At 48.5% G+C, this 243,793-nt stretch overlaps 1 protein-coding gene across 4 annotated transcripts; it reads right to left on the reverse strand.

Annotated features, from left to right (window-relative positions):
• Nucleotides 1–88,366: 88,366 nt before the first annotated feature.
• Nucleotides 88,367–243,578, reverse strand: NFATC2 (nuclear factor of activated T cells 2; the record flags this gene model as incomplete). 4 transcript variants are annotated; one of them, XM_079719838.1, is made up of 10 exons in its annotated part: nt 88,367–88,422; nt 129,477–130,166; nt 132,363–132,489; nt 133,169–133,224; nt 149,442–149,582; nt 163,692–163,864; nt 164,813–165,015; nt 204,974–205,145; nt 209,477–210,485; nt 243,509–243,578. In XM_079719838.1, 10 exons carry the CDS (start codon nt 243,576–243,578, stop codon nt 88,367–88,369), a joined length of 2,697 nt encoding a protein of 898 aa, XP_079575964.1. The 4 variants fall into 4 exon arrangements, with proteins under 4 accessions (XP_079575964.1, XP_079575962.1, XP_079575965.1 ...); XM_079719836.1 differs by lacking the exon at nt 243,509–243,578 and adding an exon at nt 228,425–228,554; XM_079719839.1 differs by lacking the exon at nt 88,367–88,422 and adding an exon at nt 95,983–96,026.
• Between the last annotated feature and the right edge of the window lie 215 nt (nt 243,579–243,793).

The following is a 243,793-nucleotide window of genomic DNA, read 5'->3' on the forward strand; positions in this document are numbered from 1 at the left end:
ATCTCTTCCCCCTTCCCTCTTGGCTGTTTCCTGTACATAGGGGCAAGAAAGCTACCAACCACATTTTCCCAGAATCCCTTGCAGCTGGAGTTTGTCAGATGCATATATATGAGATTTGCTCCCCTCTTCAGATAGTTCACTGTGTTCTGTTGTAATATTAAGCTGCTGTGACCTAGCCTGTGTTCACAGATGTGTTTCTTGGACAAACTAAGGGAGATGTATGGAGTCTCATCGCGTAAGGGGATGAGTTTTGAAAGTTAGTCTGCACGTTAAATGCACATTAAATGCATATGTGGACACGTTTTCATTGACTAATGACCAGAAACTCTTACCCCAAGCAAAAACTGCTCAAGTAACTGAATTATACACAGTACAAGAATCTAACAACTAGCTATATCAGAACTGTGTTTGGCTGCACATAGCAGAAACCTGACCGACAGTGGCTTAAACAAACAGGTGTATGTATGCAGGCGGGATTTGTTCTTCCACATAAGGTGTTCAGAGGTAGGTAATTGCTGATGTTGATTCAGTTGCTCAAAAGTGACGTAAGGAACCTGAGCTGCTTCTTTTTTTTATGCCTTTCTGCTTTGCTTTCCTTAGTGTTTTGGTGTGTTGTTTGTTTTTTTGCCTCATGGTCAAAGATGGCTCCTGCAGCTCCAGGCATCACATCTATGCTTAAGGCAAGAAGAAGGAGAAAAGACTAGCCTTAGCATATCAATCTTTTTTAATCAAAATGACAAAACTTCTTCTGGAAGGCTCCACATCAGACTTCCTTTTGGGTCTGATTAGTCAGAAGCAAATCATGCGACCACCCCTAGCTGCAAGTGAATCTGGGAAATTTGGGGGCATGATTATCACAGGTGCTTTAAATTAATCATGGCCTACTCTTTGGGCTAAGCACATTGCCTCCCTGACAAAATTAGGGTTCTGTTAGCGAGGAAGAAAGAAGAATGGTTATTAGGCAGATCATTAACTGTGCCCCCCATACCAGCAAATATTTTCTGAGCACCTCCTAGGGGCCAAGCATTGTGTTAGGCCTTCTAAGGGATTCCAGGAAGCATAAGAAACAGTCCCTGCCCTCAAGTCCTTGAGTCAAGGAGATGTATCCACCGGGACTCTCTCAGTTGTAAGGGGACAGAAACACAGCTCAAACTGACCTAAGAAGAAAGGAATATATAGGTTCATGTAAATGAAAAGTCAGGGATAAGTGGCTTCAGGCATGGTTGGATCCAGGTATTCATATAATGTCATCAAAAACCATCTGTCTCCGGTCTCTGCTTTTCTCTGTGTTAGCTTAGTTCTTAGGCAAGCTTTCTGCATCGAGTGACAAGGAGGCTGTTAGTGTGAGTCCCACACACTCAGTAACAGTGGGCATGGCTCAGGTCCCAGGCTTGGCACCCTTCAGCTGGACTGGCCAGGTCTGAGTTCTGCATCCACCCAGACCTGAGGGTGGGGTCAGCCCCACCCAAACCCTATAGACCAAGAGTAGGTGGGATTGCCTACCTGAAAGGAAGCTGGGGTGCAGTTACAGAAAAAAGGCAGCCTCTTTTCTGGAAGGAATGCTGGGTGGGGAAAAAAACAATGAGATTTTCAAAAGAAGACAAGATGTAAACAGGTGAGAAAGTGCCAGCCATTCAGCAGCAGCGAATGGTCCAGACAAGAGGCCAGTTGTCCTTCCTGCAGCTGACAGACTTTGCTTAGTGACACAAACACACGGGGGCTTCGCTTGTCTGTTGAGAAAGGCTTCGTTTTTATTGCTTCCTCTCTTCTGGGTTTGGCCAGAATGGCCTGAGCTCCCATGGCCCCATTTGCACAGGATGTCAGCCGCAGCCGACACCAGCACCGCTGTCGCTGAGCAGCCTGGGCAGCCACAGCTGCCTTAATGACTAAGGCAGGCACCGATTATGGCAATTTATAGTCATTTCAGCTGTAAAAGCTGATCCCAAGCAGCACAAGCGAAGCAAATTCACGAGCCTCAAAATACTGTGATGAGGAGTATTGGTCACATCAGCCCAGCTCTGGAGTCTTAGTCTCGGGTGTCTGCTTGCTGCTTCCTCCCTGACCCTGCTAAGTCCGTCACTCCCACCCAGATCTGACCACTTCACTGCTGAGTGGCCCTTGTCTGTGCCCATTTCCTGATCTGGAAAATGGAGCTACTATAACTATAGGATTCATTTCCTCTGGCCAAAATCTCAGGGCACTGTAGCAAGGCTTTAGTAGGGTAAAGCACATTAATTTCTTTGCCCAGTGCTCAACCCCAAGTGAACGCTCACGTTGAGTGTGGGGAGGAAGAGGAGATGCGTGTGCAGCCAGAAGAGTCCCTTATATTCAGGTGACCGCAGTTTACAAGGAGTATTTACATACATCATCTCATGTCATCCAGCCTGGCAGGTATGGCCACCCTGTGTTGCAGGTGAACTAACTGGGGTTCAGAAAGGCCAAGCAGTTTGCTCCAGGTCACACAGATCTGTAAGTAGCAGAGTCACGACTGGAACCCAGACCTTCCGACTGCAAGCACCAGGGTCAGGAATAATAGGGTGAGGAGAGTGAAGCACTCGCCTTGGGTGCACAACGTAAAGGGACACCCAGAAGCTCAGTAATCAAGATAAATTATATTAGAATATAATATTTAAAAAAAATCAGAATCAATGCAAAAAAAAATCCACAAGGCAAAATATCAAATTCTGAAACAAAACCAGGATCATTCTGAATGGTCTTTCCTTTTGTTCAGACTCCAGTACAGCTGGGCACAGGCTGTGACTGACCCCGTATTAACTGCAGGCTCCCCTTGCTGGTGGCCAAGGTGGCCCCGGCAGCCTCAGGCCTGCATCTTCCTCCATGAAATACAGACAGGAGCTGTGAACTGGATTCTCGTCAACTCAGACTGAGCAGGCCTGAGCCTCCTGCCCATCTCCAGAACTGGGAGTGAAACCTGACCCACCCGATCACAATCAGTGACCGCTGGGGAGGAATGGCACACCCAGATGTTGCGGTGCTATTTCAGTTCTGAAAAGAGGACTGGATAGTACACGTGCAAAAGGACAGATTCTACTGCAGCGGAGCAGTGCCTAATGCAAAGGACTTTTGCTCCAGGGGTGGGAGAGCAGGCTCGGGGCAGAGCCAGACTTTGGCCTGAGATCCTGCCTGACGTCCCCAGGTTGGCACGGGTCTCGGAGGCAGCTGGCACTTGGGTCCTTTTCCAGCCCTGGTTCCCCAGAGTCTCATACTTCTGCTCAAGGCTGTTTAATCCATGGTTAACATTTTACTCTCACCTCCTCCTCTTCCTCTTACAAAGCAATCTTGCTGAACTTTCGGGCCAATTAGTTATAATTCGAATCTATTTTGATCAAACCTGTCTATTTTTGCACTAATAATGAATGGGTTTGTGCCGCAGTTCCTCCCCGCAGCGAAGAGTTCTGGGGGAGGAAAGCAGCATGAGCATCCTTGTTTCCTGGGGAAGGAGCCCAGCGAGGCGTCATGAGGGGCCCGGGGCAGACATCCAGCAGTGCTGGCAATGTCTCTTTGTGCAATACAGCAAGGACGGCAGCAAGTTTCTCCTAGAATGTTGCTTCTGGGAACCTCATCTTTGCCATGAGGGCAGGTGGGATGCTTGGGAGCCAGGGCCAAGCAGACAAGGATGGCCAGAGTCAGTGGAGAGGTTGCATCTCTGTCAACAGTCTGCAGGAGCTGAGGAGCAGCTGCCACCTGGGCAGGGTCTGTGCTCTCCAGTTTGCCACAGTCCTCACCACTCCCTACTGTTTCACATCCTGTGTTCCTCATTTATAGTACCTGTCTTGCTATTGCAGAATTCCTGTCTTCTCTTCTCCCCAGCTGAGACTAAGCATTTGGCATCCTAGTATCAGAGTACCTGAAAACATCACAGGGAAGGAGGGTCATTAGCTCTCAGATCCCCCAGATCAGCCTTTAGATTGGTTTTCAGCAAATGTTTGCTTTCTTCCTATTTCCCAAGCCTCTATTGTAGGAGTATACTCCCTGCCCCACTGCTATCAGGCTTGACCTTGTGATTTGTTTCAGTCAGTGGAATGGGGGTGAAAGCAACAGTGTGCCAGTTCTGAGCCTGGACCATAAGATTAATCTCACATTTCCAATTGCCCTTCTGGTAGCTTCTAAATATACCCATGAGCATAACAGACTCTTGGATCATGGCTGCTCTTTCACCCTGGATCCTAGAATAAACACACGTGGAGAAAAGCCAGTAAGTTCTCCTGCATACCTTTGAGCATGAGAATCAATGCTTTTTGTACACCACTGAGTTCTGGGATGGTTGTTACACAGCAAAAGCTGACAGATACAGAGCTTATGGTCTTTTGAGGTTTGGGGCAAGTGTGGTAGTAATGAGCCTCAGTGGTATTGGGATAAAGGCACTGAGTTGGGGCCAGATCAACCTTGGCTTGACCCTGATAGGATCTTATACTTATCAAACCTTAGGCATGTTCCCTAATCTCTGTGCTTTTGGGGTGTCCTCATGTGATAAATGGGTGCAGTCATCCCTTCCTCCTTGGGCTGTTGGGAGAATTGACAGAGATTGTATCTAAAGCACTTGAGATGTAGTAAGTCCTCAGCACCTTAGTTTCCTTTTTTTTTTTTTTCTTCCAAGTGTTGGCAAACTGTTAAGCTTTGAGAACGGCTTTGTGAGTCTCTGTGTCACCAGAAGCCACTTGATAATCAGCTTTAGATATAAAGGCTCTGGAGTGAGGCTGTCTGGCTCCAATTCTAGCTGCACCGTTTACTATCTGGATGACTTTGGGCAAGCTAATTAACCCCCCCACCCCGATCTCCTGTACCTCAGCAGGAAATGGGGGGTGACATTTTCTAGCTCAGGGCTGCAGGGGTGGGAGGATCCCCCGAGACAGGACAGTGCCAGGAAGGCAGGTAGGTGGTGCCCCATGACAGCAACCTACAGCCACGGCCACTGTGGTTAATTATGCAGGACTGCAGCGTTTCTGTCCTACCTCGTCTCTCTCTCCTTCTGGCCAGTGTTTCTCCAAGTCAGAACCGTGTACCACAAAAAGGACATGGATGGGAGAAGGTAGTACTTGTTAGAATTCAGACTCCTGGGCCCTGTCTCTGACCCGTAGAGTCAGTTTCTCCCAGGATGGGCCCAGTAACCTCCATTTCACGGTCTCCCTGTGGGTTGTTTAGCACACTGGCCTGGGTGGTCCACCTCATCCTAGCGCCAACCAGGCTTCCACCCAGAGGGGTGGGCTCATCACTGGCCGGGTGGCTAAGAGTCAATTCAAGACTCAAGTTCGAGGTTCTTTCTTCCAGCCAAACCAGAGCCACACTCTCTGTTGGCATTGTATTTTATTTTTTGTCCACAAAAAGTGCCTGGAGTAGTTGCTTTCCTCCATGTGCCTCAGTGGTATTGATTGTGTTCCCCAGAGGCTACCTGGTTAGTTCAGAGAAGTGGACAGGTTTCCAGGGATGGCCTGTGAGGGTCTGGGGTGACCCACCCTAGGTGTCAGCAAATGATGGCCCAACCACCAAGTCCAGTCCCCTGCTGAGTTTTGTGCACCCTGAAAGCTAAGGACGGTTTTACGTTTTTAAGTGGTTGAAAAAAAAATCAAACACTTGCAATTGATTTCAATAATAGGAGACACTAAAGGAAATAATATCCTCCCCCCATCAGACATTCTCCTTATTACTAAACACGTATTATTTTTTAAACTGCACTCGGTCGTTATTATAATATTTTGAATTTCATCAGTTAAAATATATGGAGATTCATTTTTTTAATCTTGTAAAATAAAACATAATACCTTCAATTTTTCCCTTTGGCCCAAGGAGCCTAAAATATTGACCATGTGGCCCTTTATAGAAAATGTTTCGCAATATCTGGTCTCCTCTCTAGGGAGAGGCCTCTTGGATTACTCAGCTAAATCGGAAGAGTCAGGAAATCAGGCCTAAAAACTCAGAATCAGGACTTCCCTGGTGGCGCAGTGGTTAAGAATCCGCCTGCCAGTGCAGGGGACACAGGTTCGAGCCCTGGTCTGGGAAGATCCCACATGTCGTGGAGCAACTAAGCCCATGCGCCACAACTACTGAGCCTGAGCTCTAGAGCCCGCGAGCCACAATTACTGAGCCCATGGACCACAACTACTGAAGCCCGTGCGCCACAACAAGAGAAGCCACCACAATGAGAAGCCCATGCACCTCAACGAAGAGCAGCCCCCGCTCGCCACAACTAGAGAAAGCCCGCGCAGCAATGAAGACCCAATGCAGCCAAAAATAAATAAATAAATACATTTATTTTAAAAACCCAAAAAACTCAGAATCAGAACTGCCTTCTGACATCAAGGGGATTCTTTTTGTTTTAGTCTTTTCCATAATATCTGTAGCAATTTTTAAAACATACATACACACACGTCAATAGAAAAGAGGAGTTAACAGGACCAAATGAAAAGTATTGTTTAGAACACAGCTTTCAAAAGCCTGGGTGATGAGACGTTAGGGAGATGCCCCCAGCCCATCACCCTCCTACCCACATCCCGCCCCACCCTCCAGGTATCTCTGCACCTGTATCCTTCCCGACACCAGCTTGGGTTGTGGGATTGGGCTTTTTCTCTTTCCCACTTGCCTCCCCTTTCTGGAGTCTGGAGTTGCTTAAGGCAGATGGACAGGAGCATTGTTTTATTATGTAGCTCAAGGCAGGAAGAGATGGTGAAGAGCCCGTGGGCTTCACGGGGCCTGGTCCCCACTGCTGCCCACTGATTAACCCACCCCCTAAGAGACCCAGCCGCTTCTTAGATTCCCCATCCTCAGTCCTGAGCATCACATGTGGCTTTCCCTTCCTTTCTCTCCTCCACCTTCGGAATTTGAAGCTCCTCCATCCCATCCCCCAGGTGAGAACAGAAAGTAGAGAATCAACAACAACCCATGATGCTGGCCAGGAAGAAAAGAGGCAGAACCGAGAGGAGGGGGTTGAGGAGAAGCATCCAAAGCACTGAGGGGGAGAGGGTCCACGGCGTGGTCACCTGGGCTCCCGACACCCTGGAAGCATCGTGCCGGCAAGTGAGCCCCCAGGTGCGGGAGCAGCTCCTAAGCCCCCATCCCCATCATGGACTCAGTGAGGTTTGGAATCTGTCGCTTGACTCTGAGATGGAGAACCAATGGGGCGTTATTTCAAGAGTCTGTGTACTTCTTTGCTGGGCCTCAGCTCCCCTGACCACCCCTATCCCCTTCCAGTCAGCGGGGGGGCAGGGACCAGGAGAGCCGCAGGCGCAGCTGGCCAGAGGGGCGGCAGTCAGGCTGCTTGTGTGTGAAACCCTCTGCCTCTCCCAACGTGGGACCCAGAGCCCGGAGAGCATGAGTCTAAGTCATGATTTATAAACACGCCACTTACAGTTTACCAAAAAAAAGAAAGGAATCATGCCATAACATGATCCTAAAATGTGCTTTTCTCACTTTTCTGGAGTCTTCCGATGAGCGCGGCCTTATCCATTGAACGGCTCTGTACTTTTCCAGTTTCCTTTGGGTACCAGAATGTATTTTACCCACACCCCCGCTGATGGACATTTGGGTGGTTTCTCTGTGTGTGACCATGTGTATGCACAACACATACCATTGCAGTGATGCCATTCAAACATCCTCCAACATAAATCTTACTCAGGCCTAGATTCTTAGTAGTGAAATTTCGGGATAAAAGGGGCTTTGAGTATTTCATTTAAACTGATTCTGTCAAATCATTCTCCAAAGAGGCTGGACCACTTTGTACTTCCAGCAGCAGAGTATCTGGGAGGTCATTTCCCAGTTCCATGATAAACACCAAATATGATCCATGATCTCAGTTTTAGGCAATTTGTTAGATTTTTTTTTTGAAAATTCGTAACAGTGTCAGAATTTGCACTTTTGAATTATGAGTGTGCTTTTCTATCTTTTTACATATTTTTGGCTATGTGTATTTCTTCTGTGAATTGCCTGTTTATAGCCTTTGTTCATTTTTATTCTGAGTCGATTGGAATTTTTCTTGATGTGCGGTAACTCATTGCATATTAGGAATACAAACCATCTGTTGTCTTAGGTTAATGCTTCCCTCTTAGGCTCTCGTTTGTCTTTTATGTTGTTTGTAGAATCTTTTGGTGCATAAATATTTCGAATTTTAGTTGTGAAGGCTGTAAAGCACATAAAATATTCCTCCCCTATATATTCTGTTTTCTGTTTTGCTTTAGGAAGTCCTCTCCTACCTAAGATTATACAATTACCCTCAAAGATTTTCTTCTATCACTTTCACAGCTTAGCGTTGTTATTTAAATCGTTAATGCATCTGATTTCATGTCTGCGTGTCATAGAACCCAGAAATTTATTTAGCTGGGATATCATTTGGGGAGGAATAATAAGTTCCTCTATCAGGGATCAGGTAACTTTTTCCAAAAAGGGCCAGATAGTCAATATTTTAGGCTTTGTGGGCCATGTGGTCTTTTTCATAACCACTCAGCTCGGCGGTGGTGGTAGCTTGAAAGCAGCCACAGATAATATGTAAAGGAGTGGGCGCGGCTGCGTTCTGATCAAACTTTATTTACAACGGGAGGTGGCAGGCAGGATCTGGCCCTGTGGCTATAATTTGCTGACCCCGGCCCTATACTGACTTTGATTTTGGACTACCCCAGTGAATTTTTGTTATGATTATTTTGCTTGCAAGACTTGACTGAACGTTTTGTGTTCCCCCCAAATTCTTATTTTGAAGCCCGAATCCCCAGTATGATGGTGGTGTTTGGAGATAGGACCTTTGGAAGGTAATTAGGGTTACCTGCACCTCAGGATGTGACCCTGTTCGGAGAGTGTATTTAAAGAGGTGATCAAGTTGAAATGAAGTCATTAGGACGGGCCCTGATCCAATCTGACTGGTGTCTCATAAGGAGAGATTAGGGCCAAGACAGGCACAGAGGAAAGACCATGTGACAAAGGCACAGGGAGAAGATGGCTGTCAACAGGCCAAGGAGAGAGGCCTTGGAAGAAACAATCCTGCAGACACCTTGATCTTGGACTTCTGGCTTTTAGATCCTGAGAAAAAATTTTCTGTCCTCTAAACCACCTAGTCTCTGGTACTGTGTTAGGGCGGCCCTAGCAAATGAATCCTCTCTACCTCTGCCTGGGCAGGAAACCCCGGGCCATATACTCAGCCAGGCCCTGTGCAGGCAGGGGGTGTGCAGGCTCTGGCCTTTGGTCCTTAGAGGCTCTTTGGGAATAGAAACAGGGATTAATTGCGGAAGGGGGAAATTTCCTCTAGTGCTCCTTTCTTCAGGAAGCTCATGGACGTGAGTGCCAGGGAGAAGTAGATGGTCTCTCCCTCCTCCAGAGCTGGCAGGGGGAGTGGAGGTTGGGGGACCCAGCCAGCTCCAGGACAGAGAGCTGGGTAGTATTCCTGGGCCGGCTTCTCCACGGCTTTTATTGTCCACTTGATAGAAGTTCATGTGTCAGCATCTTGGGGGCTAAGGCATTCTGAGATGATCCAGCTTCGTCTGTAGTTTATAACTCAGGGAGGCTGTGGGCCTGGCTACATGGTTTATCTCTGATGCGACCCATCCAGAGGAAGCTCTGGTCCCGTGGTCCCCCTGGCCACAGGCAGGTCACAGCCACCCCCCACCCCACCACAGGCAGATCACCCAGGGGAGCAGTGCAGCTCTGGGGTGTCCATGGCCCACCTGTACCTGCAGGACACACTGCAGCCCGTGTGGCCTTGTAGCAGGCAAGCGAGGACCTGGTCCTCATTCCACTCCGTCCCTTTCCTGCTGTGTGACCTCAGGCATGTGGCTCCCTCTTCCACATCCCACTTGCTGCGCTTTCATGGTGCCGGGTCTGGGGTGGACTCACCTTCCGGGTCCCAGCCAGCTCTAACACCCTGTGCTGTTGTACTCTCATGGCCAATATCACTGTTATGGCAAGTGACTTACCTCTCAGAGCCCCAGCTTCCCCATCTGTAAAGGCGCTATAATAATAGATCCTCTAGTGTAGGCTATTAAAAGATTAAATGATACTTTCCACGTGTGTCTTAGAGGGTCTAGAACGGTAAGCGTGCAGCAAGCAGTAGTTATTTCTATTTATTGTTATTGTCCTTTAAGATTCATTCATTCAACAAATATTTCTTGTGTGTCTACTATATACCAAACACTTCTTAGGAGCTGTGGATACCCCCTCGTGGCTCTTACATTCCCGAAAGGGGAGTCAGAGGATGAATCAATAAATAAATGAACATATAATGTGAAGGAAAGTAAAGGAAAACTAAAGAGCAGAGGATGGCAGGCATGGAGCTGTTTAGATAAGGTGGGCATCTGAGCAGAGGGCTGAAAAAAGCAAAGGAGGGAGCCATGCAGCTTTCAGGGCTTGGCCAACTATAACTCACAGGCCAAATGCAGCCTACCACATGTTTTTGTAAATAAAGTTTTATTGGCTCACAGTCACGCCCATTCATCGTGCATTGTCTGTGGTGGCTTTTAGCTGTAAGGGCAGAGTTGAGTTGTTGTGACAGACCATAAGGCCTACAAAGCCTAAAATATGTACCCTCTGGTTCTTTACAAAAAATTGTGCCAATTCCTGCTCCAGGTAAAGAGAACTGCAGGTGCAAAGGCCCTGAGGTTGGGCATGTCTGCTGAACAGTGCACATCACACAAGTGCTTCCATTGCATGGCTCTCTGGGCCCCCATGCGGTCAATTGCATGTGGCTTTCCAGCCCATTAAGATTAGAAGTGATGCCGCAGGCCTCCTATGGACCCTGTACCCAAGCTAATGTAACTTGGTGGTGGGGGGGTGGATACAGTAGGAACCTACTAAATACTTATATGAAATAACAGCATTTTAGAGCATTTTAAAGCACTTATCAGTTAGTGCTGTTCCTGTCATTAGATGATTATTTTGGCATCATGCAGAGTCCAGTAGAGACTGTGTGGGCTCCTTGCTTGTGTAATAGCTTGACTAGCTTCCTATTGTTTCTAAGAGGCTTCTCTTCTATATATTTCTGTATACACATCCTCCAAACCATAGACCCCTTCTTTCTAATCAGAACACCATCTGGGAAGTCAGCCACCTGGATGCCTCACATCCTACTTCCCTTGTTCAGGCATCTAATGAAAATCCACTGAGATCCAAACATCTGCCAGGAACTCTTCCAGACAATGGGGATCCACCATGAACGAGACAGACACAGTCTCTGTACTCCGAGTCTGGGATGGTAATAGGGTGGGCTCAAACTCAAAAGTCTATAGGGGCCATGGCAGGAAACATGAGGAGTGGGCTTGGGCCAACCTTCAGCCTGTTTTTGAGATCACACCTCACCTAAAGTCCCATACATTTAATTATCGTTTTAAGACTGTCTGGGGTAAATAGCATTCACTTGCAAGTCCATTTGGCCCCTAGGAAGCCAATGAGCCCTCATTTGTCTGGTCTTGCTTGAGTGGTGAGAATGCTTAAAGGAAGTTTCATCCAGGCCCCAGATTATCTCATGAGTAGTCTGGTGACCCTCCTCACTGGGGACAACCACAAGTTTATACTCTAGTCCCAGAGTCCTGGAGCTGTGTTTGGCCTGAATTTGGGGTCAGTTAGGATTACAGTGGGCTTTAAAAACATAGAAATGTGTTTCTCACTCACAGAAAAGAAGTCTAGAGGTAGGTTCTCCAGTGATGGTGTAGTAGTTCCCCAGTCTTTGGTAATTCAGGTCCCTTCCAACTTTCTGCTTACCATCCCTAGAATGTGGCCCTTTCTTTCATGCTCCAAAATGACTGCTGGAGATCCAGCTATCACATATATGTTCCTCTGTGCACCTACACAGGGTCCTTGTCATCTGCATAAATTTGTATAGGGAAGCAGAAGTTACCATAACACATATTCACAAATGGACTGAGCATTTTTAAATTGGCTCCTAATTAACTATTCTTCCTTGTTTCATACCAGCTGTCTGTCCCTATCCAAATTTTTTAGTCAACCTTGTCCTCAGTGTTGGATGTGGCCCCAGACAATACTATATCAATTACAAAGTAAAACTGAAAATATGGCCAAAAAAGTAGGATTCCATGAAATTGATAAAAGTTATGTGGAAAACTACTCAATTTCTATCCAAATACTTTGACAAGCCAGAATCTGGTGGAGTTGATACATTTAAAAGTCAAGGGATGCAAGGATTCTTCAATATATGCAAATCAATCAATGTGATACACCACATTAACAAATTGAAGAATAAAACCCATATGATCGTCTCAATAGATGCAGAAAAAGATTTTGACAAAATTGAACACCCATTTATGATAAAAACTCTCCAGAAAGTCTGCATAGAGGGAACCTACCTGAACATAATAAAGGCCATATACAACAAACCCACAGCAAACATCATTCTCAATGGTGAAAAACTGAAAGCATTTCCTCTAAGAACAGGAACAAGACAAGGATGTCCACTCTCACCACTATTATTCAACATAGTTTTGGAAGTCCTAGCCACGGCAATCAGAGAAGAAAAAGAAATAAAAGGAATACAAATTGGAAAAGAAGAAGTAAAACTGTCACTGTTTGCAGATGACATGATACTACACATAGAGAATCCTAAAGATGCCACCAGAAAACTACTAGAGCTAATCAATGAATTTGGTAAAGTTGCAGGATACAAAATTAACGCATAGAAATCTCTTGCATTCCTATACACTAATGATGAAATATCTGAAAGAGAAATTAAGGAAACACTCCCATTTACCATTGCAACAAAAAGAATAAAATACCTAGGAATAAACCTACCTAGGGAGATAAAAGACCTGTATGCAGAAAACTATAAGACACTGATGGAAGAAGTGAAAGATGATACCAACAGATGGAGAGATATACCATGTTCTTGGATTGGAAGAATCAATATTGTGAAAATAACTATACTACCCAAAGCAGATTCAATGCAATCCCTATCAAATTACCAATGGCGTTTTTTACAGACTTAGAACAAAAAATCTTAAAATTCGTATGGAGACACAAAAGACCCCAAATCGCCAAAGCAGGCTTGAGGGAAAAAAGCAGAGCTGGAGGAATCAGACTCCCTGACTTCAGACTATACTACAAAGCTACAGTAATCAAGACAATATGGTACTGGCACAAAAACAGAAATATAGGTCAATGGAACAGGATAGAAAGCCCAGAGATAAACCCACGCACCTATGGTCAACTAATCTATGACAAAGGAAGTAAGGATGTACAATGGAGAAAAGACAGTCTCTTCAATAAGCGGTGCTGGGAAAACTGAACAGCTACATGTAAAAGAATGAAATTAGAACACTCCCTAACACCATATAAAAAATAAACTCAAAATGGATTAGAGACCTAAATGTAAGACTGGACACTATAAAACTCTTAGAGGAAAACAAAGGAGGAACACTCTTTAACATAAATCACAGCAAGATCTTTTTTGATCCACCTCCTAGAGTAATGGAAATAAAAACAAAAATAAGCAAATGGGACCTAATGAAACTTAAAAGCTTTTGCACAGCAAAGGAAACTAGAAACAAGATGAAAAGACAACCCTCAGAATGGGAGAAAATATTTGCAAACGAATCATTGGACAAAGGATTAATCTCCAAAATATATAAACAGCTCATGCAGCTCAATATTAAAAAAACAACCCAATCCAAATATGGGCAGAAGACCTAAATAGACACTTCTCCAAAGGAGACATACAGATGGCCAAGAAGCATGTGAAAAGCTGCTCAACATCACTAATTATTAGAGAAATGCAAATCAAAACTACAGTGAGGTATCACCTCACACCTGTTAGAATGGGCATCATCAAAAAATCTACAGACAACAAATGCTGGAGAGGGTGTGGAGAAAAGGGAACCCTCTTGCACTGTTGGTAGGAATGTAAATTGATACAGCCACTATGGAGAACAGTATGGAGGTTCCTTAAAAAACTAAAAATAGAATTACCATATGCCCCAGCAATCCCACTACTGGGCATATACCCAGAGAAAACCATAATTCAAAAAGACACATGCACCCCAGTGATCATTGCAGCACTATTTACAATAGCCAGGTCATGGAAGCAACCTAAATACCCATTGACAGACGAATGGATAAAGAAGATGTGGTACATATATACAATGGAATATTACTCAGCCATAAAAAGGAACGAAATTGGGTCATTTGTTGAGACGTGGATGGATCTAGAGACTGTCATACAGAGCGAAGTAAGTCAGAAAGAGAAAAACAAATTCGTATATTAACGCATATCTGTGGAACCTAGAAAAAATGGTACAGATGAACCGGTTTGCAGGGCAGAAATTGAGACAGATGTAGAGAACCAATGTATGGACACCAAGGGGGGAAAGCGGCGGGGGGTGGGGGTGGGGGTGTGATGAATTGGGAGATTGGGATTGACATGTATACACTGATGTGTATAAAATTGATGACTAATAAGAACCTGCTGTATGAAAATAAAATTCAAAAAATAAATAAAAAAATAAAAATCAAAGGAGAGAAAAATTGAAAAAAATAATAACAGGATTAACTGCTTCAAACAAGAGCTGCCCAAGTTTAAGGGTATCCTTTGGGGGCTTCCCTGGTGGCGTGGTGGTTGAGAGTCTGCCTGCTGATGCAGGGGACACGGGTTCAAGCCCTGGTCTGGGAGGATCCCACATGCCGTGGAGCAACTGGGCCCGTGAGCCACAACTACTGAGCCTGCACGTCTGGAGCCTGTGCTGTGCAACAAGAGAGGCCACCGTAGTGAGAGGCCCGTGCACCGCGATGAAGAGTGGCCCCCGTTTGCCACAACTAGAGAAAGCCCTTGCACAGAAACGAAGACCCAACACAACAAAAATAAATAAATTAATAAACTCCTACCCCCAACATCTTCTTAAAAAAACAAACAAACAAACAAAAACCCTGCTGTGTCCATACAGCGTGATTCGCTTTTGTACCTTTGTGCTCGTCTGAGCCACTACCCTTGTGTAGTACTAAGAACTGCTTTGAACCTTCAGAGAGGAAGTAAGCAGCTCTTCTGGGATGATGGGTCTCAGATGGTGGAGGCGGAAGGTCAGCTGTGGTGCTGACGTAGCACCAAAGGCATAGTGTTTAACCCCGGGGGCTCCGGAGTCACACAGTGCTGGCTTCCAATCCTCCCTTTGTATCTACCAGCTGTGTGGCCTTGGGAAACTCACTCAACCTCTCTGAGACAATGTTTCCACCTCTTAAAGTGGGAATAATAGTACTTGCTCACTTTGTGGTGGTGTAGGGATTGAATGATAAAAAGCAGGTTTCAAAACCCCACAGCCTGTAGAGCAACTCTGTCCACCTGCCCGTTGCTCTTTCTAAGGTCCATGATCTAAGAATGTTTCATTTACCCTCATTTTTAAACGGTTACATTTTAAACCGTTATGTAAGTACCTACATAGTAGCCTCAATTTTGCCTCTGGCCTGCAAAGCCTAAATGATTTACTGTCTAGCCCTTCAAGAAAAAACTTATCAACCCTTGATACAAAGCATGTGGGCAGAGAAAGTGCTCAGTGGATTTTAAGTGGTGCCGATTCAGCTCTCAAGGAGCTTAGGTCTCCTCAAAGGCCTTCCTGTGTAGCCCTCAGGAAAGTCAAGCATGCTTTACAAACAGCCATGGATAAGGAATACTCAGATGGCACTCACCGTGTCCCAAGCATTGTTCTAAGTCCTGTGTATACAGCAACTGAATCCTTATAACGGCCCCATGAGATAGGTACTATTATTATCCCCATTTTAAAGGTGAAGAAACAAAGGCACAGAGAAGGGTGGGTATCCCCCTAAGGTCACACAGCTGTGAGCGATGGAGCTAGCTAGCATTCAGATCTCGTAACTACTTTGTCCTGCTGCACTTGACAGAGCTGGGGCTAGCCCCTAGAGGGTGCTCAGTAGATACCTGTTGACTGCACACATGCGTGTGATCTGAGGGCAGAAAGTAAACCAGTGAATTGCCAAGCTGTAAGAGAGGAACTAAGGTGCCCATTGGAGCCTGGATGCCTGGTAGTAACCGCGAGGGGCACAGATTCCACACAGCCGCACAGCCTCCTGCTCTGACAGTCTAGCCTCTTCTGACCTCCATGAAACAGAGCATTTATTGCATTCAAGATGTGCCCTCCTTACACATGCGATCGTATTGTCTTCCCTCTGAGTCCATCCAGTAGCTCCAATTGTTACGTCCACTTTCAGATTGAGGAAACACAGGCACAGAGAAGTTAAGTGATTGGCCAGACATCACACAGCTGACTCATGGTTATAGCGGTTCTCACACCCAGGGCTGTGTGACTGCAGGACCAGGTCTTTGAGCCATGATGCAGGGAAGGGAGATGGTCATTGGCTACTCAGGGCTCTTTATGAATGTGATGGCTAGCTTGAGTTTTCACAGAAACCCCAGTGAGCAAATCCTGAATTTACACAACTGCGTGATGGGGGCCATGATTCACATTTCCTCTGTGAGCCTTCCCTTTTAAAAGCATGCCCTTTGGGCTTCCCTGGTGGCGCAGTGGTTGACAGTCCGCCTGCCAATGCAGGGGACACGGGTTCGTGCCCTGGTCCAGGAGGATCCCACATGCTGCAGAGCGGCTGGGCCCGTGAGCCATGGCCGCTGAGCCTGCGCGTCCGGAGCCTGTGCTCCGCAACAGGAGAGGCCACAGCAGTGAGAGGCCCGCGTACCGCAAAAAAAATAAATAATAAAAAATATATAATAATAAAAGCATACCCTTTGACGCGTCTCAGCTCTGCAAAAGTTCACTGTTTATCTACTTTTCCAGAAGCCATCGGCTGGGGGTGTCAAGGTTCACCTATGAGCTGAGAGGGCACGTGGGCAGCCATCCATTCATGCATTTCGATGACCATCTGAGGGAGAGATGCTGATGCTCACAGTGTAATTCACTGGAAGGCTGGGAGGGGAGTGTCAGTGCCAGGGATGACGTCAGAGGTAAGACAAACGGATGATGTCTGAGGGGAGTGGGGGGGAGATGGGGATGGTGTGTGCGCTGGAGGGAAGGAAAGAGGTTGGGAAGGAGAGAGAAGAGCCCTCAGCCTGCTGCATACAGAGCAGCGTTTGTTCGGTGGTTTGTTTTGGGTTAATTTTGCTGCCAATTATCTTGGTCGAGAATTTTATAATTGCAAAGAACAGAAACCTACTCAAAGGAAATCTAGCAAAAAGAAAATACATTTGTTCACTCGTTGAGTATGATTTGTGTACCTACTCTGTGCCACACACTGTGCCCTCCAGGTTCTCGTTGGGAGGAGGGTCAGTAAGCAGGTGCCACATAAATAAACAAGGCAATTGCAGACAGTGCTTTGTGCTCTGAAGAGGTTGAACAAGGCGTGTGGCAAAGCAGGAGGGCAGGGAACTTGCCTCTGGGGAGGGAACCTCTGAGCTGAGGCCTGACTGGCAAGAGCCAGCCATGGGCAATTTGGGTGAAGAACTTTCCAGACCGAGAGATTAGCAAGTGCAAATGTCCTGAGGGAGGAATGGACTTAACGCTGCAGAGCAACAGAAAACAAGGCTGGTGTGGCAGGATGGAAGGAAGGAAGGAAAGGCTCAGGAGACCAGGTCGGGGAAGGGCCCAGTGGCCTCCGTTTGGATTTTATCCTTGGAGCGGCGGGCGGCCATGGGAGGGTGAGAAGGGCCGATGGGTGTGAGAGCCTCTCTAGGAGGCATGGGAAATCCGGAGGTGGGCCCAGGCCGTCTATCTGCTTGGTCACCTCACAGTCTCAAAGTGGCCACCACGGCTGCCAGCATCCGAGGCCCAAAGGATGCCTGTAAAGCAAACAGGAAGCAGAGCCTTTTCCAGAAGGCCCAGTGAGCTCCCGCATTTATGCCCTTGACCAGAACTGAGTCAGGCGGGCATCCCAGCTGTGAGTCAGGCTGGGAGACAAAGTGTCCAGTGAGGAAAATGGCCCCAGCCCGTCGTGGTTTATCACACAGGCTGGGCACGTGGAGCCACTGTGACAAATTAGGATGCTAAGGGAGAGAAGGAAGAGAGGACCAGCCCTTGACTCTAGCAGAGAAGAAATCTCAGGCCAGGGGACTCAGTTGTAAATTAGAGGCCTGTCCAAAGTGGGGGGAAACAGCCAGGAGGGGGGCACCCCCCAACTTCCACCACCACCCCGTCCCAGGCTGCAGTTGGGCAGGAAGTTTCCAGGTCTGGGAGTCAGGGGTCTGGCCATGTTAGGAAAGGCAAGTGCTCCCTCTAGTGGCTCTGCGGAGGTGAGCTCAGCATCCTCCCCGGGGGGCCAGAGCTGGAGGCCGGAGTTGGGATCCCTCGGCTCGCAGACCCTGGAAGGGGAGAGGCACCAATGATGCTGGTGAGAGCTGACACTTATGGGGCACTTATGGGGCACTTAGGGTATGCCCTCCATGCACCTTATAAACATTAACTCGATCCTTTTGACAGCTCTGCGAGGTTGGTCCCATTCCTGTTTCCGTTTGAAGGATGGTGTCATTTGCCCAATATCATAGGGACAGGAATTGGACCCACATCCGTCTCACATAGAGGCTGTACTTCCAGCCAGTGGCTTTGGGGCCAACAGACTACAGCCCAACTATTACCAATGGGGGACCATCACATGGATCCTGAATTACATTTCCTTATTATTTTTAACTTGCTTGTTCAAAAAACCTTGTCTGGGGCTTCTGGGGGACTTAAAAGTCCTCCATGGATGGAGTTTGGGAATCCCTGGGATTGGATATGAAATGCCGTGTGCATCTCTGCACATTTCCCTGGAGAGAGGCCCAGAGCAGGCAAAGGGGTTGGGACCCAAAGAAGTCACAGAGCCTCTGTTTCGTATTGTTTTTTTTTTCTTTTCTTTTCTTTTTTTTTTTTTTTTTTTGTGGTACGCGGGCCTCTCACTGTTGTGGCCTCTCCCGTTGCGGAGCACAGCCTCCGGACGCGCAGGCCCAGCGGCCATGGCTCACCGGCCCAGCCGCTCCGCGGCATGTGGGACCCCCCGGACCAGGGCACAAACCCGTGTCCCCTGCATCGGCAGGTGGACTCTCCACCACTGTGCCACCATGGAAGCCCTGTTTTGTATTGTTTTGATGTCTTGTTTACTCTTTCAAGAATTTTGGAGAGGGGTTGGGATGGAACTGATTAGGAATGCTTGTCACAAAGGCTTGTCTGTGCCCTAACTGACTTGTGATGAACTTGGATATTGCATAAACTGGCTTTTGTTTAACTCTGGAAACATCTTGATTTTGACACCCAACCAGGGCCTCTCAGAGGTTGAGGATGGCAAGAGCCATTTAAAATTTTTAAAAGATTTAAAGCTAAAAGCGATGTGAAGATCATGGTAGATTTTAAGTTTTTATGTTTAATAAAGTAACGCTTTTCAAATAAAGTTCAATGATTACTCATCTAAGTTACAGATAATGGCAGAAGTCTAAGGTGGGGAATTCTATGACTAAATGGCCCAGGCCAAGTTGCCCTCCAGCCCTTCTCCCCGCTCTATAAAAGGCACCAAGTAGCTGAATTGTATCGACCCAGGTGCTGGATTCGAGCAGAAATAACACAGCATCTGTTATCTTAACAGTTCTTGGAGAGGCAAGGCCACTTCCGCTGCAGACAAGCAAGGTCCTCTGGGTGGGGGCATTCTGGGGCCAGGTAGAGGGGAGAGTATGAGGGTAAGGAAACCTCTCACCTCCCCAAGTTGAATTCTGGACCACCTGGCCTCAGAGCTTGGGTTGAGGTTATTCTCGAGCCCCCAGCCCTCATTCAAAGGATGCACCGAAACTCATTCCAAAATCAGAAGAAATGACTGAATTTCCACCTGTTTGGGCTGTAATGGGAGGAGTTTGGGCTTTGGATTTGGTTTCGATTTCTGCCCCTTTGGGGCTGTGTGACTTGGGTTAACCTCTTTGAGCTTCTGATTCTTCCCCTCTGTGGTCGGGTTGATAATGGCCCCCTCCCCAGGCAGCTGGAGGAGAAGGTGGGGTTTGTTCAGCCGACGTTGAGAGTGGGTCCCTGAGCACTGGGGATCTGCCTGGCACTTGGGACTCGGGGACACGAGCGTGCCAGCCCTGACCTCGGGGTCGTGGTGTTAACATCGGAGACACATGGGGCGTTGGGGTTTCTAGAAGATCAGCGCAGAGGTTGGGAACATACGGCAGCGCTGCGGATCCCACCGCCCGTGGCTCAGAGAAAGGGTCCTGGGAAAACGCTACCAGTTCAATGAGAAGTTGGAAACACAGCCCGTGGATCGGGCCAAAAAGGGGATGTAGGCGATCCTAAAAGTCCTTTGTAGGGAGGGGGGAGAATCAGTCATCGTAAACAGGGGTAAGGTTTCCTGAGATTAGTACAGGCGAACTCACTCCTAACAGGATCTGGAAAGCCTGTTTCCAGCCCCACTCCACAGCTTGGGGAAGGTCCCCAGCCTGTCTCCACCTGTGCCAACTTCCTGAGGACCCCAGTCCCCAGAGTCTCCATGGTCTCCTGCCTCGCTGACAGTGCTCCGCTTAGGGTGGTCTCACCTTCTTGCTCATCCTGCCGCCTGCTGTTTCAGGTCACATCGACTGGAGGGAACACCGAATTCTTGGTTAACTTTCACACAGACATACAAACCACTCTCAAAAGGCATTTGGGGGCTTCCCTGGTGGCGCAGTGGTTGAGAGTCCGCCTGCCGACGCAGGGGACACAGGTTCGTGCCCCGGTCTGGGAAGATCCCACATGCCGCAGAGCGGCTGGGCCCGTGAGCCATGGCCGCTGAGCCTGCACGTCCAGAGCCTGTGCTCCGCAGCGGAAGAGGCCACAATAGTGAGAGGCCCGCGTATGGCAAAAAAAAAAAAAAAAAAAAAAAAAAAAAAAAAAAAAAAAGGGCATTTGGGAGCAGGGCCGGTTTGGATCAGTGCAGGGACTCACGTCTCAGGGACCAAAGACAACTGACGCTTCAGGGCTGGACCTCCCTCGTCTGAAAAAGGCTCTCGGCCACTTTCCCAGTTCTGCCTCCTCTTTCCACCTGTGCTGTCCAGCCCGTCTTCCCTCTTATCCCCCTTCCCCTCTCTTTGCAACTTTCTCTTCTGAATTCCTCTGTACCTTAGCACAGAGCAACTCAGCACTCTCTTCTGCTGGCCTGACTTCTAGGGTCCCCACAAACAGCTGGGAAAACACAACCCCAGGTGGCGCCGATTACATTATGATCCGCATCAGGGGGCTGCAAACCAGAGTCCGTGAACCAAATCGGGCCCCCTGCCTGTTTTTGTAAGTAAAGTTTTATTGCAACGCAGCCACGCCCATTCATTTACTTGTAAATTGTGGCTGCTTTCACTATTTCACGGCAGAGTTAAAAAGTTAGGATGGAGACAGTATGTAAACCTAAAATGTTTACTCTTTCTATCTTTGTGATTCGACATTTTCATGAAGTGCCTAGCACAGGTGAAGGGCTGGTTAAGGGTCATTGTCGTGTTCCTTCCAGTGGCCTGATGTCTCATCCATTAACAAGTTGACCTAACTCCTGCTACAGCCAGGCTGTCAGCCGGGTCCTATAGGCATAGAGATGACCAATAACGTCTGCTTACTCTCAAGAAGCTCGCAATCAAGTAGAAGAGGCCGGGGCTTGCCTGGTGGTGCAGTACTTAAGAATCCGCCTGCCAATGCAAGGGACACGGGTTCAAGTCCTGGTCCGGGAAGATCCTACATGCCGCGGGCAGCTAAGCCCACGTGCCACAACTACTGAGCCTGCATTCTAGAGCCTGCGAGCCACAACTACTGAAGCCTGCGCACCTAGAGCCCATGCTCCACAAGAGAAGCCACAGCAATGAGAAACCCATACACTGCAACGAACAGTAGCCCCTGCTCGCCGCAACTAGAGAAAAGCCCGTGCTCAGCAGCGGAGACCCAACGCAAGCAAAAATAAATACATTAATTAATTTAAAAAAAAAAAAAAAAAAAGAAGAGGCTACCGTGCAGTGTGTAAGAGGCACAGAAAGAGGATGAGGTTACCCAGTGCAGGGCTGACCCCTGCAGGCTCCTATAGCAGCTGGGTTTGGCCAATGGGAGGCCCTGCAGGAGGGAGAGAATGGCAGGGGTATTTCTTCCCTTCCTTTATGCCTCAAGAAGCAACTCTGCAGCCCTCTGGGCCCAAAATTGCCAACCTTTTCAATTTTTCACAAAAGCTTTGAATCTAGATTTTGTGTGAAATCTTCCCATTTGTGAATATTAGCACTAATTGTTCAACTATTATTCAGACTTTTCCGGCTCCATAGGCTGAGAGTTTGTGACTTTTGGACAGAAGACCCATGACACTCTCTTCACTTTAAAATTTCTACAACTCTTATATACCTGCTGTGGAGAATAAAATTGTATACACACATATCCTAGAAACACCAGCTCCACCCCTACATACCGTGGAAAAACTCACTCCGTGTACAGGAGCCACGCTCAAGGATATTCATCTCAGCATTGTGTGTACACACGTGTAATAGAGAAATGTAGGAAGCTATCCCAGTGTCCATCAACAGGAGGACAGGGAAATGCCTTGTGCCATATTTGCAGTGAAAACCAAGTACAGCTACGTTGATTAACATGGACAAATCTCAAAACATCATTTTAGAATGACAAAAGCATAGTATTTTATTTTTGTATATAAAGTTTATTCGTATGAAGTTTGAAGCATGAAAAGCAATAACGTGTATCATTTATGTACAGGAGCATATATTCTATAAATGTAAAGGCAACTATGGGATTGTTTGTTACGATTCAGGAGGTGCTGATGGCATCTAGTGGCTAGAGGCCAGGGATGCAGCTAAACATCCTACCGTGCACAGGCCAGCCTCCCAGCCAAGGATGATCTGGTCCAAATGCCTGTAGTGCTGAGGTTGAAGCCTTCAAGGGGGCGGAGAAAGGGGAGGGAATAGAAGCCACCTGGAAAATCTGACATCTCATATAAGACGGGCACATGGGCTGTCATGGCTTGGAAGCATTTTCTAAAGGCCAGCTTTCCTGTAGTTCTGTCTGCAGAGACCCGAGCTCAACTCCACTGTACTATCAGGGCTGCCACCGCTCAGCCCGACTCGCTGCCACGGGGTCAGAGCTGGTCGTGGAGGCCAGTCTGGAGCCCCTACAAGGACTTATTGGGACAAATTCCTGCACTGGCTTTCTTACCCACCTGAGGCCTGATTTCACACTTTAGTAAGAAATAGCATGTGAGATCCTCACAGCAGTCACTGGCCAGAGTGAAAGTTATCCCCACCATGTGACAGATGAGGAAACCGAGGCTCAGAGAGGTGAGGCTATTGCTGCAGGACACACCACTAGTAAGAAACTTGAACTCGGGCCTGAGACTCTGGAGTTCAGAGCTGTCCCTGCAGATACCACCTCTCAAAGTCTCCAGGGTCTGGACGTTGGGACAATGCGCTCTGAGCCATGAGTTAGAGGAAGTGGGAACAGATGAAAGCTTTTCTTTGCATGAGCTGATGTGTAATCCTCACAATCCCTGTACTTTACTGAATCCATCTACACACAGAGCATTATGAAGTCCTCCCCGAAACACACGTGAAAAGCTAAATGTTGTTATCTCCATTTTCCAGAAGGCAATAAGATGGAACCTGCCCAGCATGACCCGAATAGAAAGGGGCTGAGGCAGGATTCGAACTCAGGGCTCTGGTTCCATACCGGGGTGCTGCCCTGCTGCTCAATACTGCCTTCACTTCTAAGCTGCTTTAGTCCCTTTTGTCCCTTTTGGACCAGTTAGGACCTCGAAATCCTTGCCAATTTATTTCATATCTTAGGAAATGGAAGTGCCCACGAAGTAAACTTGAAGATTTCAGACTTTTAGCTAACCTGTGCCTTAGCTTTTGTGGCTCTGCTGAAAGCATTTCAGAAAGGTTTCAGAGGAACTGGCTGTGTGTGTGTGTGTGTGTGTGTGTGTGTGTGTGTGTGTGTTTTTAAAGAACAGAGTTGAAATAGTGTTTGCTCAGAGGGGTGTGGAAATTTTTCTGGTGTTTCGTTGGTTGCATGCTCTTCTAGGGTGCTAGCGATGGCTCCACCAAACCCTGTTAGAAGTATTTTATAAATTTATAAATCTTTCACCTTAAACCCCCTCCACTCAAAAATCCATAGAATTGGAAATCAATCTTTGTTTATGGCAAGTCCATTAACAGCTAATTCCTTCCCACAACCATCAAATCCATCTTCGCTTGATGCCAGAAATAGAAGCGACCGGGGTTTGGTGGGCAGATGGAGGGGAACCTCTCACAGACACGCTGGGTCTGGCGTCCTCGGGGGTTGCCCTTACGTCACGTCTCGGAGACAAGCCGCAGTGATGTCACCTGATGCCACGGTGCAGAACTCCCCTCCGCGGTGTCTGTGGTCAGCCCAGGGCCCAAAAGTGTCTCCCTTCCTGGGTTTTGGTGTCCCGATGAAGTCAGATTTCCTGGGCTGTGGATTCAGTTACCGATAATTGCCTTGTGAACTGGCAGATGCAAAAGTAAACATTTCTAGAGCCCGAAGTACACGGAGCTCTGGGGGTGGCCCGCCAAGAGGAGCCGGGAGAGAGCTGCCACGGAAGCGATCTGGGCGATGTCCGTGTGGCGTTGATGGGGCCTTACGCTCTGGGTCTAGAATATTCACGCCATGGGGAAGCCTGGCCCCGGTGAAGGGTGGGCGGTGGTGAGCTTTCCCTGACTTGTAGCGTGTGGGGAAGGGAAGGATGAGGCCTCTGTGCTGGGGGCAGGCCTGCGTCCCTGGAGGAGTGTGGGCTTTCCACAGTTACACAGAAAGCAGATATGGCAGTGGGAGGGGCCCCTGCCGGGAGGGGCAGTGAGTCACTTTTTCCACCACCTCCTGTCCTCTCTCCAAGTCTGCCGTCTCACGCTGTGGTTGCTCTATAGGGTGACAGCAGAGCCTGCGCTCGGGCCAAAGCGGGGTCCTGAGCCGGGTTAAAGGGACCCGTGTCCTTCCCACTGACCAGGTGTGAGGAGAGTAGCAAGACCCCCAGACAAAGAGCTATCATTACATAAGAACAAAGAATAAAATCCTAATTCCCACATGGCCCTACATAATGTGGGCCCACCCTGCCTAGCACCCTCCAGCCTGCCTTCTGCACCCCTCAGCCCTGATATCCACCCCCTGCTGTTTCTCAGATTCCTCAGGCTCCTTCCCAGCACCATACCTCAGGGTGTTTGCACAGGCTGTGCCCTCTGCCTGAAAAGTTGGTCTCAGGTCTCTGCCCAGTTGTCACCGCCTCAGGGAAGCCCTCTGTGATCACTCTATCTAAAATACCATCCCCATAATTTTATTCCATCCCTCTTACCCTGTTCTCCCCCGCCACAGCCTTTGTAGTTACCTGGCATGATGCCATGTATTGGATGATTTACTGATGGTCTGTCTCCCCCACTAAAACGTCAGCTCTATGAAGGTGGGGATTTTTGTCTGTCTTGTTCACTAGCGTGTCCTCGTGCCTGAAACAAAGCCTGGCATAGTAGATGCTCCATAAAGAGAGGACAAATGTGTGAATGAGTGTTGAACATGTAATACACAATCGGAGAAGAAACTGTGGCGCTGTGAGCTGGAACCCAGGGCACCAGGGGCAGATACAGCTGTGCTTGCCTTGGGTTGGGGAAACTGGCAGGGGGCGGGGGGGTGGGATACTGTGAGGAAACTGGAATCATGGTTTTGCCCCTCAGGGGATGTGATAGTTTATGAAATGTACCTGTGGCAGGAGAGAAGTGTGAAGAGGAAAGGCTTTGGAATCTGACTGCTTAGGTTTAAATCCCAGCCTTACTCTAACTTCCCCGCTCACTGTGTGAGCCTGAGCAAGTCAGACAGCTTCTCTGAGCCTGTTTCCGTATCTGAAAACTAGAGCTAATAGTACCACCTTACAGGCGATTTGGGGTGGATCTAATGAAATAATACAGCTAATGCATATAGCCCCATGCCTGGCTCATGGTATGCCTGCAGTAAGTGTTAGCTTTAAAAAGCTTTGGTTGCATGAGGGACTGTCTTAGTCCATTCGGGCTGCTATAACAAAACACCATAGACTGGGTGGCTTACAGACAACAGAACTTCATTTCTCACAGTTCTGGAGGCTGGGAAGTCCAAGACCAAGGCACTGGCAGATTTGGTGTCTAGTGAGGGCCTGCCTCCTGGTTCATAGATGGCCGTCTTCTCACTGTGATGAAAGGGGGCAGGGAGCTCTCTGGGGCCTCTTTTATAAGGGCACGACTCCCATCATGAGGGCTCTACCCTCCTGACCTTAATCACTTCCCAAAGGCCCTACCTCTTAATACCATTGCATTAGGGGTTAGGATTTCAATATACAAATTTTGGGGGGACACAACCATTTGATCTATAACACCACTCAGCATCTGGACCAAGGAGGAAGATTGAGCCATTTGTTACTCTGCTTAGACATTCACAGTCTGGCAATCCCAAATATTTAACTGTTGAGGTCCTGCTTTTTATTTTTCTGGGAAATATTTTTACTTGCATGACACTCTTTACTGAAAAATGTAGAACTCTTAAAAGGTAGATACAGTTATAAAGCCTAACAGCTTTTCATGTGTTTGGTGCCTGTATGGTCTGGAGATGGGTGTGTTAATTATTGCTGCATAACAGATGACCACAAACTTAGTGGCTTTAAACAACACCCAGTTAAAACGATCTCAGTTTCAGTGGGTCAGGAATCCAGGCACAGCTTGGCTGGGTCCATCGCTTCAGCATCTCAAAAGGATGCAGTCAGTGTCAGCCAGGGCTGGGGTCTCCTCTGAAGGCTCGACTGGGGACAGATCTACATCCAAGCTCCCTCACGTGTTTGTTGGCAGGATTCAGAGCCTCAGCCCCTCACTGGCTTCTGGGGGGAGCCATCTCGGTTCCTTATCACATTGCCCTCTCCGTAGTGAAGCTCACAACGTGAGCTGGCTGTTGGCCACAGAAGCCTCCCTGGCCTTGCTTCATCACAGCCAGCAAGGGAGAGTCTGCCAGCACGGTTGAAGTCAGGTTTAATCACAGTTGGGACATTTCCCCCCAACACTGAGTTATTCCTGTTGGTTAGACACAAGTTACTCAAGGGGAGGGGATCACTCCAGGACATGAAGGCCAGAAAGTGGAGATCACTGGGGTCATCTCAGAAGCTGCTGAAGACAGGGAAGAGCCTGGCAGGTGTGAGCAAAGGCTTAGCTGAGTGGGTTTGTGATTATCACCTCCTTTGATTTGTAATAAGGTCCCTGAACCTGCCCACACCTCTCCTCAGGTCACCTCACAGTAAACCATCTTTGTTCAGGAAAGAATTGGTCTTAGTTCATGTCAACAGGGGACCAGTAGACGCCCCTGGCTTGAGGGTGGCTATAAAGGAATTTCTGTGAGCTGACAACGGCAGGCTTCTCCCCATAAAGACCTAGTTCTTGGTGGTGGGGGTGAGGGGGACTGATTGCTGTGCACATGGAGCCAGAAAGCCCATCCGAGTGGGCTCTGAAGCCCCCACCAAACACCCACTGACTAAGAAGGACAAGAAGCCCACATGGGAATTAATCAACAGGACAGGAGCATCCGGCCGAAGTTGGAGAGCGCTTTGGGGAGGGCTGCTTCCAACAGGGCAGGTCGGTAAGCTGGGATCCCTTCAGGCCCCAGCGATCCTAGTACAATTGGTCTGGGATCGATGGCTGATCACTAGGAGAGCCAGGATGGATGTACATATCCCGTGTTCAACAGTGACCCCTAGTGGCAAGGAGAATCGATGCATGTAGTGGATGGTTCAGACTCACCAGTTCAGCTGTTTGGAGGCAGGGCTGGCCCCCTTTGAACCAAGTAAATCCCAGAGTTCTTGGACAGTGGGAGTGGTGAGGAAGTAAGAAGCCCAGAGGAGGTGTTAGATTTCCTGCCAATGAAGCTCAATTTATTTACTGAAAACATGAAAGCAATCAGGAAATATTTGGGTACCTTACTGGTCACAAAGATTATAGAATAAACCAGAGGTTAGCACACTTTTATTAAAAGATCATATAATAAATATTTTAGCTCTGTTCCAACCAATGAACACTGCTCTGGTAACATGGAAGCAGCCATAGACAATAAGTGAAAGAATGAGCATGGTTGTCTTTCAATAAAACTTTATTTATAAACACAGCCAGCCAGCCGTGGGCCATAGTTTGCTGAGCCCTGGGATAAACAGTTGAGGTCAGTCTTTCCACCTTTTAAAATAGAATAAATAAATAAATAAATTTTAATTAATGAATTAAATGTCATGACTAAATGAAAATGTTCATAAAATGTTCTCTCCTCTTTCGGTTAGCTGAAATCTCATTCCTCCATGGATTTGCTAATTGTCCTTTTCTCCTTTAAATAAAATAGAGGCTCATGGGCACATTTCGAATTGCTATTTCTTTCTTTGTATAAATGGGGAGTTATTTATTAATGATTATTTTCTCCTTGAGGCTGATGGAAGCTGAATCATGGATGAGGTGAAAAATGAGCTTTCATCTTCTGTGATTTATACTCAGTTCAGTCCTTTTCATGCCTATATGTATGCACACACGTACAAGCTTAGGAATGTACTCTTAGTGGTTGTAAAAGTGGAGTTGCTCATCTCCTGCTCTGAGAGTCTGGAAAAGTTTATGAACATCAAATAGTACCCGCTGGCATTGTCCAGCAAGACACATTACTTCCCAGTGAGTGGGCACTTCCCTTCAGTCTAGCTGCGTGCTTACAACACAGGCTCAAGCTGGCATCAGGATTTTCCACTAGATGGTCCGGTCTGCGTGCTCTGGCAGCCAGCTCAGAGGTGTTCCTACCCTCAAAGCCACAGCCAAGTCCAGGGCCCCAGGGAAAAACCGCCTAGTGAATTGGGAGAGGAGTCTGGGTCACAGGCAGAGGGATTCCCTTGCACTCCAGCCCTTCTGCTTCTCTCCAGACAGACCTGATAGTTGTCTTGAGTGTCTTTCTTGAAAGTTTCAAGCAGAGCTTTTAACCATGATGTGTAGCACACGTAGGTATTCCTTACATGCTCATAGATTTTTCGATATAGGTATTTGAAAACAGTGGAGCTGTGAAAATAGGCTTAGAGTTTTCTATTTTAAAGTATATGAAATGAGAATTAGCCTCCGATTATGGGATAAGGGTTTGGTCAGAGAAAGAAAATCAACTGAAGGGATTTATCCTGGGAGTTTGACCTTATATAAATGTGAGAGCTGGTTCGACAGCATATGTGAGCCTGTTTCTTTGAACATGAGGCTGGGTGTCAGCAGGTGGCTGCCACAAAAGCACGATGGATGAGAACTGGGAGCAGCTGAGGACGAGGAGGGAGCCACAGGGACAGACGAGTCGCCCCACCCAAGTGACCTGCCGGAGGAGGTGGTCTTCTTCATCACGGAACCAAACAGGCACCTGCCCAGGATTTGGAGAAGCTGAAAGAAGATGCTCAGGCGCTGGAGGCTGCGGACTTGCTGCTGCCCCAGGCCACCCAGGTCAGCCCACAGAAGAGCAGCCACAACAGCGCCCACTGTGCCCACCTTCCAGGCATAAAAACTGTAGATCTGCTTCTCCACTTCTACCTTCCAGATCTTGCCTCAAATGTCTCCTGTGGCCCATGCTAACCAGAAACTATGCAGGGGAAGGAATTCTGGGAATTCCAACTTCGCTGAGTGGACACAATCCGAATCCACCACAGTTATTACATCAAAAAAGTAAATGGCGGTGAGTGAATTGATTGGGGCTTTTATTAGAAATGTCACTCCCAACTGTCAGTTAAAATGTAGACATTTAAAACTTTTATGAAAAAGTTCTGGTGTCATAGGAAAGGCGTGGAGGTCAGAAAACCTAGATTCTGTTTTTTAGAATTACTAGCTGTATGACTTAGAACAAGTTACTTAACCTCTCTGAAACTGCATTGCTTCACTTATAAAATGGGGATTAAAAATATCTACTGCATACAGATGATGTACACAAAATTTAGCACAATCTACTCTAGTAGGTGCTGAATTTATCAAGGCACATAACAGTGTGTGGTGCTGTTTTCAGAATGTACCAACCCATCTGAGTCTCTCACTAAACTGTGAATCCATGAAGTCCAGGGTGATGCTTAAGTGATGAGCATGAATGAATAAATGAACTATATCCCTGGGTACTAGGCAGAATAGGTGTGGTTACTCCCATTTAAAAATAACAAACTAAACTTCGGTAGTTTATCAATTAAGTGTCTGAGCCAGGACTTGATGCCTGACCTTCTAACGTCTAACCCAGCGCCCTTTACAGCACAGCCTCATGTCTCTCCTGCATATTGGAACACTGTGGTGGTACTATGAGAGAGTGGCTTTGTGTTCAGAAGCTGTTGCTTTTTCTTTTGTTTCCCCATGATTCCAAAGTTGTAGCAAATGGTTGGAGTCCTTCGCAGGCTGCCCAGGGGAAGGACTTGTTGGAGAGCCAAGCTCCACCTCTCCTCAGAGGAGTCTGTATGTTCTGCTTTGGCTGAGTTCCACCTGGTCCCATTCATTCAGTCAATCATCCATTCATTCAGTCAATCATCCAACAAAATGGATTAAGAAGGTATTATGTGCCAAGCGTTGTTCTAGAAACTGAAGACACAGCAATGAACAGAACAGATATGGTCCTGCTCTCATGATATTTACATGCTTCTAAGCTGTGACAACCAGCCTCCAGGATGGCCCCAGTGCTCCTGGCCTCCCAGTATTCACACCCTTACGTGGTCCCCTTCCATCCTGGATAGGGATGACTGATGTCACACACACACACACACACACACACACACACACACACACAAATATAAAGGGGTGATGGAGGTGACTTCTGAGGTAAGCTTGTAAAGACATGGTGCCTTCCATCATGCTCTCTCCTGAATCCCTCACTCTGAGGGAACCCAGCTGCCATGTTGAGAGGATGCTGAAGCAGCCCGGTGTGGCAAGGTCCACAAGGTGATGAACTGAGGCCTCCCACCCACAAGCCATGTGAGGGAGCCATCTTGGAAACAGACCCTCCGGCCCCAGTCAAGCCTCTGAGTTAAACCACGGCCCCAGCGACATCTTGACTGCAACCTTAGGAGAGATCCTGGGCCAGAACCACCCAGCTAAGCTGCTCCCACATTCCTGACTCACAAAAGCTCTAAGATAATCACTGTTTGTTGTTTTAAGCCATTAAGTTTGGGAGTAGTTTGTTATGCAGCAATAGATAAATTAAACAGAGAGAGAGACAGACGATGCCCCAAATAATGCCAGATTAAGGTTAAGTGCTATGGAGAAAAATAAAGCAGGGAATGGGACTGGTGGGGTGGAGGGAATTGCACTTTTAGATAAGGTAGGGAGGGAAGGCCTCACTCTGAAGGTGATGGTTGATTAAGGACTGAAAGGAGTTGAAGGATTTAACTGTGTGGGAAAGTCTTCCAGGCAGAGGGATCAGCAGGTGCAAAGGCCCTGAGGCCGGAGCTTGAGCGTGTCAAAGGATCAGCAAAGAGGCTGATGTGGCTGGACCAGGTGAAGCAGAGAAGATGGTAAAGATGAGGTCAGAGAGATGATAAGGGGCTTGACTGTGAGGCATGGAAAGCTCTGTGCTGAGATGATAGTGGCTTGTGACCTTGGGTATGTCTCAGCGCCAGGCATGACCCTTCCCATGCATTGCTTCCTTCGATCCTCACCCAATGGGATGATCCCCATTTGCCAGATGAAGAAACTGAGGCCCACAGAGGTTACATTACTTACTTCAGACCACACAATCAAGTCGTGACAGAGCCAGGAATCAAACCCAGGTCCTCATATCTGTGGTCTTAATAACAGCTGGAATTTGGGTGGGGAGGGAAGAAGAGGGGACTCTGTCTGTTCCCCTGAGGAATCACTACACTTCATGGTGCTCTTTGTCTGAATTGGGGTCTGTTGAATCCATGTTGTGGGAACTTAAGTGTGCATGCTTCAGGCCCTGGATTGAGCACAGGCCATAAATGACCCATCAGGGTGGAATCCGGGTTGGGCCCAAGGTTCTGAGGATCAGCAAAGAAGCTTGGGGCAGCTCCAGCCCCAGGGGGAAGCAGGACCAGCCGAGGCCCACTTGGCAGTGGGGCGTGCCAGCTTTGGCGCTGGCTCCCCACAGACAGGCATGAGTCACTGCGGGGCAGCACCGCTTGGTCTGCCTAGGACGCGCTGTTCTGCGGGGACCACAGCTCCCACTGGGAGCCAGGGCCAACCGGGCAGAGTCTGTGGAAAAATACTGCGGTGGGGTACACCCTGGCACTCTGCTGTGTTTTGTGCTGCCCCAAATTCGCCCGTGGCCTCCAGCCAACCAAGTGGGATTCAGTACATTGGTTTAAAAAAAAAAAAAAAAAAAAAGCCAAGAGAGCACTTTTTGAGAAGTCCCAGGCCCAGCAGTTAGGCTTTGCTGCTTTCTCTCTCTCCAGGTTAGAAGAGCAGCATTACGTGGACCGAGTGCTGGGTATTGGACCAAGATGTACATTGTTCGGTCACGTTCAGTCCTCATCCCAGTCTTATGGAGTTGTGCCTTTATCATTCCCATTTTCCAAGTGTTGAAAGAGAGGCTCAGAGAAGTGAAAAAACCAAGGTTAAGAGGGAGTTTTCACACTGTGTGGCCCTCCTGGGGACCTCTCCAGTTAATTCAAAGTCACAGGGAGGGGCACGGAGGGAGCTGAGGGCACCCACCCCTCCCCACTTCAATGCAAGCAATCCGTTCTTATGTGTGGGACTTCTGGTTAGTAGTATAAATAAACAGGCCTCCCCTTGTTTATTTGTACTAATAATGTAAAGTACACAGGTAGACTCTTAGTTGCCTACTCACTATTTTTCCCTTCTTCACTAACAAAACCTCAGTTTTATTTAGTGTGGCATTGTGTCTAGCTAAAGGACCCCAATCCCAGCCCTGCTTGTAGTGTAGGTCGCCAGTGAGATATAAGCTGAAGTCACCAGATGGGGCTTTTTTTTTTTTTTTTTTTTTTTTTGTGGTACGCGGGCCTCTCACTGCTGTGGCCTCTCCCGCCGCGGAGCACAGGCTCCGGACGCGCAGGCTCAGCAGCCATGGCTCACGGGCCCAGCCGCTCCGCGGCACATGGGATCCTCCCAGACCGGGGCACGAACCCGCATCCCCTGCATCGGCAGGCGGACTCCCAACCACTGCGCCACCAGGGAGGCCCAGATGGGGCTTTTAATAAAGGCTCTTAATGAAGAGTTTATTCACTCACTGGAAGGTGAACCCTTTTGGTCCTTCCTCCGTTTGTCTCCTTTTTCCTGCTTGGAACTGCAATGGAGTGGCTGGAGCTCTGAGCCACTTTGGACCATGATTCATCATTGAACATGAAAGCTCGTGTGAGGTGGCTGATCAGGAGCCTGGGGTATTAATGGTATTACAGCATTGCTGTGCCAGCCCTGTCCTGCCCTCTCCATGAAAGGAATGAAGCTCACACTTTAAAAGCTGTATTTCAGTTTCTGTTCTATTCAGCTGAAGTTAAACTTATAAGGCAACGTTTATTGGGTGTTTGCCTTATGCTGGTCACTGAGCTAAAACTGCATGCACATAATCACTTTGAACCCTTACAATAACCTGATGCACTAGGTGAGCTCTGGACCCAGATCTGGACCTAGATTCGAATCCTTGCCTCTTTCAGCTTAGACAAGTGACTCCATCTCTCTGTACCTCATTTGTCTTTGTTCTAAAATGAGAGTAGCAGCAGTATTATCTACCTCGTTAGGTGGTTTAGCAGATTAAGTGAGATTATGTACATCAAGTATATACCTGGCACATAATAGGTGTTCAATGAATGTTGACTATTTTTAAAAATTTATTTTATTGAACTGTAGTTGATTTACAATGTTGTGCTAATTTCTGCTGTATAGCAAAGTGATTCAGTTATACACATACATACATTCTTTTTCATATTCTTTTCCATTATGGTTTATCACAGGATATTGAATATAGTTCCCTGTGCTCTACAGTAGGACTTTATTGTTTATCCATTCTATATATAATAGTTTGCATCTGCTAATCTCAAACTTCCAATCCATCCCTCCCCCAGCCCTTGGCAACCACAAGTCTGTTCTCTACGTCTGTGAGTCTGTTTCTGTTGTAGATAAGTTCATTTGTGTCATATTTTAGATTCCACATATAAGAGATATCATATGGTGTTTGTCTTTCTCTGACTTACTTCACTTAGTATGATAAGCTCTAAGTCCATCCATGTTGCTGCAAATAGCATTATTTCATTCTTTTTAATGGCTGAGTAGTATTCCATTGTATGTATGTACCACATCTTTATCCATTCATCTGTTGATGTACTTTTAGGTTGTTTCCATGTCTTGGCTATTGTAAATAGTGCTGCCATGAATGTAGGGGTGTATATATCTTTTTGAATTATAGTTTTGTCCAGATATATGCCCAAGAGTGGGATTGCTGTATCATATGGCAACTCTGTTTTTAGTTTTTTGAGGAACCTCCATGCTGTTCTTCATAGTGACTGCACCAATTTACATTCCCACCAACAGTGTAGGAGGGCTCCCTTTCTCCACACCCTTTCCAGCATTTTGTATTTGTATATATATATATATATTTGTGTGTGTGTGTGTGGCCTCTCCCGTTGCAGGGCACAGGCTCCAGACGCGCAGGCCCAGCGGCCATGGCTCACGGGCCTATCCACTCCGCGGCATGTGGGATTCTCCCGGACCGGGGCACGAACCCGTATCCCCTGCATTGGCAGGCGGACTCTCAACCACTGCGCCACCAGGGAAGCCTGGTATTTGTATATTTTTTAATGATGGCCATTCTGACTGATGTGAGGTGATACCTCATTGTAGTTTTGATTTGCATTTCTCTAATAATTAGTACTGTTGAGCATCTTTTCATGTGCCTGTTGGCCATCTGTATATCTAATGAAAGTCAACTATTATCCCCATTATATAGAAGAGGAAACGGGTAGATGGGTACAAGTTTCCACAGCCCAAGTGAGGAGGGGGCAGGAATTTGAATTCAGACAGAATTCTGTTACAAAATAAAATAAATCAGGGGCTTCCCTGGTGGCGCAGTGGTTGAGAGTCCGCCTGCCGATGCAGGGGACACGGGTTCGTGCCCCAGTCCGGGGAAATCCCACATGCCGCGGGGCGACTGGGCCCGTGAGCCATGGCCGCTGAGCCTGCGCGTCCGGAGCCTGTGCTCCGCAACGGGAGAGGCCACAACAGTGAGAGGCCCGCGTACGGCAAAAAGAAAAAAATAAAAAATAAAAAAAAAAAATAAATCAGATTCTTACTCTTAGATGGCCTGTGAGGATTATTCTTGTTTTAAGTTCTGTCTAGTCTAATGTTATACGCATCTGTGAAATAATGAATATGAACTAATGTATGTCACTACTTTGCAACTAGTGAAAAAACATTTGGTTTAAAAAAACACTGAGCCCAGCTGTGTGCTCAGAGTGGACAGGGCTGGGAATACAACAAAGAATAAACTGATAGGATAGAGTTTCTGTCCTTCAGGAGCCCCCGGTCTGGTGAGGTAAAGGGGCTCATCAACAGGGCTCACACATAGTAATGTATTAAGTGTCATGCGGGGATTCCCGAGTTGTATGAGCTCAAAGAAGCGGCTCCTAACCCAGGAATCAGAGAAGGCCTCTGAGGAGGAGGCATTGACATTTAATGCTGAAAGAAGGTGTGGGAGACAGCTTCTGCCATGGCCCCTGGTGATCCCTGCCCACCTCGTCTATTCACATCCTTGTGTCCCGCCCCCCTCCTCGTGTGTGGCCTAGACCTGGTGACTTGATTCCAGAGAATAAAATGCGGCAAAATGGGGACTTCCCTGGTGGTCCAGTGGTTAAGACTTTGCCTTCCAATGCAGGGGTTGCGGTTCGATCCCTGGTTGGGGAGCTAAGATCCCACATGCCTCGCGGCCAGAAAACCAAAACATAAAACAGAAGCAATATTGTAACAAATTCAATAAAGACTTTAAAAATGGTCTACATCAAAAAAATTTTTTTTTAATGTGGCAAAATGATGGAATGTCACTTCCAAGATTAGGTTCTAAACTCTGACTTCCATCCCACTGGCACTCCCTCTTGCCCTCTTGCCCGCTCACTCTGCCAGCTGCCGTGTTGTTGCATGTGCCGTGGAGAGGCCCACACAGTGAGGAGCTAAGGAAGACTTCTGGCCAATGGCTTGTGAGGACCTGAGACCCTCAGTCCAACACCCCATGAGGAGCTGAATTCTGCCACAGTCATGCCAGCAAGCGAGGGGCCTACTCTGTCAGGCCTTGGGATGACCCAGCACCAGAGGACCCAGTTCAGCCGCGTCTGATTCCTGACCCCTAGAAGCCTGAGATTTAAACTGTTGTTGTTTTAAGTTACTCTGTTGTTGGGGAAATTTGTTATGCAGAAACAGATGACCTCTGCAGAGGGGCAGGAATTAGCCATGTGTCAGAAGGAAAGAAAGGGAGGGGGGGAGGTCGTTCTGGGCATGGGGACCAGCTGTGCCGGGGCCCAGAAGGAAGAGAGAATGGCTGGATTAGAGAGCAGGCCACAAATGTCCATTCCATGAGGTGAGGAACTTCACCTGTTCACCCACCACCATATCCCCAGTGCTGGGAATGTGAAGAGTGGGCATGCAGTAGGTGCTCAATAAATGTATGGGAGGTGTGGTCAAGGGAACTGAATGCAAAGAAGAATCTTGGGAGGAGAGCTCAGGGCACATAGCCGAGGCCTCCTGGCCTCCACTCTGAGCCTGGACTGGTCCTCGGGCCCATGGGAGCCTTGGCTGGCACTTCAGTGGGCTGATTGCCGCCCAGTGAGGATGACCTGGACACTGGGGCTGGAAATAAGGCTCAGGAGCAGAGGGGGAGGCTGACGCAGGCCTGCAGGCCAGGAATGGCCTGGACCAACCTGGCTGTTGGGATAGGGGAGACCGTGACCAGATCTGGGGCATCTATTGGAAGGAGAGCCCATGGTACCTGCCGATGGATTGGATGCATGGGTGGAGGGAAATGGGAACATCAAGGGACACTGTTTTGGTCAGAGTGACCTGGTGGATGGTGGTGCTGCTTTTGGTGATAGAGAATATTACAGGTGACCCTGGGCAGGTCACTTAGCCTCTGTATGCCTCGGTCTTGGTCATCAGTAAAGTAGGGTTAGTAACTCCTACCTAGTAGAGCTGTTGTAAAAATTAAATGAGATAATGGCTACAAACACCTGGAAAAAAACAAGACACACACATAATTTATATGTAGTATATGATTTATATATTACATATGTGATTTTCTTGAAGTGTAGTTGGTTTACAGTGTTACATTAGTTTCAGGTGTACAACATAGTGGTTCGATATTTTTATAGAATTATGCTCCATTTAAAGTTATTATAGAATATTGGCTTTGCTCCCTGGGCTGTACATTACATCCTTGTATCTTTTTTTTTTTTTTAATGCGGTACGCGGGCCTCTCACTTTTGTGGCCTCTCCCGTTGCGGAGCACAGGCTCCGGACGTGCAGGCTCAGCGGTCACGGCTCACGGGCCCAGCCGCTCCGCAGCATGTGGGATCTTCCCGGACCGGGGCACAAACCCGTGTCCCCCCCATTGGCAGGCGGACTCTCAACCACTGCGCCACCAGGGAAGCCTCCTTGTATCTTATTTATTTGTATTATATTAGAACCCCGGAGAAGGAACAACTTGGGGTGCTGCGGGGGCACCAAGAGAGATGTTCACTTTGGGAATTTGTTTTCTCCAGTTCTATCACTGGGAAGAAACAAGCCACTCAAAGGAAGTAAGAACCCTCTTGATGAAAACTCACTTTTGCCAGTTGTGGCAAAGGCAAATGACATTATGTTTTTGCTGCCATCTGCAAATGGCACCCTCCTGAGAAACAGCCTCTCCTTAAACCAGCAGAACCTCTGAAATAGGATGCCTCTTGGAACGATTAAGTTTGGGCCCACTTGCATCTTGACATCATTCAGGGTCTGAATGTTCCGTCTCGCCACTACAGATGTATAGATTTCAGGGTTTCGAGGGCTAACGGGGAATTGCAACATACTTGTGGCTCAAGTCATTTCTTAGCTTTCAGGCCCAATCGTGCTCGCTCACATAACAGACGGTCCAGGAGCTTGATGTAGGTAACAGCTACCCTGTGTGTCAGATATGTGTTATGTTGGTCCCTCCGATGTTACATTCCTGGTTATGCGTGTCATCTGTGCAGTCATCCTAACTCTCCAGATCAAGAATTTCGCCTCCCCAGGAACATCTGGCGATGTCCAAAGACATTTTTGGTTGTTACAACCATGGGGGATGGAGTGGAGAGGGGTGCTACTGTCATTTAGAGGGTGGAGACCAGGGATGCTGCTAAACACCCTACAATGCACAGAACAGCTGCCACCACAGGGAATGATCCAGCCCCACGTCAGCAGTAATGACATTGAGAAACTCTGCTCTAGAGCTACTTGTTTGTTGAACAAATTCTGAGTGCCTACTGTAGGCCAGGTCCCATTCAGCCCTGCAGGTAAGACTGTGAATGAGACCAGTGAGGTTCTTCCCCTCATGGAACAAACATTCTGATGGAGAAGACGGATCAGAAACTGGTATACAAATTAGTATATTTCCTAAGATAATTTCAGATGATGAACACTGCTGTGTGAACAGGGTCTATGTGTGTTTTCACACACAGTTGTTTCCCTCGTACTTGGCACAGTGCTTGGCATGGAGTAGGGCCCAGTGAGTTTTCACTGATTCCGCAGTGATTAAGACCCTGCTGTTGGTTAACTATGTGCCCTTGGGCAAGGTCATCTCTCCGTGCCTCAGTTTTTTCATCTGTAAAGCGAGGATTATCATAGGACCCACCTGGTAGAATTGTGGGGATCAAATGAGAGGATATATATAAAGGGCTTGGAACATTTCTTGCCCACAGTAAATGCTCAATAAATGTTAGAGACATTCATTCGTTCATTCATTCCTCCCGTTTGCCATGGGTTGACTGTAACAGTCTTTTTTTTTTTTGCGGTATGCGGGCCCCTCACTGTTGTGGCCTCTCCCGTTGCGGAGCACAGGCTCTGGACGTGCAGGCTCAGTGACCATGGCTCACGGGCCCAGCCGCTCCGCGGCATGTGGGATCTTCCCGGACCAGGGCACGAACCCGTGTCCCCTGCATCGGCAGGCGGACTCCCAACGACTGCGCCACCAGGGAAGCCCGACTGTAACAGTCTTTGCTCTGACTCCTTGGTTCCATCTCTGCCCTTCACCTTTGGCAGCTGTCATTGGTTACAAGTGCCCAGAACAGTGTAATAGGCCCTCCAGCTGGTATGAGAAGGATGGTGACAAGAGGACTTGGAGAGGAAAGGAGCATGATTGAACACAGTCCATGTCACCACTGGGGAGGGCACAAATGCAGCTCTGTGTCTACTGATGGCCCTCCAGGGGCATCATGACGAACATCCATGGTGACCATTTTTTCATGTCCTGGCACCCTGGTAGCTTACACAGGTCCCCGGCTGGCTTCTGACCTCCTAGTAAGGTTTCCTCTTCTTCCACTGCCAACTTTTTCTTCTTATCTATGTCTGCTTCCCAGGGGGGAACTATGGCCTAAGGTCTCGGTTCTCCACCTAAGTGAGTCAAGAGCCTTTTGGTCAAAGTAAGAGGAAATCAGTTGAAATGGACTTAAGCCAAAAAAGGAAAGGCATTAGCTCCTGTAACAGAAAAGTCAGGGCATGGCAGGATTCAGGATGCAGTGTTTCCAGGAATCTCTCTCCCTTGATCATGTTTCCTCTATTTTAGCTATATCCTCAGGCAAGTACTTCCCAAACACGGGCTTAACCTCCCCACTTCATCCCCACCAACAACTCTGGACTCACATTCAACAGGTTGAGGAACCTCAGCTGAAAGAGAGCATCTCTTTTGCAGTAGTTCCAGCAAAAATCTTGGGGTCAGCTGTGATTGGCCCATCCTGAGTCAGGTGTCCATTCCTGAACCAATCCCTGCAGCCGTGGGTATGTGGTGTTTTGATTGGCCAGGCCTGGGTCATGTGCCTGCCCTCCGGTCTGGAATAGGAGCAACTCCAACCATACAGTCTAGATTGAGAACAGAGGGGAGGTGTCCCCCCAAAGCAAATCATGGTGCTGTTACAAAAGGTAACAGCCCAAACCACACATGCCATCTATACCATCTGATTGAGCATAAAACCCAAAGGCTGAAGTCCCCAGTTCTTCCCGACTTAACCGCGTGGGGGGTTAACACTGTCAGCCAGCTCTCTTTTTTGGTGAGCAGATGTCAGCGTGGTGAGCATTCCCATGGAAGACAGAATGCTTCAGGAAGGATAACACCCAGCTGGGCCCAGCAATCTCCCCAGTGCCAAATGCTTCCTGATACCAACTGGACATCACACCCGCCCCATCACCTCTTCCCTGGAATGACCTCCTGGCCTTTCCGTAGAGCAAAAGTTCCGTGGATCTCCTTTCTCCACATAACACTCACCTAAATTTGGAAACAAACTCATGAAACCAGTTTAATTATAAAGTAAACTCAGGGTGAAATCTGACCTCTTTCTTTTTTAAGCGAGAGATTTGGACATGCCTACAACTATTTTGCTGGGTTGTTTTAAAAATTTAAATCCGTTTGTATCTGGTGTTTTCAAACTTCTTCCAGTTTTATCTGCTTTAAAAGAAGAACAAGAAATAGAAATGACTCTGAGATTTCTCCTTGTTCAATTGTTAATGGAATAAATGTAATAAAAGCGTACAAACTAAACATCATGCAATTAAAAAAACAACTCTTTTCAGGAGGGCTAACTTGGAATAGAAACTGTGGAATAATAATACTAGTAGTAACATTAGTTTAGGTATATTGCACATCTATGAACCAGGCATTGTTCTAAGCACTTTATCAATATGTGCTAGCTTCTAATATTGTCCCCATTTTATGGATGAGGACACTGAGGCACAGAGAGGTGAAGTGACTTGGCTAGGGTGACAGTGGCTGCTAAGTGATCGAGCAGGGATTTGAAGCCGGCTAGTCTAACTCTACTGGCCCACAGGCCTAGGACAATCTGGTTCCCAGCCATTGCATCTTAAGGTGACTTACTCCTTCTAGATGGCTGAGAGCTTACCCCACTTGAACCTGTTTTCAGGTTCATTCAGCAAAGGCTGTATTTTATGACTGCTTGATGTTTTTGTAGTTAAGGCTGAACCCATATTGGTAAATGGATTCTCTCAAAATTTCTTCCTCTGCCAAAGCTCTGTTAGCCTGCAATCCTCAAAGCACTTCGCATATACAAACTTCAAAGCCAATTACATCCAGCCTGACGTGACCGGAGGGCACCTCCCAAGGCTCTGGCAGAGATGACAATTGGCAATGGAGCTGTTTTTAATGATGTTTCATTTTGATCAAACCCAAAAAAATGTGCAACTGCTCAAAAGGCTATTTACAAACTCCAGCTATGGCCACTGACCCACATCTAATTCTGCTAATCATATAAACACAAGTTTTATCCCCATCCGTGGAATACATTTCCAGCTCATCCCCACCTTCTACCCTCCTCCCATTCCCATCCCCATCCCCATCCCCACCCCCTGCCAAGAAACCACTTTTGTTTGTCACTTACAATTGCTGTAATTAGTACTGTCTACACAGCAGTGCCAGCCCTGTTCCCTTTCTTGCTCCTTGTCCCAAGATGTGCCATTAAAACAGAGAGCTTTGAGTTTCTGTAAAGTCTAAACAATCTCAAATGTGCAGGGCTGCATTTGTAAAAAAGTTCAGAGGATGAGTCCAACTTCAGATTTCCATCTATAACCAATTATATCTGTTAGGATTAGGTTTCACTAAATATAACAGAATGCCCCCCCCAATATGTTATGTCTTAAATAAGATCAAAGTTTATTATTCTCTCATAAAAATATCAGAGATCCAGATGACTGTCTTTCTGTTCTGCCATCTTCAGCATGTGGCCACCAACTTCAAGGTCATCTTATGATTCAAAGTGGCTGCTTCAGTTCCAGGCTTCACATCTACCTTCTAGGACAGCAGCCAGAAGAAACTGAAGAGCCAAAAGGCCCTCACACCTTCCCTTCTACAGAACCTTCCTGGTAATAACCCCACCCAAGTTCTTTTTATGTCTCCTTGGTCAAGTCATAGTCATGTGGTCATATCTAGCCTCAAGGGATGCTAAGAAATGTAGTCTTTGGACATTGGCCAGCAATCAGCAGTCTCTGTTACCATCAATGATGTAGTATGACTGGATCAGCCCAGGAGAACTGGAGTTCTGATCACCCAGAACAGTGCTGGGGACCAAGGAGTCCCCTGGTGCTTCCTCCATCATTCACTGACCCTAAGTCTTCATTACCTGGGACAAACTCCCTTCTTCCAGATCTGGAGATAGGAGTGACTTATTGGTCCTAGGTAAATTTGGCTCAGCAAAATGAAAGGAGCAGTCTCCTTCTGTTCTCAGGAGTATGTCTCCACTCCTATGCCCCAGAGGCAGTGATGATCTCTCTAGCTGAGAATCTGTCCCCCTCTTTCACAATCTGCTTGAGTCTACCCCACCTACTCCAATAGAAAATTATTTCAAGGCTCTGCTTTGGATTTCTTTATCTCCCCCCAAGGTGGCATTGCCAACGTATTGGCTCTTCTGCTATCTGTTTTACCTTCCTTCTCTTATTCTTAATGCCCCATCAGCTCTTGCTAGAATCCTAGAGATTGGCTATAGGGTGGTGGGGTGGAGCTCAGAGGAAGTGGGATCTCCTTCATCGGGAGCCCAGTGGGATGGCCGTGGTGGGGAGGGGTAGACAGTGGAGTTGATTGGGAATCACTGGGACTCAAAGACCAGAGGGGAGAACTTGGGTTAAAGCAGAGGTTCTCAACCAGGGCGATTTTGTCCCCCGGGGAACTTTAGCAATATCTGGAGACATGTTCCATCGTCACAGGGTGTGTTCTTGGCATCTAAAGGGTAGAGGCCAGGGATGGTGCCAACCACCCTACAGAATAGAGCACAGGCCCCCACAGCAAAGCATTATCTGGCCCAGAATATCAATAGCATTGAGGCTGGGATAATCTGGCTTAAAGAGAACAGAGGATGTAGCTTAATAGTTAAGAGCATGTGCTCTGAGGTCAAAAGCTTGGGCTCAAATCCCAGCTGTGACATGTGGCAACTTTATGACTTTGAACAGGCCCCCTGACCTCTCTAGCTTGTCTGCACATCTGCAGTATCTGGGGCTTTCTGAGAGCTGAAGGAGATCATCCCCATAAAGTGTGTTGTCCAGTACCTGGCACCCAGACCTCCCCCAAGTTTGCAGAGTGGGATTGAGTATGAGAAATACTTACATATACATCAGGATTGCCAGGCTGAGGTTTATAAAATTTACATCCCATCATGCAAAGCAAAAGGAAACAAAAGGTTGATTCTAAAGATGAAAAACAAGAAACAGAAATCTCATGGGATTATGCAGATACCGTTCCAGGCCGAACCAAAAGACAAGAAGGAAATGCCAGTCCACCAAGCTGTGTGCAGGAGGATGGTGGGAACGCTGGCCACCCGGACCCTCTTCTCCTGCACTCCACAGATGCTCGCAGCAGTGCTCCTGTTAGGGGTGTTTGTGGTTTGGACCGGACCTTCCCCTGTCCAGATTTCTCGTTAAATTTGGTCTCACTGAGCTGAGGCTATTTAAACAAAGACTTGACGCAGAAGAGAGAAGGAAACGTTTGAGAAACGTTTCCAGAAAGAGCGATCCAGGCAGAGGAAACAGCAAGAAGAAAGCCATGAGCAGAAGCACAGCTGGTATTCTGGAGCAGTGAGGGGCCAGCGTGGCCACAGCAGAGGAGGATGGGGGGGCGGTGATGCGGGGAGACCTGGGCCTTCTGGAACTTCACTGGGACCTTTGCTGTACTCTTATTTAGATGAGAAGCTACTGCGAAGTTTTTGGGGTTTTTTAAAATTTATTTTTATTTTATTTATTTATTAATTTTTTGCTGTGTTGGGTCGTTGTTTCTGTGCAAGGGCTTTCTCTAGTTGCGGCGAGTGGGGGCCACTCTTCATCGTGTTGCGTGGGCCTCTCACTGTCGCGGCCTCTCTTATTGCGGAGCACAGGCTCCAGACACGCAGCCTCAGTAGTTGTGGCTCACGGGCTTAGTTGCTCCGCGGCATGTGGGATCCTCCCAGACCAGGTCTCGAACCCGTGTCCCCTGCATTAGCAGGCAGATTCTCAACCACTGCGCCACCAGGGAAGCCCCTACTGCGAAGTTTTGAGCAGAGCAAGGACTTGATTGGCCGGATTTTGACAGAGCCCTTCTGCTATTATGTTGAGCATGGACTGTGGGGCATCAGGGAGGGGGCAGGGAGCCCAGAGGAGGCGGCCACGGGAGTCCAGGTTGGGGGGGATGAGAGGAAAACGGGGCGGGGGGTGGTGAGGAAGATATTCGGGGTATATTTTGAAGCTGGGACCAGTAGATGTTTGGCTGATGGCTTGGAGGTGGGTTATAAGAGAGAGAGTCACCATCGAGAGTGACCCCAAATGTTTTGACCTGAGAAACTTTGTCGTAGGTTCAGTAGTGCCCCCGCAAAGGCTGTGCCTGAGCTCCAACCCGTTGAACCAGTGAAAGTGACCTTATTTGGGAAAAGGGTCTTCGCAGAGGTACTTAAGGATCTCAAGATGAGATGATCCTGGATGAAGGTGGACCCTCAATCCAATGACAGGTGTCTTTGTAAGAAAAGGAGAGGACACAGAGACACACAGAGGAGAAGGGCTTGGGAAGATGGGAGCAGAGATGGAGTGATGCATCTGCAAGTCAAGGAGCACCAAGGATGGCCGGGCAGCCACCAGCAGTTAGAGGGGCAGGACAGGCTGGATGCGTCCTCAGTGTCTCCAGAAGGAACCAACCCTGTGGACACCATGACACCTGACTTCCGACCTCCAGAACTGGGGGAGAATAAATTTCCATCATTCTAGCCATGTAGGTTGTGGTACTTTGTTTTAGCAGCCACGGGACACTCATACCAATGGGAAAGGTGGATTTGCCACTGATTGAGATGGAGACTCTAGAAGGAGGTTTGTGTAAAAGCGGGTGGAGGGTGGGAACCCTAATAAATCCTGTGCAGGGAAGCCATGAGCATCAAGTGGAGTGATGTACGTCCAGTGCCCAGCATGCCTGACCCTTGCTGTCACACTTGGAACCTTCTCCCCTGACCTCCTCCCTCCTCCGCTGTCTGAAACGGCCCCTGCCTTCCACTGTGCCCCGTCATCCCGTCTGATTTCCTTCCCAGCACTTAATACTCTCTGGAATAATCTTATTCTTTGCTTGCTTTTTGTCATCTCTTTCCCTAACACCAAGGCTCATACTTACCCTAAACTGAAATTTGCACGAGGTTGGGGGCTTTCTCTGTTTTTATGTCATTTTATCTTTCATTTCTTTGTTTTGCTCTTTATGCATTGTTTTCTTTTATGACTCCCCAGGGGTCAGAGCAGTGCCTGGTCCACAGCTGGCCACTGGGAAGCAGTCCTTGAAGGCAGTTAGCTGGTGTTTGGTGACTGCATCCCCTTCTGCATCTTAGACTGATGGGTGGGAACTGTTACTGTGGTGAAGACTCTCCGGGGCCACGTATTAAAATGCATAACACTGAGGTTCTGATTCACTAGGTCTGGGTTAGGACTTAGAAATCCACGTTTTTAGCAAGATCCCCACATGATTCTGATGCGAGTTTGTCAAACAAAGTGTGAACCCCTTTGTTGGGCTAAGCTCTTTGAACACATCCTCACACTGCAAAGGGCAGAGAGGCTCTGGAGTTGAACAGAGGTGGAATTCTGTCACTTACAAGATGGTGATGACCTTGAACATGCCACTTAACCTTTGGGGGCTTAAAAAACAGCTTTTATTTATTCACTAATCTCATAAATCTGCAAGCTAGGCAGGGCTCAGTGGGGACAGCTTGTCTTTGCTTTACATGGTGTCAGCTAGGGTGGCTTGCAGGAAAGCTGGCATCAGAAATCCCTGAAGTCTCACTGACTCACAGTTGGTGCTGATGATGATGCAGATGCTGATGCTGATGAAGATGCTGATGCTGATGCAGATGCTGATGCTGATGCAGATGGTGATTCTGATGCAGATGCTGATGCTGATGAAGATGCTGATGCAGATGCTGATGCTGAAGCTGGCTGTGGGTTCAAACAGCTGGGGCTCCCCAGGCAGCTCTCTCTATCTCTGGATGATCTCCCTTCATGGTATGTCAAGTGTGGTAGCTTTAGGGTGGCTGAGTTTCTTACATGGCAGCTCAGAGCTTCAAAGGTACATATCCCAAAAGCAAACTACAGAAGCTGCGTGGCCTCAGAAGTCACTCTGTGTCACTTCTGCCACATTCTATGGTTAGAGGCAGTCAAAAATCCATATAATTTTCACATCAGAAACTATTATTCTTTAAAAAAAATTTTTTCCACCACTTAAAAATGTGAAAACCATTCTCAGCTCCTGTGTGGTACAAAAACAAGCAATGGGCCAGATTTGGCCCTTGGGCAGTAGTTTGCAGACACCTGAACTAGATAACCAGCCTCAGGGCCCAGACCCTGGTTTGTTATGGAATTTGGGATGCAGTGAGAGAGAGTGAGGGCCAGGAGGCCATCCCAGGGACCATTGCCAAGCTGGAAATCATGGAGCTGTTCCCTTACCCAGCCTGACTACTCTTGACAAAGGCAACAGCCTCTGCCTCTGGGAGTGTGGGCTCTGGGTTCAGGAAGTTGAGAAATGCGGTCATTCCTCTGTGGCCTCATAATTAAGCCATGGCCTTGGGGTGGAGGGTGGGGAATACCAGTTGGATTCAGAGGTCAGCTTGTTGGGAGGTTCACGAGCAAGCGAGAGCTGCCCCTTGGGAGATGCACGCCTCTTCTCAGAGCAGTGGACGCCGTCTCCTCACCTCTCCATAGCTGTGTCCTCATCTGCAAAGGGGGGGTTGGGGGGAGAATGTCTGCCTTGTAGATATGCTGGAGGATTATTAATATATGTAAAGGGTTTTATTGAGCCCTTGGCATAAAGCAAGCGCTCAAAAAATGGTAGCGGTTGCTATTTGGGGTAGGCACAATAGTGTCGTTAAGAGCGTTGGCCTCACAGATAATCTTGAGTTGAACCTTGCTAGCTGTGTGACCTCGGCCAAGTTACTTAACCTCTCTGAGCCTTAGTTTCCTATGGAGTTAATAAAACCAGCCTCTCAGGACTAAACCAAATCATGCATGGGCTGCGTTCATGGATTGGAAGGGAGTAAGCAATAAGTCACTATCAGTGTGATGCTGATGTTATTATAATTAGGCTGAGTAGAGACTGCCTACCTCATTGGGCGGTAGCTACTCACAGTGGATCATGATAGTATTCATTGTTGCGATTTGAAACACTCTTTCCCTCAAGCCCTGAGCTTGATGAGATAGAGACACAAAGGCGGTTAGGGACCAAAACCCCAGCCTTATTCTGGTAAAGCCAGCTAGAGGAAAGGCGGGTCCCTTTCCACTGCAAGTTACTATCTGGAAGTTGGGGTGCCCCTTTAATTCACAGGAGAAGGCCGAATTAATCATGTGACCACACTAAATGCAGGGGCGGATGGGAAATGTCGTCATTATTCTGGGCAGCCCAGTGCACAGTGAAAATCTTCAGTTACTGTGGAAGCGAAGGGGAAGGGATCCTGAGGTTCAGTCAATCACAGTCTGTTGAACATAGGAAAAAAACAACAACCAATTCATGATGGAAGTTGGAAAACGGGCCTTGGATGTGTGGCCACGGTCAGGCTTCTTTCTACTACTGCCCGTCCTGAATTTCAGGGGTCCACCCAGACACAGGCAGAACTGGCCACTGCAGGCTTACCCGCAAGGGAGAGGGAGGAAAGGGGTGGGGGATGGAGAGTCCCAATAAATACTCAGGTATTTTTCTACCACCAGTTGGGTGTCACTCCTATTCCCTTAGGAAGGAGAGTTCTGGAAACGTTTCTTCAGAAAGGGCACAGTTTCCTCTGCATGGGCTGAGGCAGGAGTAAAGAAGGGGCATAGGTCTGCCTGCATTTGTCTTTAGACCCTTGTATACCCTGACCTATCCCTCCCCTCAAAACCCCCAACCAACCTTCCTCTGGGTGAGTAGTAGTGGAAGAAATTTCTGGAAAGACAGATCAGAGCCAGGCTTAAAGTTCCCTCCATTTCTGGATGAGTTTAGAGCCTGGTTCCCTTTGCAGTGTGGTGCTGTGGGAGTGTTAAAAGCCAGGAAGAGACAACATGGGACAGATGCTGCCGGAGAAGGACACCTGAGCGGAGGCGCACGTGGGGCAACCGGCCTGTCTGCCTGCCGGACCAGAGAGGTAAGGGTTTCCAGCTCCAGGTGATGGGGTGGGGTTAGAAAGGAGGCTGGCAGATTGCTCAGCCCCTCCTAATTCATACCACATGCTGCTGATGACTGTGGCTTCATTTCCGGAAAAACCTCCCCTAGGGGCTGGGAGAAAATGTCCATGAAATCTGGCACCCCAGGCTTGCGGCTGGTGGATGGGGGATGTGAGGCCAAGTGAAAAGAATCTGGGCAGGTGCCAGCAAGAGACTGGGGCCACTGGAGGGCATTTGGGAGATGTGAGTGAGTTCGGACTCAGGGTTCATGTATCTGTGTGGCCTCGGAAGCACTGCGTGTGCCAAGTCATGGATCCCGAAAGGTGGACACGTGGCCCTGGTGGCACGAGGGACAGTCAGGTGTTGCATTAATGGACATGTTTAAGAAAATGGTTGTGCACTTTCATGTTTGCCTTCTTTCTATGACAAATGGTACTAACTTATTATCAATAGTAATGATTTTCAGCTTCCTTTAAAGTACATTTATTAAGCGAAAAAATGAGTCAGCTTAAATACACACATATTTATCTATCTGTCTATCTATCTATCTATGTAATAGTGGAGCTGGTACTCAGACGTGGCCCAAATCCCAAGGACCGGCTGGGATGGCTTGAATTTGGCAAGCACCAGTGTGGGTGGTGCTGAGTCCCCAACACAGATCTCTGGGTACTTTGGGGAGTGCCCCAAATATTTTAAGCAGATTTATAATAAAAGAGGGAAACTGAAGCACTGGTCGAAGTGATTTTGCCAGGGCCCGTCATTGAACAGTCTCCCCACCAGGAGGTGCCAGAAAAAGGCTATCAGCAGGCCCCGACTGCCTTGGGAAGGAGCACCCTCTGTCTTTGGGGCCTGGCTGTCTCTCTCCCATCCCAGAGCCTTTGGACGCACCCCCAATTCCTCCCTTCTACCGCCCGTGTAGAACATTTCCGTCCCGTTCTTGAGTACCTTAGCAATTTGGGCTGGCGTGTTGCTCCTCCCTGGAGAGGCACACTTGTGGCTTAATCTCCAAGTACAGGACAAAATACTTGGGTTTTGGTTGAAAAGTTCACAGCAGCATCCAGCGGGTGTGAGAGGGGGTTTGTGTTTGGGATGTTTTTAACCCTCTATAATCATCCCAGAGCCTCACAGGCCAGGCCAGCAATGCAGTGCCCTTCCCCATCTCCCCAGTACGACCACATAGTACAGGATGCCTCGAATCTGATTCCCTGCTCGGCCACTGATGGGCTGTGTGACCTTGAGTGAGTGACTGTGCATCTCTGAGCCTCCATTTCCTTGGGATAAAAGAGCAGCAAGAAAGCTAGCCTTCCAAGTGCGATGTGAGGCTGCAGTGACCCACACGGAGCCCCTCCACTGACATCAGCCTTCCATGCGGCCCGTCACCTGAACAGGTACCCTCCTACTCACCTTGGAGGATGAGGCCAGACTCTGATCTCCCCACCCACCCTGGAGGATGACGGAGGTTGGTACCACAGGAGAACAGCTCAGGCCCATTACTGCGACCACCCATCTAGGTAAGAAAAAGCGGGCAGTGTTCGAGGGATGTATGCATATGGACGTACATCATAGTAGTATTTGTAATGATAAAAATTTAGAGGCAATCTAGATATCACTTCTTATAAGATTTACTAAATAAATCACAGCACTGCCATAAAGGGGAACACACTTTATGTTTACTGTACGCGTGTCTTTACTGAAAACGGTGGTTGATCACTCAGCTTTCACCCCCACTTCCTCTTTCTTCTTGCCGACCCCACTTTGTTTAGGTATTGATCCCTTTCTGATGCAGCCGTGAGACTCCGGGGAAGCTGACCCCACCCCTAGATCCAGCAGAAAGCTCTACTTAATTGAACCCAGGGGTTGGCAAACATATTCAATAAAGGACCAGATAGTAAATATTTAAGGCTTCGCAGGCCACACAGTGTCACAACTAATCACCTCTGATGTTGTGACAGGAAAGCAGCTGCAGATGACACATAAATAAGCTTGGCTGTGTTCCAATAAAACTTTACTCACAAAGCCAGTGGGCCAAATGTGGCCCAGGGGCAGTAGTTGCCCACCCAGCCTAAGCCAATGGTAAACATCTAACCCCCATCGTGACTGGTTCAGAAACTCAATCTGACCACCGTCAGTACCAAGCATAGCCCTGGTGGGAGTTACCGGTCTGACCTTTCATGAAGAATGACCGGAAGGCCCTTTGTGGTCAGAGCAGGGCTCTCAGAGGAGGTGATAGTGGATCTGGGACCTGAAGGCTGAAGAGGCAGTTGCATAGGAGCTGTGGACGGGATCCTAGGTGCAGGCAACAGCAGGTGCAAAAGCAAGAAGGCTTTGTTCTCAGAAAGAGGCCCAGTGCCTGGGCCAGAGGGAGGGAGGGACATAGCAGGGGGCGGAAGGCGGGCCGGTGCTGGGCCAGCTGCCCTGCAGGGAGCGTGTGCTGTGGCCTAGGCAGAAGGGAAGCCATTGGAGAATTCATCGGAGAGTTTCCGTAAGTTATCTGGTGTCACAGGCCTCGAGAAGCATCCAGAAAGTTACATGACCAGTGTTAATGGCCGTTCTCTCTAGGAGATAATTGTCCATTCACATTTTGCTTGACTGTGCTTCTTAATTGGTCCACAATATACGTATGTTGAGAGTCAGAAAAATAAACGTGTTCTCAGCTTCGTGGCTGTGCAGCTTGTGCTCTTGCACAAGGCCTCGTGCTCAGGTAGGCCCTGCACTGGGCACGTTCGTCATCTTAAAATTTCTAAGAAAGTTGTCCTTGAATTTGTATTTTTTACGTGAAGTCCGATGGGACAAGAAGCGTGCGTGTACGTGCCCAGAGGAGATGCACGCCGCGTGCACAGCACTGTTCCATTCCATACATGTTCGCTGTTCCCCGTGACATCAGAATCCCCAGGTACCCACCACACACGGCAGGTCAGTGAGACTCAAAGCAAGTCCAAGGCAAGTGTGTTACCTACATAACTGAGCCGTACTGGGGGCGCTGTCAGCCGCAAGAGAAAGGGCTTTCTGCCAGAACCAGAACTTGCTTTCAATGCAGAAAGAAGGCAAAGGCAGAAAGAAACACGAACGACCGGGCTTCCCTGGTGGCGCAGTGGTTGAGAGTCCACCTGCCGATGCAGGGGACACGGGTTCGTGCCCCGGTCCGGGAAGATCCCACATGCCGCAGAGCGGCTGGGCCCGTGAGCCATGGCCGCTGAGCCTGCGCGTCCGGAGCCTGTGCTCCGCAATGGGAGAGGCCACAACAGTGAGAGGCCCGCGTACCGCAAAAAAAAAACAAAACAACGAACGACCAAGCAACCCCTCCTTACGCGTGTTACTTCCTTGTATTAGTCAACCATTTACACTGAAAATGATGACTTGGAAGGAAAGGGGAAGATGGTATGAAACCTACAGTTCCTTCGCCTGTCAATCCTTCCTTACTCAGCAGTAAGCGGAAGGTGGAGCGTGTCTGTAGAATGTACCAAGAAGTGAAAGACCCTCACCCCTCAGTATCGGGGGTGGGCTGTTTCCAGGACCTGCTGTGGATCCCAAAATCCACTGATGGATTTTGGACAGATCCATCCAAAATGTGGCTGTGCCTGATGGATCCGTTCTATCAGCCGTTCTATCCTTGGTTCTGCATCTGTGGGTTCAACCAAGTGGGGATCGTGTGGGTTTTTTTGTTTTGGGTTTTTTTTTTTTTAATGAAAAAAGTCCTCCAATAAGTGGACCTGCACAATTCAAGCCCATGTTGTTCAGGGTCAACTGTAAAACAGTTGAGTTCATTTTGTGCGGCGTTGCCACTCCTCTGGTACACGTGCATATATGAGCTAGGAAACAGAAGTTGTGTAATTTTGGTGATTCTGCTTACAGGTTAAATGCTCTTCTATGTGTATTTAGTATTGGGATTGTGCCATATAAAAATAATGGCAAAAATGCATGCAATTCATGAATTTAATATCATATGAGTTTAATGTAATTGAATATAATAGTTTAAAATTAAAACGTTTCCCTGTACTTAGAACATTAAGTGGCGAATAAAAAACACCGTAATAAGTTGAGAGAGAGACCGCAGAAGAAAGGGAAAAAACTTTATATTTTAGTACCTTTAGTACCTGTAGCAGAGCTTTTTTTCCTGCTGTTCGAACCAGGGCCCTGCGTTTTCACTTTGCACGGGGTCCCACAGGTTGTTTAGTGAGTCCCGTGTACTCTGGAGAAAGAAACAAGAGGAGAAATGCTCAAGGGTGCCGAGCAGGGCTTGGCCAGCGAGGGGTTGGCTCTGAGCCCAGGCCTGGCCTCCCCCCACCAACATTTGCAGAGAGGAAGGCGCTGGGAGATTTGTTTGCACTCAGTCCACTTCATCAAGTGGCCCGGCAGGCATCAGCGGTAACTTAGACTTTATCACAATATTTTCTTTGCCTCCCCAGACTTCACCTTCACCCTGAAGGTGAGGTTTGGGGAGGGGGAGCGGCTGCTCTGAGCTCACTCCCCGGGGTCCTCCTGGAGACGTGCACGCACAAAGAAAGCTCATTCTTCTGCTTTTAAAAACAATCAGGCCCTTTCCCGCTGTTATTTATTTTTTCATTTATGTCCAGTTTAGAAAGAGCTGGGGGCCATGACTCAGTCCTTCCTTGCGCCCCTTGGCGAGGCTGCAGACGGGAGCATGGGGCCCAGCTAATCTCCGGGAGCAAATATGTATGACCCTCTGGGAGGTGGAAGGCAGACACTGCACTGTCAGAGCAGCCAGGAGCTGTGGCCCTGGGGGCGCCCAGCACCCTCCCATAGGGACAGCCTCACCATTGCCAGCTCAGCTTCCCCGCTAGGCTCCTTGGCTGCTGGGGCTATCAGGGCTGGGGAGCCAGGGCAACAGGTGGCCAGGTGGCCTTTCCAGGGCCTGAGGGGGAGGGGTGGTGCCATGGTACCCTCAAGCACCTTCCATGGTGCCCCTCCTGCCCCCCCAGGACCAGATGGGAGCAAGCATACTCTAGAAGGAAGCCTTGTGCCTGGAGGGCCCTCAAAGATCAGGAGGAAAGGAATTGAGAGCAGGAACACTGTCTGCTCCAGACGGTGGGATGATGTCACCCTCTAGGGGGTGGGGCTGTGACATTTACTCACTGGGCCATTCTGAAGCTTTCCCCAGCGTGGCCATCCAGCACACAGAGTAGGGGAAGGAGCTTGGCTTTGCCTTCCCTAGGGGCAAGTTTGAATGCCGGCCCCCAGTCTCTGGAGCACCTCCTTCGTATGGCTGATACAAGGAGGGCACATAGAGGTACTCCATGCATGTTAGTTTTACTTATAATCAAGGTGCCCCAGAACCTAAAATGTCCCGATTTTTAAATGTCAGTGGGTCAGAGACTGCTCTTTGTCCCCCACATTGATTTTCTCCTTCTTCCTGGATAATGGCACTCCTGGATTTTAGCTGGGCTCAGCTAAAATCCAGAAGATGGATAATGGCCATCCCGAATAAGCTACACCTGCAGCAGCTATATGGTCTAGAAATATGTTATTGTTACAAAGGGGAAAGAAAAGGGATAAGCTGGTTGTGCTAATAGATTAAAAATTCTTTTAAAAAGATTTATTTTATTGAAGTATAGTTGATTTACAATGTTGTGTTAGTTTCTGCTGTATAGCAAAGTGATTCAGTTGCACATATATATTCTTTTTCATTACGGTTTATTACAGAATATTGAATCTAGTTCCCTGTGCTATATAGTAGGACCTTGTTGTTCATCCATTGTGTATGTAATGGTTTGCATCTGCTAAGCCCAAACTCCCACGCCATCCCGCCTGCACCACCACCCCTGCCTCGGCAACCACAAGTCTGTTCTCTGTCTGTGAGTCTGTTTCTGTTTCGTAGGTAAGTTCATTTGTGTCATATTTTAGATTCCACATACAAGTGATATCATATGGTATTTGTCTTTCTCTTTCTGACTTACTTCACTTAGTATGATAATCTCTGGGTCCATCCATGTTGCTGCAAATGGCATTATTTCAGTCTTTGTAATGGCTGAGTAGTCTTCCATTGTGTATATGTACCACATCTTTAGCCATTCATCTGTTGATGGACATTAAGGTTGCTTCCATGTCTTGGCTATGGTAAATAGTGCTGCAGTGAACATTGGGGTGCATATATCTTTTTGAATTAAAGTTTTTGTCTTTTCCAGATATATGCCCAGGAGAAGGATTGCAGGATCATATGATAACTCTATTTTTAGTTTTTTAAGGAACCTCCATACTGTTCTCCATAGTGGCTGCATCAATTTACATTCCCACCATCAGTGTAGGAGGGTTCCTTTTTCTCCACATTTATTATTTGTAGACTTTTTAATGATGGCTGTTCTGACCAGAGTGAGGTTATATCTCATTGTAGTTTTGATGTGCATTTCTCTAATAATTAGCGATGTTGAGTATTTTTTCATGTGCCTGTTTTCCATCCGTATGTCTTCTAGGAGAAATGTCTATTTAGGTCTTCTGCCCATTTTTTGATTGGGTAGTTTGTTTTTTGATATTGAGTTGTATGAGCTGTTCGTATATTTTAAAAAGTAATGCCTTATCGGTCGCATCGTTTGCAAATATTTTCTCCCATTCTGTAGGTTGTCTTTTCGTTTTATTTATGGTTTCCTTTGCTGTGCAAAAGCTTTTAAGTTTAATTAGGTCCCATTTGTTTGTTTTTGTTTTTATTTCCATTACTTTAGGAGATGGATCTGAAAAGATATTGCTGTGATTTATGTCAGTGTTCTGCCTATGTTTTCCTCTAGGAGTTTTATAGTATCTGGTCTGACATGTAGGTCTTTAATCCATTTTGAGTTTATTTTTGTCTATGGTGTTAGAGAATGTTCTAAAAAATTCTCTTACCTGTAGCTGTCCAGTTTCCCCAGCACCACTTATTGAGGAGAATGTCTTTTCTCCACTGTATATTCTTGCCTCCTTTGTCACAGGTTAATTGACCATAGGTGTGTGGGTTTATTTCTGGGTAAGGTAGGGTCTCTTAAAGATGAGGGTACAAAGGTTTATGACATTGAGTATGAACTAAGACATGCTTCGCCTGGGATCAGTGAGAAGCTCTGGGTATCTGGGGCCAACAGGAGGCACAGGGACCTCTGGCGTGATGCATTCTAATCACACACCTCCCATATCAGACACGATAGAGAGGGGGATACAGATAGAGAGGGAAGGGGTCTGCCCCTGAGCAGACACCCAGCTAGTGGCGGCACTGGGCCTTGAGAGAGGTGTCACTGCAGGTAAAGAAACAGAAAATTGAAATATGCAGGGGACTCAAGGATTCCCTCACTCACGGGCTGGGTAACCCTCCAACTCCTTTGTAAGTAGCCTTGATGGGGAGATGCCCAAAGGGTCCCCAGTGTGTGTTGAAATGGGGTGGGGAGCCTCTCAGATTTCACAGAGGGCCCACCCCTGCAGTTTCCTGAGCACAGCTGCTCTTGAGGGTCCCCTGGCCCCAGGCCCCCATCAGCACCCCTGACTCATGCCTCTGTCATCACAGGAGAGCTGTTCTCCCAAACAGAGGGAAGAGGCTGCAGTGTGCTCACGGGCAGCTGCAAATGAGGGGTCTCTGAGCTACCAAACGTCAGCAGAGCAAAGACTCTTTTTAACCAGAAGAGAGAGGCTTAGGAGGTTAGAAGGATGTCCTGACAGATCATTACTTCCCAGCTTGACCCACAGTTCATGGGTTTCACCCTGTACTGTTCTCTTCTGTACCTAAGTTTTTTGAAGATGGAGGCAGGAGCACAACACATAGGAACATATCCTGGCTCTACTACTTACTAGCTGTGTGACCTTAGATGATATACATAACCTCTCTGAGGCTCAACTGCCTCATCTGTAAAATGGGGTAGATAGGAGAGTAGTTCCTTGGCAGGGTTGTGAAGATTAAATGAGTAGTGCACACATCTCATTTGCTTATGAATTTGCATTATGAGTGTTGGATGAAACACTACAAATGGCTACTTTTATTTTCTTATGGACAGTGTCCTTAACTAGTGTGTTGGTTTCCTATGGCCACTGTAACAAATTACCACAAACGTAATGGCTTAAAACAATGCAAATTAAGGATCTTACTGTCTGCAGTTCAGAAATCCTAAAGTCGAGGCCAAGTTCCTTCTTGAAGGCAAGGCTCCATTCCCTTGCCTGTCCAGCCTCCAGAAGCCTCCTGCCTTCTTGGCTTGTGGCTCTTCCCTCCATCTTCAAAGCCAGGAGCATCTTCAGATCTCTCTGTCATCACATCTCCCTCTCTGACTCCAGCCCTCCTGTCTCCCTCTTACAAGGACCCTTGTGATTTATCCAGGATAATCTTCTCATCTCAAAATCGTTAACTTAATCGCATCTTTGAAGCCCCTTTTGCCATGGAAGGAGACGTTCACGGGTTCTGGGGATTAGCATGTGGACACATTTAGGGGGCCATTAGTCTGCTTCCACAACCAGTGATGGTGATTTAAGGGAAAAAATGGGCCTGAGAAGCCATCTTTAAGGTGGCTGTTTGGATTGTCATTTTCTAAGACGTGCAACAAAGGCTCAAATAACAAGGGTTAAAACAAGATTAATATCTTTTTTTCTCTCTCTCTGTCCTCCCCTCCTCTAGCTCTCTATCTCTCGTTTTCTCTCTTTCTATCAGGTCCTCATTCTCTCTGACCTGATGCTCGGCCATCCCTAGGGGTGTTCCAGGTAACTCTCCACCACACCTGCAGACTAGCCAATGGGAAACGGGGGGAGAGGAGAGCACACACCCTCTTCCTTTTGTGGACATACCCAGAAGTTGGAGCCTTGACTTTCGCCACCATCCCATTGACTGGAACTTGGCCACACAGCTGCAAGGAGGGTTGGGAAATGTGGTCGTTCTAGGTGGCCACGTGCCCAGTAAAAATGGGAGTCCTAGTACTAAAAAGGAAGGAGAATGTTAATATTAGGAGACAAATGGCAATTCTGCCATAGGGCTGAGAGAGGAGAGAACACGGAGATCTCTGTCGCAGGCACGGGGCTGGAGGGGAGAATAGGCAGCTCCTCCCAGGTGGGACGATACAGAAATACCCGCCACACACACAGTTAACAGCGTAGTCAGTTTCTAGTCTCGTTCCTCCTTCCTAAGAGGGACCCTGCTTTGGTCAAGATCACAAAGCACTTGGCTAAAAAGTTTGATCTCCCAGTCTCCCTTGAGACCATGAATGTGAGCAGAAATCTGCTGGGGATATCTGGAACAGCTTGCAGCTTCCTGATAGAAACACCCTCCCTTCTTGCTTCTCTGGTCTTCCTCTTCCTACCAGAAGCTCAGGAGTTTCTGCAGGTGCAGCAGCATCTGTCAAACATGACAAAGGGGTATCCAGGGGGAGCCTGGGTCCTTGATGATAACACTGAGCCCTACCATCTGTGGACTGCCTACTGCAGACTTCCTTCTAGCAGAGGAAAGCAAACCCCTTGTTTGTTTAATCCTCTTTGCTTTGGCAATTTGGGGTCTCCCTGGCCTGACTGTTTACTCTCTGCCCTTGTACATTATAGTGGGGCTCGCTGGTAGGTGTGCTCTGCCCACATATACACAACCCATGGCTTATCCCACCATCCCAAGGAGAGGCCCCTTGGGGAAGGAAAGCATGTATAGTTGCAGAAGAAACCCATGCTTCTTACAGTCATTAACCAAGTTGATCCTTTATTTGTAAATGCAAAACAACATTTAAGGGATCTCAGGAGATATGGAGAAAACAAACATTACAAAAGGGAAAGATCAGGGCTTTCCTGGTGGCACCATGGTTAAGAATCTACCTGCCAATGCAGGGGACACGGGTTCGAGCCCTGGTCTTGGAAGATCCCACACGCTGCAGAGCAACCAAGCCCGTGCACCACAATCACTGAGCCTGGGCTCTAGAGCCCACGTGCCACAACTACTGAGCCCATGTGCCACAGCTACTGAAGTCCACACACCTAGAGCCCGTGCTCTGCCACAAGAGAAGCCACCGCAATGAGAAGCTCGCATACCGCAACGAAGAGTAGCCCCCGCTCACTGCAACTAGAGAAGGCCCTCACGCAGCAATGAAGACCCAACACAGCCAAAACTAACTAACTAACTAAATAAATAAAACACTAAAAAAGAAGGGAAGGATCAAAGTGGATAAATGGAATACTTCACTCTGGAATAAGCATAGAGAATTCAGGGAGAAGAAAAATCATTTTCATTCTACTTTGTATCTTCAGGAGGACTCAAGAGACAGTGCACTGATGAGAATAGGTTGTTGTGAAAATGGAATAGTTAGAGAAGAAAGAATCAGGCTTGAAAATGAGAAATAGGATTACATTTGAAAGTTTCAATGAGTGGGCTGAGAAATAAGACATGGCCAATGATAAAGTTAGTGATCTGGAGGACAGAATTGAAGAAATCTCCCAGAATGTAAAGAGACGAAGCTGGAAAATGTAAGAGAAAAGTTGAGACAAAGAGGATAAATCCAGGAGTTCCAGATGCTATGAAATGGGAATTTCAAAAGAAGAGAGAGCCTGGAAGGGAGGAAATAATAAAAGAAATGAGAGGAACATTTCCCTGCACTCCAGGAAAGGCTTGAGTCCTCAGATTACATGCTTCACCTGGTTCCATTTACAATGCATACCTATAGACCTCAGGGGAAATTTTAAAACATTAAGAAAAAAGAGGCGGGACTTCCCTGGTGGCACAGTGGTTAAGACTCCGTGCTCCCAATGCAGGGGGCGCGGGGCCAATCCCTGGTCAGGGAACTAGATCCCACATGCATGCCACAACTAAGAGTTTGCATGCCACAACTAAGGAGCTGGCAAGCCGCAACTAAGGAGGGCATGTGCCACAACTAAGGAGCCTGCCTGCCGCAACTAAGACCTGGCACAACCAAATAAATACATAAAATATTTTTTTAATTATTAAAAAAAAGGGGGCTTCCCTGGTGGCACAGTGGTTAAGAATCCTTCTGCCAATGCAGGGGACACAGTTTCGAGTCCTGGTCCAGGAAGATCCCACATGCCGCGGAGCAACTAAGCCCTTGCACCACAACTGCTGAGCCTGCACTCTAGAGCCCGCGAGCCACAACTACTGAAGCCCATGCGCCTAGAGCCCATTCTCCACAACAAGAGAAGCCACCACAATGAGACACCCGCACATGGCAAGGAAGAGTAGCCCCCACTCGCCACAACTAGAGAAAGCCCGCGTGCAGCAACAAAGACCCAGCGTAGCCAAAAATAAATAAATTTTTTTAAAAAAGAATAAAGAGGCTACCCTACAGACTTTTGGAAATAATAATTTTTAAAGTGGTAAACTACCAAAGATTGAAAATCAGATTAACACCAGATTTGTCATCTACTCGGATGCCAGAAGATGATGAGGATATGTCTTCCATGTTCTGAGGGTAAAAGAGTTTCAATCTAGGGTTCCTTATATAACTAAACAAAATAAAGATATTCTTAGATGTCAGAGAATTTAAAAATTCACGGTCCATGTACTCTATTTGAAAACATTGCCCAAGGATTTATGTCAACCTTCTGAAAAAGAATCTAAGAAAGAGGATGGCATATACATTATTTAAAAGTGGCAGTTGACAACTGTACAGAAGAGGCAAAGAATACTAGAAAGAAACTAAAATGCTATGTGTTATACCTGACACTTGGAAGATTCTCCTTCGAGTGGTAAAGTTTCAGTGACTCGGAATCATATTTCTTTCTGCGTGGGTTCATTCACACTTAATGAATATTGTTTACTTGGTGATGTTGTCAGTGCTGTTTATTAGTTTTCAGTTTTTAGAGTCAGGCTATTGACAATTCAAAGAAGATTTAGTTCTAAATTCTAGAGCAGAATTATGAGAAATAATAGTAACACATTGAGACATTATATAGCAGGCACTGTTCTAAGCACTTAGTGTGAATTAACACTTTTAATCTGCATGACAACTTTATGAAGGAGAAACTATCATTATCCCCCTTTTTACTGAAAAGGAAACTGGAACACAGAGAGGTTAAGTAACTTGCTCAAAGTTACACAGCAAAAAGTGGCAGAGGTGGGATTTGAATACAGACATACTGACCTCAGGGTCCACGAAGTAAAAATAATATAACTAACATACATAAGAGGGAAGGGGTAACAACAGACAGAAGTCAGAGTAACTGCACTATTTTCCTTATCTTTCAATGGAAGGAATTGTTCAGTACAGTCTAAGGTTGATAAATCAAGAAGTAGAAGTAGACATACTGTTAAAGGTAAGCTCTACCATCAGAAAAACTAGAAAACCCAAGCCAAGACCTGACACCCCTGGGGAAGTTCTCAAGTACTCTGGTGGAAGAAGATTTTTTGTGTTATGCTTTACTTTTTTCCCCCTCACATATTTATATCCTGAGATACTACATTTGTCTTCATGTTTGTGGCTAATACTTTATTATTGAAAAAAATATTTTATCATGTGCATGTGTTATTGCTATCATTTTAGAAATGAGTTCAATTTTCCAAAAAAAAATTAATTTTCTAAATGTGGTGAGTCATTATGACAACTCCGAGCAGAATTTACCCATTTTGGAATAACAGTCAGGGTGGAGGGTCTGGAGCCCACCTCTAGCCGCCAGCTCAGCCCATCCCCTCAGTTTTGTCCAGTTAAGCCTCCCTCCCACTCCCGGGAAAAGTTTGTCTGGCAAAGTCTTCCGAGCTCGGAACCTTGGCAAACACAACATTCCAAAAGGGAGACCAAGAATCCTGGGAAATGGCTGTGTTCGCCCTTCTCCCCCAGGGCAACTGTGTTGGTTGGTGGGCTCTGGGAAAATCTAGAAGAGGAATTGCTGACACTGAAACTCAAGTCATCATCAGGGGCATTTAGCACATTTGTGAAACCCTACTTAGGTCTGGCAGCATCCTCCAGCTCCCTGGAAGATGTTGTGGGGTGGCAGTCCCTGCAGTGTTGGGGGACTCACCCCTTGACTGCTCCCTGGGTCTGCAGTCCCTTCTCCACCCATCAGTGTCAGGCCCCCAGAGCCCCCTACAGAGTCGCTGCCCTGGCTGCAGGCCCCTCCAAGGGTTCCAGACTCTGCCCCAAGCAACTACATCCCTGTGGTTCTCGCCGTGAGTCATGGCAGGTCTGCTGTGCCGCCTTCCTATCTGGGGAGCTGGAGATCGCCTTTAATTCCCTCCAGCTGGGCTCTGCAGGACTGAGATAATCTGTTCTGGCGCAAGAGGAAAGCAGAGGGTTTGTTGTGTCTTTGTTTCATTCAAATGGTTTGGATGATGACTCACTCCACTTCTTCTTTCTTTCTTTTTAAACCAGGGCACCGTCTAGAAGTCGTTTTTGATTAGAAGTTGACCTCAGAAGTACGCTCGCATCATTCTGAAAACATCTGACAGCACCACAGAAACCGACGCAGAATGAGAAAGGACACAGTGGACAAAGGCCAGGACCAGGGCCTTCCCACACGGCTCTCGGGGGTATCACTGGCCTGAGTCAAAGTCGGGATGCCATCCCCCGTCAGACCCCCGGATACCTGCATTGACATGGGGCCAGCTGGGAGTGATAGTGGTGACTGTCATCATCGTGGTCGTCATCACGTGACACTGGCTGATATTACCGAGCCCTTATTAGGTACGTACGGCCCATGCCGTTCTAAGGGAGTTATCCATTCTCGCAGCATCCTGTCAAGCAGGTACCACTTGGGTGTGTGGTCTGAGTGGCATTGTCAGGTACTGCTCAGAAGCTGGGAGGTCAGGGTGGGTAGACCAGGTGTCTCTTCAGGAACACGAAGCCCCGAGGCAAAGCCAGCTTGGCCCTGAGGGAGGAGCTATGGACCAGCTAGGTGGGAGCGGATGGCCAGAGGTGGTGAGCAGGGCATGGGAGGGGTCCAAGGCCAGTGTTGACAGCAAAGGGAAGCAGGAGGTTGGCTGCACCCAGGTGGAGGGCTGCAGAAAGCTGTGGCTGACCAAGGCCATGGCTCTCACTCACTGCTGTGCCTCCCCTCTGTACCAGCTGGTAGGCAGAGACAGGTGGGCATGAAGCATTCACTTCCCCAAGTCCACAGGCTAGGAGAAATGGAGTGGGAGAAATCACCTCCAACCAGGGCATTCTGGAAAGCTCCCAGCGGGAGGCGGCTTTGGCATTGAGCAGGGTGGGAGGGGAGGGCCAGCACCTTGTGTGTTTAGGTGAGTGAAGCACCTGTGAGGAAGAGGCCGCTCCACGTGGCAGGGGTGTGAGCTGAGGGAAAAGGGAATTCTAGGAAATCCAAAAGCTGGGTGACAAAATACTGTGAAGGTCTGATCATAGTAGCAACGATGACTGATACTGCAATAGAGGCCTGGCATCTGGCATCCCTGCTAGGGGGAGAGGCAAGTGCCCCAAAGGCCTGGAGAGCTGATCTGGCCACTCCTCTGTGACAGCAGCCCCTCTGATTGGCCCCTAGTGCCTGCATCTTGTGAGCCCTTCTGTGGGGTGTTTGAATATTGATGAACCATCCATGGGTGGCCAATGTGTTTGTTTCCCGGGGCTGCTGTAACATATTGCCACAAACCAAGTGGCCTAAAACAACCAAAATTTGTTCTCTTACAGACCTGAAGGCAGAAGTCCAAAATCAAGGTGTCAGCGGGGCCACACTCCTTCCAAATGTCCTAGCTGGGGAGGAATCCTTCACGGCTTTTTCCCGTTTCTGGTGGCTCCAGGTATTCCTTGGCTTGTAGCCTGAGAACCCCAACCTCTGCCCCCATCTTTACGTGGCCTTTTCCTCCTCTTATAAGGACACTTGTCATTGGATTTAGCCCCCCACCCCGATAATCCAGGATGATCTCGAGATCATTAACAATGCCAAGGACCCTTTTCCCAAATAAAGTAACATTCACAGGTTCCTGGTGGATATTTGGGTGGGGGACACCATTCAACCTACTACAGCCAATACGGCCTATTTCCCCCCATTAAGTGGGAGCTTCCTGAGGATGGAAACTGTACTCGCTCCTTCCTCCCTCCCTCCCTCCCTCCCTCCTTCCCTCCTTCCCTCCTTCCCTTTCTCCCTTCCCTCCTTCCCCAAATATTGAGGGAACACCTGCCGTGTTCCAGGCTCAGTGCTGGGTCCTGGGGAGACTGAAGCAATGCAAACAGATCCAGTCCCTGCCCTCTCGGAGCTGACTTTGCAGTGGAGGGAGGTAGACCCAACAGAAGCAGTTACACCATTGCTCACGGCAGGTAGAACTACAAAAGAAAGCAGGGAGGGGCAAGACCAGCAGGGTTGGGGGTGGGTCAGGGTGGACCAGCTCCAACCAGGGAGGTCAGGGAAGGCTTTGCAGAAGATGTGACACATAGCTGGACCCTGGATGCTGAGAAGGACCAGGCTGGAACCTCCCTCTCACTTCCTGGTTGTGTGATCTTGGCCAGTTGCTTTACCCCTCTCTGCCTCAGTTTCCTCGTGTATAAAGTGGTGATGGCAAAGACACAGTCTGGAACCATCCTGAGGACTGGGTGAGTAAACCCATGGGGAGCCTTCACAGCTGCAGAGCTCCTAGTACTTGCTTCATAAGCCATAGCTAATCCTCCTAAAAGAATACTTAAATGTTAACATTATTGGCACACAGGCAGAGCCATGCACCAAAAAGTTTTGTTAATAATTGAGGAATGTTTATTTTAAAAACCAAACAAACAAAAAAGGACCTAAAATTAGTCATCACTCAAAACTCTGAAACGTCTTGGAGTTCCTTACTCTTATTTTACAGCTTGACTTGGGGCTTGTTTGAGTCAGGTTGGGGGCCTGGGACACCTATTCTCTTTAGGGTTTGGGGCTTGAAAATCTTCATAAAGGCCTGGCAGAGGTACCAGGGGATGTCGGCCACTATTTTGGGCCGAGCAAGCTGAGTCCTTGGAACTTTGGGACCGGCCAGCGGAGCCGGGGGCCTCCTACGTCGTGTTGACTTGGTAGATGGATGGAGGTCAGGCTAAAGGTGGTCCTGGGGTGAGAAGGGGCAGAGAAGCTGGGGCACTTGCAGGAGGCCCGTGGAGAGCCCCAGGCCCGCAGGCATCTCCTCCCATCTGGGCCTCCAGGATCCGTCCCTCTAGGGGGCAGTAGGGCTCTACCGAGAGTCCCCGTCTCGTCTTGCAGAGGCCGGGAGACGCTCCTTGCCTTAGAATGTGCCTCGGTGTCAGCATCAAGGGAGATTTCTTTTCTTTTTTTTTTTTTAATTTCTATTGGCGTATAGCTGCTTTACAATGCTGTGTTAGTTTCTGCTGTGCAGCAAAGTGCATCAGCTCTACGTACATCCCCCTCTTTTTCAGATTTCCTTCCCATTTAGGTCACCACAGAGCACATCAAGGGAAATTTCTGCACAGACTTTGCCCTGGCTGGGCCCAGAGGATATATCTTTTCACGTTCAGATGTCTGGGGGGGAAATGCTCATTAGGAAGGAAAGTATTTAATGTCACGGTAACACGTGAATGTTTCTAAAAGTGGAAGCTGACAGCTGTACCCACTTAGGGGGCACTTTGGGGTTCCAGCTGCCAGGAGGTCACCCCCCTCCAGCCTCATGGGGGAAGGAAGTTGGATTTCTAAGGCTCATGATGTTCACAGGGAGAAGACGTGCGTTTCCGCACTAGTGTTCACGGCCCGCTTCAGGTTTTTAGACCCTCAAAACAAATCTCCTTGACTGGTTCTCCCCCACCCATCTTAGGGGGCATCTGCTACTCCTCCTCTCCTGCTGGGGGAACCAGGGGAGCCCCTGGCTGTGTGTTTTTGTTTGTTTGTTTTTGTTTTTTTATTTATTTTTGGCTGCATTGGGTCTTCCGTTGCTGTGCGCTGGCTTTCTCTAGTTGCGGCGAGCGGGGGCTACTCTTCGTTGTTGTGCGAGGACTTTTCATTGCAATGGCTTCTCTTGTTGTGGAGCACAGGCTCTAGGCACGCAGGCTTCAGTAGTTGTGGCACACGGGCTTCAGTAGTTGTGGCTCACGGGCTCAAGAGCGCAGGCTCAGTAGTTGTGGCACACGGGCTTAGTTACTCCCTGGCATGTGGGATCTTCCCGGACCAGGGCTCAAACCCGTGTCCCCTGCATTGGCGGGCAGATTCTTAACCACTGTGCCACCAGGGAAGCCCCTGGCTGTGTTTTGATGTAGCACTGTGACCCCAAAGATCCGAGACTCATGGGCGGCACCCGCCCCCACCGTGGTGTGGCCTTGTGGTCCACTCTGGGAGCAAGGGCAGGGGTATGGGTACATCTGCATGGGGCTCACACAGTCCTGGGTTCAGATCCTAAATCTGCCACTTCATGCTGGGTGGTCATCAGCAGGGGTCCTCATGGAGTCTCCCACCTCGCCTGAAAGACAAGGAGAGACCTGCCCTGCAGGGTGACTGTTATTTCTGGACGTGATTCCAGTGAGACGATTCCTGGAACGGGCTTAGTGGGGGTGCCAGGCACACCCTGACACTCACCATCACACCACCAGCCACCCTTCCAGCTCCCACCCCGCTGCCCACTCCAGCCCGCCTTCCCTGACCTCTACCACTTGCCACTTCCCTGGCACTCCATCCCTTCTTTGTTTACTGTTTACAGTCTGTCTCCAGCTGGAATATGAGCTCTATCCTGCCTTATGCAGGACACATATTCAACATCAATAAATATTGTTGAGGGACTTCCCTGGTGGTCCAGGGGTTGAGATGCCGTGCTTCCAGTGCAGGGGCCATGGGTTTGAACCCTGCTCGGGGAACTAAGATCCCACATGCCGTGAGGCCAAAACCAAACCAAAACAAAAACAACATCAACAATGAAACATACATACATACGCACATACCTACATGCGTACATAAGTATTGTTGAGTGCACGCATGAGGGAACGGGAGCTCTAACCCAGTTATCTGGGCCTCAGTTTCCCCGGCTGGGCAGTGAGGATGATGCTACTAGAAGTCTCTAGGTGGCTTTGGGTGCATCAAACCCTTGTGTGAGCACCTGGCCCAGGCACTCACCAGATGCAAGTTCACGTCCCCGGTTGTCGGCTTTATAATACAGTCAGGAGATCAGCCCCTCCACCGGCCCTCGAGGGCAGCCACACAGACTCAGCCAGTGAGGCCTGAGCAGGGTCTCTGCACATTGGATCCTTCCACACACCAGGCGGGGAAGCCCAGGTCAGGGAGGAGGACCCTGAGGCTCAGAAAAGTGGGGTCACTGGTCTGTGTAAGCAATGCACGGAGCCTAGGACCGTGTCTGCTGTTCTGCGTGAAGCAGCGGGGGACTCTCACTGGGGGAGGAGGTGGTCCATGGTGGGTGACAGACCCTCACCCATGGTGGCCAAGAGCAAGGGCACACGGGTGGTTGTGGACATGAGTCCCAGCTTGACTGCTTTTCGCTGGGTGGCCTTGGCAGGTGATTTCACACCTCTGAGCCTCGGTTTCCTGTCGGGTGGGGTGATGGGAGCCCGCTGCTCTGAGAGCTGTGGTGGGAGCATAACCAGCCCAGGAATGAGAGTCGTTACTGTGCTGAACTCAGAGTCGAGCAAAGGAGTTGAGGGAAGCAGAGTAATGGCCTCTCAAAGACATCCACGCCCTGATCCCTGGAACCTGTGAATGGATGCTACCTTGAGAGGGTGATTAAGGTTGCAGGTGGAATTAATCTTGCTAATCGGCTGACCTTATGATCAGGAGACTAGCCTGGGGGATCCAGGTGGGTCCAGTGGAGCCACAAGAGCCCTTAAAAGTGGAAGAGGGAGGCAGCGAGAGAGACCGGGCCCGCCACTGCTGGCGCTGAAGACGGAGGAAGGGGCTGTGAGCCACGGAATGTGAGTGGCCACCAGAAGCTGGAAAAGGCACAAGAACCCTGGAGTTTCCAGAAGGAATGCAGCCCTGCCCACACATTGATTGTAGCCCAGAGACTTCTGACCTCCCAAACTGTAAGATGATAACTCTGTTGTCTTAAGGCATAAGTTTGTGGCAATTTGTTAGGGCGGTGATAGGAAACTCCCAGGGGCGCTGCATTATGGCAGCCTCGACCCGGGCCTCCCTCTCAGGAGCAGAACATGGCAGGATGAGGTCAGCCTCAGACCTGCTGACGGGGTTAAATCTAGTAGAACCCTGGCCCTTTGTAAATGAGAAGAGACCGTCAAGACCATCTAGGTCAGCGTTTCAGAGCAGGATGTCCCCCAGATTAGTGCCCAGCAATGTTCTGTTCAAAATGGTCCCATGGGTCAGTCAGTTAGGAGATGCTGCGTACACTGTCCACCTTTCAAACAGTCACAGTACTCTTTTATCTCTGAGAGGCTCTGAGAAGGCCTGCAGCAAAAAAGCAAGAAAGGCTTTCTAACTTCCACTCAGCACTTTCAAAGATACTGGAGCATAAACCTTCCTCCAAGTCTTCCCCCCAGAACTTCTACTAACAACTCAACAAAGCTTGTGTTCAGTGGATGGGCTGATCTACTCAAATCAATTCATGAGACAAATGGAGAAACTGAAGCCCAAACAGGTGGAGGTGCCCTGGAGAAGCAGTGCAGCTTCAACCAGCCACACGGCCCTGGGCAAGTCACATCACCTCTCAGAGCCTCTGATTCCTGATGGATAAAATGCAGACAAGAGGGCCTGCTTTGCAGAATACCATGGATAGCTGTCTCCATCCGTTGGGGCTGCTATAACAAAGTACCATAGTCTGGAGGGCTTGTAAACAAACAGCAGAAATGTATTTCTCACGGTTCCAGAGGCTGGGAGTCTGAGCCCAGGATGCCAGCATGGGCAGGTCCTGGTGAGGGCCCTCTTCCGGATTGCAGACTATCCATTTCTCCCTGCGTCCTCACGGGGTGGAAAGAGAGCTCTCTGGAGCCTCTTATGTAAGGGCACTAATTCCACCCATGAGGGTTCCACCCTCAAGACCTAATTACCCCTAATTAGGCACCTCCTAATACCATCACATTGGCAGCTAGGATTTTAACTTGAGTTTTCAGTCCATAACCAAGGAAGTGGCCGTTGAAGTGGCCAGCACCCACCTGGTAGGTAGTCAGGCAAGAGTAGGTACTATTTGTATTCGTTTCCCATTGTTGCCACAACAAGTCACCACAGACCTACTGGCTTACAACACAAATTTATCATCTTACATTTCTGGAGGTCAGTAGTCCTAAAATCAAGAGGTCAGCAGGGCTGGTTCCTTCTGGAGGCTCTAGAGCAGAATCTGTTTGCCTTTTCCAGCTTCTAGAAGCTGACCTTGTTCCTGGGCTCACACCACTCTGACCTCTGCTTCTGTCATTACATCTCCTGAGTCTGACCCTCCTGCCTCCCTCCTATAAGGAACTCTGTGACTACAGTGGGTCCACCCGGATAATTCAGGGTAACTTCCCAATCTCAAGGTTCTTCCTCATAGCTGCAAAGTCCCTTTTGCCTTGTAAGGTGACATATTCCCAGGTCCCAGGGATAGGATGTGGACATCTTTGGGGACCACTATTCAGCTGACCATGCCCAGGATGCCTCCTTTACTGGCCCTGCCTTCCTCCTGCTGCAGTGCATTCTCTCTCTCCTTTGCTCCAGGCTGGACACGAAAGGAGTGATTTAGTTCTAACCTGGGCTTCTGGTTGAGTCAAGTGCAGAAGAAAGTTTGCGTCTCCGCAGTCATCCCCCATCCCTCTCAGACCATCACCCCCAGGCCATGCAGGTTGCAGTGGAACAGCACCTTAGAAGGCAGGCTGCAGCCAAGGATTCCAGAGAAAACTGAATGCAAACTGAATGCAAACTGTATCCCTTCGTTCATCAAATATTGGAGTGCCTGCCGAATGCCTGGCCTCTCTTGGTGCTGCAGGCACAGGTGTGGACTGGACAGACCGGGCCTTGCCCTCAGGGGGCTGACTTCTCATGGGGAAGAAGGACAGTCGGGGAGAGATCACACAATAGGCACCAGATCAGAAACAAAACGGCAGGGTATGAAGATGGAGGATGGTGGAGGTGTGCCCAGTTTGCCATATGGGGCTAGTGAGGGGGAGGGGCACGGAGGCTGAATCCTCAGATTCTAGAATTGGCAACAGAGTTGATGGAGATGTCATCTTCAGAGAGGGGTTCGCAGGAGGAGAACAGCTTTTTGCAGGCCTGCGGGGAGGTGATGAGTTCCGTCCTGGGTATGACAGTGTGACGGGCCCAAGGTCCATCTACATGGGGTGTCGGTGGGTGAGGGAATGTCTGAGCTGGAGCTAATGAATGTGGGCATTGTTCGTCTCGGGGTGGGTTCCCCATGGAGGAGGAGACAAGAGGACCTGGGGCCGATGCCTGGGGAGCCTCCGTTTGGGCTGCAGAGGACGAGGAGCCGATGGGCGGAAGCAGGGAGACAGGTGCACGGGTGCCCAGGAAGCCGAGAGTGAAGGAAGAGGCTGACGAGGTGGAGAGTACTCAGCAGGGCCGGACGCTGCAGAGAAGCCGAGGAAGGAAAGACTCGAGAAGAATCCTTTTGGCTCAGCTGGAGGAGGGCCCCAGTGGCCTCGGTTGTGGCCGTGTGCCGGGGGCAGAAGCTGCAGGGCGGCGGCGGAGGAAGCTGGGACAAGACGCGTGAACAGCTCTTTCCTTGGCCGGGAAGTACAGAGGAGTCAGGCCAGTGGCTGGAGGTGGCCGTGGGGGTGATGGCTTTTTCCATCTTTATTTCTGGTTTATTTAGGCAGGGGACACCTGGCTTGTTGAAATGCTGATGGTTGGGAGCCAGGAGAGGGGGAGGTGAAGATAAAGGGGAGGGGTTGACCAAGGTGCCAAGTGGGTGGAAGGAGGCTCCTCCAGAATCCCAAAACGGGGGTGGGACGGCCACCTGGGAGGAAGGAACCAGTGCGGGAGGCCTGTGGGCTGGGGGCAGGAGGTGTGGGCAGCAAACATGTGGGCACTGGCTCTGGGCAGTGCAGGGATGGGCAGGTCACCATGGGGCTTTAAATCTACGAGTGATGTGGTCCGATTGGAGCCTCAGAACCAACATCTGGCAGCTGAGTGAACGGGTGGAAGAGGCCCATCAACCTGTTAGAGACAGGGCTCACAAGTTCCGTCTCCTTGGTGGAGACGCTGGTGGAAAAGCCCATCATAACTCAAGATGCACAATATTTTGGGAGGCGGTATTCTTGGAAGTTTAAAAACACAAGATCTCAAAACAAGAAACAAAACAAACAAAAACCACAAGATCTAGGGGACAGACTGGGTTTGGATCCTGACTCCCTTCCAACAAGCTGTGTGACCTCGGGCTGGTTACTTGATCTCTCTGTGTATTAGTCGCTTGTAGCTGTATAACAGACTACCTGAAAACTTAGAAACTGAAAACAACACCCGTTTAGTATCTCACAGTCCCTGTGAGTTGGGAAGCCAGGAGCCACTTAACTGGGGCCCTATGCTTGGGGTTAATCATGGGGCTGTGATCAAGGAAGCGGTAGGGGCCAGAGTCTGCTCAAGGCATGACTGGGTAGGACCCACTTCCAGGCAAAGTCAGCGGCTGTTGGCAGGATTCAGTTCTCCCTGAGCTGTTAACTGAGGCCCTCATTTCCTCACTGTCTGAAGCCAGAAACCACCTTGAGTTCCAAATGGAGTTTGTCAAGTAGGCAGGTGGATAATTGAGTCTGGAATTCAGGAGAAGTGTCCAGGCAGGAGATATAAATATGGGAGTCCTAGGCACGTAGATGGTATTTAAAACCATACAATTGGTTGAGATCACCAAGGAAACAGGTGCAGATAGAAACAGGTCCAAGGGCTGAGCCTGGGGGTATCCCAGAATTGGGGAGATGATGGGGAACCAGCAATAGATGGTAAGGAGAGGCCGATGGAAAAGAAGAAGACCCAGTGGAAGCCACGTGAAACAAGCATATCGGGTTTTACCGCCGATTCTGCTGACCAGTCCAGTGAGATGACCATGGACAATTGACTGCTGATTTAACAACAACCTGGGGTCGCTGGTCACTTTGACAAGGTGGTGTCAGTGGGTGTGAAAGCTCATGGAAAGGAGTTCAAGAGAGAATGGTAGGGGAGAGGCATGGGAGAGAGTGGATACATGCAATATTTCAAGGAGTTTTGCTGTAAAGGAAAACAGAAATAAGACAATAGTTGAAGGGGAATTGTAGGATCCACAATTATTTTTTTTAACAGATCTTTATTGGAGTATAATAGCTTCACAATACTGTGTTAGTTTCTGTTGCACAACAAAGCTAATCAGCCATATGCATACACATGTCCTCATATCCCCTCCCTCTTGAGCCTCCCTCCCACCCTCCCTATCCCACCCTCCCTATCCCACCCCTTTAGGTCATTGCAAAGCACTGAGCCAATCTCCCTGTGCTATGCAGCTTTTTCCCACCAGCCAACTGTTTTACGTTCGGCAGTGTATATATGTCGATGCTACTCTCACTTCGCCCTAGCTTCTCCCTCCCACCCCATGTCCTCAAGTCCATTCTCTATGTCTACCTCTTTATTCCTGCCCTGCAACTACGTTCATCAGTACCATTTTTTTTTTTAGATTCCATATAGAGTGGCCATTATCAAAAAATCTACAAACAATAAATGCTGGAAAGGGTGTGGTGAAAAGGGAACCCTCTTGCACTGTTGGTGGGAATGTAAATTGATCCAGCCACTATGGAGAACAGTATGGAGGTTCCTTAAAAAACTAAAAATAGAACTACCATATGACCCAGCAATCCCACTACTGGGCATATACCCTGAGAAAACCATAATTCAAAAAGAGTCATGTACCAAAATGTTCATTGCAGCTCTATTTACAACAGCCAGGACATGGAAGCAACCTAGGTTTCCATCAACAGATGAATGGATAAAGAAGATGGCACAACATATACAATGGAATATTACTCAGCCATAGAAAGAAACGAAATTGAGTTATTTGTAGTGAGGTGGATGGACCTAGAGTCTGTCATACAGAGTGAAGTAAGTCAGAAAGTGAAAAACAAATACTGTATGCTAACACAATTTTTTTTTTTTTTTTTTTTTTTTTTGTGGTACACGGGCCTCTCACTGTTGTGGCCTCTCCCGCCGTGGATCACAGGCTCCGGACGCGCAGGCCCAGCGGCCATGGCCCACGGGTCCAGCCACTCCGCGGCATGTGGTATCCTCCCGGACCGGGGCACGAACCCGCGTCCCCCGCATCGGCAGGCAGACTCCCAACCACTGCGCCACCAGGGAGGCCCCTAACACAATTATTTTTAAGGTAGGGGAAATAATTGCACGTTTGTATTCTGATCGGAATTATCTAGTAGAGAAGGAGGCTGGGCGATGTCTTGAGAAGGTGAGAGGGAACGGAGTGGGGTGGTCTAAGGTAGGAACAGGACGGTTTTTGAAGTATCACGAGGCAAAGCCAAGCGAGCACAGGGGCCCTGATGCTGGTGGGGCAGGTGCGGTCGTAGGAGCTCACGACAGCTCTTTCCATCTCCTTCCATGTTCCTCCCGAAATAGAAAGCAAGGCCGGGAGGAGAGAGGGAGAGCGGCGGGAGGAGGCGCTGGGAGTTTAAGGAGAGAGAGAAGATGTGAACGAGTCATCCAGGAGGGTCAAGAGTGGAGGACAGGAGAAATGGACGCTGATGTCCAGGCAGCGATGGAAGCCCACGCATCACTGGCGGTCACGGGTATGCAGTACATTTATGTTTTTCTGTAGCCAAGTTCACGGGCACAGAGGAAACTGAGCATTGGATTTAACCAGCTTGGGAGGGTGGGTGATGCTCCACCATGGGATTTAAGCTGGGAAAGCGGAGGAGGGAGCACATCAAGAGAAAGACGAGTGAAAAAAAAGGTCGAAGGGCAAAAGGATTATAGGTTGCAGGTGGGATGTGGGATTATTGGAGTCAGGTGCTGGAGAGAGAAGCCAGTGTCAAAGAGAGGGTGCTTAGGGCTTCCCTGGTGGCGCAGTGGTTGGGGGTCTGCCTGCCGATGCAGGGGACACGGATTCGTGCCCCGGTCTGGGAAGATCCCACGTGCTGCGGAGCGGCTGGGCCCGTGAGCCATGGCCGCTGAGCCTGCGCGTCCGGAGCCTGTGCTCCGCAACGGGAGAGGCCGCAACAGTGAGAGGCCTGCGTACCGCAAAAAAAAAAAAAAAAAAAAAAAAAGGAGGGGGGTGCTTGAGACTGAGATGGAGGGGCTACCGTTATTGGTAATTTCAAGGTCTCCAGCCATGGTTTTCAGTGCTGTCCTAGGAGCAGGCATCACCTGGGACTTCGCTGGGAAATGCAGGTTCTCTGGCCCCACCCCAGACCTACTGAGTCAGAATCTCTGGGGTTGGAGCCAGCAATTTGTGTTCTCACAAACTCCTGCCTCTCCCCACAGGCTTCCTGATATGCATGAAGGTTTGGGAACCACTGCCCTAGAGTAGAATGGCCAAAGGAGGAGGACAAGCATCACAGGACCAGAAGAATTTAAGAAATTGAGAGGTTGGGAAGGGAAAAGGATTCTTTAAGGAATGTGAAATTGCTGAAAATTAAGACAGGGGTACAGAGACTTCCCCGGTGGTCCAGTGGTCAGGATTCCGCCTTTCAGTGCAGGGGGCGTGGGTTGGATCCCTGGTCAGGGAACTAAGCCCACATGCTGTGGGGTACGGCCAAATTTTTTTTTTAAAAGGGGGTACAGCTGAAGAAAGTGCCCGGACCCAGGAGCTAAAGTCACCAAGAAATGAGGACAATGGCCAGGTGGAGAATAGTCTAGAAGTGGCAGAAAACAGTAAGGAGGACACCTGTCCCGGAGCCCAGTGATATAAGGTCTGTGGGAGATAGGCAGCCCCTCTGCGGGGCATAGCGGGCAGGACAGCGGCCCCCCAAAGATGTCCACTCACTCCTGGCACTTGGGCGTATGTTACCTTGCATGGCAGCGGGGACTTGGCAGGTGTGATTACTAATCTCAAGATGGAACGAGAAGCCCGGATTATCCAGGTGGGCCCAATGTAATCACAAGCGTCCCTATAAGAGGGAGGCCGGAGACTCAGACGTAGGAGTATGCGCACGAGGGGGCAGCGGTCGGGGCGATGCAGTTGCTGGCTTGGAAGATGGAGGGAGGCCCGCCGGCCAGGAAGCAGATTCTCCCCTCGAGCCTCCGGAAGGGACACGGCCCTGCGGACACCTCCCAGTGAGACCATTTTGGATTTCTGACCTCCAGACCCGTAAGGTAATGAATTTGAACCACCTTAAACCACTATGTTTGTGATAACGTACCATAGACGTCTGCGAGGGAAGCGGGGGCGTCAGGAGGGTGGTGGGTTTCAGAGCAAAAACACCAGGCACACTGGGAGGAAAAAACTGAGAAGGTGGGGTTTTGTTTACGGTGGGCCGTGAGATGTGGAGGCCAAAGAAGCAGCGACTGTGTTCTGGGAGTTGTGGGGGTGGCGGGCGCAGAAGGTGGGCTTGCAGAGCTTCAGAGGGGCTAGTGGGTGGGAGAAGCGAGACTGCTTGAGAGCCTGACACCAACACGGATAAAGAGCCAAACGATTAGCCCTGAGGGTGAGGACATGGGCGCTGGGTGATGGGAAGCGGCGGCGGTGTCGTCTGGGATCCCCACTTGCCGACTCTCAGAGGGCCCCGGACCTGTTCTGAGAGCGTGGGTCCCCGTCGGGGCAGCAGTGGTGCGCACAGCGTGGACGTCGGAAGGACTCTTCAAGGCCCAGCATGGGAGGCGGCGGTGCCCCCAGGGTGCCCGGGCTCCTTTGCATCACCTGGGGGGTAAATGAGAAGGTTGGCTCGGGAGCAGCGGGGCTGCAGGTGTGTCTGGGGAGGACCAGATGGAGGAGAGCTGCCGCCAAAACGCGTTAACAGTATAACTCGTTGAGCAGGAGTGCCTCGCCCGCTGCAGGTTCCCGTTACCTTGTCAAACAGACTCCCCGGGGAGGTCGCGGTTCACATTCGGCTTGTAAAGGGCAGCTGGCCGGCCGCCCTGCTCTTACCTGTCCCCGAGGAGCCGTTGAGCCACAGCAGCCAGCATTTTACAGGCGGGAGGGCCACGGGTGACGGCCGGAAGCCAGAAGGCAGATAAGAGCCTGGCAGGCTCAGGATCCGAGGGGGTGATGGTCTTTATTGCTGTCTGCAGCAGAGGGAACTGGTTCTTTCTAGAAGCCAGCCTGGAGTCCACAGATGTGTAATTAGAAGTGAATGAACTGAGCCCTATGGGACAGAAGAAGGGTCTCTCTTGAGTCAGATGTTTAGGTTTTAAAAATGTGTTAAATATTAGGAAAGGATTAATTTTCCATGCATTCCAGATGAATCCATTGTTCCCCATGTCACTTGCATGTGTGAAACTTGGACACGTTTGTTTGTTCAGCACATAGTTCCAGAGGGTCTACTGAGGGCAGGGTCCGGGCATATGGCATTCAACCCGAACAAAGACTATCCATGCTCACATGGAATTTACAGGTGTAAGAGATTGTAAACCAGCAAACGGTTCTGCAAACAGGAGAATCCTGTATATGTCGTGGTGGGTGTATTTGTGGGCAGGGTGGAGGTAGATCCCACATTCCGTGTTGTCAGGGAGATCTTCTGAGATGAGAGGGTTTGACATGGGGACCTGAGGGATGAGGGAGAGCAGTTCCACGAGCCTCAGGGGTCAGAGCGTTTCAAGTCTTGGGAAAACAGGCAGAGGTGGGACAGGGTCAGGATTAGGCGAGGAACAGAAGAGAGGCCGACGTGGAGGAACAGAGCTGAGTCTGGAGAAGTGGTAGGCAGGGAGGATTGTCGAAGGCTTGGCAGACATCTGGATCATTCTAAATGCAAAGGGAAGGTCTCAGTCCTGTAGCTGGTGGGTTACTGAGGCTCTCGCACTGTCTCAGACCTGAGTGATTAAACTGCCTGGTTTTGTTTGTTTTTGCGGTACACGGGCCTCTCACTGTTGTGGCCTCTCCCGTTTGTGGAGCACAGGCTCCGGACGCGCAGGCTCAGTGGCCATGGCTCACGGGCCCAGCCGATCCACGGCCTGTGGGATCTTCCCGGACCGGGGCACGAACCCGTGTCCCCTGCATCGGCAGGCGGACTCTCAACCACTGTGCCACCAGGGAAGCCCCTACCTGTTTTTTTGAAATTAAAGTGATACCAGCAAGATGGCAGAATAGGAGGCTTCTACCATCATTCTCCCACAGAACATTGATTTCTTTTTCAGCTTTATTGAGGTGTGACAAATGAAGTTGTAAGGTATTTAAAGTGTACATCATGATGAGTTGATTAAAAACTGTGAAAGGATTTCCCCCATCTAATTAATTAACACATCCATTACTTCACATATTGATCTTTTTTCTGAGTGTGAAAACCTTCAAATTGTACTGTTAGCAAATTTCAATTACACAATAGCAATATCAATTATAGTCACCATGTTCTACATCAGATCCTCAGAACTTATTTATTTATCTTACAGCTGAAACTTTGTACCCTTTTACCAACCTCTCCATATTTTGCCCAGCCCCCAGAAACCACTTTTTTCTGTTTCTATGAGTTTGACTTTATGTTCTTTCCTAGATTCCACATATAAGTGAAACCATGCAGTATTTGTGTCTCTGTGTCTGGCGTATTTCACTTAACATAATGTCCTTTAGTTTCATCTGTGTTGTCACAAAGAGCAGTATATCTTTCTTTCTCATGGCTGAATGATATTTCATTGTGTGTATATGTATATATACATATATGTTTGTATACATACGTGTGTGTGTGTGTTTCTACATATACCTACCACATCTTTATCCATTGACAGATACTTAGATTGTTTCCCTATCTGACTATTGTGAATAAATGCCACAGTAGGGAATATGGGAGTGCAGATCTATCTTTGGGATTCTGTTTTTATTTCCTTTGGATATATACCCAAAAGTGGGATGACTGGATCATATGGTAGTTTCTATCTTTAATTTTTTTTATTGAAGTACAGTTGATTTACAATGTTGTGTTAATTTCTGCTGTACAGCAAAGTGATTCAGTTATACATATATATATTCTTTTTCATATTCTTTTCCATTATGGTTTATCACAGGATATTGAATATAGTTCCCTGTGCTATACAGTAGGACCTTGCTATTTATCCATTCTGTATATAATAGTTTGCATCTGCTAACCCCAAACTCCCACTCCACCCCTCCGGCTCCCTCCCTCCCTCCCTCCCTCTTGGCAACCACAAGTCTGTTCTCTGTGTCTGTGAGTCTGCTTCTGTTTTGTAGATAAGTTCATTTGTGTCATATTTTAGATTCCACATATAAGTGATACCATATGATATTTGTCTTTATCTTTCTGACTTAGTATGATAATCTCTAGGTCCATCCATGTTGCTGCAGATGGATGCATTATTTCGTTCTTTTTTATGACTGAGTAATACTCCATTGTTTATATGTATCACATCTTCTTTATTCATCTGTTGGTGGACACTTAGGTTGTTTCCGTGTCTTGGCAATTGCAAATAATGCCGCTATGAACAGAGGGGTGCATGTATCTTTTTGAATTATAGTTTTTCTGGATATATGCCTAGGAATAGGATTGCTGGATCATATGGCAACTCTATTTTTAGTTTCTTGAGGAACAGCCATACTGTTTTCCATAGTGACTGTACCAACTTACATTCCCACCAACAGTGTAGGAAGGTTCCCTTTTCTCCACATCCTCTCCAGGATTTATGTAGATTTTTTTGATGATGGCCATTCTGACCAGGGTGAGATGGTACCTCATTGTAGTTTTGATTTGCATTTCTCTGATAATTAGTGCTGTTGAGCATTTTTTCATCTGCCTATTTGTCATCTGTATGGTTTCTTTGGAAAAATGTCTATTTAGTTCTGCCCATTTTTCAGTTGGGTTTGTTTTTTGTTGTTGAGTTGTATGAACTGTTTATATTTTGGAGATTAATCCCTTGTCGGTTGCATCATTTGCAAATATTTTCTCCCATTCTGTAGGTCGTTTTTTCATTTTGTTTATGGTTTCCTTTGTTGTGCAAAAACTTGTAAGTTTGATTAGGTCCCATTTGTTTATTTTTGCTTTTATTTCTGTTGCCTTGGGAGACTGATCTAAGAAAACATTGGTATGATTTATGTCAGAGAACGTTTTGCCTATGTTCTCTTCTAGGCGTTTTATGGTGTCATGTCTTATGTAAGTCTTTAAGCCATTTTGAGTTTATTTTTGTGTATGGTGTGAGGGTGTGTTCTAAGTTCATTGATTTACATGCAGCTGTCCAACTTTCCCAACACCCCTTGCTAAAGAGACTCTTTTTCCCATTGTATATTCTTGCCTCCTTTGTTGAAGATTAATTTACCGTAGGTGTGTGGGTTTATTTCTGGGCCCTCTATTCTGTTCCATTGATCCATATGTCTGTTTTTGTGCCATTATCATGCCATTTTGATTACTGTAGTTTTGTAGAATTGTCTGAAGTCTGGGAGGGTTATGCCTCCTGCTTTGTTCTCTTTCCTCAGTATTGCTTTGGCAATTCTGGATCTTCTATGGCTCCATATAAATTTTAGGATTATTTGTTCTTGTTCTGTGAAAAATGTCATGGATAATTTGATAGGGATCACATTAAATCTGTAGATTTCTTTGGGTAGTATTTTAACAATATTAACTCTTCCAATCCAATCTTTAATTTTTTTGAGAAACCTTCATACTGTTTTCCATAGTGATTTTACCAATTTACATTCCCACCAACAGTGTATAAGGGTTCCCTTTTCTACACATCCTGACCAATACCTAACATCTTTGACTTTTTGATAATGGCCATCGTAACAGGTATGAAGTGATATCCCATTGTGATTTTGATTTGCATTTCCCTGATAATTAGTGATGTTGAGCACTGCTCTGTTCTGTTCCATTGATCTGTGTCTGTTTTTATGCCAGTACCATACTTTTTTTTTTTTTATTACTATGGCTTTGTAATGTAATTTAAAATCAGGAAGTGTGATGCCTCTGGCTTTGTTCTTCTTGCTCAAGATTGCTTTGGTTATCTGGGATCTTTTGTGGTTCTATACAAATTTTAGGATTGTTTATTCTATCACTGTGGAAAAATACCATTGGAACTTTGATAGGGTTTGCATTGAATCTGCAGATTGCTTTGAGTGGAATGGACACAGGATATCTTTCCATATATTTGTGTCATCTTCAGTTTCTTTCATCGATAACTTACAGTTTTCAGTGTACAGATCTTTCACCTCCTTAGTTAAATTTATTCCTCTTTATTATAAATGGGATTAATTTCTCTTTCAGATAGTTTGTTAGTATACAGAAATGCAACTGATTTTTGTTTATTGATTTTTGTATCCTACAACTTTACTGAATTTGTTCTAATAGCTTTTTGGTGGAATCTTCAGAGTTTTGTATATCAAAACTGAATTTTCCAAAGAAGACATACAAATGACCAACAGGTATATGAAAAAATGCTCGGCATCACTAATCATCAGGGAAATGCAAATGAAAACCACAATGGGATATCACCTCACAGCTGTTAGGATTGCCATTATCAAAATGTCAAAGTAAGTGTTGGTGAGGATGTAGAGAAAAGGGAACCCCTAAAAAAAAATAAAAATAAAAAGGGAACCGCTATACACTGTTGATGGGAAGGTAAATTGGTACAGCCACTATGGAAAACAGTATGGAGGTTCCTCAAAAAAGTAAAGATAAACTACCACATGGTCCATCTATCCCACTTTTGGGTATATATCCAAAGGAATTGAAAACAGGATCTTGAAGAGATCTGTACTCCCACACTCATTGCAGCATTATTCACAATAGCCAAGATATGGAAGCAACCTAAGTATCTGTCAATGGGTGAATGAATAAAGAAGATGTGGCATATATATATGTACACACACACACACACAAAATGGAATATTATTCAGCCATAAGAAGGACATCCCGCTGTTTGAGACAACACGGATGAAACTGGAGGGCATTATGCTAAGTGAAATACACCAAACAGAGACAAATACTGTATGATCCCACTTAAATGTGGAACTGAAAAAAGTTGAACTCATAGTCCAGTAAATCCCCTACATATGAACCTTCAAGATGTGAACTTTCAAAGATGCAAACATGCGTTCACGTGTCCAGTCACATTAAGTTAGTTCACATGTCTGGTGTACATTTTCACGTGCGTGCATCCTCTACAGGTAGTTGTGCTTTTGTGTACTTTATTGTATACAGTACAGTAGTACAGTATATTTATTTCAAGCCCAGGATGTCTGGAAGCAAACGTGAAAGCAGCAGTGATGTAGCTGGTACTGCTAAGAAGCATCAGCTGTTGTATTATACTCCTGTACTTTTCAAGGTGCTGTACTGTAAGATTAAAAATGTTTTATTTTTTGTTTTTTTAATTTATTATTTGTGTGAAAAGTATTATAAACCTATTACAATACAGTACAATATAACCAATTGTGTTAGTTGGGTACCTAGGCTAACTTTGTTAGACTTATGAACAAATGGGACTTAACGAATGCACGTTCAGAATGGAACTCATTCGTATGTAGGGGACTTACTGTATCAGAGTAAAATAGTGGTTACCGTGGATGGGGGTTGTGGAATCAGGGAGATTCTGTCAAAGGGGGCAAACTTTAACTTCTGAGATCAATAAGTTTTGGAAGCTGCATGTACATCATGGTGACTAGAGTTAATAAAAGTATACTTGAAACTTGCTAAGAGTGTAGATCTCAAAGGTCCTTACCACCAAAAAAAAAAGGTAACTGTGTGAGGTGATGTGTGCATTAAAGAGCTTAATTTTGGGGCTTCCCTGGTGGCACAGTGGTTGAGAGTCCGCCTGCCAATGCAGGGGACACGGGTTCGTGCCCTGGTCTGGGAAGATCCCACATGACGCGGAGCGGCTGGGCCCGTGAGCCATGGCCGCTGAGCCTGCGCGTCCGGAGCCTGTGCTCCGCAACGGGAGAGGCCACAACAGTGAGAGGCCTGTGTACTGCAAAAAAAAAAAAACTTAATTTTGGTAACCAATTCACAATTTTTAACATATATCAAGATACTACGTTGTATATCTTAAATATACACACTTTGTCGATCATACTTTGATAAATTTGGGGAAAAAAAAAGTAAATGCAAAGGGCAGTTATTGGAAGGCCTTAAGAGCGGGTGTGGTATGTTCTGCCCACTGTGCAGGCAGTGAGGGTAGGCGTGAACCAGGACAGTCAAGGGGCCGCTCTGTCGGCCTTTTTGCGTGAAGCAAAAAGGTGTGATTTCAGAGATGGATCCACCAAACGTTGCTGATGTGTGGGGCCCGGGGACAGTGAGGGATCCAGGGTCGCTCCCAGGTTTTTGACTGTGCAGCTGCTTAGATGGTGTTGCCGTAAACTGATGGGGAGGACAGGGTGTACTAGAGGGTTGTGGGTGGGAAGAGGAGATTGGAAATTAGGAAGATCGGGGGCATGTTGAGCTAGAGATGCCTCCTGGTTATCAGAGTGGAGATGTCACACAGGCAGGTGCATGAGACTGGAGTGTGCATGAGAAGGTGTACTTAAAATCTGGTGCCAGGATCGTCCTATGAATGCTTTTCCTCAAGAGCTGTCCTGATGGTATTAATTACAGAGGGCTCTTGATCAGCAGCCATGTGATCTGGGGGTCTTTCTTGGGAGGCCCCATCAGTAGCTCATAGAAAGCCCTGAGCTGCTCCCTCCCTGCTTAAAAAAAAAAAAAAAAAAAAAAAAAGCTAAGATCCAGTTGTCAAAGTGCTTTGTGTCTGGAGTTCAGTGCAGAATTTGAGTTTAAAATTTCTAGTAAACCAAGAATTCCTGGAAATCCTGGGATTGGGCAGGGGTTTCCATCTCTTTGGTGATAACTCCACATTGGGCCATTTACCAAGCTGGACTGCTGACTTTTTACTGGGAGGGTGAAGGCAGAGACAGTTTAGAGTGGAAGCCCTTTTTGGAGAAAGCTTGGTGCAGCTCATCACAGCTCCCAGAGCTCCTCAGACAAAAGAAATGACTTTGCTTTCATTCCTTAATGGTCCCTGGGGTCTGTGCCTCCTTCATGGGATTATTTCATATTCAACCTGCTCTTGCCAAGAAACCAGTTTCCTTTCCATTTATGAACCTGAAAAGCCTGTGTAGGAGTCAGCATTTTGTTTGCTCCTGGAAGCCTTGTAACTTCTTAATTTCCCGCTTGTTACTAAGCCAGTGTTATATATCTGCTCCTTGGTACAAAAGTACGCCATGCTGCTGCAGGTAGCAAGGGACATTGACAGACTTGCAAAGTCTCCCCAAGAAGGAGAGGCTGGACGCCCCAGTGTGTGTTTCCTTTTCATTTCAGTATTTGAAAATGGGATAAGCTCATGTTTGGGGCTTTAACTATCCAGTTAACTAATTAGGTAGCTAGTTAATTATCTAGTTAGAAAAATTCAAGACCTGTTGTCAAAGCTCTGAATGCTTCCTTCCAGATATTGGGAAAATGAGGTCCAGCCTTGGGTGAATCTTAAATCTATTAGTTAAATGATGGGAGGTTGTATTGCTAGCTAACATTTATTAAGCACGTACTGACTGTGAGGTGGGGACTATTATCTTCATTTTACATTTGGGGAAACTGAGGCCCAGGCTGAATTTTGTGGTATGTACCAAGTGTAGCTCACACAAATGTAGGACACAGACTTATTTTTTTAATGGCTATAGAGTTTTATCTGTATATTTTTATATTTGTATTTAGTTTTCTGCTTAAGATGATTCTGGGTTCTATTTGGGAAAAGCAACATAAGGTTTTCAGAAAACGAGTGAACTTAAAGAGAACTGGTTGTGTACATCTAGAGCAAAAAATCATGAGGGGCAGCGTTGCCCCTAGGGTGGGTGGGTGGGCAGGCGGGCTTGGGGAAATATTTTTTGTGGGGCTCCTGTCTTTATAAGCGATTTGAGTCATCCTCAAATCAATGTTTCAGCACCATTCTGGTGGCCCAATCTCACCCGATCCCACAAAAAATAAAAAGCTTGTGCTGGCCATTAGGAGCAATCTGCTCACCAGGAAGCTCTTCTGGCAACTGGCCAGGACCCTAATAGGTGCAGGTACTGGAGCTCTTTGGGGCATCTTGTGTCCTGTTGACCTTGTGCCCCAAAGGAAATAAATGGGAACGAGCTGGCCCCATCTGAGGGGGACCAGGGGCATCTCAAGCCAGAACTCATACAGGACCCTGATATGCTTGGGACACCCTACCCCACATGGTACTGCTGGTTCCAGGCACTGGAAGGGGGCTTGGGAAATCCCCAAGAAGGTATCCTCAGTGTAGAGTTATGTTGGGGTGAAGTGGTCCCTGAAGTACAGGGCCTGGGGCTGAGACCCTGCTTCCCTAGGGTTTAAGGGTAGCGCTGAAGAGTGGGATGACAGTTGAACCGTATTACATTAAGACTTTAAATAGAATTTTTTTCCAAACCTCGTAGATGCTTTAGCTATAGGAGAAAAAGCTGTTATAAGGAGGAAGCCAGCTGGAAAATTCTAGTATTTATAATATCTAATTCTGTTTGCGGGTTTTGATGGTAAAAGATAATTTGGAGGGAACTTTGGAATTTTGTAAGATATTCAAGCAGAAGACTGTTTTGCTCTGCAAGTGACTGTTTTGCTCAGCCCAGTTGCCTGTAAATGCTCTGGGACCCTCTGCAAGCAGACCCAAGGTGGACATTATAAATCTGTTTACCTGGATGTTACTTCTAAAGAGGCCTAGAGACACAGATTATAGCGGAGCTGCGGTGGAGGGAGCAGAGAGAGAATCAGACAAATCCAGGTTGAGCTCATGACTCTGTCACCTTGGGCTTCTGAGGTAAGATGCAAATATCGGAGGTTAGATGTAAACTGGATAGTGCCGACCTCATAGGGCTGAGAGGATCGGTAAACCCACACGTGGATGTGCACACAAAAAATGGTCCTTGAAGTACGAACTCAAAATGTAAAGGGGTATTTGAACAGCATCTCTAGAGAAGAAAAGATACGCCCAAAGTAGCCATTGCTTTCAACTGTTTTATTGCTAAACTATCATGATACAAGCCGTATAAAAATACTTTACATATAGCAAAAATAAACTACATTAAACTGAAGGTTAAAAACGTTTTGCATAGGAATGTGATGTATTCAAACTCCTTTTAACAGTCAAGATTTTCAAAACCTAAGCCTTCCAGTACCACCCCGTGGGAGAGACTTCTATTTGTTGGAGAATTAGTGAGGACATTCTCAACATTTTCTCCCCTCTGAGGGCTGTAGAGGCAACAGGGGCGAGTGAGTTTCTTTGACAAGGTGTGTCAGGATGCTAAGCTTGTCCCAACCACAGCATCCATCCGTTCGGGCCAATCAGAGTGCTCAAAGTACCTGCTAATAGAACAGCATCATTTGCATCCAAAGCCTGAACTAGGCAGGTGGAGTTTATTCTAATTGGCCAACAGCTGCATAAAGGCAGGGTCTTAAACCTTTCTTCCAGCACCCAACACGGCAGTTCACTTTCAGAAGGGCTGGCTTATGGAGCCACTGCTAGCTCAACAATCACCCGAAACATTTGTTTCTAAACAAACTGAGTTAAGACAGTGATGCTGGCTATAACTCAAGGCACTCATGAAAGCTGAGAGAAATTGATGTTTGTGATCAGTTTAATGTGATGCTTCTTTTTCATAAGCATTTAGCTGGAATGCAGGAAAACCACTTGCATTGGCTGGTTTGGCTCCATGAGATTTAATGCCCGAGACCCAAGCTTGGGAGATCCAAGGTTAAGATATGTTGGGTAGCTGCTAAGGGCCTGGCCCTCCAGAAGTGAGTTCAGGAAGGTTTACCCCGACTCGTCAAGAATGTCACAACCCCTGTGCCACTTGTAAACGTAAAGCAAACAAAGTTGTTAACCAGACCCCTGACATTCTTTCAATTCTGAACAAATAAGAAGGTCTTGGAAAGGGTTTGACGTGAAAATAAACTCAAGCCTCCCCTTTAGTCCAGAGTGAGAAATGAGAACACATCAGCTTCCGATCTGTCTACACAGGACAGCTCCCGCACTGGCCAAGGCTGGCTTCCTGAGAGGGATGGCTTGGCCACTGGATGTAAACAAGAAAGGCTACATCAGTGCTTCCCAGTTCTTAGAAAGAATCGACTTGATTCATCTAGTCTGTGTCTTTGCTGGAAAACTCTGGATGTCCTTTGGGTAACGTGTACGGGGGTTTATCTACCAGGATTCAGTTAGCTCTGTAAACATTAGCCCGCACTTCTGTTCTAGGAACTCCCCTAGAGTTACTCCTGTGTCTTTTTTAGACTCCCCATTACAACACAGGCAGTTTTGTTACATCAAAATCACCTACTAGGTCCCTTATTGGAGGGAGCTAAACAATTTCCAGTTCTCAGTGACAAGATGGAGGCTCAGAGCTGAAGTCAGCAGCATCCTCAAGCAACAAACAGGTGCTTCCTTCTTCCTTTCTCTGGAGATGGTTTCTTCTAGCAGACAGGTGACTAACAGGCTCTGAGGTGGGCTTTTGTTTTGGGTTTTGTTTTTTTTTCCTGGAACAATGAACAAATCTTCAAGAATACACCCCTTCTCTTAGGGAGAAAAAAATCCTCAACGTATACGTAAAAAGAGACACTTGAAAAAGATTTCTGACCACTTATAAATATTTTCTAATTCCAACAAGGATGCGATATTTTGAGGATAAAAAGCATAAAAATACAGATAAGAAAATAAAATTTAATACCATACTCATTAATTTGAGTTGCTATTATATATTATCAAGCAGCAGTATTTTTGTACAATACAGGAAGACTCAAACTTTGGAAATATACTACATTCAGCAACAGGGCAGATTGCTGTTGGAAGTGCTATATATTTACATTACCTTGGTTGTAGCAAGTACAAACCTCCACCTAACAGATCCTTCTAACACACGTGCAACACGCCCATCTTGACGGTTTAGACATCCTTTTTCTTTCTCTTCGAGGACCTACTGCCTCTTCCCATACTGAAAATATTTCATGAGCAGTCTACTCTTGGCAAAACCTCCTCCTGGCATCTGTATCTGACAAAACTTTCTTGACTGCTGTCGAGTCTTACTACACATTCTCTTGCCTGTTTATGTCTCAAAACTAATGTTTTGTTTCTTTCCTTTGCTATTTGGTATAGTTGTTTATGAAAGTGCTTCCTATAATACCCAGCTAGGATGTCTTAGAAAAAGAGTTCGTGAGTGTCTTATACACACACACGCGTACATCTATACATACAAGAATTTGAACTACTAGGAGGCCCTTTGCACTAACATGGTTAGAATAGTGATGGAAAACGCATTAGTCCTTTTTCACCCCATGCACAATGCAGCTGAGCGACTGCTACAATAGCAGGAAGGCACTTGGGTAAAACATTCAGATAACTGAGGAAAGGCCAAATTCCCTCATGTGCAAAAAATGGCTCCCAGCCAGGTCAAGTGACAACAAATCGCAAACCAAACGCTTGAACCCTTCCCCCGTGAACTCAATATTGCTGGAGAGAAAGTTCTCTAGGTAAAGCTGCTTAGATGAGGAACGCTTTATTGAGGAAGAATTTTGCATCCCAGAAGCTTTGCGATGGCGGTCAACTTCTTACTGGCATTCTATTTGTTGAAAAGAATTTTGCTAAACTCTGCTTGGGGTGGGTGGAAAAGTCCCCTGTCCTTGGCGGGGTGGGAGGGAAGAAATGCTAGGTCCTGACCAAAAGGGTACAGACATGTGCTGCATTCTGTCCTCTCTCTGGAGCCCCAAACACACCAGGCTGGGGTCACAGGTCTGGAGTTCCTGGCCCAGCTCTCAGAAAGGTTTTGATGACAAAGCCAGGACTTAGAAAACCCACAGTGGGCCCTTAACTGCCACGATTCTCTTCGTAGAGTGATTTTTTTCAATCAACTCTGCTAGGCAGAAGGCCTGAGTACAGCCTTTTGAAGAGTGCCAGGAATATTTACACTCTGTGTTTGAGTACAGGGAAGCAATTAAATGGCCGAAAAGGAATCCCCAGTTTGTCCTGGGGTGTCTGCAATGAATGTCAACAAACACATCTGTGTGATTTAAAGCTCACCTGCCAAGAACTTGGACGGTTTTGTCTGCAAAAATTGCCCCAAAGGAGGAAGACTTTGGCAGCCTGTGGGTGCACCCAGAGGAGAGAAACACTCGGAGCTCAGTTGCACACTCCATACGAGTGGTCTGAGCAGAGCGCATTCAAACTAAGGGCTGTGTGGGAGAGGATCTGCTTCTATTCAGATCACATTTGTGCTGGATGAAGCAGCTCATGCAGAGGCGTCTTTGGGACTGGGGCGGGGGGTGGGTTTCAATGGGTTCAGTTAAAAATAACCAGTGAACTTTGGGGCCAAATCGTGAGCTTGAGTATCCCACTTTGAGTCTAGGCCAGAGAGGGAATTCAGCCTTTTTCCCCTATCATGGGGGCGCCCACCCACCAAAGCACTTAGGCCTGCCAGCTGCCATACTCTGCAACCGTTTTACTTAACAAAAATACCTGCACTTTTTTCTTGTTTCTTTTTTGGTTGCTTTAGCCCTTCTGCCGTTCCTTCTCAAAATTCAATGCACAGGCTTGAGATTTTTCTTAACTACTGTACTTTCTGGAAAAGCACTTGGGCTGTTAGAGGAAAGAAAGCGGGAACATCAAAAAGCCGCGAAGCTTGTCCGGCTGCAGCGGATGCGTGCTCACCCGGACCTCCTCTAGTCCGTGACCGCGTGCTGCAGGGGGTAAGGGCAGCTAGCCAAGAGGCCCCCACTGCCACCCCGGCCAGCTTTTTGAAAGCGGAGAAGAAACAAAAGTGTACACATGTCATAACGCCGAGAAGCTTTAACAGGTGATCTTGTATGAGCCAGACTGTTTTTGATTCAGAAGCAGAACATTGAAAAATCAAGCTTGAGCTCTGGCCCATCCCTGGTGTGGACAGGCAATCCCTAGGGAAGATGGGACGGCTTCTTTGTTTTTCTTCAGCCTGTAAGCTGGGTCACGTTCCTTTGGTTGCTCTGTTGGAGAGCTCCTTTCCTTCAAAAGGTACAAGAGCTGTATCTGTGACCCAAAAAAGTGAAGGCAAGGGCTGGGGTTTAACTGCATCCCCATCTTCCGTCCCCCGAGTCCCCGGCTGCAGGCTCTCAGCTCTCAGGCGCATTCCAGTGGGCGGTCTGTTTCAGGATGTATGTGGGGTCAGCAGGCACTTAAGGTCTGGAGGGGACACCTGGAAGTCAACCGAGACGCTCTTTGGGATTTAGAAGACTCAGAATGCACAGAGAGGAGGCGAGCTCTGGAATGGAGGGTTAGCTTTCGGCCGGCACGTGGTCCCGCGCTCAGCCTCCGGGTGGGGTGGGTACCGGGGAGGACGGTGGGAGGCTCCGGCGTTAGCAACGTGGACGGTGTCTTGCTAATGGCTTTCTTCTACGTCTGATTTTGGGCAGGAGGTCCTGAAAACTCCTTCCTGATAATTTCATTAACTACGAAAGAAGAGAGAGAGAGAGTAAGGGCGAGTGAGAGGGCACCCAAAACAGGGATCAGGTTAGCTTTCTAGAACCTAATACAACCGGGCTGTTTTTTAAAACATGTTTTTGTCTTTGCAGTAATACCTTTGACGATCTTTAACATAAGAAATGCCTTCCCACATCATGATTCCTCCTCACCCCCCATGATGCTATTTTGTGTTACGAGTTTGTTAGTGAAAATTGCCCAAATGGTAACTTTTAAAAATTGCTGTGGCAGAAACGGAGCTGGGCCACAGGGCATGATTTAAGGAACACTTTCTCCTTGTTATTGAATGCACTTGAGGCGCTCTACCGTATACCAAACTCTGTCTGTTATTACAACATCCAGAAAATACCCGCTCCAGGACTAAAACACAGTTCCTTGACCCACAAAACTTACGACTCTTAAGAGGGGCCTTTAAAAGGGAGTGGGTGGGGCCACCACAAAGACTAGCCATCAATGTAAACAAAATCTTCATCCCTTTCAGCACAACCAGGAATTCCACCCCCCTCCTCACTAGTGAAGGATCACACTCTGAGTCTCCTCAAGTACCAGGTGTCCTCAAGGGGCTCTGGAGTGTTCCATTACCCCCTGCCCCAGAAAGCTGCATGGAATTTAGCAGGGATCCAAGAATGCAATGCCAGCCAGTGGCATCAAGGAGCTAGCTCTTCTCTCCCATTCTGGCCACTTATCTGAGGCACCAGGTCCTAGGATCAAGGCAGTAAAGTCTTAGAATAGTGGCTCTTGCAAAAAGGCTTCCTTCAATGTTCTTAGGGAAAAGTTGCCTTCAAAGGCAGCCCAGACACCAGGCAGGGGTGTGCACCTGCCCTAAAGTGTGTGTGTGCACTTTCAGTTTTACAGCTGGATTGTGTGAACTGGGCCCGGGAGCAGAAAAGGAGGCAGACACCTCTGGGGTCCCATAAAAGGTAGATGAATCTCCCCTCTCCTGGTGCTGGCACTAAATTCTTCCCACAGCCCCTCCTCCTCTGTTTTCTCATCTCAGCCTTATCCTAAAGTTACAGAGATGGAAGATGAGCAGTGAGGGTTAACTGTTGATGTGCTCAGACTCCCTCCACCCTGAGCTCTCCTAGGTCCAGGGTGCTTTTCCCTGGAAAACCCCTGCTTGGATGAGTCCGCAACTCCCAGAATAAGAAGAGAGAAAAAACACACTGCTCTGGAGCTGGATAAGCTAGGTTTGACTCCTGGCTCCCTCACTAAACGGGCCGTGTGACTTTACCCCTCTGTGCCTCGGCTTTCTCATTTGTAGAGTGAGAATCATCATCGTGTGTACCTTTGGGGGCTGTTGAGAGGATGCTGGGCATTAATGTACATACAAGCTCCTAGCAGGAGGCCAAGTAACCGGTGTTGTGTAGCTGTCAGTTGTGTGATGGGTAGTGATACCCCACGCTTTGTGTTGGACTCTAAACCTAGTGCTTTACACCAGTGGGCTCTGTTTTGTGGCAGAAACCAATCAGGCATCGCTCACTGTTCTTCAGGTGTGTGCTGAAAGCAGGTGCAAGGGGAGCTCGAGAGTTCAGGTTCTGGAGCCAGGTGGCCGGGGCTGGAATCCCACCTCTGCTGCTTCCTTGCTCGCTGAGCCTCGCCCTAGTGATGTAACTGCTCTGTGCCTCAGTTTCCCTATCTGTAAACTGTGTATAAAAATATGACCTTCCTTCTACAGTTGTTGAGGAGCTTAGATGAGATGACACAGTGAGAAAATTATCACAGTCCCCGGCGTAGAGCAGATGTCGGTTCAGAGAGAGGTATGTGCCTATGTATATATGTACGAGCACATGACGCAGTATCTCTGGCTGTTAATGGATGAGAATGTATGTATCAGAGTAACAGCCGGCTCCAAAGTGCGGGAGTGGATCCACTGACAGGAATTCTGGGGGTGAATTCGTGTGTTCGGCTAACCAGCTCTAACTGGGCCCTGACTGTGTAGCAGATACCAGCTGACTCCGGAGCTGGAGGAAGCACGACCCCCTTGCCTCTGCAGCCCCGGCCTCTGGGAAGTGTGCAGGGCTGGGCGGCCGGGGCGCCCTCAGTGAGGACAGCCAGGCAGGAGTGAGAGCACGTGGCCAGGGGGAGGCGGGGTCGGTGCGGCTTCACGCGAAGCTTTTCAAAGCCCGGATTCTGAAGGGTTTCCTGTTTTCTCAACCTAGGAAACGAGAGGAGTCAATCCTCAGTGGAAACGTTCCACGGCCTCGGCTTTCTAAAAATAACTGCTGGGCAGAGCCACTGGCACCACCGCCCTCGCCAAAGGGTTGTTTCCCTTCTCGGAGCTCGGGGCCAGGTTAGGGGCTGGGTGGGAGACGGTCTAGCTTCCCCCTCCCTTTGGATGGAAACCACCCTGGCTTTCTGAAAGCCACAGTCGAACCTAGAAAACTCGGGGAACGCTCTGCATCGGACCCCCTCGCGGTTGGGGTACGGCGGCGGCCGGCCGCCCGCCCAGTCGGGTCCCAAAGCGAGGCCCACTCGCGCCCGCTGCAACCTCTCTGGGGGAGAGGAACCTTTTCTTTCTGAAACCTCAGAGCCCGTGCCCCTGGCCGTGGATGAGGAGAAAGCTCTAGGGCAGAAGCGCCAGCTGGGTGGCGGCCACAGCAGTGCAGCCACATGGGTCTGCAAACGTGGGCTCCAAGTTCCCCGAAAGGGTCTCTGCCCGATCCCTTCACCCCGACTCGAGAGGTCCCGCCTCTGCAGCCTCGCGTCTTTGGGCGGAAGGCAGACGGGGGCATCGTGCTGCCCTTTCTGTGAATCAACTTCCCGATGTCACCATGGAACCTCTCCGTGGGAAGGAAAGGTGGTCTGCCCATTCAGCAGCCCTGTCACCTCCTCTCTGTCACACCTTTAGTCTCACTTCCTCACTCTGGCCCGCTACGTGCTTAAGGTCTCCTTTATCCAAAAACCCTGCTCTGGGCTTGTCTTGCCCCTGATCTGGTTCCCACTGTGACCTCGCCTCCTACTGCCCTCCCCCTTCCCCCTCCCCCGCTGCAGCCAAACACACTGGTTTCCGTTCTTCGTGCTCCCCAGGCCGCACTCATGCCTCCAAGCCTCTGCCCTAGCTGGTCCCCTCGCCTCTTCTAATGCTTTTCTTCCTCACTTCATTCGAGGCTCTGCTCAAAAAGTCTCCTTGGCCCCAGGCTCTGGGGACAGTCAGCAGTGCCACCTGCCGCCACCCAGTTGTGCTTGGTCTCCTTATCTCCTTCATATACCGGTTCCTGGCAGTTCACTGTTCTAGTGCTTTAGTTTTCTTGTTCCCCCACCGTATCCCTGGCTTTTGAAGAGTGCCTTGGTACAGAGGAAGCGCTCAATAACATGTATTACTGAGAAGGCAGAAGCTTAGCAAGGGACTAAGTAGCCTCAGGTCACACTGTCTGCTCTGGGATTTGGCCCCAGGTCTGACTCTCAGGTCTGAGTGTTGAAACCCGCCCTTCTGGGTCACTGCCATCAGTATTTCATTCATCCGATAAATGCTTTGAGCATCTATCCTATGCCAATTTCTGCACCTCTTCTCCCACCTCTTTCCAAATCGGGCCATGGGCAGTTCTCCAAATGGTTCCTCTCTTGTCCAAGTCCTGCCTTCCCTCCTGTCCCCTTTCCTGAGTATCACCTTTTTCCCGGAAGCCTTCTCACATTCCTACATGGGGTCCTGACTCCCTCCAGAAGCAAACACTGAGTTCTCAAAATGCTTTGCTTGCCCCCCCGTGCCATGTTATTTGAGTCGCTTGTATGCCCACTGTACCATGCATAGCAGCATGCATACAGCAGGTACCTAATGTATGCATCTTAGCCCACCACGAGGATCCCACACCATCAGCCTAGGTCACTTAGTTTAGGGAAGCTGATTTTTCTGTTATCCAATTGACAAACGAGTTTTTGGTCTGTTGTTTGCCTGGAGCTTTTTCTCCACAAAAGAATATAAGCCATTCACATTTTTTCAGGGATAACGATGTGCCAGGTGCTGAGCCAAGCACTGAGTTCCTTCTCACACCAAACCTAGTAATACAGTCATCCTCGTTTTATAGATGGAGAAAGAGAGACAGGCAGTCACTTGGCACAGCAGGTGAAGTGGAGGGATCAGGATTTGAACCCATAGCCCCATTTTATTAACCTGTACATTTATATGGCTCCACCATATAGGTAAAGAGATTGTGCTATGAGGTTTGCTAGCCATCACCTTTCTTCTGGGTCCCCGGAATCCTCAGTGTCTTTTGTGTGTCAGGAAAAGGCCAGAGCAGCCTCTGCGAAGTTAACGAGCAGAGAAGGCTGTGTGTGCTGAGTGGTTAAGGTGGTCACTGAGCAACACTTTCTTGGAACAGAATTGAGGCCAGTGGTGTTCAGTCTGCCACAAGCACCCCCGACCTTTTGTTACCCTTACAGAGAGACACCGTGATGAAAACACAGATGTTGAACATGGCTACAGCCTCAGGGTGATTTCTAAGCCTGACACCTAAGGCTGAAACCAGAAAGAAAGAAAAGACAGATGCATGTAAGTATATAAAAATTATACATTTTTCTTTAAAACTCCAAAAAAGAAATCTGTAGTATATTCAGTATACATGACAAAGGTCATTCATATATAAAGAGGTGTTACAAAGCAATAACAATTCTAATAAAAATGGCTACAGACATAAAGAGAGAATATACCGGGGTCAACAAACTTTTTCTATAAAGGGCCAGATAAAAATATTTTCAGCTTTGTGAGCTATATAGCCCCTTACTCAACTCTGCTTTTTTTTTTTAAACATGAAAGCAGCCACAGACAATATGTGAGCAAATGGGCATGGCTGTGTGCCAATAAAACTTTGTTTAACAAAACAGGCCAGGGGCCACATTTGGCCTGAGATATGGTTTGCCAGTTTCTAGTATATACACCAATGGCAAAGAAGAAAAAGAAAGCAAAGTGTGTTTTCTTCACCTACTTTTCGGGGATGGCAATCCGGGGAAGCCAGTGCCTTTTACTTTTATTGTTCATCCAACAACTCTGGGTTGATTAGTGGTAAATTTCTGAAAACTGATTTCTGCTAGCATCCCACTCTGCCCCAGGAATTTTCTGGTTCACTTGCGGGCCCGGACACCTGCGTGCTGACTTCTTTTAGCCGAGCTCGGAGGTTCCCAAAGCTCAGTTTGCAGAAGAATGGCCACTCAGGGTTACACACAGAAGCCCACACAGATAGACCTGAGGTACAATTTAAGACTTTCCAGGGAATTTTGACTATTCTAGGCTTTCTATAACTGCTGACTTTGGAACTTAATCCCCTGAGAAAGAAGCAACAGGAAGGAGAGGACGGGCCCCATCTTATTTCTCTCCCAAACCTCAAGCTTGCTTTCTGAAGTCTGGTTAGACTGTGTGAGGGCCCTCGAGAGCCTGGGGTCGGCCAGAGAGTCGCTCCTGAACCAGGGAGGCAGTGTTCTGGAGGCCAAAAGAAAGAATCTGAGAGTTAACACAGGCGCAAGTCCCACCCACCACCCTTCTCCTGCGCTGCCTTGCTCCGGTCACTCCTGGGACCTGTGCCGGGGCAAGAGGTGGCTAGACACTAGGGTGGCTGAACCGGAAAGCATGTGAAGTGTTCTCTGGATGCTTCTACATTGTGTCCTAACTGCTCTCAGGGAAAGCTACTCTGCAGGCCAAGAGTGAACTCCAGGGCTGAAACTCTGTGCCCTGGGCACCAGGCCTGTCTTCCCCACAAGCACGTGGAAAGGAGCTAAGAAGGAAAGGTGGCCATTGGCCTTGGCTTCCCCTGTGACTTGGGTATCACAATGCTTTCACTTGCTAAGCGACTCCCCAGCCTTTTCTCCCCTCCCAGCCTTCCCCACACGCTCTGGGGGCACTTGGGAACTGAAGAAGAGCTTTCTAGAAGGGCCAGACTTTAGCGGCTCAGTGAAAAGGACAAAAACGCCTTGATAGGCCTGTAGCCCAAAGCTGTGGGTGGGGTCTGAAGCGTTACATGATGGTAAATCCCCTCTGAGGCCAGGCAGATCAGAGCCAGCTTGCCAGAGTTCACAGGCCCCTGCAAGGTCAGAGCGTTGCCAAGTCCTAACATCAGGGAGGGAAGAAGCGCATTAAAAAGGCCCTTTGACTAAGTGGCTGAGTCTCAGCGCTGATATTTCAGCTGCATTTTTGTCATCCTGATTCGCCGGATGCAAAGTTCTCGGGAGGGACTCTGGCTCCGGGTGGGTATATCCAGCCAAGTTTCGCTGAGTGTTACTGTTGCCTTTTGCCTGTTGATGGTGTCTGAGAGTCACTGGTGGAGAATGTGCCAGGGAAACCCTCCCCCTGCTAAGGTTCATGCTGCTGTGGGGAAGTTTTGGTACTTCTCCGTGGGCCCCACCCTCTGGGAAACCAGGTTTGGGACGTCAGCTCCCTCACCTGTGTGTGCTAAGGGACGTGAAAGCTGATGATTGTTCTAACTAACTGGGTTTTCAGAGTGAGCCATCACTGTGCTGCTGCAGAGAACTCAGGGTCTGGCCTATGATGTAGCAAACCCACTTTCACCGACAGACAGACAATCCGAAAGCCAAGGCCCAGTGGGACATCAGGAGGCACATAAGCCAGCAATACTGATGCTGGATGATTTCTGGCAAGCGCTCACCACATGCTGGTCACTGCACGTGCTACCTGATTCCAATCGTTGTGCAGAGAATTAAATAACAGCAGTGGCATCTAAACAGCTGAGGCACAGAAAGGTAAAGCGACATCCTCACCATCCCACGTGGCCTCTCTACCCCAAGCCTCCGGCTCCCTGCACAGTCAAGTCTGCATTGGTTCCCAGGCTCTTCTGCGCAGGCCCAGGACCCAAAGTCGATGGAGGGGATCTACAGCTAAGGCCAGAGGCCTCACTGAGCACAGTGGGAAAACCACACCCAGCTCTAGCCCAGGTCCAGAGCCTGGTTTCACATCCAGAAAGCACGGGGCGAGGTTAACCCCTTCCAAAGTGCACAAGGCGGCCCCGGGGCCGGGGGTGGGGGGCGGTGGAGGTTTGAGTTGATGAGATCAAGACTGGAAATTACCTAAGCACAGGGCACTCCCAGAGGTTCCTGAATCACCTGCCCCTCTCTCGTTCCCCAGTGCAGGCCGCCCTGCCGTTGACGGAGAGCCTTCCTTAACTGGAAACACCAAGCAAAGTGTGCAAAACCAAAAGGGAGCTGGCTCAGGGCAGAGCAGAGCTGCCAAAGGCTGGAACCTGGCGCTGCTGCCTTCTCCCTGGAAGAGGGTGATGGGGCCACTGGGAGAGCATGCAGATCCCCAGAGCCTCATGGCCACCCCTACGCCCCACCCCGACCTCCAGCCTCTGAGAATCTCAGGTATGTCCCCTGGGGGTTCCCCCTTACAGTGTGGTAGGGTCTAGCCCTTAAGAGTAGGAAATGTTGGAAAATGAGAGAGGGCCTTCAGGTTGTGAAGTCTTCTGTTACTCAAAAAAAAAAAAAATTCAAGTTAAGGAAACACACAGCTGGAAAACAAAAGGAAAGGCAGAAGATATCAATTACCTTTAACTTTGATTTCTTGGATCAAAGATCACAGTCATTCTGTTTCATAATATGTTTTGTATCCAGCTAAGGTGTGTGTCTATCAGCTCTGAAAAAGATTTGCAAAACCATTTTTGAGAAGAAAAAAAAAAATCACCTTCGACCTCTTATGCTTCCAACTCCTGCTAATACCATCCATTTAAATGAGTAGCTCTTCACCCAGGGCCGCTGAGAGCCCAGGATAGAACTCAACCCTCTGGCTGTAGTTTAAGCCCCAATTCTATATCGTCTTAACATTTGTGCCAGAATTAACCCCAAATCAGGGTAATAATCACTGAGATGAGGGCCTCTGTACAAAGATATAGGGATCTCTGAAATCAAAGTTCATCAGCAAGATTATGGTGGGTTTTTTTTTTTTTTAAAGCAAGACGAAATGGCTCGGTTGCTGGCATGTCATGTAGTTTCAAATCATGGCCAACTAAGGAGATAACACTGGCATCTGTGGCAGAGCACATCAGAAAATCAGAATTTCATGATGGAGCTACTCAAATGTAATTCTCCCTCATTTGACCCCTGCTTCCTTCTTATGAGTGATACAACCTCAGTGGGCATGCAAATTCATAAGACCGTACACTTTCTTCCTGTTTTTCTCTGGTTGGCAAGTTACTATTTTTATAGCCCCTGCCCAGAGCACTGAAGGCGCTTAGAAAGGAGACAGGAGCTATATATTTTACAGGCATTCAATTATATCACATTTTCTCTTCAATTTTAAATAATCCCTTTTCCTTTCTCAATCCCTTTTCAATGGCCAAATTAGAAGGCCAGAGTCCGTTTTGAGTGCTTGATGTAGAAATACTTTCTGGGATTAATTTCTTGCAGGGAGTCATCCCACCTTTTGCTGGATGTTGCTATACTTGCATCCTTAGGTAAACCAGAATAGTCTCTCAAAAGGCATGAGCTCTCTGAACTCCCATCTTCAAGGCAGAGAACACCCAATAATGAGATCTTTTCTGCAGTTCTTCAGCTGCAGGCCTAGACTCCCACATGTTGGGCTCCAGTAGGGTTGGTCTGATTGGGACTGGATGGGGTTAGTCACGGGCTGCTGCCGCCCAGGACAAAATAACCACCTCCTCAGTAGTAGCTCTGCACACGGTCTGGACCATGCATTTCAGGCCATCTCTTGAAGCAAAAAGGCCCACTGGCAAATCCAGGTGCCCGTGGCCTGAAGGCAGCTCCCTCATTACACTTGCCTGTCTCTACGACACACTGGCTGGTTCCAAACCCAAGAGCAGAGGATTGTCCGACCACTCCCTCAGGGCCTTAAAAAAAAAAAAAGCCTCTATCCTGACAGTGGCCAAATAATTCATGTTTTCAGCCTGGACCTCAGCCCTGCACTTCAGACTTAGATCTCGAACTACTGGCCGGGCATCTCAAACTTAACATGGTCCAAACCAATCTCCCGATTGCCGTAATCATTGCTGCCCTGCCCACCCCCCAATCATAGGAAACGCACACTCCCCTCTTCCGGTGGTTCAAGTCAATCTTGGTCACAGCCCACATCCCCTCCGTATGCAAATGCTTCTGGATTTACCCTCAAAATAACATCCAGAAACGAACAGCCTCTAGCCCCTCACTGCACTGGAAAAAATAGTTCCAAGGTGCTAAAATAGCCAAGATGTTTGCACTTTATCCCTCTGTACGCATTCAAGTAGCACTTAGTGGGGACCAGGTGCCATGTACGTGTCCAAGGTCACACACCCTTGGAGCAGCACCTTTGAATCGAGGCGGAACCCCAGGCTTTTAATAGTAGGGGCCGTTCCCCGGGAAGCCCAAGCGTGCTCTGGCTCCGCGCCCGCCCCCTTGTCAAGAGTTCAGAGAGTTTATAAAGCATCAAACTGATAGGTTTGTCTGCAGACTTTTGAGGTGCAGCTTCCTGTTTAGTCATGAAGCAGACACTTTAATCGTCTGTTTCCTGGTGGGAGGCAGGTACCAGGAACCAGAGGAAGGGCCTGTTTTAAATTCAACTAAGACCTTTACCCCGCTCTGTAGGGGGCTGTTCACGTGTCCTATTTAATCCTCACAGCCATCTCTGGGGGTTGGGGCCATGATGCCCATTTCTCAGGTCAAGTTACTGAGGCAGAGAAAGATGGAGTGACCCTTCCAGGAATGGCCCCAGCTCGATGGGTGCTAGTCCCAGGTCAGGGCTTCCACATGTGTAAGATCATCAAGCTCCCCTGGGGGCTGAGTTAAAATGCAGTTTTGCATCAGAAGGGCTCAACACAAAAGCACTCTGTCAATACACCCGTGTAAGTCTCACGACCTCTCTCTGAGCCTCAGTTTCCCCACAAAACGGGGATCAGAATACCTCCCTGGAGAGACTGCTGTCAGGATTGAAGGAGATGATGTAGCTGGCTTATTCATGGACAGATATTTACTAACTCTTCAATACGGACCCGTAGAGAAGACGGAAGAATGAGAGAGAAGATGTGGAAGCAGACAGACCGGTCCAATCCAATCCTCTTCCACTAACCAAGAATAAATACAATGCTATTTCCCTACATATTTAAAGAAGAAGTCTGTTCCGTTGATCAGCTGTTAGTAATGTGGAGGTAGACATCGAGAGAGAAGGCAGCATCTCGACTTATGATATGTTACCTAGGTGACACCTAGAAACCCGCCCAAAGACAGGGAGAGAGGCCTCTGGTCCCAGAATCACTGCCCCATTGTTGTGGTCTTTTATGAGGCTACCACTGAAGACCTATATAGTGATGGTACATTTTTACAATCCTCACCATAAATCAGTGAATTGTCCTGCTAGTTGCATAGATTAGGTGATGATTTAGGATATGGATTGGGAATGTTCACTGATTAATCAACACGGATAATTAACACAAAAGTGCAAGGTGTCAAAAGATAAAATAGGAAAATACTCAATGTGTCACCCTGATAAATCCTACAACTAGCTTCCACCCTCCTGAGAGCACAGGCACATCTCTAAATGGGATGGCATCAGAGGAGAAAACCTGTGTGCGTCTGCATCATAGGGGTTAGACTGGTCTAAGGTACGTTCAGTTTAATGGTTCTTTAATGAAAACACCAGGGTCCCTCCCAACCTGTGTAGAATGCGCTACCATCTTCTCCATCCTCCGCTTTTTCCATGATTACACATCAACTTACAAGCTAGGGAGAAACAACTCAGACATTCTCTAAGCTAAGCTGCCCTGCGAGGGAGGACTAGCCAACTGTATGAACTCAGACCTGAGCTGAGCTCCTCTGCCCGGTCCTTTTCTCCAATTCAGCAGAATTTCTTCCGATTACATGCAGCTAAGAGGCACCTCTCCTATCAAGCAACCACACGGCTTCTAAGGCAGCAACCACAGGCAGGAAAGCATTCTAAACAAACCACGGCTTGCCCCCTGGTCCTCCTGAAACTTCCTCACGGCCTCGGCCCCAAAGCTCTGCTGAGAGCCACAAAGCAAGCACTGCAAAATGAGCTGCTGCCTTTCAAAAGTAAAACAGAAGCAAAAAGAAAAGCACTTGTTACTACATCCAGTTGAGATTCAGGAAAGAAACAGTGATCCAAACCCACAGTTCAGTTCAGCCTGCAACCACAAATGAGATGATAAAATAAATACCTAATTGTTTGGGAAAGCATCTTTCTCTTTGGAGGTGGGAGGAATTAATCAAACATTTCTGTTAAGACATTTGTGTTTCCTTAGCCTTGTGTATGCAGCAGAGAGAACTGAAGGCGGGTCAGACATGCCAGGTGGGTTGTGGGGGGAAGTGCAGAGCAGGAAGAAACATCTCCATCCTGAGTTACTTTCCTCATGTCACAGAATCTCACAGAAGTTCCCCGAGGCCTTTGAGAAGAGGTCCAAAGCTCCAGGCCTGCCTCAAGTGAACTTTCCTTCGAAAACCAGCACAGCCCCTGCTGCTTGCAACAGATTTGCTGGATATTTATGGAATCTTCTAGCCTAGTCTGCACCTCACCCTTCCATAAATTCACCTTCCAGATCATTCTATGTCCTCCCACATGTCACGACCAGCTCACAGCACGGCACCACCACCCCCCTCCCCGCAATCAAGAAGGGTACCCGTACATACATCCACATGTTTCCAAAGCCCGACATAAGCCCACGTGCCGTAAGGAGGCAGTCCGACCCACTTCACGCTGCCCCCAGTCTTAGGCATTTTGTCCTGTCTCCCTCTCGACTCCCTCAGCCCAGTCTGGTGTGAGAACTGACTGACCTGCAGACCGTCCCCACATGCACTCGGCAAGCCCTAATTACAGGACCCACCTCATAGCCCACCTGCGCCAGCCTGCAGAGGGAGACGGAGGACAACGGTGCAGGGCCAAGCGCCTGAGTGACAGCGAGATAAACCTGGGACCCCTGGGCTCCCCAGCCCACCCCCTTCCAGGCCCAAGAAGTCACTAGCTGCCTGGAAAGAAATTCCACCAGGTCCAAGCCGGGACCAGACCCAGTCCTAAATTTCTCTAAGTGAGATTCACAGGCCCAGGCCCGGCACAGATGGCCAACTTAGAGGCCGCCTGGAGTGACCAGCAAGGACTATGTGTGTGTGACATTATACCAGGTGTCCCTAAGATACCTTAACTCTCCCAGGACATGCAGACAGAACCCTAACTCCTGACTCACCCCCCTCGATCAAACCTTCACCTCTACAGTCCTTGCTGTGGACTGAACTGTGTCCTGCAAATTGCCATGTTGAAGCCCTAAGCCCCAGTGTGATGGTATTTGGAGGTGGGCCTTTGGGAGGTGTTTTAGGTTAGATGAGACCATGAGGATGGGGCCCTCAGGATGGGATCAGTGCCCTGTAAGAAGAAAGACCAGAGAGCTTGTTTGCTCACTCATTGGGCCCAGCGAGAAGGCATGCAGGCTCACCAGCACCCGATCATACGGGCACCCTGATCTCAGACTTCTGGCCTCCAGAACTATGAGAGGATAACTCCTGCTGTTTAAGCCACCCGGTCAGTGGAATTCTGTTATGGCGGCCTGAGCGAAGACAGTCCTGTAAGCGCTGCTCTACCCAAGACCGTTCCTAATATCTCAAGGTGTGCTCACAGGGCAGGCATCTGCTGGCGAAGCAGCCAAGGTTAAGTGATTTGCCCAAGGTCACACTCCGAGGCAGGGTTTGAACAAGAAGCAGGCGCTGCTGTGGCCCCAGTGTCCTCCACACCCCTAAACACACACACACCTTCATGCCATGTGGCTCTGCCGGCAAAGCCCCCTCTCCCTGCTGTGCATCCGAATCCCACTTCTCTGCCGCCATCCAGCCTCAACTGCTGCCCAGGATCCTCTGGCTAACAGCCCCTTCTCCCTTCCCTGCCCTCCACTGACCTCACAAATTCGGCCTTCCTGTGTCTGGTAAGGTGGTAAGTGTCTGAGGGTGGTGGCCACAGATGGCCCAGTGCAGGGGCTGAGCACAGCAGTGAGGGGCTCACACCAGGGCAGAGCCACAGGGAAACACACAGGTGGGAGCCAGACGGCTGGGCTCCAAGTCCAGCCTGCCATGCCCTGCCATGGATTTGAGGCAAGCCCTGACCCCCTCTGAACCTGCCCTGCAAAAAGTGGGCAATGACGGTCCTTAACAACTTTAGAGGGAATCAATGAGTAGACACATGACAGGTGCTGTAAACAGCGTCCGACACATTGTAAGTACCCCACATTCACTAACGGAATGTGAGTCAATAGTTTCACTTCTTGGGCCTCAGTGTCCTCATCTGTAAAATGGGAATAATAATGTGCATCCCAGAAAGACATTGGGCAATGCAATACAGTTGGAACGATGCCAAGTTAACCAAAAAAAACCCCCATGTTAGCAGCTGTTCCCATTAACATTGTTAGTATGTATTAGTCCACCCCACAGAGAACATGTGGTTAACACACTGAATTGACTGGTGACCAGGCCACCTTCTCTCACCAAAGCACTTTCACCTTGGAAGCTATTTCTGAATTTTCAGAGTGGGTGGGTCTGAGGTCAGTCCAGCGCCTAGAGGTGCATTTTTACATCCTGCCAAGGGGGGGCCCCCTCCCAGGCCACCCCACACAGTGTGCTGGCTGCACTGGGCTAGTGACACACGCAACAGCCTCTGAGTCACCAACGTTCTGCAAACCAGAGGCCTCCGGAAGCCAGCCCTGGCAGCAGGCCTGCACGGCCCCCAGCAGCCGACATCTTACCAGCAAGACCTTGGGGCTTACAAGAAAAATGCCGCACCTCGTCCCAAACTGTCCTCAGCTCTCAGGATGAGTAAACATGGCAGTTCTGAGGCTCCCGTTTCGAGTAAGAAGCCTAGGTGCTAACTGGGAGGAGGGCAGATCAGCTGCAGCCAAGAAGGTGCCAAGCCCTGAGGGGTGGGAGGAGGTCCCCTGCCCTAAGCCAGCCTCCAGGGAGACGCACTCATCCTGCTCTGGTCCAGCAACATGAGACGGGCCCCACCTCCCAGCACAGCTTCTTGGGGCCTTCATGCCAGCATCCACCCTCAGGCCCACCCTCCACTCAAATCAGACTTCACAATGCAGAACTCCAAGTCCACGTGCAACACGACTCCATCAAGGCCAAGAGAGAGCGGTGCTTGAGCTGCTCCCCAGGCATTGACAGGGGAGCCTGGCCACTTGGAAAGACCTTGGGGGGAAGGGGCAGGTGGCCACATTCATCTCCACACTTTCTAAAGGACCGCGTGTGCACAGGCTGATGAAGCAACATTTAGTGGCACCTTCTGTGCAGGACCACAGCTTTCACATATGTCATCTCATTTATGGCCACCGACAGTTCTGTGGGCACACACCAGTGTTCACAGAAGCTTAGCATTAGCTGGATCAAGGTGAACCCCGCCTTTCCCTTGCACATGGTTACCATGGTGATGGATCCTGGTTCTGGGGCGGGCAGTTAGCACGGCTCAGGCTATAAGGACCCTGTATCTTGAAGCTCAAGACATGCAAACATCAACCCCTCATTGGGTTGTCATCACCCCATGAGGGCAGGGACCTCTTCTCTCATTCACTGCCATGACCCCAGCACCCAGGACAGAGCCCAGCACATAGTAGGTACTCAGTTAATTTTCCTGGAGAGATGGTTGAATGAATGAATGAATGAAACAAACTCCGAATGGATTTGGATTTAACCAGAATTTGCCCAGTTGAGTCTGGTTTTTGATGGTCTCCAGGAGCTGGTCTGAAACTCTAGTAGGAAGGTTGCTGGCCAGCTGTTCTATTAGTTGTAGATGAGACGTCCTGATACATGTAGTAGAATAATAATTACCATTATTTTATAAATTTATATGGCACTTTCTACAAAGCACTTCACATATATTTAATCCTCACAGTAATCCCACAGAGTAGGTATTAACTGTCCCCATTTTACAGATGATGAAACTGAGGCACAGAGAGATTAAGGAACATACCCAGCTTATACAGCTACTAAGTTGCAGAGCCAGGATTCAAACCTACCCAGTCTGGCTCAAGCTATTTAAGACGGGAATTCTTTTGTAGTTATCATCTGGCAGTCAGAATTTGCTTCTTTGAGTGCAACTCTGAACAAAGACTGGTCCTTGGGAGACCCCAACTTTTATCAGGGTTACCCAGTAGAAGTCACCCATATAGTATTCAAGGATAAATGGGGGCGAGCTAACATATATGTTTACTGTAGTTAATCTGGGGGATGAGATTTAAGAAGCAAAGAGTGACTTGGCCCCTTTGGGACCACGATGCCAAGCCCGGGGTACATATCTAAAAGGTGAGATGGTGCTAGATTTTCATAAGACTTAAAGTACAGCCAAGGCCTGGGGTTCAGAGAGAGACGGCAGCTTCCCAGTTGTGACTGGAGCCATCCCAGCTTGGTTCTGTTGGCAGTATTCTGCAGAAGAGGAAAGTTGAAGCTCACGCCTCACAAAACCACCAGCAAGCTGTGTTTCTAGATCTAAGGAAACCAGGCCTTCCCATGGTTGTCAATCTGATTCTGGCTTCGGGCTCTGATGGCATATAAGGCACCCTCTCTCCAAAGAAAGTATAACCATCTTAGCCTCCACAGTCAGGGGCCTATCTGATGGGGAAATCCAGGTTATCCCAGAAGGTGACAGAGGTGAGTGGCTGCCTCTATCTGCAACTATCCACAGCTGGACACCTGCTGGCTTTCTAGTCAGAACTGCATTTGGATAGACTTTCACCAGCCAGCACCAACCCCCTGCTGGGACCCAGGGACTCCCCTTGGCCTTGGGAAAGGCCATTCCTTTGAGATCAAAGAGTATGCATTTCTCTTCCTCACCCTCCTCTAGTCCCCCCAGCCTTCCTTCTACACTCTGAATGCGCCAAGTATACTTCCACCCCAGGGCCTTTGCACTTGCTATACCCTCTACCAAGGGTGCTCTTTCCTTAGATATTTGCAAGCCTCTATCAGCAAGATCTCTGCTCAAATGTCACCTCCTCTGGGATGCTTCCCTTATGGAACAGCAGGCCCCCCATGCCACACACCACTCTCTATTCCCCTCCACCCTGCTTTACCTTTTTCCATAGCACTTATTCTAGCTGGTGTTATCGTTTATGTTTAGACTGTGAGCTCAAAGAGGGCAGGAACTTTGAGCCTTTGTGTTCCCTTCAGTGTCCCCAGCGTTGACCTCATCATGGCCAAATGTGGGGTATTGTAACATGCGTCTCAGTAGAGCAGATTCCAAGAGGAATCATGCTTTGCTGTCATAAGGGAGAAGCCAGGGCTTCTGAGTTTTGGATCATGCTGTCCCCTGCCTGGCTCCTTATCTGACTAGTGAAATCCTGGCTCCAAAGTTCCACAACGCCCACACCACCCACAGAGCACCTAGCACCGAGGGTGGTACACAGCTGGCGTATTAAACCATGCCGCAAATGGGCTTAAGACAAGACTGTAGAATCTGGAACCCTCAACCTTTGTCTTCCACTCAGTCCAACTTCAAGGAGGAGAAACTGTTTCTCCATTTGTGAACATCTCTATCCTGAGCCCACTTCATACGCCAGCTGGGATGTGGCTAGAAATTACCCATGAAAAGACCTTAGCAGGAGGCAGGTTTTAAGAGTAGCATATCCTCAGGAAACTGGAGACACTTAGAGATGGGTGGGTCAGCCTTTCCAACTATAGCCCTCTGTCATCTCAACCCTGAGGATGCATCCACTGAGGTCACTAAGCTTCGAGGGGGGCGGTGGGTTTAGAGACCACCATGATGAGCTTGTGAGATGCAGCCCAGCCCATGCCACAGGGCTGGTGCCCAGAATGACAGCAAGCCCCTGTGAGAAGTGGCTCTAGCTTTACTTCTGTTATAAAAGATGAACTTGGGCTTCCCTGGTGGCGCAGTGGTTGAGAGTCCGCCCTGCCGACGCAGGGGACGCGGGTTCGTGCCCCGGTCCGGGAAGATCCCACATGCCGCGGAGCGGCTAGGCCCGTGAGCCATGGCCACTGAGCCTGCGCGTCCGGAGCCTGTGCTCCGCAACGGGAGAGGCCACAACAGTGAGAGGCCCGCGTACCGCAAAAAAAAAAAGATGACCTTGAGCAGGTTTTAGAAGGACCCCACAAACACTCAATACTGTACAATGTCCATTTTCCCCCATCTGAGCAAAGGATTCAACGATCTAAAGTTGACACAAAGATCAATGCCATGCTGTGGAGCCTGACAGGCTGACTCTCCAACGTGTCTGCAGAAAAGCAAAAAGACACTTCCGGGGAACAACAAGCTGGGGACTAAACCTACCAGCAGTCCAGAATATCTACAAAGCGGCTGTAACTAAGAACTGGGGACAAACTCTCCTATGGAACAAAGCCGAGAGAGCTGGAAGGGGCCTGCACTTACATGGAAACGATATTTACAACATGGATGGATTACAGGCCCGTGGGGAAAGGACAGACGTCTCAGTAGATGGTCTGGGGCCACTACTTATCCACACAGAAATCGATGAAATTAGAAAGTTACTTCATACTGGACACAAAAGTCAAATCCAGGTGGATTACGGACTTAAGTGTGAAAGATAAAACTGTAACATGTTTGGAAGATGATACAGGAGAAGCTCTCTTTATGACATAGGGGTAGAAAGGGATTTCCTAAACCAGTTCTTCAGACTTGAGGAGCATCAGGATCACTGGAGGGCTCGTAAAAGCTCAGGTTGCTGGGCCCCCAACCCTAGCGTTTCTGATTCAGCAGCTCTGGGTGGGCGGGGCCTGAGAATTTGCATTTCTAACAAGCTTCCACGTGACACAGATGTTGCCAGTCCAATGACACGTTTTCGGTAGCACCGTCCCAAACGACACTCAAAAAGCTCAAACCGGGCTTCCCTGGTGGCGCAGTGGTTGAGAGTCCGCCTGCCGATGCAGGGGACACGGGTTCGTGCCCCGGTCTGGGAAGATCCCACATGCCGCAGAGCGGCTGGGCCCGTGAGCCATGGCCACTGAGCCTGTGCTCCGGAGCCTGTGCTCCGCGGGGGGAGAGGCCACAACGGTGGGAGGCCCGCCTGCCGCAAAAAAAAAAAAAAAAAAAAAAAAAAAAAAAAAAAAAAAAAAAGCTCAAACCTTTCCAAAAATAAATTTAACGACATTAAAAGTTTCTATTCATTGAAAGATACCATCTCAACCACAGGAGTCTTGCAAACACTTTAGCAATCTTACAGTATCAAACGTCGGGAGGATGTAGAGACACGTACTTACTTCTGTGTTGCTGATGGGAGTATAAACTGGTACAACCGCTTCGGAAGACAATTTGGTACTGTCTCCTGATGTGGCAGATGTGTATGCCCAATGACCAAGCAATTCTACTTGTAAGTACAACCCGACAGAAACGCCTCTGTGTGCAGAGAAAGAACATTCTGGAAAGCACTGTTTGTACCAGCATAGGGAAAAAAAAACTGGAAATGACCAAATGTCCACCATCAGCAGAGAGGATAAATGAGCTCTACAATGGACTAATACACAGCAGAGAAAAGGAAAGAATTACAGCTACAAAAATGACAACCGATGAATGCCAAGAACATAATGTTGAAGGAAGAAGCAAATTGCAGAAAACTACTTACAGAATGACTGTATTTATGTAAAGTTCACAAGCATGCAACACTCAGTGTGTTGTTTAGAGAATCAAACAAGTGGAAAAACTATTTTTTTTAAAAAGGAAAGTGACAAACACAAAATTGAGGATAGCAATTAGTCTAAGGTGGGAGGGAAGAAAATACACTCAAAATTCCGTGCTCAGTCCAGGCGTGGAGCATCATGGCTGTGAACATTGCAGAACAGAGACAGACCCCAGACACCTCTGATGGAGGAACACACCACGTATGAGGGAGCCTCACCCAAAACATCAAACTCAGTCTGATACAGCCACTCATCTCACTACTGATTTACGGGAAATGCTGAGGACAAAGCAACGATGGATGGCACCTCGGGGCTGCAACCAGCAAAACCCAGCCTACATGCAAACCACCTGGCTTCTTCAACGCAAAGATGGCAGAGGGGAAAAAGATAAAGGGGGCCTGCACAGATGGAAGAAATGGAAAATACATTTCAAACAACCACACTGTGTGGGCCTGCCTTGGATCCACAGTCAAGATGAACTGTGGAAAAAAATTAGAGCATTTATGAGGCAGCTGAAAATTTGAGCATTGAGTTTGATATTAAAGAATTATTTTAATACACTACTATATATAAAGTAGATAAACAATAAGAGTTTACTGTATAGCACAGGGACCTATATTATTCACTATCTTGCAATAACCTATAATGGAAAAGAATCTAAATAAGGAATATATATATATCTGTGTGTGTGTATATATATATATACACACACACACACACACATACACACATATATATGTGTAATTAAATCACTTTGTCATATACCTGAAACTAATACAACATTGTAAATGAACTGTACTTCAATTTTAAAAAATTAGACCCCAAAAAAGAATTAGTTTCACTGTGAGAATGAAAATTAGAGAAAAATTTTTAACGAGTGTTCTTGTAGAGAAACATATCTGAAAGATTTGCAAATAAAAAATGATTTTAGAAAGCAGAAGAGTACAAAGGTAATGGTTATATTCTTTTTCTTTAAACTCGGGGTAGGCACACGGTATTTGTATTGTTATAATTTTTTATATCTTATGTGTGTATATATATATATATATATATATTTTTTTTTTTTTTTTTTTTTTGCGGTACGCAGGCCTCTCACTGCTGTGGCCTCTCCCGTTACGGAGCACAGCCTCTGGACGCGCAGGCTCAGCGGCCATGGCTCACGGGCCCAGCTGCTCCGCAGCATGTGGGATCTTCCCGGACCGGGGCACGAACCCGTGTCCCCTGCATCAGCAGGTGGACTCTCAACCACTGCGCCACCAGGGAAGCCCTATCTTATGTATATTTAATGAAAGTCATTTGGCAGTTAAAGAAAGGAGGGAAGGAAAGAAGGAAGAAAGGGAGAGAGAAGGAGGGAGGGAGGGAGAAGGAAGGAAGGAAGGAGGTGGGGAAGGAAATGGAGGGAAGGCAGACAAACCGACACAGACTACCCTGTGCCTACCACACAAGAACTAGGCTGGGGACCAACAACAGCGTGCCCCGTGGGGACTGGGCCTTCTGGCACATTTGGGGCAGGAGAAGGTCACCTCCTCCGAGAGACCCTGTCCAGGGTCTCCTTTCACAGCACCTGTTTCTCTCCTTCAGAGCATGTCTCACCATCTGAAATACGTTTCTCTGTTGTATTTATTATCGTTCTTCCCCGTGAGACTGTAAGATCCACAGGGCAGGGACCGCCCCTCATTCACCCAGCACCTGCCAATTGACCTGGCTGGCCTCAGGTGTCAAGAAATCGTGCTGCGTGGGGACTGACCACACAGTTGAATGGATTCCACAAGATGGTCTGTCTTGGTATTGATGGTAGGGGAGAAGGAACTTTGGATAATTCCTATGGCACAAATCGGAAAGAAACGGTTTGATTCATTCAGGAAAAAAAAAAAAAAGAAATCGTGGGGGAGGCTGGCACGTTCTGAGCACTTGCTCTGTGCCAGGTTCTGGTCTAAGAAATCTACATGCATTAACCGTTCAGTGTTCACAAGGCCCCCTGAGTAGGCGGTATTATTATTATCCCCATTTTGCAGTCCAGTAAACCAAGACTCAGAGAGCTGAAGGGACTTGCTCAGAGTGACACAGCCAGCAGGTGGCCGAGCCAGGATTTAAATGCAGTTGGGATTCCAGGGCGCAAACTCGAAACCACTCTACCCTGCCTTCCTGCGTCGCCAAGAAACGTTGGTTTAATGGTAAAGACAGAAGCTTTTTGTTCAGACCTAAAATGATCAGAGTTAACCGTTGAAGTCCAAGGAGGACCTGATTGAGCCAACTTATTTCTTCTGCTGCCCATTCTAGCCCTTGGGCTGTTCCTTTGCATGCCTGATTTTGGGCACGTGCGTGCGTGCGCGCGCGCGCACGCACGCACGCACACACACACACACACTACACGTGGCCATATTACAAACCACAGTGCGAGTTAGCAAATCAATGCCCTTTGACTCGTTCTCTGCCTGGCACATAGTAAGTAGGTACTCAGCAAAAGTGTGGAGTAGAACTGACTAAATTGCAAGACTTTGGGTCAGGATGCCAAACCTTCCAACACAGAAACTAGAGGTGGCAACCTCTGCGTGAAAACATCCCAGCCCATTTCTCCCTGAGAGACCCATCGGCATGAATGAGCCCCCGGGGGAAGTGGAGGCACCCACAGGAGGGGGCCCTAACCTTATCAGTCACTCCTATTTCAGCAGGAATTACTTTCAATGGATTGCTTTCCTTCCTGCCGGCCCCCAACACCAGCCCCGCAGAGGGAACCCCGAACGCCTAGCAGCTCCCTCAGGACAGCAGTTGCCCCAGGGCTGTGATCTAGAGTTTGAATTTAGGAAACTCTTTCCGGGGTGATCCTGGCCACAGTCAGGTGGCAAGAGCCCACGGCAGGGTCCCCGTGACCTGTGCTCTGACATCAAACAGCTGCGGGACTGGGGTGGGAGAGGGTCCCATGACCAGAGAGGTGGGGCCACTGCGAATGCGGCCAAAGACTCCCCAGAAACGTGCCCTTCATCGGAAGAGACAGGAAGCCAGCTTGTGGGGAGCAGGTACCCTCTTCTCTGAAAGGGGCCGGGGGTGAGCGGAAGCAGGGAATTTCTGGGCTGAGGCATGAATTTCTCAGAAGCCTGGCAGCCTGGAAAACACAGGGCTGGTTTCTGTTTTCTGCCCCCAGAAATGCCTGGAACCACAGCGGGAGGGAGGCCCCAGTGGCCGAGAGAGCCCTGACCAGGCCTGGGGTGCAAACACTGCGCTGTTTACAGAGGGAAGCCCCGGGCCAGCTGAGATGCCCACTCCCGGGCATCCCCGGCCGCCAGCTGGGCCCACGGGGACGCACCTTCGGGAGGAACAGGGGGCTGGAAGGCGGCAGCCAGAATCGGGGCCTGAGAGCCAGCTGGGCTGCCTCTTGGCGTGAAAAGGGGGAGCGAGCTTGCGGGTCTCCCTGCAAAAGAAGCGCTTCTGAGTCCAAAGCCAGCCCAGGCCAAGCACAACAGGATACCAAGGGGAATGGGAGGAGGGCAGATCGAAGCTGCACCGACGCAGCTGAGAGCAGCTGCCCTGCTCTCCAGGCAGCCGGGGGTTGCACAATCGTTTCCATGGCACTTCGTTTTGCTGTCACAACAACCCCAGGATGGCCCGGGGCTGGGCAGGGCTGCTGGCTGGAAGCAAGAAATGGATTTTCTAGTGGGCCCAGCAGCCAGCACATTTTTGAAGGCCTGCCCCGGCCTGGCCTTCGGACTCTGCCTCTGGGACTCAAGTCCACTGGGCAGTCTGAGGCCAGCAGAGCGTGGCGTCGGGGGCCAGACCAGGGGCCCGCCGGAGCCTCCCCGCGCTGTTCCCTGTGCCCCCCTGACTGCCACCCCACAGAGAACCAGCAGGACATTCGAGGGTCCCGGCACTGTTACTTTTGAAAACTCCAGGCTGGCCCTATGATGCCAAGCGAGTAAAATGCCCCCACTGCTCACAATAAATACAATTTAAATATTGCTGCAAAGGTTGAAGGTGACTGGCTGACATCTTATGTTCACAGGCAGTTCACTGAACATCTGTCACTTCAATTCTGTGCTTCTCTTTTCGGATGGAGTTTATTCCTCCACTCCAACCCCCTAAGTCTCTCGAACTTTTCTTCAGGCCTTTTGAAAAGCTCACAGCCCTTGGTTCCAAAGCTGCCGTGAGGCCTGATTCTAGGACCAGGACACAGGTCGTCTCCCTAGGTTTTATATGCTGTCACACCTTGCAAGCAGCTGCTCCAGAGGTTTTTTTTGTATTTGTACTCCTGAACTCCCAAAGAAATGCATGGCATCTTTCCTCCACAAAAACCTAGATAAGGAACATCTACATACTTACTCACTGGCTGTGTGACCTTGGGCCAGTTACTGAACCTCTCTGGACTAGGTTCCTCATTTATAAAATGGGAATAATTATAGTCCTTGCCTCATGGGGCTGTTGTGAAGATTAAATATGTTAAAATAATGATGTCTTAGAAGAGTGCCTGGTATGCAATAAATGACATCTAAGTATTAGCTGCTATTATTATTAAAAAGACGTATTATTGTTGTGGTTTTATGATGAATAGTTTTCAATCATTTAAAACCCAGGCAGTGGGCTTCCCTGGTGGCGCAGTGGTTAAGAATCCGCCTGCCAATGCAGGGCACACGGGTTCGAGCCCTGGTCCGGGAAGACCCCACATGCCGCAGAGCAACTAAGCCCGTGCGCCACAACTACTGAGCCTGCGCTCTACAGCCCGCGAGCCATAACTACTGAGCCCACATGCCTAGAGCATCCCGTGCTCCGCAACAAGAGAAGGCACCGCAATGAGAAGCCTGCGCAGCGTGACGAAGAGTAGCAACGAAGACCCAACGCAGCCAAAAATAATAAATAAATAAAATAAATAAATTTAAAAAACAAAAAAACCCAGGCAGTATATGATCTCCATTTCATTCTGGGATATTCATGCAGTTCCACAAATATACGGTGAGCATCTTCCGTGCAGGGAGCTGGGCTAGATTGCACAAAGGCGACAGTAGAAAATGTTATTAAGGGCTTACGTACTCTAAGCAAAATCAGCCCAGGGGCAGCCGGGGTACAGACAGGTCAGAGACATCAGTCCTTACCACCCGGAGACCTGGACTTGAGGTGGGGGGTGGGGAATACACAAAAGCACCTGAAAGGAACATGGAATAAACAGCAACAGCAAGGGACCAGGTGTGGCTCCAGTACTCAGAGGAAGAGAGAAACCCTACGGCTGCAGGGAGAAGAGAGCTTGTCAGAGCCTCCAAACGCTGGTCAGATTTCAGAAGGCACCAGAGGGAGGGGTGGGGCATTCCAGGTGGAGGTTACGGCGTGGGCGCAGGTCCAGAGGCAAGAAAATCTCAGCGCAGCTGCGTGTCCTCCTCCACTCAAAGCCCAGAGGGGTGCACGAGGACAATTACGCATCCAAATGGTGGGAGAAGCACCCCTAACCGGAACTAAAAGCTTCCTATTTCTAAATCCCCATTTTTTTAATATTAGCTTCTAGGGTCATTGCTAGGACCTGAAATGTATCCCTTCCTTTTATCTTTTCTTTCCCTTATTTTTTTTTAAAGTAAATACATGCATATGGCAAAGGCGAAAAGAATCCCAAAGCATAAACATACAAACAGGAAAAGGGCCCCCCCTTCTACTTCTATCCCCAGCTGCTCAGTACCCCCTTGTGTGGCTGACTCTTATTAACAGATACTCAGGTTGCTTCCGGCCGTCTGCTGGTACGAACAAGACTACGGTCAACCTCCCGCGCCCCGCACGCAGCAGGGTGTCCGGGGGGCCCGGGCCAGCGTCCCTGACGAGGCTCACTGTGGGGCCTGAGCAGATGGCCTCGAACCGGAAGTGGTGAGAAGATATTAAAGAAGGGTTGGCATATCCCAAATGCAGAGACTAAGACATTTCCATGACCCTGGACAGAGGAAGATGATGAAGCTGACAGTTATGCTAGGGAGCGCCTGCCATGTGACTGACCCTGCTACACGCACTTTCATATATCACTTCATTTAAACCTGAAGCACTGCTATTAGCCCCATTTTACAGATGGGGAAACTGAGGTCACAGACATTAAGTCACTCGCCTAAGGCCACACCCCAAATTCCTCAGGACAGGTAGGGGAGGGGAGATAGGAACAGAGAAGGGTCGGTTATAAGAGCATTTTAGCACCGGTTGAGTGTGGCATTCCTGCAGGGTGTCCATGCAGAGGTGTCCAGGAAGCAGTCAGATCAGCAGGTCTGGAGGGAAAGCAATTTTCTGGCGTCTCATCAGATACACAGAGTGAAAGGCCCAAGATAAATGCTCCATTCTGTTTATGAATTGAATCTAGATCATTCTCTCACACACATGCCTCCAACAGCTCATCCCCTGGGCCTTGAGCTCTGTGACCCGAGACACATCACTGCCTCGTTCCTCAGCCTGGTCTCACAGCCTTGATTCGGAGATGATAATTAGTCTCTGCCTTCCAAAGGTGCTCATTAAGGGGGAGGGATTATTGTTATGATTATTTCCTGTACTTGCCAGCCTGGCCAACACCACCCCCCCCAAAAACGGCAACCTTCTACCTGCCAGCAGTTTCCCTTCCCTCCAGGAATCAAATCCAAACCTCTCGCCGTGGCCTCTGAGGCCCTCCGTGGTCTGGCCTGCCCTCAAAATCTCATCTCCTGGGCATGACTCTCAACGACCCCAGACCTCTGTCCTCCACACAAACCAGCACTTAGACATGCTGTTCCCTCTGTCTGGGATTCCCTTTCCCCACCTCCTCCTTCAGGTCTCAGCTCAAGGTCGCCTCCTCTAAGAGGCTGGGCCTGACTGCCCGGTCAGAAGTTATGCCCTCCCCTACCTTCACCTGTTTGTTTTAATCAGAGCACTGAACCCCATCTGAAATTCGCATTACTCATTGATTAACATCTCCCCTAGAGACTTGGTCAGATGAGGCGAGGGCCTCGGTCCACTGCACTCACTGCTTGTCCCAGCCCCTGGCACAAAGCCCAGAAGACAGTAGGTACCCAGCGAATATCCATTCAAAGAAGGAATGATTGAATGGGCACCAGTAGATTAAAGGCAAACCAAGAAAGCAAATGCCCAAACGAGATGCCTCCTGGCAGTTTCCTGAGGCAGCAGCCTGCCAACCCCACGCTAAAAGAGGCCCTCCCCAGTATCTGTGGGGCACACACCAGTCTATAAATTGCTTTTCACACATGCCTCACCCGAGGCCACAAGCAAGGAGGCGAAGTGGGGCTCCAAGTCAAGCTTCCTTTGATAACAACTACTCATCAACATCTTCTCACTCTGAAGCCACTGTCCCAGGCGCTCAGCAGGGAATACACTGAACACAGCAAGAAAGAAGTTCCTAGTGGCTTCTCACACTCAGAGAGCGCCAAGAATTCTCCAGTTATGAAACAGGCCTTTATAGGCAACACTCAACATTACAAAGCTGTTGTTTCCATTAGAATCAGGCACTAAACCTTTCCGACTGGTGGTTCTTAACTGGTGGCAATTCTTCCTCCCATGGGGAGAATCAGCAATAACTGGACATGTAAGGGCTCTTCCCTCTTCTGTTTTAGACTTTCTTCATAGACTATAACCACATCCACAGATTCAACCAACCGTGGATTGAAATGTCCAGAAAAAAATTCCAGACAGTTCCAAAAGCTTGGCAACTGTTTACATAGCATTTACCTTGAATGAGGTATTACGATTATTCTGGAGATCATTTAAAGTATACATGAGGATACATGTAGGTTATATGCAAACACTACACAATTTTATATAAGAGACTTGAGCACCCATGGATTTTGGTATCTGCAGGAGATCCTGGGACTAATTCCCTGTAGATGCAGAGAGACAACTACATATTTATTTAGCTGTTTGTTTGCTTCCCTAACTAGGAGGTAAGCTTCATGAAAGCAGGGACCTGTTTAATGCATTTCTGTGTCCCCAGGACCTAAAATTGCACTTGGCACGTAGGAAGCATTCAATAAACATTTGTGGAATAGATGAAGAAACTCCTAAGAATATTAAACAATACAAAATATCCAACCTCCTTTTGGAGCTATTTTCCCATTATGATCATGCTTCTTGTGCAGAGACCCAGAACCCGTTCTTCCTGTCTTCCACAGAAATAGGCTTTAGCTCTGCACATGGTTGGGTAAATATAAAAACTACATTTCCCAGACTCCCCTGCAGCTCACTGTGGTCACATGACAAAGTTCTGGCCAATGAGGTACCAGATGCAGGGATATATGAGATTTCCAGGTTATGCCCTTAAAGAGAAGGGGCATGCCTTTCTTCCTCTTTTCCTCCACCCTCTCCTGCATCCAGGAGCCATCTTAGACAGTGCAGATGAGGGTACCACCCTAAGAATGGCAGGGTGATAAGACAGAGAGCCTAGTCTTGGCACCATGGGACCAGTATACCAGCCCTGGACTGCTTATGCCTGTGCTGTTACATGAGAAATAAATCATCTATCTTGTTTAAGCTGCTGTTACTTTGGGTGCCCTCTATATCCTCATCAATACATAACTTTCCCCTGCCCTGCAAACTCTGTTCTTAAACCACGGTTAAAGACTCGTCAATGCTGCGAGGGATATCTGAGCCAGATGGCACTCAAGAGCTATTTTATGATTTCCCCTTCACACATGTAGGGAACACAACCCTTAGTCTACGTATAGGGTTCTTTCCTTCCTGATGTCTCAAAATATCTGAGCATTGGGGCTTCCCTGGTGGCGCAGTGGTTGGGAGTCTGCCTGCCAATGCAGGGGACACAGGTTCGGGCCCTGGTCCGGGAGGATCCCACGTGCCGCGGAGCAGCTAGTCCTGTGCACAACTGCTGAGCCTGCACTCTAGAGCCCACAGGCTGCAACTGCTGAGGCCTGCGCGCCTAGAGCCCGTGCTTCTCAACAGGAGAGGCCACAACAATGAGAAGCCCGCGCACTGCAACGAAGAGTAGCCCCCGCTCACCACAACTAGAGAAAGCCCACACGAAGCAATGAAGACCCAACACAGCCAAAAATAAATAAATAAATAAATAAATTTATTTATTTTAAAAAATATATCTGAGCATATTACTAAGCCAGGTGAAAAAAGGAGAGAAAGTCATATTACTTAGCTCCATCAAATGATAAAGACAAAAGGAACAAGCAAAAAAGCCCATTAAAATCTTAAAACATCAGTTATGCTTAAATCTATGAGTTCATAATGGTACCAAAAAAAAACCACCCTTAATTGATTACCACTGGACGATGTTAATGAACCAACCCATTATTTTAAAAACTGGTAAATAAAGGGAAAGAATCAAGCATTCATCCTGCGTTTCCTATATGAATCCTACCATTGTTGATGAAGGAAAGTTTCTCTTTATAGAAGTTTTCCAGCTAACAGAAGAGGAAGGGAAGACAGAATTAGAACAGAATATCACCATTTTGCAATCAATGCACCACTGAATTAATGGCGTTTCGGCACTGACCATCAGCAGCTGGTAACATCACCAAGGGGACAACCTGACGGCACGTGCTTCCTGACAGAAAGATGCGCCCACCTATGGAGCAGTCTTGCCCAAAACAATTAAACCTGAATCCATGAAACCACTAAAATTGACGGCCAATTTACAGGAAATACGGAGGACAGAGGAACTGCTAAACCTCACCATGGGGACATAATTGGCAAAAACCAGACTGTGAGAAATTTTACAGGACGAACAATCTGGTTTTTTCAAGAAATAAATTGCAAAATAATAATAATGATGATGATAAAACCAAAAAAGGGCTCTATTATTTAATCTAGAGGGCGAACCTCTGGATGACAACAGTCTTAGACCCCAAGGCATCCACGTGCAGTGTGTGGGCCTGGTCTGAATCCTGATTCAAACTATAAAATAATAAAAACAAAACAAAGAAGGAGGAAACCTTTATGTTATGTGTGTGAAGACTGGAAGTTTAAACACCAGATATTTCATGATTTTAAGGAATTTTCATTAAGTTTCATGTGTGTTATGAGTATTTTCAGAAACCTTTTCTTTTAGAGATACATACTGAATATTTACACACAAAATGATATGGTTTTGGTATCTAGGATTTTTGATGTGTAGGATTTGCTTCAAACTGTTATTGTGAAATAGAGGTGGTACAAGACAGAAGTGTAGAAGAAACCCGACTGGCCATGAGTTGACCACAGTTGGAGCTGAGTGGTGGGTACGTGGGTACACCGTGCTACTCTATGTTTATATATATTTACAGCATTTCATCCAAAAAGGTGTTTTTAAATCTTACCCCCGGCCACAAGGAGGGAGAGGGAAGAAAGAGGGAGCTGACACCTCCAGAGTCCCCACTGTGCGCCAGGTGCTGGGTTAGGTGGCCACAGATGTTAAGTGGCACTTCCAGAAGAGCGCTAACAAATGCAAATGCCGAACGGGTCTGGATGGAAACCTTGCCTGAGTGAGGTCGGCCAACTGTAAGAGGAACAACAGTACCAGCGTGCTGGTAAATAACAACGGACACTCCATCCATCTTCAGGAGACAGAGCGGGAGGGGGGGCACCATGGACAAGTACATGCTCTGTCTGAATAAAGGAGGTGGTCTCTACTCAGGACCAGCCTTGACTTTGACTCCAGGTAGCCGCTGTGCAGAATATGGGGCCCAGGGTGGCCAGATGCTTGGATTTTCCAAGGAAAGCCGGAAATCTGTATTTTTATGTGCAATCTCCTGGTTTTTAAACGTTGGCATCTAATCCAAATATTTTTTTAAATACCGTGTGGGCCAAACAAAATATCTGCAGGCTCAATGCAGCCCATGGAACACTAGTTGGCCGCCCGCATGCCAAGTCCTGAAGCAGACCACAACTCAATCCATCTGTAAGAAGTGGAAAGGGTGCATTCATCAATTTTGGGTCAATTCTTTTTTAGGCTTCCAATAAAGCTGAGAATTCAAAAGACAGCATCGACTTCCAGAAATCTATAAGAACCGGCTGCGGAACATTTCAAAGGCGTTCCCCACGTAGTCGGCTTATGCAACAGAACAGCCACTCTGTCCAGAGTTTTGGAAACTAACAACCAGGGAGTGGCCTTTCAACTTTCCCGGGATGGTGGAACTAACAGGCTTCAGCTGAAACCCATTTGTTGGTTTGCAGAACGCCTGGGACTTAAGTCCAAACCGCTTGCAGCAGACAAGCCTGCCGCAAAATCGAGTTGGGGTACTCGGCCCTCATTGTAAAACGACCACGGCGCACTCTGCTTCACTTGCCTGGCCGGAGATCTGATTTCATGGCAGTTGAAAGGGATGAGGCCAATGTCATCCTCACACCTGAAAGTGGCAGGACCGGTTGCTGAGGACCTGAACAGACTCTCTCTTCAAATTCGACCCTCGGTTTGCCTTTGACTTCACCTTAGAGAGAGACTGTGGACATCATAGATGGGCCAAACAGGCCCCAGTCCTGCCTTCAGCGTCACAGTCTCAGCTAGCCAGATCCCAGGGTCAATAACAAATTAAAGAGGTGTCAGGAATGCAGTGGAGAAGAGCCAGAGAAATGGTTTCATCATTTCCCAAGAACAAAGCCCTTCTCGGATGAAAAGTAAAAGAAAATGGTGCTAAAATAAAGTTGAATAGGTCCAGGGCAAAAGAAGAATCCAGAACTATACTCGGGGGCAACAAAAGACAAAATGCACCCAAATCTCAGCTCTACAGAAGGGAATAAAACTAGGGCTATTTCATTAAAGTTTTTTTTTTTTTCGGGAAAATAAACTTTACTATTTATCTGAAATGGGTTAGGGTTGATCGATGGAGGAGACGGTAGGGAGTACAGGAAGAAATTCAGTATTAAAATAAGATTTGATTAACTGCCCCCCCATCTAATTCATAGCCTCAAATAACCAAATTGCTTTTCAAGTTCTAGCTTCTCTAGAGAAACAAATTACAGCTCGAGCTGATATTGGGGAGTTACGCTTTTTTTTTTTTTTTTTTTTGCGGTACGCGGGCCTCTCACTGTTGTGGCCTCTCCCATTGCGGAGCACAGGCTCCGGACGCACAGGCTCAGCGGCCATGGCTCACGGGCCCAGCCGCTCTGCGGCACGTGGGATCTTCCCGGACCGGGGCACGAACCCGTGTCCCCTGCATCGGCAGGCGGACTCTCAACCACTGCGCCACCAGGGAAGCCCTGGAGTTACGCATTTTTTAATACGCATTTTTTAATACACACATTCTGGATTATGTTAGGTGACGGCCTGGGACGAGTGAAGGCCCATCACAAGTACAGTCCTGCATGGAATGGCGTTCACAATAATCACCCAGTTGCTGCATCATCCTGAAACAAGCCATGTTTCCAGCGTGTCCAGCACATCCACTAAGCGGGGAAGTAAGTCCCAGCACTTCTGCAGTAAGTGCTAGTAAGAATGAAAGTCTAGAAGGGCCTTGGAAAAAAAGGATGCTGACCTCCCCATACATCTTAACTGATCGCCTTATTCCTTCACCAGGATATTTACTTGTTTCCTCCAGACAATAACGTCATTTTGGAAGTGGAAAATAAACACAGTCCAAATGACTCTGAATCCTTAAAAGTTGGGGTTTGGTGGCTGACTCTGGGGCCATCGGATGACACCAAATAATGTCTCCTTGGTCCTCTTTCTTGGGTCCTGTCTGCTCTTTGTGGGTCAGAGGCTACTCTGGAATACAGGCTGAGTGGACAGCAAGTCTGAGAACGGACTCTCTTGTGGTTTCGTACCCTCTGACCTCGAAATGCAAGAACACATTCCTTTGAAAACAGCTGCTTTGCAGAATTTCAAAAAGGTGGCTGAGCATTTCTGGGTCTGGAGTCAGCTGGAAGGTGGTTCCTTACATTTACATAAGCCAGAAACACAAAGTACACATGATTTGGGATGAAAGGTCAACTAAGTGTCACAGCTAGAAATCTGAGGTTCTTAGAAGGTGGGGAAACATCAAGAGGGACAAAATAAAGATGCCCCTGGAACAGACACCTACATGAGGTTTATTCTCCTGGGAGAGGGATGCAGACCTTCTACTGGCTCAGTGAAGTGATCTTCAACCAGGAGCTCCTGCAAATTTTGTGGGCTTGTCTCTAGGCAAGCAGTTTTCTGGACTTTGGCATTTTCCAGTGAGACTCTAAATATTCTTTGCTGAATTAACAAGTAGCCCAGCAGGGTAATAAGGACACGGGCTAAGAGTCAGCCTCAGGGCTCTTCTCCAAAGCCCAGCCCTGCCCCTACTACCTGCCGGCTGTCTTAGTCTCGTTAGAAGGCTGTAACAAAAAAGCCACTTGATGGCTTATAAACAACAAACATTTGTTTCTCACAGTTTCAGAGGCTGAGAAGTCCAAGATTAAAATGCCAACAGATATGGCCCGCTTCTTCATAGACGGCTGCTTTCTCAGCATAACCTCACATGGTGGAAGGGAACTAGGGAGCTTGGTGGGGTCTCTCTTATAAGGGCACTAATCCCACTCAGGGGGCTCCATCCTCAGGACCTAAGCATCTCCCAAAGGCCCCACTTCCTAATACCATCACATTGGGGGATAGGCTTCAACATATAAGCTGTGGGAGACACAAACATTCAGACTATAGCAATGGCCCAGAATTGATGAGGATGACGATGATATTGGTGGTAGTGGTGGTGGCAGAAAAGTATATGGACAACTACTGGAGCACCCACCATGCACACCAGGTACTGGTCAAAGTGCTTTCCTTACAAAAGATGCTCCCATTTCCATGCATGCAATAACCCTCAGAACTGGGGGCCATTATCATAAGTGGCTTACCTGAGGTCACAAAAGAGGGAAGTGGTGAGACCAGACTGAAAGCCAGGCAGGACAACTCCAGAAACTCTGCACCCAGCAGGCCCTGAATCGAGGATGGACCCTCGGACCAGACATCCCATTCCAGAGAACGGTGCCCTGACATACCCGCCCATTCACTGAGTGACAGATGTGTAAGTGCTGCTTGTGGTGGCCAGAGATACCCAATTCCCCATCCACAGGGGGCCTGTGTGTATATTTTACTACCTCTTGTAGAATAAAAGGGGAAAATAAGAAGATATGTTTGCATGTGCTCACGATTACATACAGAAACTCTAACGTGCATTCCCAATGGGAATAATACCACCCCAAAGGGGTCAAAGTTGGTTCTATTACAATGGTTTGTGGCCCTGCAAAGGGCCCCGGTACCTAAACAGGTATATAGTGCATCTATGGGATTGACAGTTCATGGGGGTGGCGATTAGGAAAAAATTATCTGAAAAGGAGCCTGAGCAGAAAAGGTGGCAATAGGGATCAAAAGGCTAAGAAATACTACTCTAGAAGGCTCGAGAAAACTAGTATCAAGAGCAGAGCGAAAATGGGAGTAAGACTCTGCTGGATTTCAAGCATGTGAACACAGTGCCTGTATAAAATACAGATATGTTTATGTGGTCTTTAAAAAGAATGCTGACCAAAGCCCTCAACAGAAGCCTGGACTCTACTGGTGCCCAACTAAAGGTGGCCGTGTGAATTAAACTGGGCATTGGTGGTTTCTGGCAGTTTCTGGTGCCCCGCACAGCCCTACACTACAACACCTGAATCAGGCTCTCCACGGTGCCATAAGCCAGGCAACCATTTTGCTTGGTTCTCATCAGAATAGAGAATCCCTGCATGTCACCCTCCATCAGCACCACCGTTGCCAGGGTGGCTGCCAGAAGCTGAGCCCTCCTGGGCCAACACGGCGGCCAGGCACATGGCCGTTGTCAGCAGCAGCCAGGCTGTCCGTGGGCTTTGCACGCCTCTCCAAACAGGAGCTGCTTTGTCACAGGCTTTGCCGGAGGCATGGACCGGCCCCAATTAAAGATCCCTGACCTGCTGAACAAAGCCATGCCAGTCACAGATGGCTCTTCCAGCCTCGATTCCTTTCCCACTTCCTGCACATTGGAGGGTGTGTCCCTTTGTCCATTCTTCCCTGGCCTGTTCTCACACTCTGGCACATCCAGCCTCTGGGTAAAGAGCTTTTTAAAAGGACACCCTGGGACCCTCTGCCATTGGCACAAGTAGCAAAACTTGGGCCTGCGGCTGGGCCCTGCTATGCTCCACCGAGGATGCATAGCAGGGGACATGCTAACTGGACTTCCCAGCTGTCCCTGGGCCCAAGGCATCGTCCCCTTGTGCAGGTAAATGTCCCGAGGTCCCTGAAAGAAGCTTGGGAAGGAAACCTCGAGCCAGTGCCCTGGGGGCTTTGTCCCCTACTTTGGCCCACATGGAAGAGACAGGGCATATGGGCAAGTGGTCCTCACTGGTCCTCATGACCAGAATAGCCCATTATATATTCTCCTATGCAGATATATCATAAAAATTGTGAACCATGTCCTACAAGAAGTCAATTAAATTCACAAAGAAAAATAGCAGCTAACGTTTATCGGGGAGTACTTCGGGTTGAGCCCTGTTCTAAAAGTATGATGCGCATTAACTCAATACATTCTCACCACAACCTCATGAGGGAAGAGCTGGGATCATGTCCATTCTGCGGATGGGGAAACCGAGGCACAGCAAGGCTAGTCACTTGCCCAAGGTCACAGATAAGTACGAACGCTGATATTCAAAGCTCCATTCAACATGCCTTACAGAGACATGGCAAGTAAGTCCTGAGAACCGGGACCAAGGCAAGGGGAAGATTCAAGCTAGACCCAACCGAGGAAAGAGAATGCCTGTGGGCAGGCCACTACCCTGCACACATTTTCTGCGGCGGGGCAGCACCTTTGGCTCCACCGCATGGCAGCCCCAGGAAACCACCTCCACGGAGAAATGCACAAGGTGTGGCCAGCTCCTCCAGTGCACCCGAGTGGCTTCCAAGGGTCAAGGGAAAGCTCTTGCTGGCCGCCTAACCTCCATGGGCGAGTTTGGGGTTCATCTCAACCTGCCGTGTTCACTCCCGGAGTGGAAGAGAACAGGCAGCAGAGAATTGAAATTGGGCCATGTCTGGGCCCCGAGGTGAACAGCGCATGTACCCTCCACTTCTCTGTGGCCTGAAAGGCAGCCTCTGTGAGCCACAGATCAGTGCGTTCTCTGGGGCTTTTCCCTACCTTTTTTCCACGTGGAGTATTCTCATCTAACAAAAAAGGTCAAAGTATTCAAGTGGCCAAAATAAAGGCAAGGCTGGAAAAGGCACCACAAGAAACTTCAAGGGAAGCAAGGTTATGACAATCATCACCGTTACTATTAATGGAGCGAATATTAATCGTTGAACGTCTTTTAGGCGCCTTATTTCCAAGTGCAGATCTTAATGCACACTTGGTAGTTGGAGTATCTGAACAGGAGGTGTAGTTTTCATGGGTAAGAAAACAGAGACCCAGAGAGTTTAAGTAACTGGTCCAAGCAGGGGTCAGAGCAGCTGATACCCAAACAGCTTGCCTCCCCCTGGGTCTGCAGCCTGGAACCCCCATAACCAGGCACCTTCATTAGAACTGAGGGCAGGTCCCAAGGTGAGAAGATACAAAGTGAACTAAACTTAAAACTGCTTTGTACGACCGCCTGCACTGCTGTGGGTGTATAAACTGGTACAACCACTTTGGAAAACCATCTGGCAAGGGCTCCACTCCTGACCTTCTGTGTGGGCAGCAAAAGAAGAGTTCAAGAGTGTTCACGGAAGGCTTCTTCATAAAATTGGAAACAACCCCAATGTCCATCAACAGGAACATGGACACAGAGATTGTAGAATGTTTCCCCAGTGGAATAATCCATGACAACAAAATGAAGGAACCTCAACTACAGCCAGCAATATTGCCGGATCTCACAAGCTAGTGTTTGACAGAAGGAAGCCAGACACAAAAGGGCACAGCTGTGTGACTTCTGTTTCTACAAGAAGGCAAATTGAACCTCTGGGGTTAGAAAGCAGGATAATGGCCACCTTTGTGGAGAAGGCAGAAGATTACATGTCGGGGTGCTCCTGGGGTGCTAACAAGATTCCATGTCATGCATGGTCTGGGTGGTCCACCTGGTGAAATGCAGAATACACTATTGATTTCTAAGTGTGCTTATATTTCAATATTTAAATATATAGAAGTATTCAAATTTATTCAGTGTATTTCAATAAATGATTTTCAAGTATGAAGAATGGGAAAGCAGAGTGAAAAACAAACTGGTTTGTGCTCTTCCTACATGTACACACACACACACACACACACACACGTACACACACACACACACACACACACACACACACACACACACACACACACACACACACACACACACACACACACACACACACACACCTGGCTGCCATCCTTACAAGCCACTGGCAGAGGCTCTGGCCAATCACTGAGACCTCATCCTTCTCCCTAAGACATTTCCAGAAAGGGATGGAGGATCTCCTTTGAGTCCCAGGCCTCACCCCTGTCCCTGGGTGTGCTTGTCCGTGGCCGAGTCTCGAGGCTGCTGGCGTAGGCTCACTACCCCAGAGCCCATGGTGAGATGGCCTGATGACCTGAGAACCCCCAGCTCTTCCGAGAACGCGTCACCTGAGGCAGCCAGCAGGAGTGCCCTCCGAGTCCCAGTGCCCCAATGCCTCTCTGGCCTGCCTGCCCCCCACCCCGACCCATCCCAGCACAGCACGAACGCGCCGTACCTGCTCCACGCAGGCGCCCTGGGCGGTAGAAAGTGGAGCCACCCTTTAGTTCTAGGCAGGGGAGGGGATCAGAATTCCTTGGGAACTCATCACCTTTTGGCTCTTCCAGTTAGGTCTCCAATAACCGCACTAGTGGAAGGAGGCACAAAGCAACCTTTTAAATTGTACCTCCCCTGCCCCGCCCCCAACATTCCCGCCGCAGGATCCACAGTCTAGTATCTGGGTGTGTCTAAAGCGAAGTAAACCCTTTTTTTTTCCACCTCTGCCTCCCTAGTGTCCATTTTCCAAACGCAGCCAGTGATCTCTTCAGAAGGTAAATCAAATCGCGCTGCCCTGCTGCCAGAAACCCACCGACACCGGCCCGGCCTCGGACCTCACAGCCTCTGCCGCCCGCTGCTCCCCAGACACCCTTCCCTCCGATCCTCCCCGAAGCCCGCCTCCCTCAGAGCCGGCCTCGCTGTGCACTCGGTCTCAGGGGGCCAACACCACCTCCACTGGCCACACTCCGGCTCCTGACCTTGCGTGCTTTCCCTCGTGGCTTTTTATCACCATCTGAAATAAGCTGGTTTATTACCTTACATGCTAACGTCTGCCTCGTTTCCCCGAAAAAACACCCCACGAGAGCAAGGACTTTTGACTCGCTCACCAGCGTACCCCTTAGTCCCAGAAGGGTGCCTGGCACAGAAAAGGCAACCAGTTGATGCCTCTGGGTGAGAGGGAGGGAGGCTGGTGAAGGAGGGATGGAGAGGAGGGCTCACAGTTCACAGGACGGGGCTGCTGCTAGGAGCGGAGGGGATTTGCCAGGTACGACCCGGGGCTTGAGAACAAGAAACTGGTTACAGAGGAGACAAGGGGACAGAGAAAAAAAACAGTGAGTGTGCGCGCAAAGCATGCATTTCGCAAGAGTGCGCCTGAGTTGGGGCGGGCACAGGAACACGAGGAGAGGAGTGAGGGTATATTTTGCCCCGAAATATCACTTATTTTGTTAGCTCAAAAAGAGACTTTTGGGGCTTCCCTGGTGGCGCAGTGGTTGAGAGTCCGCCTGCCGATGCAGGGGACACGGGTTCGTGCCCCGGTCTGGGAAGATCCCACATGCCGGGGAGCGGCTGGGCCCGTGAGCCATGGCTGCTGAGCCTGCGCGTCCGGAGCCTGTGCTCCGCAACGGGAGAGGCCACAACAGTGAGAGGCCCACGTACCGCAAAAAAAAAAAAGAGAGACTTTTGGAAAACGTCTCAAGTCTTTGGAGTGGAGAAAGCAGAAGCTGCATTTTGGAGTTCCAAGGAAAAAGGGGGCCAAGACAGACGGTAGTGTCTGTGTGCAGGAATGCAGCTGGGGAGGAAGAGAGGTGGAGCCAGGTAGGATGCCCAGACCAGACAATGGATCACTCTGATCCTTAGCAAAGGGTCAGGGAAAGATAAACAAACACTGGGGCTTCCCGGAATCACAGGTGAGCAGCGTGGTCCACTTCTAAGATGATGTGTTTGCATTTGGACCCATATCCTCTGGTGACTTCTCTTTCCAGCTGCAGAACCTTCCTTTGACCCTCAAAGCACTTAAGCCCAGCTCTCACAAAGTTTCCAAGGGAAGTCTAGTTTGCCAAAAATCCCAAAAGGCAAATGAATGGCAGGTGAGAAATAGCCCCCACCTGGGAAGCACATTCCGCTGCAGCTTGGGCAGCCAGAGCTGTATTCTGCGGGGAGACCTCCTTTGGGGAATTGACGAAAGGGATGGAAAACGACCTAGGATGCCTCCCAAACAGACTAGAGGAATGACCCAGGGATTTCCAGTTTACCTGTCAGAAAGAAATGCCAAAGAGCTGAGAAGTCTGAATCCCACATTCACAAAGCCAACAGTGGAGTCTGAGAATGTTTCGTGGGTGCACAGGCCAGACGGCGTCTGTGAGAGGGATCTGAAACCCCAGCAGTTTGGAGACAATGCTGCACCCCTCTTCCTGGCGGCTACAGTGGTGGTGCAGTTCGGGGCTCACCACTGGCCAACAGGCCACACGAGCACCTCCCCAGCAGAGGGACCTGGGCTGGGCAAAGCCTTGAGGAGAATTCCAGTCAAGCACGGAACATCTAACCAGCAGCCACATTGCTGCCTTTTGGGGACCACACGGGTGGAGATTATTCTCCTGCCCTGTCATGCTCTGGGCCCAGGAACGTTTAGCCCGCAAATTGAGAAGACTGAATACAGCACGTGGGACGGGGCAGTGCTGGTTCTGAATTCTGAGATTCCTTCATGTTATTTCTCCCGCACATCAGGGGAGACGACGGGTCCCAGGCCTGCCACACTGTATAACTCCAAGGGCCCCCGTTCACACAGAGTACAACCAAATACAATGTGAACAGCACCCCCTGGAGTTGTGAGGGTGATCAAGTAATTCTGGCAAGTGCTACCTCCCCCTCGTTTCAGACATTGATATGTCCACTAGCTCAGTAAAGGCTCTGAGGAGTCCTATAGTAAACAAGGTTTTTAAAAACTTGGTTTTATCAAGTACTTTTTGCTTTCTCAGCCACAGAACCCTCATTTCAGAGAATACCTCCTAAAATCCCAGGGAACGGGGCTTATGGAGAATGTACTTAAGAAAAGGCTCCACCAGGGGCTTCCCTGGTGGCGCAGTGGTTAAGAGTCCGCCTGCCGATGCAGGGGACACGGGTTCGTGCCCCGGTCTGGGAAGATCCCACATGCCGCGGAGCGGCTGGGCCCGTGAGCCATGGCTGCTGAGCCTGCGCGTCCGGAGCCTGTGCTCCGCAATGGGAGAGGCCACAACAGTGAGAGGCCCATGTACCGCAAAAAAAAAAAAAAAAAAAAAAAGAAAAGGCTCCACCAGGAGAAGCAAGTTCACTATCTCGGTTCTCAGAGACAGGCTTAGAGCTGACTCGTGTTACTGACCCTCTGGGAGATCTCCCTCACCATGACCTTGAACCTGCCTGTGTTCAGAAAGACACTTAGGAGGCCCCAGAGGGTCTCCATTCTCAGCTGCTTTCTCCGTAACACAAACTTCTGTCCGGGGCTACAACAGATACTTAAAGGTTACTCATGACCATGTGAGGCCCACTTGGAATCTGATGCATCACAGAGAACCACGGATGGACTCCCATTCTCTACCCGAGATGCTCACCACTGGTCTACAATGGGTGATGATGGACAGGGGGTGGGGTAGGGACTGGCACATTTCTCACGCTAGAGACTAAACCAGCGCCAGACAGAGTCCACGGGGGAGAGTGCCAGTCCTTGCTCTGGCATCGTTTATTTATGAAGCACCTCTGCCCTGATCCAGCCCCTGAGCGCACACGTGGAGAGAGGTTCCAGTTACAGCCCCATTCCATTTACCCTCTCGCTCGGGTAAGGCATTCTGCATTAGTTGAATTTTCTACATGAAAACCCCCTTTCAGCTAAGCACCAAAACTTTATCTTCACCATTTTGGGTGTAAATTGTTCAAAAGTGGATGACACCTTGGTGTCTCTTTTAAAATGGAGCACAGTGCCCCGACCTCAACCTGTGTTTGATTATTCAGGACTAGACAGATCAATTATTAACTCAGCAATGCCTTGAGGTCAGCCCTGTAAGGCACGTGGGGCAGTCTGACCCTATACTAAGTGGCTCTGAGCATCTTTGCTGGATGCATTTGGGGGAAGTTTCTGAAAGACTGTTTTACTAGAGGGAGGACATGGAAACTACAAGAAGTCACCGAACCCCCAGATAACCCAGATCGTCAAAACTTTGCATAAAGGAAAAGTCAACAGTCTCCGAGTGAGCACCAAAGGATCCCTGCCACGGGAGTGTCTGAAACTAGCACCTGGTCTTTGTGATAACTACTGTGGCTATTTTGAAGCTTTCTGCCTTACTTCCTACTTCTTGGCTGGGCTCCTGAGAGGACATTTTCCTAAATAATTGAGGTTTCAGGGTATATCAGATGCTACTGCCGGTAAAGTGGGAGGCCGGAGCTGTGGATGGCCGCCAGCGGTATAGGCTTTCCTTCTCCCATTCAGAAATTCAAACCGCCTGTCTTCTTTCTTCTGGCGCCCCCAGGGGAAGGCTGCTCTGCCTGCCCCGCCCTCTCTGTCCTTCACCGTCACGTGGCTGACCCCAGGTGAGTCCTGCCAACACAACTGGCCCTTCCTCCCTGCGATCACAGACCGATGTCACACACGTGGCCACTCCAACAAGACTACCCTCCAGCTGGGCCCCCGCCAACAGACTCAGGCGCCTACAGACACACAAAGCTGCCTCTGCCTCTTTTCATTGGTCCAGCCACCCCATCAGCTGGGCTCGCCACAACGGAAGCCCGCTGCTTCCCTCCCATCAATGCGCGGCTCTGTTCCACTGGCACAGGGCAGAGATATGCCCGCAGCCTGCCCGCAAGCCCCCATTCATGCTCCCTTCCGAGAGAGAGGCACTTTTCAACGAGATTTCTCCTTCCCCCGACCCATCCCCCTCCCCCAAACACACAAAAGAGGGCTATAAAGCGGGATTTTTTTTTTTTTTTTCCGGGAATAAAAGGTTAGCTTTCCTTCCTTTCTGTTTCCCTGTCCTTGGTCTAAATCTGGCAAGTGGGAAGAGTGGAAGCAGTTAAACTGACCCAGTTCGTGACCCAGGGGACACTCCTAGGGCCGGAAGTGCCCTCATTTGCTCTTTCTGTTGCAATGGTTGTAGGGCAGCAACTAAAGCTCCTACCACCCACCCCAGAACTCCTGCTTGCAGGTGATTCACGCACACAGTTGGGTGAGGCCTTAAAGGTTATCTTATTCAACTCCCTTAAATTAAACAGGGGGACACTGAGGCCCAAACAGGTGAAGGAAGATACCCAGGCCATACAGTAAACTTGCTGGGGAGATGCTTCGGGGCACCGAACTCACGGGCAGTGAGAAAAACAAGCATCTTACCGTCATCCAAGTAGGTCTGGTCCAAGTTCTGCTCCTGTTTAATTGTCACGCCCGCGGGTAATACTTCCTTTTGGTCACTGACCGGAGGTCCGTTTTTGGCGGCTCTTTGGCTTGTGGCATTCTGCTGCTGAATGACCGTGGGGTAGGAGCCCGGGCTCAGCCTCTGACCTTGACTGACAGGCGGTGGGCCGGGCCTGGTGGTGCCCGGCGCGAAGTTCTCGCAGTACACGATGTGCTGGAACTCCTGGTGGCTTCCGCAGCGCAGCTGCTGGTTGGTGGGCGAGTAGTGGATCACCGGTGAGGCCTGCTGGTTGGCTGGACTGGAGTGGAGCAGGCCTGAGCTCTGGCCCTGGGAGCCAGCGTGCACCAGCACGGAGCGGTGGGCATCCGCGAGGGACAGGGGGGCAGCCATGAGGGCCGGCTGCTGGTAGCCCAGCAGGCTGGGGCTCAGGCTCTTGCTGCGCTGGTAGAGGACGGCCGCTGGGTTCTGCTGCTGGTAGCGGGCGTCGGGGGATGAGAGCCCTGAGCGGAATTGCTGGCAGGGAGCCATGGTGGCCACGAGGCAGGAGGGGGACTCGGCCACCATTGGGTGCTGTGGGTAGTAAGGCTGGCTCCCCAGGCCCCCGTGGGCAGGGCTGCAGATCAAGGTGGGGTCGTATTCATCGGTGGGCTCCGTCTTGATGGCTGGGACTGAGAGAAGAGAAAAGCACACGGGGTGCACCATTCTTAGTGCCACAGGGCTGCGCAGAGGATTAGCAGACAGTGGTTAGGAACACGGCCTTAGGAGTCCACAAGGGTGGGATCAAAGGTCTAGGCTCTGTCACTCATTAGCCTTGGGCAAGAGGCTCCCTGTGCAATGGTCTTAGGTTAGAAATTTTACCCTGGGTGATGATCTTGAACTATAGGTCTTTCTGACAGTGGAAGAGTGGCTGGTGGGTCTGTGTCAGCCCTTGTGCAGCCTTTTTGCCCAGAGGGAGAGCTCGGGGAAGAATGCTTGATGTAAAATTATGCCTCCACCGCCTCCTCCTGCTCTAGCAGCTCCAGCCCCCTCCCCTGCTCGCTGTCCTGCATCATACTCAGAAGTGCACAGGAGTATCTGTGCACTTTACGTGCTCACTTATTATCTGAAACCCCCCACTAGAATGTCAGCTCCTCAAAGGGAGGATTTTTTTCAGTGCTGGATCCCCAGCACCTAAAACCGTACCTGGCACTTAATCAGCACTCAGATATTTTCTGGACAAAGGAATGACCAAACGGTGACTGTTGGCCTCCTTAGTTTTGTAGTACTTTGGGGGAATGGGGCCTGCTGGATTGGGCCTCAGTTTCCCCATCTGTTAGCTGACAGGAACAATCATACCTACCCCATGGGGTTGTGGGCAAGATTAAATGAGATATGTGTGCACTGTATGCAGTGACTGCATACAGTAAGTGCTCAATGCTTGCTGTTGTTGCTACTGTCGCTGTTACTACTGTGAGTGTTGGTGAGGTCACCGTTCCTCTCTCCCCACCCAGGACAGTCACCAGAATTCGTACTTCTCTGACATCCTTTACCGAAGCATCGCCAGGCCCAGGAACAGAGGAATCAGTTTTCTTTTCACTGGAGTAAATGAATTGGTGACAGGACCAAAATCAAATTGGGGAGGGGGGCTCCCAAATGCTGGGGGCTGGAGGGGGCAAAGGAGTTTCAGCATCTACAGCAAAAACGCAGCTTTGACTCCAACTTCTCAGGAAGCCACTCAAAGACCGTCTCCAGGTACCTGGGCCTCGAGTTCTCACTCGAGCCAAGTTCAGGCAGGTGAGTGCTGATGCCCAGACCCAGAGAGGCCTCATCAGCACGCAGGAGGGGCGACAGCACGTGACACATAATTGAAAACCTCTGTGTTACAAAGGATCATTGAACTGCGGTCTAGAGCCCCCCCAGAGATTCTCCCCCAGTTCTGGGTCCCATTAGGCCTTTGCCACTCGCGGCATGGTACACCAGTCGTGGGACAGTGGAACACTCATGGTGCCACACAAACCTGTGGACGCACGCACCCCACCCAAGCCAGGCCCTCACTTTTGTGCTGCCGGCAGCCCAGAGGCTCCATGTGAAACTGTCACAGGATGGAAATTACACCCTGGCTGACATTCTCAGATTGTAGGTTTCCTGGAAAGGCTGCTGGCAGGCCTGTCTCAGCCATGGGAAGTCTGTAGCCTCTTTCTGCAGCCTTAACCACAACCCAACATATCGGTAATATCAATATTACTTATTATCTGAATCCCCTTCCATCAGTATTATCTTTCATCTGAATCCCCCGTTAGAACATCGGCTCCAGGACGGCAGGCATTTTTGTTGTGTCCACTCTTGTGTCTCCAAGCTAAAACAGTGCCTGGCACTCAGATATTTTCTGGACAAATGAATGAATGCAAAATGGCTCTCGTCGCCCTTCTTAGGACTGTAGTGCTTTGTGAGAATGAGGCCTCCTGGCCTGGTTATCCGCCCAGCAGCTCCATTTGGCCACCAGGTGACCACCTGCTGTGGGGTCCCTAAGATGCCACATTTTAGGGCATATTCACCTTCTACCCCTATTGTGATCAAATCTAAAACAGGGATAGGAGTCATCAGCTTTGCCACCTTCTGGTGAACAAGTCTACGTGTGCCCCATTATTATTCTGCCCTCACAAGAAAATATTAATAACAACAATAGTTAATATTGTTGATGTGCGCCATCCTAAGCACTTTACATGCATTTGATTTATATAACTCTTATAAGGAAGGTGCCATTTGACAGATGAGGAAACTGAGGCTCAGACCTGCCCTAGTCACCCAGCAGATCGCGTGCATCCTCACCCAGATGCCGATGCTGCCTCTCCACACACAGGGGGCCTTCGGAGAGAACTTCTTACCTGGGTGGTAGGTAAAGTGCTGAGGCTGACTTCGTTTTCTTTTCCCATTAATGACGTAGAAGTTCACCTTCACTGATGTCCGAATGTGCTTGTTCCGATACTCAGGGATCTCAACGAAAAGCATGTTCTGAAAGAAAGGAGTTGTCAATAATTTAACTGCAACCACATCTAAATTGCCATCCGAGGTCCTAAGCAGAGTGAGCCGGCCCATCTAGAAGGACTCGTGGTGGGGAGGGATAAACTGGGAGTATGGGATTAACAGATGCACACTACCACATATTCAGTATAAAACAGATAAACAACAAGGAATTACTGTATAGCCCAGGGAACTATATTCAATATCTTGTAATAACCTATAATGGAAAAGAATTTTTAAAAGAAGAATACTGATATATACATATACATAACCGAATCACTTTGTTGTACAACTGAAACAAACACAATATCGTAACTCAATTATACTTCAATAAAAATAAAGAAATAAATAAAAGTAAAAGGACTCGTGACATGTTCTGTACATTTACAGGCAAAATTCTAATTAAGGGGAAGTTGACTTTTCAGCTGCAGCGAAGAAAGACTTACCACTTACTCTATCAAGGTATATGAAGATGTCACTGCTACAAATCAAAAGGGCGTGGTGCTCAATAAACGTGTAATTCATTCATCAATTCAATACCCACTGAGTGCCTTTTAGGTCCAAAGCACTGGGACTTTGATGAAGGAAGGGGAAAAAAGAGGGAAAGAGAGCGCGAGCGAGGTGGGGGAGGGGAGGACAGGGCGTCCGGCCGTCGCGTCCGCGTGCTTACAGGCTGGCTCTTGTCTTTATCCACCGTGGCCTCCATCTCCCAAATCTGCTGCCCATCTGGAAAAATTTAAAAATGACAGACTTTGAAGGAACTATTAGCAACCGAGAATTTAAGACAAAAACTCACCAACTTACATATATCTTGGCTTACGTGTTAGATGATTTCAGTAAAGTACACCTGCGCATTTGCATTATGTATGCATATATGTACATATATGTATTTTTATTTCTATAAATGCATATTTCTTTTTGCAAAGAGAAGGCACCTTGACAACAGAAAACTGGGCAACAACACAAGATAAGGAAAAAATAGAAATTGCCCATCGTCCCAATACTGTTATCTTTTTTCTCTATATTTGAATGTCTACATATCTTTCTTTCTTTTAAAAAAAAAAACAAGTATTGTTATACGCTTTGCTTTCTAATACGCTTTGTTCAACCAAAGACTATTTCCAAAACACTCTGCATATGCCAAGACTGTCACAGGGGCCCCATTACAGATCCCTGGCTGTCCCAGACATGACTTCTTCATTGTCTGAGAACACAGGTGGCTTGCATATTCTGTCCTAAGAGGCTTAAACAATGTCCTGGCTCATGAGGCCTTGGAGTGAGTGGAAACACAGGCACCCACCCTTCACCTTTCAGTCAACAGAGAGCCTGGCTCTCATGTGACTCATCACAACAGGCGCTGAGAGGTTTGCTCAGGGGTAAACCCTCCTCCCCCAGAGCAGGGCACTGGTTCCCCAGTTCGGGGCCAACAAGTTGGGCCAAACAAAACTCTGCATTTGCAAATAATAGATTTTTTCTGCTGACCACCTACATCGGCCAGTGGCAGTTTTCGGCTGAAACAAATCATTTCCACAAGTGTTTCCAGGGTGTTCTGTGGAACACTCGCTCTGAAGAATATTAAATGGGTTTATGAGAAAGGAAAGCAAGTTCTACCAGCTAGTAAGAATTTGGAAAAGGCGGAGTCAGAGTCAAGTGGGTTTCTTTACTGCAGGATTTCTCAGAGCCTTTAATCTGCTCAGGTGCAGCATTAACTCTCCAAGGTGGGCTGGGTATGTATCATGTCCCGACATTTAGCCAAAGAGTCCCGCCTCCTTGTCAGGACTATTAGCAGCCTCTGTGATAGGTTAGATTTGGACCCATATAGTCTCGGCTCTTAAGGTTCACCCAAAGAAATCTGGTTTCTAAGCATTATTTGAACTTGTATAGGACATATTTCCCCAAATAATAACTAATAAAAGATATTGTGATTGTTACCAGAGCTAATGCAATCTAGATGATCTGAAGAAAGAACAAGCACTGAGCCAGCTGGAGCCTTCCCCAACAAGTCACTCTGCAAGTCTTGGCCTTACAGTTCTATTCAGTGCAATCCCTGAAATGACTAAGGAAGACACAGGTTTATGTCCAAAGGGAAGAGGAAAACATGGTTGGTGTACCAACTCTCACTATGGTGTGAGATCCCTGAGGGAGGGACCAAGTTATAGCTGTCACGGTCTCCCCAGAACCCAACATACTGTAGGTGCCCAGTAAACATCTCACATCAGAGCATACAAAAGTGTCAGCAGCTCCAAAGGCTGCTGATGGGTCCAGGATAAAGCCAGGAGCTGACACCAGCCACTGCTCAGAAGGAAGCAAGAAAGGATAGACGGATAGATGTCAAGGAATTTGAAGTGAAGTCATCAGGATAGGGTATTTCCAGTGTGTAAAGCCCGGGACAGAACTCTTCAGAGAAAATCCTCATTTCTTTATCAAAGACAGGTCAGAGGTCATCCAACAAAGACACGTGTCCCCCTCTCAGGTGGTGGTACGAGCTAGGCACAGGTCCTCATCAAAAAACCACGTCTCTATTCACTAACTGCAGTGCAAGCTCTAAGTCAGAAGATCAAGTAATGAATTAATTGAGGAAATGAACAGCATGTCGACGTCTGGTGTGTCACCCTCCCGCTAGCCTCTCAGTGGCTGAATTGAGTTCTGCCATTGATGGCACCATGGCTCTTTGGGTCTGGTTCATTACCATGTATGAGCGTCACTCACTTAGAAGAGAAAGGACCATTTCCATGTCTCAAAATTGGGAGGAGAGAGAGAGAAGTACCCAGAAACGTGATTGGGAAGTATTACGCTAGGTCCATAAAGCTGCCACCCAGCTCTCTTCCTTGACTCACGTCAATAAGTGGGAGATGAAGCATAGAAAATACAAAATGACGGTGTGATGAAAGGGTGTCACCATGAGGAGAGTCCTCAAGGTCCCTTCCCCTGGTCTAAGGACCCAAGAGACATGGAAAGGAGCCCTTCTGCCCAAATTTCACACTTGTCTCCATCTCCGGTGAGCGTACATAATACACAAAATGCCACCCAGCAACAGCCATAGAATTCTAGGTACAGGTGCTAGACAGTAGCCTTAAAAATTAGCCAGCCAAACACCATCAGATAGGGAAACTGAGGCCCAGAGAAGGAAGGGGGGTTGTCCAGAGACACGCGGTAGACAGTTATTAAACCAACAACTAGCACAGTCCAATAACAAAGGGAATGCTTTCAAGGAAAGAAGCTCAAGGTTACTAAGCAGAGAGAAGATGCCAGCTTCCTGGGAGGCTGGAGAAAGGTCCTACATAGGGACGATCTTTTTACGTCGCATCCACCGCATAGGTTCACGCACATCTTCTCAAACCTTTCCCTGCTTCCCCTGTGCCTCCAGAAATACCATCTAAAATCCCACGGCGGCCTTGAAGGCCCTGCCCCACCTTGCTCCTGCCTCCGTTCCAGCCCCTTGGGGCACCATTCTCACTCCTCCTACTACTTTTTTTAAAAGCCAATTGGCCTCACCCCAGACCTCTGGCTTGTTTTGTGGCCTATAGAGTGGCTTAGCGGCTTTTTAATTAGCTGCTGCCATTTCAAAATGAGATTTTTACCAGAAAATGAAGTTTTTGCTCCTGAAAAAAAACAAAATTCAGATGATCTGGCCGTTCTGGGCACCCCCGACAGGAACTGGACCACAGTGGCCTCTCCGGATGGCACTGCAGGCACCACTTCACCACAGCCCCCTGCCCTGGCCCGCACGTCTCCCATCTACTTTCCAGGCCCTACCTTAGTGGACCTTTGAGAGACAGGTACCTCTCCCCACACCGTGACGAGGGGAACTTGTCAGGGTTCTGCAGACAGGCCCTCCACTGGGATGTGCCCGAGGTTCTCTAAGGACTGTACGACATTTTGGCCAGAAGAAGCCACTGCCCAATATCATCTCAGGCAGCGTCCCACTCTGCTGCTGTATACCGCCCCCCCCCAAAAAAAAACAAAGACCCCCAGCCCTTTCCTATCTGTCAGGACAGGAGAACTCGCCTCCCTTCCTCCTGGACCACAGGCCCCTTGCTCCAAGGACCTGACCTTCTCTTTGCTTCAAAACCAGAACCACGTGCCCAGGAGGCCCTTGGCCACCACGCAGCCCAGCAAGGGCCCCGGTGCGTCGACACAGGGCTCCCAGCGTGGGCCGCAGAGGGTCGTCCCCCCACCCGCTCGCTGAGAAGCCCTCCCACCGCCACCCCCCGAGCTCCAGCCTGGCAGCCAGGCGGCCACATCCCAAGCTCCAGATGTCAGCCCAGGAAAGCAGCCTGTGGGGTTTAGGAGGAAATGCCTACTCACCCCAGCGTCCCCCAGCGACACGTTTACTGTAGCCCCCAGCCTTCTCGGGCGTGTTCCGTGGCCAGAACAGACTTCCCCTCTATGGGTCACCAGAACGCTCTCCGTTTTATCCTACATACCCCAAACTCCGGAGCAGACAGACCCAGCTTTGAATTCCTCCTTGTGTTGGAATTAGCTGTGTGAGCTGGGATAAGCTACTTTACCTCTCTGTCTCTTATCCAAAATACGGGGATAATCACAGCACCTACACATCACAGGTTCATTCCAAGAGAAGAGACCCAGACAGAGTATAAACATTCAACAGACATTGGCAAGCATTAGCAGCAGGGCTAGCAGCAACAGATGATATAAATATTGGCTCCTTTATCTTTTTTTGCATTTGTTCCACGACTGAAAACAAAACACAAGCATTTTTCAATCAGAAAATAATAAAAAACATTCTCTGATTGCAGTTATAAATACATTTGCGGGCAGGCATGGGCTGGAGGGAATTTACAAAAGGACAATGTCTGTTACAGGAGACAGGTGGCATGGTGCCTGAGTTTCTTTCCTTTCAAAAAGGGGTGTTTACACCATTATCTCAACTTTTTAAAAGCCCCAAGGGCAGCTTCAGGCATCTAGCCTGGCTGTGTATCTCCCGTGGTCCCTGCACTCCGCTCTGAACAAACAAGCCCTCAACGGGAAGTGAAAGCCGCCGTTGCGTCCTTGATGCTATATAGCATATGGAAGACACACCAAGGGGGCTGGTCTCTAAGGGGAGCGTGCGGCTTACAAAATACCTCAAGGCCATTTTCCTGGGCTCTTCTTCCATTCCCCCACCCCACATGAAATCCCAGCTCATAGGTCCTGGGTTTCACCAAGAGAACATACTAATCCCATCCTCTGAATGGAGCTTCCAGGAGGCAGTGGAATTCACAGTAAATGCTGGCAGGACTCAGCCTGATGTCACTCTGTCTGGGTTCAAGTCCCATCATGGCCATTTACTTGCTGTGTGGCCCTTGAATGGTATCTTAACCTCTGTGCCTCAATTTCCTCATAGGCCAGACAATAAACTTAATTTCTTGACTTCGAAGAGCTGTCGTAAGAATTCAAATAGAAATTATACGTAAAATCCTTAGCAAAATGCCCAGCCCGTAGTGAGTGCTGTTAGCACTATTATTATTTTAGAATTTGGTATCTCACATAGGTCCAACTTTAAGGAGAAAGAATTGGCTGGCCATCTTGACCCCAGTATTCTGGTGGGTATCACAGCTTCTCGTTTCAGTCCTTTGCATTACACTTCTCATTGCAAATAAATAAAATGGCCGTAGAAAGTATTCATTGATAGGAACAGATTGAATCGATCATGGGCCATCCATACTCGGTATGGAATATCAGGTATAGAAATATCTTCAAATAAGGACGGTCATGTTTTCTGACCTAGAAATGCATCCCTGCTATACTAAAAAGCAGAATTTTTTTTCTTATTTCTTTTTTTTTTGGCTGTGTTGGGTCTTCGTTGCTGTGCACGGGCTTTCTCTAGTTGCAGCGAGCAGAGGCTACCCTTCGTTGTGGTGCGTGGGCTTCTCATTGTGGTGGCTTCTCCTGTTGTGGAGCACAGGCTTTAGGCATGCGGGCTTCAGTAGTTGCGGCACGTGGGCTCAGTAGTTGTGGCACACCGCCCCTAGGGCACGCGGGCTTCAGTAGTTGTGGCGCACGGGCTTAGTTGCTCCGCAGCATGTGGGATCTTCCCGGACCAGGGACTGAATCCATGTCCCCTGCACTGGCAGGCAGATTCTTAACCCTTGGGAAGATTCTTAATCAGGGAAGTCCTAAAAGCAGAATTTTTAAAGTGTAGCAGACTAGTACATGAGGCGTGACATCACTTTGTTGAGTCTATAAACATCTCTGCTTATGCTTAAGGAACCTGTGCCCCAAGCTGCCTGGACAGTCACAACTCCATGCCTGGGACTGGATGGACGAGGTGAGACCTTCACGCCTTCCTTCACATGATTCAAGAAACATGGTAGAATTATGGGCGATTTTAATTGATGTGCATTTTTAAAATAAAGTTTTTCTCTTAAGAAAAAAGTATATTGCAACTGCCTGTTGATTTGTCTATCTCCCAGGAGCCCCCGGGGGCCACGATCTTAGAGGGGGGCTGGGCATGGACCACCAGTGTGGATTAAGCTCCTACAGCACAGCAGGCCCCCTGCAGGCTGCTGGGGCCTTGACACAAGCCACACGTGCCCTCTTGCCCTCAGTGGCCCCCAGACAAAGAGGCAGGGCCCTGGGTCCCACAGGAGCTCAAAGAGAAATGGATTCAAGGTTCCTCACCTCTGCTGGGATGGGGACACTGCCTCCTTCCTCAGCTTCCGACCCCCGACTCAGCTCCGGATACACTGGCCTCCTCGTATCCCCTCCAACAACCATGCCTGCCCTTCTCCATACCTCACCAGGACCAGTTCCTCCCCATCCTTCAGGTCCGGCTCAGGGAGGTCCCCCCATCCTCTGTAATTTTCTTCTCCTACCTTCCACTCTCTGACATCATTTTATCAGCCCACTGGTTTTCCATCTCTCTCTCCTGCTAGGCTGGGGGCTCCCGGAGAGCAGGGCCACATGGTGGTCTTGTTCTCGGCTTTCTCCCCAGCACTACGTGTCTGGCCCTTAATAGGTGCTCAATAAACAATGGTGGACTAAATGAACAAACTGACCTCATATTCCCCAGTGCTCAGCCCACAGCCAGAGCTCAGGAAATGTCTGACCACTGGCCTCTCCAGCAAAAAGACCCCACAAAGAGAAATCACCGAACCCTTGCTGAAGTGTCCTTTCTGTGAACAGACTGAGAAGGAATGAGCCTGGAGTACAGATGCAGACAAGGAATCAAACTCAACCAGAGCCACTCAGCCCGAGTTCAAGATAATCCACCTCCCGATCCCTACCCCAGGTCTGGGACTTGGAAAACCTGCCCAGAACAGAAGAGGCTCAAGAAGACCAAGTCTGCTTCTCCTGCTCTGGCTGAGATGAAATAAAGGACTTCGGTCTTTCAAGCAGATGTTCGGGCAAACTTCCCCTGTCCTAAATTAACACGGGCTGGCAGCCAGCACAAAATAGGCTCTTCCAAGCCTTTACTCAGAGGCGAAGAGAAAAGAGCCAACTTCTTTGGGCAAAGAGGCTGGGTCTAGAGAAGACTTAGCAAGACTCTGCAAGAGAAAAAAAATGGGGTGGGAGGAAGCGCATGGCCCAAGTAACACCACAGCCTTTGTTTCAACTTGGCCGCAGTGCCAGGGGAACATGCCTCAATAGCCAGTGCGTCTGTGGATGGATGGCCCCTATACTTGGGTTTGCTGAGTGGATTCTCTTTGCAGGCAGCTCTTGAAACCTACGATGGAGCAAAGCAGCAGGAAGCAGCAGGGCCGGCGATGGATCCGGGCTAGAGCCTTAGCAGTCAGCCTCGTGTCAGCAACGGGCTCGTGTCAGCACTCACAGCAGAAACGCGCACGCTTTCAGGAAGAGGAAAGCAAATCCGTCCTCACTGGGGCCGTGAGCGTGCCACTGGGCTCGAGGCAAACGGAGAGGAAATCAAAGTGTCTGCTTGGGTTAGGAAACTGTGTGTGACGCTTCCCAGGCCTGGCCCTGCTTTTTAAAATTAGCTACATGAAGATGGTCGAAGTCATTTCAGTCTGCTCTTTACCACTGCTAACTAGCAGAAAAACGCATGCTCCCTGGATGCACGGGCTTAATGAGCCCAGCAGATGGGGGGATCGGGAGTGGCCCCTTAGTTAGGATCTCCCCCACCCGAAATGGTACCACTGCCCCTGTGTATTTCCTGAGAGCTGGAGCGGGGTGCCTTGATTCCCACACCTCCCCCTCTCCTCCTGCCCCGCCACTTCCTGGTGGGCTTACCTGCCCTGTCCCCCACCTGCACAACTGCAGCGGCTGCTCAGTCACCTCCCAGCTTCCACTTGTCCCCGCACCCAACCCCCAAAGACCATTCTCCATCCAGATTGCCAGAGCAACCTTAAAAATGTAAATGACATCATGACACCCCCCTGCTTAAAAGCCTCCAAGAGCTACTCGCTTTTGGAATGAAATCCAAACTCCTCGCCACGCCTACGTGGCCCAGCATGACCTGACCGCCCCCCCTCCTTTGCGACCTCTCCAGGCTTGACTGGTGTCACACTCCCGCTCACTCTCACCCTGCACCAGCCGCCTGGGTCTGCTTTCAGTTCCCCAAACACCCCAAGCTCATCCCCATGCTGAGACCCTGGCACAGGGCAGTTCCTTCTGCCCTGGACACTCTTCTGACCATCCACATGGCTCCCTCTTTCCCGCCTTTAGGGCTCTGCTCAAAGCCACCTCTTCAGGGGAAGCCCTCCCTGACTGCACTGTCCATGGTTGCCAGATTTAATAAATAAAAATACAGACGGTTCAGTTAAATTTGAATTTCAGAAAATGATGAATACTCTTTTAACTACCAGTTTGTCCCAAGCTCTGTGCCACTGCAAAGGACATACTCATACTAAAGAAATGCACTGCTTGAGATTTGAAACTAACTTAGCATCCTATATTTTTCTGTTAACTTCCAGCCCCTTTGCTCTTGCTCCTGGGACTGGTTTCCCTGTCTTCACAGCACTCGCCCTGTCTCAAAGTGACCTGCTTATAAACAAGTTTCAGACTGTCCACCCCCTGAGGGCAGGGATCTTGTACGTCATATGCCCCCAGTGCCTGGCATAGAACCTGCACACAGCAGGGGTTTAATAAACATCTGGGGAGCAACTACGGAAGTCCTGGGGGCTGAGTGACCAGAGGAGTGAGGCTAAAAGAGCAACAACAGGTCATTTACATAGAGGCCGGATTTCAGCTCATCTTTCATGCCTCCAGGGGCACCTCTTCTCAGCAATGGGCTGTCATCTCTAGATGTCCCACACCAGCTCACACAGTCATCCTGGGAACCGGGAAGTGGGAGTTTGGGACCCCACCTTCCTCTGACGTGCCCTGTCACCTCAAGGAAGTCTGCCAATCTCCCTCGGTGAGTTGGCTTCCCATCTGTAAGATGGGGCCGGGGGAGGGCCATTAGTCATGTTCCCTCCACTGTATCGGGTGTGACGGCAGGAGTCTGAAGGCTCGGGGCTGAGAGGAGGGGAGAGACCCGCCGGTGCCCGGAGGGACTCTTCTCCCAGACAAGAAACCAACACAGGCCTGCCTTCCCCACTCCCTGTTAAGTAAACTGAGCTCCCAGAGGACATATGGAAGGTCAGCTGGCATTTTCTGGGCACCTCCTATGGCCCGACACTTTCAGATCCTTGATCTCCTTTTATTGCTGAAATATCACCAACACCATTTTAGAGATGGGGAAACTAAGTCCCAAAGCACATAATATGAGGCCTATCCAGGCTTCAAGCCAAATCTGCTGGATGATCCAAAATCCAGCCTGCTGACCCCTTAAATACATACAATTTTTACTTTAAAAAAAAAAAGTATGCAACCACAACTGTAGGGGAAAAAATAATAATAACACAAGAGGGTGTCAGACCATTCATTAATAAAAGATATCATGATTTTCTCGAGGGAGGTGGAAATTCCAGCCTAATTGCAAATTACAGAACGTCTGTTGGCTCCAAGAACAATTTCTGATGGTGGAAACATTAGGACCCGAGTTAATTAGAAAACATTTCTCTGTGTCCTTTTTCAGGCATTTAAACAGCAGGATCCTTTCACACCAAAGTCTGTTCTCACAAGCAAGAGGACTGAAGTTTGGACAAATACTCAGCCCTCTGAAAATAAGACCATTTTCTCTATCTCCAGTGGGGCTCCCGAGGGGCGATCTGGCCTCTGTCTTTGGAGGAGAGCTCTGTGTCCCAGCCAGCTGTGTGTAAGGGGTGGGCTCCAGCTCCGGGGGCCAGTGACACGGTGGACGTGAGTCACCAAGGGCAAAGGTCTACAGAGCCTTAGTCATGGGCAAGCCCAGCTTGGAGTCTGACCTTTCCCAGAGGGAAGACCAAGGCAGAGAGACTCCCAGACGAGGTCAAGTGTTTCAGAAGACACCAGACCAGGTGAAGCCCAACCCACGGAGAAAAACAGGTGGGAAGAGGAGGTGTCTTCTCTAAGCGAGTTCCAATGTTTCCAGGGCACTAATTCATGGAAAAGTACTTAATTTAGCAAAAACATTTTATTTTAAGCATATGCATTTGTATTTATTAAACAAAGCTCAAAATACAACCTTTGGGAACCTCCAAGTCATAAAATGATTCACATTAGGATATGATGACTCAGTGGGAAAGAGGGAATTCCACCACCCACGCCTCCTTTCTAAAAAATCAATTTGCCCTCTCAACAGGTGATAGGGGCCTCTGCCATCAGAGTGGTCCAGAAAATCGTCCAACAAAACAAAACACAAGTTCTCTTCAAACAATTTAAGTTTCAAAGCTGAGTAATCCGAGGCGGGCAAGTTTCCAACCTACGCCCCCGCGGGACACAGAGAGCCAGGGAGCTACTTGGCTGGGGCCGGGGGCCTGAATTAAGAAAGATTTACCAGCTGAAAAATTCCAAAACCCTGTGTCATGTGGAGGAACCTTCCAAAACATTGGATCCCACCCAGGCGCAGCGAGTCGCTCAAAGCCATGGCAACCCGGTTTCCGCTGCCACATCACTTTTATTTTTGTGTCCTTAGATTTTTTCCTGTTTTGCAATGTTTTGCTGGGACCCCCGACTCCGCCTGAGGCCTGGGTGGCCGGGCGCCAGGGTTACCAGCTGAAGTCAGGAACAGCCTGGACTTCCCGGCGTGACCTTCGCCTAGAAGGTTACACATTTTTTAAATTTCACAGAATATATAAAGGCTTTTCAGCAATGACTGAAAATGGTAAATAGGAAAGATGCTGATCGTTCTGTTGGGTTCCTCTTTGTCCTCTTGGATGTGACTAGAGAGATTCCTTGGGGATTGATGATAAATGTTGCCTGGGATTCCAGCTCTGTTACCTGCTGTGAGCTGACCTGGGGCCCATGGCTTGACCTCTGTGCGCCTCAGTTGTCTCATCTGTAAAATGGGGGTAATGCACCTGCCTCTTAGGGCCAGGGTGACTATTAAAGGAGAGGACACATTCACTCAACAATACGTATAACAACCTACTAAGTGCCAGGGGCTGTTCTAGATGCGGCACATACAGCAGCAAACACCAAGTCGCCGTCCTCGGGGAAGTCTGACGTGGGAGACATCAGAGACAAGATAATTCCAGTAGAGCTGAGTACCACTGGGAAAACAGGGCAGGGCAATGGGACAGAGAGGGACAGGGCTGTGGCGGACGTTGAACAACTTCAGAGCAGTTGGTCAAGGAGGGGCTCCTTAAGAAAGTCACCCTGAGCTGAGACTTGGAGAAGTAGGAGGCCACAACCCAGGAGGAAACAGCAAAAGCAAAGGTCCTGTGACAGAAAGGTGTGTGGGGCGTTTGAGGACAGAATGAAGACGGTGTAGCTACAGCCAAAGGAGCCAGAGGGCGAGTCACAAAAGAGAGACGGGCAAGGGCCAGCACAGACGGGCTCTTGGAGGTCATTCCCATGATTTAAAATGGTAATAAAAACAATATAAGAATCATGATTATTACTGCTGCTATAAATAAGATGCCATTTTCCAAAACACCGAGCTTTTCTAACTTAAGAAACACCACGCTACCCCTCTCCTACTGTTTTTCCACCGTCCTCCAATTTGTCATCCTGCTGGAGTGGAAACTGCCAATTCCATTTCAGTCGACGGCTATAAAAAGAACTTTGGAGCTGGTGGTGCCGATGACCCAACATGGGGGCTAAGATTAGCCCAGGAGGCTGTCCACCTTTCCTTAATGTGGGAACCAGCTGGGGTTCCCCTTCCTTGGAAAACTTCAACTGTTCCACTCCGCCCCACCTCGCAGCGGCCCTGCTGGCCAAACTGTCCATGGAGATGGGAACGGGGCTGCGTTTTGGAAAAAAGAAGTTGAGCAACAGGGATTCCCCCTGCAGAAGGCAGTCCTGGGCTGGGAGGCAAGTTCTTGGGGTCAAAAGAGCAGGACTGGCTCCCTGCAAACACAAGGCAATTCCCCCCTCTGTCTGTCAGAGCCACCCGGAGCCAGATATCCCACCAGAGAAGCCCACCGCTTCTCTGAGGGCCCAGGGACACCTCAGACACCCTGGCTTGTCTGTTGGCATCAATCCAGGAACCGTATTCACCCCAGGTTCTTGTACGTTAGACACGCCACAGTCCTAAATGGACCTACCTGGCCTCAGTGACTTGCTGCAGAATTCAAGAGTCTATCTCACCACAAGATGGTTCAAGTCAGTGGCTCAGAGCAGCTAAAGGATCTTCAGACAAATTAACCTGGTTCTGAGCTTTTTCAAAGTAGAATAGCTAAATGATCAAGGATACAGATGCTTGAGCCAGGCTTCCTAGGGGCCAACCCAGCACTGCCATTTACCAGCTGTGTGATCTTCGATAAGTTATTTAACCTCTCTGTGTTCAGTTTCTCATCAGAAAATAGCTATCTTGTAGGGCTTCCATGAGGAATCAGATTGTTTATGCATATAAAGTGCTTAGAACAAGGCCTGGCACATAGTTTATTATTACTTATTCTTGTTCTTCAATGTCTCTTGGTTCCATGAGATAAAATCGTACCCATCCTTGTCTTTCCACAGCCAAGATATGATGATGATGATGAGAATAATAATAAAAGCTGACATTTAATGAGCATCTATAATGTGCCAAGCTCTATGCAAAGAGCCTAATCTGTATCATCTCATTTAATCTTCTTGTCTCTCAAGTGAAGTAAATCATCTGTATTTTACAAAAGAGGAAATATTGGCTCAGAGAGGTGACATGACTTACCCAGGATGACAAAGCTACCAAACGCAGATCATGGGTTCGAACCCAGGCCGTCTGACCTCAGAGCTATGCTGGTAACCACTGCAGCTTACAGCCTCCCAAAGTCTGCCTGCCATGCCTGCACTGGGGCAGTGTGTGTCCAATAAACAATGTCTATGGCCTAAGCAATGAGAATACTGGAGAAACCGTAAAAATAACAACAAACACTCCACAAGCACGCCCGATGTGCTGAGTGCCTGCTGCTTGCTTATGCGTTTAACTCTGGGAGGGAAAGACCGTTATTAACTCGCTCACTGGAACCTGAGGTCCAGGGAAACTGAACAACAGAACGATGCTGTATTATCTGCAGGTGAGTCCCCTAACTTCTCCACGCTTAGCCACCTGCCTCCCGCGGGTGTCCGGTTAGATGAGACAAGATGCAGAGCGCAGCAGGCAAAGGGCCCGCCCACAGACAGCGTTCAACCAGAGAAAACTATTATCATCCCTCTTCTTATTAACATGCAATTTTTCAAAGTTGAAACAGACTCTGGGTTTTCCTCCCTTGAAGAGGTAAACTGAAATTTCTTCTGAAACCAAGAGAAGGAAAGCTAGAGAGTAAATGCCTTCCAGCCATCCAGCCATCCAGCCAGCAAATACCTATTGGAGGCCCTTGAGTAGCCTCACAAGTAGCCTCACAAGCTCCCTAGACAGTTTAAAGCTGTCTGGCTCCTAACTCCACAAGGAACTTGGTAGCACCTGGCCTCCAGGCCAATCCCTGCACACTTCCAGCAGCCCCTCAAGGAGACTGCCAACCTGGACACAGAGAACAAGATGTCTATATATTACTAGCATTTCCCCTCTGCCAATAAGGTGCCTTGAAGCCATACACTTGTGAAAGTCAGCAGAAGGCCAGCAGGATGACTTGCTGGGCCTGAGGATCCGTCAGGTAATGTTTACTTGGCCATTTACATTTCATGCCCCTCTCCTGCTCAAGAACCCACCATGACTCCCTGTTACCTTACTCATGTGCAGACTAAACCAAGCCGTGTCTCTACCTGGCATCAGGAGACCTCTCTGCTCTGGGCTTCGCCTGCTCATCAAAGCACTTCCTGGTGATAACCAGCCTCTACTCCAGCCACACAGGTTTGCTCTCTGTCTCATGAGAGCCTAGTAACTTCTTGCCATGAGACTGCTGTTCTGCCGCCTGACAAAGTCTCCCCCAAAATGTATCAAGACACTTAAAAATGTGCATGCCCCTTGAATCCACGACACCACATGTAGGCCTCCACCCTAGGAAATAACAATAACAAACAGCATTAGCTAATACATATCAAGCACTTACTATATACAGTTGGCCCTCCAAATCCACAGGTTCCACATCCATGGATCCAACCAACCACAGATAAAAATATTCCAAAAAAAAATTCCAGAAAGTTCCAAAAAGCAAAACTTGAATTTGCCATTCACTGGCAACTATTTACATAGCATTTACCTGGTATTAGGTCTTATAAGTAACCTAGAGTGATTTAAAGTACATGAGAGGATGTGCATAGCTTCTATGCAAATACTACACCACTGTATACAAAGGACTTGAGCATTTGCAGAGTTTGGTATCCACGGGGATCCTGGCACCAATCTCTTGCAGATACTAAGGGACAACTGTACCAAGCATTTATGAACTCTTAATCGTATGACCACCCTATGAGGTAGAACTGCCACCATTCTCTTTATACAGAGAAGGAAACTGTTGCCCAGAGAGGTTAAGTAACTTGCCCAAGGTCCCCCAGCTAGAAAGTAGTAGACCTGGGCTTTGAACACAAGCCGACTGGCTGGAGAACATGAGTCCTTACCTAGCTGACCAAAGGAATATAGAGGATGTTCATCACTGAGTTACTTATAATAGCACAGAGTTGGAAGCAGCCTAATATCCAATAAAGGGAGAATGGTTAAATAAAGTACTGGACAACCATATGACAGATGCAATGCACCCACTTACACATCTGTGTTCCTCTCCCCTCAAGGCACCACCATAGCCCCTCAAACCCGCAGGGACTGACCAAGTGCCTTCTGAACCACTCAAACCCACCTGTCCGTCTCCCCACTGCCACAGCCTTACTTAATGCCCGTTTTTTGTTTTTGTTTTTTTTGGCAATGGCTTCACCAAACTTCTTTAAAACCATCTGCCTTCTATCATGCTTCCAAAGTGTAAGGAAGCAGTTGTCACACCCTAGTCACAGGGCCAGCCCATCTCAAGAGGAGGCTTTGTGTGAACTGGGAAGAATCACCCCTTCTCTAAGACACTCCGCTTCCTCCCATCAGAAGTTTAGTAACACACAGCTCCAGGACGTATCCAGTTTGAATGGCAGCCCCCAGAGGAGGTACCCTCATGCAGTGCAAAATCCCCACAAGTGGACAACCTGCCTGTGATAGTCTGTGGATCATCCTCAGGGCAGTAAACAAAACAGATGAACACCCCTTTGAATTAACTGGAAATCATGTCATAGGAAGAAAAAGAAAAAAAAAAAAAAAAAGCTTGGCCTAGCATCCATAACTATCAAATAAATTACATAATCTGATATTTTTCCTGCTTTTGATCACTGTCTTTCTACCATGTCCTCACTGGTAATCACATTAACAGACAGTCCATATAAGAAAGAATACACAGGTCCAATAAACAGAAACATTAAACCTCTCATAGCAAAGGAGTGCCAAGTCAAAGAAGTACCAATTCAGCAAATATTTTTTTAAATTAAAAAACATGGCACTTCTGGGATGGGGTGAAACCATCACTGACACAGTATTGGTGGAAGTTTCCAATTTGTATATTTCTGGAAGGTAATTTGAATTCTAGAAGCAATATGTATTTAAAGCTCTCAAAATGACTATCCAAAATTGCACTCTGGAATAAACCCTAAATAAACAAAAAAGATACACATGGAGACTCATATAAGAAGATTAATTAATCCTACAAGTATAACAAGATTAACTGCAGTACTATTTATAATAAAAATATAAGCAGCCAATATTTGTTGACTTACAATATACCTGGTGCCACTATAATTACCTGACATGTATTAACTCATTTAACCCTCGCGACAACCCTGTGGGGTAATAACTCTTGCTATTATCATTCTATACATAAAGAAATGGAGGCACAGAAAGGTCAGGTAATTTGCCTAAGATCACAGAGCAAGCAAGTAGCAAAGGCAGGATTTGAACCCACGATATCCAGGGCCAGAGGATGCACGATTAATCATTGTGTTGCTAGCCCTCCCTTCTTGATAACAGTAAAAAAAAAACTTAAAAGAATGTGTCTCCTGATGTGAAAATATAATTTTTTTTTTAAAAGTTAGGGGTGGGGGGCTTCCCTGGTGGCGCAGTGGTTGAGAGTCCGCCTGCCGGTGCAGGGGACGTGGGTTCATGCCCCGGTCCGGGAAGATCCCACATGCCGCGGAGCCGCTGGGCCCGTGAGCCATGGCCGCTGAGCCTGCGCGTCCGGAGCCTGTGCTCCGCAACGGGAGAGGCCACAACAGGGAGAGGCCCGTGTACCGCAAAAAAAAAAAAAAAAAAAAAAAAAAAAAGAAAAGAAAACGGGGTGGGCAAAACTTTATCATCCAACAAAACAAGCCAGGATGAGTTGAAATACATTATAACACACTCATGCAATGGTGAACCGTATCGATATCAAGATCCCTGGAGACAAGGGAAATTTCTCATGGGAAGGAGAGCAGGATAGGAAACTCTACACAATGGGATCCATCCCCCAAATCAATGTCACTGGAAAGAAAAAGATGGTCACTTTTGTATGGCCCTCAGAAGGCCCCCTGACCTGTGGTCTTCTCGGTAAACACGACTTTGGACTCGGCCGTGAAGTTCTGTCCCGTGAGAATCATCTGCTGGCCCCCGTAGACCAGGCAGCTGTCGATGTCTTGTCTTTCCACCATGGGCAGCTCATGGGCGGATCGCTGGGCTGCGGGCGAGAGAAAAAGAAGACACTGTGATGACAGGAGACGCCCATGCAGAATCGTCCAGTGATTTCACGGGAACGGGACACAATGCACTCTGCCCACCTTTGTCACTTGTTGTCATTGCAAACATGGAAGCCTCACCCCTGGCAACCAGTGACTATGCAAATGTTATGTTCTCGTCAAAATGCTCCAAGTAATTTGGGCTAATTTTCTCCTAACAACACGTTTCATTTTCATGAATCAAGAGACAGATGCCTGTTCTCCTTTTAGGGAGGAAAGGAGAGTAAGAATTTGATTTTTTTTTTTTTTTTTTATAAAAGGATGGGCAAATCGACTTTTTTGTAAGAGATTTCCTTTGCTAGAATGTCCTCTCTTCTCCTGCACTTGATGTCAGCAACACGCGAAGGGCTCACGGATGTAAACTTTAGGACCTGATTCCTAAAGGTTCAGATGCCTTGGCCTTGGAGTTCGTTTGCCATCCTGAACATGATTTGCCCCCATCACTTCTCTGACCATACTTCCCAGAACTCCCCCTTGCTCACTCTGCTCCAGTCACACTTCTAGAATGTTCTCACCATCTCTCAAACCTACGTAGCATGCTCCTATCTTTCAACGTCTGCCCTTTCAAGTCCTTCTCTCTGGAAGGTTCTTCCCTGATTACCCGCATGGCTGCCTTCCTCACTTCTTGCAGGTTTCTCCTCAGATGTCACCTCCTCAGAGCAGCTTCCTTACCCCAACCCTTCCACTCTCCCCCTCAGAGTTAAAACAGCAGCACCCACCCTCTCTCCATCTGTCTGGCTGTGTCTCTCCCTCTTTCCCCTTTATCCTGCTTAATCATTTCCAAAGAACTTTCCACTTTCAGACGCACTACATGTAGCTTTACTGGTTCATTTGTCTTTTGTCTCTTCCCCACGAGAATATGAGCCCAGGAGGGAGGAGCGTTGCTTTGTGCATGCTGTGAGCCCAGGGCTGGGGACAGTTCCTAGGACTTAGCAGGGGATGCCTGAGATGGATGGATGCAAGTATTGATAGATGGAAGGAAGGCAGGAAGGAAAGAAAGAGAGAGAGAGAGAGAGAGAGAGAGAGAGGGAGGGAGGGAGGGAGGGAGGGTTGATGGATGGATGGATGGAGATACGTATGGATACAGATGTGTCTCAATATTATTATCTTGACACACATATATATATCGATATCTCTACATATCTGCACCTACATCTTCATCTGTATCTTCCATGAGGAATGGCACAGCTTGAGTGTTTAACCACAATGACATACTTGAATGTTCACAGTAACCTTCTAAGGAAAGAAGCACTAAAATTATTCACCTTTGGGGAGCAAACTAAAGCCTAGGAGAAGTCAGATGGGGTGACGCTTAGATTTGACCCCTCCAGAACTGGTTTGTCCAGCTCCAGAGCCCCATCTCCTAGCCCCTCCGACCAACCAGTTCTTCTGAAGGTGGGCTGCAGGAAAGAATGAAGACCCTCTCCAGATGCCTTTCCTGGGCAGGGTGAGAAATGGGTCCCATCCAGCATGAGGGACCATCTCCTCGGCCTCGCCTTGGCAGTGTGGGCCGAAGAGGCCGGCCCTCCCTGGGTGAGTCAGCCTGAGCTCCTGGCCTTCCTCCCAGAGCCCAAGAACTGGGCAGAGGGCCAGCCCTTTCCGTGCCAGGGGCCTGCGGACCTCCCCATCCGGGAGCCGGGGACGCAGCCACGTGAGGCCCGAGGCTCAAACCCAACCCTGTCCTCCTGGCTGGCCTGGGCCTCCAGGTCCAGCACCCCCCTCCCTTCGGCCCCGGAGCCACGTTGAAATCAGTCCCTTCAGGAGCAGCCACACATTTGGTGACATTTAAGGAGTCTGCTGGACCAGACGCTGGACCAGACGCTCCCAGACACTTGACGTTGAAAATGCAGCTGGATGACTCTCAGTGATGGCCCTGCCGGTATCTTCCCATCCCAGGCTCAGCCCAGGCTCTCTGTTCCCAGGGCCCCACCAGCCAGTGCGGTTCTAAGGGGCTGCCAGCTCAGAGTACGTATTAAAAAGGCCTCTCTGCAGAAGCTGCTAATTTCTCCCACATGGGCCAGGTTATTAAGCCTTTCTTTCAACAGAGGAGTTTTGTATGACTTCCTAATTGAGCTGCCACCAATGGGGATTTACTAGCAGTGAAAGCAGCAGCCACACCGCCTAGAAGAGCAGGTCCCGGCTTTTAAGATCTGCCTTTGATGCGTCTGGGGGGCCAGTGGGGGCTTTTGGTCCCAGGGATGGGTGGGGAGGCGGCAAGAGCCACCCTTCCCATTTTGCAGGTGGAAAGCCTGAGTCATGGCTCCTGGGCAAGCCGGCCAAGGGCTCCCAAGCCAGCGAGGCCGGGGACTGGACGTGGCCATGAGCTCTCAGCAGTGGGCGGGAGGCTGGGCTGGACGGCTGCTCCGTGAATCACTGTGCATTGCTGTGAACACAACTCGGCTATTTCCTGAAGCAAACTCATTGCTTCTCCCTCCACAGCCTCACAGTTTCAAGCAACTAACTGATTCTCCCTTTGCCAAGTCTGCATTTCCTGCTCCTTCCCCTTACTGAAGGAAAACTGTCTTTTCTAATGAAAATTTAAAGAGTCCAGTCCGGCTTCCCGTAAGCTCTTATCTGGACTCCAGTCTTGCAACTCGAAGTGTGGGCCGAGCACATCAGCATCAAGGGAAGGGGGGGCGGTATTATTAGAGGTGCAGAACCTCGTGCCCCACCCCAGACCTACTGAACCCACATCTGCAGCTTAACAAGGAATCCACGTGATTCTTATGAACTATCAAGTCTGAGAAGAACTGCTTAGTGCTGGCTACACATGAGAATCAGCTGGGGAGTTGAAACAATAATGACCCCCCTGGCCCTAATTCCACCATTTTACAGACAGAAAGACAGATGCTCAGAACTCGGCTTCATGGAGAGGCAGCTCCTGCCTGGGTGAGGCTGTCGTGTTGGAGGGTCCTCAGTTCCAGCTCAAGTCCCCACCAGGTGATCCTTGCACAGGGCTTCCCAGCTCTAAACCTCACTTTTCCCATCTGAAAAATGGGGCTGTTAGCAGACCCATCTCACAGGCTGTTGTGAGGGTTAAATGGGAGAATTCACAGAAAGTGTACTTGGCTCAATAAGTACCGGCCAGTATGGTGAACAACACGAAGAGCTGTAGCTCCTTGAGCAGCTGCCCTGTGCTCAGCGCCAGGAACCACTGTTGTCTTGTCTTAGCTATTTCACCAAATAAGTACGGACCGTGTCCACGTGTTTACACACAGTACTGCTCTCTTCACTGCTGTTCTTGGTGGATCCCGACCCAAAACCCAGGTTTCTTGGCCCTGAATCCCAGCATTCTTCAAAGGGAGCTTCCCAGGTCACCTGCAGCCGAATCACCTGGTTGGGGGAGGTGCTTAATAAAAATGCAGCTCCCCAGGCCACACCCCCAACACCCCCCCCCCCCGAATCTCCTAGAGGAGCCTGGACATTTGCATTTAAACAATCTTTCCAGGCAACATGTTACACACATTCTGTTTGACAGCCAGGTCTCACACTTAAGAGGCCACCTGAGGACAAGGAGAACTCCTCCAGGGGAGGACCCCGCATCCTCAGAGAGCCCAGAAGCAAAGCAAATGAATCCAATTAGCCTCTGAAAGAGGAACTGAAGACAGGCAAACAGCAACCAGAACTACCCTCCTGGGGTCCACTTCCTTCTCTCTCTCTGATGCAGCCTCCAACGCCTAGGGCTACTAATTGGGGTGACGCGGTCCAGGACCTATAGGAGGGCTCTCCGCAAGCCCACTGGGCCCCCCAGGCCTGAACCACCACCCGCAGCCGTCCCCACCGAGTCCCATTCGGCTCTTCAACCATTGGAGATTCCAGACCCTCCAAACCCCAAACCCTGCAGTGTTCTAACCAAACAGGGGGCCGCCAGCTTAAAGCCAAGCCCACGGCCCAGGTCTCACCTGTGGGTGGAGGCTAGACCCTCAGCTCTGGCTTAAGTATCAAGGTGGCCCGCGAAGCCAGGAGACTACCTCAGGCTTCCCTCCTGCCCCTGGATTCTGGCACGTCATAAAGTGGCTTGGGGCTCCTACGTTTTATGAGCTCTGAATCAACAGGGCGCTGTTGGTTTAGCCAGTTTGGGTGTTTACTTTCACTAGCAACAGTGGCTGATTGGGAGCGGAGCCGGGGGTAAAGGCTCAGAGAGGGAAATTCACACCGGGCAGGGGTCCTCCAGGTCAGCCTGGACAGGGGACTGTCTGCAATTTGCCCTGTCACAAGGCTGCCTGGCCAAGAATGATGATCTACCCAAGAACCTCAGGAGAGAGGCGGGAGAAGCTGGTCAGGGAAATTTGGTTGTGCAGAATGGGTGGGTTCTGCTAATAACAGCGAATAATTACAGCTGCCATAGAGAGTGCCTTGGATTCCAGCACTTTTTATATATGTTTTTGTTTATATTATAAAGCACACACATGAAGAAGCAATTTACGGTCATGGGTCAAAGTAAGGATGCTGCCACGTGAGAGCCTGAGTTCGAAGCCCAGCTCGGTGACATCCAAGCTTTGGGACCTTGGGCAAGTCATTTAATCTCTCTGTGCCTCTGTTTTCTCATCTATAAAATGGGACTCATCATAGGGCCAACCTCAGAGAGCGGTTTGCGGATTAAATGAGCTAATGCACAGGAAGTGAGTGGCACCTCATCAGGGCTCAATGAATGACCGTTGCGTTTATTTTTTATTGCTAAACTTCATGAGACCACAAGCAGGAATGATTCCCATTTTGGAGGTGAGGGCGCTGAGTCTCCCAAAGGAGAAGTCACATGCCTGAGAGCTCACAGCTATGTAAGGCAGACAGGCAGAACTTGAACCCAGACTGTGGGATTCCCCTACCCAGAGGGACCCCTTTTTAGTAAAATGGAGAAGGACCCACTGGGAAAGCCGCCAGCCAGCCCGCACCAGGAGGAGAGCCCCCTTCAGTCTCACTCTGGCCCAAGCACTGACCACCCCCCATCCCAGCTGCTGTAAACGCTTCCTGTCTGTACATCAGGGCCTGTCCTTGGCTGTGAGCCTGGCCCGGCTGAGCCAGGCCTGGTCCAGAACATGGTGCTAACTCAGGCCTCGCCTGGGAGGGGCCGGGAGCAGGGCCGGCAGACTGGCCCCTCAGGCTCCCTCGGACCCCGCCATGGCCACTGATGGGTCGTCCCTGGGAAGCGGGAGGCTGGGACAGAGGAACCCAATTCTCCCCAAGTATGGGGCTCACCTCTGGGAGGGACCTGTCAGCATTCACGGCACGGGACTGGGGCACAGTGTCTGCAAATGCAGGGGGTCCGCAGTGCATGAGACCACCTGCCAGTTCTGACCTCAGGGGATCTCAGCTTCCTCATACGGAAAAAGGAGCACAAACAGCGGCCCTGAAAGACTGGTACCTCTCGTCCAATCCCCACGGTGCTGGGTCCATAGGAGGGGCTCTTATTCTTCTCCATTCCAATACATTACCAAGGAGCCCCCGCAGAACATTCCCACATATCTCCAGTAACCAAGACCCTTCCAGGGGGCTCCATGAATCTCCATTTGACTAATGAGCTCCCTGGTCACTGGGGGACCCAGGCAGCCCAGACAGAGAAAAGGACATGGGTTTTTAACCCCCAGCTCTTGCCCCTTCCCTTGCCAGCCACGTGACTCTCAAATCAGTCAGCCCTTCTGAACCTCAGCCCGCTAGATATAAGCTCAGAGTCTTTGAGTCTTCCCAGGCTACGATGAGGGTAGAAACAAGTTAATAGACGTGACAGTTGGGGGCAGATGGCACTTGGCAGCTCTTCAATAAAGGGGAGTTTTGCCTCCCCAGCCCCGCCAAACTAGCTCAGTAAAAGGCCATAATCGCAGGGTCAGGTAACCATATCAATCAGTGGAGAAGCCACCCCAATCCTGGGCTCCCCAAAAACTCAGGTTTCCTGTAATCGCCACCCAGCCAACCCACAGCACCAGACAGATAATCATCTAAGCTCCTCTTAGCAGCAGGGCGTGCGGCTTGCTGCCAGCTTGCCTGAAACAATTAGCGTTTGTTAAACTCCCACACCTACTGCTGCCTGGGCTGTGGGCTCTCGGCAGTGACAGAGTGGCAACCAGAGGTATGTAACGTCTGCTTTGCAGAGCTACAGGGAGGGCTGCAAGTGGGAAAGTATGAGACATACCAGAAGAGAGGCACTGGGGTTATTCTACTGTACTGAGATAGGTACTACTACCATCCCCATTTTACAGATGAGAAAACTGAGGCACAGAGTGCTAAGTAACTTGCCCGGGACTAAACAGCTAGTAAGTGGCAGAGGCAGGATGTGAACCCAGAACCACAGTCCTAACCATCACCCTAACCCTGCTTCTTCCCATCATGTTGGTTTTCTGATGTTTCTGAATGTAGTCCCTTAGTCATTGCTTAAAAGCCACCTTAGAGAGCCGGGGCGGACAAAGGCCTGGCCTTCCTGCCCTCTGCCCAAATTTCACCCAAGATTTACTGCTACAGGGTCTCGAGGGAGACAATCCATTGCAGAGTGGTGGGAGGGTGCCCACAGTTCCCTAAGGGTCGCTGATCTGGTCTCCAGTTTATATGAGATGACGTCACCCTTTGGAGTTCTGGCCCAAATTAGTCTGTCACTCGTGATGTAGCTCAACCTTGGTGTCCTGGGATCCAGCCCGACATGGTCGTCACAGTTGGCCTGGCCCCTTACTAGCTGTGTGATCACAGGCAATTAGTTTAACCTCTCTGTGCTTCAGTTTTCCCATCTATAAAATTGGAACAGATGCTGAGTTCCTGGTGTCCTCACAATGATTTAGCAGCAACAGAGAAAGTGCTCGACATACAGCAGGTGACTGATAATAGTTCCTTGTCCTTTACCTCTTCCCCCCTCATGTCCCCCTCATGTCCTTCCTTCCTTCATTTGGTCTTCAAGTATTTATTAGCATCTACTATGTGCCAGGCACTGTGCTAAACAAGTTTTAGAATATAAATCACATCATGCCAGTCCCTTATGTAGAATTCAAGGCTTCCTGTTTCACTTAGAATAAAATCCAAAGTCCCCTGCTTCCTCTCAGACCTCACCTCCTACGCCTCTCCCTACCCCTGTCACTCCACACTGCCTCCCTGGCTGCCTTTCTGTTCCCTGACGATGCCAAGCTTATCCCTGCCTTAGGGCTTTGCACCTGCTCTACCCTCCAGCTGGGCCATACTCCCCCGTCACTCAGGTCCAGGTTAACAAGCCACCTCTTCAGAGAGGTCTTCCCTGATCAGAATGACTAAGGTTGCTGCTCCCCCACCCCCAAGTCACTAACACATGATCTTTGTTATTTTCATCATGACAGTTAGCTCTGTGTGAAATGATGTCTCTGCCTGCTTGTGGACTGTGGGTTTTCCCCACCAGAATGTGACCTCCATGATGGCCACGACTTTGGTTTGTTCACTGCTGGATCCCCAGTTCCTAGTACTATATAATGCACTCCAAATATATTTTTAATTAAAAGAATAATGTTAAGGGGCCTGTAAGAATTATGTGGGTCGTTTTGGCTTCTGGAAGAAGCAGATGGGCAAGAGAGCATCTCTGATTTATGAAGCAAAGCAAAACCAATTTGCCTGTCTGATCTAATTCTAAGGATTTCCATAAAGCACTGCTGTGTGGTCCCCCACCTTCCACGTCAGACTTAGGAGAGTGTAGTGGAGGAGTAAAGGGGAGGTGTTGAGGCAGGGAACAGTCTTCGGCTGCCTAAGCTCTCACTTTCAGAAAAAGGCATAGGAAACAACTGAATTTCCATATGGAAAACAATGGAACTGGACCCTATCTCACACCATACGCAAAAATTAACCTGATATGGTTAGTTTGTATCCCTAAACCTAAAAGCCAGAATCAAAAAGCTTCTAGAAGAAAACAGAAGAGAAGATGTCTGCTATCTTCAGATAGATGGAGATTTCTTGGGAGAATATAACGAGTAATCATCCCAAAAGAAAAGAAAATAATAAATTAGACTTCATCAAAATAAAATATTGATGTTCTTAATAAGACACAGTTGAGAAAATAAATAGGCAAGCCACAGACTGGGGGAAAATATTCATAATACATAAATCCGACAACAGGTTCATACCCAATGCAAAAAGAACTACTGTAGATTAACAGTAAAAATATGAGTAACCCAATAAAAAGTGGGCAAAAGCTCTGAACAAACACTTCACCAAAGAAGACACAGCATGGCCAATAAGCACAAAGATTAGGGCTCAGCATCATTAGTCTTTAGGGAAATGCAAATTATGGGTTATGCACAATGAGATACCATTTTACTCACTGTAATGGCTACAATTAGAAAGACTGACAAAGCCAAATATTAGTGAGCAAGTGGAATTCTCAGACACTCTTGTACATACAGAGTGTAAAACGATTTGGAAAATACATAAATTGGAACATATGTTTTTTTCCCCGTGACCCAGCAATTCCATTGCCGGGTATTTACCCAAAAGAAATGAAAGCATCTGTCCACAAAGGCCTTGAAGGGGAATGTTCATAGCAGCCTTATTCATGATCCCCAAACCCCAGAAACAACCCAAATGTCTATCAGTGGTAAATAAACAATAGTTATATTCATACAATTGAATACTGTTCAGCAACAACAAAAAAAGAAGGAACCACCAAATCACCCAATCACAGTGATGGATCTCAAAAATATCATGCTAGGTAAAACAAACCAGACACGAAAGAGTCCATACTGTACTATTCCATTACATGAAGTTCTAAAATGGGGAAAGCTCATCTATGGCTACAGAAATCAGAACAGTGGTTGCCTGTGTATGGGGCTGGGGAGGGGGCACTGGCTGAGGGGTAGGAGGAAACTTTCAAGAACGAAGGGAAACGCCCTGTATCTTGTTTTGAGTGGTGGTCACACTGGTGTATACAATTGTCAAAACCACTGAACAGAAGATTTACGGTCTGTGAAATCTAGTGTATCTTAATTATACTGTGGTAAAACACATTTATGTCACGAAAAGGGAGAGACTGAAAACACCATGTGAGAAAAGCCATTTTCTAGTCCACACCTCATACCCATGCCCCCAGTTCCTGCAAAACGAGCAAAGTGAATTTACACTCTGTGCTCTGAGTGGGCAGGGCTCGGTGGGAAATTGCTCTAGGTGTTTCCTGAAATGTGATGAAGAGAGGCCCCTTTGCAGGGCAAGGAGAAAACCCAAGGAAAGTTCTCACGGGAGAAGGCATCTGCCCCTGGGGACACATCCACTCTGTCTCGTGGCTGCCTCTCTCTCCTGCTGGGCAGCCTGGGGACACTGTTTTCACACTTTCATTTTTTTCAACAAACATTCTAGAGACAGTTGCTATGTGCCAGGCCCTGGCTAACACCCACTGGTCCCTAACCTTACCTAAGAGAGATTGATAAGTAAATTGGGTGTCAGTGCACAGAGAGGGGACCCTATACCCTGTGGGGTGAGGGCAAGCTTCCTCCTCGAGGGGCCATCTAAACTGGGGCCTTGGATAAGGAGGGGTTAACTAAGCAACTGAAGGATGCGGGCACCCCACCTCCCAGCAATAGGTCTCTAACTCTGCCGCATGTCAGAAGCACTAGGCACCTCTGAAGTCTCTGGGTTTAGGCCTCAATGCAGACCAACTGAATCAGAGTTTCTGGGGAGGTATTCAGGCATCATATTTTTTCTTAGAAGTCCCCAGGTGATTCCAACATGCAGCTAAGATTGTTCTGGATGGAGGTGACAGCACAGGCAGAAGCCTAGGAGCCAGAGGAAGATGCCCGTGGATTTGGGAATTGCGGAGCAGAGAGAAGAGTGAAGCCGAGAAATGCAGCTGAGGAGGTGTCGTGGGTTGAACTGAGCCCCCATCAAGACTTCCTGCCCACCCAGAACCTCAGAATGTGACCTCATTTGGAAACAGGGTCTTCAATGATGTGAATAAGGATGAAGATGAAATCATCCTGGATTGCGGGGTCCTAAACCCCATGAGAGTGTCCTTAGAGGAGACAAAAAAGGGCACACAGAGAAGGCCACGTGAAGATGGAGGTAGAGATTGGAGTGATGTGTCTACAAGCCAAGGAATGCTGGTGATCACCGGCCACCACCATAGGAGAGGGGCCTGGAACAGACTCTCCCTCAGAGCCTCCAAGAAGGAACCAGTCCTGATGACACCTTGATTTCGGGCTTCTGGCTTTCGGATCTGTGGGAGAATCAATTTCTATGGCTGGAAGGCTCCCAGGTGGTGGTAATTGGCTTCACCAGCCCTGGAAACTCGCACAAGAGGGAAGCAAGGGTTCCACCACCACAAGGGAACTTGGAGGTGAAGCTGAGAGCTCTCAGAAGCCCAGGGGGTAAGGAGAACTGTCCCATTCCAAGGGTCCCAGACGAGGAAAGGCTGCCCACAGCTGTGACCGTGTGCAGGGTCTCTGTTGGGCAAGACAAGGGTGTTGCCTTCTGACCTCTTCCACGTTTTCCTCCAAGTGGGAGGAGGGTGGGGCAGCCTCCAGAGCTTGGGAGACCAGAGAAGGTTCAAAAGAGTCTCTGCTGAGAATAGGGGAGGGAACTCAAAGGACCTCCCTGGCAACACTGAAGATCCGCTGGAAATAGAAAACTAGAAACATGGGGCGTCCCTCTGTGCACAGGTGAGATTTGACCTTGGGCACACTGGCCTATAAATAAATAGAAGAAATCTGCCTTTCTAGCAAGTAACTCCACTTTCCAAAGAGTGGCCTCCAGTAGCTTGTTCAAGACTTTTCTACTAGATTCTGAGAACTCAAACCTTGATCCCTGAGACGTCACGTAAAAGACATCTCCAAAGTAAATAAGTTAGCCTTGCAAATAAGCACCAGCCCACTGAGTGTTTTTCTTACCAACCTATCTTCCCCAAGGGGTGTACGTGAAGTCAGTGAGTCAACAAATATTTATTGTACACATACTGTGTTGATACATGTCACAGACTAATTTGTCAACAAATATTGAATATCTCCCTAAGGATCAAACAAACAGTAATTCAATTAGTCCATAAATATTTATGGAACTGCCAGGCACTGATCCAGGAAAACAGAACAAAGGAGGAGATAAAAATGACAGAAGGCTCTGCCTTCCCTCTTTGAGAGGGAAAGCGACCCATCGGTAGCTCCACTTGGTATTGCCAGAAAGGCTGGTGTTGTAGAAACCAAAGGAAGCTATTTCACAGAACTAGAAAGTTGGAGACTCTGCCTCCGCTACCTACCGAGTAAAAATGAGTAAATCACTTTAACAAGAAATCACCTTACCAAGAAAGTCTCAGTTTCCTTATCTGTCAAAGCACAGTAGTTGAATCAGCCAAACACTTTTTTTTGGGGGGGGGGGGCGGTACGCGGGCCTCTCACTGTTGGGGCCTCTCCCGTTGCGGAGCACAGGCTCCGGACGCGCAGGCTCAGCGGCCATGGCCCACGGGCCCAGCCGCTCCGCGGCATGTGGGATCCTCCCGGACCGAAGCACGAACCCGCGTCCCCTGCATCGGCAGGCGGACCCTCAACCACTGCGCCACCAGGGAAGCCCCAAACACTTTTTTATAAGAATAGGAAAACAAAACAAAAAAAACTGCTGTGTTCAAAGTTCAAACAACTTTTAACACCCTGAGGATCTTGCTGGAGGTGCATGCAGGCAGTGATGATCCTTAAAGTCTCAGATTGACAGGAGACAGAATGACTTCAAGGACCCAAAGATGGAGAGGAACAGGAGCTCCTATAAATGGTCCCTCCTGAGGCCTTCTCATCCCCACCTTGCTACAAACCACAGCCCCATCCTGGAGACTGAGTCATTTGCCAGAAAGGCAAGACCTTATCTTCTCAAAATCCCCCAAATCACTGAGGAAGAGCCTGAGTTTCCTTCCCCAAATGTCTTGAGATGTTCAAAACCAAGACCAGGGTGGGGCAGTCACCGCGACTAAGCATTTGAGGGACAGGGGTGGGGTCTGCTGGGCAGAGGAGGGGAATTCCTCCTCTGTTTCTGTGATGATGTTTTTCAAACACTTGTTTTCCTTTGTTGTCTGCTGTGGGGGCCTTCCCCTCTAACTTCAGAGCACAAACTCACCACCACATTCAGCCTGGTCCTCATCCTGACTCACCAGCCTGGAAGAGATCCCAGGCCTCCTTCATCCTTTTCCAAAGACCAATCAAGACCAAGTTCTGGCTTCTCTACCAAAGAGGGTCCACCCTCTCCTCCTGCTGGCTGAAGGCCAGTCTTCCTCAATGCTTTTTGCATAAAATATTCATACTTTTCCTTTCCTCATTAGTGTCTGATTAAGACTACCTCTGATGAATCCAAGCCAGGTGCAGTTCTCAGCTGACCGACAGAGTATTTTGACTTTGTTGTCGCTTTTTTAAAAATCAGGAGATTATTGGTTTATCTTAAAAAAAAAAATCAGGGGCTTCCCTGGTGGCGCAGTGGTTGAGAGTCTGCCTGCCGATGCAGGGGATGCGGGTTCGTGCCCCAGTCCGGGAAGATCCCACATGCCGCAGAGCGGCTGGGCCCGTAAGCCATGGCCGCTGAGTCTGTGCGTCTGGAGCCTGTGCTCCGCAACGGGAGAGGCCACAACAGTGAGAGGCCCGCGTACCGCAAAAAAAAAAAAAAAAAAAAAAATCAGATTTGGCCACACTGAGTCGACACTCCCACATGGAAACACTGGCTGGATTTGGGTAAGAGCAACCCATTTAGGTGGGGAATGTGCCACCCTGGTCCCCAGTCTCTACCACTACTACCCACCCAACCCACTCCACTCATGTCCACGACCTCCCTCGTCTCTGCAAGTAGCTGATTTTGTGACACCTAATTATGGTAAAATGTCCAGTAAAAAGGGGACAAAAAACCCTGAAACATAACTGAATATGCAACATTACTGTAAGAGCACAAAAATAGTCTTAGAAGAACGGGACTTTTTAAAACTAATAAAAACAGCTTTTGTTTCTGGAACAATGCTGACTTCTTTCTTTATGCTTTTAAAAATGACCTCTAAACTCTCCGAAGTTGAGCAGACAATAAGCTTTGTCACATCTAACTACAAAATCCAACAACAAACTTGCCCAAAGTACCTAAGAATGATCTCCAAGTGATTTCTTCTTTTGAAGCCTAATGTAGCTGGGCCAAGTCTCTGCTCAGAGACCTTCCAAACAGCAGATCTTGGCCACTCTGTACTGGATTCTGAAAATCTTCTGCAGCTTTGTGTGGGTTAGCTGACACCAGGCTGTAAGCTCACTGAGGACAGGGAAAACATCTTGCTCATCTGCAGGCCCCCAGCACAGCACCAGACACTGAGCAGATTCTCAGTAAACACCCAGGGATGGGCTGAGGGTGATGGGGACGTGTGGCTCCTGCATGCCAAAGCTCCTGCTCAAATCCCAGCCCTGCTGAGACAAGTTACACTACCCCTCATCTCTCTCCCTCCTCTTCTCTAAAATGGGCATCATGACACCAGCTATTGCCAAGGACTGCTGTGAGTATTTAAAGAGTACTACACACTGAGCACTTAGCCTAGCGACCAGTGGAGTCACAGTGCAGTAAGCGAGAGCCACCGTGATATATTATTATTCTATTGAAAGAAGAGAAGAGGAAAAAGGGACTTCCCTGGTGGCACAGTTGATGGGACTCTGCGCTCCCAATGCAAGGGGCCCAGGTTCGATCCCTGGTCAGGGAACTAGATCCCACATGCATGCCGCAACTGGGAGTTCGCATGCCACAACTAAGGAGGCTGCCTGCCGCAACTAAGACCCGGCGCAACCGAACAATTAAATCTAAAAAAAGAAAAAGAGGACACTAAGTACAGTGAACTCACTCCAACTGCATCTACCCTTTTTTGAGACCAGCACAACACTTATACATTTCAAATCTTCTAAACCAAGCTGTAGGCTACTTATCAGCCATATTATTTTTGACAGTAAACCCTCCACAAGTAAATAGAAGCAGAGAGAAACCCTGAAATGTGCTCTGGCCCCTTTGGTCATCTTGGGCCACCGTTGACCCCTGTGAGTCACACATTCCTGCTGGGTACCTTGCCCAGGCTACACTGCCCAGGGTCACATACAGTGCACTTGCCAAAAACCGACCCTGCCCAGAACCCAACTTACAGCACTCGATGGGGTTAGATGCTGTCTGCAAGGAGACGACCCTTCCGCTGGACTCTGGAATGTGCACTCGGAACACCAGCCTCACCCGCGTGTTCTTCCTCCCGATGTCCGTCTCGCCTTTCCGCAGCTCAATGTCCGCATTCCGAAGCTTCAGGATCCCCGCACAGTCAATGCTGCCGGAAAGTCAAGAACCCCACTGACAACTGACCATCTCGGGGAGCAGGAAAGGTCACCCACAAGGGGGGCGGGGGATGGCAATACACGGATAAATTTTTCAGCCAGGAATTTAAACCAAAATGGGGGTAAAACACAAAGTAATTAGCAAAATCCCCCAGTGGAAATCACCTCTCTAGGGAGATTCTGCAGGCTCACGTTTCTACCCTCAAAAGTACCTGAAAAACTCAAATGTGCAACTGGGAAAAATTGATTATGGACTATGTAATAGTAAGAGTAGTAATATGGACATTAAATACCTTGAATTTGATAAATGTACCGTGGTCATGTAAGAGAGCATGCTTGTTCTTAGGAAATGCACGCTTAAGCATTTAAAAGTAAAAAGGCATGATGTCTGCAACTAACTCTCAACCGGTTCAGGAAAAAATAAAGAGAGGGGGAGAAAAACAGTAATAAAGCAAATGCAGAAAATGTTAACAATTGGTAAATCTGAGCGAACAGTGTCACAGGAGTTCTTTGTACAATTCTTGCAGTTTTCATGTTTGAGATTATTCTCTAATAAAGTTTTTTAAACTCCAACACACGGGTGCAATGTTTCCCACATTTTAGCCATATGCATATCAGCTCTGTGAGGTTAGACCTATCTGCATAGTTGTTTAATAATTTTAAGTCAAATAAATGTATAAATGTAAAAAAATTTAGCCTCAGCCCAAGCAACATAAACCAAAGATGCGTAAGTATTCTTCCTCCCAATACATATGAAAAACATCTAGGTCTAGAACTTTTAAAATGGAAACTTTTAAAACAGAAACCTCTGTGGGTCCTTCACAAATTGGGAACCACCGTCTACGGTTGCTTCCATCAACTCCATCCTCCTCCCAAATCCCTGCCACTTGGTCCCATCACTTCCCCATGAAGACCCACTGCCCTCAGCCCCCAGCCCTTACGTTGCCCTCATGTTGTTTTTTGGCTCCAGCGGAATCTCCAGGACTTTGGTGTTGCCCACGATCTTCTCGTAGCTGGTGGTGGTGACGGTTTTCCCCGTGATCCGGTGTACCTGGTAGAAGGCATGGGGCTTAAGGATCCGCTCGTCGGCCGTCCCAATGAAGATCTGAAGCCCCAGCGGCTTGTTTTCCATGTAGCCATGGAGCTGAGGGGGAGAAAACAAAACCAAATTATTACAGCACCATTAACATACAGGGTATGGTGGCTATAGTCCAACAAACAAAAACATCAAAGAAGCTCATGAGCAGCAGAAAGAACACAGAATTGCTGCAATGTCTAGAGTCATGGAGAATTGGAAGCAACGTGCATGTCCAGCCAGAGGGGACTGCTTGGATAAATTATAGGGATCCTCTTTAAAATGGAATATTAAGCAGCCCTGAGAAACAGTGTGATAGATCAGAATTGCATTTATGGAGAAACAGCCAGAAACTATGTTTAACTGGTGATCGGGGGTCAGGGGGTGGTAGTGAGAACAGGAAATAATTGGAAAATATAAACCAGAGCTCTTGACAATGGGTTGCCTAGAAAGAAGGAACTTTCAGTTTTTATATGACTATATTCCAATTAACAAGTTAGATTTTATAATTTTAAAAAAGAAAGAGCAAGACAAAAGTACCGTCATCTAAACTGATAGAAAATTAAAGACTGGAAGAAAATATGTATAACATATAACATGCAAAGGATTAATACATACAATATATAAAGAATGCCTACAAGTGAATAAGTAAAGGACAAGATTCCTGGCCATCCTATTTAAAATCGAGTCCTACCCCCATGGCTGTCCCTAGCTCCTTTCCCTTCTTTTTAATCTCATAAAATATACTATATATTTTCTCAATTCCTTTTGCTTGGGTCTTTCTTCTACAACTAGACTATCACCTCATTGAGGGCAGGGATGTCTATTTATTTAACTTGCCACAGAGTCCCTAGCACCTAGAATAATGCTTGGCACACAGTAGGCATTCTAGTACCTATTTGCTGAATGAATTAAAAATGAATTTTTCAACAGAAAATTGGACATGAGATTTGAACAGGCAATTCACAGAAAAACAAATGACCATTAGCATAGAAAAGATGTTCAACTTGCCTTGTAAACAGGAAAATACAAATTAAACAACTATGAGATATCATTTTTTGCCCATTAGATGGGCACCCATGTAGATATTTGATAATACCAAGTGTTTTGGAGGCTGTGAGAACACAGACACTCTCCCATAGCTGATAGGAACATAAACTGGTATTACTATTTTTGGAGTAGCAGCTATTAATATTAAAAGTACATATTCCCTATGACCTAATAAATTCACTTCTCAGTATGGACCCCAGATGAAATGCTGTGTGTGCAGGAGACATGCACAAAAATGTTTACTAACACGAACAGAATAACGAACAATTAGTTTCATCCATTAGGCTTATGAGTAATACACATCCAGGCTATGAAAGACTACAACAGTTAAAAAACCAGTATGGTAGAGATCTATGAACTTCACCCGGAAGATCTAAGACATACTATTAAAAAAGAAAAGCAATTCGTAAAAAAATATATGGATAGCAGGATACAACTTATTTTTTTTAATGCTGAATGTTTCGATCCATTCATTTATACTCATGTAAATGCAATAGGAAAAGGTGTGGAAGGATGCGCTCCAGACTGACCACACCATGATCACTTCTAGGGATGCAGGAGGAGATCAAGGTGGAGAAGGTGATCAAAGAGGAATTTAAGTTCATCCACAAAGTTATAGGCAGAAGAGCTGCCTGGGAACTTGTGGAATTTAACACTGGTTTTGAAAATGATACACAAGAAAAGAAAAAAGGATGTTGAGCTAAGAGTTAGAAGGTGGGTTCCTGTCTTGCCGCTCCCCAGCTGAGAAATGCTGGGCAAATCATGTAATCCTTCTGCGCCTCTGCAAATTGGGCGGAAGGGGGGTTAGGACAAGTGACAACTCACTGAGACCCCATCCTTCCATAGAGTTCTACAAAATTTCAGTAAGATCTCCCGTCAAATGCCCAGAACCAAAGGCTCCAGGGCAATAGATAATCACACGTGGTCTAGAACTGCACTGTCCAATATAGCAAGCAATACACAAATTTAATTGAAAGGTCAGTTTCTCAGTCACACGAGCCACACCTTTCAAGTGCTCAATAGCCACAAACGGCTGGTGCCATAATGAACGGCACAGATACAGGATGTTTCCATCATTGAGAAAAGTTCTTCCAGACAGTGCTGGTCCAGAAAGATGGTGTTCTCTTGTGCCCCTCTAAACACTGGACCAAGAGGCGAGCTAAGGGCGGAGCAGAGGCAGATGGCAACCTTCTTCATAACCTGCCAGGCTGACGCCTACAACATTTACGTAAGCGTCTGATACACGCCCGAGAGGGACCCTGGGGCAAAGGTGGAAATGAAGTCAGTCTCTTGTCTTTCTCCCCCATGCAAACTGAAGAACAGGGGACTGTTCTGGACAAGAATCAAAGGAGGAAGGGCAGCTCTGAGGACAGATTCTGGTTTTGTTGTTCTTGCTCTGCATTTGGACCCAAGATAAATATCTGTCCTCACCTTCTGTCCTGGATTTATCAGGAGGTGGTAAACACAGTATCACTCAGAATCAAGGAGGAGAGTAGGTAGGATAGATAGTGACCCCAATGGTCTGAGGTTCCTTCCTCCTTCCCGGGATCTAAGAGCAGAAATCGCAGGCTGCACGTACTCAGGGTAAACAGCCAGAGAACACCTGGGGATAAAATCTGTCACATCCCAAAGGGGTCCAGCCACCTCTAGTCCCCTCCCCTGATGGCACACTCGTCCAAGCCACTACTGCCTCTCCCTGGGTGACCACCACTGCTCCCTAACTGACCTCTTGCTGGTCTTTAACAGAATAGCCCTCTCATCTTTAAAAAATGCAAAGCAGACCCAGATGTTCCCCTGCTTACAACCCTCCAAAGACTTCCTGTGGCCGGAGAATAAAATCCAAACTGGTACCATGGTCTATGAGGCTTCCAACAGCCCAGCCTCTGTCTTCCAGTCCTTCCACCCCATTAGGCTCCTGCCAGCACCAACCATCCTTCTGTTCCCTGAGCACACCAAGCTCTCTCCGACCTCAGGGCCTTTGCACAGCCATTTTCTCTGCTGGCATACTCTTCTACTGGTACATTTAGCTCTCAGATCTTCAGGTCTTTCCCAAGCCACATTAGTGACATACACCCAGTGCCGGAGCCAGCTATTTCAGCCTTGCAGTTGGTTAAATTTTCAGGAATTTTAAGAGCCATTAGACATTACTTTGATAGCCCGAAATTAGCCACGATGAGAATATTTACACCACAAAAATTGGCAAATGCTACAAATCGGGGCTCTTTTTTTCTAGAGAAGTGGATGGTAAACATTCACTAACACCACAGGAATAGTTACTTCATTACCATCTGAAATTTTCTTGTTAGTTGTTAATTTGCTTAGCATCTCTCTTTTCCACTTGAACAGGAAGTCCATGGTAGGAGGAAGCGTGTTTGTTTCGTTCAGTATGATCAATAAGCACGTGGAATCAATGGTCACCATCAACAACTGGGCAGCAGCTAAGTGTACACTGTCCCCAGGCCAAGCACCACACTCAACGTTTTACATGTATCACAATTCTAGGTAGGAGGGGCCCATTTTATAGATGAGAAAACTGAGGCTGGCAAAGTCCTGGCAACTTGCCCCAGTGGACACTGTTAGTACAGGGCAGGGCCAGGATGCAGACTCTGGGCCTTCAGGCTCTAAGTCCATTCCCAGCGCACTGTCTGTGCCCTTGGCATCTGATAGATTCACAGCTGCTCTCTGATCTACAACTACAGCTCAGAAAGTGCAGATTAGGTTCTCAAAGGAAACACGAGCAAGTGCTAAATTATAAGATCTAGAGTGCCCTTCCTGCTGAACAAGAAGGGGTGGGGGCAGGGGAGGAGGAAGGGAGATGGAGGGAGCCAGAGAAACAGGCAACAGCCACCAAGACAAACAACGTTGCCCCTCGAGAGAAGAACCCACTTCTTTAAGCAGGAACTCTGTGTGTCCCAGAGCAGCCCCTGGTTGAGCTGGACTAGCTGATGCCCTGTGAGCAGACGGAACCCACCTCACCCTCGTGAGCGCCCCCTCCCACGTGAGACAGGTCTCTGCTGTCAGAGGGCGTGGTAGAGCAGGAAGGAAGAAAGGATTTCACGTTTGGTCAGATGTACCCAGCTCTCAGTCCAGGCCCTGCTTCTTATCAGCAGCTGTGTGACCTCAGAGCAGTGACTCCACCTCTCTGAGCCTCCATTTGCTCCTATAAAACAGGGACATCACTTCCCACTGCCCAGGGCTCTTTGAAGGCTAAAGAAGATGACCTTTATAGGGCCCCAAAGCCCAGCACACAGGAGGTACCCGTGAAACGAGAATTCTCCTTGTCATCGGAGGATGATGCAAATCAAAACACGGAGGTGATAGGACAGAACTGAATGGAGAAGCGAAGAATGAATGTGAAAGACTCACAATGTGAAAAACAACCCAAAACATCCTCATGTGCGGTGAAACCCAGGCACTCGTTCCATCGTCTCTGTGGGCAGCTAAAGGGGCCCTGACGTGGAGGGCTGGGAGGAGGAGGGTGGGGGAAGAAACCACACCGTCGAGCGTGGAAGAAACACTTCCCCTCCGATCCCCACCCTCCCCTTCCCTGAAGGTGGTAGAAGATGACCAGAGCGTGTGCATTCTGGAGGAGGCTTGCCAGCTCTCCGGAGGTTTGATAAGACCGTATGGCTATTTACTTGCCTCTCCAAAAACTGAGTGATTTGGGTCTTGCAAACAGAACTTGATGCCTTGGGATGGCATGACCTGCCCTCAAGGTCTCAAACGTCCCGTTGCCCCCATTTTAGGAAGACCTGGGTCTCGAGGCCTCTTTCCAGGCTTCTTCAAAGATAAGGTCATCTCAGGAGCATGGCAAGCAGGGTGGCCTCCCGGCCATAGCAGACTCCCACCTGCCCACCCACTGGAACCTAGATGCTCAAGGTCAGCCAACCTCCAAAGCAGAAGAGGCTCCACTTCCTGCAGCCAGGGTGAGAGCAAACGTCTTCTGCTTTTCGCAGAAAATTTCCCAAGCAGTCTACAAGATTCCAGGAAGAAGGCGTGCTTCTGGGGCACATCATGAGGGTCTGCTGCACAGCGGGGGGGTGTCAGAGCTGATTTAATCTGCACAGCAACACACAGAAGGAAAAGCAAGGTGATCCCTGTTTTGGGTGAGAAAGCCAAGGCTCAGCGGGGTTAAGTGACTTGCTCATGACCCTAAGCTCCAAAGCCATCGAATGGAAGCTCAGGGATGTGGCCAGATTTGCTTCCCCTGTGTCGCCGCTGCCTCCTGACGCTCCCAGATGCTGGACTATATATATTACAACAGGCAGGTCCATCCCACCAGCTCAGCCAAAGGAACCCAGACTTGAAATGGTCTCCACATCTCAGAGACCCCCCGTTTCCCAGAGCAAGCTCACCAGAACCACGCCTGCCCCCTCTGAGCAGCAACTGAACTGTCCTGATGCACAGGTAAAAGGGCATCGGTACATGTTGATACTTGCTCTGCCTTCGTCTTGTTATAAAAGTAATAAGGTTCATCATTCATTGCAGAAAAAATAGACAATATAAAAATATATATATTATAGAGAAAATGCTCTCTCAAAATAAATAAGCGTTTTAGTGTACATCCTTCCAGACTCTTCTTCTAGGCACTTAGAGAAACATATCTGGGATTCTATTTCAGATATTGTTTCCACTTAACAATATAATGTGACCATTGCCCTTTGTCATTAAATGTTGTTCACTGGGACAAGCTCAAATAACTGCATAGTATCTCCCTGGGCTTAGACTGGCACAGGGCAACTGAGGTGCCTGGGCACATGGTTTAAGAAGGCACCGGCTCTCAGGGCTGTGCAAATGTTATCTGAGTACCTGAAAGTGAGTGCTACCTTAAATTTTGCCCTCCCCTGCATCCCTTGTTTCCATCCTATGTTTGGACTCACAGCTTAACCTCCACAGTTGGGCATTTAGGTTGTTCAAACATTCCCCATTATATACTGTTGCAATGAGAACTCATAAATGACACTTCCTTGAAAACAATTTTTCTATCAACTCTGTTCAGAGTTTTTAAATACTCTCAGATGGATGAGGCTGCCATCAAATCTGAAATGTGGGATTGATTTTCAAAATGGCAACGGGCCAAGGAAACTGTTTTGAATTTTACTAAAATCAAACTTTAACAATGTTAAGTAGCATTTTTTTTGTTGAATTTGGAATATTAGGAAATTGGTATCGTCCTCAAATGTTACATTGTGAAAGAAGGGAAAAGCCCATGGGGATGTTTTATTGTAATTCCCAACTGCCACACAGCATGCAGGGAGAAAGTTTTTTTACAAATACACGTGGATCTCAAATTCTGCCTTTATTTTTGGATGCAAAAATTGCAGAACATAGCTGCTACCCCAAGCCCACTCCCATCTCACACACACACACCAGGAAAACTACTCCATGATTTTACTCTTATCTCAGTGATGGCAACAGCATTACATATCCATCTAATGAGCACATATTAATAACATCATTAAAAACCCTAATTCATGATAACTCCCTCCGCCTCACCTCCATATCGGATCCACCTCAGAGTCCTGTCCATTTGATTTCCTAAAGTGCACTCAAATCCATCACCATTTCCCCATCCATCACTTCCACCCTAGTCCAAACTACGACTATTTCTCTCCTAAAGAGTTTCCCTGCATCCCCTCCGGTCCCCATCCACGACTTTCTACCCTGTGGCCAGAATGACCTTTTATAAACTCCCAGCTCCCACTGACTACACCACCATGTGTGATCTGACTCCAGCTCACATCACACCCCGACCCCCTTACCAGGGGCTCCCTGTGTCTGATCTTTCAGAAACAATCCCCCTGTCACCCTCTCTACCACCTCTGCCCTAGGTAATTCCTAGTCATACTGCAGAATGTGACTCAAATACTATTTCCCAAAAAAAGTCTTTCCTTGCTCCCCGGACAAGGTGGGGCCTCCCAGTAATAGTCTTCTTTGTTATATTTCTCATAACTGCAAGATATAATTAGGTGCCTAATTAATTGTGGCATGCCTGTCCCCTTTCCATCCTCCTAAAGTTCCATCAACAATTCAACTGCCCTTTTACAGAAGAGGAAACGGAGGCTCAGAGACATGAGGTCCCCAACCAAGCAAGCAGCAGTGCAGGGATTTGAACCCAGGTCTGACACCAGGAGGAATACTTCCTTCATCTGCTCTATGTGCGACTGATGCAAAAGATAGAACAAGGGTGCCAACCAGGTAAAACTTGACCTGGTTGAAAAATGTAAACCTAAGAGCAGAGCCCACAGAAACAGGGTGTGCCCCAATCTGTGGTAGACAATTTTGCAGTTATCTTTCAAAATTACAAATGTACACTCCCTTTGCTGTAGTAATTCCACTACTAGTAAGCGGGTTATCCCATGGATGCCCTGGTAGATGTGCAGAGAAAAACTAATGACAAGGTTATTCAGTGCAGTGCTCTTTAAAATAGCAAAATATTGGAAACGACCTCGAGGTCCATGAAAAGAGTACTGGTTCAATCAGTACTGGGATATTACAGAGTATAATACTGTTATTAAAGAAAAAAAAAAAGAATGAGTATGCTGGGGACCAGCATGACAGTGAATATGAATGGCAAGCCCTGGAGTTGTGCAGTGCACAATCTGGGCAACCACATGGGGCACCCTAAGGAAGCTTTTTATATAGCAATAGAGAATAATCAAAATACACCATAACCGTGAGAACAAATATATCTGTGTTTTTAAGGTAGAGAAGGGATGTGTGTGTATGTGTGTGTGTGTGTGTGTGTCCAAAATAAAAGTAGAAAAGAAATCAGGTCTTGTTTTAAAATGCCCACTGGACTTTGATCATTCCCAGTAAGGAGCTCTGCTGTCCCATGACTCCATGGTTGTAGCTCCCCTAAACCCACTATATTGGTTACAATTCAACTCAAATGAATGTATAACATAAAAAATAAAGCCAAAATATTCATTCAAAGAAAGAGACCCGCCCCCCACTCTGCTTTTCTCTTTGTAAACCTTGACATTTCTTTTAAAGGCCACAAAGAAGGTAAACTAAAGCGATGAAGGTACAAATGCATGGGCAACGTCCCATCCCATCCTGTAAGAAAAGTAAAGACCCAGGACCCACCCACAGAAACGTCAAGAGCAGGAGTCCAAGGTGGAGGCCTTCAGCAAAGGAATAGGCAGGCAGAGGTGCCAGCAGGGTCCCTTCAAGTTAAGGGTATGGGGCCCACACCAACAGAGAAGCAAACCGCACACCACATCCAGTGGAGCGGAAAGTCTTGGTGGCTCAGCGTTTGAAATCCAGCGAGAATCTGCTTCTCACAAGCCCGGTTACCACCACGAGGGTCTGAGCTACCATCATCTCTTGCCTGGACCCTTGCAGTAGACTCCTTCCAGGGTCTCCCTGCTTCCATCCTTGCCCACCTCTTCTCCTCCCCCCTCCACATGATCTTCTGCACACAGCAGCTAGAATGATCTTTAAGACTGTACGTTACATCTTGTCGCTCCTCCACTCAACCCCCGCCCCCGCCCACCCCGCCACAGCGAACGTCTTTTTCGGATCCAAAAGCCAACATCGGGCTTCCCCTGGGGGCGCAGTGGTTGCGAGTCCGCCTGCCGATGCAGGGGACACGGGTTCGTGCCCCGGTCCGGGAAGATCCCACATGCCGCGGAGCGGCTGGGCCCGTGAGCCATGGCCGCTGAGCCTGCGCGTCCGGAACCTGTGTTCCGCAACGGGAGAGGCCACAACAGTGAGAGGCCCGCGTACTGCAAAAAAAAAAAACCAAAAAAAACCAAAAGCCAATGTCTTTCACGTGACTCAGAAGATCCTATACGATCTGACCCCTCTCCTCCATCTCCAACCCTCCCTCCCCGCTCCCTCCACAGCAGCCACACTGGCCTCGCTGTCCTCAGACAAGCCAGGCACACCAGGCACGCTCCAGCCTCAGGGTCTCGGCACGCAGCGCCCCCTCTGCTCGGCGCGCTCACGCCCCATCCTCCCAGGGCTCATCTTCCTCGTCGCTCAAACCTCTCCCCAAACGACCCCTTATCAGAGAGCCCTTCCCCGACCACTCATCCCAACATGGCACCCCACGCCCATCTCACTCTTCACCTACCCACCCTGCTTTATGCTGCAACAGCCATTTATCATAGCCTGACGTCGCGTGATATATTTTTTTGATTTTTTTCCCTTCTCCGGTCCCTCCCTGACTAGAGCATCAGCAGCTTACCTGTCTGGCTCACAGAGGCATCTGCAGTGCCTAGAACACCACGCAGGTGCTCAACACGTGAGCGACCTTAGGAGGGCGGGGAGCCCCACCAGAGGGGTCTGAGTGGCTATCATCCCTCCAGACCCTCCCCTCCCCGATGACAAAGGGCGGTTATGCTGCCCACGCTGGCGCCAGGCAACTAGCTTCCAGGCCCACGGCGAACACTGTGTCCTGCTCAGCGTGGGCGGGACTCGGCTGGTTGGACAACTGACACCGGGACTCCCCTGCTCCAACAAGAGGTGACAGCACCTCCAGGGTGTGATGGAAGAGGGGCCCCATGTCTGCTTTCTCACCCAAGCGGGGATCCCGCTGGCCGGATACGTCTTCAGCCTCACAGGGAGACCTCTGTGACCAGATGCCTCTCTGCTAGCGTCACATTCTATTTTATTATTGTATTTTATTTTTTATTTAAATTGAGGTAGAGTTGATGTAAAATATTAAAGTTTCAAGTGTACAACATAGTGATTCACAATTTTTAAAGGTTGTATTCCATTTATAGTTATTATAAAATATTGGCTCTATTCCCTGTGTTGTACAATCTATCCTCGTAGCTTATTTATTTTATACGTAGTAGTTTGGACCTCTTCATCTCCCCTACCCCTATCTTGTGCCTGCCCGCTTCCATAGGGCCACATTTTAAAAATCACATGGTGAGCCATAAAAAGAGAATGAGACACTTTGCACGGGCTCGAAAACAAAACAAGTCAGTCTCTCTCAGCATTCTAAATTAAGAATCAAGTCATTCTATATTTCTCACATCACTGGAAATTAAAAACAGACATATCTACCGCAGAGCAAGCACGATGACTGAAGAGAGAGGCTTGATGGCCTGAAACATGCTAAATTTGTTTCCAATTACCATGTCCACATTTGAAACCCCAAGGAAGCCATAGAAAACAGAGTGGCGAGATCAGAGACAGGCACATTAGCCTAATGGGATTCAGGACCCAGTGCTGCACCCCATTCTCCTCTCCCCACAGCACCGCCCCCGAGGGGTCTTTGAACAAAGAAACTGGATCACTTTGCCCCCTCCCTCCTGGAGACACCAACTTGCCCTTCTCCGGTCCCGCCTGCCCCACTGTACTCTCAGCCCCCTGCTTCGGGTCCACTCAACAGAGATGTCAGCTCCCCACCAGCATCCCCATCCCGACCAACTATCTCTCCAGGCCAAGGAGTGACTGAGTCATATAGGAGATGAGTCTGGAAGTGCTGGACTGAAATATGCGAGCCTTCTCAGAGTGGACCTTTGGAAGGAGTTTTGGTTTTTTGTTGCTTTAAGAAGCCAAACGAGTACTTTTCACATCTTCTCTCTGTCCCATGCCTTGGGTAGAACCAACGTAACACTGAGGTTAAGAGCATGAACCCTGGAGAAGCCAGGCCATCTGGGGTTACATCCTGGCATGGGCACTGACTCTGTCACGGTAGGGAAGTTAGTTTACCTCTCTGGGCCTCAGTTTCTTCATCTGTATATGGGACTAATGACAACATACCCTCACTGGGCCGCTGGGAGGATCAAGTGAGTGACACACAAAGCATGTTGTAAGCATTCAATAAATATCAACTTTCACAAATATTCTTTCACTGATGGCTGGTGACTTTGGACAGTGAAATTCCTCCTTCTAGTCTAAGTTCTCGGAAGAAATCATCTTGAAGGTTATCTTTCGGCTCTAACGTGTGATAATCCTCAGGTGCATTTAGAAAATCCAAATGCCTCATCACAGTCTACAAAACCCTGCATGATCTGACCCTTGCCCATGTCACCCACTTCATCTCCCCCAGCCTGGTCCAGCCACATGGGCCCCCTTGCTGCTCCTTAAACTGGCTGAGTTTGCTCCTACCACAGGGCCTTTGCACTTGCGTTCCCCCAGCCTAGAACACTCTTCCCTCAGGTCTTCCCATGGCTGGTAATCCCCTGATTCTTTAGGTCTTAGCCTAAATTCAGGGCCTTCTTTGAGCAGCCTGGCTAAAGCAGAGCCTCCCCACTGTCGCTCCGTCATTCCTGCTGATTTCCTTCGAGAAGTGTTATCTTATACATTTGCTCATTGCTGACTGTCTGTCCTCCCCACCCCACCCCCTGCTAGAATGAAAGCTTATTCATCACCACGTCCCAGCACCTTGAATAGTACCTGGCATATAGCAGATGTTCAATAAATATTTGCTGAGTAAATAAATGAACAGATTAATTTTCAGGTTCCTATGTGGCTCAACATACTGCCAAGTGATTCATCCTCCAGTGACCCTGAGAAAGGAGGCTTATTCATGTCTAGAAGAGAATCCCCATGTTTGGAGTCTGCATGAATTCACTACCACTTGAGCCAGTCTGCAGGAATGTGTCTCACCATGAAAGAGACATATTATACCAGGCTAATTCCATTGGAAGTCAAAGAGGACACAAGCTCAGGCTGGAAAAATGAAGTGTACAATCTCTTCTCTAGCAGCATTTAGGAATGGACACAGGGAGAGACTGAGTCAAAAGGACAGTGACTCGGCAGCCTCTTGGAGATGGTGAGGAAAGGTGAGGCACAGGCAATGCCCTCTGCCACCTGTGTGTTCACCCAAAGACCAGACAACAAGAGAGACTATGCTTCAAAAACATTTTTCCACGAGTCTCTCGCTCAGGGCCCCAAGCTGATACTGAGGAACAAAGTGTCGGATGCCTGCATGGGACCTGGTCTCTGGGAGAAGAAGGGAAGGGGGGAGAAACTGAGTCCCCCTGGAGGGAGCAATTGAAGGCTGAAGGCAGCCCATGAAAACCTTGTGCACCTATCTGACCCTGACCAGTGGTACCCAACATGGCAGTGTGAACACCCAAGGATGCTGGGACGAGAATCCCACTGCCGGCTCCAACAGCAGCCCCTCTGAACACTTTGATAAAACATCCCAAAGAAACTGCAGCTCAGCCTGACATAAACGTTCCACCAAAGACAGGGTCATGTGGGCGAGGCATAAACTTTGGCCCTGCCTCTTTCCCTTGGGCCAAAAGCTGAAAAAGAACCCAGAGATGGTGAAGTGGGAAAAGCCAGGGCTTGTGAAATGCAAGACAGCCAGCCAGCTGAGCCAGTCAAGGCATTAAAAAGGTGAGTTATTCCCAATCAAATGACACACCTCCCCCCCCAAACCCCAAAGGCCACGCAGGTCTCTCTGGATCCAGACCAAAAATTCTGAGTCACTTTTGCCACAAAGGGGAAAAAAAGGAGAAGGCAGACGTGATGTGTACCTTTCCGCACTCTATTTTGGGATTTTAATATCCAATTTCTTTCGTTTCAAAGGGTGGGTTTTTGGAGGGCTCTGCATAACTTTTGTACCGTGCACAGGCGAGACAGCGTGGAGACAGGCCTCTGTCGGTGACCTGGGGAGAGGCGGGGCCCCTTTGGCAGAGCAGCAAATCGCATCATCCAGGAACAAGGAGCCCGTTCTTGTGCGGAGCCGCTCGGGGACGGCTTTCATAACATGATGGAAGCATGTGGGCCGATCCGATCTGACTCACCTCTTTCTGGAGGCAGCTCCACACTCATTCACTCATTCATTTATTCACTCATTGAGCAGAGGGCCTCTCAGAGAAGGGTCGCTAAACTGAAAGCTGTTCTCACAACAATGACCACGCATCCCTTGGGTGAAGAATCAGGTACCTCTCTGGATGGATGGTGACACCTGGGATTATCATTATCTCACAATTTGTTTAAGACGTGGGGTAAAAAAACAAAAACAAAACTAGTGAATCAGGATTTTTCAGCTTCAGCACTATTGCCGAAGGTTGATTTGGGGGCCAGCTCATTCTCTGTGGGGGCCTGTCCTGTGCATTGTAGGGTGTTTAGCAGGGTCTCTGGTCTCTACCCACAAGATGCCAGTAAACTGCTCCCCCGCCCAGCCCAGTTGTGCTGACCAAAAATGTCTCTGGACATTGTCAAACGCCCTCTGAGGGACAAAATCACCCCACTTAGGACCATTCTTCAATTACACTGACATTTGTGGGGAAGGGCTTTTTTCTGCAGAAAATCTGTATTGGAACCCTACCCGCAGTCCATCAGAAAGTGCCATTGGCAGAATCTTCAAAGGGCACCTCTAATCCTTCCATCTCTCACCTTCTCTTCACCTTCCCTGGGTCCCAACACCACCATCTCTTGCCCAGACCACTGCACCCACCCCCTTGATAATCTCCCTGCCTTTCTCTTGCCCTCCTCCTACCTCACCATCCTAAATACATTCTCTACAAGCAACCAGAGGGATCTTTTTTAAAGCAAATCAGATCACATCACGGCTCTACTTAAAACCCACCAATGGTTTCCCGGTGCTAAAGAATAAAGTTCAAATTCCATGCCCCGCAAGGTCCTGCATCATCCAATTCCTTCTTCTCTCTCCAGCTTTAACTCCTACTGCTCCTTCCCTCGTCCACTACAGGCAGCCACACAGGCCTCCTTGTCAGTCCTCAGACACCCAAGCTCTCCTGCCTCAGGGCCTTTGCACATGCTGTTCGCTCTACAGGGAAGGCTCGTTCTCTGGTTCTCATCCGACTGATTGTTTACTGTCATTCAAACATCAACTTAAATGAACCCATGGCTGGAGAGGAATCCCCTGACAATGCCAATATAAAGTAAGCCACCTCTCCAGGTATTCTCTCCTATTACCCACTCTTTCCCCTGAACACACGTCATCTCAATCTGAAACGACCCAACTTATGGTTTAACCTGTTCAATGTCTGTTTCCTCATTGGAATGAACACCTCATTTTTCTCCTTCACTTATAACCTTTGTTATAAGAAAAACAACTTATTAAAAAGTAATAATAGCCACACTTTGCCTAGTCTTGCAAGCACTGACTTTCAAGGCCCTTGGCCCCTGACACCTCCATGGCTCCTTAGAATATGCTCCATCTATGAAGGCCAGAAGGACCAGTGGACCAGTGTGCTCATCTGGATTTTCAAGATAAAGCTTAGATTCACTTACCCTTTCACTGACTACAGAGAAAGTGCCTATGATGTGCCACGCAGAGTTCTAGGTGCTGGAAACTCAGCACTGAGACAGACCAGACTAGCAGGAGGGAAGGCTGGAGGTTTTTGACTTTTGGGTACAGACATGCCCTCAAAAGAGAATCCCAAAGGTCCCCGGGGACCACCCATCCTAGGAGACCTTTCTTGCCCTCTCAGCAGCTGGCATCTTCCATGGACCTCTCCTAAAACCCTGCTACATCTTCAAGTTTAATATTCACCTCTCTAGACCACAGGCTATGGAAAATCAGGTAATAAATGAAGGACCACAGCTCTCAAAACTTTAAAACTGTATTATAAAAACTGTTACAATATCTCTCTTCAAGGTTACCTGTTGTGGCAGAGACCACTTGCTCTCTATCTGTTACCCATTTTCCTTTCCTTGGTAACAGGATCCCAGTTATCTTAGGTGGCAACGAGTCCAGCTGAGAGTCCACACTTCCCAGCCCCTTTGCAGATGAACAAAGCCACGTTACTAGGTCTGAGCCAACGAGATGTAGGCAAAAGTGTGGAGAGGACTTGCAGAAAGGTTCCTGAGAGGAAGCTAACCCAGATGGGGAGTGGGCCCCTTTTGCCCTGTCTTCTTTCTTCCTTGGAATTATACTGCTTGGGATATGGATGTGATGGCAGTGGCTCCAGCAATCATTTTGGACTATTAGGTGACCCTGAGCGGGACAGGAAGAGAGGAGGGGACTGGATTCCTGATAACTTCATAGTACTTCAGATGACCCATCTCTAGACTCTCCCCATAAGAAAATAAGCTTTTGAGTGTTTAAAGCAACTGTTATTTTGGGTTTCTGATAGATGCAACAAAACCTAAGTCTAACTGAAAGACCCATCATCCCATCACCCATCCCATCATTTCCTCCACACGTTCATGTCCCCTCAACTGCATCTCAGTGGGAATAAGATGACCATGCTTAGGTGAGCTTCAATTGAAAATAAATAAATAAAAGACTCAAGATTCAAAGAGTAGATGTATTGGTGCACAAGTCTGCTTTACAAAAGGCTTCATAAAAAATGATTTCTCTTAAGAGCCAGTACTGAATGTGAATCTGAAAGAAACTGCCGTACACAAAGAGTCAAAGATCCAACTGCTCAGAAACATTTCAGGCAACGACACCCAAGTCAGTCTGCTCTCCCTCTTATGCATAATTGGAATGAGTGTCTAGAAAGGCTGTCTGACACATGCAGGGGTGACGATAGTACTCGCTAGAAATAAAATTGCTGCTTACTTTCTGTCTGGTTTCCGAATTGCTTTTTCCTGGTTGAAAGGTGCCAGGCCTGGCATCTTTCTAAAAATTTAAAATTCTAGTCAACAAATATTTGTTGAGCACTCTCTATTCACAAAAAAAAAGCCACACTAGGCCTGGAGGGGTGGGATGGGGAGGGTGGGAGGGAGGGAGATGCATGAGGGAAGGGATATGGGAACAGATGTATATGTATGACTGATTCACTTTGTTATAAAGCAGAAACTAATAAAAAAAAAAATTAAAAAAAAAAAAAAAAAAAAAAGCCACACTAGGGAAAATCTGTGTAACAGGGGGATGTTATAATTAATCATAATAATAACAGTAACGACAGTAGCAGCTAATAATGTATCGAGCATTATTGCTTGCTAAATATTGGGCATTGTTCTAAGTGCCAATATCTATCAACTCATTCAATCCTCATGGCAACCTTCTGAGGTAGATACTATTATTTTATTTAAGAGGAAATTGGGGCACAGAGAGGTTAGGCAATTTGTTCAAAGTCACACAGCAAGGAAGGGAGAAGTCAGGGTTCCAAGCAGGCAGGTCGGGCTCCAGGGCCCATTCTCCTGACCCCGGTATGATATTCTGCTCCTGTTGACTCAGAATGGGGGAGACAGCACACCCACAAGTGGCCACACAATGTCCCCAAACCTTGATCATTCTCTAGCCATGTTCCTGAGCTTTTACTGAACCATTAGTTACTGAAACTTTCTCTTTAAAAGGTAACTTGTATTTCTACTCACAGAAACTTATTTTAAAATAAAGTTTACATTTTTTACATAATATATAAATACAAATATTTATCTAATGTATATGTATACCATAAATAGTTATACAAACTATTATGTATAAAATAAATAAGCTACAAGGATATATTGTACAACACAGGGAATATAGCCAATATTTTATAATAACTATAAGTGGAGTATAAACTTTAAAAATTGTGAATCACTATGTTGTACACCTGTAACTTATATAATATTGTACGTCAACTATATCTCAATTTTAAAAGTTTAAAAAAATCAAAATTCAAGTTAAAGCTACTAGAAATATTTGGATAAATAACAACCCTATTCAAAAATCTTCCATAAACAATGCCAGCAAAATGTTGATAGTTGTTGAGTAAAGGGTATATAGCGGGTTCACTGTACCATTCTCTCTAATTTTATGTATGTGTGAAATCTTCCATATTTAAAATTTTAAAGAATATAAATAAATAAATAAATAAAATAAACTTTATGTCACTACCACAAACAGGAACCCAGGATCATCAGTCAGCAATCAAAGGTGCACATAAATACACAATAAAATACCAGTGCCAAGAAAGTAATTATAAATGTTTTTTAAAATGCTAAGTACCACAGAATTCATTGACCAGGGAACCCCAGGAAACCCCAGTTTGAAGAACACTGACTGACACATAAGTCTGTCACACGCAGTGCTAGGGGAAGAGCAGAGCCAGGGTTGGGAGCCAGGCGATCACCAAGGGACTTGTTAAAAAACTACCTGGGTCGGCGCCCAGACACAGGAGAGGCTCAGGAAACCTTTTGCTCAAAGAAGAAGCTCTACAAGAAGAAAAAGTACCACTGCCCTGCCTGTGTGCTAGCAGAGGGGTCCTTTGTGCAGAGAAGGAAGTGGAAAAAGAAAATCCACCAATGTATAAAACTTCCATGCATTTTCCTGAAACCAAAAGTGACAATTTTCCAGGCAGCTGCTTGCCTGTCTGTCTGTCTTCCTTGTTCTGTGTGTGCAACTGCAGGGTCTCCGGGGTGGGCTAAGTGTTTAACAACCAGTTCTCCACGGGAAAAAGTTCAATGTGTAATGTTTGCCAATTTCCGTGGTGTAAATGCTCCCACCACAGCTGATTCCAGTCTACCAATGCAATGTCACCGGATTTGGAAAGAGATGTACAATGGCGGACCATACGGACTATTTCCCATGTACGGAGACAATGGATGTAAATAACCTCAGGGGCGTAGATGATAGGAAAATGTAGCAGAACTCCTGAAAGTTTAACAATCGGTTCCCACGAGCCAGTACAAACTGGCAGGGCCACACCCCTGGGTACACGCGGGTCTCTACACACGTCTGTTCTCGTACACATCCGTTCATGGATCCGTCTGTCCATTTCTCTCTCTTCTCCCACTGACGGAGAGCGTACACACACTTGCCCCCAGCCCACGCTCCGTGAAAAGCGTAAGGATCTCTCTGCAGTCTGGCCCCCTCTCCACTCGGCCTCCCACCCCGCGACGCGCCCCTGCTACACCAGCCTGGGCTCCCCTGGGGCGGCTCTATCCCTGGCCCCGATGCTCCAGGCTCCTTCTCACCCCAGCAGGAGCTAGAGCCTGGTCTTTCAATCCAATCGCACACATCTTCCTGTCTAGACAAAGCCGCTGGCTGCGGGGCCCGGGGGTGAATGAATGCGCAGCCCTCCACACCAGAGCTCCGTGGGGCTAACCCGGGGGGCGGGGAGGGTGGCCAGAGGACCCTGCTCGGACATGGCACAGCCCGGGCTTGTCCAAAAGCCACAGGGGAGACTGCACTGCTGCCGGGAGCAGGTGTGCGTGAGTGTGGCCGGGTGTGTGGCGTGCCACCCCCAGAGAACCGGGCGTCGGCAACGCCAAGAATCATCCGTCAGCCTCGCGTTGAAAAGTGGGAAAACAAACAACAAAACCCCGGCCCGGCCTCACTTAATGTGAGCCAAATACAAAAGTCGCAGGAGAAAGCCTTTCCTCTTTGCGCTTCCCTTTTCCGGTCCGGAAACACCAACAGGCCAAGATAAGGGCGGCGTGGGCCCCCCCTGGATGGTTTCAAAGGGTTGGCACCCACCCACCCCCGGGCCCACCCCCGCCGCTAATGGCCTCCCCCGCCGCCGGAGCCCGCGGTGGGACCTGGAGGTGGCGGAGCTCCACGCCAGGGGCTTGTTAGAGGTTTAGGCTCACGTAGCAGCAGGGAGGAAGCACAGTCTGTCAAGACGGGTGATAAAGCGTCTCCTTATCGGGAGCTTTCCTTTTAACTGCCTCCAGTGAGCGCGGGGGCTGGGCCACTGTCAAGGCCAAGCATGTTCCTTTCATGTCGCCCTGCGTCCCCCGGTCACCGCCGTGTCCGCGCGCACACGGAATTGCAGTATTGGTGCTGGCGTCCTCAGCTTGGGGCCCGCATCTCCAAGAGGACAGGATACTGACCTGCAAGCCTGGGCCTCTGGTTAGCCATGTGACATATGCAAAGTCACCCAAGCCTTCTGGGCCCTGGTTTTGTCATCAGGAAACCAGAAGAAGAGATTTCAAAGCAGTAGAAGCCAGGGGTGTGGACTTGGGGGGGTGGGGGGTGCGGTTGGGAGCTGGCAGACCCAAGCTAGTCTCAGCTGTTGAACTCACTGGCTGGTGACCTTGGACAAGCACTCAGACCCTCCAAAAATGCTTCTACGTGTGTAAAATGGAAACAGCGCCTACCTATGTCATAGGCTCATGAGAAGGAAATGAGTTATTATATATGCAACTCTTAAAACAGTGACAGCACATAGTAAGTGCTCAATAAACGTTATCCATCATCTTCATTTGATTTTCAAGGGGCTGTTGTGGACACGGAATGAGGTTTGGTGGCATCATGTCACAACTGCATGATGTGAAATCAATGACGTACCAGAGAAATCGTTCTGGTCTTACAGGCCATTCTGCTCACCTTCCTACTCACAGGGTGAATGGCCCCAGATGGACATGGTGAATCTACTATCCTCGATCGGGGAGAGACCCTCCCCTTCTGTGATTCTCATTTGCCAGGCTCTGGACACAAGCCAGCTCCTCCACCTGAGGCAGCTCTGCAGAAACAGCCCCCTGGCCCAGCGCCCCAGAAAGATCCAGCTGTGCTGATCCCCCGAGAGGCCAGGGAGCAGAGGCAGGACAGAGTCCAGCTCGGTCCACACACGGCTCCCTCGTCTGTGCCAGTGTCAGCACCAGGGCCCCGGGCATGACACCCTCCCACTGGGATGGGCAGAAACATCGAGCAAAGAGCCTGGCCCGGGACATGGTGGCTCTGACCACCAGCTTTCTCAGGCCCCATCTGTGTCTCAGATCTAAGATTCGTCAGAACACTGGCCCCCATCTGTACAAGGGGGATAATAACAGGTACCCACCTCGTGTGTCCTCACTGCTACGAGGATTAAATAATACATGTAAAGAGCTTAGAACGGCACCAGGCACATAGTAAGTGCTCAATAAATGTCAGAGTTACCATCATCACCAGCACCATCGTCATCATTCATTTCAAACCTTCCTCTATGGTAGCTCAGTGTCATCCTTCATTAATTTGGTTCATTAGTCCTCCTTAGAAGAGAGGAGAAGGGCGGGGCCCACGCTGCTGCCCATGCCAAGCCCGGACCCGGGCACTGCGCCTCCAGACGATAGCTCAGAGAGGCTAAGTGAGCTGCCTAAGGCGACCAGCTCGGAAGGGTTACAACTGGGAACGGAAAGCGAGTCCAGAGGCTTCCCCAGCCCGTTGCTTTTCTGCTACACCTGCTCCTACTATTTCCTCTTTGTTTAAAAATCATCCTTTTACTTTCAAGTGGAAACACAGCACACATCAGTGATTCTCTTACACTTCACTCTTAAGAGCTTTGTTATTTCACGCCCCAAAGCCCTTTCCTTTGCTACCATTTTCAGATCTCTGTTCGTTCCGTTAGCAGCCTACCCCGGCCAAGAGTTGAACGCGGCTCCATCCGAGTCCTGAGACTCGGGACCTGTGGGGTGTGAGGGGCTGGAGCCTGGCTGGCAGCAGTGAGGCACCACTGCCCCGGTCACCTCACAGCGAGGGAGAGATTCTCACCTCCCACGGCAGGGAGGTGAGAGACCGAGAAGCCCCAGTTTGCCAAGAAGGACTTTTGGAAGGAAAGGGAAATGAAGTTTGTTGTAAGAAGGAAACGCTCACTCTAACTCCTTAAGGATTAGAGAGGCCTGGGTGGCCGCCCAAACTCTGAAGTCTTCTGTTAACGGAGAGAGATGGTGATGGAAGGGACGGCCACTTACTGTACCGAGCGTGACAGCAAACGGGTGTGCCCGCCGCCTGCGAGTCACCACACTTGGAAACGAGGCCAGCCTGGGGCCTAAATGGACACCCGGCCACCCGACAGTCACTGCGTTGTCAGAGCTGACCTCCAGATGGGCAAATAAGCCTCCACCCAATTCTGTGGGGCTAGAATCCCAGCTACCCCAAAGCCTCCTTTCTGACGGGGATTTGAGCGTGACCCTAATACTCAGCTCAAAGAGAATGCGGCTTCCCCATCATTTCAGGGGAGAGGAGAGACAAATTCCATCTTAAATGTCCGAGATGAAGCTGAGTGCTGTGTCAGTGCCATATGTATCCTGTCTGGGGTTCAGCCTCATCCATTTCTGAGCTGGGATTTCCTCTGCTGACTGGCAGAATGCAGATAAAATCTGCAGCACTCATTTTTTTAGCAAGTGTGGAATTTTGAGGGGCCGAGGGAAGCAAACTAGCTCCCTGTTCTCAATCCGTGGGGTTCAATTCCCTTACTTCCTGAGCTCGAAGCCCACGACAGACACACCCATCCCCACTCCCAGGTGGAGCAGCTCAATTCAACCCCGCTGGCCAGGTCGACACCCCAGCGTGTCACCTGAAGAGGAATTGAATTCAGGTCTCAATTATCCCTCCTTTTTCCCTGTGAAAAATCTGTGGATCAGAACAGACCCCCACCTACCTCCTTCTACTGAAATGAAGGACAATAATGTGAGAAAGGGAAGGTCACCTTTGTAATTCAAAGTCTCACTTCTATATTTAAGAAAAATGACTTTGGGTAAATGTTTAAGACATTAAAGTCAGTGAGACCTGGGTTCATTTCTCCAAACATTTCCCAAAACAGGTAACAAATCCCTGTCCAGGATCACCAACAAGGTGCCCAGAGGAACCAGGTAATAAGGACTTGAATGAGCAAACTGGGCCTGGCTAGAACTGGGGGGATCTGGGATTCCAGCCCTGGTGTAAAGGGAGGGCGACCCCCAGCTCCTGACCACTGTTACCATGAGGATGTGGGCCCAGGGTTGCCAGGTCTTCTGATTATTAACATCAGCCAGAAATCCAACTTTTTATGAGAAATCTCCTAATCTGTAAATGCTGGTAACTAATGTCAACTGTTGTTTGAAGCCCTGAGCTGCTAAAACCATCTGTGGACAGACTCAGGCCTCGAGCTCTTAGACAGTGTGCTGTCAGCTCTGCATGCTTACCAGGCTGTTCCTGAAGCCTGGAACATTCTTCCTTCACACCCCTCAACACCCCAGTCAAATGTCACCTCCTCCCAGAAGCTGCCCCAGATTCTCTGAGGCAGAGTGATCTGCTGAACCCAGACCTTCACCATCCCCTCCCTCTATCACATCCCTTATAGACTTTACCCTTATCTCAGGTAAACAAACAAACAAACAAAAACTAACATTTATGGGACTCATTTTACCAGGCGCTCTGCTTAATGCTTTACAGTCGTCATCTCTTTTTCAAGTACCAGCATCATCCTACTTTATAGCCACAGAGAGGTTAAGTAACTTGCCCAATGTCACACAGCCAAGCCAGTAAGTGGCAGAGTCAGGATTCTAACCCAGGCCATCTGACTGCATTACTGCCTCCTATTAACCTCTTTGTTCAACTGCCTCCCTCGTGACCTCAATTATTCCCATATCCGGTTCTCCCTATCCCAGTAGACTGAGCGCTCCCCGAAGGCAGGGACTGATCGATTTCTCTCTCCATCCAGGGTGCACAGCTGACACATGGTAAATATCTGCTGACTGAATAAGGGCTGCTGCCCAACCTGACCTCCTAGATACCCCTGAAAGGCTCTGGGGGCGGGTGTTAGGGTGCCACCCAGGTGCACTGCATCCAGGTGCACCTTGTTCTCAGCAGCTCAGCCGGCGGGTGGCAGGCGGGTCCAAGAGGTGACGCAGAGCTTCCCACTGAAAAACGTCACTCCCATCCTGGCCCTGAGAGGGGACGCAGGTCTGACCACAAGGCAGGACTCGCACCCACGTCCCCAGCGAGTCACAGCCTCCCAAAGTCCACCTGCCACCTGGAGATGCACTTTCCAAGGTTGTGCCTCGGCCCAAGGAGAGGGCAGCCAACGGGCCCCCCTAACCTCATCCCCAACCAGGGATTCCAAGTCAAGGAGCCACTTCTTCTGCTCCCCTGTCAAGAAAAATAACACATCCACCAAAAAATAAACACATGAGAAAAGAATGTGTGGGAGCGGGGCACACGGGTGTAGAAGAAAGAGCAAGAGGACATGGGGTCTCTAGATACACACTTGCAGCTGCTTTGGGGACACCGTCTGAACTGGGTGTGATCCTGTTCCTGTACAACCAGCCCTTGGTCGAGATGCCTGGCTGAGCACGAAACCACCTTTAACCCCTGCACAGGAGGCCACGTTCGGACGCCCCCCTCCCCCCGCCTTGGGCATCCACTCTGAGCCCAGTTCTTGCAGCTCCTTCTCCCCGCTTGGCCCTCGTCCCGTCCCCGTTGCTCCAGGGGCAGGACGGGCTGTGGAGGGTATATCGGAACAGGAAGAAGATGGGGTGAGATCTGGGAGGCGGCCTGTGTGGACAGGGCACTTGGGACACAATAAACAAGCCTGTTGCCTTGTTCGGAGCAGGACCCCAGGACCCCCGATCCCAGCGCAGCCCTAAAAGCATGAGTTCAAAGTTAAAGTTAGACACACGCAAAGCTGCAGCCCCCAGGGGAACTCGGAGCTCAACAACAATCCTCTCTTTGACTGAAAACCACAAGGAAACACCCACGGCATACTTCTTGATTAAAAAAGGAAAGTGAAAAATAAGGTTTTTTTTTTCTTCTTCTTAATCATTATAAAACTAACTTGTGCCCATTCCATCAAGTCACGACTTCTGTTTGCCGCAGGCAAGGCCAAGTCACGTTGGGCAAAGAGACGAGGGGCCGCGGAAGCCTGGGCATGTCCCAGTGCTCTGAATTGGTCCTTCTTAATTGTTGTATTTCCTTCCTTCATTTCCTTTAGCACAGGAAAGCCACCGAGGGGCCGCCCGTGTCAGCACACCCGTCACCCCAACTCCCTGGGCACTGTTCATCCAAGGGGCCAAGGCAAACCGGGGCTCACTAACACCTGCGAGGCACAGCGGTGACACTCAGCCAATGCTCATGAACAGATCAAGTGCCTCTAAGTGACAGGCACTGTGCCTGGGACTGGGATGGAGCAGAAATGGAGGGCTGATGGGGGGATAAGTGGGAGGGAGGGATGGAAGGAAGAATATATCAGGCTATGAAAAAAAACACCATAAGTAAAATGGGAGGGGATGGCAGAGGAAAGGGTAGCTATTTTGATAGAAGAATCAGGGAAAAAGCTTCCTTGCAGTGACAATTAAAGAGAGACTTGAGTGAAGCAGAGAAGAGGGCTGTGTGGATATCTGGGAATGTGAATAGCAAGTGCAAAGGCCCTGAGGCAGGAGCCCGCTTGGAGAGTTTGAAGAACAGTGAGAGGCCAGGAGAGTGAAAGTGGAGTGAGTGAGGAAGAGCAGAGAGGCAGGCAGGGACCAGATGACGCAGGGCCTTGCAGTCCACGGTAAGGAGTCTGTGTGTACTGGGTGAGAGGGGAGACCCAGGAGGATTCAGAACAAGGGAGTGCTGTGGACCCATTCACAGCTCAAACAGATCCTCTGGCTGCTGTGTGGGGAGCAGACTGGGCAAGTGGAGCTAGGGAAACCAGTTAGGAAGCTATAGCTGTCTCCCCAGACAAGGGAAGATGACAGCTCAGCCCCAGGAGGCAGAGGGAAGGTGGTAAGATATGGTTTAGCCAGGGGCCACCAAAGTATCAGCATCACCCTCCCCGGCACAGATACACAGACCTGTAACAAATGCCAACAGGTAAACAGGATGCACATAAAAGTTCACAAAGCAAAGAGAAGTGCGTGAGAAGGAGAAAAAGATCAGAAATCTGAAATGGTTCCACTTACTACCTGCATAAGCCTTACCCTGGGCAAGCCACACATTTCTTGGAGGCTCAGTTTTCTCATTATAACAGGACCCAATTCATAGGGTAACTATGGGTAATGCAAGCTGGTACTTAATGTCTGGCATGTTGTACATGCTTGATAAAAAATACATTCCTAACCTCTGCTTTTAACAGTCTGAGTGGCGGCTCTGCCAATTTAGTCACTGTGTAATCTTTATAATTCACATAATTTAGTCACTGTGTAATCTTTATAATTCACATCATCTCTCTGAGCCGCCATCTGATAAACGCATACCAATGATGACGGTACCTACTTCAAGTCCTCAGCGTGAGACTGTATGAGACATTGGCTTAGCAAAAAGTCTGGCCCTCAGTAAAACAGTAACTGAAGCCTTCAATAAAATGGTAGCTGAAGCCCTCAGTAAAATGGCATGAATCTGACACACCAGTCATTCAGCTAGATGATTTCTAAGTCTCCTTCTAGCTCAATCATCCCCAAACTCTAAACAAGCCAGCTTCAAGTCCATGAATGAGTCAACCCTGGAGGTAGGAAACGATGCAAGTGAAGGCAGGCCAAGGTGAAGAGAAGCTGGAACTCCCACCTCAAAGTGAACAGAACTAAACGCAGGCACTTCTACTCAGGTGATACCTATTAATCTGAGTCACAGAATCGTGTAAGTTTAGTGGTGGGAGGAGCTTACGGAGCACCCTTGTTTTGGAGCTGAGGCTCCCACAACTCAGAGAGAAGAAGTGTGTGGGCTGAGGTTGCACAGCCAGGCAAAGGCAGAGGTGGAAGCTGACAAGGCTCCCGGCGCTGTCCCAGCCAGTCTGGTTGGTTAGAGGGTAGGAAGGAGAAAACAACAAAAACCCCATCTGCAAGGAAGAAAATAACTGAGTCGGGATGTCTGTTAAACTAGCAGAAATGCCTTTCTTGCCATCAAGAGTTAAATTCAAATGGCTTAAAGGGCCAGGTAATGTAAATGAACTGAGCGGCCAGTGCAAAGACAGACGAATGGCCCTCACCTAAAGACATTCACACTCAGATTTTTTCTCTTTTTAAGAAGTATACCACCAGGGCCACTGCTAAGATGCCTGGCACTTTTGTACAAATTAGGAGAAGACACCTCTTCCTCTACACCCTTAGAAGGCATGTGTCAGAACACTGTCTTGATAAATATGCAAATGTGAATGGTGCCCTCATGATATGCAGTGCTCTTGTGCAGTGCACTGCCTGTGCGACTGTACCCAATGACACACAGAAGACTTCCCTGGGCTGCGAGTTGGGGACCTCTGTCTACGTTCCATGGTCATATAAAAGGCACTGAAATGCCAGAGCAAAGGTCATGTGAGAAAAAAAAAAAACATGTTCACTGTCAATACCTAACTCCTAATCAGAACCCACCTCTGAACTGAGGTCCAAAATGGACACCAAGAAAGCTCCTGCCTCAGTGCCTTTGCATTAGCGATTCCCTCTCCTACAGCACTTTCCCTCAAGACAGTGACACAGCTTACTCTCTCACTGCACTCAAAATTCTGGTTAAATGTCGTCTCTTCAGAAAGTTCTTCCCTAAATAGCATCCTCACCACCTCACAATCATCTTCCATCCTCCCATCCTGTCTTATTTTTCTTCTTATGGCTTTTTACCAACACTAGGTTTACTGGTTTGTTGTATATCTCCCTCCACCAGAACACCAGCTCCGTGAGAACATGGGATTTTGTCTGTTCTGTTCACTATTCTATCTCCGTCTCCAGTCAGCAAACTTTTCCCATAATGGGCAAGACAGTAAACATTTTAGGCTTTGCAGGCCACACAGTGTCTGTCGCAAGGACTCAACTCTGCCAACGTAGCACAAAGGCAGCGACCAACGATATGTAAATAAATGGCGTGGCTTTGTTCCAATAAAACTTTATTTAGAAAGGCAGGTGGCGGGCCGGACTTGGATGGCATCGTTTGTTGACCCCTGTCCTAGAATAATGTGCTCCAGACTCCAATATGCACACAAATCACCAAGGTATCTCGTAAAAGGCAGATTCCGACTTGGCAGACTGTGAAGCCTGGGATTCTGCATTTTGAACAAGCCCCCAGGGGAGGTCTGTGCTGCTAGCCCGTGGACCAAACTGAGTGGGAAGCACCCAGCACAGGGCCTGGCATGTGGTGGAAGCACAATCTGTATTTGTTGAATAAATAAGAGATAAGCGGAAAACCACTCAATCCTACTCCACCCTCTTCTTGCTACTTTGTAACCATGGCACCCTGCCCTTGCTGATACCATCCATTGCTTTTATCTTCAATGTATCATTTTCTGATGGAGAGAGAAAGGATACAGGCATAGACAGGGGATACAGCCAGTGTATGCTGACGGATTTTTACATCATTACGCCCGGGGTCAGGTAAAGCCAAGGCTTAACAAACATTTACTTGAGGCAGGTTCCAAAAACTGTATTCATTAGACCAGTATTTACAGTTTTATAATAAATGTCAAATTAGGAAGATGGGATTCCTTTAACAGAAACCTAAGTTTCAAGGGGAGAGGTCAATTTGGTTAAATAAACGATGCGAAGAAGATCATCTCAGCTTCACTTCCTATTTGGAAAATCACAATGCGATGCCTTTTTAAGCTCCACAGTAATAACTGCTTTGATCATTTATAGGGAATTTTAAATGTGCCGGGCATTCTGCCCATGATGATGCCCATGATGATGGCGATGACAACAATGCATCCAACCACAAGGACAGACACAAACCCTCTCCTGAAGGACACTCAAGAAACTGGTGACACTGGGGCCTCAGGGAGAAGAGGTGGTCGCTGGGGACTGAGGAGGGAGGCCGGTCTTGCCCTGTGCATCTCTTGTATCTTTCAAATTCTGCATCATGTGAATGCATTTCCTTCCCCAAAGTTAAACTATAAAAGAAACCAGAGCAGCCTGCACTTAGCTCTGTCTTTTACACACATGCTCATCTCCTAGATCCTAAAAGAGAAGTAACTTTCTGTACAATTTGCCGTTGGGGACCTTGAGGCCCCAGGAGGTCAGATAATCCTTGTTCACAGCCACACCACTAGTGTGATAAGAACAACTCAGGCTGAAGGACAAGGATGGCCAGGTAGGTCCCATGACCAGCTCAGCACAGGTGGCATCATGGTTTGCATTTGGGAGCCAAACCCTCTGGAGATGCTGAGGTCTCAGAGCCCAAGCGCAGGCTGCACTGGCCTCCCTGGGCTCTTAGGCTCCAGGCCTCACACCAGGACATGCTCAGGAGTGTCCACAGAGGCCCACAGTCCATGCCCCCCACCAGGTCGCACAGCCCCACAGGCCGGCTATTGTTCTGCACCTGGGAGGGGCCTGCTGGCTGCTGTGGCCAAACCCTGGGAGAGAAGGAAGGCAGGTGGAGGAGAGGAGAGCAGGGAGACAGCAATGGACGGCATGAGCCTGAACACCCTGACAAGGGAAGAATTTGCCTTGATGGCTCAAATAGACTACATTTATTTCCTGAATTTTTCAAAATACCTAAGCAACAACAGAAGCCCCTAGGCACAACCTGGAAAATTATCTTAGGATCATCAAAGATTTCTACTTCTTCTTTGTGGCCGAACTAGTTAAGTGTGCAGGCTTTGGAGCTAGATGCTCTAGGTCCATTCATGGCTCACCCACTTCCTGTGTGACCTTAGGTAAGTTACTAAACTTCTCTGTGCCTCCAAGTATTGCCTGGAAATCAAGGTAGTATTATATCCATTTATACATGGAAGGCACATAAAGCAATTCCCAACCTTACTTGGAGCTTGGTAAATGCTATTTTCCCCCTAATGTCATGAAAATAACCTGATACAGACTCAACTAAGGAGGGGTGGTGGCAGGAGCTGGGTACTATGAGCTTAAGTGTACAAGCATGAGGAAAAGACTGAAAGGAAAACGCTGAAGCAATGACACTAGTTCTCTCCAGGTGACAAAGGGTGCTGTTTGGTTTCTTATATTTTTCTGTATTTTTTAAACAGTGAATACATACTAAGACAAGAAAAATAATTGAATAAAAATTACATATATATGTGTGTATCTTATGCAAAGATACACACATATATATAGTGTCTATATATATGCATGTGTATATTTACATATATATGTATCTATTTATATATATATATATAATCTATATATGTAAGTCTGTGTGTATATATATATATACACACACATATACATCCACACAAACTTTTTCAAACCTGTGTCAGAATGTTCAGAATCAGCCACCCCTAGGTAGTGGGCCTGAGGACCATACACAGCAGGGGAAACAGTTTGGCCAAGGAGGCCAACTGCTGTGCTTTTAAATTCAGCTCCACCACGTGTGGGCTACATGACCCTGAGCGAGTCCTCTGACCTCATCCAGGGCACGTGTCAGTAATTTATGGGCACTCGTATCATCCTATCATCATTATCTAGCTCATGTCCATCCCAACTCCGGGATGACAGCATGAAATCCAAACTTCCACGTGAGAACAAAGGCTCCCTTTTTTTATCCTAACAGGATGGTGCGGAGGAAAATAAACAATAACAGGAAAGAGTGACAACGCGCATACATGGAGTGCTTGGTGCAAGCCAGGCCCCGTTCTATGCACTTTCCCACCTTAAGTCTTTTATCTTTACAAAGACCCTAGGAATTGCCCCCTCTGCTGAGTGGTGTGACCTTGAGCCTCAGTTTCCTCATCTGTAAATGGGGTTAATAATAGCACCATGACCTCCTACAACTGGCACACAGGGGAAGCTTGGTCAGGGTCACTAGTGCTGACCTCTGCTGAGTGGTGTGACCTTGAGCCTCAGTTTCCTCATCTGTAAATGGGGTTAATAATAGCACCATGACCTCTTACAACTGGCACACAGGGGAAGCTTGGTCAGGGTCACTAGTGCTGACCTCTGCTGAGTGGTGTGACCTTGAGCCTCAGTTTCCTCATCTGTAAATGGGGTTAATAATAGCACCATGACCCCCTACAACTGGCACACAGGGGAAGCTTGGTCAGGGTCACTAGTGACCACGTGCTCCCTGGGGAAGGCGCTCCACACCGCTGAGCCTCATTCGCAGAGCAAGGGCAGCAAGCCTGCCTGAGCCACTCCATGTGACGTGCTTGTCACACAGCAGGTGCTCGATAAACAGATGCACAGACTCTGTGGGCAGAGTCAGCCCACAGCTTTCCAGGAAGCTCCGAACAAGCCACCTTTACCTCCACGCTGTCTCCCAGGATCCAGAGAATGGCTCTGCTGCTCTCACAGAGGGAACAGGGCCCGTGTGAGAAGCCATCGCCTCCCCTCTCTCCCGGGGCATGTTGGAGCTAGCTGGTACTTACAATCCACCTCTAGCAGATGCCTCCTTTCTCACAGGACCAGAGACAGTCTTTGTTTCTCCCAAGGTCCCTCAGTGAAGAAAGTGAAGGCCATGATGGGACCTGATGCCCAGTGCTGGGTCCAGGGCTCAAATCACACCACCAGCCGGGTGCTGCCCAAAGATGCTACAGAGGAGCCTTTCATGAGCCCTGTCCCATCTTACCCTCATGTTAAGCCCCAACTGGAGCTCTCTGTGCTGGGGCTTGATGCAGAGCCGGCTGGGAGCAGGTGATGGATGAATGAATAGGTGCATGGAAAGATGAGAAGCCAGAAGCTAAAAGCCAAAGTCAGGGCTCCAGTGCTTACTGTCTGCCTGACTTTAGGTAAGTGACATTAGCTTCCCCCCTGCCTCTTTATCCATCTGTACAAGGGGAATAATAGCACCAACTCACTGAGTGGTTGCAAGGATGAAATAGTATCACGTATATAACAAACGATGTGTAAATAAACAACCCTCAATGTGTAAATAAAGTGCCCTAAGTTAGTCTCAGATGTGGTGAACTCAACCAGAAAAAACCTGAACGGGCACCAGGATCTAATCTTAGGCTATCAGAGCTTAAAATACCCCAGATCCATGTCAATCTTTCTCTCTCAACCAAAGAACATCAGCAGATTAAAAGACCACTTTGTGGGACTTCTCTGGTGGTCCAGGGGTTAAGACTTCGCCTTCCAATGCAGGGGATGTGGGTTTGATCCCTGGTTGGGGAGCTAAGATCCCACATGCCGTGGGGCCATAAAAACCAAAACGTAAAACAGAAGCAATATTGTAACAAATTCAATAAAGACTTTAAAAATAGTCCATATCAACAACAACCAAAAAAAGTCTTAAAAAAAAAAAGTCCTACTTTGTACCCAAGATCATGCGGGGCACTTTTGCTTAGAATCCTAACAACTCTTAACAAAACAGAACAAAAATCTGAAAGATGTAGTTCTTTACTCTTTTCTAAGTGAAGAAACTGCAGCCCAGCCAGTTATCCAGCGTGCCAAAGCTAATGAAGGCTAGGACTGCCTTGCTCCAAACAACCTGCTCTTTCTGCTACCAAAAGGCAGCACAGATTGATGGTTCAGTGGGGGCTCTGGCTTTAAACCTCCTATGTCCAAATCAAAGCCACCGCTCACCAGCTGGGTGACATCAGCCAAGTTGCTTAACCTCTCTGTGTCCCAATTTCCTTGTCTGTAAAATGAGAGTAATTCTACCACCTGCACTCCATAGCATCGCTGCAAAGATTAAGTAGGTCACTAAGGAAAGTACATGGTAGGTGCTGGGTAAGTGCACTTGTGTCATTGTTACATCACAGTGCCTGGCCCATAAGAGGAATCCAAAATTTTCTTTATAGAACAAATGAAGTTTCCTCTCTATGTTCCCACTGGTTGCCAGACACACTGCAAGCCTCAGACTTAATCTCTCTTTCTGGAACAATTATTCCTCCAAGATTCTGGAAATTTTCTGTTTTCTGCTTACACTGGGGGCAGCAGGGGGCAATGTTTGACGCTCATTCATGATAATGTATATTCTCCTGTGAGCTGAAAGCACCTCTTGCTTCCCTCGGTGTGTTTCTGACATGCAGACGTGTTAGCACACGGCACCATCCAACCCTGCACTTCCTCATCCCTCCACACCTGTACCTGTGCAGGCTCCGCCCCCCGACACCCTCTCTTCTGCACCTGGCTCACCCCTGGAGGCCGGCACCCGTCTCCACGCTTTTACAAGGCCTCCGTGACCACTCCAGCCTCAGCCAAGGTCACACGCCAGGGCTACACCTGGCCCACAGATGCACTTGGTTTGGACTGTACTCTTTTAAAAGATGTTCTAATTAATGGCCAGTGTTATCATCAAGAGACTGGTATAGACAAAGAGAGCGTAGTGAGGATGGCTCCTCCTGAAGTCGGCCTCAGCATCCCCTCCCCACCCCATCCTCACCTTTAAAGGAAAAGGCTGCGTCAAGCCAGCCCTAGATGTCTTCCCTCTGAAAACAGGAGAATCTCAGTGTGATGGGCAGGGCTGCTCAACCCTGGGCACTCCGGCCTCCCCCAAGACTACAACCACTCACGTGCCTGCCGCCCATAACCGATCTCTCAAAAAATCCAGTTTGCTTGACTTTCAGAATATACCCAGAGTCCAACCATCTCTCATGCCCTCCACTCCCCAGTCCCGGTCCAGCCACAGTCCTGTCTCGCCTGGACAACTGCAGCAGCTCCTAGCCCATCTCCGTGCTCCTTCCCCCAGGCCCCCGGCGGCCTGTCCTCATCAGCAAGGCAGCCAGAGGGATCCTGCTGAAACCTAGGTCAGACCCGGTCTTCCTGGCTCCCACCTTCCTGCGAGTGAAAGTATTCAACGTCCAAGGCCCAAGTGTGCCCATCCTCTTTCCTCCGGGCCTCCACGCACTCCTCCTCTGCCCTGACTCAGCCTGCCCTTCCCACGCAGGCCCCCTCTCTGCTCCCAGACCACACCCAGGGTGGCCCTGGCTGTCCAGGCCGCCGTGAGCACTCAGCCCCAGAGACCCGGACCTTTTAGTCCTTCAGCTCCTCCTTGGCTCCAATGCTACCTGCTCAGGAAGGCCCATCTGACCACACCCAGTTCCCCTCGTCCTGGCAGCTTTTCCCATAGTACTTACCACCTTCCAACGTACTACTGAATTTTCCTATTTATTAGATTTATTGTTTATCTCACTGCAGCCAGAACGTCAGCGCCACGGGGGCAGGAATCTCTGTCTGTTTTGTTCACGGCTGCCTTCCCAGCACCTGGAAGAGTGCCGAGCACCTAGAAGGCGCTGGGTGAATAATTCGAACAAACGAATGAATGAGCAAAATGCACCCCCGATGACCTCAGAACACGTGCTCGTCCTCTGAAGCTCGAGGGTCACTGTTTCACTCCTCTTCTTTCCTTCTGCAGAAGGTCTCATCGAACCTCTGTAGTTCTAAGCAAACACAGCAGCCCTGATCAAGACAAATTAGCATCTGCAAGACCTGCTTCCTGTTTCATGGAGCCAGCCTCACCGAGCACAAAATTTTATTAGTCAGTGGAAGCCAACACGCCCAGCCAATTGCCAGAGAAGCGCGGCTCCCTGTCACGACTCCAGTTTCGCCTGGTCAGGAGGAAACCCCATCTGGCTTCTTTCTCCCCTGTCTTAGATATAATTTAAAGTGAGTCGCAGAGAGTACAAAAGCCAAAATCCAACAGGATGAAAATCACTGTCCCGTAATCTGTTTTACGAGATGAAAGCTCGGAGACTTTACTAGCCTCCTCCAGGATGGGAAGGCGGTAACCTGGACAGGTGCGCCCCGGCCCCCCACTCTTCTCTCTGCAAAGCTCATTACTGTTCCCCAGGATGAAATCGAGATCAGGTTTCTGCATCTGCAAGGAATTTCTCCTAAAGGAACTGCCCATGTTTTCTCCATATGTCTGAACATCTGTTTGAAAGAATCAGGAGTATTGTCTTTGGAGGTGTGTGCTGTGGTTAAACAATCTCAGATTTTGACTACTTTATAACGAAAAGGATGGCCTTCCAATCCTTCTTTCAGTTGAAAACACGTCCCAGAGAGTGGTAAGAATAACGTTTATTGAAAGCCCCGGCACAAAGATGGATGAGGAAAATAACGAAGTGTCCTCTACCGGGAATTTCTATGCAGGATTATGGTTAAAGGGTCTGGAAGCAGCCAGGGAAAGGATTAAATGACAGTGGCATTATACAGGCAACTCTCAGCTGGGGTATTATGAGATCCCATAAGCTGAAGAGCTATGGAAACGCTTAAAGCCCAACCTTGCAAAGCTGCCTTTGAATGGCAGTTTTGTCCACCAAAGGACCACTGCTTCCTGTCCTGAAACAGAACGAGGAAATGATGGCAGGGTTCCACCAAAAGGCATGTGGCTCTTTCAAGGTCAATCAAGTGGTTCCCTTTCTCTGATCCCTACAGGTCAAAGTCACGTCAAAGAACGAAGATTCCCAGGCTCCTCAGAAAAAACCATAAACTTGCTCTAGTTCCACAGGATTTAGAGCTTTATAGGAGAAATGTCCAGGGTCTGGCTGCGAACCAAGCTCCTTCCCTAACCGGACAATTCTTAGAAATCGTATCAACATAGGCTCTCTCCTACCTCCCTTTCTACTGATAACCCTTAACGTAGCACAGTCCTTATTAACCCCCAGAGGCTATGAACTTGAGGGTATTTGCCTTGAGCTAAATCTAACTCAAACTTTGATTTAGTAGCCAAAATATAAAAGTCAGAAATTTTACATAAAAATTCAGATTCCTAGCTCCCCTTAATAAAAACTGTGAAACCTGGCAACTTTGGTTCCCACATGGCATAACCAAGGGGCGCTGGGTACCAGCTGCCTCCTTCAGAGAAGGTACATACTGTGCTGTGCCCTACTTCCCACCACTCCCTATTGCTCCCTGCTTGGCCAAGGCAGTCATTTCCTTCTTTCGTCTGGCTCCCACGAGCGCGCAGTTTGTAATCCTGTTCCTGCAATCACTTCTTTGGTCCTCTCCTTAGTCCACTGCTTCTAGAGAGATGCAGCTTGTTATTGAGGGTATGGGAAATAAATCCTTACGAGTGGATGTGCACTGAGCCCTGTAGTGATGGCCTGAGCATTAGAAAGTCTAGGACTCTGCTTCTGAGCTCCAGACTCATATACCCAACTGCCTACTTGCCGTCATTGCTTGGATGCCCCACAAGCCCTTCCTAATTCCCTCACCCCAAACTGAACTCGTAATCTTCCCCTAGGAAAATGACTGCTTCCTCAGGTCTTCCCACGTGGCATATGACAACACCCTCTACCCAGGCGCTCCTTCACCCCCCCGACACCTAAGCCAGCACCAAGTCCCGAAGCTCACACCTTGGAATCCATCCCCTCCCCTCCCAATGCCACCTCCCAGTCCTCACCACCTTGACCTTCCAGCCGGCACTGCCACAGCCTATCAAATTCCCCTCCCCGCTTCCTCCCGTAGAGAAGCCCACTCCTTAGAGGGACGCGCAAGTGATCCCAAAAATATTAAATCAGAATCATCTTCCTCCCCTGCTCAAAACTCAGCACTCCCTTCCCTTTGCCCTGAAATAAAACCCAAGTTCCTCGTCTTGGCTTATGAGTCCTGCCAACCATGACCCTCCAAGCTAAACTCGAGTGACACTGGCCCTCCTTCGGCTCCACAGACACACCAAGTTCTTCCCTGCCTCAGGACCTCCGTGTGTGCCGTGCCTGTGCATGGAACACTCTCCCACCACCACCAAGAGAGACAGAGACAGAGAGACGAAGGGGAACATTCCTCTCTTTGCTGGCTCTTTGCTGCCTCAATCACCTGCTCCAGGCCCCAGCTGGTAAGTCACCTCCTCAGAGCGATCCTCCCTCTAAAGCAGGTCATCCAAGTAGTACTTTCCGGGCACGGTTTGTTTTGTCAAAGCACTTACCACCACCTCCCGCCCCAAGCTGTGAATCCAACAGACGAACTCCTCATCAGCTGTCACGTCCTACCTTGGAGTCCAGGTGTCATCCCAGATGGCCCTCGTCTGGCCTCCCTGACACGCCCACATCTCAGCAACGGTCACACCAACCATCCTGGTCTACTTGGCATATCCGGTGCCCCTTGAACTACATCAGGGCAGGGACTGTGTCCATCCCACCCATCATTACATTACTGGCGCCTAGCACAGCGCCTGGCACACAGCAAGCCCTTGACAAAATGTTCACCGAATGAATGAGTCATGAGATCTGAAAAGCATTTAAGGTTTGGAACAAACTTTCTTCCAAGATCAAGTGACATTCAAGAGAGAGGGAAGAAAAAAGAAAGAAAAACAGCTGAACACGGCATATGCTTAAGATATGAAATTTTACATGTAAAGAAAGAGAATGAAATGGTCATGTACTCATTTTATTTTCATATAAAGAGGAGCATAAAACCACTAGGCATGCAAAAAAAAAAAGTGAAGTTTTATAGTGTGGCAAATAAAAGAGAGAAAGGTGAGGACCAATCATCGAGGGGGGAAAAGTGAGCCATGGTACAGTACAGAAATAGAAACAGATGGAGAGATAAGGAGAGAGACAGAGATCAAGAAAGAAACCAGCAGAAGCATCTAGGCAAGGTACAAAACAGGGCTTCGCTGCTCTTCTGGGAATGAAAGGGCAACCCTCCAGATTTCGAAAGGGGTTTTCGCACCTACTTAAAGGTTAAGAGCCCTTGTCTTCTTAGAGTCCCCTCTCTCTTCATTTTTCAAAGAAGTTTTTAAAAAACTGACTTCCTATGTTAAAAATCAGGGGTTAGCACATCTCGTTTTGAAGAGAACCCAGTCTATTCAAATGATTTTTTTTTTTTTAAAGACTTCATTTTGTGTCTTCTGAGGATATGGCTACAGATTTTTAAGTCATACGTTGAGTTTTCAAAGTTACAAACAAGAAGAGGGGCGGATCCTGGGGAGCTGTTGGAATAAGAGGCGAGAACATCAAGCACAGTGTAGTGGGCATCCTCGGAACTGCACGTCCAGCCCATTCCCTTCTCTGGAACTTTCCACGGCCCCAGCCCCTGATGAATGGGTGAGCAGAGCCTTGCACTGCACATGGTCTGACCTCTCTGGCCAAGCTAACTGGACCAGAGGGTGGCACCCTTCCCCCCACAACCCAGGGCCAATTAGAATCTCCCTGATGGTCAGGACTTGGGCTCCAATGAGCTGGTGAGGGGCTAGAACAGGGACAGCATAGAAAATCGATAGGCAGGAGGGCCTGGTGGGCATTTCTCCACCAGGACTTCCCTGCCTGGCGAGAATGAGGCGGCAGGGAAAGCTGGTCTGCAGAGTGATGTGGAAGACGAGGAAAGCTGTATAACAGGCAAAGCCAGACACCTGAATCCAAATCCTGAGTCCACCATTCAAGAGCTGTGATCTTGAACAAGTTCCTTGACATCTCCTTGACCTAACTGTAACTGCTTCTTAGGGCTTTTTTGAGGATTAAATAAGTTAGCACAGACGGCACTTGGAATAGGGTCTGACATGCGGTAAATGCTCACTAAGTGTTAACTATTATTAGCATCATCTTGCTGAACTGTAAGTTCATGACGGTGAGGGTTTCTGGCTGGTTCGTTCACACCACATCCCAGAATCTAGAACCATGCCTGGTACAAAGCAGTGCTCAACAAACGTTTGTTGAATAATCAGAGAACAAAGACACCACATAGCCCCGAAAGGATAGACACCATGGACAGAGCCTCCTAAAGCTTCTCCTTGTTTCTTTCCTGCTTTTCCCATCTCAGGGTAAAAGCCTAACTCTCCCCCGTGGCTACTCAGGCCCTGCCCGCTCAGGCCCCCTCCTCTCTCTCTCTGGCCCTTCATAGTCTGGTTCCACTGGCTTCCTCAAGGTCCGCTGACACAGTTTGCTTCCTTCTGCCTCTAAGAATTTGCACATACTGTTCCCTCTATGCATCATCCTCCACCCAAGTCTCTTCTTCAAAGAAATCTTACCAGGGAAATCCTCCCCCCTCTACACTGGCTCCTCCATTTTACATGCCTAGAGCCTCATGCACGTTTCCTTCCTGCCACTTGCCACAATCTGTAATTTTATCATTTGCATGATTATTTAGTCAATAACTTTATACCCCCTAGATCATGAGCTCCATAGAGAAGCTAACCACCGCTTCTCTTTCAGTCTTCATTGTATCTCAGCATCAAGCACAGTATATGGCAAAAGGTAGGTGGTCAACAAATACTTGCAGAACGAATCCACTTGTTGAATGGATTGACTGAGCAAAGAAATAAATCTTGGACTCATGACCATGAGTCCAGGTTCTTCTTGAGCTGAATCTCCTGACCTGATGCTATGTTACCCCAGTAGCCTCCCCATATAATCCCCTTTTTCTAATCTGCTTTGAATGAGTTTCTCTCTCTGTTACAACCAAAGGCTTTGACTCCAGCACACACTGACACCACCTCCAGGCCAAGAGGTTCCCATCCTGGAGCAGATAAGCCTTGATCGATAATGATATGAAGCCTTTCTTTTCCAAAAATCAGTGTTCAAGCATGAGTAAATAGTACCAGACCAGCCCTACCACCATAAACAACTATAAAATAGGACAAAAGTTGGTAAGTCAATTGCTTTCAGGCACTAGACAGCAGGCAGCATAAGACTGTGGTCCATGAGAGAAAGGAAACACAGGAGGTGAGCCCATGTTCACAGCAGCTCTCTGCCTGGCGACAGTTTCCCTCCCACATGCAGGGAGTGGAGTTCAAGCAGAACACAGTGGGCCTGCTCAGCTGGGGAGACAGAGTTCAGAATTCCAGGCTGTAGAAGCAGCTAGGATCTGTGGGTAAAGCATCAGAGAGGAAGAAGGTGCTAGGGGAGCTCCCCAAGTCCTTGGCCAAGGGCTGGGCTGTGTAAGCCCAGGGAAAGAATGGGCAGAGTTTATCAGACAGAGGCAGCTATGGGGTAGAAAGGGAAACAGAGAGACTAGAGGTTGAGCAGGGCTGGAGTACTGGAATTCCAGCCCACCAGAGAGGAGTGACCTCCCCACGAAGCATCCCAAAAGACTAGGCCTTAAGAGTAAGGTCATGCCTTAGAGTAAGGGCTACTTTAGACCTGCCCTAACATGGTCTAAAACCTAGCCTCAACTAGATCCACAAAAGAAGGAATTTGATGGCTAACCCCATGAACCTGAAGGGCATGGGGAATACCTTGGGCTTTCCACAGGTCTACCTTAACAAAGGGTTAAAATCAAGCCTATAAAAGTTCAATGTGATCAGCCAGTAACTGAACTACCTTTAGAGGAAGATAACAAAATCAAGAGTCTCTACAATGTCCAGTACACATCATCATCACAATGTCAGTATACAGTCAACAATTACTAGACATGCAAAGAAATAGTAAAATGTGACTTGTGGTAAATGAAAAGCAGCAATGAATGGAAACAAAATCCCCAAAAGGCTGTCACGTTAGATTTAGAAAAAGCAACTGCCAGGATTTATAAGTTCCTAATATTATCATTAAAGTCCTTAACCAGGTATATACACTCAAAGCTACCTGTGAAGATTTTAGGGTTAGGGGTTTGTATGTTTGTTTTTTGTCTGACCTGTACTTGTGTCATGTAGTTTCAAGGGATGCTCAAGAATCTGCATTTTTAACAACTACTCTAAAGGGTTTTGATGCACCATCAGATTCTTATCATAGAATACTTTTACTTTAAGGCAAATTTAAAAGAGTTAAATTAATTTAAATGTATTAAAGGGCTGGTTAATTGAGTTGGTTGGTGGGCACCAGTCAGCAGTTCCTGGTTAGCCAGACTATACAATCAAGAATATTTCAACTCACTATTTTGGAGGAAAAAAACAGTTCTCTACTTATTTTGAAAAAAAAATCTGAGGTTAAATCAAAAGCCACAGACATAAAAGATAATGATTGGGCTTCCCTGGTGGCGCAGTGATTGAGAGTCTGCCTGCCGATGCTGGGGACACAGGTTCGTGCCCCGGTCCGGGAAGATCCCACATGCCACAGAGCAGCTGGGCCCGTGAGCCATGGCTGCTGAGCCTGCGCGTCCGGAGCCTGTGCTCCGCAATGGGAGAGGTCACAACAGTGAGAGGCCCGCGTACCGCAAAAAAAAAAAAAAAAAAAAAGATAATGATTAAGGAAAAACCAGGAGGAAATGCTCAGAGTATAATGTAAAGTGAAAAAAAATCAAAGTACAAACTACTATAACATCAAGTATACAAATGTACAGTGATAGACATTGCCATGTTTATGAATAGAAAAAAAGGCAACAGGAAATATATCAAAATGCTAATAATAGTTATTTTAGGTATTTGACTCTGTGTAGTTTTAACTTTTCCCCACTTTTCAATATATTGATTTTCCTCAATGGACTCTCATCTGAAATTTAAACACAAAATAATGGCTTCAGAAACCTTCAATACAGAAACCTCTGCAAAACTCTAGTGGTCTCTCAATCAGAAGAGAAGAAAGAAGAAGCTTGAGCATGAATATCACTTCTATCCTTATCCAGCTCAGTAAGACTTTTGTCTATGGCTTCTGAGTAGCTGGATTAGCTTCTGATTCTCAGTCTCAAATTTCCCATCCCTCAGAGGAATAAGAGGCTAAGACACATACCTCAACCTAATAAGCACCAAGCAGTAACTCAGCAGAAGTAAATCATCCAGTGATAAATGAGGACGCAAAAGGAAGAGAACTCAAGGCCATACCTGAACCACAGGGTGGCCGCCGGTCGGAGCTTTGACAGCCCCTCGGCTGCCTTCTGTCTCGTAGTGAGCTCGGTGATGTGGCTTGGGCTGCACCTCGATCCTCAGCTCATAGGAGCCTGACTGGTGGGAGAGTGGCCACTCAAGTGGTGGGAGGGATGCAGTCACTGGGATGCTGAAGGAGGAAACAGAATCAGTCATGTGTACAATAAATCATATCCTGTCAACCTGTACAATAAACATAAATGGTCCCTTTTCTGAAAATCATGTCCAATGGGCATATGATAATGTTGGCTGTTGGGAGGCACACATTTCTCAGACATGATAGGTAGGGCTCTTCACAAGGTAGAGATCTTTTTCATTCTCTTTCTTTGTTTTCTCTTCCATCTTGATGAAGACAGAATGACTGACATCTCAGTTTATGAAGCTAACTTCATATGATTGTTCCAGCATGTTCTGAACCACTGTAACTTCTTTTCCTCTGGAAATTTTGAAGAATATCACCTCTCACCTCTAAAGAACATCCCTTATCCAGGATGTTTGTCTTTTCCAAAGGAGTAAGTGTGGAAGAAGGAACACTGAAATAGAAATCAGGGGCCCCACTGTGTCACTAACTTGCCATGTAACATTAGGTATGCAACTTCATCTTTCTTATCCTCAGTATCCTGTAACCACAAATGGACTAGATGACATCTGAGAGTTTTTCTAGCTCTTATGTCTTTTCTAGCTCATCATGTCTGATGTCTCAATTAAAAGTAAATTTAGGGAGAGGCCATTCCCAGTCACAATCATTACTTCTTGGGTCAAGTGTAGAACATCTAACCACAGAGAGGTGTCTGGTTTTGGTATGGATGAGCCAAACCACTCAGACTTCCTACAATTAAATGAGGAGTAAAGGTCAAGAGCATGACTGGAATTACACACCCAAGTTCAAGTCCCAGCTCCACCTCTAACTACCTGTGTGACTTAGCGCAAATGCCTCTATCTCCCTAGGCCTTAGTCTCCTTCAACTGCGAAATGGGGATACTGAGATCATATAAAGAGCTGAAGCACAATAACTGCTCAATAAATATTAGCTATAATTATTTTTTCATGTAATATAGTATATATTTCAAATAAATAGTTACTTCCTGTAGACGATCTGACTACAGTATTAATGGTATTGGATATGTATGCTTTGGCATCTGAATTTGTAAAATCTTTGAGGGCATAACATTAAGTTTCATTTTATTATACAGTCTCAACCCTACCCAGCACACACATCAGGTACTTGATATGAGGTTAGTATTAGGTCATTGAAGAGGTGAATGAAGTCTTGACAGTCTATCTAGACCATTCACTCAGAGCCCAAGAGAACCTAAAGACATTTTCCCAAGATCACAGAGCAAGACACAGCCAAGGCTCCAACTTAAGTCTCTTGACTCCCGGTCCAGTGCTCCTTCCACATCTCTACACTGTCTCTTATCTTATTAATTTATTTAAAATAGGCCCAAGAAAATACCTCATTGATGGAATGAGTCTAGAGCAATGCCTACATTTGCTAGGTCATCAGTGAATATTCAGTGGGTGGGCGGACAAATGAATGGAAGGATAAATGGATGAATGAACAAGCAGTTTTATTTCAAAGAAGACCCGTATGTTCAAAGTAGCTTTGAAGTTGCAAATGCATGGATTTGTGTCACTATGTCCTGATTTTTCACATGCAGGAGAATACATTAATCTAATCAGGACAGTCTTTCCTGCTAAGCCCAAAACTGCTAGAAGCTAACATTATCAACTGGACTTAATTAAACATTTGCAGTGAGGCCAATTCTATCCCTTCTCTCTTACAGCAATTCCAAGGGGAGAGTGGAGGCGGGCAGCAGCCCCACAAACTCCGTCAGTGCCAGAGCCGAACCTGAACATACAATCCAACTTACAATTCCACCCTCACTATGCAAGCAAATCTCCAGCCCTTCTTTATAACCACACTGCCTCCTGAAGCCCCTTTAACTCTGAAGTCTCAGGTGTCTAAAGTGCCTTTATTTCTGCCTTAGTTACAGTTCCAAGATGCCTCCAAGCTTCTGTCTACATCCAAGGTGCCATATGTGTTAAATACTTTTATTCTCATGTATGCAAGTTAAAATTTTCTAAAGTTAGCAAAATAGGCTCATTAAAAAATCACTCCACCCCTGTATGAATCAAAACATTTAGTGAGTAGAAGATTCAATGGAATATCCCTAAGTATCAACTTCTAATTTTGTTTGGTTCTGAAATAGGTGTTTGACAACCGAAATATAATCTTAAGACTCAGACCATTGGAGCCAGTCTGACATCCTGCATTTGAATTCCAGCCCCCTGCTGAGTTATCCACACTCCCTGAGATAAATATCATCGTGAGACTTCTTTGAATGCCCTAGGTTCTCAATCGAGTAGAAAATTCTTGCAAATATCTCACTGGCTGGCACAGATTGGCACTTGCTAGGGACTAAAGGACTCTAACTCATCAGAACCTCTCAGATCAAGCCACATAATGGAGAGGGAAGGATTTTATATACAATAAAGTCTCAGATAAATGCCTCACAATCGTATTTTATATTAATGTTCCTCCTCACTCCCAAATAAGTCATGTTTTGGAGACTGATCAAGGAGTTGACCAGAAATAACAAGGAGTCAGGAATCTCGAATTCTGATTTCCAGCTTGGTCATGAACTAGCTGGGTGCTGATGGGCATATCACTTCACCTCTCTGAGCCCCAGTTTCTCAACCTGCACCAGGCGTTGATCTTGATCAGCATTCCTAAGGCTCCAGGAAACTTTAGTCTCAGAACTCCGTGATCAGATGGCCTTTGAAATCACCGCACATGCTGTCCACAGCGGGGAGCGGCCCCTACACAAAGGTATCTATTAAACTCTATTAAACCCAGAAACTCCTTTCCTTAAGGGACTGACTGACCTATGATGGCACTAGTGTTCTCAGAACCCGCTTTGGAGGAAACATCAGACCAGAAGCTCCATTCAGTCCATTTCGGTGGGGGCTGGGGGCAGGTGGGCGTGGGGAAGCCAGGCCCAGTGGACAGGGCCCTAGGCTACTCTCAACCCCACATCAATCAAAACGGCTCTACATTACCTATTTTGGCATTCAACATTTTATTTGAAAAGAAGAGGCTTCCATCTGCTGAAAGCAAATAACACTTTGAAAACCACTGGGATAATGGGAATAGCATAAAGCTTAGATCCTTCACCTAATAAAACAGATAAAATAATCTCTGCTCCTAATCTGTGTACCTCATTTTCCTTATTATCAAAATGAAGATAAATATATAACCAAACCAGGTTTATGTGAGAATAACATGAAATAATCCAGAGAGAGTACTTAGAAGTGTGCCTGGCACACAGCTAGCATCCTGAAATGTTGGTGATTATTACTGTCACTATCATCACTCTAACAGCTATTGGGGACTCAATCTCCTAGCACACGGCTCATCAGTGAGGAAGCAACAAAGTGCTTCCTCTATAAGGATAAGATTCCCCGATAACAATAACAGCTGTCTCTTTCACGAGCTCTTTCCTATGTAGGTTCTACGCTAAGAGTCTGATATATATTATCTCACCTAATCCTTAAAAAAACAAACAAAAAAACCATGCGGTAGGTACTATTATTATCCTCATCTCACAGGAAATGAACCAAGGCCCAGAAAGGTGCTCAGTAAGAATGAAGGTCCTGATTGATAAGCAATGTCTGCCCTGGGCACGGCATCAAAAAGGTGCTCAATGAGAAAGAGGGCCCTGCATGATTAGTGATGTCTGTTATGGGCACAGCAGGATGGCAGCAGCAGACATGCACATGATCACACAGCCAGTGAGTGGCAGAGCCAGGACTCGGATCCATCCCTGGAGACCCCAAGCCTACATGCTGCTATTCATGCATCTCTTCAGCTTGCCAAGATTTTAAGCTCCTTGAGGATTATGGCTCCCACATTTTTTGAAGGCCTCCATATCACTGATTGCAATACTGAGGCACATAGCAGATGCCAACAAACATCAATTCCTCTTCTAATAAGATAGCAAATTCCACGTGTTCAGGCTTGCTTTGAGCTTACTAGAACGTCAGCTCCACGAAGGCAGAATTTTGTTTCCCATTTTGTTCACACTGTCTCCCCAACATCTGTAACAGTGCCTGGCACATAGTAGGTGTTTGAGAAATACTTGTTAAATAAGCAAATGCATGAATGAGCTCAGTGTCATATGAGCAATCACATGCATCCTATGACTGCATCCTCCTAACAACCACCCAGTAAGTCAGGGACACTTACACCCATTTAACAGATGGGAAAACTGCAGCTCAGAGTTTTGTTTTGTTTTGTTTTCCCAGAGAATTTAACTTCCTTTTCAAGGTCTGGCAGCCAGTAAATGGAGAGCCAGGATTTAAGACCAGTCTAGCCAACTCTGAATCCCATGCTCATAACCAGAAAACCTTCTCTTAAAACTGGACCATGGACTAAATCGTTTTCAAAGTCTGACTCACCTGCAGATGGGAATGGCGGGCACCAGCTGCTTGGGCCAAGTTGGTGGCACCAGCAAGATGGACTCGGGGGCCGAGCTCCTCCTCTCCTCCTGCTCGCAGGGCCCCAGGAACTCCACGGCTGGGTAGATGTGGCGGGGCAGGCCAGCCTTGGACGGGGCGGTGGACACCGGCGACGGGTCGGGGCTGGTCTTCCACATCTTGGGGGGGATCCCACAGGGCGAGTCGGCAGCGAGGCTGTTCAGGGCATCCATGAGGACGGCAGAGCCAGCCGCGGGGGCGTACCCGGCAGGGGCGCCGTCGTCCCGGGGCTGCGGCGAGGGGCTCCGCGAGCGCTGGGGTGAGGCTCCGGGCAGCGGGGCAACCAAGGCCCCAGCGCACGAATGCCTCCGCTTGGTACCAGGCGACGAGGAGCGGGAGGCCGGACGGGGCACGGGCGAGTGGCGGCCCAGGCAGCTGTCCTCAGCGAGGCCGGTTCGAGGTGACATTATTGGCGAGGTTCTGGGGGAATAATGAGCAGGGATGTTTTGAAACTGGGGACACAGGTCGTCGGGCCCGCCGTTATTGGGCGAGACGCAGGGCGAGGTGTAGGGGGAGAAGGTGTCGGAAATGAAGCTGGCAGAGGAGCCGCTGCTAGCGGGGCTCAAGCAAAGCGGCTCGCGGTAGCCCTCGAAGCCGGGCACAGGCAGCGTGAACCTCGGGCTGGCGGCCACCCCCGGCAGGGGCGGCTGCTCGACCAGGCCAGTGTCTCTCACGCGGAAGGGCCCCCCTGCCTGCATCAGTTCGTGGGATGGAGTGATCTCGATCCGAGGGCTCAGGCCCGAGGCCCCCGCTGGCTTGGCAGGGCACAGAAAGTTCTGGGGCCCTACCCTATCCGGCTCTCCCAACCGGCGGGGGGGCTCGCCAGAGAGACTGGCTAGGGGGCTGTATGGCTTGAGGCCATAGTCCAGGACATCATCGGGGTATGCGAGTCCGGAGGGTGGGCTGACGACCTTATGTGCATTCGGTTCTTCTGGAAAGAGAAGGGGGGAGGGAGGGGTCTTTTTAAGCCTCTAAAACACAACTCCGGATGCAGAGCAATCACAGATTGGGTTTTGTTTTTTTGTTTTTTTGTTTTTTTAATCCCCACCACACCAAACCCCAGAGCTAGAAACTCCTTCCCTCACAGAAGGAAAGTGAGGCCACTTCATCCCAGATTCCTTGAACGGAGAGATCAAAGCGGAAGGATTTTAGTGCAGGTGCACGAGCACGGCTGGTCCAAGCCATGCAGCAGCAGCAGCCAGAGACCTGGATGGCTGGCTGGGCTAACGGCTTCCAAACTTTTGTTTCAGTGCAGCCCTTGAAAGAAATGTGATTTTATTTCACGATTCAGTTCACACCACCATGTTCACTGGCACCCGAAACAAAAGCTTCCCAAAACAATACTTACCCTGCTACATATGATGCACTCTTATCTATCCTCCGGTCTGGGGTTAGTTTGTTTAAATTCTGGTCACAACTCATTAAACAGATTTCCTGTCCCACCAGTGGGTCATGACCCAGTTTGAAAAACACTGACCTAGGCCCATCTGCTCTTTCTACCTGTATGATACAGCTACAAGATGCAGGGGGAGGCCACAGCAGCTCTGGAGACCATGAAGCTCTGGGTTCAAATCCCAAATGTTTATGCCCACATGTTAAAAAGTGACTTAATTTACAACCAGGACTCCTGAGCCATAGCTCATCTTGTGCCATTTTACAGATGAGGAAACTGAGGTCCAGGGAGGGGAAGAGATTCACCCAAATACAGAATGAACAGGATTAGAGATCCCCCAGAAAAGCTACTTGGCCCCCAAAAGACAGAGCCATAGCTATAGAGCCTCCCAAACTAGTAAAATCAGTGGATACAGAATGATCTAATTTTGTTCTTTAATCGCGGCCACCTAGCTCAGGCTTCTGCTGCCACCTCGAAAGAACCCGTGGCTGTAGAGTGAGATTAGTGAGGGAACTAGCTATTTGTTCCCACCATCCCACACCCCGCCCCTCCTGCAAGCTCCCCAACTCAACAGAGGCCCCTCCACCCTCTCTGTCGTTACTTGGGTCAGCCTCGACTCTTCTCTCATGACCTTACATCCAATCCATCAGCAAAGCCTGACCGCTCTATTAAAATGTGAACCAAATTCATGTGTCACCACCTCCCGCCACCTTCTTCCAATTGGACTGTTGCCGTCACCTCCTCCCTGGTCTCCCCATTTCTACACTCACCCTCTATGGTCTGTTCTCCATGCAGCCGTCTACTGAAATGTCCACTGTAAAGTGAAACCCACTTTAAAGGCTTCCCTAGATGTCCCCAGGACAGTCCTTAACACACTTGTCCCCTAGCCCTGGCCTGTCTCACGACTCCCACTCTCCCCACTTTTCCCCAAGCTGACTCAGCACCAGCCCTGCTGACATCCTCACGATTCTTCAAGCAGCTCCTGCTGTGGAGCTCCCTCTCCCTAGAAACTCTCTCCCCAAGATCTTCACCTGGCTGCTTCCCTTAATTCCTTCACATGCCTGCTCAGTCAGCAGCTCCTTAGGCCCATCAAAAGGATCATCTCCATCCCCACCCCTGTGTCATTCTCCACCCCATTTCCCTGCCATCTTTTCTCCACTGACACCTGTTAGCAGCTCACAACACATCAGATATTATCTGTTTAGAGAATCACATGCTGCTAGATCAGAGGCAGGCAAACTACAGCCCCTGGACCAAAGCTGGCCCACAGATTGCGTGTGTAAGTACAGTTTTATTGGAACAAAGCCGCTCCTATTTGTTTACACATAGCCTGTGGCTGGCCTTTGCACTATAACAGCAGAGGTGGTTGGTGCACACAGGTGATCCTCCACTTCCTCGGTGCCCTTTCTGGGCCATCCTGGAGTAAGTGCTATCTGGTTTAGCTGAGTTGATCTCATAGGGTTCAGGTGGTGCCCCACCCCAGGTGAGAGCCCAGAAATGGCTTTCCATAGCTCCTAGGATCAAGATAAACAACCTCAACTAGGTCAGCCCGGTTGAGCCTCTGCCTGCCCCTCTAGCCTTGCCTCTCTCTCCCCTCTCCTCTCTCCCCAGACTCCAGCCAAACTAGCTGTCATTCTCAGAAAATGCCAAGTTCCTTTCTGCCTCAGGACCTTTGCACTTGCTGTTCCCTCTGCTCCACAACTCCTCCCCCACCCAGCCCTCTTCGTAACTAAAACCGCTCCTTTGCTGAAGCTTGGCTAAAGTGTCATGTGCTCTCAGAAGCCCTTCTGACCTTCTTTTTTTTTTTTTTTTTTTTTTTTTTTTGTGGTACGCGGGCCTCTCACTGCTGTGGCCTCTCCCGTTGCGGGGCACAGGCTCCGGACGCGCAGGCTCAGCGGCCATGGCTCACGGGCCTAGCCGCTCCACGACATGTGGGATCTTCCCGGACCGGGGCACGAACCCGTGTCCCCTGCATCGGCAGGCAGACTCTCAACCACTGCGCCACCAGGGAAGCCCCCTTCTGACCTTCTTGACGAGATCAGACCCCACTCACACCTCCCTGATCTGCTCCACTGCACTTCTCACAATTCTAATTCAGTAATTCTGTAGTTACGTGTTTATCATCTGCCTCTCCCCCAACTCCCAGCCCCACCTCCACCAATCAATCAATTCCATGAGGACTCTCTCACCACCACCACCACCACCACCACCACTGTATTCCTAACGACTGGACAGGACCTGCCACAAAGCAGGCCCTCCAAAAATATTTGTCGGTCTGCTGAATAAAGCATGAAATATTTAAACTACTCCTCAAAGATGCTAACATCCAAAACAAATGGTAGAAAGACATAACCTTAAGAGAGGGTGATTTGGTAATATCTATCTAAATTCCAAACGCACGTATACTTGGAATCAAGCAATGTCACTTTTAGAAATTTATCCAGCACATGTGCAAAATCAGGTATGCATAAGTTTAGTCAGTCCAGCCCTGTTTATAATCCCCACAGACTGGAAGCAACCTACTGTCCATCAGCTGGGGATGGGTTAAATTCTGTCATTCACATAGTGAGATACAATACAGTTACAAAAAGGGTTGAAAAGGTTCTTTATACATTGACATAGAACGATCACAAGATACTGTTAAAGATGCACACAGTATGCATAGGATAGAAACAGAGGGTGAGTATGTACACACACACACATACACACACACAATGCTTATGGGTACACAGGCTTTCCCTGGAAGTTACAGGTAACAGTGATTTCCTCCAGGGAGAAGAGCTAAGTAATTAGGGGCAGAGGCAGAAAGGAGACTCTGATTTCTGCACTACATTGAGAATAGAAAGATAATTTCCAAAAGGCACATGTTTTTATTTTATTTATTTTAAAGGGGGGGGACATAACATGATATATAGCAATGACACCTGGTTTAGGAAGCAGGAAATTGCGTTCTAGTCCTACTCTGCCACTAACTAGTTGTGTGACCTTGGAAAAGTCCCCCACCCACTCTAGGTCTCAACCTCCTCATTTGTAACCGGACGGCGTTAAACCAGATCAGTCTCCTTGGCTGCTTCTGGCTCTGACGTCCTTTCATTTTTCTAACTAGAGTCTGTAGGGTCTAGGGTTCTTGTAAAGCTGCAGTTCAATATAAACTTGTACTTGTGCCTGCACACACACACACACACACACACACAGCCTTCCTGGCAGGTAACAGAGCATAGATTTTTAATCTAGGAAGAGATCCAGGTCAAATCCATGTCCAACAACATTCTGATAATCCATTGCCCTGTGAACCAGCAAAACAAAACACAGAAAGCCTCTTAGCAAAAATTCCGGCCTTATCAGAAAAACTGCATTACATCTTATCAGAAACACCCCCTCGGGGCTGATGTGAAAGTCACAGAAACTTTTTGCCATAAAAACACACATCACTCACACTCCGGGGCAGCAATGAAAAAGAGAAAGGCCAGTTTGCTGAGCAAAAGCATTTAAAGCATTTACATTGGTTTTAATTAATCCAAGCAGCAGAGTTTCTTTTTTCTTCTCTCCCCAAGATTTTGAAAGTTTACCCACAAGCAAGTAATATGGAGGTAATTTATAATCATTTAATTCTCATTCCCCTGGGTATTTGACAGTAATTCTCACAGACAAAAGGCTCATGATTAAAATATTTCTTTAAGTAGCTAGGATTCTTCACTATTTCTCCGTAAACAACTGCCACCCTTGCAGATAACTCCCTCACTGTGCCCACACAGCACTGGGCCAAGTTCGTCTCATCTCAGAAGCACCAGATTCTCTCAGAAGGGTTTCCAAAAAGCTTGCTTCTCTTACCACTCGCATGATCTTTGCTATATTCATGTACCACCAGTGAATATTATTCACTTAATATTTCTATTTAAATTCGTTCGCATATTACTTTCTTTTTTTTTTTTTTTTTTTTACGGAAACTTTACACCCATACCACAAATGGAAAATCAGTGTCACCTCCATAAATAGAAGGTAGGGTAAAACTACAATCAACATAAAAGTTACTAAATTCAAGCGAGACACTGTTGCTAGCCAAAGGCTCTGAGCCTGAGGCCCACTTTTCTTCCTCCTTGATGCTCTTTATTTAAATAAGGTATCATTTATACATACAGATTTTGAGTGCAGAGTTCAGTGAGTTTTGCCAGATGCTCTATACCCTTGTCACTAGCACAATCATGACGCAGGACATTTCCACGACCCCAGAAAGTCTGCCTTTTTTAAAGCTGGCACTGGAGGGAGGAAACAGCAAGTATCAGAAAGAAAGGCGTTAAAGACACAGTAGCACCTGATGGAGGCCTCACTCCTGACTCAAGAGAAGGCGCCCTGCCAAGGGGATGACCCGCGTATGCAATGTACTCGTTGGGGCGGCCCGTGAAACCATCCCACTTGCCATGCGAGGTACCCAGCCCACACTCGAGGCATCAGGATTCCGAAAGAGGCAGAAGGTGGAGGCAGAGATGAGGGATTCAGAGGTGGCTGCTCTCAGTCCCCTGTGCCTCCATCCTTTGCACATGCTGTTCCCCATGCCCAGAACACCCTTCCATACCTCCTGTCCTCACTTTTCTTAGCAAGCCACTATTTGTCCATCAAGATTTCACTTGGGCCACCTCTTCCTAAAAGCTCTCCCTAGGCTGGATCTGACACTACAGACTCTGTAGTGTTGCCAGAACCTGAAGAGTCGTGTAGTGAAGTCTATCAAGTATAGATTCACTTGTCTGTCTCCCTACTAGACAGTGAGCTTTTTGAAGGCAGATAAAGGCCGATAATAATAACAACAACAGCAGCAGCAGCAGCTAACATGTGCTGAGAATTTATATGCCAGGCAGGCTCTGTTGTAAACACATTACATGTAGTAAATTACTTAATTCTCACAACCTGTGAGATGGGCACTGTTTACTCCCCTTTTATAGATGGGTTAACTGAGGCACAAAGAGATGAATTAACTTGCCCGAGGTCTCACAGCTTGAACCCAGCAGACCTGAGACCAGGGGTTCTCAACCTCAGAACTACAGACATCGGGGGCTACAGACTTCTTTGCTGTGAGGCTGCAGGATGTTCAGGAGCATCCCTGGCCTCCACCCACTAGATGCCAGTAGCGTCCCCTCCTCTCTCTCAGTTGTAACAACCAGAAGCATCTCCAAGCATTGCCAAATTTCTCCTGCGAGGCAGAATCCCCCGCAGCTGGGAACCACTGCTCTAGGCCCTACAGTTCCAGGCCCTGCACGCAGCTGAGGCCCAAAAGAATGTTGGGAGCATCCATCCACGAGTCAAACCTGAACTGATTCAGAAATGAGACATCTGCTCCCCGTCAGCCCTAGCAGGTAAATCATTTCTACAGCAGACATCTGAAAGTCGAATTATCATCACCCTTCCTTCCATCAGGTTCCCAGGTGCTCACCCCAACATCTAGGCCCCATGAATATTTGGGGAGATCTCTGGCTACTCCCCAAAACCGCAAGACAAGATTGCTGGGGAGGCCAGTCCAGCCCCGCCCTAGCAAGGCGTCTGCACTGAGGTCCGGGTCTCGGTCCATACACAGTGCTAGGGGCCCCCCAGCTCCATGGCTTCACCCCTCTCCCCCACCCCCCGTCCGGCTGTGTGACCTGGGGGACCTCTGAGTCCTCGTGTATAACACAGTTGCTGAGGTTGGTGACAATACCCACCTGATGTTTCACCTTATCCACATGAAGCCCAAAACACACAAAATAAACACTCAGTAAATGGGACCTTCCAGTAGAGTCATATTATCATTATGGAAGGAACGGTCTTCTAAGTGAAAATGCTCCCCTCGTTCTGCTTTCATTGCCTTATTTTACAACGTGAAAGTGTGACACACACACACTGGCCCCCAAGTGCCTTCAAAAGCATTAAAAAAGAAAAAGGGAAGACATTTTTATAAACATAAAATGGACTGGTCAGCACTTTGGGAATTCTCTTTTTCTGCTAGCCTTCAGAAGATATGTAGAGTAGGTAAAGAATGCCTGAACACCCCCTCCACTCCATGCTTTGTACTCCCTCTTCTGGGGTACCTGGGAGCTGATCAACTAAATCTTACTAAAATGTTAGTGACACAGTGAGCTAGTTGCAGTAACAAAAATGATTCTCGCTAACACATCTCTACCATATACTTTATACCAAGAACCACTATGTATGCATTTAGCATATACTAACGTTTGTCTTACAAAAGGCCTACGAAGCAGGTGATAGAGTTTCCTCATTTTATAAATGGGAAACGTGAGGCTCAGAGAGGGTGATTAACTTGGCCAAGGTCACACAGCTTTTAAGCGGCAGAGCCAGATTCAGTCTCAGGCAGCCCACCCAGCTCCTCCACCCGCATAACACATGAAAGGGGATATTTCCTGGATGGTGATACCTTAATTCCAACACATAGAAATGAGGTGTCCCCAGAATGGGAACTGCTCTGGAGCCCCATCATGAGGTAGGCTGCCCTAGACAACTAAAGACACGGATTCCTTTCTTCTGGAATAGTCACAATCCCTCCAGTTGCCCCAGGAGTGAGTCAACGATTATTTAAAAATCCCACTCAGGCCACAAGGAGCTCTCTGCCAGTGCCTGCCCTCTTGGAGCCTCTGGCGGGCCTGTTGCTCACCCTTAAGGACACACGGCCAAGTCTGAGACAGCCGCCAGCGCCAACTCACCAGGCAACAGATCGCTTTTGAAAAAAGGAACGGCAAGAGAACATCTTCTCCGCCTAGAACTACAGGCGGGTGGAATTTTCAGGAAGCAGAATAGAATGACCAAAATAGAAACCCAGCTAAGGAACCTACATGAGGCATCTGTCCTTTGGGGAAGGGGGAAGGGACTGCACGAACCGGTGCTCTCAGGCTTGAACGACTCGGAAGAGAGAAGCCAGGGCATGGCCTGGAGGCCAGACGCCCCTCAGGCTGGCAGCAGGGCCCCAGAGCTGCGGGTCCACCCCTGTCTGAAGTGATAGACCCACCGCTCAAAGAGCTCACACCCCAAGGTGGTGTGAGTTCCGGGCCCTGGGTTTGAGACATCACAGTCTGTTGCCATGGCAGCACTAGGATGCCACAACCTGGCACTGTACACGTGCAGCCAGAGGACAGGGGGAAGATGGAGGGAAGGAATCCCGCCTCCCTCCATCCCACTACTCTCATAACCTCCTCTGTGTTGGGGGCTGCAGGAAATGCCAAGAGGAGCAAAAGGTGGATGGATTTTTCATCTGGCAGCTTGCACCACCTGTAGGAAAGACCTTCCTTGAAAAGGTACAGATTGCGCTTCAAGTAATAAATTCAGCACTTAGCAAACTTTCCAAAGGGCCCCCCATGCCCCTACTGCCCCGACCATGCAAATGCCGAAGAGTAACTGGATTCCCAATCAATGAATCGTGTGTATGAATAATGACGGAGAATCGGGTTGTCACACCCATCATTCAGAGATGACATACACAGAAGCAGGGCATGAGAGGTGAGAAATTCCATCCAGATAAGTCAGGTCCAGAAATGCCAGAAAGGGAAGAAAGGCAGTTTACCATCCTGTCTCGTCAATGTGGAACCACTAGAAAAAGCCACCTTGAACGCTATGCTCTTTGCTCACCTTGACCCAGCTAAGGCAGCTGTCTGCCTTCACCAGACAGGGCAGAAAGGAGGGCTCGGTCCTGCCTCCCAGGCAGCCTGCCATGAGGCCAGGCGCCTGGGACACAGGATCCGGGACCCGGGACAATTTGCAAGCACCGAGTCTTACAGACTGGCTACTGGCACGGCTGTTTGCAAAAACACACGCACCCGCAGGCTGACACGTATTCCTTTTGGAGAGAACCAGAGAAATGTATGGAATCTGCAACCCATGTGCCTCAAGGTCAGCTTTTGGATGGGGGCAGCAGAGGCCAGGCATCTGGCAGACATGGGACCTCACCTCTGTCCTCAAATGGGGATAGAAGGAACTGGTTGCAAGCCATTCCATGGGGCCCTCGTGCCTTTAAGAAGTTCAAAGACCTTCCTATTTTTATCCGTTCACTGCGCCTCGAGCTTTCCCGTGTATTACCTCTCTCTCTGGGGTTTACAAGCACCCTGGGAAGCCGGAACCACCAACTCCTCTGTGTTACAGAGGGGGGCCCTGAGACTCAGGGGCGCGAGGATTCACCCAAAGGCACAAGAACAATCAGGGGCAGAGCTGGGGTTCAAACTGAGACATCACTTAAACGCAGTCAAATGCACAGATAGTAGAAGTACACCTCGTGCCTTTTTTTTTTTTTTTTTTTTTTTTTTTTTTTGCGGTACGCGGGCCTCTCACTGTTGTGGCCTCTCCCGTCGCGGAGCACAGGCTCCGGACGCACAGGCTCAGCGGCCACGGCTCACGGGCCCAGCCGCTCCGCGGCACGTGGGATCCTCCCAGACCGGGGCACGAACCCGTGTCCCCTGCATCGGCAGGCGGACTCCCAACCACTGCGCCACCAGGGAAGCCCCACCTCGTGCCTTTTTACAAATGTATGCACCGTGTAGCCACCAATCAAGATATGGAATGTTTCCATCCTGCCAGAGGATTCTCTGGTGGCCCTCCCCAGCCAATAACCCTCTTTCAGTGGGACCCACTTACCTACCTTCTCTCACTATAGCCTGGGTTTGCTGGCTTTGACCATTGTATAAATAAAACCGTACGAGATGTGCATGTCACAGTTTTCCTCAACCTTATGTCTGAGATGTAACCATGTCGTATGCAGCTGCAGTTCCTTTTGCATCTCTGTGTAATAGTCCATCAGATGATGACATCAGACTTTGCTTGTCTGGTCACCTTGACATACTGCCTCCATTTTTCAAGAAGACAGCCATTTGAGATTGAACTTGTGCTTCAGGGAGATCCGTCTCTAAGAAAAGACAGTGTCTCCGCATTTGTCACGCAGTGCTCAACAGAGAGCGACTTCCTCGCCAAAAGGAAAAGGAAATATCTGGTCAGAAGAATTAGCCAGAAGTAGACCTCAGATAATCCTTCCTCAGAAACGGGGCTTGCATGGCTACCCCGCCTCTCTGTCAAAGCCCTGCACAAGGCGACATGGGCACAGCCACCTTCCTTGCTTTCCTTCCTCTAACTCACTCAGCAAAGGCCCCCTCACCTTTACGCCAGCCCCTCAAAGAGCTGTACCCTTTATGGAGTCCTACAACCCCTGTCACGGCCTGCAAAGCTGATGTCCACCTTTCCTTCAGGCAACTTGAACTCCAAGTGGCAACTTCCACTTGAAGACAGTGGGGCCCCATAACCCTTGGCCAGGGGCAGAGACTTAAAATTAATACCTGATTGACAGATGGGTGCTTTATTTACACTCGTCCCCAGGAGCCTTCACTTTGGTGCCGTGTTCCCCGAGGGCGGGCACACTTCATCCGTGGCCCCTGCCAAGCCCGGTCATTAATGACATTCCTCCTTTCTCCTTGGCAACGGAAGTGATGTCACCCGTTGTGGATTTCAGACCCTCATCCCACCTTCTTAGGATCACACAGGTAAAAAACAGCCCCTTTCTGAAGTCTTTACAATGACTTTTGCAGGCACTGCAGACTTAAAGCGTTCCCCATCTCCTCGTCTAAGGGTCACCCTTTTTCAGCACACCCAAGCAGGTTTGTTTTGATAAGGACCTTTATAAATCCTGAGCTTTGCAGGCAACTTTCTTACTTCAGACAGCTCACTCAGGCGTGGCTCAATTAAAATTCACACAGAAGGACTGGCTTTTAGAAATACATCGTATTAACTAAAACAGGTCCAGGTGAGAAAATGGTCTTTCCCGAAACCTCAGATTAGGACGCATGGAGGGTCCCCAAATGCCAACTCGGGAAAAGCAATCTCTCTGCTCTTCCTGTAGCTTCCCGTCTACCTTTGATATATTTCTCTTGCAGAGGAAAAAAAGCACTAAAAGTCCAAGGCACAGGACTTTAGATCTAAATGCCAGTCCATAGGAGATGCAAGGGACAAAGGAACACGTTAAAAAAACACCACAGGGGGGCTTCCCTGGTGGCACAGTGGTTGAGAGTCCGCCTGCCGATGCATGGGACACAGGTTCGTGCCCCGGTCCGGGAAGATCCCACATGCCGCAGAGCGGCTGGGCCCGTGAGCCATGGCCGCTGAGCCTGCGCGTCCGGAGCCTGTGCTCCGCAGCAGGAGAGGCCACAACAGTGAGAGGCCCGCGTACTGAGAAAATTTAAAAAAAATAATAATAATAAATAATAATAATAATAATAATAAAATAAAAACACCACAGGGATGCCACTGGCAAAATCCATCACGTGGAGACCAGCACAGGAAAAATGACCCTGCTTCTTCAACAAATAAACAGCAAGAAAACAGACTGATGGGGATTTTTATAAAATAAAAGAGACATAAATGGCCATGTCAACCAATTACAATGTGAGGATCTTGTTTGGACCTTGGTTCAAACAAATTAACCATAAAAAGACCCTTGTGAGACAAGCAGGAAATTTAAACACTGGACATTTGAAATTAAGTATTATTCCTTTTCAGGTTTGATAATGGTATTTGATTTTTTTTTCAAGAGCCCTTATTTTTGAGCTACATACTATTTATTAATAAAATATTACACCACCTGGAATGTGATTTAAAGTAAGCAGGGGTGGAGATGCGGAGAATACACTGAGGCAGAGACGAAATAAGATTGGCCTTATGCTGATAATTGTTGAAGCTGGGCACATGGGAACATGGGAGTTAACTATACCACTGTCTCGACTTTTCCATGTATTTGGAAAAGTTCGTAATAAAAGTTCAGGAAAAAGTCAAAGGCAGTTCCTCTTGCTTTGGGGGAACCCATGTGGGGCTCTGTTCCAGGTAGGAAAGCTGACAGCCCCTGACGCATCCCAGGAAGAGCCTCAGGGCCGAGTCTTGCCTTCTTCCCTGAGCTCAGTTTGGGAACAATCGTCCAAAACCGAACCTCGCACCGGCCCAGTGAAGCCGAGTTTGGCTGGAGCTCTGCGGAGCCCTGTGGCTATTTCCTGTGCTGGGCAGAGAGGAAAGAGGAAGTCCCTTCGTGGGGGGAAGCCACAAGGCATCCATCACGCTGCACTTTCCAAGGCTGCCTCTTCCTGGCCCTGGCTCAGGGGGTCCTGGGGGGCCAGGGCAGGACACCTGGGGAGGTCCTGCCTCTCACAGAGGCAGCCACAGGGAACCTTGCAGCCTGCGAGTCAGGTCAACTGAGAAAGCTTTTGCAGCTGGCCAAGTTCTGGGGCCGAGGCAGGGGCCCCGATGAGTCAGAACTGATGGTACGTAAGTTAGATAACTTGCTGTGATGCCAACTGAAGCCCAACAGCCAGTGGCTCCTCTCCAAAGAGCATCTTCTCCTAAGGCCCAGGATTCATCAAAGGGCAAGGCAAAGACTCTCTCCTCCAAGGAACCAATGCTCTCAAGAAGTCAGGCGAGCCAGAAGACATCTCAGAGCCCACCGCCACTGCCACCTGACACTCACACAGCCCTGCGGCCTGCACTTAATCACAATGCCTTGTGGGAACCTGCCATCACCACCCCCATTTCACAGATGAGAAAACACAAGTGCAGAGGATCAAAATCACCTGCCCTGAGGCACACCACTAAGAAGGACTTATGCAACTTTTCATGCATTTATTTGGCAGCGATTTATTGCATGCTCGCTAACGCCAGGTACTTTTGCTTGGCCAAGGTCACGCAAGTAGGAGACAGCTAAGTCAGAGTTTCAAGCCAGGATTCCCTGATTTCAGATCTGGTGCTCTGACTTGCTGAGCCAAATGGCCCCTGGAGTTGCGGGGAACATGTACCCCAGGAGGCACACACGACAATCCACTGGGATGTAGAAAGAAATACAGGAACAGCAGAACTCCCGTTTATATTCTGTCTTTTCCCACTTTCATTTTTGTTGCATGTTTTATGAGTATAATCCCATTAGGACAGCAGTGAACATACAAAGGATAAGTATATAAATATCAAAACACACGAGGTGAATGCACCCCATGCTGGTGTACAGGGGACCCAGGAAAGCTGGAGTCAGTGAGATACTGGCTGAGCTGTAGTGCTGAGGGCAGAGACCTGGGATCCTAACTGCCTGGGTTCAAGGCCTGCCCTGCCATGTACCACTCAGTGACTCTCAGCAAAAGTTAACTGACCCCCAAGGAGTCTGACTTCACCGGTCCTGGGTACAGCTGGAACAGTCTAGCGTGTAGCCAGGATTGAGGACCACTGGCTACCAATGCTGCATTTTTCAATTTTATTCAACCCCATCACCGTACAGGACTAAAAAGCCTCGGGAACCAACTCAAATAACACAGCTTTAAGATTTTAAGAACCTCTACTCCCGATCAAAAGCTAAGGCCACCTTAAGAACAGAAGGCCTTTAATTTGGAAGCTGGGATGGCATGTGTGCAATAGTAAAGCGTGATTAAGGCAACTTTCTCCCTAGTCCTTTTGATTCCCTTGACAAGGCCGCGGCTCAGATCAGCCCTCATTTCACCTTTCCAGCTGCACCTGGAGACACTATTTGTACAAAGCAGGCTTATTAAGGCCTGTCCTTAACTCGACACAGACGGCAACGTCTCTGAATGTCACATGTGTTGAGCGAACTGCTTGCTTAGGGTAGAGCTCTATTTTTAGTAAGCACTAAAAAAAAAAAAAAAAAAACCATGATACTATATCCCAGCACCTCATTTGTCCCAATTTGTTTACCAGGCTGTGTCCCACATTGGCCTGGGGGCCAGGCAAGGGCAGGACCACATCTCATTCACCTCTGTACCCCTACAGGGCCTGGCACAAAACCAGCATTCAGTGAGTGTTTGCTGAAAGAATGAGGTTTAAATTGTGCCCTGTGAATGGGTTTAGAGCAGATGGCCCTGAGTCGAAGTGCAGGGGACATTAGGGCTCCAGCAGGGCCTGTGACCCTACCTGGAAATGGTATAAAAGGTGCGCTGGGGGCAGAAGGGATGCTGGTTGGGGTGGGGGTTTGTGGAGGGGGGGAGCAGTGCAGGAGGGTGTGCACACGTGCAGTGTGCTCCTACAGCGTATGGGACCTATGGCTTTTATCAGCCTTTCAAAGGGCTGTGACCCGAAAAGTTTAAGGATCACCAGAATAAACTTTACAAGCAATGACCAGGAGTCCATTTTCCTTTCTGAAAGGTCAAAGTTAACACCACGTGCATCGGGTTACCAGGAATCAGAGGAAGGACACACCAGACCCACTAAGGTAGACTAATTTCTTCTACAAAGGAATTAAAACTTCCGATCTGTCTGCTCACAGCCAGCACACCTCTCCCCTCCAAGGTGGGCCAGTAGCACTGGTCAGGACTCCCGTAGCCCTGCCTCCATTCTTTCTATCAATATTACTACGTACTTAGCTCTCTCCCTCAGTAGCAAAAACTAAGAGTTTACTTTGAATGCCTCTAGGCAAATAAATCTGAAAATCCAGAGAGGTGAAATAAATAATTTCTTAGAAAGATAAAGTTTACCAAAATTGACTCCAGTAGAAATAGAAAACGTAAACAGACCAGTTCCCATAGACACAATCAAGAAAGCTATTGCAGAACCACCCCCATGAAAAGGCACCAGATCTAGATGGTGTCACAGAGGAATTCTATCGCAACTGTAGAAACTGGATAGTCCCAATAATACACATGCTGTTCCTGAACAGAGAGAAGGAAAGAAATTTAAACCTAACAGCATGCCAAAAAGGACATTACAGACAAATATCGCTCATACATACTGCGAAAAGAAATCTTGGACAAAACATTATCCAGTAGATGCCGGCCCCATCATCATAACAAAATAACACACAGTGAGCAAGTGGGGTTGATACCAGGAAATTTCAATATTAGGAAATCTATTAATATAAGTGATCTTAGAAGAATAAAATATTTTTCCATAGGTGCTCAAACGTCTACGGCATAACTCAACTCCCATTCTTAATCAAAACTCTCATGAAAATAGAAATGGATGAATACTTCCTTAACGTAATTAAATACATATGTCTTGATTCCAAAGCCAACACTGAAGGTACTCCTGCTGGGGTCAGGAACAAAGCAAAGATGCCTACTTTCCAGGACCATGTAGAAGCTACCAGAGGTACTAGACAATGCAATCAGAGGAGAGAAAACAATTAGAGGCTCTACCTCATTGAGGGCAGGGACTGAGTCTCATTTTCTATTATATCCCCAGGATCCAACACCATAGGTGCTCAATAGTTAGATGGATGAGAAAATGAATAAGGACTCACATTACTGAACACCTCTATTAACAAAATCAAGGCTTTAATAAAAAACTAGTAAGAAATCACACTGTGCGTTAACTGATTTAAATGGGTTAAGCCATTCAAGGCAAACAACACTATGAGGTGAGTACTGTCATTTCAGTCATGTGACAGCTGAGCAAACAGAGGTCCAGAGAGGTTAGATGACTTTTCCAAGATCACTCTGTTGGTAAATGTTTTAAATTCCAGTCTTGCATGGTACCAGGCCCCTAACAAACTGCTTTACATGTGTCTCTCATCAAGAGAGGGAATGAGGAACAGAAGACAGGCTCTGGAGCAGGACTGCCAGGTTCATATTTCAGCTCTGCCGTTTACCAGCGCTGCTTTCTTGGGAAAATTCCTTCACCTCTCTGTGCCTTTGCATCCTCCTCTGTAAAATGAGGGTGACAACAGTGCCTACCTGCTAGGGTTGGAGGGGTACTACATGAGCTAATGAACATCTGCCACATGTTCAAGCTCCATAAAATGAGCACCCGACTTCCCCCAAATTCCCTAAGTGCCGACACCAATCTCTGACAACATCTGTCCCATGAGCAGTCCTCCTCCCTCTTTGGTTTTTTTGCCAAGCCCATGCCCGGAGTTAAGTACAACACCTCATGTGCATCACCAACATACTGTCACCTGGGACAAAGCCCAATAGCAAGATAAGGGCTAGTGTTGGCCCTTGGGGCGGTCCATCATGTGGAAGAAGAGAGAGGGGACTGCTATTAACATCTGGATGAGCCAGACCCACATCTGGTACAGCTCGCTTTAGCCTCTCAAGGCTCCCGACATCCTTTCTCTTCCTGAGCCATGATGTTCCTGTGCTGCTGACTTCCCAGCAAGGGGTCATTATTCTACAGATTTCAGAGCATAATGCCTCACTCCTTAAGTGGGGCTGCACACAGTGACCTCTTTCCAAAGAGCACAGTTCAGAAAGGAGTAACCTTACAGTGGAGGAACCTGCCAAAGGCTACCTCAGCCAGGTGATCAAGGCCATCATCAGTAGTGATAAATCATGTTGATAGTAGGTACCCTTGATATGATGGGATGGAAATGGTCACTTTACCTCTGTGGTCTTCCTCTCCCAAAACCCCCAGCCCTGTCTAACCATAAGAAAAACATAAGACCCCATTGAAGGGACATTGTACAATGTACTTGATCAGTACTCCTCAAAACTGTCAAGCTCTGGGCTTCCCTGGTGGCGCAGTGGTCGAGAGTCTGCCTGCCGATGCAGGGGACACGGGTTCGTGCCCTGGTCCGGGAAGATCCCACATGCCGCGGAGTGGCTGGGCCCGCGAGCCACGGCCGCTGAGCCTGCGCGTCCGGAGCCTGTGCTCCGCAACGGGAGAGGCCACAACAGTGAGAAGCCCGCGTACCGCAAAAAAAACCAAAAAACAAACAAACAAACAAAACTGTCAAGCTCATTAAAAATAATAATAATAAATGACAGTCTGAATGTGAATAAAGTATGGACTTAGGTCCACAATACTGTATCATAATATTGGCTCATTAATTATAACAAATCAACTAATCAACTAATGTAAGATGCTCATCATATAGGGGGCTTGGTGCAGTGCTGGGTATATGAAAACTTGCTGTACTATCTTTACAACTTTTCTGTAAATCTAAACTGTTCCAGAAAATAAAGTTTATTTTTAAGAAACAGATTCTGGGGCCTTCATTGTGGTCATTTAGACACCCATCTGGCAGCCACCAAGCACCCCTTGCCAAGAAAAACTATAAAAAGCACCTCCCATCGGATTTGGCTTGGAAACTGTTCCCCCGGAAATCTCCCCCCACTGCAGGAAAAAAAAAATTCGTTGATTGTGAATCTGGGAGGGGTGTAAGTATTAGTTCCCTGCAAAACATGAGTTTAATCTTAACAAACAGCAAGACCACTGATGCTAGAGGGATCGTTTGCAGATTCTTAACTGTGTCTTTTCAAAGCAAAGGATGGCCTCCGGATTGCAACTCAAGAAGACTGGTCTCTTTGGCTGGATAACTATTTCCACCTCCAGCCAAATTAGAGAATAATTACGAATTACCATCTTCACTTGGTATCCGAGTGAGGGCATCTCCGAAATCAAAGCAAGCCCCTCACCTAAGGAGTTTCACCTGAAGACGCCGTGGAAGGAAAGTTAAAACTTCTCTGCCTAACCCAGCATCTCTGGAAAACAGCAAGCCCCGGAGAGTCCGGAAAAGGCTTCCTACACACAGCAGGCAGCACAACCCCTTCCTGCTTTCCCTAATGCAGCCAAGCCCAAGTGCATCTGGAAGTTACCACCAGGCCTGCCCCAGAGGCTACAATAAGCACTGGCTGGGCTAGGCTGTCAAAATCAGGAAGCCTGGTTGGGTTTTTTTTTTTTTTCCAAGACAACCTGGTAACCAGAAAAATACAGTGAGGTTGGGTGTGCGACCTTCTCCTTCTGACCAAGAGTCCTGTTAAACACGTGAAATGACGGCCAAGCCTGGGGAAATCCCCGGTCCCCAGCGCAAAGCGCACTTGAAGTCACCGACCGACGACAGGTCGCTGAGGCAGGAACAGCCTGCATCTTCCTGAATCCACAGGTCGGCTCCCCCCAACCGCCCACAGCCATGATGACCGCAGGGTGCGGGATCCCTTAATAAAGCTCACACTGAGCCATGCGGGGTGATGTGCAAACACAGCGGCAGACCCGAGGGAGGAAATGGGCCAGCCGCCTAAGATGAAGTCAAACCACCCTCCAGCATTAGATACAGACAACCTCTTCCTTAGTGTCAACACAAAGTCCCCAACGAGGGGCTCGCACGCGGTGGTGCCCGGAGGTGGGAGGATCCGCTTCACCTGCCCTCTGTTTGCACCAGCCCCTTCCCACGAACTCCATTCTCCGGCTTCCTCATCTCCTCCCTCCAAAGGCAAACCGGTAGCTTCCGCTGCCCTCTGACGACCAGCAGCAGGCAAGAGGCCAGCTGAGACCCCTGCCACCCTTGGCTTTGCTACCCGTGACAATCAGGGAGAAGTAACTGGAAACCAACGCCCTACCCGGCAGAGTGAGCCTAGCGCCCCCTGAAGGCGGCTGCAGTCCCTGACGCCTCGCGCCCTCCCTCTCAGCCGGGGGGAGAGGCAGCCCCCCGCTCCAGGCCCCCCAGTAAGTGTGACACGTGGGGCAAAAGGGGGCCCTGTGTCCACTGCCCAGGCCCAAGCCCCAGCCCGGGCTCGGAGGCCAGGCCGGGGCGAGCCTCCACCGACCTTCGATAGGATTCAAGTAGTCATAATCGAAGAGGATGGAGAAGTCGAACTCGTCTTGGGAGCTGCGTCCAGGCTCGAGGCCCGGGGCGCCCCCGCCGTCGGGGTCGGCCTGCGGCTCCTGGGCGTCCATGGCGCGCAGAGCGGCGGGAGGGCGGCGGGCCGGGGGCGAGGGCGGGCCCGGCTGTCTCCTGGGCCCTCGTCGGGGGTGGCGAAGGAGGCAGGAAGCGGGGCGGAGAGGCGGGTGGAGCGGCGGGGTCACTGCCCTCGTGGGAACGCACGCCGGGTCCGGGGACGGCGCGCCTGGAGCAGCGGGTCCTGGACGCTCCCGCGGGAGCCGGGCGGCGGCGGCGGCGGCGGCGGCGCGGGCTTCCTGCTCCGGGAGGCACCTGTTGCAGCCCGGGGAGGGGAGAGGGGAGGCGGGGACAGCGCGGCCGGGTCGGCGGGGGCGGGGCCGCCACCCAGGGACCCGGGGAGGGAGGGGGGAAGGGAGGGGAGGAGTGGCGGGCGGGCCCAGGAGGAAGGAGGCCGCCCCCTGGCCCTGGCCGCACTACCCGGGCACCGCGCGTAGCAACCCGCCGGGGCCACCGCCAGGCCCTCTGGTGCGGCCGCTGCTCCTAGCCTCCCCGCGGTGAGCTCTGCGCCCCTGCCGGACCCAGAATCCGGATGAGAAAGCCTCTTGTCGTTTGCCCTCTATGACCGGCTGATCCCAACCTTTTTCCTCTTTTCCAATCTAAGGGGGCGGGGCGGGGGATGGGGGGAGGGAGTGCACCCACGCCCTTCTCTTGCAGACTCGGGTCTCCAGGTGCCTCTCTGCCCACAGCTGTGGCATGATTTTCACCTACATCAGTCATCTGCGTGCCCCTGAACTCAATTCCCAGGACCTGGGAAAGAATCAGAGATACTCTCAGAGCGCAAGTCCCACCTTTACATCTATACCTCTTGGCCACCTGGCATGGGCTAGGTGCCGGGGAGCCAGCATGAACCAGACACTGCTGGGGCTCAGTTTCTGGTGGGGGAAGAGTCATGCAGGAGATAAACAGGGGAGCAAAGATCATCCCCGTAGGGTGTCAGGAGAGAACTCACCAGAGATACAGGGTAAAGGCTGGGGGTTCACGAGGCTTTGGTCACTTCAGTGGTCAGGTAGGGCCTCTCTGGGAAGGTAGCATTTGGTTGAACCAGACTGATGGGAGGATCTGGGGGAAGAGTGTCCCGGCGGTGGGAACCAAAAGAAAGTAAGAGCCAGAAGGTGTTCTCGTGTGGGAGACCAGGAAGGAGGGCAGTGCAAGTGGAGAGGTTGGCAGGTGACGAGTATGCCTGGACGCTTGTTAAAAACACAGATTCCCAGGCCCCTCACTGGAGCTTCTGAAACCCTAAGTCTGGAGTAAAGGCTCAGGGTTGTGTATTTTGAAGCATGCACCCAAGGTGAATGTTATGAACAGGTACATTTGGGGAACAGTACATAAGAACCTACTACCACCCGCCATGAAACACTTCCATGGGTCTCGGACCAAGTTAGCTAAAGTCAGAAAACAGACTCACAGAGGTAAAAAACGGTGAGATGAGAGCAGTGGCCTCAACCCTCATGGCACGTTAGCATCACCTGAGACAGTTTTAAAAAAATGCCTGTTTCCACGTTTCAATCCAAACCCACTGAACTGGAACACCCAAAGCTGTTTTTTTTTGTTGTTGTTTTTTTTTTAATGACCTCAGATGAATCTAAAGGGCAGCCAGTGTTGAGAATCGCTGGATCAGAAAAGTAGGTGGGAGAGGTTCATGGAGTCCCTGAAAACCACAGCTTGATCTCAGCTGGGGACTGACTCTAACCCTTCCCCACGTGCCAGAAGTATAGAGAAGATGCACTCTTCAGGGGGAGCCATCTCTGCTCCGTTAAGGGGTTTGTGTGACGCTATCAATCATCATTCATTCCACAAATCTTTACTGGGCACCTGCTAGGTACCTGGCACTGCTGCAGATCTTGGGGATGCAGCCGTCAGCAGGACATGGCCTCTACCCTCATCATGTTTCTATCCTGTTAGCAAAGAGACACAGCAATGAATAGCGCTTTCCAAATTGCACTTAGACCAGTGGCTCTTAACCCAAGCTACACATTAGACTCACCTGGAGAGCTGTTCATAAACTTCAAATGGCTGGGCCCCAGGAGGGGCCAGTTATAATCAGAATGTTTGAGGCCCAGGCATCAGTACTGTGTAAAAGCTCCCCAGATGCTTCCAATGTGTGGCCCGAGGTGAGAATCACTAATTTAGACACAAACTCCATTCCAGGGTCCTGGGCCTGGCTCAAGATTTATGAACTTTCAGAGTCTTGGGAAGCACTTTCTGGCTGTCAGAGCATAAACAAATCCTCTTCTTTGTTTCCTAAGCATAAGCATACGTATGTTGGGTGTATCCAACAAGCATCTTAGGGGTGGCTGATAAATTTAGGTCGAGGAGAGGAGGTAACCCAGCTGCGACACTTATAGCCAAGTATCTAGAAGGAGATGGATGCTCTTGGGTCCCTATGACAGGACTCAAAATCCAAACCCTGAAACTTGGTCAGGGATCAACAAAGGAACCAACCAGTCCTTGTGATATAGAAAAGGAGAAAGGCGGGTGCCATCCTCAAGTCTCCCTTTTCATCCCTCCATCCATGATGAGTAAATGCCTCTAATCTAGTGGACATCTATCGATTTTGCCTCCCTGGCATCATTCCCCACTTCTTCTGATAACAACACCCCAGTGTGTTCCTTTGGGAAACTACTCTTGATACAATCTTGGTAAAATTATCAACCCAGCTGTCTCATACTCCCCTGGCAAAGAAGTGAACAAATGATGCAGGCTTGGCCAATTGGAGAATTTTATCTCCACTAGCCTATGAGACCCATTAGGGCAGGGGTCATGAGTGCCTCATTCACAGCTTTATGTACAATGGATGGGTGGATATGCAGATGGATAAATGAATGGATAGATGAGTGGATGGATGGATGGACAAATGGATGAATGGATGGATGGATGGATAAATGGATAAATGGATGAATGGATGGATGGATGGGTAAAAGAGTTTGTCCTTGTGCATATAAGATCCTTACATTTCTCTTTAAGGGCCCTCCTCCCTGAGGCTTCCTCTGGCCACCCAACTGTTTGGGCAAGCATCTAAATTCTTACCCCCAACTGATATCTTCTTGAGATATCCAATAATGGGATGAGATAATAAAGATAAAAATCACTTTACAACTGATAAACTGCTACAAAGACTTCAGCCTTATGAGAATGGTTCAGGACATCCTAAATAATACTCTAATTGTCTAAGTTGTTCCTCTGAACAGTGGATATAGTTTTAAAGTTTCTAGGATCTGCACCAAATCAGAGTTCTTTAAGGGAAGGGGTTCAAACTAGGCCCTGACCCATAACAAAGTTTCTGCTAGAGCAGTGGGAAGTGAGAGGGTTTTCTTCTCTAAAGGCCACTTTGAAGGGTGCGGCTTGGGTGGGGGGGAAGGCATATTTTCATTTCCAAAATAAATAATTTGTGCTGTTCAAAGCAAGGGCTAGGGGCAGAATACATGACCTTTATGCATTCAGAGGCCACAGCAGGAAGGTGGGGGGTGGGATGGAGGCCTTGACAGTGCAGCTCTGTCAACCTTCCCTCTGCCCTGCCACTGGCCTCCTCGCGGAGGCCCTAGCCTTTTAGTTCTTCTCCGGGTTCCCCAATAAAAGTGCAATGGGAAGCTCGTGAGGCCACTGAGAGTTTGAAACTCCTAGCACACGTCTGACCCTGGCCCAGGAATTCAGCTCCATTCAAAAGCATTTACTCTAGTGTACAATTACAAACTAAGGTAAGTGCCATGAAAGGAAAGAAGAAGATGCCACAGAGCTTATATCAAGGAAACCTGATGTTGACAGGGAATTCAGGGAAGGCTTCCCTGGGGAGGTGATATTGAAGCTGAGAACAGAAGGTTGAGTAGAAGTTAGCCAGAGAATAGTGAGGGGAAGAACTAACAGCCAGATGGGAAAGTATGTGCAAAGGCCCTGAGGCAGGAGGAAGCAGGACGTATTGGAAGAACTGAAAAAAGACTGGAGTGGCAGGTGCTCAGGAACGGACAAGAGGATGGTGTGAGGTAAGGCTGGGGGGTGAGTGGGGCCTGAGGGCCCGTGTGGAGAATTTTGGACCTCAGACCAACGAGGAATGACTCAAGTGTATTGGGCACATACATGACAAGATCATATTTGGGGTTTTAAGCAGTTGCTCTGGGTCCTGCGTGGAGAAGAAACGGCAGGGGGCGAGTATTGAAGCAGGAAGACCAATTAGGAAGTTCATACAGTCATCCAGGCAAGAGAAAATGGGGCGTGAACTATGGTGAGGGCAGTTGAGATAGAAAACAGTGGAAGCACATGAAAGATATGCATACTCTCATCCCTGAGTTATCTCTTTTCCTCTTCCAGGCTACCTCTTAGAAGGCAGCATAATCTGATTGCACGTGAATACAAATACCTGAGGTGTACCACCCTCCAGGGCCCTCCCACCCCACTCCAGGTGGCTCTGAGTCCTGAGGCCCCTTCAAGTTGGCCCTGGAAGGACCCCCCCGACGCAGAGCTCTGCTCTCCTTTCCCCCTTCTGGTATAAAGCTCATTTTTAGCCTCAGCCTGGACCCCTCCCCTGAAATCTGGGCTCACATATCCCACTGTCCACCCAGCATCTCCATCTGGGCATCCAACAGGCCCCTCAAAATACACGTGTCCAAACCAACCCTGTTATCCTCTGAAACCGCTCCTCTCCCACTGTTCCCAGCTCAAATATCACCCTCCCATTCATCCCATTCCCCCACCGAAAACCAAGGAGTAAGTCCTTTATTCCTCGCGTCTGCTCACACGCACGTGCAAACCCTCGGCAAATCAAAAACCCTCAAAACGTAACCCAAATCCCACCGTTTTTCACCAACTTCACTGTTCTTCCTCCCACCCCAGCAATCCTAGCCCCCCAGCATCTCTCACCCGGACGAGTATGATAGCCTCCTCCCTGGTCTCCCTCCTCCCTCCTCCCTTCCACATTGGCCCTTAAATGGAGCAGCGAAAGGGATCCTTTCAAAATATACATCCGATAAACCTCCCATGGCTTCCCATTAAGTTGAGAATTAAACACAAGCACCTTGGCCTACAAGGTCCTAGATAAACCACCCCTGCCCCAGCTCCCTTTAGGTATTATCTCCTGCCATTTTCCCTCTTCTGACTCCCTTCTGCCACCCTGATCGTCCTTGAAAATGCCAAGCACGACCCCACCCCAGGGCCTTTGCACCTACTATTCCCACTGATTTTTGTCACTTCCTTGCTTTGTTCATTCCTCAGCTCAAATGTGAGCTTCCATGACCATCCCCATAAAAATAGCATCCCCTGGCCTCCTCTGTCCCCTGACCCTGCTTTATGTTCCTCATAGCCCTTATCTCTGCAGCATGTTTTATTCATAGGTTCATCTTTTACTCATTCCGAACCCCACATCCTGACAACCCCCATCGCAATAAAAGCCTGACTGTAAGTAGGCACTGAAACGTGTTTAATCCAAAAAGTAGGAATTTTCTTTACCAGATTCCAAAACGCGATCTCCCCTCAATTTAAGCACATCCTGGGATTACCACCCTAGTTGCTAATATTTTAATTTATAGATGGATGCATTTGACTCCACCAGGGCTGGAACCAGAGTGAGGTGAGTGAGGCAAAATTTAAGAGGGCACCAAAAACCTCAATAATCGAATATATTATATTTTCATGAAATGTTTTTTAAAAATCAAAATTAACGCAAAAAAAATCCATGGTGAGCAAATCGTTACATTTTGAATAAAGACAGAATCAGTAATAGCGCTGTGCAGAGTTGTACTGGACCCTGAAGCAAAGGGGAGATGAGTAATACTGATCCCGTCTTTATTTAAAATGTTTATTTCTATTTTTGGTTCATCTTGGATTTTTTGCATCAATTTTGATTTCTAAAATATTACATGAAAATATTATTCATTTTGGTCACTTGAGTTCTTCAGCGACCCCTTCCACGTTGCCTCCCCACAAAGCCATTTTCCAGGAATGAGCTCCTTATGAATTGGGGGAACAACGAGACAGTTTCAAACTTGACTTTCACTCCAATCTATGATCGACATCATCTTTTAAAACCTGAACAGGACTTCTCTGCTGTGGGATAACTAATTTCCAGGAGGCAATTTTAGCTGAAGGCAGTTTGTTGAAATTGGCGGCCCCCAGGACAGCCACTGAGGGTGAAAGCTCTAGGAAAGCAGGGATCCACTAAAAGCCAGAACCCAAATCAAGGTGTGGACTGTAAGAAGATGCCACATCAGACAGCAATGGTGGTCACAGGTCTGCAGTAGCACGGCCAAACCCATCCTGCAGGCATAGTGTGTTTGGCCTTGCCCGTAATTTTTTTTTTTTAATCTGAACTAACCGTTTTTTAATTGAGAGGTTTCATTTAAAAATCCAAGGGTCCAGTGTCTCCCCAAAAATGGGACGATCAGGCCACAACACGCAGGGTCTGTATGCCCAGGTGGATCCGTCATCTGGGGCTGAGTAGAGGCTGCCTCCTTCAGACAATCCTATTGCTCTCAGGCCACCACTGCCCCACCCAGCTGCCCCTGTCCGTCCCCGTCCCCGTGAGCATGTGAGCTCGAGACCTTGGTCTCCAGGCTCTTAACTCCTTCCCCCTAGGCCCTGCTCACCTACTTTGTCCTGGCTTTGTTTGTCCTCTTCATTCCTTGCTTCGTAGCGCGTTCCCCTCTGCCTTATGGAACTGATATTTAACAGGAGAGCACGATCAGCCCACTCACCTAGCCCTTAAACTACCGCCCTTGCCTTTCATTAAACAGGAGGTGCCACCATCCCTCTGCCAGGGGAGCTTCATCTTCTACTGCATCAGAGCCTTAACGGCAGGCAGCAGAGGGTGGATTAGGTAGGGGGTGCAGCATTGGTTAGTCTTTGCCCGGCCCCACAACTACTTCTCAACCATCTGCCTTTTCCCTCTCTCCGCCATCACACTTCTGTCACCCAGGCTGTCTTCCTAGATGACCGCACCCCCAGTATCGCGATGCTCATCTCCATCCTCTCTCCTGCCCTGGTCTGGCAGACTCGAACATCTGTGTCGATTTCATCATCTTTGAAGTCAGGGAGTGACGCAGACAAGCAAGCTGACTTCGGGGATCTCCAGGCCACCCTCCACCAGCCTCCCTCGAGCACAATCACACCCCAGAGCATCTCCCACCCCCCCAGAAAGCACATGGCATCGGCTGTTGCCCTCTCTCTCTTAAATTCCTCTATCAGCGCAGTCACTAGACTTCATGGAAACTTTTAGTTCCTTTGCATGTAAATGGCTTCACACACAATTGTCTCTTTATCTGACTTTGAAAAAAAAAATCTTTATCTGACTTTCAAATGCAAACGAGAGCTTCTTATATATCTTGGATATTCTCCACACCACGTAGCCAGTGTCTTGCGATAGCAGGTCCTCCGCAAACCCCTCTGAACTCATGGGTTGAGTGATTGAACTAGGTCATCCAGAAAAGACCCCAAAGATTTGGTAGGAAATGGATTTATCCCAATCAGGAAGGACACTGGAAGGTTAGTAGGTTGAAGGAAAGTAACAACTTGAATTTAAAACAATAAAATAATAGTGTAAATGGCAGCTGACAGGAACTGACCACTTTATATACACCGAGAGCATCACAGCCATGATCTTCAAACCTCAAAGCACCCGCCATGTGTAAAGATTACTATCACCCCCGCTGTTCAGTTAAAGAAACTAAGGCACGGAGTAGGTTGTGATGTTACTTTTGAAGTCACACATGCCACCACGGAAGTGGTTTTTGTCCCACACCAGTCTGATACTCATTACTGAGTCACACTGTTCCTGGGTTATTAGCTAAGGGTGGATGCACTAAGGGACATTTTTGGACCAAGATGAAACACTGCGAAAAGTCTTATAACACCCAGTGATAGCAGAGAGGGAACGGGGAGCTGGCGTGGGGAATCCAGGCTGGGCCAAGAGGAAGACCCACTGGGAGCCGTTCATACCATTCACAAAATTAATAGCATCTACCCTCAGGTGCCAAAGACAGGGGCCATCCCTGCAGAACCCCGGGGCTCAAGGGAACACAGTTTGAGAACCGAAAAGGAGAACGCTCTACAGACAGGGACGTACCAACTCCTCCCCACTTCCTCCTCCCCACACTGGTCCCAGGCCCTGTCATCTCCTGCCCAGGCCACCACCTGTAGCCATCATAGCCTCCCACCTGTATCCTAAGCATCCACTCTTACCTAGCTAAAGGACATTCTCCACTTAAAGGTCAGTAGGATCCTATGAAAAGGCTAATGAGCTCATACCCTCTGCTGCTTCAAATTTCCCCAATGCCTCTCCATTACCATGAGAATGAAATCAAACTGCTCACAAGATCCTGCTGGGTCCTGCTCTGGCTCGCTTCCTTGATCTGTCTCCTACCCCACTTCCCCTCTTCCCCTTTCTGTTCCTGCCACACTGGTCTTGCTGTTCATTGACTACCTACCCCAAGCACATGTCTCTCCTCAAGGCCTCTGGACTCTCTGTTCCTTCTGCCTGGGATGCTTGGCCCCCAGATCCTGTACAGGCAGATCCCTCACCATTCAGAGGTCAATGAATAAGACATCTCTTTAGAGAGGAGGGGACCCTCCAGTGTGAACTGGCAAGCCCTACTCTTGTGTGTTGAACGATTTCCCTCTCCCAAGATATGTTCAAGCCCTAACCTCAGGTACTTGTGATGTGATCTCATTTGGCAAGAGGGTCTTAGCAGATATGATCAAGTTCAGATGAAGTCCTTCGGGCTAACGGCTCTAATCCAATGCCTGGTGTCCTTACAGGAAGAGGACAGGACACACGTACACACAGGAAGAAGAGGCCATGTGAAGACAAAGGCGGAGAGCACAGGGATGCAGCTACAAGCCAAGGAACACCGAGGACCACCAAGGGCCACGAGGAGCTAAAAGAGACACAGAAGGATCCTGCCCTAGAGCCTTCAGAGAGAACATGGCCCGCTGACACCTTGATTTCACACGTTTTGTCTCTGAGACTATGAGAGAGTAGATCTCTGTTGTTTTAAGCCACCCAGTTTGTGGTAATTTGTGATGGCAGCCACAGGAAACTCATACACCCACGCGCTACACACCCGTATATACTGAGTCATTCGCAGCCCTGTTCCCCTATTTTGGTCTCTAGCACTTAACACCACTCCACACTATCTTGGATATTCCTGGTTTGTTCCCTTGATGTTTGCCTGCTGAGGGTAGACACGAGCAGTCTTGTTCACTTTATCCCCAGCCTCTTGGAGGGTTACTGGCACCGAGTCGATGCTCAAAACGATGAAAATGAATTAAATGGTCAAGGGGGCTTCTAAGAGGAGATGGGAATGAGGTGGGCCTTGAAGAAAGATGTGAGAAAAGGGAGCGGGGACCCCGGGTGGAAAGACTGGCACGGCCGAGGCAGAGGAAGAAGTGGACCGTGCCAAGGAGTAAGCAGACTGGCGCGGACTGGCTCTGACAGCAGTGGCCACACCGGAAATGGGAGCGCTGGAGCGTCGGGCCAAAGAAGCACCCGGCGGGGCTTTGGCCACTGAGAGAGGCTCTGAGGAAATGAATCTCTGTTGGCAGGTTCCAACCGGAAAGGGAAGGGATGGGGGCCGCCAGGAGCTCCTGAGAGGCCCAGAAAGGCAAGGTGGAAGGCAGAAGGAACTCCCACTGCAAACTGCGGAGGGCGGGCTCCTGGAGGGGCTGCAGCCCCCCTCCCCAGCTCACCGTCTGGCCGGGTGATCCTGCTGCAGGCAGCAGGAGAGATAGGCCCGTGCGGCCCTTAAATGCTGTGCTTTCGGCATCAGCTCTGTCCTCTAAATGCCTTGACCACGCCCTGTCTTGGTCTCCTCCTCTTGAAATGGGAGGATCATATTCCGTACCAACCTCTCAAGTTATTTTGTGAGAATCCACTGAGAGAATATCTGTAAAGTGCTTGCTTGGCCCTACGGTACGTGTCTGGTAGGGAAAACAGATCCCCTTCTGCTATGATTATTCAGCCTAACAGGGTTCAACATGGTGGAGTGCGACTGGTTCCAAGCTTTGCAATTAGCGATGTGACCCTGGGGCGGTGGCTACCCACCCTGTGCAAGATGGGGTACTAACTGGTTGAGGACCAATGAGGCAGCCCGTGGGAAGCTCTGGGGATGGGGCCTGGCACGTAGGTGGCACTCAATAAGTGCTGGCTGCTGTTTTTGTTGTTTGGGGCTGACTCATTCCAGAGAACAACATGAGAGCATGTGCCTGGTAGGTGACCCAGCACGAAGCCCGCCTAGGTCACCAGCCCTTGGTGGGAAAACATGGAAGTCAAAACCTCTGTCATTGTCAAAAGGAGGCAGAAGCGAGTAAGCCAGAAAGATGGCACAGTGCTTCAGAGTTTGTCTTTTTTTAATAATTTTTTTTGATGTGGACCATTTTTAAAGTCTTTTTTGAATTTGTTACAATATTGCTTCTGTTTTATGTTTTTTGCGGTTTCTGGCACGTGGGATCTTAACTCCCCGACCAGGGATCGAACCCACAACCCCTGCGTTGGAAGGCAAAGCCTTAACCACTGGACCACCAGGGAAGGGAAGCCCCCAGAGTTTAAGTCTTAATTCTGTGGCCTTAACAGGTCATATCACCCCTACTGTGCCTCATTCATTCATTCATTCATTCCTCCATACATTGAACAAAAAAAGTACTGAGCACCTACTAAGTATCAGGCACTGTTCCAGGCACTGGGGCCACAAGGGTGAATAAGACAGTTGTGGTTTCTGGTTCCTGGAGTTCAAGTCTGGAGGAAGACAGAGACAGGGCATGGACAACGACCACCAGTGTGATGAGTACAGGGTGGGGCAGCGCCAGGGTGGAGGCCCAGGGAGCCCAGAGGAGGCCTCCTCTCTAGTCTGGGCAGTCGGAGTCTCAAATTCCTGTTTTAGCAAAGGAACAAAAATAGGAACCTGCCTGGCTTCTTCCAGGTTAAGAAGTGAAATAATCACTCATGTGTGTAGTAAGTGAGAGGCAGCCAATGAGAATATGTGTGGGGAGGGACTTGATAATTGGTTTTGCAGGTTGGATTTTTGTGTGTGTGGGGGGATAAATATTGAATTAATGAATTGTACACTAATAATAACAGCACTTAGTAATTAAGTGGGTACTTTGAGGTTCATATTGTTTACTAAAAGATTGAAACTCTCCATAGAATCGTAAGTGATGGCTGTCATCCCCCCCTCAAGGGCCTCTGCTGCCTTGAGACCTTCTCTACAATTCAGCAAATAAAGGGTTAAAGCCTTGCCCAGCAGGGGAGTCTCTTGGGACCCTGCTCCTGCTGTGCTGATTGGCTGATACTTCAGTTGTTCAATATATCAACCAATATTCCAGACAATATTACTATCACTTTTTTATATGTGGGGAAGCTGAGGCACGGGAGAGTGAAGTTACTTGCACGAGGTCATGCAGCCAGCACATGGCAGAGCCAAGATTTGAACCTCTCACTCAGATCTCAAGCTGTTGACGTCTTGGGTGTAGAAACGTTACCTGGGATCCACTGGAGATTCACAGAAACAGGAGACCTGGCCCTGTCCTCAGGAAGCTTACAATCCAGCTAAGGAAAGTCTTAATAAAGGCAGTCGGAGGAGCATCTGGGAAAGTAAGTGATTCTCCCTGAAGTTCTGGGAAGAGGAGAGACCCAGAAGGCCTTGCTGGAGGAGGGGCCATCTGGGTAGACAGGGAGGGGCTCAGCCAGGAGGAGGGGCCCTTGGACGGGGTCTCAGTTCTGTGTGGACAGAAAGTAGAGCTGGCTTTACAGCCCCCTGGCCATATGGGGACTTTTCTTCCTCCAGTGGAAATGAAAACACTGTGCTTTCATTTCCCTGAGGCAAGGCAAGGAGCTCTCCCTGACTCACCCTCCACTTGGGACAAATCAGTGGCTGCCTCAGTTTCCCTGTCTCTAAATGATGCTCATACCCCCCACATCTTCCCACACTTCCTTCTCTTCCAGGATATGTCAAGGAACAACACGGTGATGGCAAAAAAGCCCAGGACAAGGCTCTGGTCTTCCTCAGTTTCCTCATCTGTCAAATGATGTGATTAAAAATTATGATAACATTAGTAAGTTCCAGAGACAGCAGAGCATGTGGCCAAGGGCCCGGGTTCGAATTATAGTCTCCGGCACTCCCCTGCTAGGTAGCACTCAGCCAGCTACTGCCCCTCTCTCTGCCTCACTCCACTCCTCTGCGAAGGAGACACTGATCACGGCCCTGTACAGTGGCCCTGACAATTAAAAGACTTGACACTTGCAAAACACTTTGCCCTGTCACTTCCAGTCAATACTCATAATACGGCTGCTCTCACCCCTGTGGAAGGCAACAGAGCCCTTACCGTGTGCCAGGCATTGTGCTACGAACTTACTGTGTGACCATGGGCGACGCTGGCTCTCACTGTCCTCAACTGTCAGAAAATAATAACATCCAGTGTGTATTAACTGCACGTTAAGCCCAGAGGTAAGTGTTTTATATGCATGATTTCATACGATGCTCATGACACCCCTGTGAGGTCATCACTATTCCCTTTTGCAGGGGAGGAAATGGAGGCTTCACAAGCCATAATCTTAGCCCAATCTGTGTCACTGTGAAGCTCCAATAAGTTATAAAGTCCCTTGATGAGAGGTTTAAAGTACTGCATCTCTTCGAAGAATTTTGGCCGTGAAATCCAGTTTCTATATCAATACAAGTTATTGTTTTGCATTTGCAATAGGAATTGCAGCTAACGTTTATCCAGCGTTGACTATAAGCACGGCAGCATTTTAGATGCTTTACGTGCGCTACCTCACTGACTCTCACAGTCTCTGTAAGGGAGACATTATTATTGGCTCCATTTTACAGATGTGGAAACTGAGGCCCAGAGAAGTTAAGTCACTCGCCTAAGATCACACAGCTGCAATGTAGCTAAGCAGAAATCCTAACCCAGGCAGAAGGCAGGGAGTTCGGGTCTGGGAGTGAGCAGAGCTCACCCTGGGTTTGTTTATTCCTGAAATACTTTCCATCATCCCACTTCAGATATAACTGAACACACCTCTTTCAGATCTTCAGTTTTTCCCAGGGCCTTGACCCAAAACTGCACAGCAAGGTCAGTATTTTCTTACCATGCAAATACTTCTGTTTGCTATTTAATGACCCCACCCATCTGCAGGCACCCTCAGATCTGCCCCTACGCTCGTGGTGGTGTTTGAGTTTGAAGGGCCATTTGGGTTTCCCTCAGGAGGCCCCAGTGCAGGGCACGGTCGAAGTGCCTCTCACTCCAGCTGCCTTTGATGCCTGGAGTTGCATTCTGTGTGCCCAGTTGCTCTGGCATGCCAAGCGTCGTTTGCCGGGAACAATGCGGTGCCCTGTCTCCCACATGTGGACACACAAACTGGCACGCATGTTCTCACAATCCCTGCACACATGAGCGTGGGCTGGGGAGGTTAGGCGATGCACATGCACACACAGAAGACACACACTTCACCTCAAAACCTTGCGAGAGGACCAGGTTCACAAACCTGGAGCAGAGGTGTAGCAGCGTCAACAAAATGTGACGCTTGTGTGAGATCACACAGCAAAACAGACGTCCAGTCTCTCTTCCCAGCTCTCGCTCTCTCTTTCCGAATTGACCTAAAACTGGCGTTAGTCTATCCTCCCACCATCATAACATCAAATACTGTGTTTCAGTCTATACGGCAATAAAAACCAATTCGTGTCCTTAATATATCTGTCGCCTGTCTCAGAGCATCCCTTTTACAGGTGATGCAATATTAGTAACATTTTTTGGCCATTATGTCATAGGCTTAACCACTAGCAGAGAACAGGATAAACTGGTACCAGTTAAAACATTCAAAGCGCTGGCAGGGTCTTGCTTTCAAAAGTGCAACTCAACTAAAAATATATGTCACTGAGGTCCGCTGTGGCAAAGCGCACCACCTACCTAACCCGAGGCATTTGGTCCCACTCCGGTTTTCAAAAAAAGCCCCTTAGGTTTATTTACTGAAATTGTCATTTCTCCCCCGCCCCAGAACTTTAATCAGCCACGCAGAGCACAAAACCTACATTCAACTCTGATTTTATGACACGAAGCTAACTCCTCCTACGCATATTTATTTCATTTAACTCTTGCAGCCCTGCCCTCCGGGCAGTGTCCCCCACTATTTGCAGGGCTGGCCTCTGAAAAACACATCACATCGCCTGGTTTCCACTTTTAAAGTCAGATTCATTAATGTACAGCCTAAACCCCTCCACAGTCGCAGCCAGATGGGATATTTTCATATCATATTTGTATACGTTAAGCCCCTCCCGTAATATCCAACTAGTGTGATTCCAGGACAAACTCCAGGACGAGGGAAAAAGAGACAGAAACACGGAAAACAGAGTGTAATCGGATCGCAAAACAAACTGATGGTACATTGCACTTTAAAGGGGGAGCTGGAGGACGGTATCCATGAGACACATCAAAAAACGGGAAAGAAAATTGTTTAAATGTCCCAGAGCATCTGCTGCTCTGTTAAAAAGCAAAGTCTTCATTACTAGATTTACCAAATAGTAAAATGCCAAGCCTGTTCTCCTAAAAGAAAAAAAACGCTAAATAATGATGATGATAAAATGATGATGATAATAATAACACAGCTGAATGGCATCCGCTGTGAAAAGTCCAGCGCGGAAATAGTTAAGCAGCCCGCGGTTAGTAGCGAGAATCCCTCCCGGTGTCCCATGGAGGGGACAATCCTTTTGACAGACTGGCCTGGGGAATCCCGCCTTGGGACACTTCGCTGCCCCCGCGGGAAGTGGTCTGAAGTCGGCTCCCCAGTCTCCCCTCCTTGGCCAGGGAGAGGGCGCCTCTCCTCCCGGCCACGCTACCTGTGCGCCCTGGGAAACCGGAGTCCCCGGGCCTCCCCGCGACCTCAGCCAGGAGCTGAAAGCGCTGCCCGGGAAGAGAGCAGAAGGGAAAGGGCTGAGAGGTGGGAGGAGGAAGCGTCTGGAATAGAGGGGGAGTCAGTTACCTTGGTCCACAGACCCCATGATGCGGAGGGGATGGCAGTGCCCCAGTCTGAACGCAGCCTCTCTCTGCATCTGGAGGGGATGGGGTTTCGGCGCGCGGGGTGAGAGGGGTCTGTTTGGGTAGACCAGGAGCCAAGGGGGCGCCGTCCTCTCTAAAGCATGCTCGCGGGGCTGCCCTGGCCGAGGAGCCTGCGAGCGGCCCGGGAGCTGCGCGCCTCCCGCCTCCAGGCTCCCGGCTCCCGGCGCGGCGGAGTCGGCGCGGCTCGGCGCTCCGGCTTACTCGAGAG

This window comes from Hyperoodon ampullatus (assembly GCF_949752795.1).
Source record: "Hyperoodon ampullatus genome assembly, chromosome: 14".
Lineage (NCBI taxonomy): Eukaryota > Metazoa > Chordata > Mammalia > Artiodactyla > Ziphiidae > Hyperoodon > Hyperoodon ampullatus.